Here is a 275762-nt window from a genome sequence, read left to right on the forward strand (position 1 = left end):
ACACTGATGCAGTTTTGTAGAATCTGAGATAGATAATAATCAGGACCTGAGACTACTTTTAAAGTTGCAGTTTGAATTTTAAGACTGGTCCTGGAACCTGTTCAGGAGAGACTCCGTGGAATAGAGGGTCAGTGGAGATCAGAGAAGAGCTAAGATTAAGAAAAATCTAGGAGAAGAGTATAGGAGAAATCCTCTGAGTTTACATAAATCCATAACTTGGTTTGCTATTTAAAAGAGAAAGTTTAAAGAATTAAGGATTGAGGTTAAACATCTAACTGCTCATAGTGTCCATTCCATTTCTTGCCAGCAAAATAATGTAAATATTTTGGGGATATAAATTTAAAAAAACAATCAAAGAGATGATAGGTTTTCTGCTGATAAAAGACAGAACGTGAAAATTTTAGGCCAACTTCAGTTTTAAGGGAATAAAGATAAATAATATAGGAATTTATTTATCCCTTTGTTACCTTTAGCACCAAATAAGCTCTGTTACTGGCCTAGCATGTTGTAGCCTTACCTTTTTTCTCTCTGGGCACTTCAAGGGAGTGAGGAAGGTTGTAGGGCTCTACTAGGTTTGGATAAGAAAGAAGCTTAGCCTTTGAGACATCTGCTAGAAAAAAGATTAAAAAAAAAAAAAGCTGTATCTTGAGCCCTTCAGAAATGTACAATTTCCATCAGACATTTTATTTATGCAAAAAATTGTTATGCTAGAGATAAAAAGAAAGTTTCTCATATAAGTCATTGTTGCTGTGATAGGGAAATAAAGTGATTAAGGAAATGCGTAGGGCAATCAAATTATATGATCCTGATTTTAATGATTTTGCCCTATTAATGAAAGAGGTTCTCACTAAGAGAGAGAGGAATAAGTTTATAGAGGAGACAAGATCAGACCCTCTGTTACAATCTTGGCCAGAGGACTTGAAGCTGGATACTGCAGATGACGGGGTTTATGATATGCTAATTAAAGCAAGAGATGCAATCCTAGATATTATGGGGAGATATACTAAAAGGCCCGATGCTTGGTCAAAGTTTGAGGCCATAAAACAAAAGGTTTCTGAAGTTCCTGCAGTTTTCCTGGAAAGGTTAACCAAGGCAGCTGAAACTCTATTAGGGATGGATGCACTTGAAGAAAGCACTATTACCCACATCAAATGGGTCTTCGTGAAGAATGCAGTCCCAAGGGTCAGACAGTTTTTTAAGTCAAATTACCCCAATTGGGAAGAACTAGATCTGGATGAATTAAGGAGAGAGGCTACTTATTTAACAAATGATCCAGATGAAAAAGCTGATGATAGAGATTCCATTGTTGAAGACTTGAAGAGAAAATTAAGGGAATCTGAAATGAAAACTAAAGAAAGTGAAATTAAGAAAGTAAAGGCTGTGGCTGCTTTGAGATCTGTGCAGCCAAGGTATAATAATAACAGTTATAAGCCTAGTGAGAGTAGATCAGGTCCTAGGTGCTGTTTCCTTTGTGATTGGGTTGGTCATCTATACTGAGACTATAGATTCAGAAATCAAGTCAGAAAACAACTAAATAGGAAAAATAGTTTTAATAGGCAATACAATGATTGAAGTAATAATTATAATTATAATAATAACAACAGATGGAACAATAATAATAATCAAAATAGATATGCAAATCAATGCCAGAATGCCTGTTGCCAGGGACAACAAGCTCCAGGCAATCATGGGTAAATTCTGGAGCTAGACCAAAATACAACCAAGTAATAAAGGGTGACCAGAGTAAGGGTATAAGAGCTTTATGAAGGTTTCCCCTAGGGACATATGAAAATGAATCAAGAAATGAGTGTGGTATGAATGAAAATGAGTTGAAGATAAATGAAATTGAGAGTAATGAAAATAAAATACATGATGATACAAATGAATTAATGGAATCAAAGGCGGATATAATTAGTGTAAATAATTGTACAGAGAAAGAACATTATAATATAAATTTAATAGAAAATACTAATGAATGTAGAATAAGAGAAATTAATGAAGAATATAAATTAAATAATAATAATGAAATTGTAAATGGGAACAATGATACTGAGATGGAGAATTTAAGGACCAATAAGAGTAATATAAAAGTTGATGATACAAAATCCTGGGAAAGTCATGTAATTCAAGCAGATGTAGACTTGGATCGACAGGAAATGACTGAGCTTTGTACTGATGTTACTGTGCTTGCACCAATTCTTGAAACCTTCCAACCTCCAAATAGCACTGAACCCTATGTTTCTGTAACTATAGGGGATGGGATGAGATATATGATTGTATGGTGGATACTGGAGCCAGTAAATCAGTTTTGCAAAGTCTTCCTAAAGATTGTAAAGTGATTGGTACTATGGAAGTGATTGGAGCTACTGGAAAACCAGAGAGAGTAGCAAAATCGTAACCTAAAATGATTACTCTAGGTCCACTATCTGTGAAACATGCATTTCTTTCTATGCCAGAATGTCCAATGAGTCTTCTTGGGAGGGATTTGCTTTGTAAATTACGAGCAATGAATCAATGTACTGATCTTGGGGATATATCATTACAATTCCCAGAAGAATCTCTGAAAGCTTTTCCATTGCTGTTCTTAGATTCAGCCAGTACAGAGAATGAGTTGGATTCCATCTATCCTATTCCTAAGGATATACCAGAAAACTTTTGGTCAAAGTCTTCCACAGATGTAGGCCTAATGAAATCAGCTACTCCAGTAACAGTGAGAACCAAGGAAGGACCAGTTCCTTGTGTTCCTCGATACCCTTTGAGTAAAGAAGCTATAGATGGGATAAGACCTATTCTTGAGTCCCTAATTCAACAAGGGACCATACAATATGCCCAAACTTCCAATAAAAAAGAAAAAGCTGGATCAAGATGGCAGAATTGTCTATAGATTCATACAGGATTTGAGAGCTATAAACAATCATGTAATAAAGACACATCCTATAGTACCCAGCCCAGCAGCTATAATCTCATCCATTCCAAGTCAAGCAAGATATTTCACTGTGGTGAATTTATGTTCAGTACTTTTCTCGATACCAATTCACAAGGATTCTCAAAAGATCTTTGCTTTCACATGGGAGAGTACCTAGATGACCTGGACTCATTTTCCACAGGGATTCTGCAATAGCCTGAGTCAATTCTCAATTCTCAATTCTCTCTCAATCTGCTAAAGTGTGTTTAAGAGATAGCAAGATTCTTTTGATTGAATTATATAAACGTGGACATAAAATCTCTAAGACAAAACTTCAGTGGGTTTTGCCTCATGTTGAATATCTTGGCTTTGCATTATAAGGGGTTCAGTCTTTCAGTATTGAGAGGTGGAAAGAGAGGAGAAGAGAGTGGAGATCTCCCTTCTCAAAGTGGGGTATAGGGGAGACAACTGATTGTTTAGGGTTGGCTCAGAGAGAAGAGAGGGGGTTTGAAGATTTTCCCCCTTCTGCCTTCCCTCCTTAGATAAAGCTGCTCTCCCCAATTTGCTTTTGTCTCTCTTGTCCCCCCTCCACTACTCGAGACCAAAGGGTCTCCCCTTGATCTGTTCCCTCACATTTGTTCACAGATTGGGAAACATAACTATTTTAATGTCCACTCAATCAGGATAATACAAAGGAATAACTGGCAGTAAAAAGTGGGAAAAGGGAAGTGGGGAAAGGGGGTCCCTATCTCTATCTAAACCCTTTCCCATTCCTCCTCAAGTCTGGGGAGAACTCAGGCCTTGGCAGCCTGAGTCCCCTGAGAGAAAGTCAGGTTGACTCACCCTTGGGCAACAGGAGCTAAGGTAAAATCTGCTCAGGTTTCTCTTCAGAAAGTCCTTTCAATTGGGAAGTACTGGGGGGGGGGGGAAGATTTCTATTCCCCAGCAGGAAAAGTGGGTAACCCTCAGGGGAAAGTCTTTTCCCACCTTCCATCTTTGGCTACTCAAGACTGAGAGCAACTCCTCTACCAGCCAGAGTCTTCTCCTCCTCAAGATTCCAATCCCTTGGGACTCCTCCTCCATCAAGGTGATCAGTTTCACATACTCTTTAGCCTGGTACTTTTTCTCTAGTTCTCTGTCACAGCTTTGTGTTGTCAGAGGGTCCCAGAAGTATCACTCAGAAAAGAATAGCTGATATCCAGAAACTAACTGCACCTAAGACCAAGAAGCAACTCAGAGCTGTTCTTGGAACAACTTGTTTCTGTAGAGAATGGATACCTGGGTATAGTGAAATTACTAAATGTTTAACAGATCTAACCAGGAAAACAGACCCAGAACCTCTGAAACTCAAACCTGAACATCTGCAAGTCTTAAGTAAGCTTAAGGAAGCAATTTTATCTGCACCAGCTCTTGGAATTCCAGACTATACTAAACGCTTTCAATTATTTGTAAATGAGATGAAAGGAATTGCATTTGGTATACTGACACAGACTTTAGGACAAAGTTATCATCTAATTGGATACTATAGTTGTCAGATAGATTCAATTGCTGCAGGTACAGTTCCTTGTTTAAAGGATGTAGCTGCTGCATCTGTGTTAGTTCAGAAGTCATCAGACTTAGTTTTGGGATGTCTTTTGATGGTATTTTGTTCACATCAAATAGAAGTACTAATGAGGAAATTTAGTACTTAAGCATATTCAGACCATCAAATATGTATGAAACTATACTTCTAGGTAGTGAAAACATCGAGTTGAAAAGGTGTAGTGTATTAAATCGAGCTACACTTCTTCCTGATTTGCCAAAGAATGGTGAACCATTACATGAATGTGTAGAAGTAGTATATCTAGTGGCTATGCCGAGGATGGATTTAAAAGATGCTCCTATCAAAAATTCAGATTTGGTTTTATTCAGAGATGGTTCTTCATATTTGTATAATGGAATTCAATGTAGAGATGCTGCAGTTGTCACAGAATTTGAAACACTATGGTATGGATCATTGCCTAGTAACCTTAGTGCTCAAGGCGCAGAGTTGGTCACATTAAAGCAAGCATGTCTTCTGGCTGATGGTAAAAGTGAAAATGTGTATACAGACTCCTATTATACTTTTTCAGTGTGTCATGCTACAGGAAAGATCTGGAAGCAATGAAGTTTTATTACTGAATCGGGAAAACCAATTGCTCATGCAGAAATAATAACTGACTTGTTGGATGCTATCCAGAAGCCTAAATAGCTAGTGGTAATCCATTGTAGAAGTCATACTAATAGAAGATATTCAGTTGCTAAAGAAAATAATAAATCTGATATAACTTTAAAATTCCCTGCCAGAAATGCTCTAGTGTATGTTATGAACTTATCAATTATAGAATCTGATGATCTAGAAAAAGCTCATATAGACGCAGAAATACAAAAATGGAAGAAGTTTGGAACAAGAAAAGAACATGGTATATGGTTAACAGATACTGGAAAGCTGCTGTTACCATAAGACTTGTATACCTATTTGTGTCAAGCCATTCACACAGAAGGTCATTTTGGTTCTCAAGTTGTAATTGACACCATAAAGAGACAATGGGTAGTTCCTGGAATAAGTACTGTAGCAAATAAGATCTGCTCAAGCTGTTCTGTTTGCAAAAAATTCAACCAAGGTGCATTCAGACAGAAAGGGTGAGGTGGTAGACCTTTAGCATATTGTCCATTTGAGAGTGTGCAGATTGATTACATCAGCATGCCAAAAGCTGGAAGATACAAGTTTTGCTTGGTAATTGTTGATAAATTAACCAAATGGCCTGAAGATTTTCCATCAAATACAAATATAGCTAGCTTTGTGGTGAAAGTGTTGATTAAAGAAATTATACATAGATTTAGAGTACCACTAACATTGACTGATAAGGGATCACATTTTACTCAAGACATCCTGAAAAGAGTCTATGAAAATCTAGGAATAACACTAAAATATAATGTTCCTTATCATCCACAAAGTTCAGGGCAAGCAGAGCGCATAAGTGAGGAAATAAAGACTATGGTGGGGAAGATCTGTGCTCAAACTCATCTCAAATGGCCAGAGATTCTTCCCATAGCTTTGTTTTACCTACATACAAGACTAAGAGAAGATTTGCATATATCATCCTATGAAATGCTCTTTGGACATGCTCCAGTACAAGCAAAAACTTGTAAGACAGTCTATACATCTATCTTAGGAGGAGACTGTCAACTTGCTTCTTACTTAAGTGCTTTACAACAAAGATTAAAAGAATTGCATGATATGGGAGTATTAATTCAAACTGATCCTTTGGATTATCCTCTTCATAATTAGGAACCAGGAGATATGGTATATGTAAAAAAAAATTTGCTAAAACATCAGCAACACAAGAAAGTTGGTTAGGTTCTTACACTATTGTGTTTGTTTCTCCATCTTCAGTAAAAGTTTTGAGTAGGCAAAAAGATAATAAGGAAAAAGACTTGTACAAGAATATTCATAGCTGCTCTCTTTGTGGTGGCAAAAAATTGGAAAATGAGGGGATGCCCCTCAATTGGGGAATGGCTGAGCAAATTGTGGTATATGTTGGTGATGGAATACTATTATGCTCAAAGGAATAATAAAGTGGAGGAATTCCATGGGGACTGGAACAACCTCCAGGAAGTGATGCAGAGCGAGAGGAGCAGAACCAGGAGAACATAGTACATGGAGACTGATACACTGTGGTATAATAGAATGTAATGGACTTCTCCATTAGTGGCAATGCATTGATCCTGAACAACCCAGAGGGTTACAGGAGGGAAAAAAAACATCCACATCCAGAGGAAAAATTGTGGGAGTAAAAACACTAAAGAAAAACTACTGCTTAATGACATGGCTTGAAGGGGATATGAATGGGGATATAGACTCTAAATACCAACAACATGGAAAGAGGTTCTGATCAAGAATACATGCGATACCCAGTGAAACTGCGTGTCAGCTATGGAAGGGGTGGGAGAAGGGGAGGGAGGAAAAGAAAATGATTTTTGTAACCAAGGAATAATGTTTGAAATTAAAAATAAAAATTCAAGCTTTGAAAAAAAAATAAAGAGTGGTGGTCTAGGATAAGGTAAAAAAAAGTTTTGGGTAGAGAATTATGGTATCATTGTTCTCATATAAAATTAGCACATTATATAAATAATGAAAATGTACAAATCATTGAAGAAGAAGAAAATGAAGAAGAGATTGCAGAAAGATAGAATCATCAGTGAAATTGAGTCTGCAGTCAAAAAGATCAGTAAGGAGAGGACCATTCCTGTGGAAGAGGATAGAAGAGGATAATGTAAATGAAGAGGAGAATTCAGAAATTAATGGACAGTGTTAAAAAACTGAAATTTTATAAATTTAAAGACTTTCGGAAATTTGTAATGAAGAGGATTACAGGATAAACGGACTAATGAATCGATGCTTTGGGGTAATGTATTATAGTACAAAATAACATAGCATTTCTTCATATACAAACACAAATATATTTACTACTATGGAATTGCAGAAGAGTATTCAAGAGGAGGTGAGAAGAATAAGAAAGATCTGAAGTAGGGTTAAGTATGTTGCATACAACAGTAACAAAACATAACAGTAACACTGACATGAAAATAGCAAAACAACATGACATAACAAAAGTAATAACATAATAAAACAAAACACAAAACATAAACATGGTTAGGTTATATTGAATCACTTCTTAAATGAGTGAAACAATGTATAGTTAGGGTACTAACAATGTTATGATTAGCTATAGATATGTTATTTACTAACAAAATGTAGTTACATGCTTAGATTTAGTTTAGGTATAGAAATCTAGTTAGAAGAATTTTGAAGATAGGGATTAGGTAGGATTAAATAAAATAAGATAAGAAAATTAAATACTGACATACTACATCACACATTACACAACACAAATAACATATGACATTACATATCAAACAAAATTATAAATAAATATGTAAATATACATAAATAGGGTGTATAATAGGATTTTAAGTTAATTGTATTATAGTGTATGAATATATGTAAAATATGTGTAAATATGAAGTTTACATAAGTGTATATATTTTCCTATGTATAGCATATATCTATATTGTATGTATGTACTATATGTATATATGTAAATTATGTACATAGCTCACTTAAATTTATTGCTACATGTATTTGCATAAGTGAGTTTAAAGTTTGGTTTGATTTTCAGGGTAAAACTTATGCAATGTTGTGTTTATTGTAATTTTCAAATTTTTTTCTCTAAGTTTAATGTTAATGGACTGCAATAGTAGTACAATTTTCTATTTTAGCTGATAAGAGTATTTTGAGTTTAATGTTTGCATGGAAATTATGTTCATCTTTTGTCTGATGTTACTTGCTGTTTTGCTTTTGCTTCTGTTTGACATTTGTACTTGTTCATTATTTAATTCCTTTTCCTTTTTCCTTGTTAAATTCCCTAGAATAGGTTAGTATTAGTTAGACTAAGACAGTTGAGTGTAGGTTGTTATTTGGGGTATATTTCTTAGTTTAGATAATTGGTAAGTATTTTAGATTATGCACAAATACAAAAATCGTGTTTCCAACACAATTTTTGTTTTGTGCAAAAGGGGGGAATGTGATGGGGAAAGGACATTTTGCAACAAACAGTGTAATGCATACATCAGAGTGATTGATAGGAGCATGTGACTGAGAGTCACATGGGAGTCTAAGGCTGAAGATCTGGGGAAAAGTTCTAAAGTCCCAAATGTCTGGGCACTTCTTTCCTAAAGAACCCTGGTTGGAGGTTTGAAAAACAGGTTTCTGCCTTTTGATAAAAACTAAAGAGAGGAATCTTTTGAACTGGCTGCTGACAAGCTTGAACAGAAGATTGAGGACACACTTCTCCACTGGACCTGTTTGGACAGTTGTTTCCTGAAGATCCTGGTCCATTTGATTGGACTCCACTTGTGAGATTTGGTTATTGGGGAAACTTATTGTTTAGCTTAGAATCAGATAGGTTTAGGTAGATTTATAGAAATTTGAGTGTAAGATAGCTTGTAATAATTCTCTTAATCCCTTTTCCTTCCTCCCCTTCCCAACCAATAAATCTGAATTTTTTATATGTTTCCCTCTTGTTTATTCCTCACCAAAATCCTAGTATAACAGTGCCCAATTACCAGTAAGGAAACTTTTTAAAATAGATGACGATAATCTTTTAAATGATACGGCCCTATAAAAATTTCCTAAATTACTGCAAAAGTACTTTTGAAATATTTGAAAATTTTGAATATTTGAAAAAATTGTAATAATTTTTTTTTGCTTCAAATTCTTATTATTTAATGAGAGGTTTTTAGGATCTCCAACCAAAGTTGTAATCTCAGTTTGTAACTGTTTGGATAAAGTCACTTTGAAATGGACTAAATTAATGTTATTAAACTAAAGTAAGTTTAATGTTTTATAAATTAGATTGCTAAAAGATAAGAAGAGTGTATTAAAAACTTGAAAAGGGTTGAATTAGCCTGTGAATTAGCCTCTTAAAGGGAAAGAAAGAAAAAACTATCTGTTCTATATGAGTTATTAAATGTTTTAAATAAAAGAAATAAAACCCACCAAAACTCAATAAACCATAAATTGAAAAAGAGAAGGAAAATGTCAAACTGTGCAGAAAGCTGTTGATCATTTGGCCTTGTGTCATTAGAATTTGTACTAAATTGTAGAATAAAATTCACTAGTATGTAGACTTAGTCTGTAGCCAGTCTTGGGGAATGAATGGAAAATAATGATTAGGGGAAACAAATAAGAAGAAGAAATGAGAGGTGTTGGATAAGATCAATAAGAAAGAAAGAGAGTTTAAGAAAGTAGGGATGAGAAAAGAATGAGGGCAGAGCTAAGTCTGTTTGCACTGACACTGTTGAGCGTAAGACTTGAAGGTAAAAAGTGTTTTGAAGTTGTGTAATAATTTGAGAAACAGTTTTTGATGCCACTAAAATAAAAAGAAATTTGAGGAATCTTTCAAAGAAATGCCCTTTAGGTACAGTAATAAGATTAAGGTTGGAAAATAAACACTGGGTTATTGAGTTCTATTCATTGAAATTTTGTTTTGAATCTAAAATTTAAGAGCATTATAATGTTTAGATCTTATAAGAATTTATTTGAAACAAACACTCTCTCACTTAAAAGTGAATTTCCTAACTGTCATGGAATGAAATTCATTTGCTGGTATGTTTCAGAAATTCAAATTGCATTTTCAGCCAAAGAAATCTAAACTATTAATAAGCACATGAAAAATGTTCAAAATCTCTTATAATCAGAGAAATGCAAATCAAAACAACTCTGAGGTACCTCACACCTAGCAGTTGGCTAACATGACAGCAAAGGAAAGTAATAAATGCTAGAGGGGATGTGGCAGAATTGGACACTAATACATTGCTGGTGGAGTTGTGCATTGATTCAACTATTTGGAACTATGCCCAATGGGCGATAAAAGACTGTCTGCCTTTTGATCCAGCCATAGCACTGCTGGGTTTGTACCCCAAAGAGATAATAAGGAAAAAAAACATGTACAAAAATATTCATAGCTGCGCTCTTTGTGGTGGCAAAAAATTGGAAAATGAGGGGATGCCCTTCAATTGGGGAATGGTTGAACACATTGTGATATCTGTTGGAGATGGAATACTATTGTGCTCAAAGGAATAATGAACTGGAGGAATTCCATGTGAACTGGAATGACCTCCAGGAATTGATGCAGAGTGAAAGGAGTAGAACCAGGAGAACATCGTATGCAGAGACATATACATTGTGGCACAATCGAATGTAATGGACTTCTCTACTAGCAGTAATGCAATGATCCAGAACTATTTGGAGGGACATATGAGAAAGAATGCTAAACACATCCAGAGAAAGAACTGTGGGAAAAGAAACACAGAAGAAAAAAACTGCTTGATCACATGGGTTGATGGGGCTATGACTGGGAAAGTAGACTCTAAACAATCACCCTAGTGCAAATGTTAATAATATGGAAATGGGTCTTGATCAATGACACATATTAAACCCAGTGGAATTGCATGTCAGCTATGGGAAGGGGGTGGAGGGAAGGGAGGGAAAGAACATGAGTCTTGTAACTATGGAAAAATATTTTAAATGATCTAATTAAATAAAATAAAAAAAATTCAAATTGCAGCTGAGAAATCTAAAAAAAAAAGTAAACATTTTAAGATGCCACAGAAGACAGACTTTGAAATTCCTCCAAGTAATCTTTAATAGCTAGAGAAAAGCCTGGCATCTTGCAAGCACAGAATATGTGAACTTTTATTATTTCTTTTAATTGATCTTAATTTCTCTATCTTGGATAGCTCTATACTGGATTTTATATGTCATTGGATGTGAGCAGTAAAATACCGAAGGAGCTAGGATGAGTGATTTTGTCTATCAAGAGAATATATTCCATTGAGTTATTACTATCCAACTAGGAATATGTTTCATGTTTTAGATGTATGATATTGGATAGACAAAATGTTCTCTTGTACTATAAAAAGAAACAAAACAAAACAAAACTGTCCAGATGAGTTACTTCTTTTTCTCTAAAACTGTTAGCTCATAAAGGTATACAAATGTGTTTGAAAACTACAAACTACCAGCTCGGTCTATAGCTAGACAGATTTCTAACCACTATAATCTAACCATTATCTTAGAGCTATTTTCTGGCTCCCTACTAACCTTCATCCTCCTATGCATAGCTTTGACCCTGGGATCAAAAGGTATGGACATTGAAGTCACTTTCCTTATATATGAAAGCCAGATAGGTAATATAATGGATGGAACGCTGGACTTAGGAACTATTGGATACAAATCTAGCCTCGGACATTTACTGGCTGTGTGTAGCCTACCAGCTATGTTAGCATCTTGAAAGTATGATTGGTGTATTGATATTGTATCTTATGTGTTCATATACCAGACTCATAGCCATGTTACTTCTCGATTGTTGTATTGCCAAATCTTCAGTCCAAAGGACAAAAAGAATTCCTGAGCAGAACATTATTTGCCACAAGGTCCTAGCTCACCCCTTGTTAGACCACATTCCTTTCCAAGTCACATGTTTGATTAACCTCCTCCTCTTTTGATTACGTGATTGTCAATTGAGCCAATGTTAAAGCCTATTCCATGTCACATGTTCATTAGTTACCTCCCACTCCACATTCCTAAACTCTCCAATAAAAGTTTGAGGGCACGTGTAGAGTCCTCTCTCAATTCCATCAGGGGAGCACGGCAACATGTAGCCCATATTTTTTTAACTCCTAGTCTCTGAGTCTTTATTCCTTTGTCTCTTTCTCTCCTCTATCCATTTTCCCTCAGTTTCCAATCTCCTTCTCAGGTGTCCACCCACAAGAATTTTAAGATGTAACTACAGGAGCTTATACTGTGTGATCCTAGAAAAGTTAAGTCTCTTAATTTCTGTTTGCTTCAGTTTCTCCATATGTAAAATGAGGTAATGATAACCCTACCTTCCGGGGTTCTTGTGAGGGTCAAATGAGATATTTGTAAAACATTTTGTAAACCTTAAATCATCTGCAAATGCAAGCTATTATTAGCTAATATTCATTCCAAATTATTTCCCAGAATTGTCCCAATTCACAGCTCCATCGTATGTGTGTCCTTTACACAACTACATTGACATCAACTATTCTTATGTCTGGTCATCTGTGCCAGTTATCTGGATATGAAGTGAAACTTCAGGGTTTGGGGGTTTTCTCTTATTATTAATGATGTAGAGCATTCTTTCAGTTACTTGGCCCATAAATCACTGGGGAAGCGGGGAAGGCTCTATCCAAATTCACTTTTGCAAGTAGGTTCTTCAGTGGGTTTTAGCTACATCTTGCACTTAGGGTTCTAGGAGGATATCACCAAGGGGTTGTGGGTGATTCTCCTAAAGTTACTGACTCCAGTTCCCATTCAGCTATGTTATTTGACCCAAATCCAGTTAATATCTCATCATTGTTATTAATTCCAAAAATTCTCTCCCCGTTATCATTATCAAAAACCAATAACCAATTAACATCCATGATCTTTTTCAAAGTAATATTTACTGAGAAGATTAGCAAAAAGAGAAGGACAAACACACCATTTGGACCCTCTTTCCCTCTAGCCCCTCAGTCCATGAGAACAGGCTTGAACTTAACACAGTTGCTACAGAATAGTCTTGCCACCAAGTTCACTTTCAAGTTCAGCATATCGCTGGTCTTGCCAAAGGCAGCTGCTGGGCGGAGACAAACAGACTGATCGTCATTTCTGCTGGTAAACTCTGGTGTTGACTCCAGATCCTGGACCTATCCTCTGATCTTTCAAAACTTAATAAATTCCTATCTGTTTCCCAAACTCCTCCTAGACATGGAAACAGATCCAACAAGGGCACAAGAGCAGCTGTTCTAGATGCGAGAAGGCCTAAGAACCTTCTCCCATCCAATGGGAACAAAACAGCAATTCAACCTCTTAAAATGTAGTCAGTGAGAGAAGGAGTTGTTTCTGTGGGAGTTTTTTTTTTTTAATTCAATTTTAAAATCTTTTTTCACGGTTACATGATTCTTGTTGTCTTCCTCTCCTTTTCCGTCCTATTTCTTGGAGGTGACAAGCAATTCCACTGAATTATTCATATATTATTACTCAAAATCTATTTCCATATTATTCATTTTTGTAATAATCTTTTAAAACCTGAATCATACACCCCCCAAAACAAGTGATAAATCATATGTTTTCTTCTGGATTTCTACTCTGTGGGAGTTTTTTGTACACACATTCATTTTCATTTTCGCAGCAGCTCTTGGAAGGTTTCCTTTACCATATAGTAATCTTGTACTCTTAAAAATTTTCCAATTTATGTAATCAAAGTTATCTATTTTACTTTTCATAACTAACTCATCCTCTACTCAGAGCTATGAAAGGTATAATATGACATATCTAATTTTTTAATTGATTATTTTTAAATATTCAGTATACGCTTCCATTTTGAATTTTTATGGGCTATTTTATAAGATGATATTGGGCTAAGTCTAATTTCTATCAGACTTCTTTACAGGAGTATTTATTAAATAGGGGATTTTCCCCTAACTAACTTGTGTTTTCCACTTGAACAAACACTGGGTTATTGAGTTCTGTTGTTTCTGAATCTCCCTTGTCTAGTCTGTTCAATGCATTGATCTATCGCTCCATTCTTTAACCAATACCAGGTGATTTTGATGACTTCTGCTTTACAATATAGTCTAATGTCTAGAAGTGCCATTCTCTCTTTATCCTCACTTTTCAATCTTTCTCTTGATATTTCATATACCTTTTTTCCAAATAGATTTTATTATTTTTATTATTATTTCAAGTTATTCAAATTAATATTATATTGCATTTTATATTCCTTTGGTAATTTGATTAGTATAGTATTACAAGTGTAAATTAATTTTGACAGTATTGCCATTTTAATTATATTGGTACAGACTAGACATGAACACTGAATATTCCTCTAGCTATTTAGGATACTCTTTATTTTTTTAAGGAGCATTTTGTTATTGAATCTGTGAGTCTTTTATGTACTTTGAGAGGTTCATCCCCAGATATTTAGCATGTTTTATAGTTATTTGGAATGAGATTTCCCTTTCTATCATTGCTTCCAAGTCAGCTGCCAAATTTTATGGTGTTTTAATTACAACAGGAGGAAGAAAATATTAGCCGGGGGTGGGGGAGGGAGAGAGAGAGGGGGGGAGGAGAGAGAGAGAGAGAGAGAGAGAGAGAGAGAGAGAGAGAGAGAGAGAGAGAGAGAGAGAGAGAGAGAAGGAAAAAAGGAGAGAAGGAAAGAGGGAGAGAAGCAAAGAAATTTAACTTAGAACCACTCTGGCTCAGGCTGAACCAACGCGGGCATTAAGGCCTTGGAGAGCCAAGGTAGGGAAAGGGATCAGTCCTTATCACTCTTGTGACCAATCTGAAGGAAAGCAGTCTGCGGGGCTCCTCCAACCTCAAGCTCCAGCGTCAAACTGAAGTCTAGCCCTCCTCACAGGAAGTCCTGAGAACTCCAGAGGCTGTTCTTTACCTCACTTCCTGTGTCTCACATGTGCCAATGGTGGCTCAAGCTTGACTTAGGACTGCCCAGAGGTCTGTCCTTTTTTGCACATGTCTGTTGAAGGCCATATTATCAAATAATTAAATCTTGAGTTTGCTGCAGCCCTTCCTAATCTTGTTACACTGAGTAGCATGGAGAATGTGGGTTTCCAAGACATGATTCTGTTATTCCAAGTATCTCTATTGTTATTGATCAGGAAATAGCTAAATCTGATCTTCTAAAGAATGTTCTGAATAGGGTGGAGTAGTTTTGAAATTCACATTGGACATCTTCTCTACCCTTTTTCTGTATTTCTCTACTTTCACTCTCCATCTCTTTGTAAATAAAAACTATTAAATGTCATTTTGACTTGATCTATAATATTTTAAATTGGCAACCACCATATTATTTTAGAATTCTCACATATTTAGTCAAACCCTTAATTTAATTTCTTACAAGTATAATGATTTTACATTTTGAAAGAACCATGACAACTCAATAGAAAGTGGCTTCTCTAACACTATTTTAAAATATAGAAAATTTTCACATAAGATTGTAATGGAAAGCATATTCTTCTAATTAAAAAGAGAATTCACCTTTCTTTCATGACTGATGCAATTGTCTCCCAAATTCTAAAATACAAGAAAAACTAGAAGCCTAAAAATATCATAGTGTTTTTTTTAACATAATGCTAATTTTCAAGTTATTGTTCATTATGCTAAGCACTTTATAATGATTTTATTCTCCCAACAACCCTCAGAGGTGACTTATTATGTATTATCTCATTTACATAAAAAGAAAATTGAGGTGAAATAAGTCATTCACTTAAAGAATAAATTCGTGAGGGTGGATTTTAACACAAACTTACTTAGTTCCTGCATTTCCCAGCATTATTGCCTTTATCATTTGTAATTGAGATTAAATTCTCTGATGTACCACAACTGCAATTAGGATTAAAATCTTTGACACACCACAATTATAATTTAATTACAGAACAAAATTTTGACAATATTAAATCTAGATTAATTACTTTAAAATTTTAATTACAAATTTCCACATAAGTCTTCCAAAGTTATACCATCCATATCCCTCCTTTATTCCCTGCTCTCTCCAGAGATGACAAGCAATTCAATCTGGGTTATATATATTATTACACAAATCATTTTCATATTATTCATTTTTGTAAGTGAATAATCTTATGGAACCGAAACCCCAAAACATATACCCAAAAAACAAGTGATGAATCATATGCTTCAATCTGCAGTCTTATTCCCACAGTTCTTTCTCTGGAAGTGTATCCACTTTTTCATTCTTTTTCATAATTTCCTCAGAATTGTCCTGGATCATTACATTCCTATGAATAGCAAGGTCCATTATATTTGATTGTTCCACAACATTGTAGTTATTGTGTATAATAATCTCCTAGTTCTGCTTATTTCACTCTGCATCATTTCATGTAGGTCTTTCCAGCACTTTCTGAAATCATCCTGTTCATCATTCATTGTAGCACAATAGTATTCCATAAGCATCATATGCCACAATTTATTCAGCCATTCCCCAATGGAGGGACATCCCTTTAGTTTCCAATTCTTTGCCACCACAAAAAGAGCAGCTATAAAAGTTTTTGTACAAACAGGTGCTTTACCATTTTACAAAATCTCTTAGGGTAGTGGTATTACTGAATCAAAGGGTAAGCATTCTTTTATAGTCCTTTGGACATAATTCCAAATTGCCCTCCAGAATGGTTTGATCAGTTCACAACTCCATCAGCTATATACATTAGTGTCCCAATTCTGCAACATTCCCTCTAACATTTATCATTTTCCTTTACTTTCATATTGTCCAATCTGATTGATGTGAGGTGGTATATCAGAGTAATTTTAATTTGCATTTCTCTAATCAAAGGGGATTTGGAACATTTTTTCATATGATTATTGATAACTTTGATTTCTTCATTTGAAAACAGTCTATTCATATTCTTTGGCCATTTATCAATTGGGGAATGACGTAGATTCTCATAAATTTGACTTAGTTTTTTATATATTTGAGAAATGAGACCTTTATCAGAGAAATTTGTTATAAAATGTCCCCCTATCCCATTTGTTCTTTCCCTTCTAATCTTGGTTGCATTGGTTTTGTTTGTATGAAAAAGTTTTAAATTTAATATAATCAAAATGTTTCATTTTACATCTTGTAATGTTCTCTGTCTCTTGTTTGGTCATAAATTCTTCCCTTCTGCATAAATCTGACAGGCAAACTATTCTATGTTCCCCTATATTTATTTATAATATCACTATGTTCAAATCATATACTCATTTTTACTTTATCTTGGCAAGGAGTGTAAGATAATGATCTAAACCTAATTTTTGCCATACTTTTTTCCAATTTTCCCAGAAGTTTTTGTTAAATAGTGAGTTCTTGTCCCCAAACCTGGGATCTTTGGGTTAACAAACACTAGATTGCTGAGATCATTTACTCCCAATCTATTCCTTTGATTGATCCACTCTTCTATTTCCTAGCCAGTACCAGATTGTTTTTGATGATCACTGCTTCATAATACAGTATAAGATCTGGTACTGCTAGGCTACCCTCCTTCACATTTTTTTTTCATTAGTCCCTTTACATTCTTGACATTTTAAAATCTAGATTTATAGTTCCTAATGATAATATTTACATCTCTATTTTCTCAAGAGCCCATTATTTGGGGGTTTAATTTATGCTTCAATTTTTCAAAATTAGCTAGTTTAAATATTATATTACAGAGTCTTCAACCTATAAAGTGAGAAGTGATGGTAAGACTAAAATTACTGAGATGCAATTAATGATGACTGTCACATTGGTTTTAATTAAAATAATGAAATGTACATTAAACAATAGTACCTTTTGCTGACATATAATCATATACATAAACAAATTCTTTGATGCTTAAAAATATTGTGAAATTTCTAACTTCAGGAATGCAAATCAGAGAAACAAAACCTCAGTCTCTAAGCCAAAAGAATTATATTTATTGAGAATGGGCGAGTCCCACAATAAAGCCAGACTTTGGTCATGCCAAAGTCCCAGAGCCTTATGAGAGACCTTCTTTTATACCTTAAAAGAATATCACAATTTATATACCAGTTTAAAAACAATCCAAGACAATAGTTATACCCAGTTGAAAAACAGAGGGACTTGGAAGCAGTGTTCATTGGTTGTGGTAGTCAGGAAGTACTTCTCATTGGTCACTTGATAGACAGGGGGAGAGTGGGGGATCCTAAACACTACTTTCTAAGCCTCATGATGTAATTGATGATGTATACATACATGACGGTGATGATGGTGATCAGGGTGAAAGGGACATTCTGAGCCTCCAACAGGAGAGAAAAATCTAGAGCAAATGAGGCTAGGCTACAAGTTCAAGATCATAATTGCTGAGGGTGCATGACACAGCAAGTTTAAGGCTAAAACTGAGGCCTCTGCTAACAATGATTAAAACAAGCCTCATAGCTCCTAATAAAACAATCAAGAAAGGATGTAGGGGATTTCTCACTAACAAAAATAAAAATTCATTAATTATAAAGTATCTGACTTCCTTAAAAGCATAATTTTGGCTTCAGAAATTAGAGTTAACATGAACTAGAGACTGTCTGATGGTGATAAATGGTATGATTTGACTTCCGTTTTAATTAATTTCAAAATATAAGATTATAAAAATTGGTTTTAAATGGTAAGCTTCCTAATTTCATATTATAAAATGTTTGTTTTAGCACCCAAGACAATGAGGTGAAGAACATCCTAAAAGAGTTTGTAAATTCTATTTTGGTCTCTCAAAAGCTCTTCATTTTATGCTAATACTTATGAGACATATCATGCATTAAAATTTAATCTTTTGAAATATGAGCACTCTCCATATCAGATGAGCCCACACAATTTACTCTTTTTTTTTAAACCCTTACCTTCCATCCTAGAATCAATACTGTGTATTGGATCCAGGGCAAAAGAGTGCTAAGAGCTAGACAATGGAGGTAAAGTGACTTACCCAGGGTCACACAGCTAGCAAGTGTCTAAGGCCAGATTTGAAACCAGGACCTATCACCTCCAGGTCTGGCTCTCTATCCACTGAGCCACCCAGCTGCCCCTTAATTTACTCTTATATTATCTTCTAATGCTCAGTTCTGTACTAATAATTTTTACCCTAACTTATTATGGTTTTAAAAAAACTTTTACCTTTTGCTTAGTATCAATTCTAAGACAGAAGAGTAACAAGGGCTTGGCAATCAAGATTAAATAACTTGCCCAGGTCCACATAACTAGGAAGTGAGGGCTGTGAATAACTTCAATCACTTGGGGGAAATGGAGTGAGTTCCAGCAGCTAAAATAAAGTCTAAACATTACACTTTTGGAAAGCACCACTGAACCTTTGACCAAGAAACTGTGGAAGAGGCATAAAGAGAGAGAGGATTTATAAGACAAGCCAAACATGCAAGAAACAAAGCTGGGGATCTGATCTGCAAATCAAGGTGAAGATTCCAAAAGGAATGTTCCCAGGAGAGTCAGTTGAAGCTGGCCAGAGGAGATGAACTGGGGAGATTTGGGCTCTTTGGGTTTCCTGACCAAACGAGACTGGCTTTACCTGACCTAGGCTGAGAGAGAGATCTTTGTGGCTTTTGACAGAGCCTGGATTTGAGTTACTCAAACAGAGATTATCTGATTAAAGAAAGAAGAAAAGAAGGAAGATACTAGTCCTCCAAACTCTCTGACTGTCCCTGAGTCACTACTGTGACAAGACTGACATTTCCCAAAACCTTCCTATCCTTCATTATAGATTAGGGACACCCTCATCCCTCTCACCTCAGTTCTCCATCCTGTTATTCCCAGTAAACCCTTACCTGAGATAGGAAAAGAAAGGAACTTTCCCTCATAAATTTGGGGGGAGGGGCAAAACCACAGGCTTCAGAAGAAACTGGGAGATGAAGGGAGGCGAAGGGAGGAAGAGGGTAGGAAAATATCTTGACTTATTAGCCATTAGTGATCAATAGGCAGCTCCAGAATAATCCCCTCTAGCAGGATCTCTCATTATCTTTCATCTGTCTCCATTATAACTAGGCAGCCTCAGGTTCCCCTAATAGCAGCTCTCTAGTCAAGCCAGAGTATGCATTTACTACCATCAGAAACAGTTTCCACACAGATTATCCATTTATTACAATTGGCACCTCAAAATTTGACTGAACCCCACAATCCTTTTACAAGCTGAGCAGTAAAGGAAGAAAGACAAAATGTTTAAATAAGTTGTTTTTGGAGTGGTGGTCACTGCAGCCATCACTTGCTTTTGGGTTTACCACATTTTGTATAGCAAACTTACCCATATGGTAGTGGATACTATTGATTATGTTGGCAACATAATAATGTCTGTTTTGCAGTTGCCATTCCAAAATGAACTGGTACTCTGGCAAGTCCTGGCACAAGTGTATGTGATCTTTATGACTGTCCTTTAAACTAACTCAAGTGAAGAAAATATTTAGATTTGTGGTTCCCCTTAAGGCAGAGAAGATTATGGCTATTGATAACAACCTGGAAGGCATCATGATTAAGTCTGTGTTTGAGCAATTGATTAAGGAAAAAGGGCTAGATCTGGTTATGGGCAAGGACAATGGGCAAACAGAGAATGTACCTCAGGAAAATGAAGGTGACAATGAGAATCAGTCTGCTAATGAACCTGAGAAACTCTGTCCACTAAAAGAAGTCACTAAGATATCATCAACTGCTGGTGTGTTATACTCCAAAGCCCATAGACAATTCATTCTCCAGGAAATTGAATCCATAAAGTGCCATTTCCCTAAATTTTTAGAAAATCCTTTTAAATCTCAAAAGGAGTTGAAACGGGCTTTCAGGATCTTTGATCCGGATTTCAAAGATGTAGAGTACCCATTGTCAGAACTGTTCAGCCCCCATGAACAGAGGCAATTCCTGGAGAAGACAAGATCTGACAGCAATTTAACTAGCTGGCCAACTGTAGAACAAAGGGTGGATATGGACTTTGCCAATCCCACTTGCATGTTCTACCTGAGAAAATGTAGGGAGGATATGCTTCAGGCCATAAAACTATGCTGTTCAAAACCTAATGCATGAGTTAGGTTTGACAAGATTGTGCAGAATAAAGGGGAACATCCTGCCACATACATAGTCTGTCAGAGATGGCAGATTCCATCTTAGGTCTAGAAGCTGATAGTGAAGAGTCAGCTATCCATGTCTGTAGGCAGTTTCTAAGGAGGTGCTCACCTAATTTGAAAACTTTTTTCAAACACTATTTCCCCAAATATGATTCAGTTACTTTGATTGAATTGAGAGAGGCTGCAAGTTACCTACATGAGAATGATTCAGAACAAAGTAAACAAGTTCAGGACTTAAAATAAAAATTGGAAAGGACAGAGAATAATTTGAAAGAAAAGGAGATTGAAGAAATCAAGAACCTGAACACAGTTAGGACTTTCACAACATCTACTTACAAGAAACCTAGTTACAAGGAAAGACCAATGCAGAAAGAGACTAGGGAATGTTTATTTTGTCACAGGAAAGTTCACTTGATTAGAAATTGTTTTTTAAAGAAGAAACATGAAATTAATGATAAGAACACACAAGATGCACAGACTAGGTACAAGAAGTCCACTTGTTCACACTGCAAATTAAAGTCCTCAAAGCAAGCTAGTGATTTGCAAGAAATGCAAAATGCAATTAACCCTGGAGCAAAACCCAAGTACTCTGATATGGTCAGAAAAGAGTTATGAAGCCAGGCCCATAGGATATATAGTGTGACAAAAGGAGATAGAAGAAATAGTGAGAATGAGGTTGCAGTTGAAAATTGTAGAAAAAAGTTGGGAAATAGTGAAAATTCAGTGCAAGAAAGTGAATCTGTGAATGATAGCCATTGCAATACAGCAGGAGAAAGACAGAGACAGATTAAAGAAATTGAGGCAGAAATTATGGAAATGACATCTCAAATAGTAAATGAGATAAGTGACTTTGATAAGAACTGTATTGTAACCAAAAATGAAAAATGTTTAAAAGTAATCAAATCTTTCTTAGAGAACTTTTTCCAGTGTAGAGTGGATAATGGGGTTGGATTATGCAAAAGAAAAAGAAAGAGTCACAAGAACTCAAGCAAAAGTTTGTGACAAATACAGAGACACATAATTTCAATTCCCTAAAGGTTATTGTTGCTAAAGAAGAAAATATAAAGGCTCTAAAACCATTCATAGATGACATCCCACCAAACTTAGTTAATTCTCCCAATAGCTTTATGGCACCGGTACCCTTAGAAAATACATCTAATTTGAATCCAGTAGCTGAACCTTTCCATCCAGCAATGAGAGATATGGATGAGAAAAAATTGACTGAAAATGGAGCTGACATAACTTTTGAACACAATAATCCTATTCAAAGTAGTGGAGGTGACATGACAATTAAATATGAAAAGCAGGATGGAATGGAATTCTTACCAACTGGAAAAACCACCATGGATTCAAAAGGCAGGCTTGATGCCAGCATTCTAAGGGGCAAAGGGGTATCTAGCCAAAGCAACTGCGGTGGTTTAGGTTCATGCTCCATTGTAGTTGAGAATACAACCTCTAATGTAGACTTCACTGGGAATGGATCAAATCAAAAAGAATTAACTGGGTTACATATGCAACTGGCAGAGGGTAGCAAAGACATGAGTAGTAATTCAGTGGCAATAAACTCTTTAGCCAGAACCATATGTATGGATTAAGGTGGGAAAGAAGAACCACAAGGCTCTCTTAGATACTGGTGCTTCAAAATCTGTCCAAAAGACATGTCCGGGGATACCGACATAGGGGGTATGGTTTCTATAGCTGGAGCGACGGGACAAATTCAACAGGTCCCTGAGCTCAAAAGTACTATGGTTAAATTGGGTCCTCTCACCATAGATCATACTTTCTTGTTGATTCCGTCATGCTCAGACAACTTTTTAGGATGTGATTTTTTTTTGTGTAAGATTCAGGCTATATTACAATGTGAAAAATCTGGGGAAATTTATTTGCATCTACCCAAGAATTCACTGAAGCACTATCCATTGTTAGAACAACTTGAGGAAGAACCTGAAAAGATTCAAGTTGTAACTTTTATGTATGACATACCCACAGGGGGTGTTTGCAAAACATCAAAATGATGTGGGTCAGATTAAATCGATTACTCCTGTTAGGATTGAGGTCAGGGAAGGAATACCACCTAAGATACCACAATACAAGTTGAGTAGAGAAGCAAGAGAAGAGATAACGCCCATCATAAATAGTTTCCCTGAGCAAGGTATGAGACCTACAGTATCTGAATACAATAGCCCAATATTAGCTATTAAAAAGAATAAGCGAAATGAAGATGGCACTCCTGCTTGGAGATTTGTGATGGATTTAAGGGCTGTGAATAATTTTATAAGGAAAAGACACACTGTAATACCATCTCCAAATGATATTATTACTCAGATACCTACAGAAGCTAGGTGGTACACAGTGTTAGACCTGAGCAACGCTTACTTTACTATATTGTTGCACCCTGATTCTCAAAATATTTTTGCTTTCCAATGGGGACAAACCCAGCTGTGCTATACTAGATTAGTGCAAGGATGTTGCGAGTCGGCTTCAATATTTTGTCAATTGTTGCAAAGCGATCTAGCCACCATAACTTTCAAATGTAGCAGATTGATACACTACGTGGATGATTTGCTGCTAGCATCTCCTGACCCTAAAACCTGTTTGGAAGATTCAAAGAAATTATTGATAGAACTTTATAAGAGAGGACATAAAGTTTTAAAAAGAAGATTCAATGGGTCCTTCCAACAGTGGAATATTTAGGATTTGTCCTAGAGGGGGATACCAGGAAAATCTTTTATAATAAAAGGATAGCAAACATACAGAAGCTAGGCATCCCTAGAACTAAGAAAGAACTTGGAACTTTTCTGGGGGTTGCTGGTTTCTCAAGGCAGTACATTGTGGGATATTCTCATATTTCCAAGTGCTTAACTGATTTGACAAAGAAAGACATCAAAGAACCATTACAGTTGAATAAGGAACATTTACATGCTTTGTCACAATTGAAAGGAGCTATTCTCTCAGCTCCAGCTTTGGGAATACCTGATTATAAGAAGGAATTCCACTTGTATGTCCATGAAGCAAAAGGAATCGCTTCTGGAATGTTAGCACAGTATTTTGGGTTAAATCTGAGGGCTATTGCATTTTACAGTTCTATCCTTGACACAGTTGCACAAGGAATGGTGCATTGCCTCAGGAGCGTAGTAGCTATGGCTCTAATGGTCAAGAAGTCCTATGATATAGTACTGGGATGTAAATTGCATGTGTATTCTGCACACCAAATTGAAAAACTATTACAGTTGCATAATATGCATTAATTAACCAATGCAAGAATATCCCAGTATGAAGTCATTTTGTTAGGCAATGATAACATCACAATTCATAGATGTGCACCATTGAACCCAGCAACTCTGATTCCTAATTTGCCAATGGGTGGAGAACTATTGCATGATTGTGACCAAATAGTAGAACTCATGCATAGGCCAAATGAACGCCTTAAAGATACACCTTTTATTGATCCAGAAATAGAGTTATACACAGATGGATTCTCCTATGTTCGTGATGGGAGAAAATTCACAGGGGCAGTGGTTGTTGACAATGACAAAACGCTTTGGCATGCATCATTGTCAAGTCATGTCAGCACCCAAGGAGCTGAGCTCAAGGCTCTGCTCATGGCCCTAGAATTAGCTAGAGGGAAGAGAGCAAATATTTTTCTGGATTCACAATATGCTTTCTCCACTGTACATTGGTCATCATACATATGGAAAAACAGAGGGCATAAATCTTCAGCTGGGAAACCAATTGCATATGGCAATCTGATAGATTGTATCATAAGTGCTGTAGTCTTTTCTGAAGAGGTGGCCATAATTCATTGTAAGGCACACACTCATGGAAAGGACAGAATATCCCTAGGGAATGTCAGAGAAGACATAACATCAAAGTATGCTGCTAGGTTCAGTCCCCACTGTGTGCTGAATTTCTCTCTGATAGAAAAGCATAATCTCACTGAAGCCTACGATGGAGAAGAAATACAGTCATGGAAAGAGCAGCTAGGTGCTAAACTAATCAAAGGCAACTGGATTGCTCAAGGGGATAAACCAATTCTCCCTAAAAAGTTATATCTATGCACCGTAATTCATGCAAAGGGATATTACAGAGTGCAAGGGATTCTGGATACTATACAGAGGTATTGGACAGCACCAAGAATTACAACAAATGTCATTAGAACTTGTCAGGCATGTGAAACATGCAGAAGATATAATCAAGGACATTTTAAGAGTGTTGCATTGGGAGGCTGACCACTCAGCTATATGCTTTTCCAGTGTATTCAAATTGATTATATCAACATGCCCAAAGACAAGGGATACAAATATGCATTGGTTATAGTGGAGAGACTGACTAGATGGGTTGAAGTATGTCCATCCAAGAAAAGTGACACTGCTATGGTAGTGAGATTTCTAATAAAGGAGATTATACCGACATGGCATTCCCAATACCATTGATTTGGAAAAGGGGTCTCACTTTACTTCCCAGGTTCTACAAGAAATCTATAAGAACTTGGGGATTAAGTGCACTTACCATTCAGTATATTGGCCCCAAAGTTCCAGGCAGGTCGAGTGCATGAACAAAGAATTAAAAACACAAATAGGTAAACTCTGTTCAGAAACACACTTAAAATGGACAGATGTTTTGCCTCTTGCTTTGTTCAACATTAGAACCAGGCCTAGAACTGACCTGTACTTATCACCTTTTGAAATGTTATATGGTCAGCCTCTTTGGCATGGTAGGACAGTAAAGCCACCTTACTTGTCCATGTTAAGAGGGGAATGTGTTCTTCATGAATACTTAAAATAGATACAACATAGGATTGAAGAACTAAGGAAACTGGGTTTGCTTGTGCAAAGAATACCATTAGATTTTTCATTGCAGAAGATAAAACCAGGTGATAAGGTCTATGTCAAGAACTTTAATAGAGAATCTCCTACATAACCAAGATGTATTGGACCTACTACGATTGTAATGAAAACCCCAATGTCTATAAAGGTTGATCAAAGAGATCCATGGTTCCATGCTTCATATGTAAAATTGCATCACGCCCATAATATTGAGTAGCCCTAGGAAAAGAATCAATAAGCAATAACAGTCCCTACTGAAAACACAGGAAAGATCATGGGAGTACTTGCCACGAGACTACTGAAAAGAGAGCATATATTGATATGATAAAAGGATAGCACCCCTGAAGCAAATAGTATAGTCCAGGAAGAAAGCCAGTAAAATGAAGCGAAATATACATTTAAAAGACTAGTAGCCATAAGAAAAAAAAGCCTCTATATGATATTATATACTAAGTCTCTGCTGGCCAACCATAGTTACAGACAGAAACAATGTTTTTATAAATGAATACATGATTTTTCTATATTCTATCTCCAAGAAATGATTACACATTCAATTTTAAACATTCAAAACATCTTCTAGTGAAAGATGAAACAACAAGAATTAGCAAACTTAAAATCACTATTCTTATGCATAATGCTCACACCCATCCACGAAAAACACATGTTCAGCTTACTTGCAGGCACGAAGATGTACATATGCAAATCTTATCCTCATGTATGAAGAAAACACATGTAATCTTACTTGCAGACATGAAGAATGATTGATAAATTCTGACATTCATGAAGATTTCAACTTAGTTCCATGCAAATGTACTTTTCACTCTTACTTGCACACTCACGTAAAAATCTCACATGCATACATGTTCGTGGTTTGTTCATATGTTCCCGGTTCCTGATTGATTATTTCAGTGGATCCTGATTTGAAGAACACATCTCCAATCAAGACTAGAAGAGAAGACCGGCATGCTGACCAGACAGAAGGACCAGAGAGGAAGAAAAGTATTTCTACGAGCAACATGAATGGACATGGAAGGACTTTGGAACTTTGAAATTTTGGAACTTTTGATCATGAGGATATGTAAGAGTGTGTCATACATGTTACATCACATATATACATGCACATCCTACATGGAATTACACTTTAGGAAGATATCTCATGGAATGGTAAATATACAACATGCATAGTTGCATGACAAAAAGACACTGACACAAATTTCTGTGGAAAATTCTAACAAAGATATCTCTTTTCTACATGAGTTTGCACAAAAATCTAGTATGATGTACGTATGTAAATTTGTATAGATCCTGTCTACACATGTACTTACTAATTGACTAACAAGTTAACTTTATTAGAGAAACTTATTAATATATTCTAATGACTAACATTAGTGACAATTTAGCGAATTTGTCAACGTAGAAAGTAGAGACATAGAAGTTCTGAAGTATAGAAATTAGATTGCATTATGATTGTAGGTTAGCATTTGAGAGTGCTAGGACATTTTCCTTAGTGACTGTATAGACATTATGAAATAGGACATTTGCATATTCTTAATGTTAGTGAAATTGTTTGAATGATTTGAAAAATTGTTACATGATTTGTTTTGTGAAACTATGTTCATGTGAATCCCTTACCTAAACCATTTTCCCATAACCCATTCTTAGCTTAGCATCTAGGTAGATAGCATAACTAAGATAAGTTAGGATTTTGTTATGGGAGGGTAAGAGAATATTTAAGATAGCACAGAGTGAAGTATAGATAGATAGAATTATAATAAAGGTAAGTATCATTTAAAAATGCAAGGTGCATTTTTTTTATAGAATAAAATGGGGGATTGTGGAAGAGGCATGAAGAGAGAGAGGACTTACAAGACAAGACAAGCATGCAAGAAACAAAGCTGGGGACCCGATCTGCAAATCAAGGTGAAGATTCCAAAAGGAATGTTCCCAGAAGAGTCAGTTGAAGCTGGCCAGGGGAGATGAACTGGGGAGATTTGGGCTCTTTGGGTTTCCTGACCAAAAGAGACTGGCTTTACCTGACCTCAGCTGAAAGAGAGACCTTTGTGGCTTTTGACAGAGTCTGGACTTGAGTTACTCAAGCAGAGATTATCTGACTAAAGAAAGAAGAAAAGAAGGAAGATACTTGTCCTCCAAACTCTCTGACTGTCCCTGAGTCACTGCTGTGACAAGACTGACATTTCCCAAAACCTTCCTATCCTTCATTATAGATTAGGGACACCCTCATCCCTCTCACCTCAGTTCTCCATCCTGTTATTCCCAGTAAACCCTTACGTGGAAAGGAATCTCATAGTCTACTCAGAGAGGAGGGGTGAATCCACAGGCTTCAGAAGAAACTGGGAGGTGAAGGGAGGTGAAGGGAGGAAGAAGGTAGGAAAAATATCTTGATTTATTAGCCATTGGTGATCAATAGGCAGCTCCAGAGTAATCCCCTCTTGCAGGATCTTTCATTTTCTCTCATCTATCTCCATTATAACTAGGCAGCCTCAGGTTCCCCTAGTAGCAACTCTAGTCACAAGCCAGAGTATGCCCAGATACAACAAACAGAAATAGTTCCACAGCTTATCACATTTTATTACAAAACCTTGTAGCCTCTCCTATGAAGCTCTAAGAGGAGATGTCTACTGTTTTCCTTGCATATCTCTACATCTGGTGCCACTAAAATCAAATCATTAAAATATTTAATTAGAGTAGAGCTAATAAAAATGATAGTAACTAGTCCCTATTGTAAAATTAGAGAAAATAAAGTTGAACTCTCTACAGATCTTTGAGGTAACCTTGTATATGTCTGCTGAGAACCATTCCAGGTAAAGCAAATATTTTCCTAGAATTAGGAGTCTGAAAAGAAGTAGATCTCAGATTCCAAGGTCCCTTCCCTTCTCTCACACCAGGACAAATCGTGACTCTTCTGAATATTTCTCTGGTGTTTTCCACAATGTCTAGTTCCCTTGAAGGGAGCTATGTATTGCATCAAGAGAATTATAAGCCTTGTTGGAGTCCCTCAATGAGTAAGGAATGCTTTAGATCCATTATATCACCCCAGCTTGGATTAACCCCTCCCCCCCAACAATCAGGGGTTTGATATCATAGATGAGCATATCCTTTACCCACATGTTGAGATTTGAGGGGGAGAATGGGACATGATTTCTTAATGTCACCAAGCCACCTCTACAATTCTTTGTAGTAACAACCCTCAAAGGAAACATCATCTTGGGGGAGGCACCATTTCCCACTAATGAGTCTAAATGAGAGGAGAATGAGAATAAAAGAAGAGGAGGAGGAGGAGGTAGCTCTGGTGCAAAGAGTGGGTGGAAGTGGAGGTTGGCCCCTTGTCCCTTCATGGTCGCCATGTTGCTGTGATTAAAATTATCCAGAAACTGTATATTAATTTATAATTATTCATACAAATTGGACTGAGACAGTTACATAATCACCTGGCTGCACCTAACTAATCTGAGTTTGCTGCACTTGTCTCCATTTGCTTGCCCAAAGTAGCCACACTGGGAAGAGTCTCCAATCCAGAGAGAGCTGCTTCCTCCAACCCCCTCTCTTAAAACTCCTAGTGGTGCCATTCCTTCTGAGTCACTTGGTTGGGCAGACTTGACCTCAGTCTGGATCAGAGCCCAGTCTTCCAGATCCCAGGGGACAAGAGGACAAGGGCTAAGTCTTTTCCAGGGTGCCAGGGGGTTACAAGGGCTCTGGTATCCTCCCATAGTACACATGGGCACCTAGTCAAAGAGTAGGGCTGATATTGACCAAAATGCGTTTTCAAAATGAATAAGAGGTATAATTTATATTAAATTCTAAGACCAATGATGTCACTCCTGGGTCTATCTGGTTGAAAAGATGACCTCAGTCCAGGTCACAGACTAATCTTCCAAATGCCAGGAGTCATGTGGTACTTGGGGCCAACCTCTCTTGGGGCCAGCTAATTAAATTAGCACATAGTAAGCTCTTTATAAATATTAGCTATTATTATTATTTTAGAGAAATGGATTAAAGACGGTGACCAAAATTTAGAACAAAAATGGCAAAACAGGTAGGTCTAGGACCTTGAGTCAGGAATACGTGACTTCAGATCTTGCCTCAGATATATACTAGCTGTGTGATCTTGGGCAATTCACTTAGCTTCTTGGTACTTCAGTTTTCTCATCTGTAACATGAAGATTATATTAGCACCTACCACCCAGGATTTTGTGAGGACCAATTGAGAGAACATCTCTAAATTGCTTTGTAAACCTTAAAGTACACATTGATTATCTGTTATTTTTATTATTAGATGGTGCTAGACCCCTCCAAAGGCAGGTTCCTTTTTGTTTGGACTGTTGTGTGAGTTTAATATAAATTGTACCCCCTTATTACATTTGAAAACCCATTTTGATTGATAAAAGGGAATGCACATGTACAATGGGAGGACTCCAGAGGTCTTGTGGCTTTCTGACTCCCAGGAGAGGCTGGCCCCAAGTACCACATGACTCCTGGCATTTGGAAGACTAGGCTGTGACCTGGACTGAGGTCATCTTTTCAACCAGATAGACTCAGGAGTGACATCATTGGTCTTAGAAGGGAATGGAAGAGGCTCTCCATCTTTTTAGGGCTATAGATACTTGCTAGCAGAGCAACTTTTGACTGACAGAGGAGGATCACGATAAATTGAGATTAATTAGGAGAGGTCAGGTGATCATGTGATTTTTTTCTCTTTCTAATTTTTAGTAAGAAAAAATTATAAATGAATATATAGCATCCAGAGAATTTTATTCATAACACTATGAAGTGATTGAGGCTAGAATTTACTTCTCTAATGAGAAAGGTTTAGGATAGTGATCCAAAGAGAGGGAGTCTCTGTTTATTTCAGGAGAGCAACTGAGGGAAGTAGTCAGCCAAGAAACTGCCCATTGACAACTTATAGTTTTGGTATGTTAATCTCCAAATTGTATTTTTACATATTATGATTATTTTTGGTACCAGATTCCTACAAATATTACCTCAGATAGATTGTTTGGGATTAGAGAGACTTGTTAGAGGGCATAGAAGAACTGTGTTAGTCTGGACATCTCTCTCTCTCTCTCTCTCTCTCTCTCTCTCTCTCTCTCTCTCTCTGTCTGTCTCTCTCTCTCTCTCTCTCTCTCTCTCTCTCTCTCTTAGAAATAGATAAGTGTTAAATTAAATAAGATTGTTCCTGTCAGATTTCTGCCTAAAATGTAGAGAAAATATAAATATTTTTTCTTTCAACCCAAAGAAATATATGACTGGAAAAGAAGGTGAACTGGTCATACTACAAGAACCAAGCCAATAACCAATGGACTAATCATTGCCTCCCAAGAAATGGCTAGAAGTCCTGAAGAAGTTCCTTAGCTAAGAAAGGAAAATATTCAGTGGTAGAAGTCAGTTAAAATTGTATCAGTCATTCATGGGCACAAGATTGAGAAGGGAGAAAAAGGAAGTTAGACTAGGGTGATGAACTAAGGAAGCAGGAACTAGGAAGCTTTCTCCGGAGATGTGGCATGAATGAAGGGCACCAGAAGATGTTTTAGGAAAATGAGGTGGGAGAGTTAATGGGAAGATATGAGATTATGTTCTGAAAGGTGAATTTAAAAGTTCTAGGGCATGGAGTTTGAACATGGTTCACTGAGGTAAATAATAATATTTATAGAGTGCTTGATCTTCTCAAATACTCTAGAGGGTTGGCACTCATATGAGCTTCATTGTACATATGAGGAAACTGAGGCAGGCAGTGAAAGGGAACTAGGCCAACGAACCCGGGGCAGATAAGGAGAGAAAGGAAGGTAAGAAATATAAGGTCATGCGTGGTGAGAAAGAATTCAAGGGGTCAGCCGAGTTAGTGTTCCTGCGGCGGGGGGATAGCCCAAACAAATTAAGGTTAATTTTGGGCTTTCCCATGTGCCGGCGGCCGAGTGAGGCGTCCCTCAGTCGATGCGCCGGCGTACTACAAGGAGTGGGACTCAAACCCACTGAACAACAAGCGGGACTCTAACCCACCAACAACAAGTGGGACTCTAACCCACTGTGGCCTCACAACAGGACTTGAACCTGGGGCCAGTACCTGCAGGATTTTGTGGGGTATGCGTTGGGGGGGGGGGAAGGGCGCCTCTTCCCGTATCCAACACCCCGTTTATCGTAGCATCGAGCTGAGACTCGAACTCAGGACACTACGAAAGGACTCGAACCTAGATTTGGTAGAAACCAAAACTAGCGGGTAGGGTTGGGAGAGGGGTAGCGGGGAGGGGTGAATGGGATGGCATTCGCTTCCTCAGTTTCCCAGCTGGGCCCCTGCTGGGGAGACAGAACCGCGGTACCGCCAAGTCCACACTCAGAAACAGGTCTGGAGTTCAACCGAGTCGCGGGCAAGCCCTCACCCCGGAACGGGATGGACCCGTGATGCTTAGGACAGGTGTGTTGTATAAACCCCAACCTGGAGCACAATGTGCCACCCTTTGCCTGTATGCGTTTCACGGGGTTTTCCTCCAGCCATAAAGTATGCCACGCTCTCTCATTCACTCACACACTCAAGCCCAGAACCCCGCAGTTTCAGTTTCAAAAAAAAGCCAATAGCGGTCCCGGAGGCTTACCTGCTCGGCGTAGGTCTCCTGCTCTCCGTCTGTGGTTCCTGGACTCCCTTGGGATGAGCCCCCATATGTTAGGGTCCGTTTAGGGGCCAAGGAACAGAACAGACGCTGCAATCCGCACAGAGAGATAGTTTATTGTAACATACTTCCACACGCGTAGGGAGGATCCCAAGGCAGGTCCTCCCCGAAGCAATTTTAAGGCAGGCTTATATACCCATGGAGCTTACCAAGGGTCAATATGGTTATCGAACAAGGTGGAGGGGTCAAGGTGGTTATCACACAGGGTGGGGAGGTCAAGGTGTTCATCACACAGGGTTTGTTGGTTTAGAGGGGGCGCTTATATACACCGGGTATGTTGGCCTAGGAAGGGTGCTTATCTGCCCCGGGTTCGTTGGCCTAGTTCCCTTTCAGCAGCAGTTAGGTGATGCTCAGGATCACACAGCTTGCAGTTTTTGAGGTTGGATTTGAACTCAAGTCTTCCTGATTCCAGGACTGGTGTTTTATCTGATGAACCTTCCAGCAATTGTAGATATGACTTATATGACAGAGGTGGAAAAAAGATGTAGACTATGATAGATGTGACTTTTGACAAACTGAGAAGTCTGTATTTTTGTGGGAATTGTGTGTGTGTGTGTGTGTGTGTGTGTGTGTGTGTGTGTGTGTGTGTGTGTGAATCTTAAAAATTCTCAGACCCTACTTCAGAACACTTGGTTAAGACCATTTCCCATTTTAAAGAATGAAGGGACTTGGATCAGGAATGTAAGACCTCGACTCCACCCCTACTTAAGCATACTTTAGGGGAAGATAAAATTGTAAACTCCTTGCTGAACAATGAAAAATACTTAACCCATACTTATAGTAAGGCAAAAGTTCCTAAGCTGTGCCTGTTTTTAGATCTAATACAAAAGGGTGCTAAGTACCTATAAAGGTCAGGCAACTTACAAGGAGCAAAGAGGTGAGAACTTAGAGATTTTAGTCTACTCAGGTGTGAATTACTCAAAAGTTTAGTCTACTCAGGTGTGAATTAAGAATGGTCTGTCCTTTGGAAAACGTCTACTGTGATTGGTAGATATGAGAACTTAGGGGAGGTGACATAGGAGAAAATTCTCTTTAAAAGGAAATGATAAGCTGAGAGCAAGGGACTCTCTCTCGGGACTCTCTCAGGACTCTGTCTCAGAGAACTCTCTCTGGAGATTGAGCTGGCCAAAGCTGAACTGGTGTCTCTCTGAACACTAGAATCTTGCTTGGGACAAATCCTGTGGTGAGTGGATAAAAGACTGACTGATCTCTCTCTTAGGGTTTTCAGCCTAGGCTGGCTCATGCTGGCCTAGGCTGGTCTAGCCCTTTTCTTATTATTTCTTTTTCTCTCTCTCTCTCTTTCATTAATTCCTCATTTGTATTAATTAAAATCTCCATAAAACCCAGCTGACTTGGGTATATTTAATATTTGGGAAATTTTCCCTGGCGACCACTTTATATTTTGATTTAAAACAAGACACTGTCTTGAAACCATATTTTCTGCGGTCACAAATTAAGCCAAACACTCTTTTTAACTGCCACAGTTTATGCTTCCACTATTTTAATTGTTACAGTGTGTGTGTGTGTGTGTGTGTGTGTGTGTGTGTGTGTGTGTGTGTGTGTGTGTGTGATATGCCTCCATTCTAAGGGCAGGGTGGAGATGGAGAGAAAGACTGTGATCCAGGTATTAAAGAGCTTGGGAAAGGAGAAAGAGTGATGTAAGGGGCTGATAGAATAGATAGTCACCACTAGCATCTGGTTGGGTTACTTTCTCTGGAGATCCTGAATTTTAAAAAGGAAAGGCAGCTTGGTGCTGGCAGCAAAAGGCCTTCCAAGAAGGGCCAGAGAGGAGCAGTTAAAGCACTGAACTTGGAGTCAAGAGGACAGAGTTCCGATCCTGCCTCAGACATCTACTAGCTGTGTAACCTGTGTAAGTGGGCAAGTCACTTAACCTCAGTTTATCTCAGTATTCTCAACTGTAAAATGAGATAGTAATAGCATTTGCCTCCTAGGATTGTTATCAGGATCTAATTAGATAATATAGGTAAAGTGCTTGCAAATCTTAAGGGTTATAGAAATGTTAGCCATCATTAGCATTGTTGTTTATAAGGATAATTATTGTTATTGTACTTCCTAGTTCAGCGGAGGCATTATGTGGGATAAGGTCCTTTGGGTACCCCCTAGGACCCTGGGAAGACAGGTTTCTGTGAGGGCAAGAACAGGACTCTTAGCAGTTGAAGGGGAGAAAGGTCATAGAAGTCTCCAGAACCTGGGGAGGAGGTGAGCTGATTAGGTTGTGTAATCAGGTTCTGAACCTTGATACATTCGTTGAACTGTTATGGCCAGCTAAAATTGGCTCTGAAGAACGCAAAGTTGCACCTCTGAAGTTAGAAAAGGCTACAATTCAAGACTTTATTTGTTGTTTTACAGATTATCTGGATTTAAGAAATTAGTGGGGAAATGTTGCCAATACAGGTGAAATCTGACTGTTATGGAAACATTTTTTTCCTCCCCAGAGAGCTTCTTGTTAAACATTTAACTTCATCTCCCTACTGGGTGGATGAATTTTCTGTGAATTTTCTGACATTTTCCCCCCTTTTCAGGATTCATTCTAAATGTTTGCTTCAGATAACCCTGAGACAAATTCTTAGCAGGAAGTTAAGAAGCCCTTAGCACTAGTTCTCCCAGAGTGCCCTTTGGTCCGAATATTTTGGATTTAAGCCCAGACCTGGGATCTGATAGGCATAAACAGAAGACTGTGCTGAGAGAAAGATGTGGAACACTTCCGTGCTGCCCAAGGCCCTCACTCTGGGGGTCCTGTGCTTCCTAATTTCAGTCAAAGGTGAGCAGCTCCACTGGGCTGATCCAGGAGAAGTTTGGGGAGATAGGGGGGCCTTTTGGTTTTCCCACTGGGAATAAGGGGGTACAGTGGGGTTTTTATTGTTACCTTCCCTGATTGTTTGGATGGGTGGGTAGGAGGTGAGTGATTATTGATAGCTTTATTTTAGGGGGAATAATGAGGTTTGCTCCTAAGAAATGGAAGCCCCTTGCATGTATTATGCACAAAAACTCATCTAGAAGCCACTGGTGGCAGGGGTGAAGGGGTGGGGGCAGGGAAAGCTGAGTCATTTTCAAGGAGGCACCTTTAAAAGAGTGAGGATTGATGGGTGGGGCAGAAATCTTTTGGCAAATTGTGGGAAAATGATCTTCATATTTGTGTAAGAAAATCCTTCCAATCTTCTATTATTACAGAGAAAACTAAATCCACTTGAAGCTTGTCAAAGTCATTCCCATGCAATTTGCATTGGGCTTTACTTTGATCTCCTTTAATTAAAGGGGAGTGATAGTCATTCAGATTAGCAGCTAGATGGTCCAGTGGTTGGAGCTCTGGGACTCCAGTCAAGAAGATTCATCTTCCTGAGTTCAACTCCGACCTCTATGTGACCTTGGACAAGTCACGTAACTCTGCCTCCATTTCCTCATCTGAAAAATCAACTGGAAGAGAAAATGGCAAATCACTCCAGGATCTCTGTCAACAAAACCCCACAGAGATTACAAAGCCTGTGGGGGCACTAGTGAATAAGCAGTCTTTCAGAGGTGCTCCTGACCTTTGGAGTTCTGATTGAGGCAGAATATGGTTGAATTCCCTGAGAGTTGGGTAGTCTTTGGTCTTCAAGAGCTGAGAGGAATCTTTTTTTTTTTTTAAGCCCTTACCTTCTGCCTTAAAATCAACACTAAGTCTCAGTTCAAAAGTAGAAGAGCAGTAAGAGCTAGGCAAACAAAGTTAAGTGACTTGCCCAGAGTCATACATCTATGAAGTGTCTGAGATCACATTTGATCCCAGGACCTTTCAACTCCAGACCTAGCATTTTATCCACTGTGTTACTTTGCTGCTCCTGAACTGGGAGCAGTCTTAAGAATCATCAAATTCAGTCCCCTTCTCCCCTTTAATCAAAGAGGGGAAATATGCCTAGGGAAGGGAAGGGAAGGAGAAGGAAAGGAAGGGAAGGGAAAGGAGCGGAAGGGAAGGGAGGAAAAGGAGAGGGGAGGGAAGGGAAGGGAAGAAAAGGAGAGGGGAGGGGAGGGAAGGGGATTAAAGGGAAAGGAAGGGAAGAGAAGGGGAAGAGAGGGGAGGGAAGGGAATTGTAACAAGTTTACAACTGCAGTAAATGGGAGAGTTGTGATTTGAACTCCTGTCCTCTGGCCCCATATCCAGCACTCTGTGCTTCTAGTTTTATCTGCTCCTATTCTCTTTTTGCATAGTCCAACCAAATGGAACTATCCTTTGTCCACCTTTCTTGTCCCTCCCTCTCTTGAGTTCCTTCTTTGGCTAATGCCTTTCCCATGCCTGAAAGCATTTCCCCTAATCTGGCTCTTGAAGACCCTTCATTAAAGATTTAAAGATGCAGCCTGGGCACTCCTTGCAGCCCTTTTCCTGATTCTCTTTGCTTCCTTTCATAGCTCTCTTCCAGGACCTCTCCTTTATATCTATCTTGCCTCTCCCTCATATCCCTAAATATTGGCACACTGGGCATTCTTCTCTCTGAGTATGCCAACTCACAGAGTAAGGCCCAGTCCATTTTATCTTCAGCTCAGAGCAGAAGGCATTGTCCATAGTAGGTGCTCATTACGTCCTTGTTTAATTGAATAATATTGATAAACTATATGGCCCTGATTTTTAACTCTAGGTTTTCTTAAGCTGGGCTTGCAGATGGGATTGCTGGGAGCAGTTGCTTTGATCTTGAGGCTCAGAATGCCCAAAGCTGGACAGCTCCCAGGGCAGAGCCAGAGCTGTCTAAAGGTTCAATGGAACTTCTCTGGAGTGAGTTCCCCATCATTGGAGGGCTTTAAGAGAGATTAAAGTAATATAGGAGGAGGCTTGCATTTTCATCTAATGAAAAAGTGGTGGCATGGAGAGAAAATGGATTGTTTGGACATCAATTCCCAACTCTCCATCTGTCCCTGAGGATTTTATTCCCGTTTGTCCACAGGGCACAAGGCAGATGACCTCATCAGGACCACCGAGTCTGGACAGGTTCAAGGGACTCAAATCAGCATCAAGAAGCTTGACAAAAGTGTTGATGTTTTCCTGGGAATCCCCTTTGCCAAACCACCCATTGGGGCCCTGAGGTTTTCCCCTCCCCAAGCCCCTGACTCCTGGAACAATGTGAGAGATGCGACTTCTTACCCACCCATGTGAGTAACTGCCTGAATTCTTCACTTCCTAGAGGAGCTCAGGGTACTAGCCTGTGTGACACACATTTTAAGAGTGTAGCATGTACCCAGTAGACATCTGATCAACATTTATTGAAGAAATGGCTGTTCCCTCTGTCCTCCCTCCCCCAATCCCATCAAGCTATGGGGCCTGAAATAATTGTTTAATGACAATAGTTCACTTTTATGTAGGACTTTAGAGAATAGCTGACTTGAGGACAACACTGTGAGGTAGTTATTTTGTTACTGGACATCTCTTGTAATGATTCTCTATTTTAGATAAGCTTTCAACTAAACTAAAAGACAAAATTAAAAAGACCCCTTACCTTAGCACATATTGCTCTAGATAGAACAACAAAGGCTAGCAGAGATTCGAGGCAGCCAAGCGGCTCCCTGGATAGAACATTGGGTCTAAAGTCAGAAGACTTGACTTAAAATATGGCCTCAGTGACTTCCTATATCAGTGTGACCCTGGGCAAGTCACTTCACTTCTGTTTTCTCAATCTACTACTGAAGGAAAAGGCAAACCAAACCATTTCAGAATCTTTGCCAAGAAAGCCCCAAGGACAGTATGTTCCATGGGGTCAGGAAGAGTCAGATGTGTTGAACAATAGCAACAGCATTGATTAAATGACTTAGCCAAGGTCACAAAGATAATAAATGACAAAACCACAACTCAAAGACTGAGAGGTTTAAAAAGCAGGAATAGACCCTAGAGATCATCTAATTTGACCCTTCCTTTTGTTTTTAAAGAGTTTGATATTTTTTGCTTTGTAGACTACCCTCATTCCCCATGACATACCCCAGACTATACTCCAAACCTCCAAAATAATGCTCCTTTGTTAAAAAAAAAACAAAAAACCAACAAAAACCAATCCAATTGACAAAGAACTGTGTCCAGTAATGTTACTTTTGTTAAAATGCTCTCAGTCATTGTCTATACTGTTCTGGTCCTACTTTCATTGATCTGCATCAATTTTTTGAATTCCTCCCATTCATCCTTTCTAACAGTGCAATCATATTCCATTCCATTCACACACTAATTTGTTCAGCTATTCACCAATTGATAAAAAACCCTTTCCTGTTTCTTTTTATTAAAAATACTTTGTTTCAAGCTTAATAATCACCAATAAACAAACATTTCAGAATAAAGAGAAAAAATATTTTAAAAGAAGCTGTGAAATGTTGTTGGCAAGCCATTTCACCTCTTCCTGCCTCAGTTTCTTCATTTGTAAAATAAGGATAATAATAGCACCTGCCTCTCAGGTTTATTGTGAGAGTCAAATGAGATCATGTTTGTAAAGTATTTTGTAAACCTCAAAGCACTATATAAATTCTAGTTTGTTTTCAAACCCTTACTTTCTGTCTTAGAACCAAAATTGTGTATTAGTTCCAAGGCAAGAGAGAGGTAAGGGCTAGGCAATAGGTGTTAAGTGACTTAAGTGCCTAAGGCCATATATGAACTCCTCCTGTTTCTGGGCCTTGCTCTCAGTCTACTGAACCACCTAGCTGCACTAGTTATTATTACTAACCCCAGACAATTGTATTTGAATCAGTCATCTCTTTTGTTTTCCAGGTGTTTGCAGGATGGCCTTATACAAGAAAAAATGGAAAAGGCCTTGAAAATAAAACTCCCCAGGGTTGCCATTTCTGAAGACTGTTTGTACCTCAATATCTATGTTCCTGGCGACACAAAGGAAGGGGACCGATTACCAGTAAGTCAGATCTCTGTAACTTCCAGAGCATGGGAATAGAATTCTAGGGCATTAGAGTTGCATGGAGTCACCTTATTTCACCAGTATGGTAGCAGTCATCAACTCTAAACCTGTCTGACAAGTCATCTACCCTGCTCTAAGCTCAGGGAGCTCACTACTTCTCAAGGCAACCCATCCACCCTTGAGCAGTAGTTCCCTTTGTGAAGTAGTATTTGCTTTCATCAGGCTGCAACCTGCCTCCTCAGGACTTCTGGGAGGTAGTTCTCTGATCTTTAATGGTATCCATTTATGCTAAAGGTCATTACTGGGAAAGGTACAGAGGAACGTGTTCATGAAGTGTGGTCTTTAAAGCATTTCTTGTTCCTGTCTAGACATAGCATTTTAGTGGTGTAAGGAGCTTCACTCCTTCTTCTGATGAAGAGAGAAACCTTTTCTTTGTAAGGGGTTTATGGTTGGATTGAATATATATTTTAGTTGGTCACCTGGGATTTAAATTCTAAATCCCAATGAAATACTCAAGTCAGAATGGAATTTTATGGTGGCTTATTTACAATAGAAGAAAGAAATTAAGAACGAGAGAGAAATAGAAAAGGAAAAAAGATTTGCTCCAGTCTGATCTGAGCCAGGTAGGAGTTCAGGGGCCTCAGCCAAGGGGTCCCTCTGGAAAAGACAAGGAAAAGGGGTTCCCAAGAGATGGGTCTTTCCAGAGACTGTTGCCTTCAGAAAAGCCAAGGAAAGGGGAGTCAGCCTTATCATTCACCAGGTGATCATATAAGGGAAGCAATCTGAGGTCTCACAATGCAGCTCCTTCATGGCCAAGTCCCTTTCACAAGAAGTGACACAAAATATAAAGGCAGTTCTTTACATCACTTCCTGTGTCTTACATGTACCAATGGTGGCTTAGACTTGGCTTTGGACAGCCCAGGGGGTCAGTCAGTTGTTTCTGATTTGTCACTTGCTAACACACGGGGTCACAGACCATCCTCCCCCACAATTAATCCTTAAGTGGGGTGTATACATTCCTGGGTGCTAGCATTCTAAAGACTAAGCAGGGTGGAGCAAAACTCAAATTCACATCTTTTACTTATAGACTCAGAGTTAACTGGTATTCTGAGATGCTAAGTAACTTAATTGTGGTCACGTATCTCATATCTGACCAAGGCAGGACTTGAACTCAGTTCCTCTCACTCCAAGGATAATTAATCCTCTATCATCTATACCAGACTTTCTTCTAACTCCAAGGCTGGTCCTCTATCATCAAGTCTATCAGGCTTCCTTTCTTAAAATAAATGGTAGTAAACTGAACTACTCTAATTCCGTGTTAAGAGCTTGTTATGGTAGCCCTTGAGTTGGTTCTTAGGAAGCTACTTGGGTGTCTCAGCAGGCTGAGTTGGGCCTCAGCTCTTATGGACTAGCTTGAATTACAGCATATGTGTTCTGACCAGCAGACACAACCCGAGTTCTAATCTCTGAGTGAGAGTGTGATTGTGAGCTAAAGAGCGAGAGACAGGACAAGAGTAGAGAGAAAGAGATGGAGAGATGGACGTGTAGAGAATAACTGAGTCATGGAAAGCCTGGGGAAAAACTGGTGTATGCATCACACAGCTCCATTTATTGTGCATCTTTGTGTGATATACATATGTTCCATGAACAAAGAAAATATATCAGTAAAAGGTTTACATGTCAGAAGTATACATCGCTAATTGCCAACATCATACATCAAGGAAAGGATAACATGTCAGAAATATATTTTCTATATGACAATTAAGAGTATACAAGCCTTATCAAAATATGCAGGCCAATTAAAGGTACACAGCTGCATAAAGGAGTAAATACATTCATCAATACTAATCTACAAAGTTTCTTTGGTGTGTTGTCCAAGACATGAGATAGTGATGGTGCCAGAGTAAAGAAGGTCATTCTGTCCTTGCGACATAATTCAAAGTTTGTGATAACTAGTCAGGAATTTCCTTGGAGTAGAATTTACAGCAGGATGTATAGGAAAAGCATTGTGTCCGAGATGAAGCCTTAAGGTTATGTTAACCTGGTCAATAATATTTTAGTCCATCAAGAAAGTTTTAAGCCAATTAAGAAGAGCCAATTAAGAGAAGGCAGCTGTACTCAAGACAAGTATTGCTACATCTTTAAGTTCATGGATTGGTCCATGCCTGGCCTAGGCAGATTTTCACAAAATGTATCTTTTTCTATCTGCTTCTTGCCTCAATGGGCCTGGGATGCCCTTATGGATCTATCAATGCCATCTCTCCCATGTAACCTTCTCTGAACCTCCAAAACCCAATATTCAACTCAGTGGGCTTTCTCCTTAGTGCTGGGGATACAAAAAGCAGTGTGTTTTCTCTCTTCTTTCTTCTGAACTACTGTAATGTTATTTTGGATTTCCTCTATTGTACTTATCAATGCTTTATGACATTTAATATTGACTATGTTGGTCTATATCAGTAGTTTTGGGATCCATATCCTATCCCTGCCCTTCATTTGACTGGAAATACCTTGAGGACAGGGACTTAGTCATATTCACAATCCCCATCACAAAGCCTAGCACATAGTAGGTGCTCAGTAAATGTATTGAATGAATCAATATATCACAAAGTCAGAGCAAGTTCCTACATATAAGATTATTAGAGTTGTTTCCTAGAAGGTAGTTGGAGTTTAGAATACCCTAGAACAGTGTTGATGAACCTTTTCTGAGTTAGAGTGCCCAGAGGACAAATTCAAGCTATGAGCCCCCACCTTTACCTCTCATTATGGGAGAGAGCTGAGAGAGAAAGTGCTTGTTTTGGGTGGCTGTACAAAGGGGTGGGGTATACAAAAATGTCCCTGGGCTCTGGGAAGAGGCCCCCCAAGTATGGGCTCTACAAGGGTGCCACATCTTCACAAACAAGGCTCTAGGGCTTATAGGGTGAGACAACTGAAGGAAATGTCACCTATGCTGGCCTTGCAAAGGGAAAATGAGGAATGGGTTTCCATGGCTTTGGGGAGACTAAGAGGCACCTGCAAGTAAGGATGGCTCAGTGGTGTAAACCTTAAAATTTCTTAGACTTATAAATGTTGGAAATTTCACCATTGGGAAATTTCATACTTGGAAAATTTCCTACTGATAGTCTATTGGAATGTGAACCCCATTGGCATGGGAGGGTCATTCTCCTCCCTACTTAAGATTTCTTTAGGACAGAAACCTTTTGCTGAACAATGGAAAGGGCTTTGACCTATGCTTAAGCATAGAATAGGAAGTTCTTTGAGTCATGATTGATTTTAGAATCGATACAATAGAGATACTTGGAATGACAGAACCAGGTCTTGGAACTTCCAATCTCCACCCTGCTCAGGGTAACAGGATTTAGGAAGGGCTGCAGCAAGGGATCAAGATTTAATTATTTGAGAATATGACCTTCAACAGACATGTGCAAAGGGGCAGACCTCTGGGTGGTCCTGGGTTAAGCTAGAGCCACCATTGGCACAGGAAAGACATGGACAGTGATTGGTAGATGTGAGAACTGAGGGGAGGGAACTTGGATGGTTTCCTTAAAGATAGAGGGGTCTGAGGCCTGGGAGGTTGGTTGGAGAGGTTTTGCTCTGAGAGGTTGTGCTCTGAGAAGCTTGCTCTGAAGGAAGCTGGAGGTGGAGGCCCCTGAGACTGTTTCTCCATTTTGGTCATGTGAGTGATAGGGACTGATCTCTTTTCTTTGCCTCAGCTATCTAAGGGCTAGGGCCTTTTGGCCCAGCCTAAACAGAGGGGGTATTTAAGCCCTATTCCCTTCTCTCTCTCTCTCTCTCTCTCTCTCTCTCTCTCTCTCTCTCTCTAATACTTTTCTTCCTCCTGTGTGTAATTAAACTCCATAAAAGATTGACGGCTGACTTGAGTTTTCATTAAAGAATTACATAGCTGAATTCCTTGGCGACCTTAAATTAATATATATCAGTCTTTTAAAGTGATTTCCTTGTCACAGTGGATAGTCAGCTGAGCCCAAAATCAGGAAAATCTGAGATCAAATCTGACCTTAGACATTTACTAGCTGTATGACCTGAGCAAGTCACTTCATCTTGTTTGCCTCAGTTTCCACATCTGTAAAATGAAGTGGAAAAGGAAATGGTAAACCACTCCAAAGCCTTTGCCAAGAAAGGTCCAAATGGAGTCACAAAGAGTCAAATCCAACTGAAATGACTGAATAGCTCTGGAATAGCTGGTTTTCTTGCTTGGTTCCTTGAGGCAGAGAGCTTTTCTTGAAATAAAAAAAAGAAGCTGAGCTTGTTTAGGCAAACTCAGTAGGATCAGGTTAAGACAAACTATACTAAGAATCTGATCTTACCCTTTTCTTCATTGTTTGTACTCTAACAGTTTATGTTTTGAATGGAGGGTGGGAGAGGAGATGGGTGGAGTAGCAACCAACCATATAGTAGGGTAGAGAGAGCAGTGGGTTTAGAATGAGAATTTCTGAGGTCAGATCTAGCTTCTGCCACTTACCACCAGTATAATCTTCTGCAAGACACACAACTTCTCTTGGCCTCAATTTCCTTATCTGTCAAATGGGGGTATTACAGGAAGCAGTCTCTAAAATATCTTTCAGCTCTAAAACCTAGGATCTAATGAACCCACCTGATACCAAATTCCCAAGTACATATTCATAGTGGCCAAAATGATCACATAAGGGGAGGTGGGCCAAGGTAAGCCCTTTTGTATGAAGGGCTCCTTTTCTCAGCTATTTATAATGAAATGTGCCCTCAAGAGCTGGTCAGTGCTCTGGCTCTCTCATTGCTCTGGATCAGAGCCATTTCATTTGCTCATATGGCAGCAATTTGTCTATTTCCCAATGTCTTAACATGTCCTCACAAAGTTCCAATCAATCACTTGCTACAGTTCATAGAAGGGAGAAGAGAGAAAGAATCCTCCCATGTGAGCAACAGGCCTTCTGGCATTCTGTGCCTTCTATTTATGCAATCACCCTGACAAAGGAGTCATGTATTAACACAACAGCGGATTATTTAAACAAGAACAAGATGTCTTTCTATTGTAATCTTAGTTACAGAGATTATAAAATCTGTTCCTTGCCCAGCATTTAACACATAGAATTATGGTCTAGCCTCTGGGGAAGGTGGATCAGTGTATAGAGTGCTTCCCACTGAGTGCTTCTTAGGTCAGGAAGACCTGAGTTCAAATCCAATCTCAGACTCTCACTAAGTGTATGATTCTGGGCAAGTCACTTAACTTCTGTTTGTCTAATTCACTAGAGAAGGCAATGGCAAACTACTCCAGTATCTTTGTCAAGAAAACCCCATTTGTGGTACCAAAGAGTTAGATAATAAAAGGACTTTTTTTATTTTGAAAAAATTCTTACTTTTTGTCTTCATATCGACAATGCCTCCTCCTCCTTCTTTTCCTCTTTCTCCTCTTTTCTTTCTCCTCCTTCTCCTCCTCCTCCTTCTCCTCCTCCTCCTTCTCCTCCTCCTCTTTCTCCTCCTCCTCCTTCTCCTCCTCATCCTTCTTTTCCTCTCCTCCTCCTTCTTTTTCTACTTTCTTCTTCCTCTCCTTCTCCTTCTTCTTCTCCTTCTCTTCCTCTTCCTTCTTCCGTCTTCTTGTTCTTCTTCATCCTCCTCCTCCTCTTTTGCTTTCCATCTTAGAATCAATACTATGTCTTGGTGCCAAGGCAGAAGAGGGGTAAGGGCTAGAGAATGGGGCTCAAGTAACTTGCCCAGGGTCACACAGCTAGGAAGTGTCTGAGGTCAGATTTACACCTAGCACTTTCCATCTCTAGACCTGATGCTCCCTTCACTGTTATTATCTAGGTTCCCCCAGCCTCATATTTTTTTTAAACATTATTTTATTTGGTCATTTCCAAACATTATTCACTGGAAACAAAGATCATTTTCTTTTCCTCTCTCCCCCTCCCACCACCCTTCCCTCTCCCATAGCCGACGCACGATTCCACTGGTTATCACATGTGTTCTTGACTCGAACCCATTTCCCTGTTGTTGGAATTTGCATTAGAGTGTTCATTTAGAGTCTCTCCTTAGTCCTATCACCTCCACCCCTGTAGTCAAGCAGTTGCTTTTCCTCGTTTTTTTTTACTCCCACAGTTTATCCTCTGCTTGTGAATAGTATTTTTTAGATCCCTGCAGATTGTTCAGGGACATTGCATTGACACCAATGGAGAAGTCCATTACCTTCAATTGTACCACAGTGTATCAGTCTCTGTGTATAATGTTTTCCTGGTTCTGCTCCTTTCGCTCTGCATCACTTCTTGGAGGTTGTTCCAGTCTCCATGGAATTCCTCTACTTTATTATTCCTTTTAGCACAATAGTATTCCATTACCAACATATACCACAATTTGTTCAGCCATTCCCCAATTGATGGGCATCCCCTTGTTTTCCAATTTTTGGCCACCACAAAGAGTGCAGCTATGAATATTCTTGTACAAGTCTTTTTACTTATTGTCTCTTTGGGGTACAAACCCAGCAGTGCTATGGCTGGATCAAAGGGCAGACAGTCTTTTATCGCCCTTTAGGCATAGTTCCAAATTGCCCTCCAGAATGGTTGGATCAGTTCACAACTCCACCAGCAATGCATTAATGTCCCTACTTTGCCACATCCCCTCCAGCATTCATAACTTTCCATAGCTGACATGTTAGCCAATCTGCTAGGTGTGAGATGATACCTCAGAGTAGTTTTGATTTGCATCTCTCTGATTATAAGAGATGTAGAACATGTTTTCATGTATTTATTAATAGTTTTTATTTCTTTGGCTGAGAACTGCCTGTTCATGTCCCTTGCCCATTTATCAATTGGAGAATGGCTTGATTTTCTGTACAATTGATTTAGCTCTTTGTAAATTTGAGTCATTAAACCTTTGCCAGAGGTTTTTATGAAGATTGTTTCCCAATTTGTTGCTTCCCTTCTGATTTTAGTTACATTGGTTTTGTTTGTACAAAAAATGTTTAATTTGATGTATTCCAGATTATTTATTTTGCATTTTGTAACTCTTTCTAAGTCTTGTTTGGTTTTGAAGTCTTTCCCTTCCCAAAGGTCTGACATGTATACTATTCTGTGTTCGCCTAATTTTCTTATAGTTTCCTTCTTTATGTTCAAGTCATTCACCCATTTTGAATTTATCTTGGTGTAGGGTATGAGGTGTTGATCTAAACCTAATCTTTCCCACACTGTCCTCCAATTTTTCCAGCAGTTTTTATGAAATAGTGGATTTTTGTCCCAAGAGCTGGGATCTTTGGGTTTGTCATATACCGTCTTGCTGAGGTCACTTACCCCGAGTCTATTCCACTGATCCTCCTTTCTGTCTCTTAGCCAGTATCAGATTGTTTTGGTGACCACTGCTTTATAATATAGTCTGAGATCTGGGACTGCAAGGCCCCCTTCCTTTGCATTTTTTTTTTCATTATTTCCCTAGATATCCTTGATCTTTTATTCTTCCAAATGAACTTTGTTATGGTTTTTTCTAAATCAGTAAGAAAAATTTTTGGAAGTTCCATGGGTATGGCACTAAATAGATAGATGAGTTTGGGTAGGATGGTCATTTTTATTATATTGGCTTGTCCTACCCATGAGCAGTTAATGTTTTTCCAATTGTTCAAGTCTAGTTTTAGTTGTGTGGAGAGTGTTTTGTAGTTGTGTTCACATAGTTCCTGTGTTTGTCTCAGGAGATACATTCCTAAGTATTTTATTTTGTCTCAGGTAATTTTGAATGGGATTTCTCTTTCTAGTTCTTGCTGCTGAGCTGTGTTGGAATTATATAGAAATGCTGATGACTTATGTGGGTTTATTTTGTATCCTGCAACTTTGCTAAAGTTGTTGATTATTTCGATTAGCTTTTTGGTTGAATCTCTAGGATTCTTTAAGTAGACCATCATGTCATCTGCAAAGAGTGATAATTTGGTCTCCTCCTTGCCTATTTTAATGCCTTCAATTTCTTTTTCTTCTCTAATTGCTACTGCTAGTGTTTCTAATACAATGTCAAATAATAGAGGTGATAATGGGCATCCTTGTTTCACTCCTGATCTTAATGGGAATGGATTTAGTTTATCCCCATTGCAGATGATATTAGTTGGTGGTTTTAGATATATACTGTTTATTATTTTTAGGAATGGCCCTTCTATTCCTATGCTTTCCAGTGTTTTTAATAGGAATGGGTGTTGAATTTTATCAAAGGCTTTTTCTGCATCTATTGAGATAATCATGTGGTTCTTGTTAGTTTGCTTGTTGGTGTGGTCAATTATGTGGATAGTTTTCCTAATATTGAACCAGCCCTGCATCCCTGGTATAAATCCTACTTGATCATGGTGGATGACCCTCTGATCACTTGCTGGAGTCTTTTTGCTAGTATCCTATTTAAGATTTTTGCATCTATATTCATTAGGGAGATTGGTCTATAGTTTTCTTTCTCTGTTTTTGGCCTGCCTGGCTTTGGAATTAGTACCATGTTTGTATCATAAAAGGAATTTGGTAGAACTCCCTCTTTGCTTATTATGTCAAATAGTTTGTATAGTATTGGAGTTAGCTGTTCTTTGAATGTTTGATAGAATTCACTGGTGAATCCATCATGCCCTGGGGATTTTTTCTTAGGAAGTTCTTTGATGGCCTGTTGGATTTCTTTTTCTGAAATGGGATTATTTAAGAAATCTATTTCTTCTTCTGTTAGTCTAGGCAATTTATATTTTTGTAAATATTCATCCATATCACCTAGGTTTGTATATTTATTGCCATATAGTTGAGCAAAGTAGTTTTTAATGATTGCCTTAATTTCCTCTTCATTGGAGGTGAGGTCCCCCTTTTCATCCTTGATGCTGTTAATTTGCCTTTCTTCTTTCCTTTTTAAAATTAGATTGACCAGTACTTTGTCTATTTTATCTGTTTTTTCAAAGTAACAACTTCTAGTCTTGTTTATTAGCTCAATAGTTCTATCACTTTCGATTTTATTAATTTCTCCCTTAATTTTTAGGATCTCTAGTTTGGTTTTCTTCTGGGGGGTTTTAATTTGTTCATTCTCAAGTTTTTGATTTGCATTTCCAATTCCTCAGCCTCATATTTTTAAGGAAACAGTTTGATTTTTTTCTCTTTTGGATTCTGATTTCCTAAGGGGAGGATTCCTCATGGGTATCCTGTCAATGATATAAGACTGACATGACACCCTGCCATGTCTATCCCCACCTCCACAATGTAAATACTAAGCTTTTTATTCAATTTTCAATTATACCCAACTTTGTGACTCCACTTGGGGTTTTCTATTTCCTTCTCCAGTTCATTTTCCAAATGAGGAATTTGAGACAAAAAGGGTTAAGTGACTTGCCTACAGTCACACAACTAGTAGCAGACTGAATTTGATCTCAGGTCTTCCTGACTCCAGACAAATACAATGACTATGCAAGTAAACACAGGTTTAAAGGCAGAAGATGGGTTAAAGGAGTCAGAATCTATTGAATCAGATGAAACTTCTTACAAAATGAGTAATGTATAAGAATAAGGGGAAGCCATAGCCTTCTGCGGGTAATCTTCGCTTGGAGAGAGCAGTTCCTGTTACATAGAAACGTTCCCTGGGCCATAGTAGAAACACCCACCAGATGATATTACATGGAGAACTCACTGCCTGTGGTGCATTCTCTATTGACTGGTTGGGTCTGTGTCCCTTAGAAGCCATCCAGGGAGTCACCTCCTTTCCTTGTTGGGAAGAAGGATCCTTTAGAAGAAGCTCTTGTGCTCTGTGTGTATCCATAGGCAGTGGAGGATCTCAGGGAGCTGATTTGTGCCAGTAAGATTACCAGGGGGACCTCAACTGTCTCTGAGGTAGGCCAAGGCATGAGGCATGCCAATCCACTGACAAAAGGAACCATGCATTCAAAATGCCACTGTGTGCTCAGAACAGTAACAGAAGGTCTTTCTGTTGTACGTTTAGATATAGAGATTATAAAATCTGTCTCTTGTCCAGTATGCAACACTAGCCACTGAGGTATTATCAGAGAGAGGAGCTCTGATGGATATGCTGGCTATTCTTGATATACAATATTTTGATAAGATGTAAATTCTCTCCCAGTTAGTGCTACTTTGTCATGGGGTACAAGGTAGCGGGATACAGTGCTTTACTATTGAGCAAGGGAGATTTCCTGACCATGGTTGGGGGTATCTGTTCCTGTAAAAAAAACTACAGCTGATTCTTATTTTAAAAAAACCTCTTTACCTTCTGTCTTAGAATCAATACTAAATATTGGTTCCAAGGCAGAAGAGTGATAAGGACCAGGCAATTGGAGTTAAGTGACTTGTTCAGGGTCACACGGCTAGAAACACCATGTCTGATTCTTGCAGGTGATGGTATGGATCCATGGCGGTGGTCTCGTTTTTGGCTCAGCCTCCATGTATGATGGCTCGATATTGTCTGCATCCCAGAATGTGATAGTGGTCACTATCCAGTACAGGCTGGGTGTTCTCGGATTCTTTAGGTGAGATTTGACCCCAGGAAAAGTGTAAGTATAAGCATTATTTTTTATTAGTTCTCAGATCTCCTAATGGTTGAGAGATGAGAAACAACCAAGTATTCCTTGGCCTCAGATTCTAGATAGACAGACAAACAGACAGATAGATAGAGGGATAGATAGACATACCAATAGACAGACAGTCAGACAAATAGATAGACAGGTAGACAGGAAGACAGACGTATAGACAATCAGACATTCAAACAGTGATAGAGATAGATAGATAGATAGATAGATAGATAGATAGATAGATAGATAGATAGATAGATAGATAGATAGATAGATGGAAAGACTAACAGGCAGATATACAGGCAGATTTAACATTTATTAAGCATAATTTTAAATGCTGGTGATACAAAACAAAAACCAGGATGGTCCAGCTGTATTAGCCCAGCCCTCTTCTAGCTGTATTGCATAGTAATAAAGCTCCTAATCATACTAGTGTTCCAAGTACCAGTTTTCTGTAATGTCTTACTCTAAAGCTACCTACCTCTTTCACGGTCTTCTGGGGTTCCAGCTCCATAGATAACAAACTAGCTTTCAGCTTTAACTTTTCCTTTCTGACTATTTCATTCTATGTGTTCTTTTTTAAAACCTTGATTAAAAAAGAATTTTTTAAAACTGATACTAAGGATCAGTCTAAGACAGAAGAGCAGTAAGGACCAGGCATTGCGGTTAAGAGACTTGTCCAGGATCACACAGCCAGGAGTCTTCCATCTACTTGTACTCACTGAGATCTGAACTTTTTTCTGATGCCACAACTTTGCAGTGCCCATTTCCAATACTATTTACACGTTGACTCATAGCTCTGTCTCAAGGATGCCAAAATATCCCTTGTGTCCCATGACTACTTCCAGACTCTCTCTTCACCACCATCACTCAAGTCACTTTCCTTTGGGGTCCATTCATTCCATATTCATCACCCAGTCATGATTCCAATAGTTGGTTTCCTTCAAGACTCAGTGATATAGGACGGAGCTCGCCTGCTCAGTGTATTGCCTTAGAACAGATACACAGATGGAAACTGAGGACATTTGAAACAGGGCTCAGGATTACATGTAAAATCAATATCAGATTGCTTACTGCCTCAGTGGGGGGCTGGAGGGATGGGAAGGAGAATTTAAGACTCAAAACTCTTTTAGAAATGTTGGAAACCATTTTTTAACATGTAATGGGAGGGGGGTCAAATGACATTTTAAAAGACTCAATGCTAACCCCACCTTCTAACAGAAATCTCAGCCTGTCTCCCTTAGTGCCAGAGCCTTCCCTCTATCCTGGCTAAATCTTACTTGAACACGACTCTTTGCTTGTTGTCTCTCCTTTTCAGCTGTAAACTTCTTGAGGGCAAGGGACCATTTTCATCCAGAACTTGGTATAGAGTCTGGCACAGAGGAGCTACTCAGTACATGTTTCTTGACTTGACATTATACTAGGGAAAGAGAAAATGTCAAGAAGAGCTTAAAAAGAGAGGGAAAGGGAGCCTGGGGCAAAGGAGCTGTTGGGGTGAGAGGTGGAACAGATCAGGGAATGAGGTGGAAGTGAAGGAAGCAACATGGCAGAGACTCTTCCTGGAAGGCACAGTGAGCTTCTGGAAAGAGGTATACATTGGGAGTCCCATAGGTGGGGGATTTCAGATTGGTTTCACCAGTTTACATCCATAAAATAACAGCTGGGCAGTTAGGTGGTGCAGTGGGTAGAGTGCTAAGTCCTTTCCCATGCTCAAATTTGGTGTCAGGCATTGGCTGTGTGATTCTGGGTAAGTTTGCCTCAGTTTCCTCATCTGTTAAATGATGTGGAGAAGGAAAGGGCCAACCACTCCAGTATCTTTGCCAAATGGGGTCATGAAGAGCCACACAACTGAAAAATGACTGAACAACAATATCAACAACTGGCATTTGTATAGCCCTTTAAGGTTGACAAAGGGCTTTACAAATATGATCTCATTTTGTCCTTTCAACAATTCTGAGAGATACATGCCATTATTATCCCCCTTTTGCAGATGAGGTAACTGAGGCAGAGGCTAAGTGATTAGCTGCTGGTCCCCCATTTAGATGGTGTCTGAAACTGTAGTAGAACTCTGGTCCTGATGAGTCTTGATGAGGTCCACCATTCTATCCTCTATGCTCCCTAGCAGGATGAGATGGTCTTTACATCTTCCCTGGTGCTCTTCTTCAGAATTTTTAATCCTTATCCATTGTTTGGCTCCCAGCACTAATGATGAGCATGCACCTGGCAACTGGGGTTACCTGGATCAGGTAGCTGCCCTACAGTGGGTCCAGAAGAACATTGCCCACTTTGGAGGAGATCCTGGCCGTGTGACCATCTTTGGAGAGTCTGCAGGAGGAACAAGTGTCTCCTCACATGTAGGTGGTAAAGAAATAAGCCCAGCCTGAAAAGGGTAGCCAAACCCAAGCTCTCATGGACCCCAGCAATTCTTCTCTAATGCCTACCTCCTTTCCCAGAGCTCCTGGGGACGGTGACATCCTTCTGTAAGGTTGGCCCCTGCCTTGCCATTCATATGGCCATCCCACTATGTTCCCTTGCCCTGGTCTCACTGATTCTCTTGGCCCTTCTTCCTCTTACTTCACTGGAGACAGAAGATGAGTGATCCCTTTTTACTTCACGTAAGAGAAAAATGAAGGCACAGGGCAACGATGGAAAAAGTCCAGGCCCAGTGGATCCCCGATTTCACCACTGAGGTGCACTTCTTCCCAACCCTGATCAGAGCAGCTCTGTGCCTTTGTGGGTAGGTTTTATGTGTAGCTGGGGCTGTAGAAGTCGGCAATCTCCAGGATCTGCTGGTAAGCCTCTCAGAACATAGCATGGCTGACCATCATTCATGGGCCGAAAGATCCACTAGAGTCTTTAGAATCAAAGATCTTCTGGCTTGGTAGCCCCCATTCCCCACCCCCCAGGAGTTTGTCTTTCACTGACATAGATTCCAGGCTGTAGTAAGGTGTGAGAGGAAGACCTCAATGGAAGAATAAAGTTATAATAAAGAATAGCTGGTGGGAAAGTGAGAAATTCTTAAGGTTTTGTAGGACAAAGTATTGGATTTGAAGTCATTTGAACCTATCAAAAATTCTGGTCTTTTTCTTAACCAATAAACAAAAGACATAATGTGACCTTACAAGTAGGCAGGATAAGGAACAGCTAGTTGACTCAGGGGATAGAAGTTATTCTTGGAGATGGGAGGCCCTCAGTTCAAATCTGGCCTCAGATACTTCCCAGCTGTGTGACCCTGGATAAGTCACTTAACCCCCATTGCCTAAGCATTACTGCTCTTCTGTCTTGGAACCAATACATAGTATTGATTCTAGATTGGAAGGTAGGGGTTTAAAAAACAGAAAGGAATTAAATTAAATTAGGAATTAAAAAAGGATTATATTAAAGGAGACAGGGTATACAGACAGCTTTGCTGAGTGACTGTACACAAGCATCTTATCATAATCTTATCATGCCTTGTTACTGAACCACTCAGAGAGACCTGGATTATTCCCAAAGGTATTTAGCCTTCATTTCTGTTGAACCCTCTGTGCCAAAGATAAGATAACCGTCTGTGCCAAAAGACCAGCAAGCTGGGGTCCCACAGAGGTCATTGTTTGTGACTGTCCAACGTGTGATTGATTAGCTTAGGGATGTGGCAGGATATGAGTCCCATCTTTCAGGTTCCCAGACTCCTCTGCCTCTCTAAGCCTCCTGGCTTCCATAACTGCTTCCTCCTCTCCTCTGCTGTGGTTTGGTTCCTCAGGTTCTGTCCCCCATGTCCAAAGGTTTGTTCCACAGAGCAATCATGGAGAGTGGTGTGGCCATCCTTCCTGGACTGATTGCTTCCAGTTCTGACACAGTCACAAATGTAAGTTTGTTGGTCTTTTCTTACCCTTCTTCAAGCTTATTGGCCTTCCAACCCCATGGACCAGTCCCACTGAACTTCCATCTCTCCTGGGCTATAAGAAGGTCCATTAGAATGCCATTGAAAGTTCAGGCAGAAAGGGACCTTAGAGATCATCTAGTCAAACCCCTTCATGTTTCAGAGGAGGAAACTGAGGCACAGAGAAGGAAGAAGTTTAATGGTATTAGCTGCCTTGGATTCCTCTCCTGGCACTGCTTCTTCCTATGCCTGTGGTTTTAGGTAAGTCATTTCCTTTCATGGAGTCTCAGTTTCTTCCTCTTTAAAATGAGAGGGTTAGACTAGAAGATGTCTAAAGCCCCTTCTAGTTCCAAATTCTATTTTCTGACACTTCCAGAACAGCAGGAAGAGTTCCTCAAGGGTGTCCAGGTGCAGGTTAGGTGAAGTGTTGTGTGAGGTTCCTTCTCTCTCTGGGGTTCTGTCATTCTGTGACTTACCCAAGGTCACCCAATGAGTTGGTGACTGACCTGAAACCAAAAATGAGGTCTCTGAAGCCGATCAGGGATCTTTCAACATATCTGACCACATTGGTTTATTTATGCTACATCTTATACCACATCATTTCATATATATTTAGATCTTCTCTCCCTGAATAAAAGGTAAACTCCTAGAGAACAGGGACTACATCTTATAGCTCTCTGTGACCTTCCCCTGCCCATCACCAACCTCACTGGCTGGTACTGAGCCTTCTACATACTAGGCTTGACCAAAGCTTGTGATTGTTGAACTCACTCCCTCGGGCAGTCAGACAGATTCCAGCTTGGCCTCTTCCTTGGCATTATTGTATCGCCTCTCATAGAACTGATTCTTTGCTACTTTATTACTGAATATGAAAGGTTTTCTTTATTAAAGTTTAGGCTCCAGATTCAGTCATGAGACCTGCTCACTCTTTGTGGGGCCTCTTTTCAGCTTGTTGCCAATCTGTCTGCTTGTGAGAGATCCAGTTCTGCCTCCATGGTTCAGTGTCTTCGAAGCAAAAGTGAGGAGGAAATGCTGGCCATGACCAAGGTATGTAAGCTGAAAGTGAAGGATTTACCATGTCAACAAGAGCTGCCGAATCAGCTTCATTAAATGAAAAATGTTTTCCCTATTACATTTAAAAACCAATTTGAATGTATATTTAATATATTTACATTTATTTATATTCATATTTTCCCCCCTCTTTCTTTCTTTAGCTTTTCAAGATAATCCCTGGAGTAGTTGATGGGAAATTCTTGCCCAGACATCCTGAAGAGTTGTTGGCTGCAGGAGAGTTCCACCATGTCCCTTGCATCATAGGTGTCAATAACCATGAATATGGTTGGATTATTCCTGCTGTAAGATTCTGGAATTTTCTACTTTGTACCAACTTCTTTCTGATCTCCACAGTTGAGCTTCTCTAAAGAGTCACAGACTTTCATAGTTGGACAGGATCTTGATGGCCATGGAGCCTTAACCCAGAGCTGAAGGCGAATCCCTTCTACAACACTGGACAAGTGGCCATCCAGCCTCTGCTGGAAGACCTCCAAGAAAGGAGAACCTACTGTCTCCTGAGGCAGCTCATTCCACTGTTAGTCAGCTCTCATTGTTCAACAGGGTATCATTACACCCAACCTACAGTGGCTTCTTTGTAAACTTCTACCTGTTGTTCCTAGTTCTGTCCTTTTGGCAAACATCACAAGTTAAGTGACTTTTCCATAAGCTCCACCAGATGGTTAAAGACAACTATCCTATCTCCCCCTACCCTAATTTTTTCCTTTGACCAGCTGGGCCAGTTCCTCCCACTCATTCTTGAGTTCTGTTTCCAGCTTCTCTATTTTCTGCCTCAAATATGGTGCCCACAACTGAATGAAATATTCCAGATATAGTCTCACCAAGTGCCAGGTCCAAAGTACTTATCCATACGGGCTGTGCCTCTCTTATAGTTCAAGATCACATCACTTTTTAGGTGTCTATATTACCCAGTTGACTCTTTATGAGTTTGTGGTTCAACAAAATCCCCAGATCTTTTTCGAACAAACTGCTCTCTACCCATGCCGCCCTCATCTTGAACTTGTAAAGTCAATTTAAACAATCCAAGTGTAAGCTTATATGTTCATCCCCATTCAATTTGATCCTAATGAGTGAGGTCCCTCCAGTATTCTAGCCAGGTAAGTACTTTTTGGGGATCCTGATTCCATGATCCAATATGTTAGCTATCGCTCCTAACTTTGTGCCATCTGCAAATCTGTCTTTTCTAAAACCAGAAAAGCTCCCCTGAATGGGCTTCTCTGGGAGAATCAGACATTATTATTTATCTTATAAATGATTATTTTTTCTATGGATGACTGATTTCCTGCATAAATCATCTCAGAAGTATAGGAAAAGAAGAAGCCTAGGCCAGGTCTAGTTCTCCTTTGGTGAAAATACTGTCTACAAGTCTTTTTATCTTAACCAGCTGATATGGATGTAGCATTTAATTGTTTACCAAAAAATGGTCTTCCTGGTACCACCTGTGAGTCAGGGACCACTAGGATGTTATCCCTATTTTGTAAAAAACTGAGGTTTCCAGAAAGGAATTAACTTAGTCCATACAGCTGACACTAGAACTTGGGCCTCCAGATGTGAGGCTGGGACTTTTTCCTCTGGACTTTGGTTCATCAGATCTGAAGGCCATTTGGTCTATATTTATTTTAGCTGTGATATAGATATTAACCATTTGTCAGCTGCCTCTTTAAACCTATGCCTGTGAAGTTGGTCTATTTACACTATTAGATAAATAAAATTCTACCCATGTTGTCTCTAGCATAAAATATAATTTAAGCAGCTGCCATTATCTAAGGTCACTGGTCATGCAGAAAGCATGGCCACTATTTACTATGCATCAGGCATTACCTACCATATGCTGGCAATTTTGCAAAATATCTTGAGTATCATTCAGTGTGTCCTGGGTATTTTTCAGTAAGTACTAAACAAAATGGCTCTAGTTCCTTCTTAAAGGGTGAAATGACACCATTAGAGTAGATTTGTTTGAAAAATGCATACAGTTCTGAAGAATGTTCACAATGTGCGCTTTTCCTCTACACAGGAGTTGGGCATTTCTGAACTTAAAGAAAAGATGGATAAAGGAGATATCCAATCAACAGTGCAAGGTCCACTTTTGGTAAGATATCAGTTTATCAAGGTTTTTTCTAAGTGCGTACTATATAGCAGGCACTGGGCTAGGCACAGGGACAGTGAAATAATCCCTGCCCTCAAAGAACTTACATTCATAGGAGAGAGACAACTTGTACATACAGAGAAACATAGAAAACATACACAAAGCCCTGTCTTGGGGAGAACCAAGAAAGGAGTTACATAAAATTTCCTGTTAGCACTGAGTCTTGACCATGCAAAGGCATGGACATGAGAGATGGGATGTGTGAAGAGTGAGGAACAAGAAGTCTGGCATATCTGGACTGTAGAGTATGAGGAGGGTAAGAATGAATAGTAAGCCAAATGGGATCAGGTTGTTAAAAGCTTTATATACCAAATGGAAGAGTTTATATTTAATTCTAGTGGTATCAGAGATCAACTGGAATTTACCGATTAGGGGAGAAAGTAAAATGGTCAGATCTGTGCTTGGAAAATCATTTTGCTAGATGACAACAAGCTAAGCTGGAATGGGGAGAAATCTGAGTCATAGAGACCAATTAAGAGGCTATTGGAATAGTCTAGGAGAGAGCCAATGAAGAGAGCCTTTCCCTTTGCTTTCATAGTCACAGAGTTGGAAAGGACATTGATACCATCTAGTTCTATCCCTTCCTCAATCCCCACCCCCCAATTCAGTCTACACCATCCCCAACATGTAATTGTCTAGTATTTTTTTTTTAACCATTAGCTCCCATGAGTTTCAATTTCAAGACAGAAGTCTGTCAAGGCTGTGCAATTGGGGTTAAGTGACTTGCCCAGGGTCACATAACTTGGAAGAATCTGTGGCCAGATTTCACCCCAGGTCTTCTGGTCTCCAAGCCTAATAATGCTCTATCCATTGTGCCAACTAAATGCCCCTGTCTAGTATCTCTTGAGGTAGTAGATAAACCTGATAGTAAGAAGTAATCCTTGTAATTAACCAGGTTAGATCCCTAAACAAATTACTTCCAGGTAATTAATTTTGCTGTTCTTCTGTCTCCTCCTGCATCTCCTTTAGGGTATTCCTCCTGAGCTTGGCCATTTGATGATTGAGGAGTATTTAGGAGATATTGAAGATCCTAGAGAACTTAGAGTTCAGTACCAAGAAATGATGGGGGATTTGATGTTTGCTATTCCTGCCCTCAAAGTGGCTAAATATCAACACAGTGAGTATGGCTTTGCAGTATCTGAGTGAGAATGTTTTGTCTCTGGAGAGATTTGTATGTCATTTATACCTGTAATGATGAAGAGAAAACTTATCTTTTTGATCTAACAAAACTTTTATTAAAAGCCCGAAACTGACTACCCTGCTCAACCTGGAATCAAGTGAAATTCAAAGGTTCCTCCTAGGCCAGTGATTAGTCCTTATATAAACCAATTCCATGCCAGGAAGTAGGGGGAGTGGTCCCTCTCTAGCGTGGGATTGGTCCGTTCATGGAGCAATCTCACACCAGGAAGTAGGGGGAAGGGAACTTGAGGTATGCTGGGTAATGTAGTTCCAGCATGGAGTCTTTTCAAAACCCACACACCTTCATGCAGAAGAAGGCCATTTGCTCCTCGCTTTGATATCATAGTTTCCAGTCTAGTTAAACACCGTGGATCACCTGTCTTCTTACTTCTTCCCATGCCCCACCTCTGCCTAACCACAGTCAGAATGATCTCAGTGACCATTTACTACTACTACTATCATTACTACTACTACTACTGCTACTACTATTACCTCTACTACTACTATCACTACAACCACCACCACCACCACCACCACCACCACCACCACCACTACTACTACTACTACTACTACTATTACTGCTCTTGAACCTGCAACTGCAACTGCTACTGCTGTGGCTACAAAGGGCATGTTAATTGCCTATTCACACTTCCCCTTCCCAAGGAGTAGACAGGCTACAGATTATTATCTCCACTTTACAGGTGAGAAATTAGCCTCAAAGAGTAAAAGGACTCCCCCAAGGTCCCCTAGCTGATCAGAGGCACAGCCAGGATCCCACCCACGTCCTCTCATTCCAAACCCTGGCACCTGTTCTGCCTAGAGCTTCACTCTCAGACAGTACTTGTTAAGGGCCTGCTCTTTGGAAGCTTCCTTGTTAATGACCAGCTACCAGGTCTTCTACCCAAAGGAGGGAATCAGGCCAGAGGCTAAGGCATGTGCCCTGGCCTTGTGTTCAGTGTGTCAGTGACAGCAGACCTTTCTCATGTTGCTCTAGGTTCCAGCTCTCCAGTCTACTTCTATGAATTTCAGCATCGACCAAGCCTGTTTAAAGACAGCAAGCCAGATTTTGTGAAAGCAGACCATGGCGATGAGCTGCTTTTTACCTTTGGATGGTCTCGTAAGTCATGGAGAGAAGTGGGAGGGAGCAGCTGGAGCTTGGGGGAGGGAGGGAGGGAGAGGGGGTAGAATGTCTGAGGCTGTGGGTGCTCATCCCTGGCATTACCTGCCCTGTTCGCTCTGACATCCAATTGAATTGTAATGATTTACCTTTCCACATAGCACCTTCACATGCATCATCTCATTTAATAATGATGACGATAATAAAAATATGAACATTTATATACTGCTTTAAGGTTTACAAAGAGCTTTGTATATGCCCTCTCATTCAATACCCACCCAACAGCTTTGTGAAAGTAGTTGTTACTGCTATCCCTATTTTACATAGAAAGTAACTGAGGCTGAGCAAGGTGAGTCTGGTCATAGAACTCATGAAGTATGTGAATTAAGTTCTGAACTCAAGTCTTCCTGACTTCATATTCAGCACTGAATCTACTGTATCATCAAGTTCCCTCTTTTCTTCCTTCCTTCCTTCCTTCCTTCCTTCCTTCCTTCCTTCCTTCCTTCCTTCCTTCCTTCCTTCCTCCAACTCTTCCTTCCTTCCTTCCTTCCTTCCTTCCTTCCTTCCTTCCTTCCTTCCTTCCTTCCTTCCTTCCTTCCTTCCTTCCTTCCTTCCTTCCTTCCTTCCTTCCTTCCTTCCTTCCTTCCTTCCTTCCTTCCTTCTTTCCTTCCTTCCTTCCTTCCTCCAACTCTTCCTTCCTTTCTTCCTTCCTCCCTTTCCTCCCTTCCTTCCCCTCTTCCTTCCTTCCTCCGACTCTTCCTTTCTTCCTTCCTTTCCTTTCCTCCCTTCCTCTTTCCTTTCCTCCCATCCTTTTCTTTCCTCCCTCCTTCTCTTCATCCTTTCCTCCCTCCCTTTCTTCCTTCTTCCCTCTCCCTTTCCTTCCTTCCTTGTTCTTTCTGTTCCTCCTTCCTTTCCTTCCCTTCTTTCCTACCTCTCTCCTTCCCTCCTTCATTTTTCTCTCCCCCTCCTTCCATTCTTTCCTTCTTTCCTTCCTTCCTTCCTTCCTTCCTTTCTTCCTTCCTCCCTTCCTTCTTTCCTTTCTTCCTTCCTCCCTTTCCTCCCTTCCTTCCCCTCTTCCTTCCTTCCTCCGACTCTTCCTTTCTTCCTTCCTTTCCTTTCCTCCCTTCCTCTTTCCTTTCCTCCCATCCTTTTCTTTCCTCCCTCCTTCTCTTCATCATTTCCTCCCTCCCTTTCTTTCTTCTTCCCTCTCCCTTTCCTTCCTTCCTTGTTCTTTCTGTTCCTCCTTCCTTTCCTTCCCTTCTTTCCTACCTCTCTCCTTCCCTCCTTCATTTTTCTCTCCCCCTCCTTCCATTCTTTCCTTCTTTCCTTCCTTCCTTCCTTCCTTCCTTTCTTTCTTCCTCCCTTCCTTCCTCCTTCCTTTCTTCCTTCCTTCCTTCATCCTTCCTTCCTTCCTTCCTTCCTTCCTTCCTTCCTTCCTTCCTTCCTTCCTTCCTTCCTTCCTTCCTTCCTTCCTTCCTCCCTTCTCTCCCTCCCTCCCTCCCTCCTTCCTTCCTTCCTTCCTTCCTTCCTTCCTTCCTTCCTTCCTTCCTTCCTTCCTTCCTTCCTTCCTTCCTTCCTTCCTTCCTTCCTTCCTCCTTTCCTTCTTTCCACCCTCCCTTTCTTTTTTTCTTTCCTTTTGTCCCTTCCTTCCTTCCTTCCTTCCTTCCTTCCTTCCTTCCTTCCTTCCTTCCTTCCTTCCTTCCTTCCTTCCTTCCTTCCTTCTTTCCTTCCTTCCTCCCTCCTTCTCTCCCTTCCTCCCCTCCTCTCTCTGTGTCTGAGATCAAACCATATAAACAAAATTTATAGCTACCAGAGTTTATATCAGCTATACCAATGTAACTTTGAATAATAATTATTATAACAATCATGCCAGCATTATAATTACATATAACATAATTATATATTTTCATAAAATAATATATAATTATTAAATATGTTATATTTCATTCATTATAATAAAGTATGTAAGAATAAAAGTGATATAATAATGATAGCTATCATTTGTGAAGTACTTTAGAAGGTTTGCCAAATGCTCTACAAATATTATCTTTTTTCCCCAAGTTCACCATCAAACTTGGGGCAAAGGTGCTATTATTATTATCCCCATTTTATAAACAAAGAAACAGAGGCAGACAGAGGTTAAGTCAATTAACCAGGGTGACACAGATAATCAGTGTCTGAGGCTGGGTTTGAACTCAGATCTTCCTTTTTATGCTCCAGCCACATCACTTCACTTTTCAGAGAGATATTTGGTAATAGAGTCATGCAGAGTAGGCCAACAAAAGTTCTGGGAGATATTCTGGCAGGGGAGTAATATGAAAGAAAATGATTTTAGGAAGATGAATTTGGTGACCAAGCAAAATCAACTAGAGTAACATGAAGGGTTAGGGATGGGCACTGGAGTAAAAGAGACCTTGAGAGCAGCATTTTGACCCTACCCACAATTCTTCTCTTTCTGTTCTTAGTTTTAGGTGATACCACCGAAGAGGAAAAAGTCCTGAGCCATAAGATGATGAGCTACTGGGCCAACTTTGCCCGCCATGGGTGAGTATCATAGCTCTTGGTTTCCAGACAATTTCCCTATAAGGTTGAGCTTGTTCCTGATGGCATCAAGATTTCCCACTGATAAAGAAGTTTCCTGATTTCAATTTGTTCAGGAGGAAATAAAATCTGGTGAACAAGCATACCCAATACCCTCAAATTCATGGTCCAAAGGAGGCCCAAAAAGGAGCTCTGGCCAACTCAGCCTATACATGGGCATCGTGAAAGAAACACAAGATAGATCACCAGAGTTTTTGGCCCGAACCATCCCCTTTGAGTCTTAGGGACCTCTTTTTCCCCTTGGGAAATGTCTCTCTATGGATTCAAGTTCCTGTGAGGTGAATTGTTTACGGGTGTTGGAGTGTATCACACCAGCATTACTGGATAGCTTAGTGAGCTCTGTTAGTGGACAGACTTTTTCAGGTTCCCAGTCAGGCGTGTTCTCATTGTCACCTTCATTACCCTTAGGTACCCTATCTGCTTGTCCATTGTCCTTGCCCACAACCTGATCTAGCCCTTTCTCCTTAGTCAATTCCTCAAACACAGCCTTTATCATGCTTTTCAGGTTGTCATCAATAGCCATTATCTTTTCTGCAAACCTTAAGGGGAATCACAAATCTAAAGATCTTCTTCACTTGGGTTAGAGTTTGAAGGGCAGCCATAAAGAGCACATACACTTGTGCCAGGACCTGCCAGAGTACCAGTTCAGTTTGGAATGGCAACTGCAAAATAGACATTGTAATGTTGCTTATATAATCAATGCATTCCACGATCATATGGGTCATTCTGCTGTACAGTATGTTATAGACCCAGAAACAAGCAATGATAGCTGCAATCACAATTCCACAAACTTGCTTAAACATTGTTTTTCTATTCTACTCTGCCTTTCAAAGGATTGTGGGATTCAGTCAATCTTCGAGGTGCCAATTGTATTAGAAAGGTAATCTAGGAGATATTTCTTGTTGTCATAAATGGGATACTCTGGCTTGACTAGAGAGATACTAGGGGAAACCTGAGGGTGCCTAGTTGTAATGGAGATAGAGATACTTCTGAGAGATAGAGAGATACTACTAAAGGGGATACTCTGGGTTTCCTATTGATCACTACTTATGGTTAATAATAGATCAAGATATTTCCTACCCTCCACCCTTCACCTCCCAATTTTCCACCCATGCCTTCCTGCCTCCCTTCCCCTCCCCCCGTTAGTCAGCCACCCTTCTAAGTAATTCAAAGGTGAACTGTGAGGTATAGAGAAGATACTCTTATTCTCTTTCTTAAGTAAGGAGGTTTATTGGGGAAAACAAGGAGGGAAGATGAGGTGAGAGGGATGAGGTTTTCCCTAATCTATAAGGAAGGTTAGGAGGATTTTGAGAAATGTCTGTCCTGTCACAGCTGACACAAGTCTGTCAAGGAGATGGGAGGACAACTGTTTAATCTTCTTTCTTCTTCCTTCAAACTCAAATCTCAAATATACAATCAGTTCTTCACACTCTAAGCCACCAACAAAAGTTAATTTTTTCTCAGCCCAGCTCCAGAAGCCCCCTCCCAAGGGTCCTTCGGCCTAGGACAGAAGCTAACAGGGTCCAGTTCAGAGCTTCTTCCCCCTTCAGCCTGGCTTCATTCTCCAACTGACTTTCCTGGGAACATTCCACTTGGAATGTTCTTTCTTGATTGACAGCTGAGGTCCTTTACTCTCTGTCTTGCATGCATGAAATTCTCTCTTCCTTCCTGACTCTTCCATAGGGTACAATTGGTAGTGACAGGAGTCTTAGATTTGGAGTCCAGTGTTACTATGTAATCATCTTTCAGTTGTCTGACTCTTTGCGACTCCATTTGGGATCTTTTTGGCAGAGATATTGGAGCAGTTTACCATTTCCTTCTCCATCTCATTTGATAGATGAGGAAATGGAGGCAAAAAGGGTAAAGTGACTTGTCCAGGGTCACATACAGATAGTAAAATTTGAGGGCACATTTGAACTCGTGAAGATGAGTCTTACCAATTCCCTAGCCTGACACTCTATCTACTGTACCCCCTAGCTGCCTTTTGGAGTCTATTGATCTGAGTTCAAAACCTGACTGGGCTACTTATTACCTAGGGAGTCCTTTCATTCTTTGGAATTTCCACCAAGTGCATTAAAAAGGCACAACAATGAAATATGAAGACCAAGCTGCTTTGGAATGGGTGAACTAGTGAGTCTCTTCATAGGTGCTACCACTGTCAGCTGACCCCTACCTCAGAGACCCTTCCTCAGCTGGCAGTAGACTGAGCCAATGGTGGCTTGCTAGACTGGCACCTTTCATTTCTAAACATTTGGTTGTCTCTCGCAGGAACCCAAATGGTGCAGACTTATTGCAATGGCCAGCCTATGGCCAGAACGAAGAGTATATGCAGCTGAATTTGCAGTTGTCTGTGGGAAAGAGCCTGAAGGGGAATAAGTTAGAGTTCTGGACCAAGACCGTACCCCAGAAGATGAAGGAATCACTGCTCCAAAAGGGCCGGATGGAGTTGTGATTCCTGAGCCTAACCATTCTTGCAATCGTTGCATTTGGATAACACAGAAGCATTTCCTTTGAGGAGTTCCATAGGCCTAATGAATGCATTTGGGCCAAGTATTTTCATTCCTGCTATTGGAGAAGAATTTAACCAATATAAAGAAAGAAAAGGCATTTTTATGGTGCCTACTATGCACCAGGCACGGTGCTAAGTAAGCACTTTTACAAAGATTATCTCATTTGAAAGGGCCCTTCCAGTCCTGGGACACTGAGACTGTGAGGAGACCAACCAGTCCACTGAATCACTAAAGACAAAATCCCTCCTTCAATCAGACAATTATAAAGAAATGATTTCATTCTTTGTCTTTGTATCCTCAGGGCACAGAATGAATCTGCCAGTTAGTAGATGAAAAATTACTGCTTCTTGATTGAGTGGTTACGAGATGGAAGGGACATTAGAAATCATTGAACAAGAGTGAACACCGAGGCCCAGAGAAGGGAAAGGTCTTGGCCAAGGTGGTGCAGACACTAAGTAGCCAGATCCCCTACCTCCAAATCTAAGGCTCTTTTCAGTACCTTGAGCTGCTTCTAGGGACAACTTAGAAGAGGACCCATCTGTTTGCACTTTATTGATTAGTAAACAGTTTCTATACAACTTTTTTGTAAGGAGATAACATGATGCATTGTGGGTCCTGAAAATAAAACTTCAAGATAATCAAATCAATTAAATGTTTTCCCCTTTCTGTCTTAGTATCAAGTTCTAAGACACAAGAGCAACAAAGGCTAGGTAGTTGGGGTTAATTTACCTTAAGTGACTTGTCCAGGGTCATACAGCTAGGAAGTATCTGAGGCCAGATTTGAAGCCAATTCAAGTGATTACTTAAAAAGGAGTAGCATGGAAAGCTATATTTGAGCCCAAATTCAAGATGATTCTTCTACAGTTTCTTTTATCAAAAAAAAAAAAGTTTCTGTACTGTAATTGTCTAGGCCAACAAGATATTTCACAACAATAATACATTTTACTAACTGGATAGGGCAGGGTTGTGTTGGTAAATATTTAAAAGCCAGCTCTCTGAAAACACATCTTAAAGTTTTCTTATTCACATTTTCCCTATTGCTTTCTTAAGTCTAGAAATCAACAAAATAATGAGCTGTAAAAATTTAAATTATAATCTCTAATAAAAATATTATATTTTATGAGGTTTATTAAATGATCATTAGAAATCAAAGAATAAAGAGGGCGTAAAATAAAAACCACGTGCCCATGGCCGGTTTGCCATTTTAAAAATCCCCACTCACCACCATCACTGCTGATTCTACATAAGAGAGGAGCAGCCTCAAAGCCCACTCCCTTTATCCTCTGTCTATAGGAAGTATATAATGACAGAAAGTCAGTGGGCTCTCAAGATATGTAGTTCTTTTTTAGGGTAACAGATTTTCAATTATACAGAGCCAAACCTAAGTTTGTAATGGTTATCAATTTCTGAAGTATAAATGCTCACACTGAAAATTTAACAACCAGCTCTGGTATAAATTGGTTATAGCACATCTATGGATACAGAGATATCTGAAGGAAAATATTCACTTTACTAAGAAAAATCCAGGTCTGGGCAGTTAAAACCTTTTAGTCACTATGAAGATTCTGCTTAAGAAAATAAGACACAGTTCATTTATGGTTCAGACAAATAAAGCAGGATACAAGTGATAGATTATAGGGTGTAGGGCAGTAATGGTGAACCTTTTAGAGACAGAGTGCCAGGTCCTTTCCCCATCTCACTCCCCTCCCCCTTTCACCTCCCCCCCTTGGTGCCTTGCCCCCCCTCTCCTGAGAGAGCATGTAATGCATGACCCCCCAGTCAAGTACCAGGTGTCCCCTGCCACCCCTACCCCCCCCCCTTACCCCAGACAGGGGAGGGAGGAGCGTTCCCATTGCTGGGCAGAGGTGGAAGTGAGGAATGCCCTCAGCAAGTGTGAAGAGGGGGAAGGGATTGGCCCATGCTCTCTGCTCCCTTTCAGCTCTGATGCCTGTGAGCTGCCCACCTTTCTCCTGTGCTATAACCAATTTATACCAGAGCTGGTTGTTAAATTTTCAGTGTGAGGATTTATACCTCAGAAATTGATAAGTGTTCTGAATAGCCTGCTGTGCAGAGGAGTGGGGGATATGAAAAAATGTCATCAGGCATGGTGGAGAGGGGGAAGGGAGCAGCTCTGCCCAAGTCCCCCTGCCTTTCTAGTAATAAACTCTGGGTGATGGGGTGGCATGTGCCCACAGAGAGCACTCTGTGTGTCATCTTTGGCCCCTATACCATAGGTTCTCCATCAATTGGTGTAGAATTTAGGCCACCATATCTTGACCTTTGTAATAGTCTGTTAGTTAGTTTCCCTTGCTTCAGTTTTTTTCCACTCCAGTCCTTCCTCTGCTATAGGGTGACAATGTCACCCTTAACTGTAATAAATTCTAGTGGTACCCTCTTACTTCTAGGATCAAATATAAAACCCTTTGGCTTCAGAATTTGGCACCTCCAAAAATAAGTAACATAAAACAAATAATTTGGGCTCTCCCTGCCTTTTCTTACATTGTACTTTCTTTCATGAACTCTTCCATCCAGTGATATCAATCTCTTGGAAGGGTCCCTTTTTTCTTTCCTTCCAGATGTAGTTCTAGCTGCATTTCTAGTCACCATCACTAGTTCTCTAATTGGTAGCCAATTCCAGGGCAAGAAAGTTCCTTCATGTTCTTTGGTGACTTGGCACTAAAACCTTAACAGATGGACCTTAGAAATCATCTGTTCCAGCCCCTTCATTTTAAGAATGAGGAAGATAGGAATTGAAAGGTCCTTTCTTTTCCTTTGCCTTCCCAATGTGGCCCCAAATTTACCCTAGCGGGAAGGCTGTTAGATAGTAGCATGGTGGGTAAGTTTTAGGGCATTCAGATCTAGCCCCTGGCAGAACCACTGAAACAGAGGGTGCCTCAGTCCCCTAGAAAGATTCTGGTACATCTAGACGTTAGGAGTTAACAATCATGAAGCAGCTAGGAGGCTCCCTGGATAGAGAGCCATGGCTGGATATGGGAGGTCCTGGGTACAAATCTGACCTCAGATACAGTGATACCTCAGTTTTCTTTGATAATTTCTCTGAAAACAATCAGCAAAATCCAAGATAATTTTTCCATATGAATCAATGTAAATCCAATTAATTCATTCTAGACACTCCAAAACCACCAAAAATAACTACAACCAAAAACACATTTTATAGAGAATAAATATAGTGTTTAACACTGTCAACTTGAAATCTGGGAGACCCCAAAGTTTGTGTCAGTTTGGAATCTAGCAACCTGTTATTGTCAAAAGCTAAAGCTTGTATTGTTAAACTAAAGCTTGTATAACTATAAATGATCCAATGTTATCATTGAGTATTGATAGCCAAATGGTGATGCCCAGCTGCTATAATAAACTAAAGCTGTCGAGGGTTTAACTATTTGCAGGTGGTGGATGGAAGGCCAGAAGCAGTTTAATACAACCCTTATTTATTTCCTTCTATGGGAAGAGGTAGGGAGAGGAAATTGGAGATAGGAAAACCAGAAGTTAGGAATAGGACAGGATATCTCTTAATCTTTTTCTAAAATCTCTAAATAAAACCCCCCAAATCTACTTGCTTTATTTGTAGGGGCTTCATTTCTACAAAGCAGACATCCTTAAACTATTCTTACTAGCTTAAATAATAATTCTCTATCTAACTAAACTATTCTATTTAATAAAATCTTCTTTAACCTCCTTAAAGTATCAGTTCTTTTCAACTCCAACCGCTACAAGCCAACCATCAGAATCTCTTGGCAAATTGAGAGACTCAGACACAGACCCTCAGTCCTGTGATAAGGAAATCACTTTAAAAGACTGATATATATTAATTTAGGTTGCCAAGGAATTCAGCTATGTAATTCCTAAATGAAAACTCAAGTCAGCAGTCAACCTTTTATGGAGTTTTTAATTACAAACAGGAGGAAGAAAGGTATTAGAGAGAGAGAGAGAGAGACAGAGAGAGAGAGAGAGAGAGAGAGAGAGAGAGAAAGGGGAGAGAAGGGAATAGGGCTTGTCAACATGGAAATCTAGAGATCCCCAGTTTATTTAATTGGAGTATAGAAACCCCAGGTTTTGACTTTGTCACAGAGTTTCCCCCTGAGGGAAGGTCCCTCTTCACCAGACAGTGAACTTCCTGGTAGTTTGGGTGGGAACAGCTAATCCCATCCAATATTAAACATCCCTTTTGTCCCAATGGTTTCTTCCCCCTAGGCTAAAGTCCATGACCAAGGTGACCCAGCCCTAGGCTGAGTCTTTCCCTTTTGTGTCCATTGTAGGGCCCCAGCCCCTCACTATTATTCCTGTCCGGAACTCTTCATTTTCCTTTCTTACCATTGTAAAGTCAATCAACTGTCCCTCTAATCCTAAAGCCCCCAGGTCATCTAGAGTGGTATATAGGTTCCCTAAGTTCTTTTGTTCCTCAGAGTCCATCCTGAGTCGGTGGCACTCCCAGGGGCTGGTGACCAGAGCGTCTTGACTCCGGTGCAGTCTTGGAAATCAGCTCTGTTGTCGTAGTAGCAGCGCTAACCCCTTTTCCCTTGATTAAAGAGTGATTTTGACTATTTAATAGTTCTGTGTTTTTTCTAGTTGACATTAATGGAGGCCCCAGCGAGATCCGAAGTCCCCGCGGCCTGAGCCCTCCAGCTAACGAGGACCCCAGACTTGAGGTACCACACACAACCCGTTTGGGGTTGGGTCAGGAGTCCGGTTAGCAAGGGCCAGGTAAGCGGCTCTCTCGGAGGTAGGACTCGCATCTCTGGTTTGGGAATAACTCGCTCTTTAATTAAGGGATCCTTAGTCAATTTGTCCATAGTCATTGGACATGGGTAACAGCTTGTCTGTTGTCCCAAAATTTGGTGGGGCGGTCAGTAGCCCAAAGAAATACGGCCAAAAGTTATATGGTTTCAAAGTATGGACCTGATGCAAGCAAGTACTTAGAGAAATGGCAAGCGATGACAAAGGCCAATCTGAAGGTAAGCTGGCCAAGGTGGGGTTTCACTTAATGAGGAAAGGATGTTGTTTCTGCAGTCTGTGTTAAGCAAAGCAGGTCGAGAGATTGAAGAAGTCTTCAACCAAAGGCTCGAGGGACGCACTCGAAGAAAAACCAGGTCAGAACGGTCCATAGACCAGGAGAAGGGTAAGAACCAGAGAGAGGTGAGGGCCAGGAGAGCTGGTCAGAGGCGTGAATGGTTGGCTGAAAGTTTTGAATGGGAAACTCAAGTTTGGGGTGTGAGAGCCTTGAGTGTTCAATTGAGGGTCTGAGTAACTGCTTTAAGTTGATTAAAAGAGAGAAAGTTTCTTCATGAATTGAGATACAATGGTTTGAGGTTTAAATGGTTTATTCTTTAAATAGTTTTGCAAAAAAAAAAAGCTCATAGAAGCTTAAGAATTTAAGTTCTGGATTTCTTCTCAAATTTTTTTCTGTGGGCTTTTGCTTGTATTGTATGTCTAATGGATTCCTTAGGCGGAGACTTCGCTAATAATCAAATGTTTGTGATTTAAATGTTAGCAAATAATGTCTGTAAGTTGTGTTAACAATGAATTCCTCCCAAAAGTTGAAGAGATGAGACCAGAACTGGTGATCTGGATATGGGAATATCCAACAGGAGGCAAAAGGAGGTCCATAAATTCTTAACTTTAAGGTCTAATTTTTCTTCCCAAAGTTTTGGTCTTGTTAATGGGTGAAATATTGTGTATCAAGCACAGTTAATATTAGTAACAAGGTGCATTTTATTCTAGGTACTAATTGGTTATTTGAGTGCTATAACTTTACATTTTTCCAAGCTGTTAATTGTTTTCAAATAGCAAAGTGTGAGTTCTGGAGTAAAGAAAGTTCATTTTAGGATGGTCAACTGCAGACCTGACTGGTCATTGAATTGGTGTAAATGACAAGAAATAATGGGGAAAAGGGTATTGCTTTAAATGGTAAGGAAGCCCAGAACATTTTAAACTTGACCAACAAATTTCCTCTTTAGAAGCGGCTTTAGCCTTAGGCCAAAGTGGCTTGAGGCAAGGATAAGAGAAAGGGAAACTTGGAGCCAAAAGTAAATTAGAGCAAAAAAAAAAAGGAAAGAAAGAAAAGAAAGGAATTGTAGAAGTATTCAGAGTTAAAGGTAATTTCTAAGCTTTCTTAGTAATCCTAAATTTTGTGTTTGGAAAAACATATTACTGGTTTTAGATTCTGAAAAAGTAAAAGGATCATAAACTATAAACTAATTTTTGAATTCTTAAGGTAAATTTCCAGAGTGCAACCATTACAATAGATTTTTGTTTTAAAAGACCAGTGATTACTGATAACTAATTTTTACTTTTTTTTAGTGGAGAGAACTAATGGTTTTGTGATCATTATTTCTGATGATCATTGGCACATGACCGCTAATAAAGGAATTTCTCACCTGGGAAATTCTAAAATTTTTTAGGAATGTCCTGTATTTTACCACCCCAATTCTGAAGTGTGGGTGAAGTGATTAAAACCTATTAGTTTAATTTCAAGACATTTCTTAAGAGCCAAAAGCCTGGACAAGATTTTCCTGTAGCCTATAATCTGAAGGATTCTTGAAGAAGACATCCCTACGAGAAACCTGAAGGAGCCCCAAGATATTGGATCTGGATAAGTATTGGGTCTCATCATTTTCATTGACTAGAAATGTTTCTGTAGCAGACATAAAACTATTTTTAAATTATTATTTCCCCTGAAGATTCTATTTACCCTGAGCAAAGTCCCTTTAAATAGAGAACCTGGAAAGGACAGAGCTATTCCCCAAACTTAATTGAAGTAGGAAAAGTTTTAAAAAGGGAACATTTTTACCTGACTGACGGTTTGAAAGTGACAGCTGAGAATTTGCAGCAAAGATTCCAGAGTGCTAATTTGTCTCAAAGTAGTATCAGAAGAGATTAGGAAGAAATGATGGAGCCTAGAAATGATTGTTAGTAATAGAAGATAAATATTTTAAATTTGGACCATGGTTATGGTTAAGTAGCTAAAAGGAATGAAATCAATTCCAAAATGCCTAGCATTTCAACCTCCCTAAAGGGGGGTGTGTGAGTTGAGTGTATAAGGTTTTAAATTTAGGGAAGATTAGAAGCATTTTAATAGTGAGAATTTTTCTGCTTTTATATTTCTACAGTTTGTAGGATTTTTATATTTTGGTAAAGTAAGGCAATCTTTCTAATTAAGCATGTAAATTACATGATTTTATGATTTGTGTGGAAAAGACATTATTAAAATTAATAAAATGGAATTACAGATTTGAGGTTAGCAGTGTGGATAATCCTTATAGTGAATAAGCATATAGGGAGTAGATCAAGTCCTGTTAAAGAATGTGTTTATAGATCTCTCTTAAGTTTTCTCTTGCAGCAGCAAGGAAGCTGGCTGATACCAAAGGAGGAGCCTACCAGAGGACAGAAGTCTGCGAGAGAAGAGGCTGAAGACATCATCAGGACCCACCAGATGTGAAAGACTTAAGACTTTGGGAATTGGGGTAGTGTTTTGATTGTTAGTCAGTTTTTGGCCAAAGGCAGACTGCCTGCCTTTCTGGCTCAATTGTCAATGCGCCGGTGGCATTGGGGAATGCCCCCAAATGCCAATCACCAATATCTGTGTCCCTAGACTTTCCCACCAGTAGGGGATGGAGTCCAATCCCATATAGCATTACTCATTTGTCCATGTTTGGTCAGCGACGTTTGGTCTTGACCAAAAGGGGGGTGTGTCAACATGGAAATCTAGAGATCCCCAGTTTATTTAATTGGAGTATAGAAACCCCAGGTTTTGACTTTGTCACAGAGTTTCCCCCTGAGGGAAGGTCCCTCTTCACCAGACAGTGAACTTCCTGGTAGTTTGGGTGGGAACAGCTAATCCCATCCAATATTAAACATCCCTTTTGTCCCAATGGTTTCTTCCCCCTAGGCTAAAGTCCATGACCAAGGTGACCCAGCCCTAGGCTGAGTCTTTCCCCTTTGTGTCCATTGTAGGGCCCCAGCCCCTCACTATTATTCCTGTCCGGAACTCTTCATTTTCCTTTCTTACCATTGTAAAGTCAATCAACTGTCCCTCTAATCCTAAAGCCCCCAGGTCATCTAGAGTGGTATATAGGTTCCCTAAGTTCTTTTGTTCCTCAGAGTCCATCCTGAGTCGGTGGCACTCCCAGGGGCTGGTGACCAGAGCGTCTTGACTCCGGTGCAGTCTTGGAAATCAGCTCTGTTGTCGTAGTAGCAGCGCTAACCCCTTTTCCCTTGATTAAAGAGTGATTTTGACTATTTAATAGTTCTGTGTTTTTTCTAGTTGACAGGCTTAAATATCCCCTCTGTTTATGCTGGGCCAAAAGGCCCAAGCCCTTAGATAGCTGAGGCAAAGAAAGAGATCAGTCCCTATCACTCACGTGACCAAAATGGAGAAACAGTCTCAGGGACCTCCACCTCCAGCTTCCTTCAGAGCAAGCCTTCTCAGAGCACCACCTCTCAGAGCAAAACCTCTCCAACCAACCTCCCAGTCCTCAGACCCCGTTATCTTTAAGGAAACCATCTCAGTTCCCTCCCCTCAGTTCTCACATCTACCAATCACTGTCCATGTCTTCCCTGTGCCAATGGTGGCTCTAGCTTAACCCAGGACCGCCCAGAGGTCTGCCCCTTTGCACATGTCTGTTGAAGGTCATATTCTCAAATAATTAAAATTTGATCTATGCTGCAGCCCTTCCTAAATCCTGTTAGGACTGAGTAGGGTGGAGATTGTAAGTTCCAAGACCTGGTTCTGTCATTCCAAGGATCTCTATTGTATCAATTCTAAAATCAATCATGACTCAAAGAACTTCCTGTTCTATGCTTAAGCATAGGTCAAAGCCCTTTCCATTGTTCAGCAAAAGGTTTCTGTCCTAAAGTAATCTTAAGTAGGGAGGAGAAGGACCCTCCCATGCCAAGGGGGTTCACATTCCAATAGACTATCAGTAGGAAATTTTTCAAGTATGAAATTTCCCAATGGTGAAATTTCCAACATTTATAAGTCTAAGAAATTTTAAGGTTTACAGTCCTAGTTAAAGAATGTGGGCAGAGGCCCTCAGACAGCTCTTTCCCCTTTCAGGATTAAAGCTTTCACTCAAACAAACTCTTCCTCATCTTCTTAGGTGTTAATCAAACTTCTCCAAGGTAACTCTCTCAAATAACTAACAGATCTTCTCAGAGAAATGATCCAGCAACTTGTTCCCAAGGAAGTCAGAGAGACAAGGTCCAGACCACATGGAATCCTCTCATTTAACCTAGGTCTCTTAAAATGCCTGCGGCAAGATATGTCTCCTCTGTCTTCTTAAAGGAGACAATATGGTATTAATAAAACTTCTGCTATTAATGACACAGAATGAACCTAATAAAACTCCTTATAACAAACCCCAAATTTTCCCATTTCCTTCAGAATTTGCCTGGAGGAAGGTCTCAAACTGAATGATAAACCTTAAGGTACTTGATTGGACCAGCTTAGGAGGGGTTAGCTGTCCTAAACATATGCTAATTACCCTTTTAGAATTACAGGCATTATCCTCTTATTGTTTGTTGTAATTAGACCACTCCCTGACACCCCAGCCTCTGGCAATAGTCTCTTTCCCTTGCCTGCTTGTATCCTGTCAGTGTAGTTTGGACATGCTCCATTTCCTTGTTAGTCATGGTAATGTCAATCAATCATATTTCCCTGTACCTAGGTTCCCCCAAAGGTATATAAATTCCCGAAATTCGTTTATTCCCCAGAGCCATCATCTAACTTGGTGATACTACCAGGGATATGTCCCCAGAGACCCAGGGTGTAGACCTTGTAAAAGTTTTTGGTGTTGGCCTCTATGCAGTGGCCAAATATTTGGATATATCCCTTTTCTGATTAAAGACTTGGTTTTTCTGACTACTTTAGTAGTTCTGTGTTATTTCCAAGTTAACAATACTAAAAACAATAATAAATGGATACAAAATGAATATAAAAGACTGATGTAAAGGTAAATGAACATTTAACATGGCATTTACCTTTCTGAAGACTCTTCTTGGTGTATGGAAGACAGTGAGGAGGGGAGAGAGGTTATTGTTTGGAAGGGGAATTCCCCTCCATAAGGACCTTAGGTATCAAGGCACTATCTGGAAAGACTTTGGAAAGAAGCTGACATGAGTTGTTACCTTGATTATGTCCTTCTTCTCAATTGAGATACTATGGAGATACTCCAAATCTATGATCCTTCTGTTAGAACTGGTTTTGGGTTGAGGGAAGTCCATCGAAGCCTGGCAGAGTTCCTGTTACATCAGGGCCAGTTCTCAGGGCCAAGTTAACCAGGAACTAAAATCCTGGGAAACTAGGATAGATCCTGCTGTCTGTTGAGAGCTCACAGCCCTGGGGAAGATTCTGGGGGCCATATTGTTTGTTCATTGGAAGCCTTACCTTGGATTCTACCCTTCAGCAAGATTGATAGGGAGGGGCTTGGTAGCACCATAAGATCTCAGAATTTGGGAGGATCTCAGAAACCATTCAGACCAATCCATCATGGGATAAGAATCCCCTCTCAAATATCCTGGCAAGGGGTCGTCCAACCTTTTTTTGAAGATTTGCAGCAACCGGTAACTGACTACTTTTCCTGGCTAGCCCATTTTATTTCTAGACAACATTAATTGTTAGAAGTGGTTTGTGTAGGGCTGGGGCTGGACAGTTGAGTAGCTCAGTGGTTGAGAGCCAGGCCTAGAGATAGGAGGTCCTAGGTTCAAATTTGACCTCAGACACTTCTTAGCTGTGTGCCCCTGGGCAAGTCACTTAACCCCCATTGCCTAGCCCTTACCACTCTTCTGCCTTGGAACCAATACAGAGAATTGATTCTAAGATAGAAGGTAAACTTTTTTGTTGTTGTTTTAAAGGTTTTTTTCTTACATTGGAGTGAAATTGGCCTTCCCACCTATCTGAAACAGCTCCCAGTCCAGGAGAGCATTACTGGGTTTGCCGAGCTCACAGTTTCAGGATTGCTTTGTTTGATACTGTTCCTGGGTGTACTTACACTGCTAGGATACCTTGCAGTTTGTTCATTCCTCCCCAAGAAAAAACAACTGAAAGATAGACTTGATTAATCTCAAGATTCAGAAGGAAAATCCACCTCTCTACTCCCCTTTACCTTCTAAGTCTACCTAGTCTCTGCCTCACCCTGTCTACTCTTCATCTTGCCTTGGCCACCTTCTCTCTTGCCTTGTTCAGCTTTTCTGTGTCCATGGTTCAAACCCACCCTTTTCTCACCCTTGTTCAACTTCTCCCACTGCCACCCCTGCCTCCTCCCCTTTTCCTACTGGCCCAGTCCACACCCCACCCCTTCTTATCCCCAATCTTATTCTCCCCAATTACCTTCTTCCCACCCTAGGCCCTGCTAAATCTTCCTTCACCCTGCCTCTTCCTCTCCTGCCCCAGCCCCTCCTCCCTTGGCTGACCCACCTCCCCAACTGTCCCTACCACTGCCCCTTCCCCCACCCACTCCACTACAACCCAAACAAGAGTAATCACAGACAATTCAAATGAATTTTTATTTCCCCTAAGGAATGTTCCTATTTATAATAAATGAGGGAACTTAGTAAACATTTGACATCATACACCTTTCTCTTCACAAGACATTGAGAGATTAAAAAAAAAAACACCTTCCTTTGAAGATGAGCCCATTGTGGTTGTTAATCAGGCCCAGGGAGAAGGAGCAATTCATTGGTCAAATGAAGATGCTAAATGAGATCCAAATTCAGAGGAAGATTTTTTACAACTATATCAGACTAGGATCAAATTACTAAAAGCCATGAGAGCTTGCTCTGACATACCTGATACCTGGACTAAATTTTAAAATCTAAAGCAGAAAGATGATGAAAAACCCTACAAATTTGTTAGGAAGAGATTTTTTTATGCAAATTTAGAGCCATGATAACATGCTCTCAAGATAGTTCTATAGTGCTAGAATTGCCTGAGGAACCTTAAATTTGTTTCCTATACTTCTTTCAGACATTCAGGAGATGGAGGAGCCCCCCACCTTTGAAATCCCAACTGATATACCTGAGTCTCTTTGGGTCACATCTTCTTCTGATGCAGACCCACTCAAATTACCTGTTCCTGTTCAGATTAAGACAAAAAGTTGTCTGACACCTTCCATTTTTCAGTATTCCCTATCAAAAGAGGCAATTGAGAGAATTTCCCCAGTGACAGACTCATTAATTAAACAAGGAATAATAATTCCAAGCTAATCTGAATATAATTCACCTATTCCCTTGTAAAAAAGTCAACACTAGGCCCAGATGGAAAACTGGTTTATCAGTTCATATAGGATCTAAGGGCTGTAAATAATCATGTCATTAAAAAGGCACCCTGTGATTCCCAACCCAGTCACAATTATCTCCTCCATTACCAGCAAGCCATATATTTTACTGCAGTGGATTTGTGCTCAGTATTCTTCTCAATCCTTGTCCACGAAAAGTTCAGATGTATATTTGCCTTCACCTGGAAAGTCTCTCAATGGTAATGTTTCTGGTTACCACAAGGATTAGTCGATAGTTCAAAACTGTTCTCACACATTTTAAAACAGGATTTAGCAAATATCATTTTTCAGAGGAGTTGTTTGATACAATTTGTAGATGATCTGCTCTTGGCCTCACCAAATGCCACTGTGTGCCAGGAAGATAGTAAGCATCTTCTCTCAAAGGTACATAGGAGAGGCCACAATGTCTCAAAGGCAGAGGTTCAGTGGTGTCTCTTCAAAGTGGAATCTTTAGGATTTGTTTTAACTGCTCATGTCCACTCCATTTCTCCTGAGCACATTGAAGATATTCCGAAATTGACTGTACCCTCCACCAAGAAACAGTTGAGGGCAGTTTTAGGAGCAACACAGTTTCGTAGGCAGTGAATCTCTTGCTGTGGTGAAATCACTAATCTTGTCATAGCTCTGACAAAAAAATTCAGTCCCATAGCTGTTTAGATTATATGCTGTGACTTTCAAAACTATACCACCCTATTCAGACCATTCTTTAGAAGATCGGATTTAGCTATTTCCTGATCAATAACAATAGAGATACTTGGAATAACAGGATCAGGTCTTGGAAACTACATTCTCCAGCCTACTCAGTGTAACAAGACTAGAAAGGGCTGCAGCAAACTCAAGATTTAATTATCTGAGAATATGGCCTTCAACAGACGTGCAAAAAAAGACAGACCTCTGGGCAGTCCTAGGTCAAGCTTGAGTCAGCATTGGCACATGTGAGATGCAGGAAGTGAGGTAGAGAACAGCCTCTGGAGTTCTCAGGACTTCCTGTGAGGAGGGCTAGACTTCAGTTTGAGGCTGGAGCTTGAGGTTGGAGGAGCCCCGCAGACTGCTTTCCTTCAGACTGGTCCCATGAGTGATAAGGACTGATCCCTTTCCCAGCCTTGGCTCTCCAAGGCCTTAATGCTCGCTTTGGCTCAGCCTGAGTCAGAGTGGTTCTGAGCTAAACTTCTTTCCTTCTCTCCCTTTTTCCTTCTCTCTCTCTCTCTCTCTCTCTCTCTCTCTCTCTCTCTCTCTCTCTCTCTCTCTCTCTCTCTCTCTCTCTCTCTCTCTCTCTCTCTCCTCTAATACTTTATTCCTCCTGTTGTAATTAAAACACCATAAAAATTTGGCAGCTGACTTGAGTGTTTCATTTAGGAATTATGTAAGTGAATTCCTCGGCGACCTTAAATTAATATATATCAGTCTTTTAAAGTGATTTCAATATCACAATGCAGAACACCTATTAGCTCTTTCTTAATTAAAACAGGCTATACTGTCTGCTCCTGCTCTAGACATTCCAGATTACAAAAAGCCATTTACCTTGTATCACAGAGAGGTGTAGCTTCAGGTGTTTTAACTCAAACTTTAGGGTCTGTTAAGCATCCAGTTGCTTATTATTTAGCCCAGCTAGACCCAGTAGCTTCAGGAGCCCCACTTTGTCTTAGACATATAGCTGTTAGTAACTGAATCTATTGACTTAGTATTGGTGTGCCCACTTACCAGAATGTGCCCACATGAAGTTGAGACATGGTTGTTAAGGCATAGAACACAGGTATTTTCAGATAAAAGACTTACTAGGTATGAGGTAACTTTGTTGGGTAATTAAAATATTACCTTGAATCACTGTACAGGCCCTAATCCTGCCACCTTGCTTCCAGATTTACTAGTTTCAGGAGAACCATTGCACAATTATGAATCTTTAGTGTCCATGGCTGAAAAGCCTCAAGATAATCTCCTGGACACTCCTTTAGATAACCCAGATTTAGTTTTATTCACTGATGGTTCTTCTTTTATGAGGGATGGCATATGCTACACTGGAGCTGCTGTAGTCACAGAACTGGCCACTGTGTGGTCAGCTTCACTGCCCTCAAATATAAGTGTTCAAGGTGCAGAATTCATAGTTCTAAAACATGCCTGTATAATTGCTAAGGGTAAGAAAACAACAATTTACACAGATTCTAGATATGCCTTTTGAATATCTCATTCAATGGGTATGCTATGCTGTCAGATGAGGGTTTTAACCTTTGCTAGAAAGTGCATTGCAAATGTAGAGATCATTAATGAAGTACTTTCTGCTCTCCAGATACCTGAAGCTCTAGCTGTACTTTGTTGCTCTGCCCATACAGGTAATTGACCCTGTCTCTAGAGGGAACCACCAGGTGGATACTACAGCAAAGCTTTTTCATATAGAAGGACCTGAATTAATTTTAACTTTGCCAACTATGTTGTAATGACCCAACAAGTAATGACTCAAATTTATCTCTTTCTTATTATGAACAGAAGTTTAAAACAAAACAGATCAATGGGGTATAGCATCTGTTAGATTTAAAATAGTTTTGAGCGTTAAATAGTTGTAGATAAGAGAGTGGGAGCCATAAAATTTGATAATTAAAATGTTTGGGAGCAAGGGAAATATATAACAATTATGACCGCTGAAATATGTTTTCTACTGTGTCTTGGTTTTATATAAATATAAGATGGTTGCCAGGGAATATATTCCTAATTTATGAATATGCCCAAGCCAACTGGGTTTTATAGAGAAATTTAATTTATAATACACTGATTAATCAATAGAAAAAGAGAGAAAGTAAGAAAGGAATAAGAATGAAGGGTCTCAAGCCAATAAGGCCTACCTCAGTCCTAAGAGATAAATCAGTCAGTTGGTTTTATCACTCACCCAAGATCTCTCTAGGTAAGGCTTCTCATGCCAACCTCAGGCTCCACCTTCAAGAGAGCCTCCTTTCAAGAAATGTTCCAGAGAATTCTCCTCCTGACTCCTCCTGAGTTCTCCTTCCACAGCCTCCTTCAAGACCTCTCCAGGAGCTCTCCCTCCAGGACCTCTCTCCTCTCAGACCTCCTCCAGAGCAAAAAACCCTCTTCTCTCAGTCCTCAGACCCCGCTATCTTTCAGCCAACAATCTAAGTTCCCTCCCCTCAGTTCTCACATCTACCAATCACTGTCCATGTCTTTCCTGTGCCAATGGTGGCTCTAGCTTAACCCAGGACCGCCCAGAGGTCTGTGGCATTTGCACATGTCTGTTGAAGGTCATATTCTCAAATAATTAAATCTTGATCTTTGCTGCAGCCCTTCCTAAATCCTGTTACTCTGAGCAGGGTGGAGATTGTAATTTCCAAGACCTGGTTCTGTCATTCCAAGTATCTCTATTGTATCAATTCTAAAATCAATCATGACTCAAAGAAATTCCTGTTCTATGCTTAAGCATAGGTCAAAGCCCTTTCCATTGTTTAGCAAAAGGTTTCTGTCCTAAAGTAGTCTTAAGTAGGGAGGAGAAGGATCCTCCCATGCCAAGGAGTTTCATATTCCAATAGAGTTCTTACTATCAGTAGGAGATTTTTTCAAGTATGAAATTTCCCAATGGGGAAATTTCCAACATTCATAAGTCTAAGAAATTTTAAGGTTTACACATCTGAAGGAAAACCCCTACTCCCTAGAAGTTTTTATCACCAAATATGCTTATTTGTTCACAAGAACAGTCACTCTAGCACTCAGGGTATTGTAGACTCTGTTAAAAAAAATATGGATAATCCCTGCTATAACTACCATAGCCTCTAAAGTGTGTGTAGCCTGTCCCACTTGCCAGGTATACAATCAACCTGCTTTCCATGGCAAAGCTTTTGGTGGACGTCCTCTGGCTTACACACATTTTAAGCATTTACAAATTGACTTTATTACTATGCCTAAGGCTGGACATTATAAAGTTTGTCTGGTCATAGTGGATCAGCTGACCAGATGGCTGGAAGAATTTTCCAACACCCTGGTCACAGCAACTTTTTTTTGATAAGGTGCTTTTGAGGGAGATTGTTTCTCCCTTTGACCTGCCAGCATGAATTGATTCATATAGAGGAACTCATTTTACTGATTCTGTTTTGTCTCAAATTTATTCTTGTTTGGGGATCACTTCACAATCCCATGTACCCTATCACCCCCAGAGTGCAGGCCTAGTTGAAAGAATGAATAGAGATTTTAAGAATATGATTGGAAAATTGTACACCGAGGTGCACTTAAAATGGTCTGAGGTTCGCCCCTTAGCTCTCTTTTATCTTCAAAGCAGGCCCAGAGTAGATCTACACATCTCACCATTTGAGATGCTTTTTGGACATCCCCCCATATAGGCTAAGCCTTTTCCTTCTGCATACACATAATTACAGGGGTGGGTGGGAGGCACTTCTATTGCTTCTTATATACAGAAATTACAGATCAAACTGCAAGAACTCCATGAATCCGGAGCTGCAGTACAAACAGGACCCCTAGACTTCTTGCTCCATGACCTACACCCAGGAGACAAGGTATACATAAAAATCTTTTATCTCACTGGAGGAGCTCAGCCTGCCTGAGAAGGTCAGTTTGAAGTATTATTAACAACTCCAACAACTATCAAAATTGGAGAAAAGGACTCTTGGATTCATTGCTCATATGTAAAATGGATACCTTCTATTGACACTGATTGACTGTATCCTGTCACATGCAATTGTCTTTATTTGTACCCTCCTCATATGACTGGACTGGAGATAATACCATTATTAAAGTCCAAAGATAAGTTCAACAAACTCTTTTCTGTGACAAACCCATAGATCTTTATGGATGCTGGGATTGTTACCAGATCCATCTGTCTTGTCATGAGCAACAATTTTAGTCCACAGTAATGAGATGTTACCACAGCTTGCAACACAAGGAGGTCACATGTTGCTTAGATGGCCTTTTTCTCCTTTTGCCTTTATTAACTGTCACATAGATGAGGATGGATGGACTCCACCAAATTGGTTACAACCTATATAAGTGACCTTTGAAGAATTTAACGAGCTAAAAATCTCAATTGATTTCAATGGTCTTCAGAATTAATTTTCAGATATCTAGGAGTGCCACTACCTCTAACTGATCATTCGCCTATCTTTGACTTGTGTATAGCAAGAGGTAAGGGTCCATTGAGTATCAGTAAGTACATGGGTGACAAAGTGAAGTGCAACAGCACTATTTCATTCCCCATCTCCCCATTTATCTGTGCTAGAGTACAGTTTAAAAATGCAAGGAATGGGGTATGTAAATACATGCCTTTTATGGCTGTTTCAAACTCATCCCAGAGGAAGAAGGATTTCCCATGGCACTTGATGACCCCCTGGATGGTTTTATATTTGTAACTCTTCAGCTTACTTTCAGCTTACTTTACCCTTCTACCTGGATGGTATGGTACTTGTGGTTTGTTGAGGAGATAGACCCCTACCTTTTTTACCTGATTGGATTTTATGGATAGTGATAGTTTTGAGATAATCAATATTGTGATTCTGAGGTGATTAGTATAATCCCATCATAGTCTGAATTGCAATTATTAAAATTCATGATTTTTATAAGGACTTTTAATCTATAGTTTTCTAAAGAATAAAACTGATGACAGGGGGATTTTCAGAATCAGCCCCTCCTTTCTTAGTGTAAACACTTTTCCTAGTCATAAGATGCTGACCTCTAAGTTTCATGTCCAGATATTGAATCAACACCTCCACCCTTCCCTTTTTGGAATTAACCACAAGTAATATCCTTCTCCCCCAGATCAGATGGTTCTTAGGTAATGGTCATTATTATCACTCTAAATAATGGAATTGCCTTGTGATCTATCCTTTAAACAAATATGGGGTTTCCTAAACGAACTAACTAATCAGATTTGATGTTGGGTAAGTGTTTCCAAAGAAGGTCTAAATGATACTCTGTCATGTGATAAATTTGTGTACTTGTAAGTGTAAACCTTAAAATTTCTTAGACTTATAAATGTTGGAAATTTCACCATTGGGAAATTTCATACTTGAAAAATTTCTTACTGATAGTCTATTGGAATGTGAACCCCATTGGCATGGGAGGTTCCTCCTCCTCCCTTCTTAAGATTACTTTAGGACAGAAACCTTTTGCTGAACAATGGAAAGGGCTTTGACCTATGCTTAAGCATAGAACAGGAATTTCTTTGAGTCATGATTGATTTTAGAATTGATACAATAGAGATACTTGGAATGACAGAACCAGGTCTTGGAACTTACAATCTCCACCCTACTCAGTCCTAACAGGATTTAGGAAGGGCTGCAGCATAGATCAAAATTTAATTATTCCAATCTCTACCCTACTCAGGGTAACAGGATTTAGGAAGGGCTGTAGCAAAGGATCAAGATTTAATTATTTGAGAATATGACCTTCAACAGACATGTGCAAAGGGGCAGACCTCTGGGTGGTCCTGGGTTAAGCTAGAGCCACCATTGGCACAGGGAAGACATGGACAGTGATTGGTAGATGTGAGAACTGAGGGGAGGGAACTTGGATGGTTTGCTTAAAGAGAGAGGGGTCTGAGGACTGAGGGGTGGTTGGTTGGAGAGTTTTGGCTCTGAGTGGTTGGAGAGGTGCTCTGAGAAGCTTGCTCTGAAGGAAGCTGGAGGTGGAGGCCCCTGAGAATATTTCTCCATTTTGGTCACGTGAGTAATAGGGACTGATCTCCTTTCTTTGCCCCAGCTATCTAAGGGCTTGAGCCTTTTGGCCCAGCCTAAACAGAAGGGGTATTTAAGCCCTATTCCCTTCTCTCCCCTTTCTCTCTCCCTCTCTCTATCTCTAATACCTTTCTTCATCCTGTTTGTAATTAAACTCTATAAAAGGTTGACTGCTGACTTGAGTTTTCATTTAGGAATTACATAGCTGAATTCCTTAGCGACCTTAAATTAATATATATCAGTCTTTTAAAGTGATTTCCTTGTCACATTGTGGTGACCATGATACTTTTTTTTTTTAATATATTTTATTTGATCATTTCCAAGCATTATTCGTTAAAGACATAGATCATTTTCTTTTCCTCCCCCCCACCCCCCATAGCCGACGCGTAAGTCCACTGGGCATTAGATGTTTTCTTGATTTGAACCCATTGCTTTGTTGATAGTATTTGCATTAGAGTGTTCATTTAAAGTCTATCCTCTGTCATGTCCCCTCAACCTCTGTATTCAGGCAGTTGCTTTTTCTCGGTGTTTCCACTCCCATAGTTTATCCTTTGCTTATGAATGGTGTTTTTTTTTTTCTCCTGGATCCCTGCAAGTTGTTCAGGGACATTACACCGCCCCTAATGGAGAAGTCCATTACGTTCGATTATACCACAGTGTATTAGTCTCTGTGTACAATGTTCTCCTGGTTCTGCTCCTCTCGCTCTGCATCACTTCCTGGAGGTTGTTCCAGTCTCCATGGAACTTCTCCACTTTATTATTCCTTTGAGCACAATAGTATTCCATCACCAACATATACCACAGTTTGTTCAGCCATTCCCCAATTGATGGGCATCCCCTCGTTTTCCAGTTTTGGGCCACCACACAGAGCGCAGCTATGAATATTTTTGTACAAGTCTTTGTGTCCATTATCTCTTTGGGATACAGACCCAGCAGTGCTATGGCTGGGTCAAAGGGTAGATATTCTTTTGTCGCCCTTTGGGCATAGTTCCAAATTGCCCTCCAGAATGGTTGGATCAGTTCACAACTCCACCAGCAATGAATTAATGTCCCTACTTTGCCACATCCCCTCCAGCATTCATTACTTTCCTCTGCTGTTATGTTAGCCAATCTGCTAGGTGTGAGGTGATACCTCAGAGTTGTTTTGATTTGCATCTCTCTGATTATAAGAGATGTGGAACACTTCTTCATGTGCTTGTTAATAGTTTTGATTTCTTTATCTGAGAACTGCCTATCCATTTCCCTTGCCCATTTATCAATTGGAGAATGGCTTGATTTTTTGTACAATTGATTTAGCTCATTATAAATATGAGTAATTAAACCTTTGTCAGAGGTTTCTATGAAGATTTTTTCCCAATTTGTTGTTTCCCTTCTGATTTTAGTTATATTGGTTTTGTTTGTACAAAAGCTTTTTAGTTTGATGTAGTCAAAATTATTTATTTTACATTTTGTGATTCTTTCTATATCTTGCTTGGTTTTAAAGCCTTTCCCCTCCCAAAGGTCTGACATGTATACTATTCTGTGTTTACCCAATTTACTTATGGTTTCCTTCTTTATGTTTAAGTCACTCACCCATTTTGAATTTATCTTGGTGTAGGGTGTGAGGTGTTGATCTATTCCTAGTCTCTCCCACACTGTCTTCCAATTTTCCCAGCAGTTTTTATCGAATAGTGGATTTTTGTCCCAAAAGCTGGGATCTTTGGGTTTATCGTATACTGTCTTGCTGAGGTCGTTTTCCCCCAGTCTATTCCACTGATCTTCCTTTCTGTTTCTTAGCCAGTACCAAATTGTTTTGATGACTGCTGCTTTGTAATATAGTTTGAGGTCTGGGACTGCAAGGCCCCCATCATATGTGTTTTTTTTCATTATTTCCCTGGATATCCTTGATCTTTTGTTCTTCCAAATGAACTTTGTTATGGTTTTTTCTAAATCAGTGAAGAAGTATTTTGGTAGTTCAATGGGTATGGCACTAAATAGATAAATAAGTTTGGGTAGGATGGTCATTTTTATTATATTGGCTCGTCCTATCCATGAGCAGTTAATGTTTTTCCAATTGTTCAAGTCTAGTTTTAGTTGTGTGGCGAGTGTTTTGTAGTTGTGTTCATATAGTTCCTGTGTTTGTCTTGGGAGATAGATTCCTAGGTATTTTATTTTGTCTAAGGTGATTTTGAATGGGATTTCTCTTTCTAGTTCTTGCTGCTGAGCTGTGTTGGAGATATATAGAAAAGCTGATGATTTATGTGGGTTTATTTTGTATCCTGCAACTTTGCTAAAGTTGTTGATTATTTCAATTAGCTTTTTGGTTGAATCTCTAGGATTCTTTAAGTAGACCATCATGTCATCCGCAAAGAGTGATAACTTGGTCTCCTCCTTGCCTATTCTGATGCCTTCAATTTCTTTATCTTCTCTAATTGCTACTGCTAGTGTTTCTAGTACAATGTCAAATAGTAGAGGTGATAATGGGCATCCTTGTTTCACTCCTGATCTTATTGGGAATGCATCTAGTTTATCCCCATTGCAGATGATATTAGCTGTTGGTTTTAGATATATACTGTTTATTATTTTTAGGAATGACCCTTCTATTCCTATGCTTTCTAGTGTTTTTAATAGGAATGGGTGTTGTATTTTATCAAAGGCTTTTTCTGCATCTATTGAGATAATCATGTGGTTCTTGCTAGTTTGCTTGTTGATGTGGTCAATTATGTGGATGGTTTTCCTAATGTTGAACCAGCCCTGCATCCCTGGTATGAATCCTACTTGATCATGGTGAATGATCCTTCTGATCACTTGCTGGAGTCTTTTTGCTAGTATCCTATTTAAAATTTTTGCATCTATATTCATTAGGGAGATTGGTCTATAGTTTTCTTTCTCTGTTTTTGACCTGCCTGGTTTTGGAATCAGTACCATGTTTGTGTCGTAAAAGGAGTTTGGTAGAACTCTCTCTTTGCTTATTATGTCAAATAGTTTGTATAGTATTGGGGTTAATTGTTCTCTGAATGTTTGATAGAATTCACAGGTGAATCCATCAGGCCCTGGGGATTTTTTCTTAGGAAGTTCTTTGATGGCTTGATGGATTTCAATTTCTGATATGGGATTATTTAAGAATTCTATTTCCTCTTCTGTTAGTCTAGGCAGTTTGTATTTTTGTATATATTCATCCATTTCTCCTAAATTGGTGTATTTATTGCCATATAATTGGGCAAAGTAATTTCTAATGATTGCCTTAATTTCCTCCTCATTGGAGGTGCTGTCCCCCTTTTCATCTTTAATGCTGTGAATTTGCTTTTCTTCCTTCCTTTTTTTAATTAGATTGACCAGTACTTTGTCTATTTTGTTTGTTTTTTCAAAGTACCAGCTTCTTGTCTTATTTATTAAATCAATAGTTCTATCACTTTCGATTTTATTAATTTCTCCCTTAATTTTTAGGATTTCTAATTTGGTTTTCTGCTGGGGGTTTTTAATTTGATCGCTTTCGAGTTTTTTCAATTGCATTTCCAATTGATTGATCTCTGCTCTCCCTTGTTTGTTAATATGAGCTTTCAGGGATATGAATTTGCCTCTGATTACCGCTTTGGCTGCATCCCAAAAGGTTTGAAAGGATGTTTCGCCATTGTCATTTTCCTTGATGAAATTATTAATTGTTTCTATGATTTCTTCTTTAGCTAAACGGTTTTGGAGTATCATATTGTTTAATTTCCAATTGGTTTTAGATTTGGTTTTCCATGTACCATTACTAATCATTATTTTTATTGCCTTGTGATCTGAGAAGGCTGCATTCATTATTTCTGCTTTTTTGCATTTGTGTGCTATGTTTCTGTGACCTAATGTATGGTCAATTTTTGTGAATGTGCCATGTGGTGCTGAGAAGAAGGTGTATTCCTTTTTATCCCTATTTATTTTTCTCCATATGTCTATTAATTCTAATTTTTCTAAGATTTCATTCACTTCTTTTACCTCTTTCTTATTTATTTTTTGATTTGATTTATCTAAATTTGATAATGGTTGGTTTAAGTCTCCCACTAGTATGGTTTTATTGTCTATTTCTTCCTTCAATTCTCCTAGTTTCTCCATTAGAAATTTGGGTGCTATATTATTTGGTGCATACATGTTGATTAATGATATTTCCTCATTGTCTAGAGTCCCTTTTAACAAAATGTAATTACCTTCCCTATCCCTTTTGATCAGGTCTATTTTTGCATTGGCTTTATCAGATATCATGATTACCACTCCTGCCTTCTTTCTATCAGTTGAGGCCCAGAAGGTCTTACTCCATCCTTTAATTCTGACCTTGTGGGTGTCAACCCGCCTCATGTGTGTTTCTTGAAGACAACATATGGTAGGGTTTTGGATTCTAATCCATTCTGCTATTCGTCTACGTTTTATGGGTGAGTTCATCCCATTCACGTTCAAAGTTATGATTGTCATTTGTGGACTCCCTGGCATTTTGATTGCCTTCCCTAATTCTAACCTTTTCTTCTTCGGCTCTACCTTTTAGTCCAGTGATTTACTTTGAATCAGTCCCCCTTGTCCCCTCCCTTGATGTTTCCCTTTTTAGTCCCTCCCTTTTTATTCCCTCCCCCTCCCCCCTCTCTTTCCCTCCCTTTTTGTTCTCCCTCTCCCCCTCCCCCCCTTGGTTTTCCCTTCTCCTTACCCTTGTTGGGTAAGATAGAATTCAAGATCCCAATGGATCTGGATGTTTTTCCCTCTCAGAGTTGATTTCCCTGAGATTGAGGTTTAAGTAACCCCCCCCCCCTCTCTTCCTCTCCTTCTTATAGGAGTTTTCTTCCCCTCCCCTTCCCCTGTGAATCTTTGTGTGAGAACCATTATTCTATTTGGTCTTTCTTTACCCCCTATTTATACATTACATTTTCCCCACATATTAGTATACATAGGTTGATATAAATGTAGTCCTTATAGAAGAGAGTTTGAGTAAAAGAAGATAACATTTTTCCCCTTTCCTTAATATTTACCTTTTCAGGTATTCCTTGCTCTTTGATTTTCGGTATCAAACTTTCCACAGAGCTCTGGTCTTTTCTTTGCAAAAAGTTGGAAGTCTTCTATTTTGTTGAATGCCCATACTCTCCCTTGGAAGTATATAGTCAGTTTTGCTGGGTAGCTGATTCTTGGTTGGAGACCCAGCTCTCTTGCCTTTCTGAAGATCATGTTCCATGCCTTACGATCATTCAGCGTAGAACTTGCAAGGTCTTGTGTGATCCTGATTGGCATTCCTTTATATCTAAATTGTCTTTTTCTGGCTTCCTGTAGGATTTTTTCTTTTGTTTGATAGCTTTGGAATTTGGCAATTACATTCCTGGGAGTTGTCTTTTGGGGGTTTAGTGTAGAAGGTGTTCTGTGAGCTCTGTCAGTGGATGTATTGCCCCCTTGTTCTAGAATCTCTGGGCAATTTTCTTTGATTATATCTTGTATCACCATGTCCAGTTTGGTGTTTATTTCTGGCTTTTCTGGGAGTCCAATTATTCTTAAATTTTCTCTTCTCCCCCTGTTTTCCAGATCTATCACCTTGTCGGTGAGATATTTTATGTTCTCTTCTAATTTCTTGGTGTTTTGGCTTTGCTTTATTAGTTCTTGCTTTAAAGCCTGGTTTTCTTTTACAGTTTGGTCAAACTGGTTTTGTAGATGCGTGAATTTCTTTTGCATCATTTCCCACTTTTCCTCCCAGAGGGCTTCCATCTTTTTGGTCCTTTCTGATTCAAATTCTTCATGGGTTTGTGGAGAGTTTCTATTTCCTTTGGAAGATTTTGGAGAATTTTCTTGTATATCTTCTTCTATCTGCTCTGTATTTTGTATTTTGGCTCCATAGAATGTGTCCAGAGTCGCCCCTTTCTTCTTATTTTTCTTGGTATTTTGGGGCTTCTGTGCTTCTGTGGAATTTGTCATCTCTGAACGTGGAGGATTGGCTTTTCTTGTCTTTGTCTGGTGATCAGTGGCTTTAGTCCTGGGCAGATGTTGGTTCTATGAGCGTTCCCTGGGTTAAACTGAATATGCCTCACTGGAACTGGAATGGAAGGGTCGGACCACGAGGCCACACTCTCCCCCTGGCTCGATTTCCGGAAGTTGCCTTCAGAATCCCTGGCCGTGAGGCTGTTTCGTTGGCCTGCGGGGGGATGGGCTGCCGCTTCCCCAAGCTCCGAGAGCACAGACTTTCACTGAGACTTGGATAGCAGGATCCAGCCCGTGAGGCTGTCTTGCCCGCCCTGAGGGTTGCTGTTGTTTTGACCAGCTCTTTGCAGCGGAGGCCCCAGGCAGTAACTTTCACCCGGACCGAGCGGCTCTTTGCAGCGGAGGCCCCAGGCAGTAACTTTCACCCGGACCTACCAGCTCTCTGCAGCGGAAGCCCCAGGCAGTAACTTTCACCCGGACTGGGACTTGGGTAGAAGACCCTGAGGGTTGTTGTTCCTCAGACCCTGCTCTCTGAGCCCGGCGCGGCTGCCGCTTCCGGGAGCCTTGGACTCTGCGCTCCTACCCCTGAGGTCCGAGGGATCTCGGGTTCTGGCTTTTAAGGGGAGCCGTACCTTTTGAACCGGGTCCAGGTCCAGGAGGAGGGTTCCCAGGGTCTGTGCTGTTGATCGTTTTGAATTTCGGCGCCTTAGGAGCTTCTAGTTTGAGATCGGTCGGGAAGGGTTTTCCGGAGATCTGAACTTCAGCTTTCTCTAAGCCGCCATCTTAACCGGAAGTCGACCATGATACTTTTAAAGAAATTATTCCTCGTTTTGGCCTGCCAGCACGTATTGACTCCGATAGAGGGAGTCATTTTACCGATTCTGTCTTAAACCAAATATATTCTTGCTTGGGGATAACTCCAAAATTCCATGTTCCATATCATCCCCAGAGCTCAGGCCAAGTGGAGAGGATGAATAAAGAACTTAAGACTATGATTGGCAAATTATACACTGAGACCCATTTAAAATGGCCTGAAATTCTCCCTCTGGCCCTATTTTATCTTAGAAGCAGGCCTAGAGGAGACTTACATAGTTCACCATTTGAGATGCTTTTTGGACATCCGCCTATACAGGCTAAGCCTTTCTCCCTGGCTTATACATCGCTATTAGGGGGAGATATTACTATTGCTTCCTATATACAGGAGTTACAGCACAAACTACGTGAACTTCATGAATCCGGAGCTGCAGTACAAGCCGGACCATTAGACTTTTCTCTGCATGACCTGAACCCAGGAGATAAAGTTTATATCAAGAATTTCAAGCGAACTGGAGCAACTCAACCTTCATGGGAAGGACCATTCCAAATATTATTAACTACTCCAACATCTATAAAGATTGGAGAAAGAGACTCTTGGATTCACTGCTCACATGTGAAGAAAGCATCTTCTGCTGAGACTGATTGACTCTATCCTATCATATGAATTGTGACTCTATCTTATCATATGAATTGGAGATAATAATCCATAGACAAATGGATGCTTTTTTTTTCAAGAATATATTGAATTACTGATTTTTTCCCTTATTTTTCTTATTTCTTTTCTTTTATTTTTTGATCAGAATATTTGATTTTTTTTCTCATTTTTTTGTACTGAAGGTACACATAATTAATATTAATATTATTTTTCCCTGCAGTAATACAAGTTAATATATATACTCTTGCTATAATATCAATATATGCCTAAAAGCTTTAAACTATGGGAACCTGCCATTTATTGATAAAATATTATAGGACTGTGATTAATGGTTGTGTCTGATTCCAGGAAAAGGGATAAAAACAAGGAACACAGACTAAACCTGAATAGTGCCAATAGAGCACACAAGAAATATTAAAGTGAGACTCGAGGTTGCGACGCTTAACTTATGTTTAAGTTGTAGGACTTCCTTGTATCTACACTCTTTACGAAGTACTCAAACAAGTACAAAGCTTGATTATCATGCTGGCTCCCTATATCCCTGAAGGAAAAAAAAAATCAGACAAGGGAATGACATTTCCCCATCAAAATAGAATTCTAATTCTTTTCTTCTTATATTATGGCAACTTCCTGTAGTCTTGGCTACAAATGGCTAAGTGAAATATTACTGCATTCTGTCCTACATACTTGTGGGATAAAAATTACTTTAAACTGGACCTATACAAGGCATATTTTGAATTTTTCTTATGTTTTTTTATTATTTTTCTATTCTTTTGATAATTGACACATACACCCCCATAACTGAACATTACATTCTGAGCTAAACTTGATATTTTTTTTAATACTTACTTCAGAGGGGATTGTATTTTAATTTAAAATCTAAGAATTTTTTTTATTTTTGAATTTTTTTTGTTTGAGATTGTATTTTTATAAAAATCCAAGAATTTTGTTTAAGATTTTACTGTTATAAAAAATTCAAAGATTTTGATTTTGTTCGAGAAAAGATCTTTAAGAAAGAAGCTTGAAACTTTTATATCCAGAGAATGAACTGTTGCAGAAAGATGCCGAAAACCTATACTTCATCAAGAAGATCAAGAATGAACTTTGGATATGATTTGATTGGACTGAACTTTTGATTGAACATTTATTGTAATTGTACACATTTATGCCAAAAGGGACTGCCCCTAATTTGGCTTTCTGTCAATGCGCCTAGCAAAACATTGGTTTTGCTTTCTTTTCTTTTCTATTTCCTCTCTCACTATTCTAATTTCTCTTAGAAAATTGAATATTGTGTATATCTTTAGTTAGAAGTGAATTTAGAACTACAAAATGATTATGTTAAATGATCAATGGGGAGACTAGTCTCCCAATGATCATCAGGGGGGATTGTAAACCTTAAAATTTCTTAGACTTATAAATGTTGGAAATTTCACCATTGGGAAATTTCATACTTGAAAAATTTCTTACTGATAGTCTATTGGAATGTGAACCCCATTGGCATGGGAGGTTCCTCCTCCTCCCTTCTTAAGATTACTTTAGGACAGAAACCTTTTGCTGAACAATGGAAAGGGCTTTGACCTATGCTTAAGCATAGAACAGGAATTTCTTTGAGTCATGATTGATTTTAGAATTGATACAATAGAGATACTTGGAATGACAGAACCAGGTCTTGGAACTTACAATCTCCACCCTACTCAGTCCTAACAGGATTTAGGAAGGGCTGCAGCATAGATCAAAATTTAATTATTCCAATCTCTACCCTACTCAGGGTAACAGGATTTAGGAAGGGCTGTAGCAAAGGATCAAGATTTAATTATTTGAGAATATGACCTTCAACAGACATGTGCAAAGGGGCAGACCTCTGGGTGGTCCTGGGTTAAGCTAGAGCCACCATTGGCACAGGGAAGACATGGACAGTGATTGGTAGATGTGAGAACTGAGGGGAGGGAACTTGGATGGTTTGCTTAAAGAGAGAGGAGTCTGAGGACTGAGGGGTGGTTGGTTGGAGAGTTTTGGCTCTGAGTGGTTGGAGAGGTGCTCTGAGAAGCTTGCTCTGAAGGAAGCTAGAGGTGGAGGCCCCTGAGACTATTTCTCCATTTTGGTCACGTGAGTAATAGGGACTGATCTCCTTTCTTTGCCCCAGCTATCTAAGGGCTTGAGCCTTTTGGCCCAGCCTAAACAGAAGGGGTATTTAAGCCCTATTCCCTTCTCTCCCCTTTCTCTCTCCCTCTCTCTATCTCTAATACCTTTCTTCATCCTGTTTGTAATTAAACTCTATAAAAGGTTGACTGCTGACTTGAGTTTTCATTTAGGAATTACATAGCTGAATTCCTTAGCGACCTTAAATTAATATATATCAGCCTTTTAAAGTGATTTCCTTGTCACATAAGGTAATATTCAGGAATTTATTGTAAGGGTAGTTAAACTATATACTTTCCCATTTTACTGGATCCCTGATGGCTATCATGATGTGTGATGTGCAGGGTCCAGTTTTGTTGGGGGACTTGACCCACTTCCAATAAAATCTAATTAACTACCTTGACTTGGAACATTTTACTTTATTTATCTAAATTGCTTATCTTAAAGAGAAAAATTTCAAAACAGGTTTAGATATTGGCTGGATGGCCATGGCCAGAAATCTAGGTTCTTGGTGGCATTCTAGACCCAAAAAGTCAAGACCAAATTCAATAGTTTCTTCATCAGCTGTTCAGAGGTTTTTCTGGGTACTCCTGCAAAATTTTGGAATGATGGCAGTAATAGACTCAGTTAGAAATATCTCAGCTGAAAGAATGGCTCAAGACACAGCTCAAGTCATCTCCCAAACTACTAAGGCCATCTCCTACTTACAGGAAAAGATTGACTCCTTAGCAAAAATAGTTTTATAAAATTAGCTGGCCCTTGACATGCTCACAGCCACATTTGGAGGTGCATGAGTCTTTATTAATAAATCTTGTTCTTATGTAAATAGATCTCACTTTTGCGTGAGAAACCTTTGGGTTGTGCCTTTGTTTGGCTGACACATTGTCATGGAATGCAAACTATGAATTTTGGATTAATTACATCTGATTTCAGAAGAAGGGATCACAAAAAGAGCCACTGCAAAGTGCCAAGAAGCACAAGGTCAAGGAGACTATCAATCCCTGTGGTATTGATAAGAATTTGCTGCAAGAAAGAGGTCTTGGTTTGAGGTTCAAGGAAGCAGCTGTTTGACAACTTCAGACACAGGACATCCCTGTACCAGATTTCCTACAAATACCTTAGTTTAGCTTTTATTTTGGCTCCCCTATCCCTGAGATTGAAGGAAAAATCAGACCAGGGAATCATATTTCCCTTTCACCTCAAAATCTAGTCCCTTCTCTTTTATACCATGGCAACTTTCTGTCATCCTGGCTGTGGATGGGTCAGTGCAATATTGTTGCATTTGTTCTGCAGGTTTGTAGGACATAAATCACTTTAATTGGGCCTTGCTAGTGATTCAAGGACCTGTTATGGATTTATTCTTTTTTGACTCATCAGTTTATACACATAAGACTTTGATTCAAGGAGACCCTCTAGGTTTGTGCTTTGGTGGGATACTCTCTTCTGCATGAGCTCTGGTGATATTCTTGGTGGTCTTAGGCTCATGTGTGCTGAAGGCTCTCAAAAAAGGCAGTTTTTCAGTGTCCTCTGGCTCTCTGGGTTTCAGCTTCCTAATTAGGACTTTGGATTCTGTTGAGACTTGCTTTTGGATCTGCATTTGCTGTCTAGGAGGTAGGATATTTGTAGCTAGGCAATGTTTTTTCATCCTCTTTCCTATATGTCATAGCTCTACCCAGGTGTAAATAAAAGCTGCTTACAGTCATTTTGACTGAAGTTAATTATTTTATAAACAGTGACCACAATTCAATTATATTAATTCATATATTTAGTCAAACCAATTCTAGATCTTACATGTGGACATGACTTGTATGACAGAGGTGGAAAAAAGATGCAGATGCGATAAACTGAGAAGTTTGCATTTTTGTGTGGAAAAGGATTATGTAATATGTCTTTGAGTCTAAGGGCAGGGTGGAGATGGAGAGAAAGACTGCAAACCAGGTATTAAAGAGCTTGGGAAAGGAGAAAGAGTGATGTAAGGGGCTGATAGAATAGATAGTCACCACTAGCATCTGGTTGGGTTACTTTCTCTGGAGATCCTGAATTTTAAAAAGGAAAGGCAGCTTGGTGCTGGCAGCAAAAGGCCTTCCAAGAAGGGCCAGAGAGGAGCAGTTAAAGCACTGAACTTGGAGTCAAGAGGATAGAGTTCTGATCCTGCCTCAGACATCTACTAGCTGTGTAACCTGTGTAAGTGGGCAAATCACTTAACCTCAGTTTATCTCAGTATTCTCAACTGTAAAATGGGATAGTAATAGCATTTGCCTCCTAGGATTGTTATCAGGATCTAATTAGATAATATGGGTAAAGTGCTTGCAAATCTTAAGGGTTATAGAAATGTTAGCCATCATTAGCATTGTTATTTATAAGGATAATTATTGTTATTGTACTTCCTAGTTCAGCAGAGGCATTATGTGGGATAAGGTCCTTTGGGTACCCCCTAGGACCCTGGGAAGACAGGTTTCTGTGAGGGCAAGAACAGGACTCTTAGCAGTTGAAGGGGAGAAAGGTCATAGAAGTCTCCAGAACCTGGGGAGGAGGAGGGCTGATTAGGTTATGTAATCAGGTTCTGAACCTTGATACATTCGTTGAACTGTTTTGGCCAGCTAAAATTGGCTCTGAAGAACGCAAAGTTGCACCTCTGAAATCAGAAAAGGCTACAATTCAAGACTTTATTTATTGTTTTACTGATTATCTGGATTTAAGAAATTAGTGGGGAAATGTTGCCAATACAGGTGAAATCTGACTGTTATGGAAACATTTTTTTCCTCCCCAGAGAGCTTCTTGTTAAACATTTAACTTCATCTCCCTACTAGGTGGATGAATTTTCTGTGAATTTTCTGACATTTTTTCCCCTTTTCAGGATTCATTCTAAATTTTTGGCTTCAGATAACCCTGAGACAAATTCTTAGCAGGAAGTTAAGAAGCCCTTAGCACTAGTTCTCCCAGAGTGCCCTTTGGTCCGAATATTTTGGATTTAAGCCCAGACCTGGGATTTGATAGGCATAAACAGAAGACTGTGCAGAGAGAAAGATGTGGAAGACTTCCCTGCTGCCCAAGGCCCTCACTCTGGGGGTCCTGTGCTTCCTAATTTCAGTCAAAGGTGAGCAGCTCCACTGGGCTGATGCAGGAAAGTGGGGGACTTTTTTGGGGGGGGAGATAGGGGGGCCTTTTGGTTTTCCCATTGGGAATAAGGGGGTGCAGTGAGGTTTTTATTGTTACCTTCCCTGATTGTTTGGATGGGTGGGTGGGAGGTGAGTGATTATTGATAGCTTTATTTTAGGGGGAATAATGAGGTTTGCTCCTAAGAAATGGAAGCCCCTTGCATGTATTATGCACAAAAATCTCATCTAGAAGCCACTGGTGGCAGGGGTGAAGGGGTGGGGTAAGGGAAAGCTGAGTCATTTTCAAGGAGGCACCTTTAAAAGAGTGAGGATTGATGGGTGGGGCAGAAATCTTTTGGCAAATTGTGGGAAAATGATCTTCATATTTGTGTAAGAAAATCCTTCCAATCTTCTATTATTACAGAGAAAACTAAATCCACTTGAAGCTTGTCAAAGTCATTCCCATGCAATTTGCATTGGGCTTAAATGAGTTAAATGACTTGCCCAGGGTCACATATCTAGGAAATGTCTGTGGTCAGATTTGAACCTAAGATGTCTCAACTACAGACCTAGCATTTTATCCACTATTATTTTGCTGCCTCTGAAGTGGTAGCAATCTTAAGAATCATCAAATTCAGTCACCTCCTCCCATTTAATCAAAGAGGGAAAATATGCCTAGGGAAGGGAAGGGAAAGGAAGAAAAGTGAAGGAAAGGGAAGGGGAAGGAGAAGGGAAAGGGGAAAGGTAAAGGGAAGGGGAAGGGGAAGGGGAGGGAATTGTAACAAGTTTACAAATGCAGTAATTGGGAGAGTTGTGATTTGAACTCCTGTCCTCTGGCCCCATATACTACACTCTGTGCTTCTAGCCTTATCTGCTTCTATTCTCTTTTTGCATAGTCCAACCAAATGGAACTATCCTTTGTCCACCTTTCTTGTCCCTCCCTCTCTTGAGTTCCTTCTTTGGCTAGTGCCTTTCCCATGCCTGAAAGCATTTCCCCTAATCTGGCTCTTGAAGACCCTTCATTAAAGATTTAAAGATGCAGCCTGGGCACTCCTTGCAGCCCTTTTCCTGATTCTCTTTGCCTCCTTTCATAGCTCTCTTCCAGGACCTCTCCTTTATATCTATCTTGCCTCTCCCTCATATCCCTAAATATTGGCACACTGGGCATTCTTCTCTCTGAGTATGCCAACTCACAGAATAAGGCCCAGTCCATTTTATCTTCAGCTCAGAGCAGAAGGCATTGTCCATAGTAGGTGCTCATTACGTCCTTGTTTAATTGAATAATATTGATAAACTATATGGCCCTGATTTTTAACTCTAGGTTTTCTTAAGCTGGGCTTGCAGATGGGATTGCTGGGAGCAGTTGCTTTGATCTTGAGGCTCAGAATGCCCAAAGCTAGACAGCTCCCAGGGCAGAGCCAGAGCTGTCTAAAGGTTCAATGGACCTTCTCTGAAGTGAGTTCCCCATCATTGGAGGGCTTTAAGAGAGATTAAAGTAATATAGAAGGAGGCTTGCATTTTCATCTAATGAAAAAGTGGTGGCATGGAGAGAAAATGGATTGTTTGGACATCAATTCCCAACTCTCCATCTGTCCCTGAGGATTTTATTCCCTTTTGTCTACAGGGCACAAGGCAGATGACCTCATCAGGACCACCGAGTCTGGACAGGTTCAAGGGACTCAAATCAGCATCAAGAAGCTTGACAAAAGTGTTGATGTTTTCCTGGGAATCCCCTTTGCCAAACCACCCATTGGGGCCCTGAGGTTTTCCCCTCCCCAAGCCCCTGACTCCTGGAACAATGTGAGAGATGCGACTTCTTACCCACCCATGTGAGTAACTGCCTGAATTCTTCACTTCCTAGAGGAGCTCAGGGTACTAGCCTGTGTGACACACATTTTAAGAGTGTAGCATGTACCCAGTAGACATCTGAAAAACATTTATTGAAGAAATGGCTGTTCCCTCTGTCCTCCCTCCCCCAATCCCACCAAGCTATGGGGCCTGAAATAATTGTTTAATGACAATAGTTCACTTTTATGTAGGACTTTAGAGAATAGCTGACTTGAGGACAACACTGTGAGGTAGTTATTTTGTTACTGGACATCTCTTGTAATGATTCTCTATTTTAGATAAGCTTTCAACTAAACTAAAAGACAAAATTAAAAAGACCCCTTACCTTAGCACATATTGCTCTAGATAGAACAACAAAGGCTAGCAGAGATTCGAGGCAGCCAAGTGGCTCCCTGGATAGAACATTGGGTCTAAAGTCAGAAGACTTGACTTAAAATATGGCCTCAGTGACTTCCTATATCAGTGTGACCCTGGGCAAGTCACTTCACTTCTGTTTTCTCAATCTACTACTGAAGGAAAGGGCAAACCAAACCATTTCAGAATCTTTGCCAAGAAAGCCCCAAGGACAGTATGTTCCATGGGGTCAGGAAGAGTCAGATGTGTTGAACAATAGCAACAGCATTGATTAAATGACTTAGCCAAGGTCACAAAGATAATAAATGAATGACAAAACCACCACTCAAAGACTGAGAGGTTCAAAAAGCAGGAATAGACCCTAGAGATCATCTAATTTGACCCCTCCTTTTGTTTTTGCTCCAAAAAATATTTCCAGAGTTGCCCCCTTCTTCTTGTTTTTCTTAGAGTTTCGAGGCTTTTGTGCTTCTGTGCTGTTTGCCATCTCTATCTGAGTGAGGAGGAATAGCTTTTCTTATCTCTATCTGGTGTTCAGAGGCTTTAGCCCTAGGCAAATTGTCCTTTCTAGGCAGTTGTTGTTCTGTCTTCCCAGGGAAGCCAGGAATTGCTGGTGTTTCCGTGTTACTGCCCTCCTCAGTTCCCTCCCGATGCTTCTCCGTTGCCTTACTTCCACGTTCTGAGCCTGGCTTGGCACTTGGTGTTTCAATGCCTTTGCTGGCCAGAAGACCCTGCACTCTGAGGGGGGAGGGGCTCCTGATAGGATTAGCTTCCCCTTGGTTGAACTGAGTATGCCCTGAGGCAGGGACCTTCCATGAGACTCAGATGGAAGGATTCAGCCAGGGGGCTACAGGCTCCCCCTGTCTCTCTTTGTTTCCCTGCTGTCTGTGTTGGGTGCCCCCGCGACTGAGTCAGGTTGTTTTCAGGAAGCGGCCTTCAGAATAGCCGGCCCTGAGGCTCTGAGGTTCCCTCTGCTGCCTCGGACTCAACGCTCTGGGTTAGGGGGGATGGGTCCTGGGACCTTCCTTCTGCTTACCCCTTAGGTCCGAGTGATCTCGGGTTCTGGCTTTTGGGGGGGCCGTACCTTTTGATCCAGGTCCAGGAGGAGGGTTCCCGGGGTCTATGCTATTGTTCGTTTTGAATTTTGGTGCCCTAGGAGCATATAGTTTGAGATTGGTAAGGGAGGGTTTCTGGAGATCTGAACTTTAGCTTTCTCTAAGCCACCATCTTGACCAGAAGTTGCCACTCCCTCCTTTTGTTTTTAAAGAGTTTGATATCTTTTGCTTTATAGACTACCCTTATTCTCCACAACATACCCCAGACTATACCCCAGCACTCCAAAATAATGCTCTTTTGTAAAAAAAAAAAAATCCAACTGACAAAGAACTGTGTCCAGTAATGTTACTTTTGTTAAAATGCTCTCAGTCATTATCTATACTGTTCTGGTCCTACTTTCATTGATCTGCATCAATTTTTCTGAATATCTCCCATTCATCCTTTCTTTCAGTGCAATCATATTCCATTCCATTCACACACTAATTCATTCAGGTATTCAGTAGTAGTAGTAGTAGTAGTCTCTCGGTGTCCGAGAATGACAATTGTCTTTGTGCGTTTTCATCTACGGTGTAACCTCATATGGCTTTGAAGTCCAAAGACTGAGGCCCAGATGTGCACAAGGATACTTGTGCGTGAAAGAGATTTAAGTGGAAAAGTCGGTGCACAGAGACAGTCCCAGTCTCTAGGCGTTGGAAGCCTGGGTCCAGTGGCACGAAAAATCATTACACCTGGAGACTTCCTCAGCTGCATTGGATGGCCATGTTGTCTTTTGTGCTCCAACACGCCCTAAGCACTCCACAGTGCCTTGCTGCGTCGCCATCTCAGCCGTTGAACCTTCTTATTGGTTTCTTCTGCATGTTCCGCTGAAACAGTCTTCACATGATGGGTGAGCAAAGCCCTGGTTCACCAGGGGTCGACGACCCAATGGCTACCCTCACAAGGTTTAGCTGACCTGTCAAAGCCATTGCCCAGGGTGTGGCCGCTGCCGCATGCTGGCAGCTACTGGGAGCCACAAGTGAGAGCTGGCTGTCAGGTGGGGGTCAGAGGCTGGAGAGCTGCCCTAAGAGGGCACAACAAGCCCTCCATACCAGAGATACTACCCCTGTTACTACTAAATAACAATAGAGATAAGGGTCCATTTAAATAGCTGAAGTGAAGTGCAATTGTATCCCCACCTCCTCATTTGTAAAAATGTAAACAGATGGAACATATCACACAGGAACTGGGAAGTTGTTCCTAGGGTGTGGTATCCCTGGATGGCTCCCACGAAGGAGCATCTCATTTGTAACTCTTCAGCTTACTCAACCCTTCCACCAGAATGACCCAGATTCTTGGTGACGTTTTTAGACCCAACATGAACAGTAAAGAATTTTGTGTCTTTTCTAAACTCCCCTACCATATTTTGTAATGATGGCAGCAATAGTTTATATAAGTATATAAATAAATATATATAAGCTAATGTTGAAGGATTTCCTACACCTAAAAAACTTGTGACAAGTATCCATTAGCTTCTAAGGCGTTTTTTGTTTGTTTGTTTTTTAATGTCATACAGCAGATATGTGAATCCAAATGATAGTGTGTTTCTTTGCTATTGGAATTAATTAGGTTATTGTGAGTTTTGGGAACTTTGGTACTTCTTGAATGTGCATTACCTGTTTTACTACTGTTCTTTATAAAAATTATTACTTTGTGAAAATCATTTGCACTGACACAGAGGATCATGGCCAAGTTTGAAAAGGAAATGGATCTCATTTCTGGTGAGAAACCTTTGTATATTCTATCTTTTCTTAGATGACATAGTGTGCCAATGATTGTAAGCTATATATTTTTTATTTCTAAAACTTTCTTATTATTGTTTTTACTTGCACGTGCAATACAGTATTTCAGTTTTATTTCACCAATTGGTAAAAACCCCTTTCCTGTTTCTTTTTATTAAAAAATACTTTGTTTCAAGCTCAACAATCACCAATAAACACAAACATTTCAAAATACAAAGAATGAAGAGAAAAAAAGATTTTAAAAGAAGCTGTAAAATGTTGTTGGCAAGCCATTTCACCTCTTCCTGCCTCAGTTTCTTTATTTGTAAAATAGGGATATTAATAGTACTTGTCTCTCAGGGTTATTATGAGAGTCCAATGGGATCGTGTTTTTAAAATACTTTGTAAATACATGTAACATAGGGTTGCATATTATAGTTATATGGTTGTAAATATTATATCATACCTTATACATAGTATATAAATAAAAAATGTACAGAATAGATAGGGAAATTAAAATAACTTAGAGTAATAGTTAGCAAATAGTTTAATAGTTACTAGATACTTAGTTTAGATTAACACATCGGGTAACCATAGAATTTGAAACTAGAGTAGCAGAATATTTATCTTTTTTGGGGGGGGGAAGAATAATGCATTTTATTTTTTTCCCATTTGCATTAATTTATTTAGTCAATTTAGAACATTATTTCTTGGTTACAATAATCACATTATTTCCCTCCCTCCCCTCCACCCACTCTTCCTGCAACCAACTCACAATTTCATTATTACTTGTGTTCTTGGTCAGAACCTATTTCCATGTTGTTATTTACACTAGGTTGTTCATTTAGAGTCTACAACCCCAACCATATTCCTTTGACCCATGTATTCAAGCAGTTGTTTTTCTTCAGTGTTTTTACTCCCACTGTGTTTCCTCTGAATGTGGATAGTGGTTTTCCTCATAGGTTTCTCCAAGTTGTTCAGGGTCATTGCATTGCCACTAATTGAGAAGTCCATTACATTCAGTTGTACCACAGTGTATCAGTCTCTGTGTATAGTGTTTTCCTGGTTCTGCTCCTCTCACTCTGCATCACTTCCTGGAAGTTGTTCCAGTCCCCATGGAATTCCTCCACTTTATTATTCTTTTGAGCACAATAGTATTCCATCACCAACATATACCATAATTTGTTCAGCCATTCCCCAATTGAAGGGCATCCCCTCATTTTCCATTTTTTTTTTTGCTACTACAAAGAGTGCAGCTATGAATATTTTTGTACATGTCTTTTTCCTTATCTCTTTGGGGTACAAACCCAGCAGTGGTATGGCTGGATCAAAGGGCAGACAGTCTTTTAGTGCCCTTTGGGCATAGTTCCAATTTGCCCTCCAGAATGGTTACATGAATTCACAACTCCACCAACAATGAATTAAAGTCCCAACTTTGCCACATCCCCTCCAGCATTCATTACTTTCCTTTGCTATCATGTTAGCCAATCTACTAGGTATGAGGTGATGCCTCAGAGTTGTTTTGATTTGCATCTCTCTAATTATAAGAGATCTAGAACACTTTTTCATGTGCTTATTGATACTTTTGACTTCTTTAACCGAAAATTGCCTATTCATGTTCCTTGCCCATTTTTCCATTGGAGAGTGGCTTGATTTTTGTACAACTGGTTTAGCTCTTTATAAATTTGAGTAATTAGACCTTTGTCAGAGGTTTTTGTAATGAAGATTATTTCCCAATTTGTTGCTTCCCTTCTAATTTTGGATGCATTAGTTTTGTTTTTACGCAAACTTTTTAACTTGATGTTATCAAAATTATTGATTTTACATTTTGTGATTTTTTTCTAGCTCTGGCTTGGTTTTAAAGTCTTTCCTTTCACAAAGATCTGACAAGTATACTATTCTGTGTTCATCTAATTTGCTTATAGTTTCCTTCTTTATATTCAGGTCATTCACCCATTCTGAGTTTATCTTGGTGTAGGGTGTGAGATGTTGATACAAACCTAATCTCTCCCATATTGTCTTCTAATCTTCCCAAAAGTTTTTATCAAATAATGGGTTTTGGTTCCAAAAACTGGGATCTTTGGGTTTATCATAGATTGTCTTGCTGAGGTCATTTACCCCAAGTCTATTCCACTGATCCTCCTTTCTGTCTCTTAGCTATTACCAAATTGTTTTGATGACTGCTGCTTTATAGTATAGTTTGAGATCTGGTACTGCAAGTCCTCCTTCCTTTGCATTTTTTTCTTGATTTCTCTGGATATCCTTGATCTTTTGTTCTTCCAAATGAACTTTGTTATGTTTTTTTCTAATTCAGTAAAAAATTTTTTTGGGGAGTTCAATGGTTATGGCACTAAATAAGTAAATTAATTTGGGTAGGATTGTCATTTTTATTATGTTAGATCATCCCACCGAGCAATCAATGTTTTTCCAATTGCTTAGATCTAGTTTTAATTGTGTGGAGAGTGTTTTGTAGTTGTATTCATATAGTTCCTGTGTTTGTCTCGGCAGATAGATTCCTAAGTATTTTATATTGTGTAGGGTGATTTTAATTGGAATTTCTCTTTCTAATTCTTGCTGCTGAAATGGGTTGGAGATATATAAAAATGCTGATGACTTATGCAGGTTTATTTTGTATCCTGCAACTTTGCTAAAATTGTTGACTGTTTCAACTAGCTTTTTGTTTGATTCTCTAGGATTCTTTAAGTAAATCATCTTATCATCCGCAAAAAGTGATATCTTGGTCTCTTCATTGCTAATTTTAATACCTTCAATTTCTTTTTCTTCTCTAATTGCTACTGCTAGTATTTCTAGTACAATGTTAAATAATAGAGGTGATAATGGGCATCCTTGTTTCACTCCTGATCTTATTGGGAAGGCTTCTAATTTATCCCCATTGCAGATGATGTTTGCTGATGGTTTTAGATATATACTGTTTATTATTTTTAGGAACGACCCTTCTATTCCTATACTTTCTAGTGTTTTTAATAGGAACGGGTGTTGTATTTTATCAAAGACTTTTTCTGCATCTATTGAGATAATCATGTGATTTTTGTCAGTTTGCTTGTTAATATGGTCAATTATGTGGATGGTTTTCCTAATATTGAACCATCCTTGCATTCCTGGTATGAATCCTACCTGGTCATAGTGAATAACCCTTGTGATGACTTGCTGGAGTCTTTTTGCTAGTATCCTATTTAAGATTTTTGCATCTATATTCATTAAGGAGATTGGTGTATAGTTAGAATAATTATCTTTAAGAAAATTATATATAACAGCATTAGCTGGAAATTGTGTTAATGGAAATGTTATACTTGAATTGATTTTCCATAGTGATGAAATAAGATAGGAAATTATTGTATTAGTATAATAATTGCAAAGATAGAAATTAGCAATAGTAGTGGTAATTGATTTTTAGTCATATTATTGTATTGCAACAATTTTTCTTATTGTTCTGTATTCATTTTTGTAAACCCCAATTCTGATCCCAAACCTTCCCCCCAAAATGTCTTAGCTTAGGATAGGTAGTTAAAAATCTATAACATAGTGTATGATAAGGATTTTTATTATATTGGGGGTGGGTTAATTTAGCAAATAGCATAGGATAATTAAGGATAAGTATAATAGTTCACATCATTGAGCTTGTTAGCTCATTGTGTGAAAGGGGACAATACTGTGGGGAAAATTGCACAGAAAGGGCTTGGAACATTGGAGAGAAGATTGATTGACAACAAAGGCAGTTGGATGGGGGCAGGGGAGAGACTTGGGAGAGTGACAGTTGCTCTTGTGAGGACTCTTTCCTGGATCTTGGGACTGGAGGGAACTCTTTCTGCCTTTCTGAATAGAAAACACCTCTATTACCAGGATTTTCCCAACTGTTTTATCTGCCTGGATTCCTATGGATCATGCCATCAAACAAAAGGATTTAAGTGGAGCTGCTTGAACTGTAAAGCTGGTCTTTAGGGGCATTAGCCCAAAGAGACAGGCTAAACCAGCTCTGAAGGTCAGAATCTCTTTTCCTCTTGCTCTCTACTGGTGAAGACTATGAATTTAAGAAAACTAGCATAGATATAGTGTAGAATAGGGATAAAAGAAACCCTGCACACTCCAGTGAGGCCTTGGCTCACCTCAAAAGCTAAAACTCGAAAACCAACCTGTGCTAAAGGATAGGCAATCCCTATTCCCTCTATCCTGATATTTTCCCTTTTGTACTTGTTATTAAATCATCTTTAGTTAAATAAAAACAGATTATCTTCATAAGGATGAGGGGGGGCCCTGAAGGGAGAAAGGGTTTTTTAGAGGAGAAAGTTCTATGTAACCTCAAGTTACATAAAATCTTGAGGTGCCCTTCCTGCCTCTCCCCCCTTTCACCCTGATTTAATATCTGTAAATAGTTTTTTTTCTTACTTAGACAATGGGGATTAAATGACTTAAATGCCTAAGGCCATATATGAACGCAGCTCCTTCTGTTTCTGGACCTTGCTCTCAGTTTGCTGAGCCACCTAGCTGCACTAGTTATTATTACTAACCCCAGACAATTGTATTTGAATCAGTCATCTCTTTTGTTTTCCAGGTGTTTGCAGGATGGCCGTATGCAAGAAAATATGGGAAAGGCCTTGAAAATAAAACTCCCCAAGGTTGCCATTTCTGAAGACTGTTTGTACCTCAATATCTATGTTCCTGGCAACACAAAGGAAGGGGACCGATTACCAGTAAGTCAGATCTCTGTAACTTCCAGAGCATGGGAATAGAATTCTAGGGCATTAGAGTTGCATGGAGTCACCTCATTTCACCAGTATGGTAGCAGTCATCAGCTCTAAACCTGTCTGACAAGTCATCTACCCTTCTCTAAGCTCAGGGAGCTCACTACTTCTCAAGGCAACCCATTCACCCTTGAGCAGTAGTTCCCTTTGTGAAGTAGTGTTTGCTTTCATCAGGCTGCAACCTGCCTCCTCAGGACTTCTGGGAGGTAGTTCTCTGATCTTTAATGGTATCCATTTATGCTAAAGGTCATTACTGGGAAAGGTACAGAGGAACGTGTTCATGAAGTGTGGTCTTTAAAGCATTTCTTGTTCCTGTCTAGACATAGCATTTTAGTGGTGTAAGGAGCTTCACTCCTTCTTCTGATGAAGAGAGAAACCTTTTCTTTGTAAGGGGTTTATGGTTGGATTGAATATATATTTTAGTTGGTCACCTGGGATTTAAATTCTAAATCCCAATGAAATACTCAAGTCAGAATGGAATTTTATGGTGGCTTATTTACAATAGAAGAAAGAAATTAAGAACGAGAGAGAAATAGAAAAGGAAAAAAGATTTGCTCCAGTCTGATCTGAGCCAGGTAGGAGTTCAGGGGCCTCAGCCAAGGGGTCCCTCTGGAAAAGACAAGGAAAAGGGGTTCCCAAGAGATGAGTCTTTCCAGAGACTGTTGCCTTCAGAAAAGCCAAGGAAAGGGGTGTCAGCTTTATCATTCACCAGGTGATCATATAAGGGAAGCAATCTAGGGTCTCACGATGCAGCTCCTTCATGGCCAAGTCCCTTTCACAAGAAGTGACACAAAATATAAAGGCAGTTCTTTACATCACTTCCTGTGTCTTACATGTACCAATGGTGGCTTAGACTTGGCTTTGGACAGCCCAGGGGGTCAGTCAGTTGTTTCTGATTTGTCACTTGCTAACACACGGGGTCACAGACCATCCATTGTAAAGTATGTAGCTGTGCTAGGAATAGAATAAATAATAGTATTTATGTTGGAAACTATGTAGTGTCTCAAACCCTGTATGAATCTATAGAGGTACTTGCCATTGGGCCCCAATTTTGTTTTTTTAATAGGTAGGATAGATGTATTGTATTCATATTTACAGGGAATTATGATGCCCTAATCAATTAATGAGTTTATTATGGGGTAATGCCCTCGATTGCCTCCTTTGAGAAAAGGTACTGAGGAATGGAAGGAAGTGGGCTAGATTTAATTTTAATCTGCACAGGAACAGCTGATTTAAGTAAGCCTTCATTGGAAGAATATGTGGCCCAAAGAGGCTCTGGTATTTTTGCAGGTATTGCAAAGATGGGACCTGGCTCTCTGAGAGGAGTACAGGGAGAAAATTTAAAGATACCTCAGGTACTTCCAATGATAAGGAAACATCTCAGGAGCAAGTTATTGTGGCTCTGAGCTTGCATATAAGGTCTCTCCCCAGCAAGTTTAAAGGGGAGTCAGGCATCAAGAGGAAAGAATGTTGTACTTCTAGGGGTCCTACAGACACTATTTTTGGGGAATGCTTTTTAATTCTTTGGGGTATCCCCAACACTCCCTTACATTCTCTGAGCCAATGGAATTGCAATATAAATCAGATGGACTCTTTAATACAGACCTGGAAGCTCTAGTGTCCAAAAGACAATCATAAAAAGGTAACATGGGGCTCATCAGAATGGGGGAGGTAGTGAATAGGGACAATGAGGAGTAAGGCATCAGGGTCCAGAAAATCAAAGGTTGTATCCTCTCATTCCAGTGCTCCAGCCCCCCCCAGACACCTTCATAATATTTGGGAAGTTCCTTGGGCTTCCCCCTGAGGGGCATTAGCACCTCAAGTATTTTTTGGATAAGCTCCACTTAAGATATACTGTTGTGGAGTCAGTTGGTTTCAGTTATCATTTTCCCAATTTATATTTCTAGAATCTTCATTCCTAAAGTTGTGATTTCTATGGTCATTATTATAGTAATTTCTATAGTTATTATTTCTGTAATTGTTATTAAACTGTATATTATTTCTGATTGCCTTGGATAAATTTCTACATTCCATCATTTTCTGACCCTTCTTCTCGCAGAATTGGCAGGTAATGGATCAATAGTTAGATTCTTGGAGGGGGAAATTTCCATTGGTTGAGTATCATGCCCTTTTTCTTGTTTATCAATCTTATCCCTTAAGTATTTCAATTCTTTCCTAATTGTCTCCATGAAATTATTAGTCTCTTCTTCTTTTTCTTTGTTTCCTTTTGAAATATGCAGCAGCTTTTCTCAATTCATCAAGATCCATTTCAGGCCACTGTGGGCAATGAATTCTAAAATAATCCCTGATCACTTTGCAAGAGTTATTGACAAAGTGTCTTCTAATTTGTCTTATGTAATTTTCTTTAGAAAGGTCAAAATCTAGGTATTTACCAACAAACTCAATGAGTTTATCCATGAATCTGGAGGGTGTCTCATCATCATTTTTGCCCAAGTTTTTCAAATTCTGTCCATTTATCTGTGCTTTCAAAGCACTATCTCATAGAAATTAGAATGGCCTTCCTACAAAGATATAGTTGTAAATAATCTTCAGAGTTGTTATAGTCCCATTTGGAATCTTGCAATAGCCAACGTGATGCATTGTGGCCCTTGATGTTATTAACATGAGAAATTATTTTATTTTTCTCACATTCTGTTAAGAAAGCCTGGAGTAGATTTTCAATATCTTTGTAAGATGGATTATACTGAAAAAATATGTTTGCCATTTTTTTTTGTTACCACAAAGGGATCTTGTTCATATGTGAGAACATTTTGTGTGAATTCGTTTATGCCTTGGGGAATAAATGGTATATGGTGCCTTAGGATCACCACATCCCCATTGTGTCCTATTTCAGGTACTTCTCTTAGGGGAAAAAGGCCTCTAGTTGAATTGGGTAAGTGTCAGTCAATTTGGCTAGAAACAGTTTTGTTAGAAGGATGAGATTTCCTTGGGGATGGAATTGGTTTTGGGGTGGGAGAAAGAACAGGAGAAACTTGGATTTCAGGAGAAGGATCTTGGGACGTAAGGTCAGTTAAGAGTTGCAGGCCACAAGAGAAGCAGTTCTGTAACCAAGCTATAGGAGAGAGGCCTTCCATCTCTATTTTTGGGGGGAGGATTTTCCTCATTTAGAGGTTCAAGAATAGGCTTGTAAAAAATCAGACATGTTTTGTATGGGGTCAGTATTTGTGATTTGACCATGTAAGAAGTATTTAAAATTATCCAATTGGTTTTGTGTGTCTGCCTGCATTTCAGCTTTAAATTTTCACATGGTAGCATTTCTTGTCACAATATTTAGGAATAGAAAAATAAAATTACCTAAGAACATAAGGAATGAGAGACATTCTGAAATCTTTAAGTTTCCTAATTGTTCAAAAGCCAGAAAACTTTCATATAATGTAGCATTCATTTTTATTTATCTATTATATATATGTATATTTTATATGTTAAATTATTTATAATTCTGGTTTAGTCAGTAGATGGTGCTACTGACCAGGGGTTAAAGTCAGGGTGTGAAAATAAAAGGCAGGGGTGTAGTCCCTTTTAAATGTATTTAATCCAATTAACTCTTCTAGGTGAAAGGGCAGACAGAAAACAAAGTCTTTTGCCTGAGACTTTTTTTTTAAAGTTTGGGAGGGTCCACAAGCCAATCTTTCCTTCCCCTTCAGGATAAAATAGCCAGAACCATGTGTTTCCCTCTGAGCAAAGCCCACTTAAATTAAAAAAAACAACAACAACAACTTACTACCTTTACTCTGGTGGTCTAGCTATTTTTGTTTGGATTGGAGCAGGACTCCTTTCTCCAGGTTTTCTCACAGCTAGTTAAGAGCAATCCAGGCAGTTAATATTGTCAGTGAGGGTTGGCTAATTCAGTTGTTTGTTCCTGTGAAGATTGGATTTGGCTCTCCCCTGATTGTAACAATGAAGGTACTCAGCTCTTCCTTGATTGTGAAGATTAAGTTGTACCCCCCCCCCATATATTTTTGGATTTTAATCCCCAAAGTGTAAAGCACAGTACTTAAAGTTGAGTATGGAGATCTACCCATTTTGAATTTTAACCAAAAAAAAAGTGTGAACACCAATTTCATACATTGAGTGGGAGGTCTGTGACCCACATGTGAAAGAGTGGGCAGTCCTGAAGTGGAGTGTGATTGTTAGATGTAAAAATTTAGGGGAAATGACACAAGAGAAAAAGGTCTTTAAAAGTGGAAACAGACACACAGAGAGACTTGAAGGGAGTCACTTGGAGTGAGGATAGAGACACACTTGGAGTGAAGAGGGACACTTGAAGTTTGAAAGAGACACACTTGGAGTTGAGCCTGCTGGAGTTGAGGCTGATAAAATAATCTGCTGACTGAACTGACAACATGGTGAATGTAAAGGCTGACTTCCTTCCTTGCCCTTTCTGGAGGTGTGAACCTCCTGGAAAGGTCCATCATCTTGAGACTCCTTTTTCCTGGCTGGGGCCTTAGAATTTCTACCTGACTCAGAGGAAGCCAGAGCTTGCTTGCTCTCTCCCCTCCCCCCTCTTTTCTCTTCCTTAATATCTTCCCTCTATTGTAGAAATAAACTATCATAAATTTCATTTTACTTCAGTGATTCATTTTTGGGATTTACAAATTAAATCCCTGGGGACCAATTAAATATTTAGTCCAACCATAAAAATTTAACATTCCCTAAGGCAAGGGAGATTTGGAAATAGCTTCCCCAGCTAAGACCTCAGGGCCTTGCCACTTAAGGTTAAAAATGGCTGTGTTCAATTCAATTTAAAGAGAAAAGAAAAAAAAGTTTTATACTCATCTGATCTAGCAACTGTTTTTAAATTATAGGCTTAAGAGGAGTTAGTAAAGAGAAAAAGAGGAAAGAATTTTTCAGGGAAATTGAGGATATTTGTCACAAACTTTGTGGATTAGCCAGACTGTTAGGGGTAAAACTTATGGTTGGACTGAATATATTTTTAGTTGGTCACCAGGGATTTTAAATTCTAAATCCCAATGAAACACTCAAGTCAGAATGGAATTTTATAGTGGTTTATAAGGAAGAAAGAAAGAGAGGAAAAGGAGAGAGATACCAGGTAGGATTTCACAGGTCCTAGCTGGGGGGGCAGGGGGGTCAAAGGATTAAATCTTGCATAGCTTAGAGTCACAAGGCCTCCTTAGAGGCTGGTGCCTCCAGAAAAGCCAAGGAAAGGGGAGTAAGCTTTGCACTCACCACGTGACAGTCTAAGGGAAACAGTCTGCCGTCTCACACTCAAGTTCCTCCATAGTCAAGTTCCACTGCCAAATCTCTCTCACAGGAAGTAATGCGAAATATAAAGGCAGTTCTTTACATCACTTCCTGTGCTTCACATGTGCCAATGGTGGCTTAAACTTGGCTTTTGGACAGCCCAGTTGGTCAGTCAGTTTTTTCTGATTTGTCACTTGCTAGCACACATAGATCTTCCTCCCCCACACTTAATCCTTAAGTGGGGGTGTATACATTCCTGGTTGCTAAAACTCTAAACACTAAGCAGGGTGGAGTAAATCTAAAATTCACAATGTACTGTTCTGATGGAATCAAGCTCACTACTGGACAGGGTTATAATCATAGTTCCTTAATTTACCTGGCACCACCCAGGGGGGCAGTGCTTATGGGATAAGTTTCCTGTCTCATTGGTTTCAACTTCCTTTCTCTCAGGGTGTGTCTGTAATTGCACATCTTAATGGTAAAAGATCTCTAGGACACTTCATTAATTACATCAAATTGAAGTGACATAATGGAGAGAGGAATTCCCTTCTCACAATCTCTCCCCGCCTCCCCCGGGTTTCTATTGGGAAATGAACATGTTGAAATCTCCCCAATTGAGGGTTTGGGGAGATTAACATGCCTAATCTTCCCAGTGAATCATTTCAAATAACCAGTTTATACCTCTAAAGATTCTCTTACTAGAGTTGTATAGAATATTGCACTTTACCTAGAAGGAATTACAATAATTTGGGGATAAGTAAGAAATAAAAGAGAAAGAAAACAGAAATAATGATTGATAGACTCATTGACAAAAACTCAATTGAGGGCATTCCCCTTTGGCATTAGAGTTTACATTCAGAAGAAATGATATGTTCAACCCCCTTCATTTCAGTTCATTACATCCCAAAGTTCACTATGGATCTTTTGATGTAGTGTGTGGTTTTCACAGGCTTCTTTATGGCACCTTCTCAAAAAGATCCACTTTCTCAATTCAGGGTGTTGGTGAGTTTCTTTTCCTGAAATTTCTTCAAAAGATTTTAACCCTCAGATGTTAGGATAAGTATAAAATCCCTCCCCCCCCCAAGGGTAATGACCAACACCAGAATCACTCTGGGATAAATGGTTGAGTTATGGGGTATATGAATCAATTTTCAAAAAAAGAAAACCAAAAACACACCAAAATATCCAAATAGAAGAGAAAAAATTAAATTCTGGATAAAAATATGTATCAGAATCTTATGTGTATAAAACAATGAGTAAAAAGAATAAACCTTATAAAAGAATAAGACTGCCTTTTTTGAGAGCCTTCAGCACACATGAGCCTAAGACCACCAAGAATATCACCAGAGCTCATGCAGAAGAGAGTATCCCACCAAAGCACAAACCAAGAGGGTCTCCTTGAATCAAAGTCTTATGTGTATAAACTGATGAGTCAAAAAAGAATAAATCCATAACAGGTCCTTGAATCACTAGCAAGGCCCAATTAAAGTGATTTATGTCCTACAAGCCTGCAGAACAAATGCAACAATATTGCACTTACCCATCTACAGCCAGGATGACAGAAAGTTGCCATGGTATAAAAGAGAAGGGACTAGATTTTGAGGTGAAAGGGAAATATGATTCCCTGGCCTGGTTTTTCTTTCAATCTCAGGGATAGGGGAGACAAAATGAAAGCCAAACTAAGGTACTTGTAGGAAATCTGGTACAGGGATGTCCTGTGTCTGAAGTTGTCAAACAGCTGCTTCCTTGAACCTCAAACCAAGACCTCTTTCTTGCAGCAAATTCTTATCAATACCACAGGGATTTTTTGTCTCCTTGACCTTATGTTTCTTGGCACTTTGCAGTGGCTCTTTTGTGATCCCTTCGGAAATTAGGTATAATTATTAGTAAAAGTCCCATAATACTTAACAATCAATGGCAGGTTTACATGGTCTAAAGCTTTTGGGTATGCATTGGTATTAGGGCTATTGTAAACTTATCTGTCAAAATCAAAAACACTAATACTGATTCCATGAATTTCAAGTGCAAAAAATAAGAAGATGGGGGGAAATAAAATATCCTATTGCAAATATAAAGAAAAAGAATTAGAAAAATAAAAAAAATTCAGGAATTCAATGTGTCAGCCAGAACAGTGTCCAACTTGTCTGTGAACTTTTATGATGGTATTATCTCTAGTCCAGTCATAGGAGGAGGGTATAAATAAAGACAGTTGCATGTGATAGGATACATTCAATCAGTGTTGATAAAAGGTACCTGTTTTACATATGAACAATGAATCTAAAAGTCCTTTCCTCCAATTTTGGTAGTTGTTGGAATGGATAATAGGAAATTACATACACTTTGTATTTAAAATTGGGTTACAAAGACTTCTTCACTATGGGGAGAGGAACAAACTGAAACAGTTAACATAAATAAGGTAATGAGGTCTGAAAAGGCTTACAATTCACCTCCAGCCTCTTTGAGGTTCCTTCCTCTCCTGAGTACCATCATTCATCCAAATTCCTTTGCCTATTTATTTTTTAAATTAAAAATTTTAATTATTAAATTGCCTGCAGTTCTACTTCCTATCTATAGATGGTGCTACCCTTAGTGTGAACTGGCTAGGGGTTAGGGTTTCACAGCTAGAGGGTGAGGTGTCCTAAAGACAAGGAAGAAAAAAAATCATGTGAGTGTAGACATAACCTGGTAGTCTTAACCTGAGTCCAAAAGTTGGTAATGAATGTTTGGGAGGGCAAAAAAAGAAAAAGCAAAGGCTTTTACTTAAGGCAAAATAAAACACACTTCCTTGTAGGTAAAACCACCACTCATCATTAGGGTAAAACTAACCTGTCTCAGGAAGATCTTAGGTTTCAGTAAGAGTTCTCTCCCTTCCCCTCCCCCCCAGGGGTAAAAAGTCAGCAGCCCAGTGCTTCCAAGTGGACTTACAGGGTAGGGGGCTGGGGCACTAGCTCTGAGGGGCACCTAGACTCTGAGGCTTTACTGGGCAAAGGCTTTTCAGTTAGCTGCTTCACTGAGCTGGCCTTGGAGGGCAAAGACAGAAAAAAATTTTGGTCTGGGGATTCAAAAAGCTTGGGTGGAGAGCACAGGCTGTGGCCAAGGTCCCCTGCTGGGATGTGAGTAGGTCCTGAAATGCTTTGTAGGATCCAGGGAGCAGCTTTAGAGATCTTGCTGCTGCTGCTCTCCCCAGTGCCCCATTTTCAACTTAAGCTAATGCTGGAGGCAGGCAGGACTCAGAAAGAGTCTTTAAAAAAAGGGACTCTCAGGAGCAAGGTACTCTCCTTTAAAGGGCTAGAAACTGCAGAGATTTGGGTTACATCTGGTTTTGGGGTCAGGAAATCAGAGATTAATTCCTAAATTCTGGCTCTTTTTTGGGGGGAAAAAAGGCTAAAAACTAAGCTTGTTAACTGTGAATATTAAAAACTACTCAGACTGTACCTTAGAAGATTTGGTTAAGCTATTCCCTTATTGTAACAATGGAGTACTTGGCCTTACAAGAATCAAGAATGTATTGGGAACTTTTAAAATTACTCCACCCTACTCAGACAGTGCCTTAGGGGAAGATAAAGTTGTAAACTCCTGATTGAACAATGAAAGTCCCTAACTTATACCTTATAGTAAAGCTAGAACCTTAAGATAGGTCTATTTTTAGATCTAATACAGTTGTTAAGTACCTGTAAAGGTTAAATTAATCATAAAAAGGTCAAGTAACTTACAAAAAGCAAGCTTAACAAAGAGGTGTGAAGTACTCAGAAGATATAATCTAACCAGATAAGGTGTGAACTAAAGAAGATGAGAACTAAGAATGGGCAGTCCTAGAAAAAAAAAGTGTCTACTGTGATTAGTAGACATGAAAATTTAGGAGAGTTGACATAGAAAATTTCTTTAAAAAGAATGGGTAAAAGGTTGAGGTAATTCAGTTTGTAGAATAATTTCAGTTCAGAGTGGAAGAACCCAGCTTGGAGACGGTCTTGTGGTGAGTGATAAAGACTGACTCCCTCTCCCTTAGGCTCAGGGAGGCCACTTTGGCCAAGGCCTTTAACTACTTCTTGGCAAAGCCTGAGCCAGAGCAGTTTAAATTAATTCTCTCTCTCTCTCTCTCTCTCTCTCTCTCTCTCTCTCTCTCTCTCTGTCTCTCTCTCTGTCTGTCTTTCTCTCTCTCCTTCCCTTAATTCCTTCTCTCTTTATTAATTAAAATCTCCATAAATCCCCAGCTGACTTGGGTATTTTTCATATTTGGGAATGGTGACCACTTATTTTATATTTTAAGTCAAAACACTAAAAATTATCCTTACAGTTTTGGTTTTTACATAACCTCCCCCAATACTTAACCCCTTTTTACCAGTTCTGAGTTCTGGGCTATGAAGTAGTCTCTTTGATGAGGCCTGATTACTGGGTCTTATCAGGGTCTTGACATTTTTTAGCCAATCTAATTTAGTTACTAACAAACTTACTTAAAAATAGTTTAGAGAGAGTAAAAAGTGAAGAAACTGAAGAAAATGAGAGTACTTGTCAAACCTTGTGGTTGCCAAATTGTAATAATTAAAATTAAATTATGAGGCCATTAGTAGCTTTACTAGCTTTATTACATCAAAGTAGTGATAGTAATGAGAGGAAAATGTAGGAAAGAAGTACAGAGTTGCCTTGCCTACCACCCTATGTGCTGATCTGATCCTGGGATCAAATTCACCACCAGGGTTCCAATCTCCAGTCAGAAGAGCATGAGAGTGTCTGTCCAGAGCCCTGGTCTCACCTTTATAAACAGTTTTCTCCACCTACTAGCTCTCTCCACATCATATCTCAGGAACCAATCACAGCTCCTTAATTTGCCAGCCCTGCCCTGGGGGACGGGAGGGCAGTGCTTATGGCATCAGTTTCCCATCTCCTTGGTTTAAAATTCATTTCTCTCAGGGTGTGTCTGTACTTGCACATCTTAATGGTAAAAGATCTACAAAGCACTTGATTGATTACATCAAATCAAAGTGACATAATGGAGAGAGGAATTCCCTTCTCACATATGTAAACACAGGCTTAAGGGCAGGAGATGGGTTAAAGAAGGAGTCAGAAACTATTGAATCAGCTGAAACTTCTCCTTACAAAGTGAGTAATATATAAGAACCAAGAGAAGACATAAGCCTCCTGCCTGTAATCGTGGTTTGGAGGGAGTAGTTGCTGTTACATAGAAACGTTCCCTTGGCCATAGTTGAAACACCCACCAGATGATGTTACATAAAGAATTCACTGCCTGTGGTGCATTCTCTATTGTCTGGTTGGGTCTGTGTCCCTTAGAAGCCATCCAGGGAGTCACCTCCTTTCCTTGTTGGGAACAAGGATTCTTTATTTTTTTTCCTTAATTTTTAGATGATTAAGAATATTTTCCCATGGTTACAAGACTCTTGTTCTTTCCCTCCCCTCCCTCCACCCCCTTCCCATATCTGACTCACAATTCCACTGGGTTTAACATGTGTCACAAGATCCATTTCCATATTATTAATTTTGCACTAGGGTGATCTTTTAGAGTCTACTTTCCCAGTCATAGTCCCACTAACCCATGTGATCAAACAGTTGTTTTTCTTCTGTGTTTCTTTTCCCACAGTTCTTCCTCTGGATGTGGATAATGTTCTTTCTCATAAGTCCCTCTGAATAGTTCTGGATCGTTGCATTGCTGCTAGTAGAGAAGTCCATTACATTCGATTGTACCACAGTGTATCAGTCTCTGTGTACAGTTTTCTCCTGGTTCTGCTTTTTTCACTCTGCATCAATTCTTGGAGGTCTTCCCAGTTCACATGGAATTCCTTCAGTTCATTATTCCTTTGAGCACAATAGTATTCCATCACCATCATATACCACAGTTTGGAAGAAGGATCCTTTAGAAGAAGCTCTTGTGCTCTGTGTGTATCCATAGGCAGTGGAGGATCTCAGGGAGCTGATTTGTGCCAGTAAGATTACCAGGGGGACCTCAACTGTCTCTGAGGCAGGCCAAGGCATGAGGCATGCCAATCCACTGACAAAAGGAACCATGCATTCAAAATGCCACTGTGTGCTCAGAACAGTAACAGAAGGTCTTTCTATTGTACGTTTAGATATGGAGATTATAAAATCTGTCTCTTGTCCAGTATGCAACACTAGCCACTGAGGTATTATCGGAGAGAGGAGCTCTGATGGATATGCTGGCTATTCTTGATATACAATATTTCGATAAGATGTAAATGCTCTCCCAGTTAGTGCTACTTTGTCGTGGGGTACAAGGTAGCAGGATACAGTGCTTTACTATTGAGAAAGGGAGATTTCCTGATCATGGTTGGGGGTATCTGTTCCTGTAAGAAAAACTACAGCTGATTCTTATTTAAAAAAAACCTCTTTACCTTCTGTCTTAGAATCAATACTAAATATTGGTTCCAAGGCAGAAGAGTGATAAGGACCAGGAAATTGGAGTTAAGTGACTTGTTCAGGGTCACAGGGCTAGAAAGACCATGTCTGATTCTTGCAGGTGATGGTATGGATCCATGGCGGTGCTCTCATTTGTGGCTCAGCTTCTGCTTATGATGGCTCGATATTGTCTGCATCCCAGAACATGGTGGTGGTCACTATCCAGTACAGGCTGGGTGTTCTCGGATTCTTTAGGTGAGATTTGACCCCAGAAAAGTGTAAGTATAAGCATTATTTTTAAAATTGGCTCTCAGATCTCCTAATGGTTGAGAGATGAGAAACACAACTAAGTATTCCAAGTCCAATCTTGATATATTCTGAATTAGATCCCTATCTCTTCCCTTCCCTTGTCTTCTCTACAAGCATGTCATCAAATAGTAGAAAAGGCACTGGCTTTGTAACAAAAGAACCTGATCTAAATTATCGCCCTGCTTCTTATGACCAATAAATTAACTTCTCCTCCATTGGCCTCAGATTCTAGATAAAAAGATAGACAGACAGAAGGACATGCTAACACAGACAGGGAGGCAGATGGATAGATAGGCAGACAGGAAGACAGACAGCAGACAATTAGACAATCAGACAGAATGATAGAGATAGATAGACAACATTTATTAAGAATTATTTTAAATGCTGGCAATACAAAACAAAAACCAGGATGGTCCAGCTGTATTAGCCCAGCCCTCTTCTAGCTGTATTGCATAGTAATAAAGCTCCTAATCATACTAGTGTTCCAAGTACCAGTTTTCTGTAATGTCTTACTCTAAAGCTACCTACCTCTTTCACGGTGTCTTCTGGGGTTCCAGCTCCATAGATAACAAACTAGCTTTCAGCTTTAACCTTTCCTTTCTGACTATTTCATTCTATGTGTTCTTTTTTTTAAAACCTTGATTAAAAAAGAATTTTTTAAAACTGATACTAAGTATCAGTCTAAGACAGAAGAGCGGTAAGGACCAGGCATTGGGGTTAAGAGACTTGTCCAGGATCACACAGCCAGGAGTCTTCCATCTACTTGTACTCACTGAGATCTGAACTTTTTTCTGATGCCACAACTTTGCAGTGCCCATTTCCAATACTATTTACACTTTGACTCATAGCTCTGTCTCAAGGATGCCAAAATATCCCCTGTGTCCCATGACTACTTCCAGACTCTCTCTTCACCACCATCACTCAAGTCACTTTCCTTTGGGGTTCATTCATTCCATATTCATCACCCAGTCATGATTCCAATAGTTGGTTTCCTTCAAGACTCAGTGATATAGGAGGGAGCTCGCCTGCTCAGTGTATTGCCTTAGAACAGATACACAGATGGAAACTGAGAACATTTGAAACAGGGCTCAGGATTACATGTAAAATCAATATCAGATTGCTTACTGCCTCAGTGAGGGACTGGAGGGATGGGAAGGAGAATTTAAGACTCAAAACTCTTTTAGAAATGTTGAAAACCATTTTTTAACATGTAATGGGGGGGGGTCAAATGAAATTTTAAAAGACTCAGTGCTAACCCCACCTTCTAACAGAAATCTCAGCCTGTCTCCCTTAGTGCCAGAGCCTTCCCTCTATCCTGGCTAAATCTTACTTGAACACGACTCTTTGCTTGTTGTCCCTCCTTTTCATCTGTAAACTTCTTGAGGGCAAGGGACCATTTTCATCCAGAACTTGGTATAGAGTCTGGCACAGAGGAGCTACTCAGTACATGTTTCTTGACTTGACATTATACTAGGGAAAGAGAAAATGTCAAGAAGAGCTTAAAAAGAGAGGGAAAGGGAGCCTGGGGCAAAGGAGCTGTTGGGGTGAGAGGTGGAACAGATCAGGGAATGACGTGGAAGTGAAGGAAGCAACATGGCAGAGACTCTTCCTGGAAGGCACAGTGAGCTTCTGGAAAGAGGTATACATTGGGAGTCCCACAAGTGGGGGATTCCAGATTGGTTTCACCAGTTTACATCCATAAAATAACAGCTGGGCAGTTAGGTGGTGCAGTGGGTAGAGTGCTGAGTCTGGAGAAAGGGAGACTCCTTTCCCAAGCTCAAATCTGGTCTCAGGCACTGGCTATGTGACTCTGGGTAAGTTTGCCTCAGGTTCCTCATCTGTTAAATGATGTGGAGAAGGAAAGGGCCAACCACTCCAGTATCTTTGCCAAATGGGGTCATGAAGAGCCACACAACTGAAAAATGACTGAACAACAATAACAACAACTGGCATTTGTATAGCCCTTTAAGGTTGACAAAGGGCTTTACAAATATGATTTCATTTTGTCCTTTCAACAATTCTGAGAGATACATGCCATTATTATCCCCCTTTTGCAGATGAGGTAACTGAGGCAGAGGCTAAGTGATTAGCTGCTGGTCCCCCATTAGATGGTGTCTGAAACTGTAGTGGAACTCTGGTCCTGATGAGTCTTGATGAGGTCCACCATTCTATCCTCTATGCTCCCTAGCAGGATGAGATGGTCTTTACATCTTCCCTGGTGCTCTTCTTCAGAATTTTTAATCCTTATTCATTGTTTGGCTCCCAGCACTAATGATGAGCATGCACCTGGCAACTGGGGTTACCTGGATCAGGTAGCTGCCCTACAGTGGGTCCAGAAGAACATTGCCCACTTTGGAGGAGATCCTGGCCGTGTGACCATCTTTGGAGAGTCTGCAGGAGGAATCAGCGTCTCCTCACATGTAGGTGGTAAAGAAATAAGCCCAGCCTGAAAAGGGTAGCCAAACCCAAGCTCTAGTCTCATGGACCCCAGCAATTCTTCTCTTATGCCTACCTCCTTTCCCAGAGCTCCTGGGGATGGTGACATCCTTCTGTAAGGTTGGCCCCTGCCTTGCCATTCATATGGCCATCCCACTATGTTCCCTTGCCCTGGTCTCACTGATTCTCTTGGCCCTTCTTCCTCTTACTTCACTGGAGACAGAAGATGAGTGATCCCTTTTTACTTCACGTAAGAGAAAAATGAAGGCACAGGGCAACGATGGAAAAAGTCCAGGCCCAGTGGATCCCCGATTTCACCACTGAGGTGCACTTCTTCCCAACCCTGATCAGAGCAGCTCTGTGCCTTTGTGGATAGGTTTTATGTGTAGCTGGGGCTGTAGAAGTCGGCAATCTCCAGGATCTGCTGGTAAGCCTCTCAGAACATAGCATGGCTGACCATCATTCATGGGCCGAAAGATCCACTAGAGTCTTTAGAATCAAAGATCTTCTGGCTTGGTAGCCCCCATTCCCCACCCCCCAGGAGTTTGTCTTTCACTGACATAGATTCCAGGCTGTAGTAAGGTGTGAGAGGAAGACCTCAATGGAAGAATAAAGTTACAAAAAAGAATAGCTGGTGGGAAAGTGAGAAATTCTTAAGGTTTTGTAGGACAAAGTATTGGATTTGAAGTCATTTGATCCTATCAAAAATTCTGGTCTTTTTCTTAACCAATAAACAAAAGACATAATGTGACCTTACAAGTAGGCAGGATAAGGAACAGCTAGTTGACTCAGGGGATAGAAGTTATTCTTGAAGATGGAAGGCCCTCAGTTCAAATCTGGCCTCAGATACTTCCCAGCTGTGTGACCCTGGATAAGTCACTTAACCCCCATTGCCTAAGCATTACTGCTCTTCTGTCTTGGAACCAATACATAGTATTGATTCTAGATTGGAAGGTAGGGGTTTAAAAAACAGAAAGGAATTAAATTAAATTAGGAATTAAAAAAGGATTATATTAAAGGAGACAGGGTATACAGACAGCTTTGCTGAGTGACTGTACACAAGCATCTTATCATAATCTTATCATGCCTTGTTACTGAACCACTCAGAGAGACCTGGATCATTCCCAAAGGTATTTAGCCTTCATTTCTGTTGAACCCTCTGTGCCAAAGATAAGATAACCGTCTGTGCCAAAAGACCAGCAAGCTGGGGTCCCACAGAGGTCATTGTTTGTGACTGTCCAACGTGTGATTGATTAGCTTAGGGATGTGGCAGGATATGAGTCCCATCTTTCAGGTTCCCAGACTCCCCTGCCTCTCTAAGCCAGGAATATCTGGACTTCCATAACGGCTTCCTCCTCTCCTCTGCTGTGGTTTGGTTCCTCAGGTTCTGTCCCCCATGTCCAAAGGTTTGTTCCACAGAGCAATCATGGAGAGTGGTGTGGCCATCCTTCCTGGACTGATTGCTTCCAGTTCTGACACAGTCACAAATGTAAGTTCCTTGGTCTTTTCTTACCCTTCTTCAAGCTTATTGGCCTTCCAACCCCATGGACCAGTCCCACTGAACTTCCATCTCTCCTGGGCTATAAGAAGGTCCATTAGAATGCCATTGAATGTTCAGGCAGAAAGGGACCTTAGAGATCATCTAGTCCAACCCCTTCATGTTTCAGAGGAGGAAACTGAGGCACAGAGAAGGAAGAAGTTTAATGGTATTAGCTGCCTTGGATTCCTCTCCTGGCACTGCTTCTTCCTATGCCTATGGTTTTAGGTAAGTCATTTCCTTTCATGGGGTCTCAGTTTCTTCCTCTTTAAAATGAGAGGGTTAGACTAGAAGATGTCTAAAGCCCCTTCTAGTTCCAAATTCTATTTTCTGACACTTCCAGAACAGCAGGAAGAGTTCCTCAAGGGTGTCCAGGTGCAGGTTAGGTGAAGTGTTGTGTGAGGTTCCTTCTCTCTCTGGGGTTCTGTCATTCTGTGACTTACCCAAGGTCACCCAATGAGTTGGTGACTGACCTAAGATCAGAAATGAGGTCTCTAAAGCCGATCAGGGATCTTTCAACATATCTGACCACATTAGTTTATTTATGCTACATCTTATACCACATCATTTCATATATATTTAGATCTTCTCTCCCTGAATAAAAGGTAAACTCCTAGAGAACAGGGACTACATCTTATAGCTCTCTGTGACCTTCCCCTGCCCATCACCAACCTCACTGGCTGGTACTGAGCCTTCTACATACTAGGCTTGACCAAAGCTTGTGATTGTTGAACTCACTCCCTCGGGCAGTCAGACAGATTCCAGCTTGGCCTCTTCCTTGGCATTATTGTATCGCCTCTCATAGAACTGATTCTTTGCTACTTTATTACTGAATATGAAAGGTTTTCTTTATTAAAGTTTAGGCTCCAGATTCAGTCATGAGACCTGCTCACTCTTTGTGGGGCCTCTTTTCAGCTTGTTGCCAATCTGTCTGCTTGTGAGAGATCCAGTTCTGCCTCCATGGTTCAGTGTCTTCGAAGCAAAAGTGAGGAGGAAATGCTGGCCATGACCAAGGTATGTAAGCTGAAAGTGAAGGATTTACCATGTCAACAAGAGCTGCCGAATCAGCTTCATTAAATGAAAAATGTTTTCCCTATTACTTTTAAAAACCAATTTGAATGTATATTTAATATATTTACATTTATTTATATTCATATTTTCCCCCTCTTTCTTTCTTTAGCTTTTCAAGATAATCCCTGGAGTAGTTGATGGGAAATTCTTGCCCAGACATCCTGAAGAGTTGTTGGCTGCAGGAGAGTTCCACCATGTCCCTTGCATCATAGGTGTCAATAACCATGAATATGGTTGGAGTATTCCTGCTGTAAGATTCTGGAATTTTCTACTTTGTACCAACTTCTTTCTGATCTCCACAGTTGAGCTTCTCTAAAGAGTCACAGACTTTCATAGTTGGACAGGATCTTGATGGCCATGGAGCCTTAACCCAGAGCTGAAGGCGAATCCCTTCTACAACACTGGACAAGTGGCCATCCAGCCTCTGCTGGAAGACCTCCAAGAAAGGAGAACCTACTGTCTCCTGAGGCAGCTCATTCCACTGTTAGTCAGCTCTCATTGTTCAACAGGGTATCATTACACCCAACCTACAGTGGCTTCTTTGTAAACGTCTACCTGTTGTTCCTAGTTCTGCCCTTTTGGCAAATATCACAAGTTAAGTGACTTTTCCATAAGCTCCACCAGATGGTTAAAGACAACTATCCTATCTCCCCCTACCCTAATTTTTACCTTTGACCAGCTGGGCCAGTTCCTCCCACTCATTCTTGAGTTCTGTTTCCAGCTTCTCTATTTTCTGCCTCAAATATGGTGCCCACAACTGAATGAAATATTCCAGATATAGTCTCACCAAGTGCCAGGTCCAAAGTACTTATCCATACGGGCTGTGCCTCTCTTATAGTTCAAGATCACATCACTTTTTAGGTGTCTATATTACCCAGTTGACTCTTTATGAGTTTGTGGTTCAACAAAATCCCCAGATCTTTTTCGAACAAACTGCTCTCTACCCATGCCGCCCTCATCTTGAACTTGTAAAGTCAATTTAAACAATCCAAGTGTAAGCTTATATGTTCATCCCCATTCAATTTGATCCTAATGAGTGAGGTCCCTCCAGTATTCTAGCCAGGTAAGTACTTTTTGGGGATCCTGATTCCATGATCCAATATGTTAGCTATCGCTCCTAACTTTGTGCCATCTGCAAATCTGCCTTTTCTATAACCAGAAAAGCTTCCCTGAATGGGCTTCTCTGGGAGAATCAGACATTATTATTTATCTTATAAATGATTATTTTTTCTATGGATGACTGATTTCCTGCATAAATCATCTCAGAAGTATAGGAAAAGAAGAAGCCTAGGCCAGGTCTAGTTCTCCTTTGGTGAAAATACTGTCTACAAGTCTTTTTATCTTAACCAGCTGATATGGATGTAGCATTTAATTGTTTACCAAAAAATGGTCTTCCTGGTACCACCTGTGAGTCAGGGACCACTAGGATGTTATCCCTATTTTGTAAAAAACTGAGGTTTCCAGAAAGGAATTAACTTAGTCCATACAGCTGACACTAGAACTTGGGCCTCCAGATGTGAGGCTGGGACTTTTTCCTCTGGACTTTGGTTCATCAGATCTGAAGGCCATTTGGTCTATATTTATTTTAACTGTGATATAGATATTAACCATTTGTCAGCTGCCTCTTTAAACCTATGCCTGTGAAGTTGGTCTATTTACACTATTAGATAAATCAGATTCTACCCATGTTGTCTCTAGCATAAAATATAATTTAAGCAGCTGCCATTATCTAAGGTCACTGGTCATGCAGAAAGCATGGCCACTATTTACTATGCATCAGGCATTACCCACCATATGCTGGCAATTTTGCAAAATATCTTGAGTATCGTTCAGTGTGTCCTGGGTATTTTTCAGTAAGTACTAAACAAAATGGCTCTAGTTCCTTCTTAAAGGGTGAAATGACTCCATTAGATTAGATTTGTTTGAAAAATGCATACAGTTCTGAAGAATGTTCACAATGTGCGCTTTTCCTCTACACAGGAGTTGGGCATTTCTGAACTTAAAGAAAAGATGGATAAAGGAGATATCCAATCAACAGTGCAAGGTCCACTTTTGGTAAGATATCAGTTTATCAAGGTTTTTTCTAAGTGCGTACTATATAGCAGGCACTGGGCTAGGCACAGGGACAGTGAAATAATCCCTGCCCTCAAAGAACTTACATTCATAGGAGAGAGACAACTTGTACATACAGAGAAACATAGAAAACATACACAAAGCCCTGTCTTGGGGAGAACCAAGAAAGGAGTTACATAAAATTTCCTGTTAGCACTGAGTCTTGACCATGCAAAGGCATGGACATGAGAGATGGGATGTGTGAAGAGTGAGGAACAAGAAGTCTGGCATATCTGGACTGTAGAGTATGAGGAGGGTAAGAATGAATAGTAAGCCAAATGGGATCAGGTTGTTAAAAGCTTTATGTACTAAATGGAAGAGTTTATATTTAATTCTAGTGGTATCAGAGATCAACTGGAATTTACTGATTAGGGGAGAAAGTAAAATGGTCAGATCTGTGCTTGGAAAATCATTTTGCTAGATGACAACAAGCTAAGCTGGAATGGGGAGAAATCTGAGTCATAGAGACCAATTAAGAGGCTATTGAAATAGTCTAGGAGAGAGCCAATGAAGAGAGCCTTTCCCTTTGCTTTCATAGCCACAGAATTGAAAGGGACTGTAAGAGAGAAAGAGGGTTAATTTTTAAAGGATTTGATTTGATTATTTAAGTGTTTGGTTGCCAAGATTAATTCCAGATATTTTATTTTCAATTTATTTACAAAATGTAGAAAGAGTGAAACAAGAAATCAGAGACAGGGTAAGGTAAGATATCTAACCTGAGGACTATGTAATTTATTCCCAGCCTCTCTGGGCAGTGAGAATTAGTTTCAGCCGGCCTCAGCCAAGGTGAGGAACCAGACAGTTTCTCAAGAAGATAGGTCTTTTCTGAGGCTGGTCTCTCCAGGGAAAAGCCAGCAGTTAAGAGTCAGCTTTTTCACTCACCATGTGTCAGTCCATTCAGCAGATCCTTCTGCCCCTCTTCACCAACCTCAGTTCGAAAGCATAAAGAATTGAATCTAGCAGAAGTGGAAGTCCAAGTTGAACTCAGTTCCAAGAATCCCCCACTCTGGGTAGCAATCTCTCTTTTAAAGGCATTTTCTCTTGTGTCATTTAATTTCACATCTACCAATCACAGCTGACACTCTGTTCTAAGACTGCCCAGATTCTGATTTGTTACCTACTATTGCACAGGTGGGTCACAGACCTTCCACTTCATAATTAAGTAAGATATTAGCAATTTTGGTGATTAAATTTAAATGGACAGATCTTCATACTTAACTTTTAAGTACCCTGTTTGCACTTTTTGTGATTGAATCTAAAAATAGGCAGGTCTCCATACTTAACTTTTAAGTACGATATTCACACTTATGGGGATTAAAATCTATAATAGACATGAGTTACAATTTAAATCTTCACAATCAGGGAAGAGCCAAGTACCTTCATTGTTACAATTAGGTGAGAACCAAATCCAATCTTCACAGGACCTTGATACCATCTAGTTCTATCCCTTACTCAAGCCCCCTCACACTCTGTTTATACCATCCCCACCAAGTAGTTGTCTAGTATTTTTTTTTAACCATTAGCTCCCATGAGTATCAATTTCAAGACAGAAGATTGGCAAGGGCTGTGGAACTAGGGTTAAGTGACTTGCCAAGGTCATATAGCTAAGAAATATCTGTGGCCAGATTTCAACCCAGGTCCTCTGGACTCTATCCTGGTGCTCTATCCATTGTGCCAACTAAATGCCCCTGTCTAGTATCTCTTGAGGTAGTAGATAAACTTGATGGTAAGAAGAAATCCTTATAATTAACCAGTGTAGATCCCCAAACAAATTACTGCCAGGTATTTAATTTTGCTGTTCCTCTGTTTCCTCCTGCATCTTCTATAGGGTATTCCTCCTGAGCTTGGCCATTTGATGATTGAGGAGTATTTAGGAGATATTGAGGATCCTAGAGAACTTAGAGTTCAGTACCAGGAAATGATGGGGGACTGGATGTTTGTTATTCCTGCCCTCAAAGTGGCTAAATATCAACACAGTGAGTATGGTTGTGACACTTTACAGCATCTGAGTAAGAATGTTTTGTCTGTGGAGAGATTTGTATGTCACTGCACTTCATGAAGGCTATCTGCTCAACCTGGAATCAAATGAAATTTAAAGGTCCCTCCTAGGCAAGGGATTGGTCCTCATATAAACCAATCCCATGCCAGGAAGTAGCAGTGGTCCCTCCCTAGCATGAGATTGGTCCATTCAAAGACTAATCCCACACATAGAAGTAGGGGGAAGGGGAACCATGAGCATACTGGATAATGTAGTTCCAGCATGCAGTCTTTTCAAAACCCACACACCCTCATGTAGAAGGAGGCTATTTGCTCTTCGCTTTGATATCATAGTTTCCAGTCTAGCTAAACACCCTGGATCACCTGTCTTCTTCCTCCTTCCCACGCCCCACGTCTGCCTAACCACAGTCAGAGTGATCTCATTGACCATTTACTACTACTACTACTACTACTACTACTACTACTACTACTACTACTACTACTACTACTATTAAGGAGTTTGTCAAAGTGAGGAGAGCAGTTTAATAGAAACTTTGTTTAATTTAAGAAAGAAGTACAGATAGAAGGATAGAAAAGAGAAAAGAGAGATTATTAATCTTATATCCTAAAATTCCTAATACTACCTAAAATTTCCTAAACCTACCTCTGCCTTCTTTTGCCTGGCATGCCAGGCCTACTCTAACTTAGTCTATCTATAAATTATTCACTAACTACCCAACTCCTTAAAATAAGACAGCTACCACTCACTCAATCCTTTAATCAGCTCTCTATAGCAGATCATCTGTCAGTAGGTAACTACCAGCATTTCCTTGCCTCAGAGTCAGAACTCCTGCTCTCTAGAGATCCCAGAGGCAAAAAAGATCCCCAACTGTCAGTAGCTATTCCTTATCCCCTCACTGACCAACTGTCTCCCCCTAACTCCCTATCAGAGAGGCCGGCTTCTTCCTCTCCACAATCCTGGTCTCCCTGGTGAAGGAATCTTCAGCTATGGCTGACTGACTCCTGTCAGTTCTGATCTACTTAGAAATCTTGCTCTCTAGCCTCTTAAGGAGACAGAGGGAGAGATTAAGAAAATCCCTTTAACACTACTACTACTACTACTACTACCACCACCACCACCACCATCACTACCACCCACTACCACCACTACTATTTATTACTACTACTACTACTACCACCACCACTGCCAGTTCTACTACTACCACTATGACTACTACTATCACTGTTACTGCAACTGCTACTACTATTACTTTGGTCACTGTTGCTACTTATACTTTTCCTCCTCTTCCTCATTTCTATAATCAGAGGTTCTTAACCGTTATGTAGTCCAATCAAAATTATAGAAGCCTTCCCAGAATAATATTTTAAGTGTATAAAATATATAAGGTAGAAAACTCAATTATATTGAAATCTAGTTATTAAAGAGCTGAAACAAGAAACAAGCTTAAAGAACCATTGCTAGAATGCTTTATTTTTACATGTTGTTATTGGTTTTAATTTACTTAATAACCACCAATAGCAAAAAATATTTAAATAATAGTAGTAGTCTCTTGGTAACCGAGGATGACGATTGTCTTTGTGCGTTTTTGTGCACAAAGACACTTGTGCCTGAAGATTTAAGTGGAAAAGTCGGTGTACAGAGACAAATGCATAAAAATTATGTGCGATGCCACAAAATCCAAATTGTTTACAATTTGTTTAAAATCTGTAAATTAGGGGCAGCTGGTGGGTGGCTCAGTGGATTGAGACCCAGGCCTAGAGACTGAAGGTCCTGGGTTCAAATTTGACCTCAGACAATTCCCAGCTGTATGACCCTGGGGAAGTCACTTAACCACTATTGCTTAGCCTTACCACTCTTCTGCATAAAAATATTGATTCTAAGATGGAAGATAAGGGTTTTTAAAAAATGTAAATTACATATGTGTGGTAATATACACATCCTCTGTTTTTGAGTTCCTTTGAATTTGTTTTACTTTGATACTTTTTCTCTTGATTTTGTGGCTATTATTTTTATAATGTAATCATAGTATGTTATTCTTATTCTCTTTTCATTTTATATACTTCCCTTCTTTTCTTTATATTTCCACAATTTGTCATTTCTAATAACATAATACTATCCATTACATTCAAATATCACAATTTATTTTGCCATTTCTCTCAAGCATTGCATTTGTGTTATATCTAGTTTGTTTGTCATTTCAAAGAAAGCTTCCATAAATATTTTCATACATGCATAGCTTTTTATCTTCTCCCTAATGGATTAGGACTTAATCCTACTAATAAAACCTCTTGGTCAATAAGCATGAATAGCTTAACAGTTCTTAATATATATTTCCATCTTATTTAAAAAAAAATTCACAGCTGCTGTAGCAATGTAATATTAGGCCTGTTTCTCCATGTTCCCGTCAGCATTTAATTTGATCATCCTAGCCCTTCTGGTTCTCAATTAACATGCATTTCCAGAACTATATTTAGTTAGATTGACCTTTAGGCAGCTCACAGAGTCTATTGCCAGGGCCATAGTTTTTCCAAAACCTAATATTTCCAGCTTGGTTGTACTCGGTGTTCCAGTACCACAATCGCTCAGGAATGCAGAATTACTTCCATAGTTTGATGGATGTTAAAGTTATATTTTTGCAGAATATTTATGCTCCAAATCATTGTTGTCCCACCAGAAACTCTGTTTGAATTCTGTGTATGCTCTGGCTTAGATCTACTATTAGCCTTCTGTAGGTATAGGGTGCTTTATTTTTATAAAGCACTTTATACCCATTATCTCCCTGGATCCTCATAACAACTTGATCCCAGCGGAGAAAGCATCAGATCTGGAGTCAGGAAGATTTGAGTTCAAATTCAGCCTCAGAAACCTACTAGCAGAGAGATCAATCTTACTTCAGTTATAGATGAGGATAATGACAGCACTCTGTCACATGGTTGTTGTGAGAATCCAATGAAATAATATTTGTAAAGCGCTTAGTGCTATATAAATAATTATTCACAGGTCAGCTAGGAGGTGCAATGAATGAAGTGCAGGGCTTGGAGTCAGGAAAGCCTGAGTTCAGATCTAACTTCAGACACTGACTAGCTGGTGACCCTGACCCTGGGCAAGTCACTTAACCCTGTTTGCCTCAGTTTCCTCATCTGTAAAATGAACTAGAGAAGGAAATGGCAAATCACTCCAATATCCAAGAAAATCCAAGTAGCCAAGACAACCCCAGATGGGGTCACAGAGAATGTGGCATGACTCAGACACTTATTAGCTTTGTGTCTCTGAGTAAGTCACCTAACCCTGTTTGCCTCATATATAAAATGAGTTGAAGAAGGAAATGGCAAATCACTCTAATATCTTTGCTAACAGAAACTTAAATGGGAAGAGTCAGGTATGACTGAAAATGACTAAACAACTTTCTCTCTCTCTCTGTCTCTCTCTGTCTCTCTCTCTGTCTGTCTCTGTCTGTCTGTCTCTGTCTCTGTCTCTCTTTGTATCTCTCTGTGTCTCTGTGTCTCTCCCCTCTCTCTCTCTCTCTGTCTCTCAGTCTCTCTCATATTTATAAATATGAACTGTTATTTCTGAAAAATGACTGAACAACAAAAGCTTATTTCATCACTTTCCCCTTCCTACAAAGGACATGTTAATTGCCTATTCACACTTCCCCTTCCCAAGGAGTAGACAGGCCACAGATTATTATCTCCACTTTACAGGTGAAAAATTAGCCTCAAAGAGTAAAAGGACTCCCCCAAGGTCCCCTAGCTGATCAGAGGCACAGCCAGGATCCCACCCACGTCCTCTCATTCCAAACCCTGGCACCTGTTCTGCCTAGAGCTTCACTCTCAGACAGTACTTGTTAAGGGCCTGCTCTTTGGAAGCTTCCTTGTTAATGACCAGCTACCAGGTCTTCTACCCAAAGGAGGGAATCAGGCCAGAGGCTAAGGCATGTTCCCTGGCCTTGTGTTCAGTGTGTCAGTGACAGCAGACCTTTCTCATGTTGCTCTAGGTTCCAGCTCTCCAGTCTACTTCTATGAATTTCAGCATCGACCAAGCCTGTTTAAAGACAGCAAGCCAGATTTTGTGAAAGCAGACCATGGCGATGAGCTGCTTTTTACCTTTGGATGGTCTCGTAAGTCATGGAGAGAAGTGGGAGGGAGCAGCTGGGGCTTGGGGGAGGGAGGGAGGGAGAGGGGGTAGAATGTCTGAGGCTGTGGGTGCTCATCCCTGGCATTACCTGCCCTGTTCGCTCTGACATCCAATTGAATTGTAATGATTTACCTTTCCACAAAGCATCTTCACATGCATCATCTCATTTAATAATGATGACGATAATAAAAATATGAACATTTATATACTGCTTTAAGGTTTACAAAGAGCTTTGTATATGCCCTCTCATTCAATAGTCACCCAACAGCTTTGTGAAAGTAGTTGTTACTGCTATCCCCATTTTACACAGAAAGTAACTGAGGCTGAGAAAGGTGAGTCTGGTCATAGAACTCATAAAGTACGTGAATTAAGTTCTGAACTCAAGTCTTCCTGACTTCATATTCAGCACTGAATCTACTGTATCATCAAGTTCCCTCTTTTCTTCCTTCCTCCCTTCCTCCTGTGACAAGGAAATCACTTTAAAAGACTGATATATATTAATTTAAGGTCGCCAAGAAATTCAGCTATGTAATTCCTAAATGAAAACTCAAGTCAGCAGTCAACCCTTTATGGACTTTAATTACAAACAGGAGGAAGAAAGGTATGAGAGAGAGAGAGAGAGAGAGAGAGAGAGAGAGAGAGAGAGAGAGAGAGAGAGAGAAAGGGGAGAAAAGGGAATAGGGCTTAATACCCCCTCTGTTTAGGCTGGGCCAAAAGGCCCAAGCCCTTAGATAGCTGAGGCAAAGAAAAGAGATCAGTCCCTATCATTCACGTGACCAAAATGGAGAAACAGTCTCAGGGGCCTCCACCTCCAGCTTCCTTCAGAGCAAGCTTCTCAGAGCACAACCTCTCAGAGCAAAACCTCTCCAACCAACCACCCCTAGTCCTCAGACCCCTCTATCTTTAAGGAAACCATCCAAGTTCCCTCTCCTCAGTTCTCACATCTACCAATCACTGTCCATGTCTTCCCTGTGCCAATGGTGGCTCTAGCTTAACCCAGGACCGCCCAGAGGTCTGTGGCTTTGCACATGTCTGTTGAAGGTCATATTCTCAAATAATTAAATCTTGATCCTTTGCTGCAGCCCTTCCTAAATCCTGTTACCCTGAGTAGGGTGGAGATTGGAAGTTCCAAGACCTAGTTCTGTCATTCCAAGTATCTCTATTGTATCAATTCTAAAATCAATCATTACTCAAAGAAATTCCTGTTCTATGCTTAAGCATAGGTCAAAGCCCTTTCCATTGTTCAGCAAAAGGTTTCTGTCCTAAAGTAATCTTAAGTAGGGAGGAGAAGGACCTCCCATGCCAAGGGTTTCACATTCCAATAGACTATCAGTAGGAAAATTTTCAAGTATGAAATTTCCCAATGGTGAAATTTCCAACATTTATAAGTCTAAGAAATTTTAAGGTTTACACTCCTCTTTGTCCTTTCCTTCCTTCCTTCTTTCCTTTCTTCCTTCCTCCCTTTCCTCCCTTCCTTCCCCTCTTCCTTCCTTCCTCCGACTCTTCCTTTCTTCCTTTCTTTCCTTTCCTCCCTTCCTCTTTCCTTTCCTCCCGTCCCTTTCCTTCCTCCCTCCTTCTCTTCCTCTTTTCTTCCCTCCTTTCTTCCTTCTTCCCTCTCTCCCTTCCTTCCTCCTTCTTTCTGTCCCTCCTAACTTTCCTTCCCTTCTTTCCTACCTCTCTCCTTCCCTCTCTCCCTTTTTCTCTCCCTCTCCTTCCCTTCGTTCCTTCATTCCTTCATTCGTAGTTCCTTCCTTCGTTCCTTTGTTCCTTCCTCCCTCCCTCCCTCCTTTCCTTCCTCTCACCCTCCCTTTCTTTCTTCCTTTCCTTTCCTCCTTTTCTTCCTTTCTTTCTTCCTCCCTCCCTCTCTCCCTTCCTTTTTTCTTTCCTCCCTCCCTCCCCTCCTCTCTGTGTCTGAGATCAGACCATATACACAAAATTTATAGTTACCAGAGCTTATATCAGCTATGCCAATGTAACTTAGAATAATAATTATTATAACAATCATGTCAGCATTATAATTACATATAACATAATTATATATTTTCATAAAAGCACATAATTCTTGTTATATAATTATTAAATATATAATGCATATTATATATAATTATTAAATATGCTATATATCTTTCTTTATAATAAAGTATGTAAGAATAAAAATGATATAATAATGATAGCTATCATTTGTGAAGAACTTTAGAAGGTTTGCCAAATGCTCTACAAATATTATCTTTTTTCCCCAAGTTCACCATCAATTTTGAAGGAAAAGTGTTATTATTAACCCCATTTTATAAACAAAGAAACAGAGGCAGACAGAGGTTAAGTCAATTAACCAGGTTGACAGATAATCAGTGTCTGAGGCTGAGTTTGAACTCAGATCTTCCTATTTATGCTCCCGCCACACCACTTCACTTTTCAGAGAGATATTTGGAAATAGAGTCACGCAGAGTAGGCCAACAGAAGTTCTGGGAGATATTCTAGCAGGGGAGTAATATGAAAGAAAATGATTTTAGGAAGATGAATTTGGTAACCAAGCCAAAATCAACTAGAGTAACGTGAAGGGTTAGGGATGGGCACTGGAGTAAAAGAGACCTTGAGAGCTGCATTTTGACCTTACCCACAATGCTTCTCTTTCTGTTCTTAGTTTTAGGTGATACCACCGAAGAGGAAAAAGTCCTGAGCCATAAGATGATGAGCTACTGGGCCAACTTTGCCCGCCATGGGTGAGTATCATAGCTCTTGGTTTCCAGACAATTTCCCTATAAGGTTGAGCTTGTTCCTGATGGCATCAAGATTTCCCACTGATAAAGAAGTTTCCTGATTTTAATTTGTTTAGGAGGAAATAAAAGTCTGGTGAACAAGCATACCCAATACCCTCAAGTTCATGGCCCAAAAGGAGGCATTGCTCTGGCCAACTCAGCCTATACATGGGCATCTTGAAAGAAACACAAGATAGATCACCAGAGTTCTTGGCCCAAACCATCCCCTTTGAGTCTCAGGGACCTCTTTTTCCCCTTGGGGTACAGTTGGTAGAAACAAGAGTTTTGGATTTGGAGTCCAGTGTTACTATGTAATCATTTTTCAGTTGTCTGACTCTTTGCAACTCCATTTGGGATCTTTTTGGCAGAGATACTGGAGTGATTTACCATTTCCTTCTCCATCTCATTTGATAGATGAGGAAACGGAGGCAAAAAGGGTAAAGTGACTTGCCCAGGGTCACATACAGATAGTAAAATTTGAGGGCACATTTGAACTCATGAAGATGAGTCTTACCAATTCCTAGCCTGACACTCTATCTACTGTACCCCCTAGCTGCCTTTTGGAGTCTATTAATCTGAGTTCAAAACCTGACTGAGCTACTTATTAACTAGGGAGTCCTTTCATTCTTTGGCACTTTCACCAAGTGCATTAAAAAGGCACAACAATGAAATATGAAGACCAAGCTGCTTTGGGATGGGTGAACTAGTGAGTCTCTTCATGGGTGCTACCACTGTCAGCTGACCCCTACCTTAGAGACCCTTCCTCAGCTAGCAGTAGACTGAGCCAATGGTGGCTTGCTAGACTGGCACCTTTCATTTCTAAACATTTGGTTGTCTCTCGCAGGAACCCAAATGGTGCAGACTTATTGCAATGGCCAGCCTATGGCCAGAACGAAGAGTATATGCAGCTGAATTTGCAGTTGTCTGTGGGAAAGAGCCTGAAGGGGAATAAGTTAGAGTTCTGGACCAAGACCGTACCCCAGAAGATGAAGGAATCACTGCTCCAAAAGGGCCGGATGGAGTTGTGATTCCTGAGCCTAACCATTCTTGCAATCGTTGCATTTGGATAACACAGAAGCATTTCCTTTGAGGAGTTCCATAGGCCTAATGAATGCATTTGGGCCAAGTATTTTCATTCCTGCTATTGGAGAAGAATTTAACCAATATAAAGAAAGAAAAGGCATTTTTATGGTGCCTACTATGCACCAGGCACGGTGCTAAGTAAGCACTTTTACAAAGATTATCTCATTTGAAAGGGCCCTTCCAGTCCTGGGACAGTGAGACTGTGAGGAGACCAACCAGTCCACTGAATCACTAAAGACAAAATCCCTCCTTCAATCAGACAATTATAAAGAAATTATTTCATTCTTTGTCTTTGTATCCTCAGGGCACAGAATGAATCTGCCAGTTAGTAGATGAAAAATTACTGCTTCTTGATTGAGTGGTTACGAGATGGCAGAGACATTAGAAATCATTGAACAAGAGTGAACACCGAGGCCCAGAGAAGGGAAAGGTCTTGGCCAAGGTGGTGCAGACACTAAGTAGCCAGATCCCCTACCTCCAAATCTAAGGCTCTTTTCAGTACCTTGAGCTGCTTCTAGGGACAACTTAGAAGAGGACCCATCTGTTTGCGCTTTATTGATTAGTAAACAGTTTCTATACAACTTTTTTGTAAGGAGATAACATGATGCATTGTGGGTCCTGAAAATAAAACTTCAAGATAATCAAATCAATTAAATTTTTTCCCCTTTCTGTCTTAGTATCAAGTTCTAAGACACAAGAGCAACAAAGGCTAGGTAGTTGGGGTTAACTTGTCTTAAGTGACTTGTCCAGGGTCATACAGCTAGGAAGTATCTGAGGCCAGATTTCAACCCAATTCAAGTGATTACTTAAAAAGGAGTAGCATGGAAAGCTATATTTGAGCCCAAACTCAAGATGATTCTTCTACATCTATATTTTTATCCAAAAAAAAGTTTCTGTACTGTAATAGTCTAGGCCAACAAGATATTTCACAACAATAATACATTTTACTAACCGGATAGGGCAAGGGTATGTTGGTAAATGTTTAAAAGCCAGCTCTCTGAAAACACATCTTAAAGTTTTCTTATTCACATTTTCCCTATTGCTTATTTAAGTCTAGAAATCAACAAAACAATGAGCCAAACCCAAATTTGTAATAGTTGCCAATTTCTGAGGTATAAATGCTCACACCAAAAATTTAACAGCCAGCTCTAGTACAGATTGTTTCTAGCACATCTGTGGACACAGAGACATCTGAAGGAAAATATTCACTTTATTAAGAAAAATTCAGGTCTGGGAAATTAAAACTTTTTAGTCACTATGAAGATTCTGCTTAAGAAAATAAGACAGTTCATCTATGGTTCAGACAACTAAATCTGGAGTGTGTAGGGTGTAGGGCAGTGATGGTGAACCTTTTAGAGACAGAGTGCTAGGTCTTGCTGCCATCCTACCCCCTCCCCAGACAGCATGTCATATCCCTCGCCTGTCAAGTGCTAGGTTCCCCTTGCCCCTCTCTTACCCCACACAGGATAGGGAGGAAGCATTCCCATTGGGCTGCTGGGCAGAGGGGTGAGTGCAGTGAGGAATGCCCCCAGCAAGTGTAGAGAAGGGGAAGGGAGTGGCCCAAGCTCTCTGCTCCCCTTCAGCTCTGCTGCCTGTGAGATCCCCACCTTCCCCCTCTGTGTGCTACCATTGACCTGCTAGGCAGAAGGGTGGGGGATAAGAAAAAATGTCATTGGGCATGGTGGATGGGGGGGGGGGCGGAGCAGGTCTGCTTGAATCCACCTGCCTTTCTAGTAATAAACTCTGAGGGATGGGGCAGCATGTACCCACCTTTGGCAGCCATGCTATAGGTTCCTCATCACTGGTGTAGAGTGTAGGCTACCATATCTGAACCTTTGCAATAACCTTCTGGTTAGTTTCCCTTGCCTCAGTTTCTTCCCACTCCAGTCCTTCCTCTGCTATAGGTTGACCACATCTCCCTTCTCTGTAATAAACTCTAGTGGTCCCCTCTTACTTGTAGGATCAAATATAAATCCCTTGGCTTCAGAATTTGGGGCCTCCAAAAATAACCAGAAAAAAGAATTTGAGCCCTCCCTGCCTTTTCTTACATTGTATCTTCTTTTATGTACTCTTCCATTCAGTGATATTGGTCTCTTGGAAGGGTCTCTTTTTTCTTTCCATACAGGTGTAGTTCCAGTATGTGTGAGGCTGGATATGGTGGAGCTGTTCTATTTCCAGACATTTAGACCCAGCCCCTGGAAGAGAATTCCCACTTTAAACAGAGAGAATCTGTTCATCCATTTAGGCCTCCCCAGAGAACCCCATCATCATCTAGAGATACCTTGTCAGGGAAAGGGAGTAGAGGAGAGGCATGAGATTTCCTATAACAGGAGCCACATGGTCTCAATGAGATTACCACCTGGTCCTAGAGCTGGCAGCATTCAAGTGTAGGTGTCTAGTGGCAAGATTTCCTTGAATGGAGCCTCCTGAAGTATTGCTTTGATTTAAAAAAAATACCCTTACCTTTTGTCTTATAATTGATATTAAATATAGGTTCCAAGGCAAAAGAAGAGTAAAGGTTAGGCAGTTGCAGTGACTTGCCTAAGATCACATAGCCAGGAACTATCTGAGGCCAAATTTGAACTCAGGACCTACCTTCTCCAGGCCTGATTCTCTATCCACTGAACCACCTAGCTGCCTTCTTGGATTGCTTGGGTTTAGCCTCAGATTCTTTGACCCTACTTCATAATACTGCCTTCTGATTCATTCTTTTTTCTTTCCTATTTGCTCTACATGGAGATGAATAAATTATACCCCATTTAGCCTTTTCTTTGCTTTTCCAGACTCATTTTTTTGTATATTATTTCTCCACTTCCTTATTGTTCCATTATCTTTATATTTCAAGTTGTTTTCTAGAACTCCTTTTCAACTGATCCAAATCCTTAATTTTTTAGATGAGAAAATTGACTTTACCCAATGGGGACAGAGGCAGACCTGGAATCCAGGTGTCCTAACTCCTACCCCATGATATTTGGAGCCAGATTCTTGGAGAGATGTTTTCTAGAAAACACAAAGTTCTGAACCAATGTCTAGTTCCTGGATACAGCTTTATGGGGAAGAGGACCTCTATTTGAGTTCCTGTAAGAGTCCTCTTCAGGAGAAGAAGAGATAACTGTGTGGTCTGACTATCACCTAGTTTGAGAGCCAGGGACAGAACTATAATGGGGAGGACAATGTAGATCTTTTCCTCTACTCCTGTAGGACTTCTAATTATTTGGAATTGCTATTCTCAATTAATCAACCAATAAATGCCTACTATGTGCCATGTAAGTATTAGACTAAGAACTGAGGATACAAAGCAAGGGAAAAAACAGTTCCTATCCTCAAGAAGCTTATAATCTAATAGATTGATAAGGGAGAATTCACCTACTACCAACAACTTTTTAGGAAAGCCCCAAACCTTAGGGTAATGTTGAGTCTTGAGGGTTGTAGAGTTTTGTAGAGGAATAAGAGGGGCTCAGCAGAGGGAGAGATTACTCTCATGTAATGTAATATTTATTGGGGAAAATGGGTGGTATTGAAAAACAGGGGATATGGAAGGTTTTATAGCAGGGAATGGAGGAGTTGAATGGAGAGCAGAAATATGGCTGCCAGTGAGGTAAAAGGAGAGAGATGCCCCTTGCCGAGAGGCTATTTTTGAAAAATGGGGTTCCCAAGAAAATGGGCCACTTATGATAGCCTGAGAGGACCTCTTCTCTATGGATTGATGTGGAAGATACCCAAGAGCAGGTAAGCACAGACCCTTCTAAGGGACAAGCCTCCCACCAGACCTAGTAACCCATCAGGGGTCCAATAAGGACTGTTTCTAGTTGAATGGCTGTCCTGAGGTTCAGCTCCCTCTATGTCCCCTGAAATGTTAGTCCTTTTATCTGACTTCAATATCCAATAAAGATAAATTTTAATAACAAGTTGGATTGGGAGGGTATCACAGAAGAGGGAAGAGGGATTCCCTATATGAGGTTTGAGTTTCTCTCAGCTTTTGAGCTGAGACCAGGCCTCACAGGCTGGTGGAGGGTTTCTTTTATTCCTGTCTATGCTAATCTGTGCTAGCTTTCTTAATTTCAAAAATCTTAGCAGTAGATAGCAAGAGGAGAAAAGTTCTGACTTTCAGGTCTGGTTGGGCCTGTCTCTTTGGGCTGACGCCCCTCAAAACTGGCCTTACAGTTCAAACTGTTTCCCTTAAGTCCTTTTGTCGATGGCACGATCACAAGAATCCAGAGAGAACACACAGTTGGGAAAATCAGGAATAGAGCCACTTCTATCCAGAGACAGGGAACAAGGCTCTTCTCTTTCCAGGACCAGGAAGGAAGTGCTTTTTACAAGACCAACTGCCACTCCCAGTTTCCCCTTCCCCCACCAACTGTCAGTCTTGTTAATGTCTTATCTCTCTAATATTCCCACTGTTGGGTTGTTCCAACTCAGTGGCAGAAAGTCCAGAACTTGACAAAGTTTTCCTTTCCATAGTAATCAGCCTCTAGCAATGGTCATATAAGGGAAAAATGCTTAGCTTCAATGTTCCTCCCAGGCTGGTTTAGAAGTCAGAGGACACAAGTTCAAATCTAGGTTCTAATAATAGCATTTATAGGGAACTTTAAAGTGTTCTAAGCACTTCCTCTTTCTCCCTCTCTTTGCACACACCTATATATATGTATATATGCCCATCCATATATATGTATGTTTTGATTCTAACAACAGTCCTGTAAACAAGATGCTTTTTAAAATCCCTTTTTAATTAATGAGGAAAAGGAGGCTGAGAGAAATTAAATGATGAGTCAAAGGTCACTTGGACTAATATTGTGACGGAGGCAGATTTCAGGTCTTCTTGACTCCAAATCTAACACTTGATATATTGGGCCACCTCTCTATCCACTGTCATTTACTAACCATGTGACCTTGGACAAGTTGTTTTGCAACTCTGAACCCTCATAGTCTGATCTGAAAATGAGTGAATTGGCCTAGATGACTTCAATGGTTCATTTCAGATTTAAATGCTTGACTTTTGTTCATAACTTGTTGATATATTTAGAGTTAACTTCTAGTCACCTTCACTAGTTCTCTAATTGGCAGCCAATTCCAGGGCAAGAAAGTCCATCTATATTCTCTGGTGACTTGGCACTAAGACCTTAATAGATGGACCTTAGAAATCATCTGTTCCAGCCCCTTCATCTTAAGAATGAGGAAGATAGGAATTGAAAGGTCCTTTCTTTTCCTTTGTCTTCCTAATGTGGCCCCAATTTTACCTTAGCTGGAAATCAGTTAGATAATAGCAAGGTGGTTAAGTTTTAGGGCATTCAGATCTAGCCCCTGGCAGAACCACTGAAACAGAGGGTGCCTCAGTCCCCTAGAAAGATTCTGGTACATCTAGACATTAGGAGTTAACAACCACGAAGCAGCTAGGAGGCTCACTGGATAGAGAGCCATGATTGGAGATGGAAGGTCCTGAGTACAAATCTGACCTCAGATACAGTGATATCTCAATTTTCTTTGATAATTTCTCTGAAAACAATCAGCAAAATCCAAGGTAATTATTTCCATATGAATCAATGTAAATCCAATTAATTCATTCGAGACACTCCAAAATACACACCAAAATCACATCTTATAGAGAGTACATAGTGTTTAATACTAAAAACAATAAGAAATTAATATACAAGAGTAATGTAAAGATAAATGAACATTTAATGTGGCATTTACCTTTCTGAAGACTCTTCTTGGCATATGGAAGATGGTGAGGAGGGGAGAGAGAAGTTATTGTTTGGAAGGGGAATCCTCCTCCATAAGGACCTGAAGTATCAAGGCACCATCTGGAAAGACTGGAAAGAAACTGCCATGTAGAGGAGTTATTACGTTGATTATGTCCCTCTTCTCAGCTAAGATACTATGAGAGAAATTTTACTTGACTGAGATGAGATATCTTACTCCCAATGAGAGAGGTCATTCATTTTGCATAGTCAGGTATATAATGTCCTCAGTATGCTTTGTCTGATTTTTGTTAACTATCTGTATGGATAAATAAATTTATTTGCTTTTCAATACATTATTGGTTACACTGAGCAGGAGAATCCATAGGTCATCCTTTGTTTTTGCAACATCAGCCAACAATGTCAAGTGGGCAGGCCCACAAATCTGAGGCAACCCACAAAAAGGGAAACAAAATTTTCAAGGAAAAAATTCGAGAAAAATGAAACTGACAATAACCAATGTCAATGAAAACCAAGGTATTACTGTACTTCCTAGCAATGCGACTCTGGGCAAGTCACTTAACCCCCAGTGCCTAACCCTTACTAATATTCTGCCTTGGAAGCAATACTTAGTATCAACTCTAATATAGAAGGTAAGGTTTGTTGTTATTTTTATAAAAGGAGCTAATAACTCCAGAGAGCACAAAAAAGTTTGTTGTTCCTTCATTTGTTAAATGAATTTAGGCAGGGGACCAGATGATTTCCAAAGGCAGTTCCAACTCCAAATCTATGATCCTTCTGTTTGAGTTGGTTGGGGGTTGGAGAGCAGTGGACTGGGTAAATTTAAGGGCAGTCTGACTAAACCTGGCAGAGCTCCTATTACCTCAGGGACAGTTCTCAGGGCCAAATTAACCAGGAACTAAAATTCTGGGGAATTAGGATAGATCCTACTGTCTGTTGAGAGCTCACAGCCCTGGGGAAGATTATAGGAGCCATATTGTTTGTTCATTGGGAAATTCAACTTGGATTCTACCCTACAGCATGATCGATAGGGAGGGGCTTGGCAGCACCATAAGATCTCAGAATTGGGGAGGATCTCAGAGACCATTCAGATCAATCCATCATGGGATAAGAATCCCCTCTCAAATATCCTGGCAAAGGATCATCCAACCTTTTCTTGAAGATTTGCAGCAACAGGTAACTGACTACTTTCCCTCGCTAGCCCATTTTATTTCTATTTTTTGGCTTGATATATCTAGATCTGATTAAGGAAGGTTCAGGTCTCCCACTAGTATAGTTTTACTATCTATTTCCTCCTTGAACTCCACTTGTTTCTCCTTTAGCAATTTGGATGCTATACTATTTGGTGAATACATATTGATTAATGTTATTTCCTCATTGTCTATACTACCTTTTATCAGGATTTAATTACCTTCCCTATCTCTTTTAATCAGATCCATTTTTACTTTGGTTTTGTCAGATATACTCCTGCCTTCTTTTTCTCAGTGAAGCCCAAAAGATTTTGCTCAAGCCTTTAACTTTACCCAATATGTGACTACCTGCCTCATGTGTGTTCCTTATAGACAAGGTAGGGTTTTTGTTTCTAATCCACTCTGCTATTTGCTTCTGTTTAGTGGGTGATTTCATCCTATTCACATTCAGAGTTTTGATTACCCACCTGTGAATTCCCTAGCATTTTGATATCCTCTCCTAGTTCTGCCCTTTCTTCTTTTGCTCTTTCCTTTTAAACCAGTGGTTAGCTTTTATTCAGTCCCCCTCATTCCCATCCTTATTTTACTTCCCTTTCTGCCCTCTCCCTTTTTGTTCCCTTCTTATTTTTTAAAGGTCTATTAAATTCCCTACCCCCTGCCCCTCCTTCCCCCCCCCCTTGGTTTTTCCCTTCTCACTTTCCCTGTAGGGTAAGAGGGTAAGATAGAATTTAATACCCCAATGGATCTAGCTGCTCATCCCTCTCAGAATTTATTCCACTGAGAGTAAGGTTTAAGTATTACCTATTAACACTCTCTTCCTCTCCTTCTTATAATTGTATTCTTCCCTTTCCTTTCCCATGCACCTCTTTGTGTGGTATAGATTTTTCTATTTATCTTATTCCTTCAAGTTTCTCTTGGTGCCATCTTCTATTCCCCACCCTTTTTATTTTGTGCATATCCTCATATACCACTTACAATTTATTTATCATTTCATTTGATTTCTGAGCTTCTTTCTCCAATTGGGAGTTCCTGTCTTTTAAATTGTTATTTTCTTTTTTTGAACTATTTCCCACTTTTCTTGCCAAAATTCTTCCATCTTTCTCATAAGTTCCGATTTAAATTCTTCAAGAGCTTGTGGCCAATTTCCATTTTTTTTTGGGGGGGGAGAGATTTGGATGCATTTACTTGTTTATTGTCTTCTGCTGTTTCCTCTGTAGTCTGGATTTTTTCTCCATAAAAATTATCACTATGTTAGTCTTTCCTTCCCTTTCTAGTCAGAAGTCTGAGTGAGGAGGGCAGGCTCTCTGTGTATGGAACTAAGGAGAAAGGTTTTTACCTGAGGCCACCTCTTGAGTCTCCCCAGCTTCTATTGTGTGCCACCCCTCTCTGCTCTATCTCAGTGCCCAAGGTCCATACTTTTCAACCTGCTGGGTGTTCTTGTTCATATGTGGGAAAATGGGGTCTCAAGTCTAGCTGCTTTCAGAGGCAAATCCCTGGTGGTCTTAGTAAGCTGCCAAAGAGCTAGAGTTGCCCCTCCCTCACCTTGCTTTTGGCACACTGTCTCTGACTCTGGCTGCATAGGTGGGGTGGGGGAGGGTTGATCGGCTCACATTTTGTTGGGAGCTATTTCACCCCCTCATAGTGTGGAAATGCCCAAATCCCATGTACCTTCAATGCTGCTCCCTACCTGTGGAGTCCCTTCATTCATCTGAATTTGGGTTTTTTTGGCCTTTTGAGATAGTCTATATAGGTCAGTGGTGAGGACAGGAAGAGTCCTGCTTCTACACAGCAACCATCTTAATCCAGAAGTCCATTTTATTTCTAGACAACACTAATTGTTAGAAGGGGTTTTGTGTGGGATGGGTGGGTGGGACAGCTTGGTAGGTCAGTGGATTGAGAGCCAGTACTAGAGATGAGAGGTCTTGGGTTCAAATCTGACCTCAGACACTTCCCAGCTGTGTGACCCTAGGCAAGTCACTTAACCCCCATTGCCTAGCCCTTACCACTCTTCTGCCTTAGAACCAATATAGAATATTGATTCTAAGACAGAAGGTAAAGGTTTATTGTTGTTGTTGTTGTTTTAAAGTTTTTTTCTTTCTTTCTTACATTGGAGTGAAATTGGCCATGGTAGTTTTTGTCCATTGGTCCTACTCTTGCCTTATAGGGACAAGCAAAACTGTGTATCCTCTCTTTCATATGACAATCTGCTAAATACTTGAAGACATGCATCAAATGTTCTTTGCTTCTCCAGGTTAACCCTGGCCCTTTCCATCTTAACTTATCTTTCTGTCTTTTAATAACACTTATCTCTCCTCTATTAGGATATAAGCAAATAATTACTTAGTCTCTTCCATTTACTCAAATGGTTTTACTTTCCTTGATTTAATTACAGGTTGAAAGGTGTTACCTCTTGCCACTTGGAATATCATATTCCAAGATTTTTCTCTTTTATTTAGTTGTGGTTAACCTTATTTATGGCTGACTATGTTTACATTTGATGGCCTTTTTTGCTTTTCAAAGTATTGTTTTCTTTCACTTGAAAGCTATGGATTTTGACTTTGACTTTCTTGGTCATTTCCATTTGGGGTTTCCTTCAGGATAAATCTGGTGAATTATTTCTATTTTCACTTGCCCTTTGGTTATAATTGCTCTGGGCAGTTATCAATTGTGAGTGATTGATCATGGTTTTCTGGTTGTCCAGAGACTTTTTTTAACCCTTATCTTCTATCTTAGAATGGATGCTAAGTATTGATTCCAAGGCAGAAGAGCAGTAAGCCTTGGTAGGCAATGGGGGTTAAGTGACTTGCCCAGATTCACCCAGCTAGGAAGTGTATGCGATCACATTTAAACCCAGGACTTCCTGTCTCTAGGCCTGGCTCACTATCCACTGAGCCAGAGCCATTTAGCTACCCTCTAGTGATTCTTTTTTTAAAGCAACTATTTATTTTATATAATGTAATATAATATGTAACAACATATGATTTGTTTTAAATATGTAGTGAATCATAATATGCTTATCCAAGAGAAACAAATTCTTACATTAACCATGTCAAAAAATCTCCATCTCATTCTTTTTTTTCTTCTCTCTCCCTCCCATCCATCTCCCTTCCCCAAGAAGGCAGGTAATATTACACAGCTTGTACATCTATTATCATATAATATGTATTTCCCTGTTCATCATGTTGTGAAACAAGACACTGCTTATACTAGGGAAAAAAATCATGGAGGAAATAAAGAACGGTATGTTTCAATCTGCATTTAGACTCTGTTCCTTCTCTGGTGGTCGATATCCTTTTTTCATTGTAAGTCCCTTAAAGTTGTCCTGGATCCTTTGCCTCATTGAAAGTAAAGGAGGACAGCTGGGTGGCTCAGTGGATTGAGAGCCAGACTGAGAGACAGGAGATCCTGGATTCAAATATGGCCTCAGAGACTTCCTAGCTGTGTGACCCTGAGCAAGTCAGTTAATTCCAAATTGCTTAGCCTTTACTGCTCTTCTGCTTTGGAACCAATACCTTGTTTTGATTCTAAGACAGAAGGTATGAGTTAAAAAAAATGAAGTAAAGTCATTCACAGTTGATCATCATACATTATTGCTGTTACTGTATACAATGTTCTCCTCATTTCTCCCCATTGCAGATAATGTTTGCTGATTGTTTTAAATATATATTCATTATTAATCTCAGGACAAATCCATTTATACCTATATTTTCAAGTATTTTTAATGGGAGTGAGTCAAAATATTTTGTCAAAAGCTTTTTATGATCATATGATTTTTGTTATTTCTTTGTTGATGTAATCAATCATGTTAATAGTTTTACTTATATTAAATAATCCCTGCATACCTGGTACAAATGCTATTTGGTCATAATGTATAATCTTTGTGACATATTTTTGTAGTCACTTGGCTAACATTTTGTTTAGAATTTTTTCAACTATATTCATTAATGAAATTGACTTATAATTTTTCTCAGTCTTCTTAGTTTAGGTATAAGCACCATATTTGTTTCATAAAAGGATTTTGGTAGGTCTCCACTGCCAATTATTCTAAATAATTTATTTAATATTGGAATTATACAATCTAATGATTCTTAAATAACTTTTCCTAGACCTATTTTCCATGCCAGTTGTTTTTTGATAGTAGTTACCTCATCTTTTCTTCCTTTTTAAAAAAGCTTTTGATTTTGTTCTAGTATTTTCAGAAGTAATTAAGTTCCTTTAGTTCCATTTTCATTTTCATGGCGTGCTACTTGAATAAGATTTTCTACCATCTATTCCAAGCAATTGTTTTCTTTCCCAATCCTTCAAAGCTCTTATTTCACTTATAATTTCATATTCTCATCTCTCAATACTTTCCTTCCAGACATTCTTGAAGTCCCTTATAGCCAAACGATTCTCCTATTACCCCAAGCCTCTGTTTATACTTTTTGTGAAATCACTTTCTTCTTCTGGGCTTACCTCTTTGAAATCTTTTGATTTATTATATGTCTTCATTGTGTTTAGTGTCTTCTTACATTTATTCATATCTTCATCCTCTTACATTAATTCATATCTTCATCCTCAATTCTCAGTTGGGGACTTTATGCCAGGGCCAGACTCTGCCCCTTCCCATACTCTTACATGAAGTAGTCAGTCCCTGTTTAGACTGTTACTTGATTTTCTGGGCTCCATTCATTAGCTTTCATCTCTCCTGTGTTTGAAGAAGTAATTTCTTAGAGTCCCCTAGACCAGTGATGGCCAAACTTTTAGAGATAGAGTACTTGGCCCTGCCCTTATCCTTTCCCCTAGATAGAGTGCTATGCCTGCCCTACCCCTGCAGACTGCATGCCCTGCCCCTCTTTTCCACTGAGTGCCAGGCATACCCTTTACCCCACACAGGGGAGGGAGAAAGTGCTCCTATTGGGCTGCTGGGTGGGTGAAGTGAGGAATGTCCTCAATGAGTAAAGAAGGGAAGGGGACTGGCTCACATGCTCTGCTCCCCTCCAGTTCTGCTGCCTGTGAGTTGCCAACCTCAACCCCTGTGCGCTCCCATTGGGCTGCTGGGCAGAGGGGCAGGCGATGTGAAAAATCATCCACAATGTTATAAGGCATAGTGGAGATGGGGAGGAGAGCAGTTTCATCTGAGTCTCTGCCTTTCTAGTAACAAACTCTGGCAGTGGGGCAGTGTGGGGAGGGCGACCGTGTGTCCACAGAGAATGCTCTATATGCCATCTTTGGCACCTGTGCCATAAGTTTGCCATCACTGCCTGTGTAGCTAACTGACCAGCAGCCACTACATATAAGGGAATATCTACCAGATTATGATCTTTGAGGAGGAGAACAGAAGCTGGAGAGAGGTTTTGAGATTAAAGACATTAGCATTAAACTGAGGCAGACACATACAGATCAGATTGCAGGGAAGAGTGGGCGCAAGCTCCTGTTATCTTTCTTTGTAGGGCATACTGTGAAGAAAGATAAAAATTAGCCAAGAATGTGTGGATAGTAGAATTCTTAGATAGGATCAGGAATCAGGTGAGAGAATAGAAGCAGATGAAGACCACTGGCAGAATTGGGAGCCAAATGCAGACTGCACTGGCTGGTGGTCAGGAGAGAAGGAAGAAAAGAGTAAAGAGCGAAGACAATGGGGGGCTCTGTAGCAGGAGCTTTCCATGTGGCCAGCAGGCAGGTAAGAAAGAGAAAAGAGAAAAAGGAAAAAGAGAAGCAGGGTTGCGCCCGGTTCTGTCTTTATTGAGATAATGAGGTATGAGGTACGTAATGCCTATGCAACAGCACATAGTGGATTTACATTGGTTCAAGTATAAATTACGACAAGTTCTAGGCATGGAGTATTCTAATCAGGTGAAGACAAAGAAGCCTGGATTCGCCCCAGAATGTTAGAAATGCTGAGATCAAAGGTCAAGATCTTTACTGCCATGCTCAGGTCTGACCATGTGTTTCCTAATACAATTCCATAGATCAAACATCTACCCTATACATACACATGTGTGGACTGTTACAGCCTGAGACTGTCCTGTGTTGAGTATAGTTATTTTTAGATCTTTACCTTTCCAATCCCAGCTTCCCTGGTTAGAAACTATGACCTGTAGACTTCCTGGAGCACCATTAGTTACAGTACTGTGGGCTCCTGGCCTCCCAGAGAATACAATTCAGAACTTCCAGCTTCTTGGAGATTCCCATCAAGCTCTGCAAGCTTTCAGTTCTTAAAAGCACAATCAATCCGAGCTCTAAAGGCTTCAGGTGCTTCTGGAGAGTACCTCCTCAGAGTCCTGGAAGATTTATAGCCTGTTTAAATTTGTGCTAGCTTCCCTGTTGGGACCCTTGTCCCAATGCCCATAGGCTTCTTTAAAAACAAGAACAAAACAACAACAACAACAACAATACTCTTACCTTCTATTACAGGCTCAATACTGTGTATTGGTTTCAAGTCAGAAGAGTGGTAAGGGTTAGGCAATGGGGTTCAATGACTTGCCCAGAGTCACACAGCTAGGAAGTATCTGAGGCCAGATTTGAACCCAGGAATTCCTATCTCTAGACTTGGCTCTCAATCACTGAGCTACCCAGCTACTCTCAACAGCACCAGCAGGCTGGATGAAAAAGTTTTTGTTATTTCCAGATTTCTTGATCATTCTTAGATCTGCCACCTTTTCTGATCTCCATTAGAACACAAGTAGAAAAGCCTTGCTCCTTTCATATTGCCATCGAAACCTAAAGTTCTGTAGGTCATTTTTAAAGGAATTTGGTTGGAAACAAATTGTTCTCATTTACCCATTCCACAGGGGAAAATCTTGGCATGCTTGAGGTAGATATTCCTCTAGCTCACTGATTAGTTTGAGGCCAACCTGTTACCCTTCACCTGGTTTAGTCATTTATTGAGATGGTTTTGCTGGGGTGTGGCAATTGTGCATGCCACAGCTTCTTGGAGCCACAGGTGAGAGTTGGGCGAAAGGAATACCCCAAAGTTGGGTGAACATTCCTGAAAAGGGCTCAGCAAGCCCTCATGCTAGAGGTGTTAGTCCTCTTTGAATGCCTTATACATATTTGTGTGGGCAAAGAAGAAGGAGTCGGTAGATACAGAGAGATTGAAGACAAGTGAGAGTAGGGATGATAGAGGGAACAAAATCTACTGGAGAGGTCAAGAGGAAGATGAGACAAAGGTCCATGTAGAGGAGTTTGCCTTAGCATGGAAGGGATACCTCGTCCTCTGAAAGGTGTAGGGGAGAGCATGGGTAACTGACCAGGCCCTGGGAGCTGAAAAGTCCAGGAAGAGGTTTGATTGCATTGAATGGCAGACCTTTGGACACTGTGTTACAGGGAGGGAGCAAGGAGAGGCTCTGCCCATCACCAATGAGAAAGGGAGAATAGGTCTGTGAATGTTCAAATGAGCTCCTGGTTTATCTCTGAGAAACTGAGGTGAAGGAGATCAACGTCCACATGAGAGGATGGATCGGAAGAAATATTCATGGATGTTCTGCATGCTTATCATGTACTATGATGTAAATAATCATGACTCTTTATTATCTTAACCGGAAAATAACTGTATCCCCCCACCTGCCCCCACCACCTTCATTGTAAGCAGAGAAATATATTATGTGAGAATTTGGGGAATTATTAGTGGGTTTCCTTAAATGCTTATTAACTAAGTTTAATCTTACTAATGGTCTGCCTTCAGGATACTCAATGTAACAGAGCCAAATTTTAAGGATTCCTGGTAGAAATATATTAATAGAAAGGTTAAGGAGAAAGACTTTTCTATTTATGTTGTCTCCTTCAAATGAGAAAACTTTTTAGCATGGAATTATAAGAAGGAAGGAAGGGACGAAGGAGGGAGGGAGGGAGGGAAGGAAGGAAGGAAGGAAGGAAGGAAGGAAGGAAGGAAGGAAGGAAGGAAGGAAGGAAGGAAGGAAGGAAGGAAGGAAGGAAGGAAGGAAGGAAGGAAGGAAGGAAGGAAGGAAGGAAGGAAGGAAGGAAGAAAAGAATGGAGGGAAGAAAAGAATGGAGGGAAGGAAAGAAGGAATGAACAAGGGAGGGAGAGAAAGAGGAAGGAAGGAAGAAAGGAAGGAAGAAAAAGGAAGGGGAGGATAAGAAAGAGGTAGTAAAGAAGGGAGGTAGGGAGGTAGGGAGGGAGGAAGGAAGGAGGAAGGATGGCAGCTAGGTAGTAATATTTTGGACAGGAAGTCAACCTCTATTGTGATTAAGTTAAAACACAATTGATTGCCACAGCTTTTCTTGGAATATTACTGTTGATTTTTTTTTTTTGTCTTACTATTCTCAGAACTAGAACTGGGCAGTAAAGGATGAGTGGGGAGGGGGAGGGAGAAGCTACGGCATAAAGAAGCAATATTTTGACCTTCATCCAGGATTAAATAAAGCTAAGGACGTTTGTCCTAGCATGCCTATGAAAGGTCAGTCTATGACTTTCAGACCCAGAACTGGCAGAACTGCTGAATACTACTACTGTAGTGTCCCTCTTCCATTCCTCTGTCTACTGGAAATGCTTGCTAACATTACGGGGTCATTATCACTGTTCATCCCTGAATCCACATGGATGAGTATTCAGGGGTGACAAAAGTTTTTCTTGTAGAAATCCTAGTTGAGTTGGCAAAGTACAGCTTCCTAAGATAAGGTTATATGCATAGTTAAATAGAACATGGTGTAACTAGCAACCATTGTTGAGGTATATTTAGAAGTATGCTTGAAAATGTTTTAACCACTAATCTCAAAAAAACAAGCTCTGATATATGTCCTCACAATACACTTAAAAAAAACCCCAAACTCTTATCTTCCAACTTGGTATCAATATTAAGTATTGGTTCTAAGGCAGAAGAGTGGTAAGGGCTAGGCAATGGGAGTCAAATGACTTGCCCAGGGTCACCCAGCTGGGAAGTATCTGAGGACAGATTTGAACCCAGGAATTCCTATCTCTGGGTCTGGCTCTCAAACCACTGAGCCACCTTGCTGCCTAAATCTCACAATACACTTTAAGTTATATCAGCATTATTAACATTTTCCCCCCATATTTTCCCTCTACTGCCTTCATCCAACAACCTTTCTCTTTCTATTTGTTGTTGTGTGATTCAGTCATGTCTGACTCTTCTTAACTCCATTTTGAGGTCTTCTTGGCACAGATACTGGAACAATTAGCCATTTTTTTCCAGCTCATTTTATAGATGAGGAAACTGAGACAAACAGGGAGAAATGACTGTAGGCTATTTTGATAATTGACCAACCAAGCAAGAAAGCTTTGGATTGATGTGGCATCCATCATTTAAAAAAATAGCAATCATAGGGACATGGAGAACATTATTCCTCTGTGCCTGTGAGATCTTCATCAGTAAGATCTTGCCTAGCTTCTCATCAGCCTTCATTTACCATGGGCCACTATTATTGGATTCAATGTAGATAACTCCTTGTGAATGAAAAGAGAGGCAAAGGGAACCATTTGACTATAACTGAGAGTGAGTTCTAGTTTTTTTTAATTTCATGTTTTCTTTTTTTTAAAGCAGGTATTTATTGACCATAGAAATTTAGGGTTTTTTTTTTTTAAACATTATTTTATTTGGTCATTTCCAAATATTATTCATTGGAGACAAAGATCATTTTCTTTTCCTCCCCCCCACCACCTCTCCCATAGCCGCCTCTCGATTCCACTGGGTATCACATGTGTTCTTGATTCAAACCCACTTCCATGTTGTTGGTATTTGCACTAGAGTGTTCATTTAGAGTCTCTCCTCAGTCATTTCCCCTTCACCCCTGTAGTCAAGCAGTTGCTTATCTTCGGTGTTTTTACTCCCACAGTTTGTCCTCTGCTTGTGGATAGTGTTTTTTCTCCTAGATCCCTGAAGATTGTTCAGGGACATTGGATTGTCTTTAATGGAGAAGTCCATTACGTTTGATGTCAGTGTGTCAGTCTCTGTGTACAATGTTCTCCTGGTTCTGCTCCTCTCACTCTGCATCAATTCCTGGAGGTTCTTCCAGTTCACATGGAATTCCTTTAGTTCATCATTCCTTTGAGCATAATAGTATTCCATCATCAACATATACCACAATTTGTTCAGCCATTCCCCAATTGAAGGGCATCCCCTCATTTTCCAATTTTTCGCCACTACAAATAGCACAGCTATGAATGTTCTTGTACAAGTCTTTTTCCTTATTATCTCTTTAGGTACAAACCCAGCAGTGCTATGGCTGGATCAAAGGGCAGACAGTCTTTTATCGCCCTTTGGGCATAGTTCCAAATTGCCCTCCAGAATGGCTGGATCAATTCACAACTCCACCAGCAATGCATTAATGTCTCAACTTTGCCATATCCCCTCCAGCATTCATAACTTTCCATAGCTGTCATGTTAGCCAATCTGCTAAGTGTGAGGTGATACCTCAGAGTTGTTTTGATTTGCATCTCTCTGATTATAAGAGATGTAGAGCACTTTTTCATGTGCTTATTAATAGTTTTGATTTCTTTATCTGAAAACTGCCTATTCATGTCCCTTGCCCATTTATCAATTGGAGAATGGCTTGATTTTTTGTACAATTGATTTAGCTCTTTGTAAATTTGAGTCATTAAACCTTTGTCAGAGGTTTTTATGAAGATTGTTTCCCAATTTGTTGCTTCCCTTCTAATTTTAGTTACATTGGTTTTGTTTGTACAAAACCTTTTTAATTTGATGTAGTCAAAATTATTTATTTTACATTTTGTGACTCTTTCCAAGTCTTGCTTGGTTTTAAAATCTTTCCCTCCCCCTAGTTCCCACCCTTATTTTACTTCCCTTTCTACCCCCTCCCTTGTTTCCCTCCCCTTATTTTCCCTGTAGCCTTTCTAAAATTAACCCCCTTCCCCCTCCCTCCCTTGTACTGCTTCCCTCCCCACCAGACTTTTTGTTACCCTTCTACTCCCCTATAGGGTGCAAATCTATTCTCTGCCCCCAATGGATTGGATTGTTTTTCCCTCTTTGAGTCAATTTCAAAGCACATAAAAGTTGAGTATTTCCTGTCTCTGACCTCTTTACCCTTCCAGTGTATTGATGTTCTCCCGCCTCCCACCATGAGCTTCTTTATGACATATAAATTTACCCTTGTTTGTTTCTTTTCCCATTTATTTTAATATTAACCTATTTTTAAGCTCAGTTATATATATGTATATATATATGCATACACATACATATATATTTATGCATGCATATATCTATATACCTATTTATGTCTTGTCCTTTCATCCTATACAGTTTGTCACTTTTCCCTCTAAGTGTACTTCTTTTTGCTGCCCAGGTAATAACAACAGTTTTTAAGAGTTACCAATGACCTCTTTTCTTATAGGGATACATATCATTTCTACTTATTGAGTCTCTTAAAATTTTTTTTTGTTTTATTTTGTTTTTCTTTTTTCCCTCTTTTTTAATTACCTTTTGATGATTCTCTTGAGTTCTGTGCTTGGACATCAAATTTTCTGTTCAGGTATGGTCTTTTCTTTATGAATTCTTTAAATTCTTCTATTTTGTTGAATGACCATACTTTCCCCTGTAAGAATATTGTCAGTTTTGCTGGGTAGTTGATTCTTGGTTGTAGACCTACTTTCCTTGCTTTCCAGAATATCATATTCCATGCCTTTCAGGTTTTCAGTGTGGATGCAGCCAGATCCTGTGTTATCCTCACTGTGGTTCCATGGTATCTGAATGACTTCTTTTTGGCAGCTTGTAATATCTTTTCTTTGGTCTGATAGTTCTTGAATTTGGTTATAACATTCCTGGGTATTGTCAGTTGGGGATTAAGTACAGGAGGTGATCTGTGGATTCTTTCAATCTCCACTTTTCCCTCTTGTTCTAGGATATCAGGGCAGTTTTCTTTAATAATTTCCTGTAGTATAATGTCCAGGCTTTTTCTTTTGTCATGGTCTTCTGGCAGACCAATGATTCTTAAATTGTCTCTCCTTGAACAATTTTCTGACTCCTCTGTTTTGGAAATGAGATGCTTCATATTTTCCTCAATTTTTTCATTCTTTTGGTTTTGTTTTATAGTGTCCTGCTACCTTGTGAGGTCACTTAATTCTAGTTGTTGTATTCTGGTTTTAAAGACTGGATTTCATCCTTGGCTTTTTGGTCGTCCTTTTCCTTTTGGTCTGATTTTCTTTGGAGGTCATCTTTCATCCTCTTTACCTCATCTTTCATCTCCTTTTTCTCATCTTTCATCTTCTTCACCTCCTCTTTCATCTTCTTTGCCTCATCTTTCATCTCCTTTGCCTCATTTTCCAGCTGGTTGATTTTGGCTTTCAAGACACTATTTTCTTGTTTTAGTTCAAGTGCCTCTGTTTCCAGATGACTTATATTAGTTTTAAATTTCTTTTCCCAATTGTCTTCAGCCTCTCTTAATTGTGTTTTGAATTGCATTTTGAGTTCTTCCAAATCCTGTATCCAATTCGCTGGGATTTCTGATTTTTCCTTTGCTGCTCCCTCCCCCTCTGTTTCGTCTGCTCTTTGCTTATTACCTGTGCAGAAGCTGTCTATTGTAATTTCTTTCTTCTTTTTCTGTTGTTTGCTCAAGTTTACCCCTTCTTTACTCCCCGTATTTGTCTGTGCTCTTGCTCCTCTCATTTTTTTTTTGTTTTGGGGCTGTCAGTCTCTCCTCTTGGAGCTTTGTCAGATCTCTTGGTACAGTCTCTAGGGGAGGAATGTTAGCTTTCCTGTCCTATGGAGGCTTTTGATCGGATTAAGTTCAACTGGGTTGGGCTGTATGTGCTCTGAGGCCAAAGACTTCTGGAGGGCTGGGTCGCCCAGGCTCTCTCCAGTTCTCTCCAGCTGCTTCTCCACAGTCCCCAGGGTTCCCCGGTGCCTTTGCTGGCCCCGAGGTTCCTGTCCTTGCTGGAGGCCCTACACTCTAGGGGGGGAAGGAGTCCTGGCCTCCCTGAGCTCTGAGGAGTCCTGATGGGATTAGGTTCAACTGGATTGGTCTGGATGTGCCCCAAGGCAAAAACTTCCTGGTGAGACTGGAGCCAGATGGAAGGACCCAGCCATGGGCCTGGTGTCTCCCTGGCTTCCTCCCCGCTGTCCACGCTGGACACTTCAAGCCTTGTGCCCCACTGCTCACAATGTAGACCCTGCAAACAAGCACCTTTGCCCGCCCAGAGGTTCCCACTGCTGCTGGGGGCTCAGTGCTCTGGGTTGGGGGGGAGGGGTCCTGGGACCTTCCTTCTGCCTTCCCCTTAGATCCATGTGTTCTCAGATTCTGGCTTTTGGGGGTCGAACCTTTTGATTTGAGTCCAGAAGGAAGGTTCCCCAACTCTGTCCTGTTGTTAAGTTTGAATTTCAGTCCCCTAGGAGCATTCAGTTTGTAATTGGTAAGGAAGGGTTTTCAGAGGTCTGAACTTTTGCTGCTTCTAAGCCACCATCTTTACTGGAAGTCAGAAATTTAGTTTTTGATAAATCAAAAGATCCAAGCTTTGGGGACAAGAACTCACTATTTGACCAAAACTTATGGGAAAATTAGATAATGGTGTGGCAGAGACTTGGAATAGACTAATATCTCCCATAATATTACAAGACAAGGACAAAATTAGTACATGATCTAAACATAAAGGGTGATAAACAAAATAGGGAAGCATGGAATATTTTACTTGTCAGATTTACAGATAAAGGAAGAACTTAGGACCAAACAAGAGTTAGAGAGCATTATAAAATATAAAACAAATAATTTTGATTGTATTAAATTTTAAAGGCTTTGTACAAACAAAACAAATAAGGAAAGCAGAAAGCTAGGAAAAAATTTTTACAAGTATCTTCAATAAAAATCTAACTTCTCAAATATGTAGAGAACAAAGTCAAATTCATAAAAAATAAAGGCCATCCTTCAACTGATAAATTGTCAGAAGATATGAACAGGCAGTTTTCAGATGAAGAAATAGACATCTATCATCATATAAAAAATGCTCTATATAACTCTTGATTGGAGAAATGCAGATTAAAACAACTCTATGGCATCATCTCACACCTATTAGATTGGCTAATATGACAGAAAAGGAAGATGATAAATGTTGGAGGCATACGGAAAAATTGGGATACTAATATATTTTTGGTAGAATTGTGATCTAATCCAACCATCAGGGAGAGAAATTTGGAACTATGATCAAAGGACTCTAAAACTGTGCATACCCTTTGATCCATTAATACCATCACTAGGTCTGTATCCCAAAGAGATCCCCAAAAAGGGGGAAAGGACCTATTTATACAAAAATATTTATTGTTATTCTTTTTGTGATAGCAAAGAATTGGAAAGTGAGGAGTTGTCCATCAACTGGGGAGTTGCTGAACAAACTATGGTATATGATTGTGATGGAATACTATTGTGCCATAAAAGATGACAAGTAGGATGATTTTGGAAAAATCTGGAAAGACTTACATGAACTTATGCAAAGTGAATTGAGCAGAACCAAAAGAACACTGTATATAGTAATAGCAATTTTTTATGAACTGTAAATGACCTAGTTATTCTCAGCAATATATCTACCCTCCAAAAAAGAATTGATAGAGTATGAATGCAGACTGAAACATACTATAATTCACTTTGTTACTTTGTTTCATCCTCCTTCTCCTTCTTCTTCCTTCTTCTTTCATTTGATATCTCATACACAAAATGAATAATATGAAAAGATGTTTTGCATGATTGAACATGTGAAATCTGTATAAGATTGTTTCTCATCTCAGCGAGGGGTGAAGGATGGGAAGGAGGGAGAGTATTTGGTATGTAAAACTTTAAAAATGAATGTTAAAAATTATTTTACATGTGATTGGGGAAAACAAAATATTACTAAGAAATAAATAAGAACAGGTATTTAGATCTTTTTTTTTAAACATCTCATCTTCCTCAAGAGATATCTTAAATAACAAAATCTTTTAAAACAAAAAAGGGGGGGGGGTCAGTATAACTGGTGAATGTATTGAAAAAGTCCAAAAAATACACAATGTAAAATACATGTAATTTTACTTTCTTTGCTATTTTTTACAACTTCAATAAAAAATGTTTACCTGAAAAGTATAAAATAAATCTCAAAACAGCTTAGCTATTTGAATGCCAAAGAATAATATGAATATTTTCTACTAGTCAATAGCAATCTAGTGGTGCCAGGTTTCTCACATGAAAAGTTCTATAATACTTGGACAGAATTCAGTAATACAGTCTATATCAGGACATCAGTACTTATATACAGAATAAATATTGGTCAAGAAATCAGTCAACAAAGTTTGCAAAATTATACCAATGGAACTGATTTGCACAGTACCAAATAAGGGATAAAACAAATATAGAAACCATCTAGTTTAAGTCCTTTCCATAGGAGCACATTCTCAGTTCCAAGTCCAAAACTCCCCTTTGGACTTAAGACTCAGACTTTTTGACTTTTCAGGGCTTCCTTGCTTGGCTATTGGCAGTATCCTAGCTGGAATCTTGGCTCTGATGTCCCTGTGGTTCCAGCTTCAGGGAAGGTGAGAAAAATCCTAAGCACCTGAAACAGGGCAGAACAAAAGATAACAAGACAAGACACCTGCAATCATACCATGAAGGTCCTGAAAGGTGGGGCTGGGGAAGGTATCCTCTTCCCTTCCACCTTCTGGTTTACTCCAAGGCTCCCATGCTACAGCTGAACAGTGTGGTATTTACTCTCTGGGCACAGTAGTAAGAAAAGAGAAAGTATTTACTATTTTGTTGACTCAACTGTCAGTCTTCTTTTTAGTCAGTTTAGTGGAAAGTTTGTTAATTTTATTAGACTTTTCAAAGAACTAGCTTTTAGTTATATTTATAAGTTCTATGGGCCTTTTTTGTTTCTTGTTTATCTATTTCTCTTCAGTTTTTAAAGAATCTACTCCTTTGTGATTACCTTAGGTTTGTTTTTTTGTTGTCTTTTTAATATTTTTAAAAATTATTCAGTTCAACAGTCCTTTCTTTTTCTATTTTGTTAATAATGCATATTTGAATATGAATATGAATTATGTGTGAATGAAATATGAATGAAATACATAATGATGTATATTTGAATAATGATGTATTTTCACCTGAGGACTGCTTTCACTGCATTCCAGAAATTTTGGCATATTGTTTCATTATTATTATTATTTTTCATATAATTATTGTTTCTAGCATTTGTTTTTTGCCTCATTCAATTATCTAGTATTTCATTAAGTCTCTACTTGGGTCTGTGTCTTATTTGTGCTCCCTAAACTGATTACTATTTAGCTTATAATATAGTCTACAACGAATGTGTTTACTATTTTTGCCTCTTACATTTGTTTGCAATACCTTTGTGTCTTCATACACAGGCAATTTTTATAAAAGTTCCATGTGATACTTAGAAATATATGTATACCCTATATTCCTACTTAAGAGGCATCCAGATGGCTCCATGGATCGAGTGCTGGGTCTGTAGACATTGTGACTTTGGACAAGTCACTTAAGTTCTATTTGCCTAGCCCTTGCTCTTCTGTTCTGGGATTGTTACTAAAAGAGAAAGTCAGGGTTTTAAAAAACGAAGCTGCTATTAGTCTTATAGCTCTAGTTACTCTAGTAATTCCATGGACTATATGGTCCACAGAGTCATGAAGAATCAACACAACTAAATGACTGAGCAACAACAACCATCTCATTTAAAAGATGCTGTTAGTCTTTTAGCTCTCATTTCTCTGACAATTTGGTAGATTCTACATTTCCCCTTTTTTATCTTTCTGTTGAACTTATCTAAAACAGAAAGAGGGATATTGGAATCTCTGGTCACTATTATATTACTTCCTATGTCTTCTTGTAGTTCAGTTAAATTTTTCTTTATAAGTTTAGAACCATTTGGAGCATATCAGTTTACTATGAATTTGTTGTCTATAGTAACTTTCAGTATAATATAATTTGTTTATCTCTTTTTATGTCATGAATGTTTGATTTTGCTTTATCTGAGAGCATGACTGCAATATGTGCTTTTTTTGATTCACCTGAGGCATAGTGAAAAAAAAAATTTCCAGCCCTTCATTTTTATTCTGTTTATGCCTCTGTTTTTTCAATGCACTTCTTATAAGCAATAGTTCGTGGAATTTTCTTTTCTTATCCAACCTGCTACTTTTCTTTTATTGTATTATTTAATCAATTCATATTGAAAAACATTTCAATATGAATTGATTAAAACTAACAAGTTTCATGAGTGTTAGGTTTATATTTTCCTCTATTTGTTTCTAATATTGGATTGCTTGTTGTCCCCCCTCCCCCAATTGATTTCTTTCCTTCATTCTACTTTAGGGCAATTCTATTCCTACTGGTTTCCTTCTCCTCATCCTCTGCCCTCCCCTTTCTTTTATTACCCCTTGCCCTACTTTTTTATAGTTTTGTTTAATTTACCAGCTCCTTTTATCTTTTCCCTCTTAACTAGTTATTTAATTCTTCCCCTCCTTTTTTGCTCTCATTTTCTCCCTTTCAACTTGCTTCATTTATTCATTTTTAAATTTTCATTTTTTGTCCCTTTTTTCAAAAAATAATTTCTTTCCCTCATTCTCTTCATAACTTTGTCCTTATTTAGTTCTTTAATCTCTGTTTCCTCATAGAATTAAAGTCAACCCCAAATACCTGCCTCTCTCTTGATTTCTTTTAGTCTCCTTCCCCATTAGCCAATTCACATTTTATTCTGGGGGGACAGAACTGGCTCATGTTCTCTCAGGCTTAATGGAGTGCCACACACTTGTGTTCTGCTCCAGGTCTCTGTTCCACAGTACTCTGACTGAACTCAGTTGAGACCCAGAATGCCGCCAAGCTACTGTCATAGCCTGAGAAAGCTTCTGTCTTTTTGTTCTTCACCATTGAGAGAAGAGGGAAGTAGCATTGTGATTTAAGTTCATGAGGAAGGTGCTGAGCAGTGAGGGAGAGAGTACTGAGTGATTGTGATAGGGATTAACAATTAACCTTCTCTGCTGTTAGTTCACTGAATTGTTAGTTACCCATTTGGTTCTTGGTGTCCTAGATCATGAAGAATGCTGAAATGGCCTTTATCTCTTACACATAATTCTTATTTTGGAGAGGTTTGAGAGGTCAGAGAAGATCAGAGAAAATGTCTATTCTTTTATTGTTGGTCATATGTCCCAAAGTTTCATCCTGAATTCTTAATTCTTACATCTTTTGATGAGTCCCAATAAAGTTGTAAACTATACTCTTGTAGTTCAAAACGATTGATTCCTTGCCAGATTTGGAACCCAAAGCTCCTAAGGGCAGACTTACTAGGCTATTATATAACACTAGGTGTGTTGTATTGAGTCTGAGTCTGTGCTCTCTTTCTTTCCTTCCTCTTTGGACTGAGTTTAGCCTCTGGATGAATGATTAGACCCTCAGTGACTCCATACTTCTCCAATGGCTCACTCTTCCAAGGGAAATCTAAACAAGACTTTAGGTGTTAGGGTTTTGCTTGGGACAGTTATAGATTCATTATTTTAGGTCTTAACCTTCCACTCTAGAATCTATCTATCTATCTATCTATCTATCTATCTATCTATCTATCTATCTATCTATGTATCTGTCTATCTATCTGTCTGTCTGTCTGTCTCTGTCTCTGTCTCCACCTCTGTCTCTCTCTCTCACTATCCTGGCAGATGGTTTTCCCAGAGAGATGAAACCTCTAAGGGCCATCTTTCATGAATTCTTGTGTAAAGACATGCCCAGAAATTATGGGAACAAAACAATTTGCAAGAAGAACATCAGGTTTACAAAAGAATACCAGTGGTGTTGGATAGCAAATTAGGATATAGATGGGTATTATTGGGTTTTCCTAAATCTGTCTAAACAGATAAGAGAGGGGGAAGAGAAATAGAAAGATTTTTCTCTGCCCCTGTGTTTTCCAGTTTAGTGAAGGGAATTCATTATCCAGCAAGCCATTTGGGTTTCTGAAGTCCTATCTACTATAAAGGTTAAAATAGGGGTTTTGATAAAATAAGAGAGCAGCTTTTAATAATTTAAGTTTTAATAAGAATATTGTAGAGTTGTAAATTAATATTATTCCCTTAAGCCAGAGAGAAGAAAACTTCTAGCAGCTTTTACAATTAACTATATATAAAGAGAAAGAGAGAAATCTAAAAAAGAGAAAAGAGAGATTACTAATCTTATAGCCTATCAATATACCTAAAATTTCTAATAGGTAATACTACCTAAAATTTCTAAAAATCCTACTCTCACTGTCTTCAAGGACAGGTTCTTTGGCCTGGGCAGACCGGGCCTAATCTAACCTACTCTACTTAAAATTGATTTACTAACTACCTATCTACACTAATACATAAATAGTTACCACCCATGACATCCTTAAATAAAGTTAAATCCTTCAGCTGCCAGTCACTCCTTGCCTCAGAGACAGACACCTGCTCCCTCAAGAGCAGGAGGCATAAAGACCTCTCTCTAAAGGCTTAAACCAAAAGTCCCCTCAGTAAGCTCAGGCCCACTTTTATATGCCAGCAACTAAATGCCAACCCACACTACCAGTCACCAACCCCCAATGACCAACTCACACCCAGCTGCCAACTTCCTGTCAGCTACTGATCCACCAATTGTCAGCAACTCTCTCTCCTAAATCTCAGCAACTGACTCCCTGCAATTGACGCTGGCTCAGCAGGGACATCCCCAATTCCTACTCCCTGTCACTGTGAGCTGGTTAATCCTATATACATCTCTATGGTAAGAGGACCTCCAGGTTCCCCATTAAATTAAAGAAATTAAAAAATTTTCTTTTTTAAACTACCTAGCCAAAAGAGTTAAGAAAAGGGTAGAAGCCCTTAATCAGTAGCCAAGCTAGTCCCCAAGTCTAAATGGTTTTATGTCAAGGAAGATGAAATTACAAATTTCTCTATTAGCTGGGAGAAAATGGGGAGGGATGGGGTTTCTTTACAATGGCAACTGGAAGACTCTCAAATCATTCAGTATCCATAATGATTTGGTGTAAAATTACTAAAGAACCAGAGAGACCCTCCACTCTCTTGTCACATGATAAGTCAGAATATTGGGCTCTTTTAAGTAAGAAATTAAAGCTAAATGTTTCTAAAGGATTAGTCCAACTCGATCATTTTTCAAATGAGAAAGATCAAGTCAGAGTTGTTCAGAGATCTTCTCAAGGTTATATAGGCAGCAAATAAAAGAGCCCAGGCCCTTTATTCTAAATCTAGCATTCTCTCTTTTCAGTTATGCTGTTCATACTAAAGACACTGGGAGAGATGTTCAACCTGAATTTCCTTCCCTTCTCCCACCCTCATGAGAACTTAGCTGTTTGGGGATAACCTCTCCAAGGTGTTAAGACTAATTAAAATGTCCAGCTTACTGAAAACTAACAAGTAGAATGAGAATGGCAATTTAATTCAACCTGCTTTAAGGACAGAGACTTGGGGTTAACTTATAGAATACTTGTAGGATGGTTCCTCTATTAGCTCACATTCATATAATTACAAGGGTTTTCATAAGGGAAGCTCTTGGCAAACTTTGAAACCTTTGACAATAATAGCACATCAAAAATCACAAGAGAAATAACGACAAAGGAAAGAGTCCTAGCAATACCAAATTCCAGGTCATGCTGCTCCTTAGAGACCAATAATTATCCAAACTATTTGGCACATTAAAAAAAAAGCTGATGAGTGGAACAAATTAGGTACACAGAATTCAGAAGGAAATGAACATATGAGCAACCAAGGATGAGAGAGGGAGGGAGGGAGGGAGGGAGGGAGGGAGAGAAGGGAACAGAGGGGGGTGAAGAAAGCAGAGGGATGGAGGAAAGGAGCAGGGGAAGGAGGGAAAGAGAGAGAGGGAGGGAGGAAAGGAGTAGAGGGGGTGAAGAAGGTAGAGAGAGATGGAGGGAGAGAGTTAGGAGGAGGAAAGGAGAAGGGGAAGGAGGGAAAGAGAGAGAGAGGAAGAGAGTAGAGGGGGTGAAGAAGGTAGAGATGGAGGGAGGGAGTTAGATGGTGGAAAAGAGTGGAGAAAGGAGGGAGAGAGAGAGAGGAAGGGAGTTAGAGAAAGGAAGGGAGGAAAGGAGGAATGTAGAAAGAAGGAGAGAGAAAGGAGAGAGGGAGGGAGGGAGGGAGAGAAGGGAACAGAGAGGGTGAAGAAAGCAGAGAGAGATGAAGGGAGGGAGTTATATGGAGGAAAGGAGCAGGAGAAGGAGGGAAAGAGAGAGGGAGGGAGGAAAGGAGTAGAGGGGGCGAAGAAGGTAGAGAGAGATGGAGGGAGTTAGATGGTGGAAAAGAGTGAAGAAAGGAGGGAGAAAGAGAGAAAGGGAGTTAGAGAAAGGGAGGGAGGAAAGGAGGAAGGTGGAGAGAGTAGGAGAAAGAAAGAGAAAGGAGAGAGGGAGGGAGGGAGATAAGGAGGGATCAGTGGAGAGAAACAAAGAGAGACAGAGACATAGAGGCAGAGGCAGAGAGACAGAGCCAGAAACAGATATTCAGAGAGAAGCAAAGACAGACAAAATGAGTCAGAGAAAACAGATAGACTGTTGGGAATTATTGGGATCCTTCCATCTGGGAGCCCTGAAGTATTATGAATTTCAAGTCCGTATCTTCCCAGAATAGAGATAAAAGAGGAAATTCAGCTTTCTCCCGGGGAAGTTGAGCCTGGCAGTAGTGCCTGTCTTGTGGGCAGGTTTGGTGAGCTGCTTCAGAAGGCTCCGTCGCTTTCCACGTGTTCTCCCTTGCATATTCGAGGAGGAGAAGGTATAACTGTATAGTCACCCAAAGTCACTCAACTCTGTATTCGGTGGGAAATGAATATTGAAGGGTACTGACTTTGATATGAAACCTTTCTTGAACCCGGGACTTGGAAGCTTCCAAATCACTTATTCCCAAGCCTCAAAGCATCTCCCTGGGCTGCCTTTTGTTACAGGAGGGTGGAGACCTCCTCTTGATTTATCCGCAAACATGAATTTTCTTGGGTAAGTAAAGGTCAGCAAGCGCTAGCAGCCATTTTGGAAAAGACCTGCCTCTTTCTGGGATGGAAGCGGGAGTTGTGGTCTTAAGCTTAGTCTACCTTCTCTGTTGTTATTCACCAATTCAAGAAGTCTTGGGATGGGGGTGGGGGGGAAAGAGTCAGTGATGAGGTCCTGAGGGGTATATATTGGATCCCTCCACGTTCCCCATGACTTTTTGCCCCCAGCTCTGCTTTGCTTAGCTCTCTCTCTGGTCTCTTGGGTGCCATTTGGATGGTGGACTGGCCAGTTTAGGTCATCTTGAGCAAATAACTCAGAATGAAGCAATACTGCCTCCTGGGAATTTTAATTGTTACAATTCTCTTGGACCCATTGGTATCAATGCTACCATATGACCCAAGGAGATAAAAGAAAAAGGGGGAAATCCCACAGGCACAAAACTAATCCTAGCAACACACACACACACACACACACACACAAAACAACCCATAAACCCCTCACCTTCCATTTTAGAATCAATACTGGGTATTGTTTCCAAGGCAGAAGAGCAGTAAGGGCTAAGCAATTAGGGTTAAATGACTTGCCCAGGGTCACACAACTAGGAAGTGTCTGAGGTCATGTTTGGACCTGGGACCTCCCATCTCTGGGCCTGGCTCTCAATCTACTGAACTACCCAGCTGCCCTCACCCCCATCCTGCAACACTTTTTGTTATAACAAAGAATGGGAAACTAAGGGGGTGGCCACCAAATAGGGAAATTGTTTAAGATTAAGGTATATAATAATAATGGAATATCATTGTACCACAAAAAATAATGAAAAGGAAGTTTTTAGAGACAGTTGGGGAAAATTTTATAGACTAACCCAAAGTGAAATGAGCAGAACAAGAAGAGCAATTTGTGTACTAATCACAACATTGTAAAGTCAAACCATTTTGATAGACTTAAGAACTCTGATCAATGCAATGCCCAATTAAATGAATAAAACATGCTACTCCACTGTTTCTATTTGTTTTCCTTGACTAAGTTAATTTGTAACAAGGGAGGAGTTTTGGAGGAGAGGAGAATCAGGCAATAAACTGTGGCTTTATGATCACTTCTGTGATTATTAAAAAGCAAAGCAAAGAAAAGCTAGTTATTGAGGCATCTTTTTTTTATTTTTTTAAACCCTTACCTTCTGTCTTGAAGACAATACTGTGTATTGGCCCCAAGGCAAAAGAGTGATAAGGGCTAAACAATGGGGGTTAAGTGACTTGCCCAGGGTCACACAGTTAGAAAATGTCTGAGGTCAGGTTTGAACCCAGGACCTCCTGTCTGTAGGGCTGGCTCTCAATCCATTGAGCTATCCAGCTGCCCCTGAGGCATCTTTTTTATTTCTTTATTGAAAAAAAAAATTTTTTTAAACCCTTACCTTCCATCTTGGAGTCAATCCTGTGTATTGGCTCCAAGGCAGAAGAGTGGAGACATCTTTTTTAAAAGAATGTACAGAAGAACTCTGAAGAGAATAGAAGGAAGCTCAAAGGGAGATAAGAACACAGGATAGCCTGGAAGAAATACTGGATTTGTTATATACCTTTTAAAAACATTTACCTTCTGTCTTATTATCAATTCTCAGACAGAAGACTATCAAGGGTTGACCAAGTGGAATTAAATAACTTGCTCAGGGTCACATAATTAAGAGGTTCTGAGGTTAGATTTGAACACAGGTCTTCCTGACTCCAGGCCTGGAGCTCTATCTACTGTACTACTCAATGCCCCTTTGTTATATACTTAAAAAAAAACAAAAAACCCAAACCTTACTTTCTGTCATAGAAGCAATAGTAAGTAAGTATCAGTTCTAAGACAGAAGCATGGTAAGGGCTAGGTGATGGAGGTTAAGTGACTTGCTCAGGGTCACATAGCTAGGAAGTAGCTGGGATCACATTTGAACCCGGGACCTCCTATCTCCAGGTCTGGCTTTCTATCCATTGAACTACCCAGCTGTCTCCCACCTCTTGTGATATACTTTTTAAATAAAACATATATAACAAAGATCCACAGTTATAAGGAAATATTGTTTCCTTATTTGTCAAGTTCATAATAGTGAAAAAATATTATTTTTAAAGCAAAAGAGAAGTAGCCTTGGTAATCAAGAGTCAAGATACAGAAAGAGCAGCCCCTGGGATCCTAGCTATAATAATACAAATTGCTACGTCCAAGAGGAAGAAGACTCATGAGGACTCCATAAGGAGAGAAAGGATGTTGGGCCCTGGCAGTACAGTACCGAAAGTGCCCCAGGCAAATATGTTTCCTTTGTGTGCTTCACTGCTATGGCACTCTGAGTCTTAGTCCATTATTTGTGTTAGGCACCCACATGGTGGAGTGAAGAGAGCATTGGATTTAGGATCAAGAAGCATGTTTAAATTCTGCCTCATATACTCAGGAGAGATGTAACCCTGAGCAAATCACTTAACCTCTTTGAGACTCAGTTTCCTCATCTGGAAATAATAACAGTATATATATATATATATATATATATATATATACTTCATAGAGTTTTTGTGAAGATCAAACAATGTCCTGTTAAGTACCTTGCAAACCTTAAAACACAATATCATTATAGTTATAATAGTAATATGAGCATACACCCACATTTATGGGAAAATATTTTGTAACCTACTGTTTTTACTAACTACATTTTAGTAATTACCATTTAGGGGAGCCATTTCTATCTACTGGCTGACTTTTAATGGGAAGCACATACATGTGGGCTCATGATCAATGGTTTTAGTAATACATACTCAAAAGGTTCTTTAGAACTTAGGAGTAGCAACTACCCTACTCAAGAGTGAGAGTGGTAGTTGAAGAAATAAACCAGAGGGAAAGGAAAGAAAGAAAGAAGGAAAAGGGGGAGAAGAAGGAAGGGAATGAGGAAGGAAGGCAGAATTCAAGGAAGAAAGAGAGAAAGAAAGAAAGTGAGAGAGAGAGAAATAAAGAGGAGGGAGGGAGAGTAGAGGGAAAGTTGGAAGGACAGAAAGAAGGAAAGAAGGAAGGAAGGAAGAACTCAAGGAAGAAAGAAAAAGAAAGAAAAAGAGGGAAAAGAATAGGGAGGGAGGGAATAGGGAAAGTTGCATAGGAGGAAGGAAGGAAGGAAATTAGAAGTAGCAGATTATCCTGGAATGGACCCAGGAAAAAAAAGCCTTTTAAAAAATTTGCTTGTTTATTAATTTATTTAATTTTTACCTTGTTAAATACTTTTACCTTTGTTAAGTGTTTACAGTTTCTATAAAAAATTTTTTTACCCCTTACTGTAAATATTTATGTCTTTGTTGATATCTATTGCTTATAATTCAAAAAAAGGTTTGAATAATTCATGATCTTCTAATCAATGGTAATGAGAACAAATATAAAGTAATGAATTTTGGGATAAAAAATTGTTGAAAGAACAAAAGACAAACATTGACAACCTAAAAGTATATTTTATACTGGTTTGGGTTTCCAGCCTGACTACTAGCTTGCTCTCTGTAGGTTCTGGGTTAGGTCATTTCCCCTCTCTGGGCCTCAGTTTTTTCATAATGCATCCCGGACTGTAGTTCACTCTTCCAAACCCCATTCTCACTGGCAGGTCAGATCCCCATTTATCAAAGGAAGCTATTGCTTCCTTTGGGATTCTAGAGGTAATTCTGAGAAGTTGGATGTGGTTTCTAATATTGCTGTTCATGAATGCTCATGAAGAGTGTTTCCCCCTTATTGATTGTTGGTTAATATTTCCTCACTATCTGTTAACCAGTTCACATCAGGTAGTTTTCTTTTCTTTTTTTTTTAACCCTTAACTTTCATTTTAGAATCAATATTGTGAATTAGTTACAAGACAGAAGAACAGTAAGGGCTTGTGACTTATCCAGGGTCACACAGCTAGGAAGTTTCTGAGGCCAAATTTGAACCCAAGACATCGCATCTTTAGACTTGGATCTCAATTCAATTAGCTCCTACAAAGGGATATTTCTGAAGAAGGTAGAGAAAGGACCAACATAGAAAAATATCACAAACTTTCTTCTATCACATTGGTTCCTGGAAAGAGTGGCTTTAAACATGTTGTTTACAAACCATTTCCCTAACCAAGATCACCTCTGGATATGGAGTAGTCAAAGAGCAAGTTGCTCCCTTGCCCTCTAGACAGGAGGAGTAGGTCCAGCAGTTTACTCCTGAAGGACTGACTCATTCAACTCAGTATCTGTTGCTGCCAGCTCCGCCTGGCGGTTTCTGACCTCCCAAAGTTTATGAGGAAATAACCCATCTCTGATACTCATTCAGTTAGGATCAAGAAAAGATCAAAGAGGTGCCACGCATTTACTAACACATGAAGGGGGCCCCTACTAAGTACAGGAAACAGGTTTGCCAAGCAGGTTCAACTTGAGCTGGCGGCAGATAGAGAGTTCTGTGCATACCCTAGAAATTGGGCTCTTACTGGCTAGTTCCCTCATTACAACAGGATTTAGACCTAGAAGCAATCTCTTTTTTAAAAAAATCTTTTGAACCTTTGCCTTCTGTCTTAGAATCAATATTGGGTATTGGTTCCAAGGCAGAAGAGCAATAAAGACTGGGCAATGGGAGTTAAGTGACTTACCCAGGGTCACACAGCTAGGAAGTATCTGAGGCCACATTTGAACCCAATATCTATGGTTTCTGGGCCTGACTCTCAATCCACTGAACCACCTAGCTTCTCCTTAGAAGCAATCTTAAAGAGTGTCTACTCTAACTCTTTTTTTTTTCCTTTTTTACAAATGAGGAAACTAAGACTCAAGAGGTAGAATAAATATCCAAATTCTTTTCGAACCTAAAAGCACCATCTACGTACCAATTATTCCTATTATTCCTATCATTATATGGTATTTTGTTTTTGAAGTATTAAATGGTGGAATGAATGTTTGGACCCAATTTTGACTCAAAATCCCGTGCTCAATTTTACTCCTTTAAATCTTGTGCTTGCATCACAAAAGGACTGAGTAATCTCATAATTGAGGAACTACTGTTTGACTAGGGCGCAATTGTGGCAGAGTCCCAATGGAATTTGTACTCCAGGAAGAAAACTCCCAGAAAAAGAGTATTTCAGTGAATCTAGATGAGAACCTTCTCTGCATGTTAAGGCAGCCCTAGCACAAAGGAGTCAGGACACTCTGGTAACAATGATTTTTCACTTCTGTGTCTATTTTCCTCTTTCTCACCAAGGCATCTCTTCATACTTCTGATTTGTCTATTTGCATTATTATAGTTATTGTGTGTATTGTTTTCCTGGCACTGTTTACTTCACTTCTTATCCATTCACTAAACTTTTCCATAATTTTATATATTTAATTTATTCATTGGGTCAATAGCCATCCTCATTATTTTTACTGCCACGATTTCATCAGTCCTCAACAGATTTCTGGTCCCTGTCTCTCGCTAGTATGGTTGGACAGTTTATGTGTTTCTTGGGATTAGCTGTGACCCTGTTGCCTATCATTATTGTTCTGAGGTTAAAGCCTATTCCCAGATATCATAAAATTGAAATTCCTGGTCACTTGGGAGCCCAACACTGTACTTTCCAGTGAGTATAAATTCTTGATCCTTGGTGTAGGAGTTGAGAGGCTTTCAGTGTGACCTACAGTGAACTGTGCAGAGGTAAGTGTCCTAACTTTAATTTATCCTGAACATTTCCAAGATTTATATTTTACTTTATTCCCTAGTTTTCACTAATCCAGATAGATTGAGACCTGACTTCTTTTTCATTCTGGTATTTTTCCCATTTCCCATCAGGAAAGAGAGAATCAAAAGACCTGAATCTGAATTTTGGTTCCACCACTTCCTAGCTGTATGCCATGGGAAAAGGGCAGCCAAGGGGTACAGGGGATAAGACACTAGGCCTGGTGTCAGGAAGACACATCTCCTGAGTTCAAATCTGACTCCAGTCCCAGCATTCTCTATCCACCGTCTCAACTAACAAACATATAATTCTAATATTATGTACAGTGTCCTACAACTTTGATCCCTGTCCTCTGTGAAGAATCAAGGGATGTACTTGGTCATCTCTCTTTTCTGTGGCCGGGTTTACAGGATTCAGTTCTTATTGATTTGCTGTAGTTGTTATTGACATTTCCATTTGCATCTTTGGAGTCACTGTATGTGTTGTTTTCCTGGCTCTGCTTCCTTCATTTTTCATCAGTTCATGAAAGTCTTTTCCGTTTATCTTATTCATTGATTCACTAGCAATAGCCATGATTTTCATGCCACAATCTGGTCAGTCTCTAATCGATAGACATCTATTTTGTTTCTAATTCTTGGCGCCACAAAGGTGGCTTCTCTGAAGCCTGTCAGTTCTGTTGCTCTTACTTAGAAATCCTTCAGCTCTCTTTCCTGCCTCTTAAAGAGATGGAGGGAGAGATTAAGAAAATTCCTTTAACAATACTATGAATGATTTAGTGTCTAAATGGCATTTAATCTTGTCTTTGACCTCCTTGGAGTATTTACCTAACTGTGAAATCTCTTAGTCAAATCTCTTAGGCATTTTAGTCATTTTATTTAGTCACTTTATTTGCAAAATTTCAAAGCGCCTTCCAGAATTTGGCTGTACCAACTTATAGCCACAGCAACAGTGAGCTAATGTTCCCACCTTTCAAAAACCTGTCTTGCCTTCACTGTTCCCATCTTTTGTTATCTTTGCCAAGTTTCTGTGTGAAGGTGAAACTTCAGAGTTTATTTGCATTGCTTTTCTTGTTAGTGATTTCAAAAATTCTTTCCCCTGGTTGTTAAGAGTTTGCCGCTTTGGGGAATATTGTTGGGTTTTTTAATATCTTTTGACCACTAATCTATTGCAGAATGGTTTTTAGTCTTACCTATTTTTAGTCATCTATATATCTTGGATTTTAGCATCTTATCTGAAATATTTGAGATATGTGTATATATATATATATATATATATATATTTTCCCCTAGTTAGCACTGCTTATCCAACTGGCATTACTATTGTTCATATAAAAGTTTTTCAATATTATGTAATCATATTTATCTACTTGATCTTTTTAATCACTTCTTTTTTGCTTAATAATTCATCCTCTATCCCTTGTTGTGAAAGGTGTATGATATACTCCTCTTTTAATTTCTTTATGGTTGTTGTTCAGTTGTTTTCAGTTGTGTCTGACTCTTTGTGTCCTCATTTAGGTTCTCTTGGCAAAGATACTGGAGTGGTTTGTCATTTCCCTCTCTAGTTCATTTGACAGATGAGGAAACTGAGGCAAACAGGATTAAGTGATTTGCCCATAGTCACAGAGCTAGTAAGTATATGAGGCAGGATTTGAACTCACAAAAATGAGTCTTAACTTTAGACTTGGCACTCTATCCACTGTGCCACCTAGCTGCCTCAATTTCTTAATAAGATGATCCTTAATAGTCAGTTCACATATCCATTTTGAATTTATTGTAGAATATGGTGTAAGACGTAGATATAAAACTAATTTTTGCCAAAAGTAACTTTCTAGTTTCCAAGTAGTTTTTGTCAAATAGAGGGTTCTTTGTCAAGTAGGTAATTTTTGTTTTTAAGTCCTCAACCAAAAATGATGGAATTATTATATAGGTTTGTTAGTCCTTGGCTGCCCAGAGGATCAGTCTGGTCTCTGGTGACCTTTGAAAAGCAGACCTGGCCACTCTAGATTTAGATGTGACAGGAGGAATCCTGGCAGTTGAGAAGAGAGCCAGCTATGCTTGACAAGGCCATGACTTTAGAGGGAAAACCTCTTTGCCTTTCTTCTAAAATCCAATTGGGGGAAGGAGATAATTTCTCTCTCCACCCCTCTGCTAAAGGCAGTGGAAATGGAGCAGCCTTCCTAGTCAGAGTTATTATGTCCAGCATCGGGTAGGCCTAGAGAGTTCAGCTGCAGAGGGGAATTGAAGGACAAAGAGGGGAAAACCCAAAAAACTGATATAATTTTACTACTTATATATATTATCTGCCTTATGACACTTCTCTGCAAAATGTCACCACTTTCCTTACAACACAACCCAGTAGAGCAAAACACATAGCAGATATTCTGTACCAAGACGAGTAGCATGAAGACACCGTATGAAGAAAATAGCAATTTGGGTCAGAGAGAAGGAAAAGGATGTGTGCCCAAGGAAACACAGGTAGTAAGTGTTAGAAAGCTAGGCTACAGAGCTGTGTGATCCTGGGTAAGTCACTTAACCCCCAATTGCCTAGCCCTTACCACTCTTCTGCCTTGGAACCAATACACAGTATTTTTTCTAACATAAAGCTTCCTCAGAGGGGAGAGAAGCTTTAAGGTAGGAAGATAGAGACAGGATAGAAGTTTTAGATACCATGAGGGGGATGACGGAGTCAAATTAGAGATATGAGGTGGCAGGAGTGAGTCTTTATTAATTTTCCATGAGCCACAGCTAAGCTCTGATCAAAGGACCCTTCCGAAGGCTTTTACCAGTCCAGAGATCTACATTTAATACCACACAGGTCAGAGAGGTGATGGAGAAAAAAGATGGAGCTTGGCCAGAGGCCAAGCTCCTGCCAGGACAGCCATCAGCTAGCCTGAAAGAGAGAGAGAGAGAGCTAGAGGCAGAGCTTGCTGGGTTACATATACCCTTTGATATGCAAATATACACAGTACATAGGGATGATCCTCATTGGTTAATGACAAGGCATAGGTGTGGTTTCTCTTAACCAGGCGAGCACAAAGAAACTTGTTTTCCCGCCTAACCTGGGGGAAGCTGGGGTCAAGGGTCAGAGGCTTTCCCAGCCACGTGCAATACTGAGCATGCTCAAGACTGAGCATGCTCTCTTTTTAGGCAATCTGCACATACCAACTGTTCCCCTTGCCCATAGCTAGGGGTGGACTGCTACATCACACAAAAGGTAAGGGAAAGAAAGAAAGGAAGGAAGGAAGGAAGGAAGGAAGGAAGGAAGGAAGGAAGGAAGGAAGGAAGGAAGGAAGGAAGGAAGGAAGGAAGGAAGGAAGGAAGGAAGGAAGGAAATGCTGTAGGAGAAACATACCCAAGTTTGTAGAAGGGTCTAGCCCCAAGAATGGGAGACTCAAACTCCATCCAAACCAGAAGTAAGAAAATATTTTTTTGAAGAGGTTTTTAATGAAGCATAATATTCTAGACTAATAGCATGGCTTTAGGGGATGACAGAGTAGCCTGGCAGTTGGTGAGGCAGCCCCGCTGTGTGGATCAGGGTTTGCATATTTATTGAGGATCCTAAACTGCTAGAGCCCTTGACACACCTGTCTCACAGTTTCCTCCTATTGTCCCCTCTGCCATCCTTTGTCAGCATGTGATAGGTCTTGCTACCCTTCTGGAATGCCTTCATCCAAGGTAGAACATAAGGAAGGCAAATATAGAATAATGCAAAAGATTAATAATATAGCCTAACAATTCAAAACTAAGGTAAATACTGACAGAACAGCTGTGGTACAAAGCATCCTGGTATTTCAGAACTAAAGTACAGAACATTATAATTCCAGCAATAATACAGAATGGCTATCTGATTAATAAAACAGATTTTGCAGTTTAAGCATAATTAATGCTTCCTGGTGAGAAATGCAAGATGTCAGAAGATGAGGAACTTGCTTTCATCACTGCCCATTACTGCCCACTGCCAGCCTCCATCATTCCCTCCTCCTAAAAACCCAGAAGATGCTTAAAATGGTATAATAGCCTAATAGTAGGGAATAGCCTGGAGGCTAATAGAGTAGCCTAATGGGCGTAGAGTAGCAACCTGAGGTGTGAATCAGGGTTTACATATTCATCAGGGTCTGGGAGATTCCAAAGAAATCCCTACCTTTTCTTGTTTTAGCCCCCAAACTCTGGAAAATGGGCATGGCCAAATTCAGGGGGAGGTATGTTTTGGGAACCCATCACCAGAAAGGAAATAAAGAGCATGCACATCCGTCTGGAATGCCAGAATCCCCAGCAAGTATGTCCCATGCTCCCCACACTGTCCACCTGTCATCCTTTGTTAGTAAACAATAGGTCTCACTACCCTCCTGGAATGGGAGCATGGGGTGGGAGGGAGATACAGCATGGTCCTAACAGTTCAGAACTAAAGTAAATAAAGAACAATATGAGTAATGAATAAAACAGATTGGGCACAAAGCCCATGCCCAGGAGAGAACATTGCAGATCCAGTACAAATGATTGATGATGGAGTAACTGATGAACAGGAGAGAACTGATGATTCTACAACTCATGCTTGACTAATGCTGAAACTACAGCTTCTGCTATTGATGTTTAACTAGAGCTAACTGGTGAGAATTACAGGATTTCAGAGTATGAGGGTCCTGCTTCTATTATTGCCCCTCACTGCCTACTGTCAGCCCCATTAGAAGGACAAGAGGAAAGAAGGGAGGGAGGTAGGGAGGGAGGGAGGGAGAAAGGGAGGAAGGAAGGAAGGAAAGAAGGAAGGAAGGAAGGAAGGAAGGAAGGAAGGAAGGAAGGAAGGAAGGAAGGAAGGAAGGAAGGAAGGAAGGAAGGAAGGAAGGAAGGAAGGAAGGAAGGAAGGAAGGAAGAAGGGAGGGAGGGAAGGAGGGAGGGAGGGAGGGAGGGAGGAAGGAAGGAAGGAAGGAAGGAAGGAAGGAAGGAAGGAAGGAAGGAAGGAAGGAAGGAAGGAAGGAAGGAAGGAAGGAAGGAAGGAAGGAAGGAAGGAAGGAAGGGAGAAAAGAAAGCTAAGATTCAGATTCAGATCTTCTGACTCCAATTCCAACACTTGGCCTGGGAAGGTTTGATTTCTTAGGGATAAAAAAGGGTCATTCCAAAACAGTCTTTATTTGTATCTGTATGTGTAGGCTTCATTTTATTTCTTACCAAAGAGAAAAAAGAAATGGGAGAAAAACAGCAACAAGAAGAACAATACAGTTGACTCTCCCTTGGAGAAATGTGACTTAGATAAGTGGTCTTGGCATATATCAGTCACTACAAGATCGTCATGGGTGATCAGTGAAGCTAGGCTGCCAAAGGCAGTAATGTGATTTTAGGCTGAGTTATTAGGGACATTTTGACCCTGGACACAAGAGGTAATTTCTTACTGTCCTCTTGCCTGAGGCAGACTCGGTCTGTACTGTTATTACATGCAGATCTGGGGGCCATAGTTTACAAAGAACATTGTATTCTGACAAATATACAAAATTGGTTCCTTGGCTTGGAAAAGTGGCAGAGATGGGGAGAAGGCTCAAATTAGTCAAAAGAAGGGAAAGGAAGTAGAATATCTCATTTGATTTGCACAATAGCCCAGAGAAGGAGGCCCTGTTATTACCCTCATTTTACAGAGGAGGAAACTGAGCAACTTGTCCAGGATCCTGTTAGCTAGTAAGTGTCTGAGGCTGGATTTGAACTTAAATTTTTTGGATTTCGGGTGCAGCAGTTTATCCACGCTACCACCCAGCTGCCTCTAAAAAGACTCAAAGCTAACCAAAAGAATTAGGGATGTTTAGTCTGGACAAGAGATGAATTTGGGGAAGCTTAATTCCAGTCTTCAGGTATTTGAAGGGCTGTCATGTGTAATCAATAGTGTAATCTGAATGCCTTGTTTTGCTTGGCCTAAAAGGCAGAACCACAAACAATGGGTGGAAGTTCAGTTGTTCACGTCCAACTCCTTAGGATCCCATTTGGGGTTTTCTTGGCAAAGTTACCGATATGCTTTACAATTTCCTTCAACAGCTCATTTGTCAGGTAAGGAAATTGAGGCAAACAGGGTGAAGTGACTTGCTCAGGGTCACACAGCTAGTAAATGCATGAAGGTGGATTTGGACTCAGGAAGATAGGTCTTCCTGATTTCAGACCCAGTGAGAGCACTGTGCCACATAGCTGCCCCCAGGTGGAAGTTAGAGGGAGATAAATATTAATTTCTCATAGGAAAGACTTTGGAAACCAGAATAATACAATGGAAAGAGTGCTAGGTTTAGAGTTAGAAGTTTTGGGTTCAAATCTTTCCTCTAAAGTTCACTACCTGTAATACTTTAGGTTTTTCACTTAATCTAAGATTATATTTCTTCATCTTTAAAATGAGCAGTTTGGACTAGATGACCTCTGAATTCCTTTTCAGCTTTATGTATATGTATAACCACAACTCATTCTAATTGCTCTCTAATAGAATTGAGGAGCTACTTCTGGAGATAGTGAGTCCCCTGGTTCTGAAAGTATTTCAGTAGATATCACTTCTTTGGGAAGCAATAGCAGGGGTTCTTGCCCAGATATAAACTGCATCAGATGATTAGATGATTTCCCACTCGACCCTACGATTCTGTGGTTCTTTTGTTCCCTCGGATCCTATGTGAGTAGGTGGCAAGGGACTAGGCCGTGCAATTAGATTGGGTGCTGGGTGTGGGTGTGCCTCCTCCCTAAATCTCCTAAAAGAGTCTGCAGTAAAATAAAGATGAGAACTACAGAAACGTCAGTCCACAGTGGCAAGTGGAAAAAACAAGAGCTGGGCTTGCACCCTGAGTAATTTTGAGAAAGGTAGCTAATGTAATAACAAAAGAGATTTGTCCTTTTGTTTAGAGGAAAGGCAGTCAAGTGGGAAAGCCTACTCAAAAGATAGCTCATCACCTCACCCTGATGCTTTTTGTCCTCAGTGGTCAGAGCAATGTGAGCAGGAAGCAGTCAGCCTCCACAAAGTTCTGAACTTGGAGACCACATACACTTGCCTATTTCTTAAGGGCACAGAATCTAAGCTGTGGGTGATCTCCTGGCTTCCTTTTTCCAAGGTCAGTTTTTATGGCCATTTCAAGATTATTATCACCTTTCTGAGGAGGACTCTAATTCACTGAAAAATATGTGAAGATAATTCGATTTCAGAGGTTCTCAGTTTCCATATCTGTAAAATGGGCACAGCAATGTGGAAAACGTACTAAATTTGGAGTTCAAATTCTGACACTGTTCCCTATCACCTGAGTGACCTTGGTCAACTTACTTCTTCTCTCTGGTTTCAATTTCCTCCTCTGTAAAAAGAGGGAGTAAGACTAGATGAGGTTCTTTCCAGTTCTAAATCTATAATCCTGTGAGTTCTACCTCCCAGGGCTTCTCTGATAAGGGTGCTTTGTAAACCTTAAAGCACTATGGAAATGTGAGCTACGATTATTTAAGAGGGCAGGATCAGAGTGAGACTTTATCAGAGGGCAGAGAGACTCAGTAGTGAAATGGAGAGGATGGAAGTGAGCTGTCTGTTGCTCTGGTGACTGACAAAGAGACACAGGGTACCCTTGGAGGTCTTATCTGGTAAGTGGCTGCTGAGACAATTCACTTCTTCTCATCCTATCCCCACCAATATTCTAATAGGACAAGTGGAATCAGTGTAACCTGTACCCAGAATTCATCTCAACAGAGACCTTTCAAAAGATAGAGGCTGCCTGATATAGTGAGAAAACTGGACTTGAGATCAAGAGACTTAGCTCTTCCACTTACCTATTAAGTACCTATTAAGGGGGCTCAAGAAAGACTTAGTAAATAAATAAGAAAGGGCCTTTAAGAGTGGCTTGACTCTGGGAAAGCTTCTTCCTTACAGTACATCTCTGTTTCCCCATCTATAAAATAAAAGATTGGTTCTGAAAGATCTCTAAGGTATCTTCCACCTTAAACTATATATATATATATATATATATATATATATATATATATATTACCTTCTATCTTAGAATTGATATTGGTAAGGGTTAGATGGAGTTAAGTGACTTTCCCAGGTTCACACAGCTAGGAAGTATCTGTGGTCAAATTTGAAACAGGTCTGGTCCCATCTCCAGGCCTAGCTTTCTATCTACTGAACCTAGCTAGCTGCCCCAACAATCTACATTCTAATATTTCTTTTCTAAGACCTCTTCCAATTCTAATATTCTATATTCTAACATCCTGTCCTAAAGTCTTTTACATTTCCTATATTTTATGTTCTGATATTTTGTTCTAAGATCTTTTCCAAGTTCAGACATTCTGTGACTCTGCTAGTAAATATTCCAACAGTTAATAAACATTTAGGAGGGGCATAGTATATGCCAGATACCATTCTAAGCATTGGGGATACAAAGGTGAAAGATAGTTACTACTCTCTAGGGTGGTAATGGTGAATTTTTTAGAGACTGAGTGAAAAAACGGTACCTTCATGTCTCATATGAGCTGCTTCCTTACCCCAGGGAAGAGGGGCGGGTGATGTGAAAAATGTCCTCAGGCATAGTGGAGAGAGGGAAGGGAACAGCTCCCTCTGGCAAATGTGCCATAGGTTAGCTAACATGGCTCTAGAAGTCCATAATCTAATGGGGGAAACAATAAGTAAACAACTGTGTCCAAAGAACTTATAGACAGAATATGTTGGAGACACTCAGTAAAGAGAAGGCTTGAACCAGACATAGAACCTGTCAGCCTTTGGAGAATTTATATTTTGGAATGTATAAATAGAATCCTAATTCATGAATTAGCTAATGGCCTTTTCCTGCTATAAACATTAATCCACCAGAGATAAAATCACAAAGAAGACAAATGTACAGGTAACCTTCAGTTATCGGTGAATACATCAGCTTTTTTGAAGGCTATCCAAATCTCTGTCAAGCTTCCAGGGACTAATGAATAATCTCTCCAGGAGGAGAAGGCTGACGATCCTGAATTTGTGGGGGAATCAGGATTAGAGAATTTGAAATTTTCTTGTGTACAAAGCTTGGGGACAGAGAGAGACAAGCAGTGGGGGAGAGAAATGGCCACCATAGGCAGAGATGAGCGTGGAAGACAGGAGTAACTCTTTGATTTGGGCTGAAGATTCAAGCAGCTGATCTCTTTCCTCTATCTTCCCAGAAGGAAATTGTTCTCAAGTTTTTTGCTTACTTTATGCGGATCTCTTACTATACAATAGAAGGAATTTTTAGCTAAAATGCATTCATTTAAAAAAATGTGATCTGTATCATTTTGCTGAGTATGCCTGTAAATTCCATCTAAGAGGGCTAAGGTGTAGGCAGAAGGGGACCTCAGGATGGTTTTTTTTTTTCATGTTTCATATAATTTATAAGCCAGGACTCCTATATCCTGGCTTGGTGGTCAAGAAGACCACCTGGGGGAATATTTGAATGAACAAATTCTCATATATATATATATATATATATATATATATATATATATATATATATATATATATATATATATATCATAGTTAAACTCCCAAGGACAGATTCATATAGAACCCAAGACTTTCTTTAACTAGACACTTGCTGGGTTGAAACATTGTGCCAAGCACTGGGGAAGCAAAGGCAAACAGTCTCTTGCCCTCAAGGAGCTCACCTTTCTAATGGAGTGGGCAGGGGGGGTTGGTGGGACATGCAAACAATTATTTATGTATGTACTTGTTCAGCTATTCCCCAATTGATAGGTACTGCCTCAGTTTCTAATTCTTGGCCACCATGGAAACAGCTGCTATAAATATTTGTATACATATGGGTTCTTTTCTTCTTTCTTTGATGTCTTTGGGGTATAGACCTAGTCACAGTATCACTAGGTCAAGGACATATATGGATTAATAGATTTGTTGTTCATTGTTCCAAATTGGTTTTCAGAGTGATTCAACCAGTTCACAGCAAACCAACTGTTTGTCCACTAATGTACTCGTTTTCCCATAGCCCCCTCACTATTTGCATTTTCCCTTTTTTTTTTTTGGCAATTTTGCCAACCCACTGGGCATGAGACAATAAAAAATCTCGAGAATTCACACAATTTCTGTGGTGGGTTTGTGGCTTTTGGAAATGTTGTAGCAAAACTGAACAAAGAAATGTTTAAAATATGTTTCAAGTTTACAAATCTAAATATTCTTCTCTCTCAGGAGATACAATCTTTCTACAAGTCTGAGATCCCAAGATTTGTCGCCATCACCTAGAATCAGAAACATCTTAAACCAATCGGGAATTCCCAACAAGACCCAGAGAAAATCATGTCAGGAGGGAAGAAGTCTCTGCTTTGGTCTCTGACCTGCACTGCCTGGCTCCTGATGCTCCCAGGTGAGGGTGAGTTTCTTCAGGCCCAGGGCCTATCCTGGGAAAGTGGGCTGAAATCTGTTCCTGATGAATTCTCCCTGAGCTGCAAAGAATGGGTGGGTAGGTAAGATTCCCTCTTCCTGGCGGAAGAAGGTCTCTAAGATTGTAAGAGGAAATTTCCCTGTAGCCTTAAGCTTTTGGTGAGAGTGATCTGAGTTTGGGAGGGAGAGAGGGAGAATAGGCATGGAGGGGAAGGACCTATGATAAACTCTGAGAGTTGACTAGAGCTAGATGAAACCCAAGGATGTAGCCTCAGTGGACAGAAATGTAATCCATGACTCCTGGTTTCTCTCTGCTTTTAACCTCTTACCTATTTAGTGAGAAGGTCACAGCACTCCTCTCTCTCTCTCTCTCTCTCTCTCTCTCTCTCTCTCTCTCTCTCTCTCTCTCTCTCTCTCTCTCTCTCTCTTTATTTCTTTCTCCCTGGCTGGGGGTAACCCTACTATTCTATATTCTAAAATTTCTTCTTTTTCTAACATTTTATTTTTTGTGTTCCAAGAACCTTTCTAGCTTGATCATTCCATTTTCCTAGGCATCCACCAGCTTTAACAATCTATTTTCTATAGTCTAGTTATTCTCAACAATACAGTGATCTAAAATGATCCCAGAGATTTGGCATTAAAAATACTGTCTGCCTCCAGAGAACCAGCTGATGGAGTCTAAATGCAGACCAAAACATAGTATATTTCACTTCCTTTCTTCTTTTTTCCCCTTTCTTATTACATTCTTTTTCACAAAATGACTAATATGGAAAAATATTTTACATGATTACACATGTAAAATCAATATCAGATAGCTTTCCCTATCAGAGAGTAGGAAAGGGAGGGAAAGGGAGAGGGAGGGAGAGAAATTGGAACTTAAACATTTTTTAAATGTTAAAAATGGTTTTTATAAGTAATTGGAGAAAAAATAAATTATTAGGTAAAAATGATAACTATATATACATATCATATATATGTATATATATATATATATATATATATATATATATATATATATATATATATATTAAACCCTTAGCTTCCATCTTGGAATCAATACTGTGCATTAGTTCCAAGGCAGAAGAGTGGCAAGGGCTAGGCAATGGGGGTTAAGTGACTTGCCCAGGATCACATAGCTGGGAGTTGTCTAAGGCCAGATTTGAACCTAGGACCTCCCATCTCTAGGCCTGGCTCTCAATCCACTGGGCTACCCAGCTACCCCCAATAACAATATATTTTAAGGGCCCTTCTACCTCCAACAAATGTCCTCCTTCTAGCTCTGACAACACATATTCTTTTTAATTTCTCCCCCAATTACATGTAAAAATAGTTTCCAACATTATCCAAAGAATATTAAATCTCAAATTCTCTCCATCTTTCCCTCCCCTTCAACTACCACCATCAACCACATTCTTCTCCCTACTAGGAATCTCAGTTGAGTCCAAGTCGAGGGAATGGCGGCCTGAATGGCCTTGGAGATCTGCCAGGAAAGGCTTCAACAAACATGAGGATATTCTGATCCATTAACTGGCCATCCCCTATTTATTATTAAGGTTATATGAGAGAGGGAGATAGATAGTTTTCAGACCTCTAAAGTTAGAAAAGAAAAAGCATCAGAGAAGGGTTTCCTCATCAATAGTGTCAGTGATGACACCTTTGTTTGTCTGCAAAGCTCTCCTTGACTGGGCAGCATCTCCTTCCTGCTACAACACCTCTACTGGGATGCTAGTGGACTGTGGCGACTGATCCCACATAGCTCTTACAGGCTGAAAAGATCTTGTCTAGTTCAACCCCTTCATTTTCCACATAAAAACACTGAGAAATCCTAGACTCTAAAAGTTAAACTTAGCAGAGCCTGTCTTGATAATGCTATTCACCTGGATAATTAATCAAAGAATTTTCTGAATTCCAATGTATTTTCAACCCTTTCCGGTTATTATTCCAACTCAGTCTTTGGATCGGAATCAGGCTGAGCCCTAAAATGTCATAAAAGTATTTTTTTTTATATTTATAGGGGGAAAGGGGAAAGCTAGGTGGCACAGCAGATAGAGTGCTAGATCTGGAGACAGTAAAACCTGAATTCAAGTCCAACCTCACATTACTAGCCGTGTGACCCTGGGAAGGTCACTTAACCCTATTTGCCTGTTTCTACATCTGCCAAATAAGCTGAAGAAGGAAATGGCAAACTACTCCAGTATCTTTGCCAAGAAAATCCCAAATGGGCTACAGAGAATAGGAAATGATTGAAAAATGATTAAATAACCCATTGGAATTGCATGTCAGCTACAGGAGGGGGCCAGGGGAAGAGGAGGGAAAGAACATGAACCTTGTAACCATGGGAAAATATTAATTAATTAAATAAAATCAATTAAATAAATAAAAAATGCCAAATTTAAAAAAAAGAAAAATTATTAAATAACAACAAAGATTAGAGGGAAAGAATTCTAAGAGAGAGAGAGAGAGAGAGAGAGAGAGAGAGAAAACCACATCATGGAGGGAGGAGCCACTTCTTAGTTTTTATGGAAACTGAATTTTGAGCCAGAGAAAATCTGAAAGAATCTTTTGTCTTACAGGGCAAGAGGCTGCACAGCCTGAAGTGATGACCCAGCTTGGTCTGGTCCGTGGGAAACACGTGGCTGTCAAGGGAACTGACCGTCTTGTGGATGTTTTCCTGGGAATCCCATTTGCCAAGCCTCCTCTGGGAGCTGGGAGATTCTCTCCTCCACAGCCTGCGGAGCCTTGGAAGGGTGTAAAAGATGCCACTGCATTCCCCCCAATGTGAGGGCTAACCCAATAAAGAAGACAGGATAGCTGAATTGGGAGGAAGGGTGGTGAGGCAGTAGCCAGGTTGGCAATAGCTCTGAGGAGGAGACCTGCTTCTTTTCTTTTCTGGAAGGGCCTAAAGTCAGCCCACAAAAGCAGAAAAAGTTGATGCTTGTCTATAATCTTCATAATACTGCTTATGACATAGGGAGAGGCTCCAATTTGGGGTGATGCTAGTAATAATTTTATGACCTCTGTCAGATACCTTTAACAAGGAAAGGGCTCTGAATGCCATAAAATATTATAGGAATACAGGCCACTCTTATATTGGATATTTAACAAGGACTAACTTTCATAAGTGATGTAAACACCAGGCAGTTAGGGAGTATGGTTGGTGAAAAAAACAAAATGAGTTCAACAGAAATGAGTCTCACAAAGGAGCAGAGCTCTGTGGTGACTATTCTCAAAAGAGTAATGCTCCACCTATTGAGAAGGACCTGGAACAAGTCATTTTCCATTCTTGGTCCTTGATTTCCTTGTCTTTAAGATGAGGATAATCATTCTTATATGACCTGTTTTCCAGAATTGGGGAATCTTGGTTAGAAATTTGATTCTGTTAGTTATTCCTGATGTGACCTTGGGTAAGTGACTTTACCTTCCTGTACTTGTTTCCTTTTTTATAAAAAAAAATAAAATAAAAGAGGGGGAGGCAAATGGCCTCCAAAGTCCCTTCTAGCTCTCAATCCAATGATCCTATTATATATCTATCTATCTCTATAAAAATACCTTACCTTATAATTGTAATATTATATATAATACATAGTTGTGTTACTAATTATATAGAATATTATAATTATGTCATATTATATATAAAATATATAATATAATACAGATGGTATTGTGTTATAAAATATAACATAATAATGTATTACTATAATAATTTTATTTACTATATATTATATAGAATAATTGTTACCTGCAGTATAATTATAATATTATATGGTTATATTACTATATATTATAAATATGCAATATTATATAATTATACATCATATGTAATTACAATAATTATATGTTTCCATATATATTTAAAATACTCTACTTTCTGTCTTATAATTTACACTGAGTATTGGTTCCAAGACAGAAGAGGAGGAAGGGCTAGGTAATTAGGTTAAGTGACTTGCCCAGAGTCACATAGCTAGGATATATCTGAGGCCATATTTGAACCCAGGACCTTCCATCTCCAGGCCTGGTTCTCTATCCACTGCACTACCTAGATGCCCTGATCCTTTTCTTTTTAAGTGCCTCTTTCTAGACTCTTGTTCCTACTAGGTTTAAAGGATCTCTAAAAAATCTATTGGTGTCTTAATATGAATCATTGTGACTTTTCTTTCACTCATGAAGGTGTTTACAGGAATTAGAAAGGACAGACCTCATGAAAAATACTTTAGATGGGAAGCAGCAACTCTTCCCAATATCTGAAGACTGTCTCTATCTCAATATCTACACTCCAACCTCCAGACAGAAGAAGGATAAGTTACCTGTAAGTAATGCTGCTTTTGCTTTGAAATCCCTGGTGGTGGAGTGGATCTGGAATCAGGATAGACTTGAGTTAAATCTAGCCTCAGATACTTAATAGCTATGTGGCCCTGAGCAAGTCACTTAACTTCTATCTGCCTCAGTTTCCTTATCTGTAAAATGAGAATAATTATAGCATCTACTTCACAGTGATATGATGATCAAATGAAATAATGTCTATGAAGCTCTTGGCATAGTGCCTGGCATTAAGTCAATGTTTAATAAAAGTTTGTTCTCTTCCATTCCCTTCCCAATTTCACTGTTGTTGTCAAGGGCAGCAGCATCTTCCCATTTACTCTGGCTCATAACCTTGATGCCATCCTTGATTCCTTACTTGTACTCACTCTCCATTTGAAATCTGTTGTCAAATCTGCCTCTGTAACATCTTTATTATATCACTCTCCACCCCCTACTCCTCTGACACTGCCCTGGCAAGGCTCTTATTTCCGTATTCCCAGACTATGAATATCATCTTCCCTTTGGTTTCCTGTCCTCAAAATTCTCCTCATTCCAATTCATTCTTCTAAAACAGAAGTCTGAACCTAGCTACTTAATAAACTCCAGTGGCTCTCTACTGTCACCAGGATCAAATATAAAATCCTCTGTTTGTCTGATAAAGTCCTTTATACCCTGGCCCTTCCCTTCCTTCCAGTCTCCTTATATTCACTTTACTCTTCTCCACAGATTCTACTACTAAGGGACTTTTTCATCACTCAATTACAAAACACAGTCTCTCTCTCTCTCTCTCTCTCTCTCTCTCTCTCTCTCTCTCTCTCTCTCTCTCTCTCTCTCTCTCTCTCTCTCTCTCTCTCTCTCTCTCTTATTTCATTCTTATCTGCCATCTTAGAATCAATACTGTATATTGGTTCCAAGGCAGAAGAGCAGTAAGTGCTGTGACTGAGAAAATGTGGGTTTCAAGACTGTGAATTGCCAAAACTGTATAGATAATTTTTAGTGTCTTGATTTAAATCAAAAATAAGTGGTCGCCATGGGAAAAATTCCTAAATATGAAATACCCAAGTCAGCTGGGTTTTATGGAGATTTTAATTAATACAAATGAAGGAATTAAGGGAAGAGAGAGAGACAGAGTAAGAGGAAATAGTAGGAAAGGGCCTAGGCCTTGGCCTAGGCCTGAGCTTTAAGAGAGTCTTTTATCACTCACCACAAGATTTTGTCCCAAGCAAGTTCCAAACCTCCGAACTCCATCTCCATCTATGAACTCCAACTACTCTGAAACTCTCACTCTAAGTTCAGAGAGACAGAGCCTCCAAACTAACTTCAAACTCCCAACTAATTTCAGATAGAGACCAGCTCCTTTTAAAGAGAAATTTCTCTTATGTCACCTCCCCTAAATTTTCACATCCACCAATCACAGTAGATGTTTTCCCCAGTACTGACCATTCTTAGTTCACATCTTCTTTTGGGTAGACTAAAACTTCACACCTCTTTTGTTAAGCTTGCCTTTTGTAAGTTGCTTGACCTTTTAGTGATTAATTTAACCTTTATAGGTACTTAGCACCCTTTTGTATTAGATCTAAAAATAGACCTAGCTTAAGGTTCTAGCTTTACTATAAGTATGAATTCGGAGTTTTCATTGTTCAGTAAGGAGTTACAACTTTATCTTCCCCTAAGGCACTGTCTAAGTATGGGTGGAGTAATGTTAAAATTCCCAATACATTCCTGATCAAGTACCTTCATTTGTTTCAATAAGGGAATAGCCTTAACCAAATGTTCTAAGGTAGAGTCTGAGCAGTTTTAAGATTCACAGTGCTAGGCAATGGATGTTAAGTGACTTGCCCAGAGTCACACAGCTAAGAAGTATCTGAAGCCACATCTGAAGCAGAACCTCCTCTCTCCAGGTCTAACTCTCTATCCACTGAGCCACCTAGCTGCCCCAGCATATCATTTCATATCTCCATACCTTTTCATAGGCTGTCCCACATACTTTGCTTGCTTTTTGTTTTGATTGAAGACTTCTGTCTTCCTTGATGCTTATAAGACACAGTTCAAATTCCACTTTCTGCAAGAGGCCTTTCCCAGCTCCTCCTTCCCACCCCCAAACACACACCTTTGCTCTTTTATACTTTATATGTACAATTTGTTTTTTTACATGTTGTCTTCCCCCATTAGAATGTGATTTCCTAGAAGGCAGGTGCTGTAGATTTGCCTTTCTTTATATCCTTTAGTACTTAGCACAATGCCTGACAGTAAGTACTTAGGTACCTGTTGGCTGACTAACTGAAATTAGATTCCCTCTCCCTGTCCTCAGAGCTGAGGGGTCAGAAAAGCCTTTCCCTTAATCCTGTGCTCAGGGCTGCTGGGTGTAGAGAGTCTACAATTTCCCAGTAGCAAAGTCAATGTGCATCCCCAAAGGCAAGGCTGCTGTTAGAGTCCAAGCCCCTTTGAACAACTCATTCTTTTTTTTTATCTTGAGAAAATTTTATTTAATTAGTTAATTTAGAATATTTTCCATAGTTAAAAGATTCATGTTCTTTCCCTCCTCCTCCACTCCCTCCCCTAGCTGACACGCGTTTCCACTGGGTTTTAAATGTGTCATTGGGCAAGACCTATTTCCATATTATTGATATTTGCACTAGGGTGATCATTTAGAGTCTACATCCCCAATCATATCCCCATTGATCCATGTGATCAAGCAGTTGTTTTTTCTTCTGTGTTTCTACTCCCACAGTTCTTTCTCTGGATGTGGATAGTGTTCTTTCTCATAAGTCCATCAGAATTGTCCTGGATCATTGCATTGCTTATAGTAGAGAAGTCCATTACATTCATTTGTACCACAATGGTTCAGTCTCTGTGTACAATGTTCTTGGTACTTCTCCTTTTGCTCTGCATCACTTCCTGGAGGTCGTTCCAGTTCACATGAAATTCCTCCAGTTCATTATTCCTTTGAGCACAATAATATTCCATCACCAACAGATACCGTATTTTGTTTAGCAATTCCCCCAATTGAAGAGCATCCCCTCATTTTCCAGTTTTTTGCCACCACAAAGAGTGCAGCTATGAATATTCTTGTACATGTCTTTTTCCTTATTATCTCTTTGGGGTACAAACCCAGCAGTGCTATGGCTAGATCAAAGGTCAGATAGTCTTTTAGCACCCTTTGGGCATAGTTCCAAATTTGCCTTCCAGAATGGTTGAATCAATTCACAACTCCCCAGCAATGCATTAATGTCCTAACTTTGCCACATCCCCTCCATCATTCATTACTTTCCTTTGCTGTCATGTTAGCCAATATGCTAGGTATGAGGTGATACCTCAGAGTTTGAACAACTCATTCTTAAGTAGGACTTTTCCCATGCTGGAACATTTCCTCATTTGGAGATTCTTGGTCCCTGGTAAAAAGTTCTTCCTCATCTTCCCCTACAGTGGTTTTTCTTACTATGTTCCTACAATGATTTTTGGGGATAGGGCAAGGAGGTTCCATGAATACGAATATGACCCTGCCCCTAAGGTCTACTACACAAATCAAAGCAAAGCCAACAAGGGAAGTGCCATACTTGTTCCAGAGGTCTCTCAGCCCAGACAATAGGAAAAGAGTCTTCCTTAGAAAGAATGCACCTTCCAGTTGCTTAGGATTTTTCCCAGAGATTGTTTATAAGACATTGCTACTTTCATTGTTTCTCTTAGGTTATGTTCTGGATCCATGGTGGGTCACTAGCAATTGGATCAGCTTCCTCACAGGATGGATCACCTTTATCAGCCTATGAAGATATTGTTGTGGTACTGGTGCAATACAGATTAGGAATCCAGGGATTCTTGAGGTGAGACAGTGACTAGGATAGTTTTATAACCTTCCCCCAATCTGGGCCTCAATATGGCCAAACACAATGAATCTAACCTCTTCCACATGGCAGGCTTTCTAACACTTGTAAATGACTCTCATGTCTCCCTAAATTTTCTTTTTCACCATACTGAATACCCCTATTTCTTTTTCTTTTAAAATTTTTAATTTTAATAACAAATTTCCACATAAGTTTTCCAAAATTATATGATTCATATTGTCTTCCTCCCTTCTTCCCTTCCCCCTCCCAGAGCTGACAAGCAATTCAGTCTGGGTTCTACATATATTCTCATGCAAAACATATTTCTATATTGTTCATTTTTTAAAGTGAATAATCTTATAGAACCAAAACCCCAAAATTTATGCCCAAATAAACAAGTGATAAATCATGTTTTCATCTGCATTCCTACTCCCACAGTTCTTTCTCTGGATATGGATAGCATTCTTTTTCTTAAGTCCCTCAGAATTGCCCTGGATCATCTTACTACTGTTTGTAGCAAAATTTATCTCATTTGATTCTTCCACAATACTATAGTTACTGTGGATAATGTTCTCCTAGTTTTGCTTATTTCACTCTGCATCAGTTCACATGAGTCTTTCCAGCTCTTTCTGAAATCATTCTGTTCATGATTCCTTATAGCACAATAATATTCCATCACCATTATATGCCACAATTTCCTGTCATTTCCCAGTTGAGGGATATCCCTTTAGTTTCCAATCCTTTGCTACTATGAAAAGTGCAGCTATAAATATTTTTGTATAAACAGGTCCTTTCCCAATATTTTTTTCATCTCTTTGGGATATAGACCCAGTAGTGGTATTACTGGATCAAAAAGAATGCATTCTTTTAAAGCCCTTTGGACATAATTTCAAATTGCCCTCCAGAATGGTTGGATCAGTTCACTACTCCACCAGCAGTGCATTAGTGTCCCTACTTTGCCACATCCCCTCCAGCATTCATTACTTTCCTTTGCTGTCATGTTAGCCAATCTGCTAGGTGTGACGTGACTTAATTCTTCATATATTTGAGAAATGAGACCTTTACCAAAAACCCTTATTTCTTTTAGCCAATTCATATGTGATAATCTCTAGTCTTCTCACCACCTAGGCATCCTCTTTTGGAATATTCTAATGTGTCAATGTCCTTTCTAAAACATGACACCCAGAACTGAGTAAAATATACCAAATGTATTTTGAACACAGGCAGATTAACTAACTTCTGGACAAGAGGCCTTTTTTAACCTCAACCTAAGATCATGCTAGATTTTCTTGTCACTTCACACCATAAAAAAAACCCCAAACCCTTACCTTCTGTCTTAGAATTAATACTAAGTACTGGTTCCAAGGTAGAAGAACAGTAAAAGCTAGGAAATGGGGGTTAAGTGACTTACCCAGGATCATTTGGCTAAGTAGTATCTGAAGCCACATTTGAACTCAAGACCTCCTATGTATATAGATATCTCTCAATTAACTGAACCACCTAGCTGTAGTCACTTCACATTGTTGACTCATATTGTAATCATTAAATCAAGTTAACAAGCATTTATGAAGTAGCAACTATGTGTCAGACATTGTGTTAAGTATTGAGGATACAAAGGGAAAAAAGGGCAGTTCCAGCTCCCTAGGAGTTTACAGTCTGCAAAAAAACATGTATGGGGGGCATCTAGGTGGCTCAGTGGACTGAGAGACAAGCCTAGAGATGGAACGTCCTGGGTTCAAATGTGGCCTCAGAAACTTTCTAGCTGGGTGACCTTGGGCAAGCTTCTTCACCCCCGCTGCCTAGCCCTTTCCACTCTTCTGTTTTGGAGCCCATACACAGCATTGATTCTAAAACAGAAGGTAAAATTGTTTGTTTTTTAACTATGTATAAAGAAGAATTGGAAGGGATGTATGGGGTGTGGGATTAGTTTCAAAAGGAAGGCACTAAGATGAAGGAGCATTGTGAGAGGCTTCTTGCAGAAGGTGGGGCTTTAGCTGAGACTTGAAGGAAGCCAAGAGGCAGAGATGAGGAGGGAGAGGATTCCAACTATGAGGAACAGTTGGTGAAAATGTATAGAATTGGGAAATGAAATGTTTTGGGTTTTTTTGTTTGTTTGTTTTGTTTTGGTGAGAAATGATGCATTAATTCCCCCCTCCCCATCTTTTTCACATGAACTGTTTTCTAACCATGCCTCCTCAATGCTATAATTGTACAATTGACTATTTAAACCCAAATGTAGAATTTCACATTTATCTTTATTTAGCATCATCATATTAGATTCACATCACCATTCCAGTTTTCCTACATCTTTTTAGGTTTCGATTTAATCCCCCAATGTGCTAGCTATGCTTTAAAGATTCCTAATATTTGCAATTTGATATGCACACCTGGTTTTTTCATCTAAAGCATTAATAAATAGAAGTCTTTCTAGCATGTAGAACCTGACCCCAGGCTACCTGCTGTCTCTCTGGTTTTCAGCACTGGGGATGAGCTTGCACCTGGCAACTGGGGATTCTTGGACCTGGTGGCTGCTTTACAATGGGTCCAGGGCAACATTGCTCACTTTGGAGGAGATCCCGGCTCTGTGACCATCTCTGGACAATCAGCGGGAGGAGCTGCTGTCTCTCTCCTTGTGAGTTTGCAGATGATTCCCCATTCAGGGCAAACATAGGGTGGTGTAGTAGAAAGAGCAATGGAGTGGGAATCAAGCAACCTGGAAGTTGGAATAGAGGAATTCTAAGCTTCCTTCCTACCTAACATTATTTGATATTAATTCCCATGGCCAGCCTAATCTGTAGTCTTTCCTTGAATGTGGAATCACTTATACTAGAACTCTTCCTGAGGAGTATCTATCTCTTAGATATTCTGTTTTTGATTTATTTTTTTTCTTTCTTTTTTCTTTTTCATTTCTTGAAGGTTTTGTCTCCACTGACCAAAGGCCTATTCCATAGAGCCATATCACAGAGTGGGGTTTCCATTTTACCAGGCATGTTGACAAATAATCCTTTTCCCGTTTTTCAAGTAAGTTTTAATCTTCTTATTCTTCAGTGACTTAAGTTTTAGAGACTTCCATCCATTTTAAGAACATTTCCTTAGGTTCAAAGTTAGATCCAATTCCATTGGTTTGGGAGACACCATCTTGAACTATTAGCTTTTTTTCCAATCATGTGACAAGTAGCAAATGTTTGTACTTGAAGAGTCACAAGTTCCAAGCCTGACTCTTAACCAATAGACTATGGTGGTCCATTGTCCAACAGAAGATTGGGTCAGGACACCTGACTCTAAGTACTAGATATTGTCAGTAACTAGTCAGGTGACCTTGGGAATGTCACTTCTAATTTTGGGGTACCAGATTTCTATAAAATAAGGATTGGACTAAGTGACCTCTAAGCTCTAAAAGTTTTCAAATCTACAATCCTTAAAAAGCTTGGCCCAATAGTTAATATTCCTTAGAAAAATTTGGGGCCAAATTTTCAAACAATTATTTGATTGTATGATAATCTTTAAAAAGCTTAAACCAATGTTTAGTGATTTGGGGAAAACTTGATCTAGACTTTAAGGGTGGGAGGGGTAGAAAGTGGAAGATTGGGTTGGAGAATTTTTCTTGTCTCCTACATTCTTTTCATTGGGAAACAGAAATTCCCTCAGTCTTTTCCTTTGAAACTTATAAATATCTATTCTTTTGAAACTCCTAGACTATTGCTCAAGTCTTTGGCTGTGAAGGTTCCAGCTCTGCCATTTTGATCCAGTGCTTACGGAATAAAGATAACATGATATTCACTAGGAATTTGTCATCTGTGAGTTTGCTTTTTTCTGGAAACAGATGGATCTAGTATAACTGATAGATTGTACTATGTTGAATTATACAAAATCTTTTCAATTTAATGTACTGAAAATTATACATTTTGCATTTCACAATGTTCTCCATCTCTTAACTCACAAATTGTTCTCCCAACCTTTAAACTGAATATATTTTCTATTATTCAAATTTACTTACAATAACTTCTTTTATGTCTAGTTCATGTATCCATTTTGATTTGGTCTAAGTGAATGGTGTAAAATATTGGTCTATACCTAGTTTCTACCAAACTACTTTCCTTGTCCCAACAATTTTTACCAAATAGTGATTTCTTATCCCAAAACCTGTATCTATACTTTTGTCAAATACAAGGTTACTATAATTATTGGTTCTGCCCATCCATGAACAATTAACATTTCTATAATTATTTAGATCTGACTTCATTTGTGTAAAACAGTATTTTATAATTATGTTCAAGTAGTTCCTAGGTTTGTTTTGGCAGGTACACTCCCAGGTATGTTATTATTTCTATGATTATTTTAAATGCACTATCTCTATCTCTTCTTACAGGGTTTTGTTAGTAATATATAAAAATGCCAATGACTTATGTAAGTTTATTTTATATCCTGGTATTTTGCTAAAATTATTGATAATTTCAGCTAACTTTTTAGTTGAATAACTAGTATTTCCCATATATTCCATCATGTCACATACAAAAAGAGAAAGTTTTATTACTTCTTTCCTATTCTGATACCTTTCATTTCTTTTTTTGTTATTTTATTGTTATTGCTAGCATTTCTAATACTATATCAAATAATATTAGGGATAATGGGCATCCTTCTTTCACTCCTGATCTTTTTGGGAAGTTTTCTAGCTTCTTCCTATTACAAATAATAGTTACTAATGGTTTTAGGTAGTTGCTTTGTATAATTTTGAGAAAAAACCCATTTATATCCATGTTTTCCAGTGTTTTTAATAAGAATGAGTGTTGTATTTTTCTGAAGGTTTTCTGGACCTATCGATATAATTATATAATTTTTTGGCTTTTGTTATTAATTTAATTATGTTGATAGTTTTCCTGATATTAAGCCATCCCTGCTTTTCTGGTATAAATCCCATTTAGTAACAATTTATAATCTTAAATGATATATTTTTGTAATCTTCTAGCTAGTATTTTATTTACAATTTTTGCACCCATATTCATGAATGAAATTGTTCTATAATTTTCTTTCTCTGATTTTGCTCTTTCTAGTTTAGATATCAGCACCATGTTTGTTTTATACTCCTTTTTACATATTATTTCAAATAATTTATTTAATATTATAATTAGTTGATCTCAAAATGTTTGGTAGTATTTACTTATAAGTCTATCTGGTACTGATATTTTTTTAAGGAATTTCATTTGTGGCCTGTTCAATTTCTTTTTCTGATATAGTTTTATTTAGTTATTCTATTTCCTCCTGTAGTAGGATATTTGCTAATTAAGGGTTAATTAAGAGTATATTAGAAAATAGTTACATAGCATAACTTATGGATAAATGCATAGGTAAGGTGTAAGTTAAGGCTTCTTTAAATGGAATCTCAGAGATGAATTGTGGGTAAGAGAATTATTTTTCTCAAAATGCCTTGAGTTACAGTTTTCCAAATGTCTTTGTATTTTTGGGTTGATCCTATGCAGATAGGAGATCCTGATAGAGGGGAAGAATGGGAAATTTCTCAACTGCTACCTACATAAAATTTCATCTAGCAGACCAAAATCAGTGAAGGAGATCACTGGGTGAATTATCATTTCAAACCCACTTGGTTTGCTGTGAGTATGGAGGAAGATCTTGGAGATTCTGAGCTGTTTTTTTCCAACTATACATACAGCTAAGAAGAAAAACTCAACTTACTCTTTTTTTTGTGTGTATAAGATAAGAATTTAAATGGCTGGGGGGCGGGGTATATAAAATAGGAAGAGGGTATAGCCCCAACTTTGTTGGGGACTGAAGAAACTCTTGTGAGTCAGATTTATTTGGGTGGTTAGATAATATTTATTAGCTTAGGATAAGTATATTATATGAACTCTTATATACTTATTTCCTTTTTCTATCCCTTTTCTTTAGTACTTTTTTATCATAATAGATACATTTTTTTATACTCCTGGCTAAGCCAGAATTCTTGAGACTGCTCTGAGAACCATCTTGTCTCAACAGTCATAACTTAATAGCCTATCCATATAGGATAAATTATTGGTAAAAACACACTATACCAATAATCTAGTAAGGGTTAATAAACCCTTACAAAAGTTTAGTGACCCAATCTTGGAAAGAACCTACAGAACTAAGAACAAAATAATATTAATATTTTCAAAGATCAAGTCAGATACAGGCAGACAGTTTACTAACCCTTACAACACTCCTCTGATAGTCCAGGAAGTTTGTTTGTTTGTTTGTTTGTTTTGCAAGATTTCTTCCATTTCACTTACTTTGTTTAATTTGTTGGCTTATAATTGAGCAAAAATAACTCTTAAAAATTGCCTTAATTTCATCTTCATTGGTGGCATATTCATCCTTTTCATCTTTAATGCTAGTGGTTTGATTTTTCTTCTATTTTTAAAATCATGTTAACCAAATGGCTTATCTATTTTGTTGATTTTTTTTCATAAAGCCGACTCATAGACTTATTTATTAATGAAATGATTTTTTATATATGGTTTTAGTGTTCCCACAGTTAGTTTTTAGAATTTCTAATTTGGTGTTTATCTGGGGATTTAAAATTTATTCTTTTTCCAATTTTTAAAATTGAATTCCCAATGCATTGATCTTTCTCTATTTTACTGATATCAGCATTCAGAGATATAAATTTTCCTCTCCTGCATTTGCTATATCCCATAGGTTTTGGTATGTTGTCTCAATATCATTCACTTTAATAGAATTATTTATTGTTTCTATGATTTGTTCTTTAATCTACTCATTATTTAAGATTAAGTTATTTAACCTTCAATCAATCTTTACTTTGTTTTCCATGGTCCCTTATTACATGAAATTTTTATTGCATTGTGGTATAAAAAGGATGCATTTAATATTTCTACTTTACTACAACTAAGTATAATATTTTGTGGCCTAATATGTGGTCAATTTTTGTAAAGATACTATGTGCCACCAAAAAGAAGGCATACTCTTTTCTGTTTCCATTCAATTCTCTCCAGATATCTATCATATTTAACTCATCTAAGATACTAATAATCTACTTAACTTTTTTCTTATTAAATTTTTGGTTAGATTTATCTAGTTCTGAGAGGGGAAAATAAAATCCCCCCACTATTGTTTTTTTGTCTCTTTCCATCTGTAACTCATTTAGTTTTTCCTTTCTAAATTTGAATGCTATAACATTTGGTGCTTATAGGTTTAATATTTACATTTCATTATCTCTGGTACCTTTTAACATAATATACTTTCCCTGTTTATCTCTTTTGATCATATCTATTTTAGCTTTAACTTTTTCAGAGGTGATAATTGCTATCTCTGCTTTCTTTGTCTCAGCTGAGGAGTAGTATATTCTGCTCTATCCCTTTATTTTTACTCTATGTGTATCTTTCATTTTTAAGTGTGTTTCTTGTAAAGAATATATTGTTGGATTTTGGGTTTTGATTCATTCTGCTGTTTTCATTTTATTGGTGAATTCATCTCATTCACATGCAAAATCATAATTGCTAGTTGTGCATTTCTCTCCATTCTCTTTTTCTTTACTGTTTGTCCTTCTCTTCCTTTTTTTTTTGCCATATCTCACCTCAGATGTCCAGTTTCTCCTGTCTACTACCTCTTTAATTGGTACTCCCTTCTTAGAACTCTTCTCTTATACACTCTCTTGGCCATTATAGTTCTAAATTACCCCACCCTTCTAAATATCCCTCCTTTGACTCTCCCTCTTATATTTAAGTTTTTATTCTATCCACCTTTTCAAAAATATTTTATTTCTCTCCTACATTCTGTCCTTCTATCTCTTGACATGAATTCAATTCTAAAATCCCTCTCTTATCTTGTCCTAAGAATCCCTTCCTTATCCCCTCATTTGTTGATATGTATTTATGTACTCCCATTGTGAATCTTAAAAACTACTCAGACTGTACTTTAGAAGATTTGATTTAGCTATTTCCTTATTATAACAATGGAGATACTTGGTCTAACAGAATTAGGAATGTCTTGGGAACTTTACATTACTCCACCCATACTTAGACATACTTTAGGGGAAGATAAAGTTGTAAACTCCTGATTGAACAATGAAGGTACTTAACTCATACCTTATAGTGAAGCTAGAAGTTTAAGCTAAGTCTATTTTTAAATCTAATGCAAAAGGGTGTTAAGTACCCATAAAGGTTAAATTAATCACAAAAAGGTCAAGTAACTCACAAAAGGTAAGCTTAACAAAGAAGTGTGAAGTACCTCAAAAGATATAATCTAACCAGAGAAGATGAGAACTAAAGAGTGGTGAGAACTAAGAATGGGCAGTCCTGGAGAAAAACGTCTACTGTGATTGGTAGATGTGAAAATTTAGGGGCTGTGACACAAGAGAAAAGGTCTTTAAAAGGAGGTCTAGATGAGCAGCAAAAGGAGTTCAGAGGAGGAACTGAGCCTGGAGGATCTCTCTCAGACAGTTTGCTGAGACGGTGGTGAGTGATAAGACTGACTCCCTTTCCCTTGGGCTCAGGGAGGTCACTTTGGCCAAGGCCTTTAACTACTGCCTGGCTCAGGCTGAGCCAGAGCAGTTTAAATTAACTCTTTCCTCTCTCTCTCTTCTTCTTAATTCCTTCTCTCTATATTAATTAAAGTCACCATAATTTCCAGATGATTTGGGTATTTTATTATTTTGGGATTTTCCCTGGTGACCCATTAATTTAGATTTTCAAGTCTCAAAGCTAAAATTATCCTTACACTTTCTAGGTATCCCTCCCTTTTCTTATCCCCTTACTTTCTTTTCTCTTAATATACTCTTACTTTTCTTTGTCCCTTCATTTCTTAAAGGGACTCTTAGCTACTCCTTTATCCTTTCCCCTTTCCCTCTGATTTCTCTGTTCAGTAAGAAGACTTTCCCCCTTCTAGCTGTATATGTTCTTTCCTCTTTAACCCAGATCTGATAAAATAAGGGTTCTAGTACCATCAGCTTTCCACCTCCTCTTCCCCTTCTTTATGACAGTTCTTCCATTCATTTCTCTTTTAAATGAGATAATTGTTCCATTTTATCTCCTCTGCTCTATTTCATTATTATGATTAGTTCATTTCATTGTATTAAACTCAACTTCAATTCAACTCAACCCCCAAACCTTAAATCTTCTATTTATATGCTCTTTCAAGCTACCCAGGTAATTATGTCATTTTTAGGGGGTATAGATGACATTTTTCCATATAAGAAATAAACAATTTCAACTTTTCAGTCACTTATAATTGGTCTTTAAATTTACCTTCTTATATTTCATATAGATCAAATTTTCTACTGAGTCCTGGGTCCACCCTGATCCCTCCCAAGAATAGTTGAAATGCCTTTAGTTTGTTAAATGTTTCATTTCCCCCCCTATGTAATTATGCTTAACTTTGCTTGGTATATTATTCTTGTTATTCTTGGTAATCCCATTTCCTTTGCACTTTGAAATATTGTGTTCCATTCTCTCCATTCTTTTAATATTGAAGCTTTTAAGTCTTGTGTTATTCCAACTGTAGTTCCATAGTATATAAATTGGTTTTTTTCTTGTTACTTATAGTATTTTTCTCCTTAACTTGGGAACTACAGATCTTAGAAATGCTGTTCTTATGCATTTTAATTTTGGGGTCTCTTTGTGGTAAATTCTTTCTCCTTTGGTTCTAGAATTTCTAGATAATAGTATGATATAGTCTGATAATTCTTATATTGTTTTTCCTTGTTCTATTTTCTAGATCAGTTGTTTTTAATTATGTCTCATATTCTCTTCTATTATTTCATTGTCTTGATTTTACTTAGTCATTGCCTTAGGAAGTCATTAGCTTCCACTAGTCCAGTTCTAGTGTTTAATTAATTATTTTCTTCCATGAGATTCTGGGTGTCTTTTTCCATTTGAACAATCTTTCCTTCATAATTTCCTTGCATTGTTCTTTTTTTCCCTAATTATTCCTCAACCTCACTCATTTGGTTTTTGAGGTCATTTTAAATTTCTTCCACTTGAGCTTGTGATCATTTATCATTTTTCTTTGTTGTTTCAGAAATAGGTATTTTTACTTCTCTGTCCTCTGTTCGAAATCAGGTCTTCTCTGTCTCCATAATAGCTGTTAATAGTTGGGTTGTCTCCTTTGATTATTCATTTAAAATTTTTTTCTACAACCAAGCCCATAGGCTTCATTATAAGCTGTATGCTAGAGTCTCAGAGTTTCTTGGCTGTGGGAGATGATGCCTCAGTTTCAGAGGGTTTGTGTGTGTGTGTGTGTGTGTGTGTGTGTGTGTGTGTGTGTGTGTGTGTTTTAAATTTCCTGGGTCCTATTTAGTTCTTCCAGTTTGTTTAATCCAGGGTCAGGGGTAATCCCTGGTCTGCCCCTCCCCAGTCATCTGTTTCTCCAAAGGACAGGAATTTAGGTCCTTGAACAATGACTGGCCCTTTTCCAAATAGCACCCTTCAACTCCCTGAGAAAGAAGAACTAAATCTGTACTCCAGACAGAAATAAACCTGAAATCAAGGTACTATTTCCAGTCATTGAAGAGAATCTCTGACAAGGAAGGAATTTCAGAACTCAGGTCATAGAATGGCAAAGATGGAAGGCATCCTAGAGACAAAAATATGACATTTATCAGAGACCTTGAACATAACATGTTTGGACACAAATCATAGCATTATAAAGCTGGAAGAGACTTTTGAACATAAAAAATAAGGGCTGGAAGGGACCTAGTCAAATCCAATCTCATTTTGTAGGTGAGGAAACTGTGGCCAAAAGAAGGAAAATGACTTTTCCAAGTACTGACAATAAGTTAGGTAGAAGTGAGATGAAAACCCTAATTTCCTAACTCCTGGCCTTATATAGGTGAATCCAAAATGAAAGAATAATCCACAAAAAGTATTTCCTTCTTCTCTCATAGCTGCCATTAATCCCGATGACAGTGGATGGTGTTTTTTTACTAAAGCTCCCAGAAAAGATGTTCTCAGAGAATGAATTTCCAAGAGTCCCCTATTTACTTGGGGTCAACAATCATGAATTTGGGTGGTCAATACCTTTGGTAAGATCATTTCAATGATTTGGCAGGGAGTGGGGATGGAGGGTAGACCCATGATTTCATTGGTATGAGGAGTCTGAGGTGGTGAAACTTCTACCAGTGCATACTGGCATCTACTTTAAGGCTGAAAAGTCTTGGACAGTTACTGAGACCAGAGTTTTGAACTCTCTATTCTCAGCATTTTGGGGGGGAGGGTTCCTTCTTTGATAGAAATAGCAAAAACATCAACTACCATTAACATAGTATTTTCAAATTTGCATAGCAATTTATGGATTTTGTTGAAGTATCAGGAAAGGAATGTGAGGTTGTTCTGTGCCAATGATGTTTCCCTGGGTTCCAAGATCCTGGGATTCTATGATTTAGAGTGGGAAGGGACTTGGGATATTTCTAGTGTAACATTAGACCAACTCTAATTTTATAGAGAGCGAAATTGAATTCAGAAAAGTCACAACCTGTCCAAGTCCTCACAGCTAGTAAATAAAAGAGCCTATACTTGAATCAGATCTTCTGCTTCCTAAAACAAAGCCTTTTCATCTATCTAATGCTAATAATTTGCCCCCCGCCCCAAACCAGTCAATTAGCCAGAATCTGGGTCTCCCAAAAAGGAGATTGGAGTCTCATTCTCAAAATTCACAAGATTCTTGTTTGTTGGTTCAAGTTGAGCTGGAGCCAGCTTAAGAGAGCCAGCCTCAAGAAAGAGTCCATTTTTCAGGGTGAGCATTTCAGTAAAATGGCACAGATTTGATATAATATCTTTTTGATAGTTTAGACTTTAAAAAGTGATGGTGAAAATGTTAATAATGCAGATTAGACTTTAAAAAGTGATTGATTAAATGATCAAAAAGTATGTCTTGCTTTTGAAGACCTGGTTATTAAATATTTACCACCATACCGCTGCTTCTTACTTACACTGTTGGCCTAGAATCATAGAATCCAGGCTTGATAGCAGTGGAATCTTTAAAATCATCTAATCTACTCTAAACCTCCCTCTATTCCATATCCCCCCATTTGACATGGGAACAAAGTGGGAGAAGGGAAATGAACGGCCAGTAGCTCTATAGTGTTGGTGGCAGAGTACTGCGATTTACTACGATATCTCATGGGATAGAGCGTCATGGACAGGGGTCTCATCAGAGATGAGGTGGAAGTGGACGAAGAGTTAAAAAGACAACACTTGTCACCAGCATGCTTCCTACAATCTAGATTTACTCTACCATGCTTCTCCTCCAATAGGCTTCAGGCTACTGCTGCCTGTTGCCAGAAACAGTCCCTATTTTGTCTGTTTTTTACTGTGGGAACCAAGCTTAGCTAGTTAAAGGAATCAAACCGTCAACAAACATAATTTTGACTAGAGCCTGACCTCTGGAGCCAGGGAAGAGATTACTCTCTGCCTTCACATTTTTTTACTCAAGGCTACTCTTTCTCACAGCTGTGCCCTTTTCATGACCCTTTTACAGGAGAAGAGGGGGAAGTTTTGGGGGGGATTTAACCCCTTGGTTAACCCTAACCCCACAGTTCTCCACAGCAGGGCTCATTCTCAGATCCAGGCATCTTTACTCTTGAGTTCAGTTCATGCTTTTTGCCCTGTATCGATCTACATCACGAAGTGGGTCTCATTTCCTATATTTGGGAATAACTTTAACTCCAAATAGCTGGGTTCTCCTCCAAACTCTGTAACTTGATGATTGAAGGGCTTTAGACACATAGTAGGTACTTAATAAATGATTGTTGATGATGATGACGATAACCATTATTATTCACAGTAATTCTGATTTTCCACTTTAAAAAATTGAATTATTAGTCTCTTCCCCAGTATTTTATGATCTTGGATTTTACAATGCATTTAATTCCTGTTCTGGGTTATCTAATTTATTTCATCTAAATATTTTTCTTTCTTTTTTCTTAAATATAGTACAAAATAGTTTGATAATTACTGCTCTCTAGTATGATTTGAAATCTGATAGTGAAAGTTCCCCTTCCTCCTTTAAAAAGTTTTTCTCTTAATATTCTTTCCCTTTTGTTTTTTTCAGATGAATAGATATACATTTTATAATTTTCCTCCATTCTATGAGACAGTCCAGTGGTGTTTTGAAATATTTTGCATTAAATCTATAGAATAATTTGGGTGGCATTGCTAAGAAAAGTAAAGTCAATAAGCATTTATATACTTACATTTATACATTTATTATGTTCTACATCAGTGATGGCAAACCTATGGCATGGGTGCCAAAGATGGCATGCAGAGCCCTCTCGGTGGGCACATAGCCATGCCTTCCCCCCACCCTCCCGAGTTTGTCACTAGAAAGGCAAAGTGACTCAGGCAGAGCTCTTCCTTTCCCCCTTTCCACCATGCCTGGCAGCATTTTTTCACATCACCTGCCCCTCCACCTAACAGCCCAATGGGAATGCTTCTTCCCTCCCCTATGTGTGATAAGGGGAGGGAGGGTCATGCCCAGCACTTGGTGGGGGGAGCAGGCCACAGCATTGGGTCTCTGGGGGAGTGTGAGCATGGCACTTGGTCTGGGGGTGGAGCCTGACACTCCATCTCTAAAAGGTTCGCCATCACTGTGCTAGGCTCTCTCCTAAGAGGTAGATATATAAATAGAAGCAAAAAGAGAAAGGTCTCTACCCTTAAAGAGCTTATATTATAATGGAGTAAGACAAAATATAACAGGAATCTGAGAAAATGGGGGAAAATATTCATGCTGGAACAAGGTGAAAAAGACATCCAGGTTCACCTCTATACCACAGTGAGGAATTAAATTTGGTTTTGAGTGCAGTATAGGGATAGAACTACCATGTTAAAGGGGGAAATTTTTTTTCATACTTATATTTTTGTTAATGCCTTCTCTAGAGGGTGGTAATAGAAGTCTATTCTGAACCTGAATAGACTTCTGGGATTTAGAATTTGAGAATTTGTTTTGTTTTCTTCAATTAAAAAAACGTCTCCTATTTCCTTCTTCATTTTTCTCCATATAGCAATTAAGTCCAGATTTTCTGAATTCTTCTCATAGCTCAGTTAACTTTTATAAGTTTAGTTATTATGCCAGGCTATCAAGACATTTAATATTGATATCCTTTCATTGTCAGTGGTACCTTTAAGCATGATTTAAATAGTAACAGTAAACATTTATGTAGTGCTATTAGATTTGAAAAGAGCTTGACATATTAACTCATTTGATTTGATCCTTGCAATCATATTTTATTGCTTATCTTTCTATTCCATTTACTCATGAGTTAACCTTTTAAAATACTTTCTAGATTTACATTGATCCAGACACTATGGTATTCAGAGACAAAAGCATGGGATATTAAATTAGACATCTGGGTTTGAATTTTCCCTTTGGCACCTATCAATTATATGACTCTGAGAAAAGTCCCTTTATCTCCCCTGAGTTTTATTTTCTCCTTGAATAAAAGGAGTTACTCACTCTTTAATTCTAAGGGATATGAGGATCCCTGGCAACATGGCGGTCATACAATGACTATCCATGAATTCAAAAAACACATGACATCAAACAACTACTCAAATGCTACTCTTTTTGAACTTTTATATAATTTATTGAGATCTTTTGTTTTATATCACAATAACTTCTAAATATGCTTCCTCTCGGAAATACTTTTAAATTAGATTGAATTTTATTCATCACATTTTCATTTAAGACCTACCTGAGGATCAAATGAGATAATAATTATGAACTTCTTAGCACAAGACCTAGCATATAGTATGCCTTTCTATAAAGGCTAAATATCATTATTACAATCATTCACATCTGAAAAAGCTATACATATATTGTTCGAGGACAATTTTTCAGGCTATATGAGGTACCGTTTCTTTGAATCATAGATCTGTAGCTATAAGGGACCTTTACCTTACAAATGAGGAAACTGAGACCAAAAGATTTATTTATTATGCTGAATCATTTAATGACTAATGCCATGGATAGTGCAGATTTGCATCTTGGAGATAAAATTTTAATGTATGAATTAATAAATTTTTTTCAATAATTCTACATTTAGGCATTTATGGCCTAGAGGTTGGTAACTATTAGACTTGATGTCCTCAAAGTTCCCTCCTGGTTCTAAAGTCTATGATAGTTCAAAGGAGAGATTGTTCTTCAGATTGTTCTTTAATCCCATGGGAAAATCTAATATCAGCGAAGTTATGTGCCCAGATTGTTGCCCCAAAGCGAGGAAGTCGTATCAATACATTGAGAATGCTGGATATGTTCTTGGGGATGAGGGTCGGTGTCAGGTGTGGGTCCCAGCTGATCGGTCTTTGTCGGGGCCTCTTAGATGAAAGGCTGAAAAACTATAATCTTTTGACCAGAGATTTACTTTTCTCTGCCAGGCATGGTTTTCTAAGGATCTGGAAAATGGAATGAAAAAAGAAATTGCACTCAACATGTTGAAGAACAGAAGCCTTATCATGGTCAGAACACATTTGGGTCTTTCCTTCTGACTCCTTCTCCTGATTCCTTTTGTAGTTCTATATCCCCCATGGACAGGTTTATTTATATCCACTGGGTAGCACCAGTATTTGGGGACCTAAAAATGGAAGCAGCCATAAAGCCAGAGGGTCACTGAGTGGGAAAGAATTTTTTTTTTCAGGAAGGTGATCAGTATTCAGAGAACAACCCCTGGGTGAGATCTGGGTGTTTTGGAAAGAGTACTGAACCAGGGGGCAGCTAGGTTGCTCAGTGGATAGAGACAGGAGGTCCTGGGTTCAAAAATGGCCTCACAATTCCTAGATGTATGACCTGGGGAAGTCACTTAATTCTAATTGCATAGCCCTAATTGCTCTTCTGCCTTGGAACTGATACTTAGTATGGATTCTAAGACAGAAGATAAGGATTTAAAAAAAAAAAGAATACTGGACCAGAAGACCTTCGTTCAAATGTTCTCTCTACCACTAACTACCTAGATGATCTTGGTCAACTTACTTAAACCTATCACACCTTCTGTTTCTTCATCTATAAAATGAGAATAATTATATTTCCATCCTCCTGAGCCCTCTTGAAGAGAAAGGACTTTCGAATAAAGAATACTAGAGCAGAAAGAAATTGTAGCATATTTAGAATGTTGAAACGTGGCAAATCAGATTTGGAATGAGGTGTTAGAACATAGAATGTCGGAAATGAAAGAAATTTTAGAACATTAGAACGTTGAAACAGCTAATATTGGAGGCAATGTGGAGAATAAGCCTTAGAATGAAGACAGCCTGGATCCCAATCCTGCCTAACACAAACTGACCCTAGGCAAGTCACTTAACTTTTCAGTGTCCCTAGACAATTTCCTCAAACTCAGAAGAGTTACTAGCTTGCATCAGGAGAAGGAAGTTCCCCACTGGAAGGTACCCATACCAATGAAATCACAGCTCCAGCTAAAAGCAGAACCAAACAAAATAGAGGAGCTAGAAGGATCCTTAGGCAATAAATAACAGTGACATTAGACCTTAAGAGATCACCAGGTATAACCCCTGCCTTGAGATCTAAATGAACCAGAGGCTCAGTGAGTAATTTGCCCAAGATTCCATAATAAAACTGAGTTCTAGAGAGGCAAGGAATTTGCCCAGTCACATAGTTAGTATCTCAGATGTAGAATGTGAGCTAAGGAATTCTGATTTCAACTCTAATATTCTACTTACTACACCAATTTGGTGCTACAACCCAAACATAATAATTCTTCTTGTTCAGTCATCTCTGATTCTTTGTGACCCCATTTGTGGTGTTCTTGGCAAAGATAGTGGAGTGGTTTGCCATTTCCCTCTCCTCTTCTTTCTCCAAGTGATTTTACAGATGAGGGAACTGAAGCAAATAGGGTTAAGTGACTTGCCCAGGATCACACAGCTAGTAAGTGTCTGAGGCCAGATTTGAACTCAGAAAGATGAGTCTTCTTGACTCCATCCACTGTGCTACCTAGTAGCCTAGCATTTATATAGTGCTTTAAGATCTGCACAGTGCTTTAGAAGTTTTATTTCATTTTATACAACACTAGGAGGTATCTGTTATTATTATTCTCATTTTTATAGATAAGGAAACGAAGCAGATGAGATTAAGTATCTTGCCTAGGGTCACACAACTAGTAATATCTGAGGTTGTGTTTGAATTGAAATCTTCTTGACTCCAAGTCCAGTGGTCTATCCACTGTATGCTCCAATGGCCTCAAACAGCTAGATTATGTGTGATGATTCCAAGCCCGATGATCTTACCATTATACCAAATTTAAGTTAAAGGAGATGTAGGCTCTGCTGATGATTACTATGGACTCTCCTAAGTTCTCACCTCAGTTTATCCCAGGGCATCCCCCCTGAACTGATCCATCTGGCCGCAGATGTGTATATTGGTAACCAGACAGACCCATTAGCCATTCAGAATGCAGCTCTGGACATATTTGGAGACATGTTTATTCTTCAAAGTCTGAAATTTTCGGAGGATCTCAGAGGTGAGCTATACCTGAATTGTTCTCGCTTGAAGCCCAAGGCACCAAACTGCCCCAAATTCAAGGGACCCAAGAATTAAAACACAATCAGATCAGGGTAGGAGGAGTCCAAGGCCATCCTTTTATCATTTACACAGGCTTCCTCTCTAAAGATCAGTGATAATGGGAGCAGCTAGATGACTCAGTGGATTGAGAGCCAGGCTTAGAAATTGGAGATCCTGGGCTCAGATCTGGCCTCAGATACTTCCTAGCTGTGTGACCTTGGACAAGTCAATTAACCCCCATTGTACCACTCTCCTGCCTTGGAACAAATAAGCAATATTGATTATAAGATGAAATGTAAGGGTTAAAAAGAAAGAAAGTCAGGATCTAAGGAGTATTTGATCTTATTTCTCTCAAAGGTATCACCACTATTCTAGTCTACCCAATTTAAAATCTTAGGGTCATCCTTAACTTCCCTCTCTCTCACCCCATGTTTACGCTTAGTTGCCAAATATTTCTGTTTCTGCCTCAGTAACATCTCTTTCATTCAAAACCTCTCACAGAGCTTTCACCCTCATTCAGCCTCTCATCACCTGGACTATTTCTACAGCCTCCTACTTTTGCATCTTGTCTCAAGCTTCTCCCCATTTCAGTCCATTTTCTATACTCCTGCCAACGTATTTTTCTTTAAGCATAGATCTGACCATGTCTATCCTCTATATTATCAAGCCTAGTGGCTCCTCATTGCCTCTAGGGCCAAATAAAAGTTCCTTTGTTAAACTCTTGAGGGGAAGATGGTGCAGCAGGGCATGAAACTACCGCACTCTCCAAACTCCCCTACAAACCATAAAAAATAAAGCCGCAGAATCAGTGCTAAAAGTGTCAGAAATAGATAAGAGATGGGAATGAAGCTGAGTAGCCAAGGACAGCTTGGTTAAAATCTCACCTGATTAAGATATGAAAATAAGAGGCAAGCCCTGTGCTTGACTGAGCAGCCTAACCTAATCTGCTTGACATGGGAGCCTACACCAATGGAGTCAACAGTCAGAGTCCTAGGAGCAGTTCTTTGGTCATCAGCCTTAGTTCTGGCAATCCCCATCTACCCACAACTCTGGGGTGGTGACTGACATGGGAAGGACTTTGTGGCCCAGGCACACTGACCAGACACTGATCAGTCACAAGCTGCAACTTCAGGAAGGAGGAGAGAGTATACATAATTGAGAGTAGTTGCTGAGAGGTGAGGTTCCTACTGGCTGTGGTCACCCCTAGAAAAGTGGAGTCCCTGTTCCAGAGGATAGGCAAACTGATGCAGACAACTGGAACTGCAAAGAGTGGAACTGTCTGCTTGCTATGGCAGAACTGCTGGGTGGCCCTTGCAGAATTAAGTAGGGACCAAGAAAAGACAAGTACAAAAACTCTGAAACCTGAGGCATCATCCCCCAAACCCTGAGAACAGAACCCAACTCTAGCATAAAGCTAAGAATTAAGCCTATTGACTGCTAAATATTTTTTAAATGAGTAAACAAAAGAGAAAGAACCCAACTATAGATAGCTTCAATGGGGATAGAGAAGACCAGGGTTCAAATTCAGAGGACAGTGAAGTTAAAAAAAACCTACCTCTAAAACAGTAAAGAAAAACATCAAATAGCCCCAAACTCAAAAAGAGTTTCTGGAAGAGCTTATAGAAAAGACTTCAAAATCAAATGAGAAATCAGAGAGAAGAATGCTTAGAAGATTATAACCCAGCTTCCCACTTCTCTTGAAAGGGATTTTGGAGGGAGTGAGGACTGGGGAATGAAGATGGGTGGGAGGAAATACATGGTAATTACTAACTTGTGAACTGACAAAGTGAACTGGTTATGTACATACAAATGTTAACATACTATATAAATATTGTTTGAAGGATAAAAAAATCAGATGAGAGAGGTTGAGGAAAAATTAGAAAAAACAAAAGCAACGCAAAAAATTCATGAAACAAAGGTCACATAATTGGAAAAAGAGACTTAAAAACTCATGAAAGAAAACAACTCATTAAAAATTAGAATTTCACAAAGAAGAACTAATGGATTCCCAAGGCAACAAGAAATAAGAAAGCAAAATCAAAAGAATGTAAAAAATAGAAGAGAATATGAAAAAACTTATTACAAAAACAATTGACCTGAAAAACAAAAAGTAAAAATTAATTGGAAGCTAAATAACATAATCCTAAAGAATGAGTGGATAAAAGAAAAAAATCACAGAAACAACAGTTTAATTCAAGAGAATGGCAATAATGAGACAATATATCAAAACCTATGGGATATATATAGCAAAAGCAATAATTAGAAGAAAATTTACATGTTTATATCAATAAAACAGAGAAAAAACATATCTATGATTTGGGAATGCAATTTTTAAAACTAGAAAAAGTACAAATTTAAAATGCCCATTATCACTAATATTATTTAACATAGTATTAGAAATGCAAGCAATAGCAATAGGAGAAGAAAAAATGAAGGAATCAGAATGGACAAAGAGGTAATAAAAGCATCTCTGTTTGCAGATGGCATGAAGGTATGCATGGAAAACCCTTAAGATTTTACTAAAAAGTTAGTCAAAACTATCAATAGTTTTAGCAAAGTACCAGGATATACAATAAAGCCACAGAAATAATAAAAAATACTCATATATCACTAACAAAGTCTTTCAAGAAGAGACAGAGACACCCCATTTAAAATAACCAGAGACAGAATAAGATATCTGCCAAAACAAACCCAGGTACTACATGAACATAAAATACTCTTTACAGAAATAAAGTCAAATTTAAGTAATTAGAGAAATATTAATATTGTTTTGGGTTAGGCAGAGTCAACACATGTAAAATGGCAATTCTACTTAAACTAATCTACTTATTCAATGCCATCCCAATTAAATTACCAAAAGATTACTATTGAGCTAGAAAAAATAATAACAAAATTCATTGGGGAGAACAAAAGCTCAAGATTATGCAAAGAATTAATGGGGAAAATTTAAAGAAAGGCAGTCTAGCAGTACCAGATTTTGAACTACATTATAAAACAGTAATTATCAAAAATATTTAGTACTGTCTAAGAAATAGAAAGGTAGGTCAGTGGAATAGGACAGACCTACAACAAATAGTAGTAAAAGATTATAGTAACCTTGTACTTGACAAAAGTATAGATTCAAGTTTTGGGGATAAGAACTTATTATTTGGTAAAATTGCTAGAATAATTGGAAAGTAATTTGGCAGAAACTAGGTATAGACTAGATATAGACTAGATATAGGTATCTTACACCATTCACTTAGATCAGATCAAAATTGATACATGTCTAGACATAAATGGAAATATAATAAATAAATGAGAGCAAGGAATATATTACCTATCAGATTTATGGAAAGGAGAGAATTTATGAAAAAATGAGAAATAGAGAGCATTGTTATATATAAATGGATATTTTTTATTATATTAATTTAATATTCTCTTGTGCAAATAAAACTAGTGTAGCCAAAATTAGAAAGAAAGCAGAAAACAGGGAGGAAAATTTTATAGATACTTTCTCAGATAGAGGTCTCAGATCTAAAATATAGGAAGAATTTTGTCAAATTTATAAGAATAAGAGCCATTCTCCAATTGATCAATGGGCAAAAGATATAAACAGACAATTTTTGGATGAAGAAATCAAAGCCATATAAAGGTATATATATATATATATATTTTTTTTTAAGTTCCAAATCTCTACTGATTAGAGAAATTCAAGACGAAACTACTCAGATATCATCTCACACCTATCAGATTGGATAAAATGATAAAAGGACAAAAGTTGGACAAGTTATGGAAAAATAAGGACACTGATACATTGTTGAGGGTCAGCTAGTGGCTAAGTAGATCAAGAGCCAGGCCTAGAGACAGGAGGTCCTAGGATCAAATCTGGCCTCAGACACTTCCTAGCTGTGTCACCCTGAGCAAGTCACTTAACCCCCATTGTCTAGCCCTTACCACTCTTCTGTCTTGGAACCAATACAGAGTATAGATTCTAAGATGTAACGGTAAGGGTTGGGGAGTGACTAGAAAAATTGTGGTATATAATTGTGATGGAATACTACTGTACTATTAGAAATAAGCAGGGGTGCAGCTGGGTAGCTCAGTAGATAGAGAGCGAGGCCTGGATAAAGGAGATCCTGGGTTCAAATCTGGTCTCAGATACTTCCTGGCTGTGTGACCCTGTGCAAGTCACTTAAGCCCCCATTGGAACCAATACTATTTATTGAAACCAATAAATAGTATTGATTCTAAGGAGAAAGGTAAGTGTTTAACAAACAAACAAACAAAGAAAAGAAGAAATGATGAGCAGGTTAATTTTTTTTAAACCTAGAAAGATCTACATGAAATTATGAAGAATGAAATGAGTAGAACCAAAAGAGCATATACAACTCCAGAATTAATATTAGAAGACTAATTTATGAATGCTCACCACCAGAGAATGAAATAAAAAAATAGAAACATGAAAGATACAATGTGTAGATACATGTTTTTATTAGGTTATACCTTTTATGGTGTGAGAAGAGGAGAAGGGAAGAGATACCTGAAAATAAATTCTATTAAATAAAATAATAACAATAATAAACAAATGGGCTTCTCCTGCCAATATAGCTTCTTAGATTCTTAACTCCAGGCTTCTCCTTATATTAAACCATTCCTGCGTATGTGGTATAAAGCCTATTTAGTCATAATATATATAATCTTTTGGATAGATTGTTGTAGTTTCCTAACACCCTGGATCTTTTCCATCAGATTCTGGTGTTCCAGTCTACTTTTATGAGTTCCAGCATCGGCCAAGTGCTTTTGATAAAATCAAACCTGCTTATGTAAGAGCTGACCATTCAGCTGAACTCCCATTCATTTGGGGGGGCCCTTTTATGACAGATGAAGGCTCCATGCTGGGTAAGGAAAATATATTCATCAATCAATCTTTACTGGATATTTATTCTGTGTCTAGAACTGTGAGAAATACAAAGATGTAGTTTTTGTTTTGAAGATCTTATTATCTTTAGTGGGTAATTAAGATGTGTGTGTGTGTGTGTGTGTGTGTGTGTGTGTGTGTGTGTATTGGAGAATTCACAATCTCATGGCAGATTAAACTGACAATTTAATGTTGGGTTTTGTAATTAAAGCATCTGTATAGTAAATGGATACCCAGGAGAAAAAGTAGAAGACTTCAATTATGATAAAATCCATTTGGCAGTTGGTCAACACACATGTAAAATTAGTCATAATATTCCAGTAGTATTGGAGTCCAACTTCATTGCAATCACTCTTGGGGTCTTAGAGTTCGCCACAGAAAGGCAATAATACTGAAAGGAAAAAGGTTGTCGGTTATGGTGATACAAGTCTCTAACCCCTGCTTTCAAGAAGGGTGAGGCTGATGGCTTGGGAATTCTTACCAGTAGTAGGTTGAACCAACAGGTGTTTACATTAAGTGTAGCACCAGTATGATGATCTCTACTAGGTAGGGGGCTACCAGACACTAAAGAGGGGCCAACCAGACCAAGTTGTAAGGAAGTAGATCAAAGATCCCGTGTGACTCAATGGGATTGGGCTCATGAGTGGCCACTGTACTTCCAGTCTGAACAAGACAGGAAGAACTAGACTCAAAAACAAACCAAAAAAGTCAGATTATCTCATACAAAGGAAAGCTATTAACAGCTTCTTGGGGAATCAAGAATGGGTTTGGGGAAAGGATACATCTGGATCACAGTCTCCCAAGAGATAAGGACATACTTTCATCTCCAGAGGCAGCAAGGTACCTCTGCAGGAAAGTCCAAACCTAGGTAAGATGATCTTGAGTACTCAGCAAGACACTGAGATTACACCATGCTCCCATTGCTCCTCCCTAGTTCAGTGTGTGTACTCCTTCACATATAGAAAGGTTGCTTAGAAATGTGGAAGAGTCAGATGTTTTATAGGGAGGGTTGCGGTCTCGTGATTGGTTTCTACCTATATTACTGATTGAGGCAGATTGGCATCAATTAATAAGGCAGCTAGAAATTTCTACTGAGGAAGATTCTAGATATGGGTTGGAGTAGGGGTGGATGGTGGCACCTTGTAGAAGGAGGAGCCAATCGTTAGAGAGTTATCTTTCAAAAGAATGGTGAGGATGTGTAACTTATATTCCTACAGACCCTCTAATATAGAAGGTTCTTGGGACTACTTTGCTTAAGTTTCAAATGACTAGTTCTTTTAAAAAGGAATGATCCTCCCTTGTCTTTCACTTCTTTTGACCCTCCAAGTTGTATCATGTAAGTCTGGGACTTCCTCTGAGTACTGAGGAAGGGGTGATCCTCCACTCTGGCATCATGGCAACTTCTTTCATGTCACTGTAAGAAATGGGACTCAGCTAGATAAGCTTGAACCTGGGACTCTTCTGTCCATTTCTTTGCTTGCTCTTTGCTTGCCCTGAGACGGAAGTTCCAGGTTTGGAGGTCACCTTGTGAGTCAATAATATTTAGAGATCACAGGTCTTCAGTTAGTGTAAGAGGTTTATCATCTAATTATTGTGAACTGCTGCTGAGCCCAAGGGTCTAGTACACTGTATTCTCTACATTTACTGCTTTGGGTCCCATGTGTTCTGGACCCATGAATATAGTGACTAGGTAGTGTAAGGGATGAATTTAATGGTTGGACAATAATTTTATGAATTTATGTTGCCACCAACATTTATTATATCTCGAGTCAGAAATTTATTTACAAAGATATACAACTAGAAAAGAAACAATAAAGAAGAGAAATGTGAGAGGGTTAAAGAGGTTATCTATCCTATCTTAATCCAGGCAGAGATTAATTAGCTCTCAACCAGGAAGGCTGGTAGTGAGTAACCACACAGCTTCCTCCAAGATGGAAGCTAGTCTCTCCAGAAACTAAGAAAAGAGTCAGTAGTCCAGGAGTCAGAGTCCAAGTTGAAGCTGAACTCCAAAAGCCCACAATCCAAGCTGCTGTCTCCAGCTAAGCTCCCCAGATGATTCTCTCCATTCAGGAGACTATCTCCACAAGACTGACTCAAGTTGAAGTATTCATGGCTTTTATGGTGCTAGCACTGCCCAGGGGCCAGTGTTTGTGGGAGCCAGTTCTCTTATCAAAGGCCACTGAAGGTTCAACTCTGATCTTAGGATTCACAAGTTTCTAGAGTTGTCACCCATTGTAGTAAGTGACTTGCCAACTCCTTCATCTAGTCACTTTTATTGGTTCAATCCAAAAGTGGATGACGAGAGTTAATCCTGTCTTCACAATCATCGATGTACTAAGTAGGGGTACTTAAGTTATTGGTTAACCAAGTATTAACTCAAAATAGACACAGGGAATAAAGAATTCCCTTTTACAAGTGTAAACTAAGAAAAGAGAACAAAGAATTCCCTTTCACAATAGTAGTACTGGGAAATCCTGGCCACCTAGAAGAAGAGTCAGACTCTTTTTCTCATATTGTAACTCATTCCAGCACTCTCCAAAGATTTACTTAAAGCTTTGGTCTGACTCATACCTAGGGTCTCCCCAAAAGGCAGAGTGGAATGGTACTCAATAAATAATATAAATCATGTAAGGGGGAGGTATATATTTCTTTCATTTAAAAGAAAGGCTTAATACAAAGGACTTTTACAAATAGATGTTAGCAGAGACACTTTAAATAGGTTACAATGTCTTAGAGTATTTTCATACTCTCCTGGGAAGTTTATACTTAAAACATCAAATCATGAGGTAATTTCTAGGACCACGGAATAGACCATGTTAACTTTTGCCTCTGCTCTGCCCTGATCAAGCAACCCCATCCAGATTCATGTCTCCTGACAAGTTGGGCCAAGCCTTGTGGTCATTCCTCTTGTCAGTGGTCATCTTTGATGTACAAGTTCTATAGAAGATGTAGAAAACACTTCCTTCCTCTGCATGACGTGGCTAGGAAGTGTCTGAGTCCAGATTTGAACCTAGAACCTCCCATCTCTAGACCTGGCTCTCAATCCACTGAGCCACTCAGCTGCTCCCCAGATCTCTCAATCATATAAGATGGCCTTACAGCCTGGAAATGTTCATAGGCTTGGTAATGTGCCATCAGAAAACAGAAGCCTCTAGAGATCCAAGTGCAAGATCACTCTAATAAGCTCCACTTCTTTCTGTCATGTGGGAACAATAACAATCCTTCCAGTGTGGAGAAGAACCACCCTCTTGGGAAGTCTTGGATCAAAGGAAGAGACCCAGAGGAAAACTCAACACTTTTTTAAAAGGTCTGCTGAGTCATTGGCTCTTCCCACTCAGTGGCCAATAGGAGAATTGCCTCATCATTCTAAAAGACAAATGCTGAGCTAGTGCACATACATGGTTAACCAGAAGCCTTCAGGGCAGCTCTCCCTATTCTCTGTTAGATGATTTATAATTTTGAAGCAATTTCCTACCCAACCCATCTGGGTGTCAGAGTTCTCCTGGGAAACTTATTAGAAGCCTCCTCTAGGAATGATGACAGGGCACAGCAAATCCTTTGGTCAGGTTTGGGTGTTTCTGAGATGTGCAGTGACCTGAATGAATGTGAAGCTCAGATAGGTTTTGGTTGCATCACTCTTCATGATGCCAGCAGGGCTTGACTGCATGAGGAATGATTATTTTTCCAGCTTTTCCAGACTCCACTGAGGAAGAGAAGCAGCTAAGCAGAGCAATGATGAGATACTGGGCCAATTTTATTCGCACAGGGTAAGTAAGATGCGAGCCATCACCCTACCCAAAGGAGGAGTATTTTGATTCTAGAATGGTCTCTGGGGAATTGAATATTTAGATCCATGATCTTGGGGCCACAGAATCATCGTCTCAGAGACTCACCTTCTCCCCTTGTCCCTGCTCCAAACTACAAGGGCAATGTCACTGTTACTTCAGAACTAGCCTTTGTTCTAGGTAGTGAAGAAGAGGACTCCACCTTGAAAGTCCACCAGAGTTTGAACTTTCAATCTCAGCTATGGAGAAATTTAAATCCTAACCTTTGTTGTTCTGACCTCCCAAAGAGGATTCTTGTGGTTCCTGATTTTTTCCCTTTGTGGCCACCACTTGAACTCATCCCATGCTCCTTTAGTATCCTCAAATGTCAGGGTCCTAAGATCTCTATCTCCAAGGACCTACAACCCACAGTATACCTCAGAAAACCAATAAGGTATTGACAAGCATTGGCGAAGTATTGGCACACATGCCAAGTCAGCACTGGGGAAGCTGCTCTGTTCCTCCTCTTCCCAGCACCCAAGGACATTTTTTGCATGCCAGTCCCTCTGTCCAGCCACCCAAAGTGAGCATTTCCTCCCTCCACCCAGGGATAATGCGGGGGCTCACAGGCAGCTTGAAGTTGCAGTTTGGACCCGTGAATTTGAAAACCATTGTCAATGACATTACAACTTTATTACCTTTACTACCTTATCCTTTGGTTTATGCTGTGCCGTAAGACCTATGGCACGTTTCGTAACTAGCTCATCATCCCATAAAAAACATGAGACTTTCCCCAGGGACACATACAGCACAGGGGAACCCATATGCAGGCATGCAAGGAAATCTATATGGGTAACCAGACCCTGCCCCCGAATTATACTACTTCATTATAAAGAGATTTCCTCTGGCTCTCTTGCTCTCCCCTTTTGACGTTCAAAGCAAATATAAAAAGATCAACCCAAGAACCTTTCTTAGTTCTCTTGGTAGGATTGCTACAAGCACCCTCAGAGGAAGAGAGAGACTGGTGCACATGCCATGCATGGTGATGGCATCAGCTATCTCATTGTTCCAATTATTAGATTTTCCTGCTCTAGCTAACACTGGGTCAATAGTCTGCTTTCAAAAGGGCTCACTAGTCCACCGTGAGTTGCCTGCATTCCCTCAACTGTAAAATGAGGATCATACCAGTGCCTACTCCCAGGATTGTTATAAAAATCAAATGAGATATTATTTGTGAAGTAGTTAGCACAGTGCATGTACATGGCAAATGCTATATGAATATTAGATATTATTTTTATTACATCATTATCATTATGTTATTAATGATAAAAATATGATTGTTATAATATAAAAACAAATTCAAGTTCAGTCTTTGGGTTAAGAACCTCTGTCAAAATCAGAGGTCATCTTATCTAACCACTTTGTTTTTACAAATGAGGAAACTGTGTCTCAGAGAGGCAAAAGACTTACCCAAGGTCACACATGTAGAAACACCTACACCATTAAGCCTTCCCATCAAGCCTTTGCTGTAGTCCCTTTTCCTGGGTTGAGGCTTTCAGAGCTAGGTTACCATGACATTCAATCTGGATATAGTACAGTACATTGGAATGGCCCAATCCATTTCTCCAGAGAGATATTGACTCTTGAAATGTGGTTGGGGGCAGGGGTCCTTTCTTACCAAAGAGTCAAGTATCTCTCATTACAGAATTTAGAACACACAGCACATGTTGTCACTACATACATGTTATCCCATGCATTCGTCTCTAAATAATGTGAGGTGTCATTATTTTATACAAGGTTTAGATTTAAATTAAGAATTTATTAAATATTGGAGAGAAGAAAATAAGAAAGAAGGCATTTCTTGCCATCAAGGAGTTTACATTCCAATGGGGTATGGCAACACCTAAAGAGGAGATAGAAAGAGGTAGGGCTGGATGATAGTGACCCTCGCAATCTAGTCTCTAGTCTAGATTCTAGAAGGGTTGTTCTTTTTTATTTGTTTATTTTATTTTATAAAACCTTATCTTCTATCTTAGTATCAGTTCTAAGGAAGAAGAGTGGTAAAGGCTAGGTAATTAGGGGTAAGTGACTAGCCCAGGGTCACACAGTTAGGAAGTGTCTGAGGTTTGAACCTGGTCTTCCTGAGTCCAAGTCTAGTGCTTTATCCATTATGTGACTTAGCTGTTGCCTTGCATTTTGAAGGTGCTTTATAAGGATGAACCCCACCCCAGGTTAGTTTAGTATCCTCAAAAGTCGGGGTCTTGTGATCTCTGACTGCAAGATTCTCTAACTCACATATATACACCAGAATGCTAAGTTTCAATTCCAAGGCAGAAGAGTAGTAAGTGCTTGGCAATTGGGGTTAAGTGACTTTCCTAGGGTCACACAGATAGAAAGTATCTGAGACCAAATTTGAACCCAGGACTTCCTATCTCCAAGCCTGGCTCTTTATCTACTGAGTCATCTAGCTACCACAAGAGTCATTCTTATTGAAGCAAAGCAGCTGGTGTGGAATTGGAAGGGACCACAGACCAGTGAGTCTTAAGAGAAATATAATGTGTCTGTGGCAAGTTTTGAAGGACATGATACATTTTTCCCCTTCTCCAGTCCACTAACTCTTTGTGCCCTAATTTCCAGGGACCCCAATGGAGAAGGGTTGCCCAACTGGCCTCTTTTTGACCAATCAGAGTCATACCTAGAGTTCAACTTGACCTTAAAGATCAGAAGAAAACTCAAAGAAGACAAGATGGGATTTTGGAGAAAATTCATTCATGAAAAAGTCAAGCCATATGTTGAAGGAAAGAAAGCACACGTGGAATTGTGACTTCCCTGACACGAACTGCCTGAACACATCAAGCCCAGAGCATTTAAAGAGATCATTTTAAGATCTTAGTCAACTTTTTGTATTTGTATATAGACAGAAAAACCAAGACCACCAAATAAAAGTTCACAACCAAAATTATAATAGCAATAGCGATGACAATATTAGTGAATCCCTGAGTGTTCTGTCTTAAGTACCTTAAAGGAAGGGACCTGTCATACTTGCACTTTACAACAGCCTTCTAGTGCCATCATAGAGCACTGCATACAGTGAGAACTTAATCAGTGTTTGGTGAATATTTCTCTAGTGCTTCATGGTTCCCCATGAGTAAATAGAGGCTTAGAAAGCGATTTGCCTAAAGAGAACTAGTTCATCTGGCTCTGAATCAAAATATAATTTTTCCCCCTTTACTAGGCTAGATGGAATCTTTGGAGTGTTTGAAGGTGTTGATCCCATCTGGAGATTCCCAGAGTTTTCTCAGTTGTTTCATATTTTCTGTATTTCTTTCCAATTCCATCCAAATCCCAGCACTAAATCTCCTCAGCTGGTTCTCCCCTAGCCGTGGCTTGGTCCTGTCTCTGAGAAACTAGCCCTGTAGGTCAAATAAAATGACAAAGTCCTCAAAGGTTATAGAATGAATGAACCTTCGAGCCTTGAATTTCAGAAGCGGAAAGGATCTTTGGCTGCCGAATGCCTGAGGAGTCTGGGATTAAATGTTAAGCCTTTCCTGGACAGGGCTTGTATTTCACTTATGTTTACATCCTCAGTGCTTAGGTCAGTGACTTGTCTGTAGTAAGGGCATGATTTAATGAACCATGATCAAATCAATACATGTCCTAAGCACCTGGGCTGCTGTCTGGGCTGGGAATCCTGGGAAAGGGAGTTTAGACGAACAGGGTGCAATATGTTATCTGGCCACTAGGTGGTGGGCTGAGATCAAATGATCATTGCTTGCTTTCCTGGATCTCTTCATACATGCTCAAGGAAACCTCCCCAGTCTATGAATATTCAAGCATTTCTCAGTCAAATCCTGCTCTTCTTGATCCCATTTGGGGGTTTTCTTGGCAAAGATACTGAAGTAGCTTGCTGTTTCCTTCTCCAACTCATTTAAAAGATAAGGAAACTAAAGCCAACCGAGTTAAGAGACTTGCCCAGGGTCACACAACTAGTAAGGGTCTGAAGCGAGATTTGAGCTCTAGGGTGAGTCTTCCTGACTTCACACCCAGCCTTCTATCCATTGCACCACTTAGCTGCCAATAGCCTATGGATGATAATGGCAATATTTTTGGTTTTCAGCTCAAGAGAAGCATTTTAATCTCCTGATTTAGGGATGAAATGAAATAGTAATTTATGGAAATCAGCCTTCACCCTTTCCTTATTCTGCCCTCTTAGATCTCTTCCCTCAGTACCTACTGATTTGGACACTTAGCATATAATCCCTGTAACCTTACTGTGTGAGAGAGCCTGGTGTGCCTGACATTTAAGGGGCTCCACTCTAACAGAAGGGGGTCAGGAGTCCCAGAGAGAAGGCTTTGGAGTGACCCCTACTTAGAAGCTTGGGTTACTGTGGGTCCGAATAGAGCACACTCTCTGATCTTTGCTTCCCTCTCCTGCTTATTGTATTGGACTTCATTAAAACCTGATGGGTGCTGGCATGATAGCAGGATGGCATCTGGCCCTGAAACTGAGCATTGAATGAATCTATTGTGTTCATTCCAGACTAATTCCACCTTCTCTCACCTACGACACTCCCTAAAAGTACACACAGCCCAAGCTAACATGCTAAAAATTATTTGTGGTTTTTTTTAACCTTTACCTTTTGTCTTAATATCAGTTCTAAAACAGAAGAGTGGCAAGGGCAAGGCAATAGGAGTTAAATGACTTGTCCAGCTAGGAAGTGCCTGAAGTCACACTTGAACCCAGGTCCTCCCAACATCAGGCCTGGACCCCTCTCCACTGTCTACTTGACTGTCCCTAAAACTGGTTTTTATGCTTTAAGACAAGGAGGTGAATGAGAACATCTAGTTACCCTAAATTCATTGCTAAACCATCCATGAAGTCTTTTGTCTCTTAGCTCCAGGCATTTTCACTGGCTATCTACTATGCCTGGAATTCTCTCACTCCTCCTCTCCATTTTCTGGCTTTCTTGAGGTTCTTTTTAAAAATCCTGCCTTCTACAAGAAACCCTTTTTAATCCACTTGACTATTTGCCAGAATTTTTCCTTTGATGGTGATTTCCAATTTATCCTATATGTAGCTTGTTTGCACATGCAGTAGGACTACCAGAGATCTCTTCTAAGATCTCTCATGGATGGCTGAAACCAAGGATATGAGTGAACACCTGCTGGCAACTTTGTGTAACTAAATCAGAGGATTTCTGATTCAGCAGATGTGGGGGCACAACTTTGTTGTCTCCCCCTTCTGATGGTAAAGGACCTTGAGCGAGGGACTATTTTCATCTTTCTTTGTGTAGAAATGTTTATTAACTTGCATGTGGTTTTGGTAAAAGACTGGGGATGGGTAGAAGCCAAGGAACACTCCTTGAGGACCTGAGATCATCAGCATGATAAAAGTATGAAAGCCAAGGTGAGCAGGAAGAGCTTACTGCTTGAGATACTGGAAAGGGGTGATTGGATTTTTATCTTCTTCTAAGAGCGGTAATGGAGGGGAAGGAGAGAAATTGTACTTTTAAGACGGTTATCTGGTTCATTGGACGTGGTCCATAATTTCAGTAACATTTCTGAGGTCATTGGTCCTCACTTTTCCTCTGGGGAAGAAACAAGTTCTTGAACATACACATTCTTCTTCCTCCAGATGGAACTCTGCCTTCCCCTGATCCTTCTCCCAGAATTCTCCATTCACCAAACCCAGGCATTACCATGCATGTATCTTTCCTAGTTTTCCCCAAATATCTGTTGCTGTGCATCCTGGGATTTCTCTGCATAGAAAAAAGCTCCAATTCCTGTGTAGTAGGGAGAATCACTGTACATTACTGTGTCTAAAATCTAGGTCAAGGGGCAACTGGTTGGCTCAGTGGATTGAGAGTCAGGTCCAAAGATGGGAGATCCTAGGCTCAAATCTGGCCTCAGACACTTCCTATCTGTGTGACCCTGGGCAAGTCACTTAACCCCCATTGCCTAGCCCTGACCACTCATCTGCCTTGGAACCAATACACAGTGTTGATTCTAAGATGGAAGGTAAATGTTTGAAAAAAATAAAATAAAATAAAATAAAATCTAGGTCAGAGATACCATCCAGTCTACTGCTTTTTTTTTTGGGGGGGGGCATTTTCTTTTATCTTAGGAATCCCCAGGAATGTGCCTCTTTTAGGAGAATTTGGTTAATAGATGAAGGGGATAAGGATTCTCTTCCTGTGTATGTGTTCTCCATGACATGGGAATGGGGGAGGGATGTATAGTTTGATGGACCCCTGGAATAGAATAGTAAACTGAGAGAAACTATTACTGCTTGAAATGGTGAATAAACTGATAGGAACCTGTTTCTTTAGCAATGACTGTTGTTCTCTGGCTGGCTGTGACTAGAAAGAACTGCTGAGGGAACCTGAGGCTGCTTGTTTGTAATGGAGGTAGAACAGAGAAATGCTGAGGGATGCCACCACACAGGAATGTTGGTACACAGGGAACTACTTATAAGGGAATGCCCCGGGGTTTACTCTGGGGTTCTGCCTATTGATCCCTACTAATTGCTGATGGATCAATCTACTTCCTAACCTCCTTCCTCCCTCATTCCCTCCCTTAACCAACCTCTCCCTTTTGCCTCCCTCACCTCCAAAATCTTCTTGAAGCCTTTGCTTCTTCCCTCCCTCCTGAGAAAACTATAAAGATACTCCAGTTGCTTTCTCAGTCAATGGGGTTTATTGGGATAACAGGATGGGAAACTGAGGTAAGAGGGATGAGGATTTTCCCTAAACAACAGAGATAATTTTAGAAAGGTTTGAGGAAATATTCTAGTCACAAGCTGTGACTCTGAGACAGTTAGGGAGATGGAGGACAACAGCAGTTTGAAATCTTCTTTCTTCTTCTTCATAAATCAGCCAGATCTCTCAGCTTAACCCAAGAAAGAAACAAAGTTCAAAGTCTCTCCTTTTCTCCTGGCCAGCTCAACTCTCTTATAGACCACCAACTCAAAAGCTTCTCTCCTGGTCAGCTTCCACTGCTCAGAGCCAGAGAGCCAGAGACCAAGTCCCAAAAGCCAAGTTTCTCTTCTCAGTGTCAACTTCAACTGCTCAGAGCCAGAGAAACCCCAGAAAACAAATCAGCCTCACAAAAGCCTTTCAGCCAGCCTCAAACCTCTAGGGAGCGAGAGTGTGACTTCCAGTCAGACATAGAGACCAAAAGCCAAGTTTCTCTTCTCAGTGTGGCCAGCAAAAGCCCCCAACTGCCCCTCCTGGGAACATTCCTTTAGAATCTTCTCTTGACTGACATCTAGAGCTATATCTCCAGCCCTGCATCTTGGTCCACAAGTCCTGCAAAACCTCTCTTTCTTCATGTGTCTATCACACCCCATCCTAATTAGCTATTTCCCAATTAGAGAAGTTTTGGGATGTTCAAGGGAAGAGCTGAATAATGAGCTCCTAAAACTCTACTTATTGAGCTACCTGACCAAGCCTCTGGGTCTCTGGTCATTCCTAGACGGCCACTGACTTATGTGTCACCTATTGGTTATGATACTGACATCTATCATATCAATAAACTGATATTCTTACCCCCAAGTCAGTCTCTGGAGATAATTTGAATTGTAATAGTTAGTGAGAATGAAAAGTTTTCAATTGGTGACTGACCTGGAAGTGATGTTGCATACAAAAGTCTTGGACAGATGAACTCGTTCCCTCTCTCTTCTCCAGCAGATGTTGAGAAAGGAGAATAAGACATACTGCTAGCCTCCAGATGGGCCTCCACAGAATTGTAGTAGCAGCAGCAGCAGCAAAAAACACTGCTATGGTCACTTTTATCTTCCCAACCAAGCCACAGCATGTACATGGATGGGTGGTGCTCTAGTTTCTGTGTCTGGTCTGTTTATTCTTTTCTGATCTTTGGTAACTGAGTATCAGACATAAAGAGAATCAAGTTGTGATATTGTGGGCTTCAGAACATCAGAAGAACCACAAGAGTCCAGAAATCACAGACCATAGCAGAGTCTGCTGGTAGCATAGCAACGAAGCCCAGAGAGGAATTAGGGCAGAGAAGCAACCAGCTTGACCCAGACCAGCAGTGAATTGACCTGTAAGCTGAGGCACCATGTTCTACAAGCAAAGAAGCACTCATTCATTGGCTAAGTCGCTTATAAAAGTGAACCTAATGGGGGGAGGGGGATTTGGTAGGCATTACTTTAAGTTTGAGCCCACTGTCTCCATGGACTGAGTAGGTATGTAGAAGGGATAGTGTAAATCCTGGTGGGGGTTGGTTGGGGGGTGATGCTTGTTCTTTTGTCCTTGCTATTTCTTCTCAGTATTTCTTTGTAGAAGCTAATTGATGTTTACTGGTTTATTGATACCAGGGAGACTCTTGCTTTTCTTTGTATCCCCAGCATTTAGCATGGTACCTGGACCATAGTAGTGCTTAATAACTATTTAATGAGGGGGGAGCTGGGTAGTTCAGTGGATTGAGAGCCAGGCCTAGAGATGGGAGGTTCTAGGTTCAAATCTAGCCTCAGATACTTCCTACCTATGTAACCCTGGGAAGTCACTTCACCTCCATTGCCTAGCCCTCACTGCTCTTCTGCCTTGGAACCAATACATAGTATTGATTCTAAGATGGAAGGTAAGGGTTTAAAAAAATAACTGTTTAATTGCTGAATAATTAGAGGACAGAAAGATTAAGTACTGACTCAAATTCATCCCAGCCAGTTTGTGTGTCTGAGCCAGCATTTGAACCCATTCCAACTAACTCTAAATCCAGGGATTTCTCCAATTCAAGAATGTTGTCCCTGAATACTGTTCCTCCTACCTAGGTACTTCTTTATTTGCTATTTCTGGAGCCCATGGTGCCAAGCTGGAGCCATAAAGAACATCAGAGCTGAAGAGCCAACAGGAAGGACTCAGATGTGACTCGGGTTTTCACCAATTGAAAGTTCTTGGCCTTGAGTGGGATGAAATAAAATGCCCACCCACCCAAATTGTAATTACAATCCTGGAGTCAGAGAGTAGATAGTAGAAGAAGCAGTCTTTGTTCTTTCTCTTGAGAAAGGAGGCCATTGCCCTAATGGCCATGCCCAATGCATGAGTGCAGATATGAGCATTTTATAGATTCCTGATGCAAAACCCCCACCCCTCTCTATCTGATACCCCATGTCGGGAGCCAAACTTACAATCTAGGTGGGAAAGTCTACCCAATTAGAAAACAAGAAGTTACATAGCATGAGCTTCATCACGAGCTTCCACCAGGGAGGGGAAAGGTTAGGGAGTGACTCCTCTGGCTCCTAAAGGTTTTGATAAAGGATGGAAAGGTTTGCAAGAGTAATGAAAATAATACAGGTGGTAATTGATTTATGAATTATGAATTAATGAAAAATCAATTAATTGAATCAAAAAAGGATATAGTTGGTGTAAATAATTGTACAGAGAAAGAACATTATAATATAAATTTAATAGACAATCCCAATGAATGTATGTATATACTATATATATATGTAAATTATGTACATAGCTCACTGTTACATGTATTTGGATAAGTGAGTTTATTGTTTGATTTAATTTTCATTGTAAAAACTTATGCAATGTTGTGTTTATTGTGATTTTCAAATTTTTTTCTCTAAGTTTAATGTTAATGTACTATAATACTAGTACATTATTCTGTTTTAGCTGATAAGAGTATGTTAAGTTTGATATTTGCAAGGAAGTTATATTCATCTTTTGTTTGATGTTATTTACTGTTTTGATTTGGCTTCTGTTTGACTTTTGTACTTGTTCATTATTTACTTTGTTTTCCTTTTCCTTTTCTCCTTGTTACAATTCCTTAGACTAGGTTAGAGTAAGTTAGAGTAAGATAGTTGAGTGTAGGTTGTTTGTTATTTGGGTAGATTTCTTAGTTTAGGTAACTGGTAAGTATTTTAGATTTGTGCAATAGGGGGGGAATGTGATAAAGGATGGAAAGGTTTGCAATTTCTAAAACTGTGCAAGAACTGAATAGTGCAAACCTAGGAATGATTGACAGTGGCATGTGGCCAAGGGTCACATGGGAGCCTGAGCTGGAGGATCTGGGAAGACTCCATCTTGCCCCAACAGACTCTTCTTCTGGTCTCCTGAGGAAGTCAAGAGGAAGGTCTGAAGAGGATTTTCCCTGTGTTGAACTGAGCTGCTGGCACCATTCAGTCTCACTTGGACATCAGGACTTGCTTGGACTTCTAACACCAGATCCTGGCTCTAACTGCTTTTTGGACCCCTGCTGAGTAAGATTTGGGAACTTGGTTAAGTTTTAGTTTAGTAACCTAGTTAGCATAGTTAGTTAGTTTTTTAAATAAGAATAAGCATAAGTAAATCCCTAAGCCCTTATTCCTTTCCCTTCCAAAACTATAAAGTAGATTTTTATATTTTTTTTCCTCTTGTGTTTGCCTTATCCAAAATCCTATCCTAACAAGGTCTAAGGAGATAAGGAGGTAGTATAGCCCAATGGGGTTCTTCTTTGAGATAAGAGGCCTCCCAGCTCACTGGGCAATAATGAAATGTCCTTGATGTATTATTCTGTAACTCTAAGCAGGCTTTCATTCCCTAATGGGGTCTACGATGAATGTCCACCCTGAGAAGACCAAATTAATTCTTCTCACGCCACACAGTCTTCAGTGTGATGAGTGTAGCCTCTTTTTCCACCCTGTCTGGGAAGTACCAGGCCTACCATGGGGAAAGCCAATTCAGTCTCAATGAACTCCATATCAGAATCAATTCCTGAAGGTGAGAGAGAGGTTTTAGAAAAGCCACATGGACTTCCAGTCATTGTGGGCACCTAGATGTCTCAGCAGATAGGCAGGTAGGCTCAGGACTTGGAATCAGGACGCCAAGATTAACTCTTGCTTCAGATATCTATTAATTGTAGGACCCTGGATAAATGACAGTCACGCTGTGCCTCAATTTCCTCCTCTCTAAATGGCAGTAATAATAACTTCTACCTCACAGAGTTGTGGCAAAGATCAAATGACTTAAAATATGCAAAGCATTTTGCATACCTAAAGCACTACATATGTATTATGATGATGATGATGATGAAAGTTTTTCCACACTAGGAAGAAACCATCCAGTTTGTGCCTGAAAGGAATTTTTTTATCTCATTTAAAAATTTTTTTTATTTCTATTTCTTTACATCATTATAACTTTCCCTGACATCTCTCCCATTGCCCTCTAGGGAGCCATCCCAAATAGCAAATGGAATTTTCTAGAGACAAAAAAAAAAGTGTGTGTGTGTGTGGGGGGGAAATCAGCCTAATTTATTAATACATTGAAAAAGTCTAAAAACTTGTATAATGGGTAACAAATTTGAGTCCTCTCCTATCCCTTCATTTGAGTCATGCTCAAGCATTACAATTTTATTATTCTTTTTTTAAGCCCTTACCTTCCATCTTAGAATGAACACTATGTGTTGGTTCCAGGGCAGAAGAGTGGTAAGACTAGGCAATGGGGGTTAAGTGACTTGCCCAGGGTCACACAGCTAGGAAGGGTCTGAGTCTGGATTTGAACCCAGTTCTAGCTCTCTGTCCCATGAGCCACCCAGCTGTCCTTATTACCTTTACTTTTAATCTCTTTTGCATGTTGTTCTTTCAATTTACACTGTAGTAGCTTTTTTCTATATTATCTTCTTGGCTCTGCTCCTCTCTGTATTAGTTCATGCAAATCTTGCTAGGCTTCTCTATACTTATCACATTCATCATCTGTTACAATGGGAATTTACTTTGTTTCCAATGATTTATTATTATAAGTGTAACTATAAATATTTTGGTGTATGTGGGAACTTTCTTCTTATCAATAGATTCCTTGGAGTATAAATCCATTACTACCAAAGATTTTTAAACCAATTTATAATGGAGTCAAGAGAGGAGATAAATATTGGGAGTAGTAATGGTGGCAGCCTCCCTTGTCCTGACTCAGAACTTAAACGGCCTGCGCAGAAATGGCAGAATTTGGTGGCAAGATTCTCCTCAGCAGTCAAGGAAAAAGGAGAGGAGGGGATGGAATGGGCAGCAATCCAGATCAAAAAGTAGCTAGACCTTTTGACAACTGAAGAGACATGGAAAGGTGTTGGTTTGGTTTGGTTTTGGTGGAAAGGTTTTTTTTTTCCTTCTTCTTTTTCTTTCTCTATCTGAAAGGACAGATGCTTAGATCCTAAGTACTCTGGTCCTTTTAAATTATTCATTTGCTGTTCTTAATAATATCTTATAAAGTCTGACCTCAGACATATCCTAGCTGTATGACCCTGGGTAAGTCCCTTAACTCCCATTGCCTAGCCCTTCCCACTCTTCTGCTTTGGAACCAATACACGGTATTGATTCTAAGACGGGAGGTAAGAGTTATTTATTTTTATATATAATAATACTTTATAACCAGCTTTCTCAAAATAAAGATAAGATCATCTTAATTAATTTGATCATCTATTACATCTTAATTACTTTGCTTACACTTTAATCACTGTAATTACTTATGCCTTTAATCGTGTAGAGAGAGTTCAAATGGGGAGCTGACTTGAATATGAAGAATTTCAATATGTTGGAGATAGATATCTATGGCCAAATGCCCAGTTAATACTCATGACTGGGGATAGGATGAGCACTGTGGGTATGAATATCTTCTGGTGATGATTCTTATTAATAACCTGAATTAATAAGCTCCTTCAAATATCAGGGAAAGGGTGGCAGCTGGGTAGCTCAGTGGATGGAGAGCCAGGCCTAGAGATGGGAGCTTCTAGGTTCAAATCTGACCTCAGACACTTCCCAACTGTGTGACCCTGGGCAAGTCACTTGACCCCCTTTGTCTAACCCTTATTGCTCTTCTGCCTTGGAATCAAGACACAGTACTGAATCTAAGACAGAAGGTAAGGGTTTAAAAATATATTAGAGAAAGAAATCTATGTGGATCCAAAAGTCATTGTTCCTACACTAAAACCATCAGTTCATTGCTTGCTGTTGACAGATAACTTTGGATGGAAGGGCCCTAGTCAGCCTCCATAAAGAAGAGAAGGGAATGGACAGGACAATGACCAAATGGAATGTTTGGTCTTGAGCTCTCCCAGTGGGAGGGCAGAGGCATGGTCTGGGAGAAGTAGCTACTCCCTTGTTGGGAGAGGGAGCCAAGTTGCAGTCAATCAACCTGGCAGAATTTATTTTTCATATACTATGTCAATTCCTATATTTTAGGGAGAATCACTGTGTGTGTTCCTGTGTCTGGGATCTGGGTCGTAGATACCAGTCCAATTTTTGCATCTTCTTTGTATTTGGGAATCCCAAAGAATATCTTCCCTTTATTAAAAATAAAATTTGGTTAATAATGAAGGCGAGAAGGGTTCTTTTCCTGTGGATGTGACCAGTCCACTTGTGGGGATGGGGAAGGATGGATAAGTTGATGGAACACCTCTGAATTAGCTCTCACCAATTAAAGATGTCTTGGGGTGTTCAAAGGAGGGGCTGAATAATGAGATCCTCTTAACCCAGCTCTGTTCTACCCTGGTCCTTAGAGGGCTATGGAGACCTATATCACTTTATTGGTTATGATGTTGGCCTAACCAATAAACCCGATATAATCAATAAACTTATATGCTTACCCTAAAATCAGTCTCTCAAGATAATCTTAATTGTAACAAACCTTTGTCCTCCACGGCAACCAATTATTGTGATTTTACATTTTATTACTCTACAGTTATTGATGCCCCAGAGTGTCTAACCAACTGATGTCCTACTTCCTGCTCAGTGTCTTTTTGCATTCGATCCCTGATACTTTGACACAGTGTACATGGCATTTTGGGTTAGTGTTTCTAGAAGGCTGAGAAGGTAGAAACAGGTCATATATCCTTCTTTGGAAGGTCAGCGGTTATTATATGGGATTTAGGGTAGCTAATTGGTACAATGGATAGACTGTGGGGCCTGAAGTCAGGGAAGCCATCTCTTCAGACCTCAGATACTTTCTGGCTGTGTGACCCTAGGCAAGTCACTTAACCCTGTTTGCCTCCATTTCCTCATCTATCAATTGAACTGGAGAAGGCAACGGCAAATCACTCCAATGTCTTTGCCAAGAAAACCCCAAATAGCATCACAATTTTTTTTATTTTTCTCAATTAATTTTATTATTGATTCTTTGAGAAAATTTGACATTGTAATGGAGAATAGGGTGGTAGCAGGAGCTGTCCAGCTCCTGAAAGCTAATAGAAACAGGAGAGTGAGGTTGGTCAACATAATCTGAAATAAAATTGTTCAGTGTGCCCACTAAATACACACGTGAAGCAAATAAATAGAACTCTTTGTGAAGCTTAACCGCTGGTTGGTGTTGTAGATATAGTAGGACATAACTGAAAAATGCTTGAATAATAACAAAATGGAATGTAGAGCTAGAGGAGCCTTTAGAAACCATCTATTGCTAAGGCTCCTAGAAGGGAAATGTCTAGTTCAAGGCAGTAAGTTAAGAAGTAGTACCAGAATTCAAACTTAAATCCTCTCACTTCAATGTACTTAGCACTATAGTCTTCATTTTCTCAGCCTCATTTCTCTTGGATTTTCCCAATCTTAATGTCCAGATATATGTAGGGAATAGACATCTATAAAGCACCTACTATGTGCTAGTCACTATATTAAGCACTTTATATTGTCTCATCTATTCCTTAGAGTAACCCCTTTTCTCCCCATTTTAAAGTGGAAGAATTGAGGCAGATGGAGGCTAAGTAACTTGCTCAGAGTCATACAGCTACCAAGTGTCTAAAGCTGGACTTAAAATCACATTTTCCTGATTTGAGGCCCAGTAATATATTCACTGCTCCCTGTGAAGATCAGTTATTTTCATGCCTATAAGAAGGCTTCTCAATAGGGGAATTAATATGGGATTATGGAAAGAACCAGAAGACGTGAGTTCTAGTTCCACTTCTGACACTTAGAATTTGGGTGATCTTTGGCAAATCACTTCCTCTGGGTGGCTCAGTGGACTGAGAGTCAGGCCCAGAGATAGGAGGTCCTGGGTTCAAGTCACCTCAGACACTTCCTAGCTGTGTGACCCTGGGCAAGTCACTTAACCCCCATTGCCTAGCCCTTACCACTCTTCTGCCTTGGAACCAATACCCAGTATAGGTTCTAAGACAGAAGGTAAGGGTTATTAAAAAAAAAAAAAACAACAACCTATTTCCTCACTTTCCTCCTCTGGAATGTGAAGAGATTGAACTAGAAATGAGCTCTCCTCAGCTGTAGAGCCCCTGATTCCAGATCAAGGATTTATAGTATTTTCAAGTATCCCTTTTATCAACAAAAATTTTTCCAAATCATCCATGAGATAGAGATCGAATTATTAGTCTTTGTTGAATCAGAAAACCCAGGACAGCCTGAAAGTTTCTATGAATTCAGCAAAAAACTGAAGTCAGTTTGTGTGTAATCAGTGACAAAGTAAATGCGAGCCCTCACAAAATCTGAGAGTAGATAACCCACAGAAATTCAGAGAGCAAATATCCCAGGAGGGACCTAAAGTACGTGCAGAAGAAAAAAAGTACTTTGCTATTTAGGCACAAATGAAATGCCAATCACATAATGCCAGGGCCACAACGCCCATTATTCACAATGCGTAAGTTGAAGCTAAAATGACCCTAGCTTCCCGGTGTGGACATGAATATAGCATCCATTGCCAGATCAAATTCAAGGGCAACTTCGTGGTTGGGAATCTAATTTGTCCACTAGAGAGCAGTAGAATCTCACAAATCAAGCTGCCATGCTTGAGAACTAATAGGAAAATAGGCTTTGGGTCGGAGAGGTAACATTTGCAGATAGAATGTGTGATCCTGGGCATGTCACTTAACTGTTTGCCTCAGTTTTCTCATCTGTAAAATGAGCCGGAGAAGGAAGTGGCAAACCAGTCCAGTATCTTTGCCAAGCAAACTTCAAAGAGTTGGACACAACTAATTAAACAACAATAAAATCTATAGATAATAGAACCTCCTTGAGGGTAACAGAGATATAAGCTAGAATCATCTCTATCATCTCCCTAAAAATATCTTTATCATTATTATCATCTAGGTGGGTCAGTTCTGGATTTGTAACCAGGAAGACCTCAGTTCAAATCTAGCCTTAGACACTTGCTAGCTACACAACCTGGAGCAAATCACTTTACCATTGACTGCCTCAGCTATCTCATCTATAAATTGGGGTAACAATATGATTTACCTCTCAGGATTGTTGCACAGCCCAGCATAGAGTAATTGCTATATAAATCTTACATTAACTTCCTGTCTCATTCATTTTCATCTGATCCAAACCTCTTCTCTCCAAACTTCTCAAATTCCAGACTTACAGCAAATAATCCAGTCTTTTACTCCACAGAAAAGAGTAGAGCCTTCTGCTGTGAGCTTTCTCAAGCTTCCTCCTCCATTCCCCAAGTCTTTTCAGCATCACCACCCATTCTCTTCCCTTTTCCTGTAGTCATGGAAAAGTAGATACCCCCATTTCTCCTTATTTACTCCCTCTACCTGCACTCTCGGTAGCATAGTTTCCTATTTTAACTCCAGCAATTATCTCCCTTATTGTCTGTGATAATCATCAGATATCATTGAAGAAAGCTGCCTGAATAAGGAGAACCCTCAACCTCTTCCCTTTGGGGAAAGTGGGTGCAATTGCTTTTCCCTGACCATGCTGATCTCCACTCACTAGGGGCTGGCTCAACAATTTACTGTTCCTGAAGTTTCAAGCTCCCTGATTCTCCCTCCCCACCTTGACCTCAGTGCAAGTAGAGAAAAACTCAGTGGCCCAAGGAGAAAAGCCACTCTCTATTTGGAAATAAGATTAGGTCACAAGAGTTTCAGTCTAGGGTAGTGATGGTGAACCTTTTAGAGACTGAGTGCCCAAATTGCACCCTCACACTGCATGTGAGCTGCCCCCTTACCCCAGACAGGGGAGGGAGGAAGTGCTCTCATTGGGCTGCAGGGCTGAGGAGTGGGTGATGTGAAAAAATGTCCTCAGGTGTGGTGGAGAGCAGGAAGGGAGCAGTCCCTCCAGCATGTGTGCCACAGGCTCACCAGCTAGAGCAATGGTTCTCAAACTTTGGTCTCAGGATCCCTTTGATCTTCTAAAAATGAATGGGGACCCCAAAGAAATTTTGCTTATATGGGTAATAGCTAATACTATTTACCATATTAAAAATTTAAATGGATAAAATGTTAAATATCCTATTTATTCATTTAAAATAATATCAGTAATACATTTCCTATTAAATAACATAAAATAACATAAATATTGTTATTTATATTACATATTAAATGCACCATTACATATTAAAATAACATTTTAAATAAACTATGTTTTCCAAAGCAAAAAATTTTAGCAAGACATGGCATTGGTTTATATATTTTTGCAAATCTCTTTAGTGTTTGCTTTAATAGAAGTCAACTGGATTTTCCTGTCTGCTTTTGCTTCAGTTCATTGCAATCTGTTGTTTTAGTTGAAGTATATGAAGAAAATCTGGCCTTACAAATATATGTAGATTACCTTGGAAAAAGGAGGTGTATTTAATAGGCAAATAATATCTTAGGATTAGCCAGGTGATGCCTGGATTCAGGAAGTCTCATCTCCTTGAGTTCAAATTTAGCCTCAGACATTTAATAACTGCGTGTACCTGGGCAAGTCACTTAATCCTATTGGCCTATTTCCTCATCTATCAAATGAATAGAATTAAGAAATGGCAAACCACCCCAATATCTTTGCCACAGTGGACTCATGAAGAATTAGACACGACTGGACAACAACAAATATTTTAGTGTTATTATTATTATCCACCCCTTCCCAAAGGGTCTTAGGGTATGTGAGAATCACCCTTTGAGAACTTCTCTGGTCTAGGGCAATGGTCCCAGGTCTATATGGTTTCCTTTCTCTGCCACTCTAGTATAATGGGGCCACCCACAGACTTTATGTCCACTATGGCCTGTCTGCTGTCAGGCTGTGTGAAAGAGGCTGGAGAATCTGCTTCCATAATATAAGGACTCTGCTTTCTGATTTGGAGGATCAATAGACCCTCTGTGACTATTTCCAATTTGCTACCCACAAGGTAAAGCTCTGAATGATTGATTGTCTGTCAAGCCAGAACCAGGATGCATTCAAATGGGACTTCGTTTCTAGTTCCTGCCTAGCTTTATTTGAATGTGGAGTCAAGGAATACTATAAGCCTTTGAGTGGAGACAGACAGACAGACAGACAGACACAAAGAGACACAGAGACACAGAGACAGACAGACAGACAGACAGACAGACAGAGAGAAAGAGAGAGAGAGAGAAAGAGAGAGAGAGAGAGAGAGAGAGAGAGAGAGAGAGAGAGAGAGAGAGAGAGAGAGAGAGAGAGAGAGAGATATCTCAGTCTTTTCTCTCCATCCAGATTACAACTTGTCCCTGTGAGGACATGACCCCGATGTTGCTTCTGTCTGTTGTGTCTCTTCTATTCTGTTTTTAGGTGAAAGAGTACTGGAGATAGCTATCACCTCATGTGCTTTTCAAGGTCAAGAAAGTGAGCCACCCTATGTCCAGGAGTTGGAATTTATGTTAGCATATGCAGGAAGTCATGTGGTTGAGTGTCCTATTGCACCATCATCAACTGAAGGCAGCCAAGAGGGAGCTGCAGCATTTCATTCATCAACAATGCCAAATTCAGAAGAGAATTGTTGGGGGAGGAGGTTGTATAGAAACTGCTTTCAGTTTGAGCCCACTCTCCCAGGGACTGTGATGGCATAAGGGTTAGTATACCCCAAGGTTCTGGTGGGAAAATCCTTTGTTAACTCCTTTTCTTGCTATATCTTTGCTATCATTATTCCTTTTTTTTTTTAACCCTTACCTTCCATCTTAGAATTAATACTGTGTTCCATGGCAGAAGAGTGGTAAGGGCTAGGTAATGGGAGTTAAGCAACTTGCCCAGGGTCACACAGCTAAGAAGTGTCTGAGGCCAGATTTGAACCCAGGTCCCCACCCCCCATCTCTAGGCCTGGCCCCAAATCCATTGAACCACCCAGCCACCCCTGCTGGATTTTCTTAATACATAGTAAGGCAGGGAGAAAGTTCCAATCTCCACAAGGATTAGAGACAGTCTTTGGGGAAATGGAATCCATGTGCCATTTCTGACATTGTTCTCTCCTAAGAGATTTTTTCAAATTTCAAATTTTCAAATTTCAAATTCAAATTCAAAATGTAATGGAAAATTTCATCTTCTAGTTCCAAACCCATGATAGTTTGGTATGTTCTTGAGCTCAAAAGAGATATAATTTCTAGGGATTTTAACAATGCAGGCCATCTCACAAGGCAGCCAGTCCAAGTCTTGCTGGGATGATGGTTAGCCTAGATATCTTTATTCACTCCTAATGTACTAGCTCCTTCCTATCATCTGTCAAGAACATGTTTGGTCTTCTTAATCCTAGAAAACCTTCTTTGGATTCTTCTAGCCAGGGGTGTGCTGAAACCAACTCCCAAGGGCCAATGATTAAATTCTCTCTTAAATTCTTTGCACCTCAGAAAACAGTAATTATTACAAATCAGGGCTGGATTTATTGTTTTCTTGGTTGTCTAGCCTTAAGAATATGATGGAGAAAAGCTAAAAACTCATGGCTATGGAGAGTGAGTTGGTTAGCATTTCCCAGTGTACCGCTGCTTCTAGCCCACTGATCTATCACCACATCTTTCTTCTCCATTTCATGCCAAATTTCATGAAAAAGTTGTCTACATCAAATCCTGTCCATTCTGTCTCCACCATTCTTGCCAACACACTCTCCCTTCGTCCTCTTCTTTTCATGCAAATCACCCTAATACAACCATCTTTAACTGCCTTGACTATTGCAATGGCCTCTGAGCCCATCTTCCCACCTCTGATTCCTCTATTTTATATGGTTTCTTCAAAGATCATCCAGAAGGATCTTTGTTAAGCATCAATCTGGGACTGTCACTCCTCTACTCTAAAATCCCATTAAATCCTTTACTTAGTATTCAAGAGTCTTCACAATCTGGCCCCAGCTTATTTATCCAGTCTTCTCTCCCATCACCTCTTCTCTGCATACCCTGTACTTCAGAGAAATCAGACTACTCTTTGTCCCTCAGAACATACCCTCCACTCTCCCACTTTTTCACATGCTATTCCTAATGCTTAGAATGTCCTCCCTCTTTTTCTTCATTGAATTCCTTCCCCTCAAAACTCATGCCACCTCCTCCAAGAAGTCTTCCCTGATTTCACCACCTTCATTTGTAACTACTTCTCTCTGTAGAACTCAGAAATTTATTTTACACACTCATCTGTGCTTATCTCTTAGCATTTTGTATCACAATTATTTGTGTTTCAGATTGATCACCCCACTAGACTCTGAGCTCCACGAGAGTAAAGACAGTCTCATTCAATTCAATTCACTTCTCCATTTATTAAGGGTCAATCCTATGAAAAGCATTGTTCTGGGCACTGGAGACAAAAAGACAATTCCTCCTTATTCTCAAAGAGCTTACATTCGATTCCAAGGATACATCAACACAAATATAAGAGATGGGATAGCTATAGGTACCTTAGTGGATCAAGAGTCAGGCCTGGACATGGGAAGTCCTGGGTTCAAATATGGCATTAAACACTTCCTAGCTGTCTGACCCTGGGCAAATCACTTAAGCCCAATTGCTCTTCTCTTTTGGAACCAACACTTAGTATCAGTTCCAAGACAGAAATAAGAGTTGTTGTTGTTTTTTTTAAACCCTTACCTTCCATCTTGGAATCAATACTGTGTATTGGCTCCAAGGCAGAAGAGTGGTAAGGGCTAGGCAATGGGGGTCAAGTGACTTGCCCAGGGTCACACAGCTGGGAAGTGTCTGAGGCCAGATTTGAACCTAGGACCTCCCGTCTCTAGGACTGGCTCTCAATCCACTGAGCTAGCCAGCTGTCCCCTGTTGTTGTTTTTTTAATGTAGGAGGTATTGTCCTTACATAGACCTAATAGTCTCTTTAAACTCTACCCTTCAAAAAACTGCATGTCAGTTTTCCTGGATGGCACACTCTGATTTCTACTTTTTGGCTTACTTTAGGTCCCAACTAAAACCTCAGCTTCTAGAGGAAGCCTTTCCCAATCCCTCAATTCTAATTTTAAAGCCTTCTCTTTGTCCATTATTCCCTAATTATCCTGTATATAACTTTTTTGAACAGTTGTTTACATATTGTGTTCTCCATTAGACAGCAAGCTCCTCAAGGGCAGGCCTTTAACCTTACTCTGTATCCCCAATGTCTAGCACAGGGACTGACACATAGTTGGTGCTTAAAAAATGTTTATTAAATTGACTCACTGTTCTAGCACATGTAGCTTTTTATTTATTTATTTTTTGGATCAAATTTTTAAAATTAAATTAAATTAAATTAATTTAGAATGCATGTAGTTTTTAAATTTAAAATGTTGAAAGATATTTTATCTTCCCAGTTGTGTGTAATAGCAATTTTTCCACATATGTTTTCTTACACTATGAAATTCAAATTATTGTATGCAATTTTTAAAAGGACAAGAATATCAAGGGTGAGATTGGGAGACACAAGATTACAGCCAAGAAGAAATGAGAAGTATGCCATATCATAAAGAAGAGAAACTCCGAGCTTCCCAGCCTGTTATGTTGTGCCAATCAGCCTGCATTCCTCAGACTACATTAGCAACATGCCAATAATTCAGTGCTCCCAAGATGTGTGACGGGTTTTCACAACACATTTTTATGAGTAAACTCACGCTTTCCTCTCCTCCTGTGTCAGAGACTGAATGACTCATAGGAACCAAAATTAAAAGCTGGATGGAAACTGGGGGATCATCAACTATTACCCCTTTCTGATACAGATGCTTGCTCAAGGTCATATAGAAAATAAATGGATTAGAGAGGATTTGAACTTAAGTCCAAATAAAACATATTTTCCATTGAACAACATTGTCTTTTAAATTGTAAATTAGGAAATATCATCAGAATTCCCAGTAGATATGTAATGAGAACATTTTAAATAAATGTCTCTTGCTCATATTTTGTCTGGTTTGGTCTGATACAAATCACTGGATGGGGGCTTGGAGCTATGACTGTGAATAAATGCTGACCCCAAATTACCTTTTAGATTAGAAAATTAACAAAAGGTCTCAAAGTTATGGAGATACTCAAGAAGGTCAATGCTACATTTGTGGGAGTTTAGCTGGGATCTATTTTTAGGAGGGGGGGGATTTTTGAGTGAGTCTATTTTGAGCACTAAGCCCATCTAGAGTTACCAGCTTGCTGCAGGGATCCATTGGAAAGGATTTTTTTCTTTTTACTTTCTAGTCTATAATTTGACAGTAAACATTTCCAATGAAATTCTTATAGGTCAAATCATTTGACTGAAATAACTGCTATTCTCTTGCATGTCGAAGAGTCATTGAGGTCTTATTGCTTATGATATTGTGAAATTATTATTGTCCATTGTCCATTTGTAATCCACTGCTAAATAGTCACCATGATTATTCAATTATTAGCAAATGTGCTCAGTGATGGAACTTGTCACATTGAGAACTGTCAGTTTGGAGAGCATTTATTAACCAAGGTGATGATAGTAAATCATAGGCACAGAGGAGGAACAGCTGGGTGGTTTAATGGACTAAGAGACAAGTCTATAGATGGGAGGTTCTGGGTACAAATCTGGACTCAGACACTTCCTGTGTGACCCTGGGCAAGTCACTTAATGCCCACTGCCTAGCCCTTACCATTCATCTGCCTTGAACCCAATGTACAATATTGATTTTAGGATGGAAGGCAAAACCCCAGAGATTCAGAATCAGAAGGGGTCCCAGAGGTCAGATAGTCTACCCTTTCATTTTACAGATAAGCAAATAGAGGCCCCCCAAAAGGTTAGTGACAAAGGTAGTAAGTGACAAAGGTAGGATTTTAGTCTAAGTGCTATGACTCCAAAGCTCTCAGATTTTCCACCATACCCCAGTGACCCCCGAAATTGCACAGACCCCAGACACTTTGTGGGAATGGGCTGAATGACATAGGAATGAGGGAGATGCTGGAGTATGGAAACTCTTTTAAATAGCAGTACACACCAGTATCCCAAGAGATAACTGTTAATAGAGCTGTCGTAAGAGACTTGCTGGGAAGTTGGGGTAATCTTGCCCACAAAAGATAATTAAGTGGTATGCTTATTGCTCGGTGACAACACCACTCCCAGAAGATCTGTAGCAATACAGTCCTCACCGATGAGTGACCTAGTGTCCACACCTACACCGGCAGCCAGAGGCCTTGTAGCAAATGATCTTTGCAAGACTGTTTACACATCACTCGTCTCATGTACACAAGCCTCCAGATAAACTGGTCCATTCATAAGTCCCTGCAGAGAACATTCTATTTTCTTCCTTTGTGCTATTGGATGTCTTCTCCTATGCCAAAAATTTGCTCATTCCAGCTTCTTCTGTCTCTCAGAACCTCTCATTCCCTTCAAAGATCTGCTTAAGTGCCACTTCCTATGAGGGTTCTGTCCTGATTCCCATCATTACTATTGTGCTTATCTCACACTCCAAGGGCAGCCAGATTGTACAGTGGATAGAGCACTGGACTTGGAATCAAGATTCATCTGCATGAATTCAAATGTGGTGTCAGATATTTACTAGCTGTGTGACCCTGGGCAAGTCATTTAACTCTGCCTCAGTTTCCTCAACTATAAAATCAGTCAGAGAAGGCAATGGCAAACCACAACAGTATCTTTGCCAAGAAAACTTCAAAATGGGATCATATAGTCTGGCATGACTGAAATGACTGAATATTTAACTCATACTCAGAAAAATCACTTTGCATTTATTTTATATATTTCTTCTATATACTTATCTGTGCTTTCTCCCCCATTAAAATATAAATTCCTGGGGACACAAAGGTGGTTCAATAGATTGAGAGCCAGGACTAGAAACAAGATATCCTGGGTTCAAAACTGACCTCAGACACTTCCTAGCTGTGTGACCCTGGGCAAGTCACTTAACCTCCAATGCCTAGCCCTTACCACTCTTTTGCCTTGGAAACAATATACAATACTGATTCTAAGACAGAAAATAAATAAATTCTTTGAGAGCAAGGACTGTTTCATTTTAAGGCAAGTAAGTAAGTGATAAGGGAATAGAATCCCAAGTCCAGGTCCTGATTCAAATATTTACTTAGGTGTTTTGTCCTGCAGTGTCTAGATCTCATTCCTGGAGTGGTCACACTCCTCATCTCTGCCTCCTGGCTTTGATATTTTCCCTGAAATCCCAGCTAAAATCTTTTTTTCAAGAAGCCTTTCTCAGTCCCCTTTAACATTAGTGCCTTTCCTCTGTTAATGATTTCCAGGTTATCCTATATATAGCCTGTTTGTACCTAATTGTTTGCATGTCATCTCCCCCACTGAAGTGTGAACTGTTTGAGAGAAGGACTTGTCTTTTACCTTTCTTTTTTAAAATACAATTTTATTTCATTTCAAGTTGTAACTTCTCTTCCTCTTGCCTTCTTCTACCCAATTTATTGAGAAGGCAATAAAAATAAAATTGTTTACAAATGTGTATCATCAAACAAAGGAAATTCCTATATTAGAAATAACCAAGAGGGAAATATAGAGAAAAAGAGAGGGAGAGAGAGAAAGACAGAAAGAAAGACAGAAAGAAAGACAGAAAGAAAGAAAGAAAGAAAGAAAGAAAGAAAGAAAGAAAGAAAGAAAGAAAGAAAGAAAGAAAGAAAGAAAGAAAGAAAGAAAGAAAGAAAGACAGAAAGAAAGACAGAAAGAAAGACAGAAAGAAAGACAGAAAGAAAGAAAGAAAGAAAGAAAGAAAGAAAGAAAGAAAGAAAGAAAGAAAGAAAGAGAGAGAGAAAGAGAGAGAGAAAGAGAGAGAGAAAGAGAGAGAGAAAGAGAGAGAGAAAGAAAGAAAGAAAGAAAGAAAGAAAGAAAGAAAGAAAGAAAGAAAGAAAGAAAGAAAGAAAGAAAGAAAGAAAGAAAGAAAGAAAGAAAGAAAGAAAGAAAGAAAGAAAGAAAGAAAGAAAGAAAGAAAGAAAGAAAGAAAGAAAGAAAGAAAGAAAGAAAGAAAGAAAGAAAGAAAGAAAGAAAGAAAGAAAGAAAGAAAGAAAGAAAGAAAGAAAGAAAGAAAGAAAGAAAGAAAGAAAGTCCTGGTTCTGGAAGGAACTTCTAAGGCCAACTAATCCAACTTCCCCTTCTTTACAAATGAGAAAATTGAGACCCAGAGGAGTTAAATGACTTGACCCAGGTCATAAGAATAATAAACATCCTTCTCAGCCAAAGATATTTCCTACTTTTCCTGAGTAAAACATGTCATGAGCTCTCTATTTTACCTTACTCCACACTTAAAACCATATTGCTGTCAGGCCTAGAGACAGGAGGTCCTAGGTACAAATCTGACCTCAGACACTTCCTAGCTGTGTGACCCTGGACAAGTCACTTGACCCCCATTGCCTAGCCCTTACCACTCTTCTGCCTTGGAGCCAGTACACAGTATTGACTCCAAGATGGAAGGTAAGTGTTTAAAAAAAGAAAAAAGAAAAAAAAAAGAAATTGCAGTTGGTCATTGTGTTGATCTGAATTCAAAGTTGTTTGTCTCTATAATACTTCTGTTATTGTATAAATTAGTGTCCTGATTATGCTCACTTCACTTTGCATCAATTCATGCAAGTCTTCCCAAGTTTTTCTGAAACTACCCCTTCTTCATTTCTTACAGCACAAAATTATTACATCACCTTCATATATCATAACTCATTTAGTCATTCCCCAATAGATGGTGAATAATCTCTCAATTTCTAATTGTTTGCCACTACAAAAAGGGTTGCCATACGTTTTCGTTGTCTTCTTTCTTTGATTTCTTTGAAGATATAGATCTAAGTAGGGTGTACAGATTGATTGTTGAGTGTTGTTTTAAATTATTTTCCAAAATGTCTAGACCAGCTCATAGCTCCACCAATAGCGCATTAATGTGCCTGTTTTCCCACAGTTCCTCTAGTATTTGTCTTTTTTGACAACTTTGCCAATTTGATAGTTGTGAGGTATATCCTCAGTGCTTAGAATGATGCCTGACACATAACAGGCACTTAATGAATGTTTATTGGCTTATTGATTGACCTGAAAAAGTTACTGGATCTTGGAACAAGGTTTAGATTCTACAACGCCCATCAGAAAAATAGAAATGAAATCTTGATAGGGGGTGCTTCAGGCCACAAAGAACTTAATCCTGTGCCATCAAAGTTTCCTAGGTTCTTTCTACTTCCACTCATAAGACCCAGGTAGCATTGTGAGAATCAAATATGTTTAGCATAGTGCTTGGCATATAGTAGGTACTATATAAATGTTACATTATTATTATTAATAATATTAATGTAACATTTATTATTATAATATAAAGACTATACACAGAGAATGTCTTGCTATGCTATGCTAGAGAAACAGTTATATTCCTGTCATTTTTGGAGGAGGAGGACATGGGGGGGCACCTGAAACAAGTACCACTCTAACCTCTACAGAATCTAGTATTTTGTGGACTAAGGATTACTCATATTTGGGTTATATCATAATGAACTTGGAGATCCCTTTAGATGTCATGGAAGTTCCCTTCAGAAGTCAATGAGATAGTTACAAAGGACTTGGTGTGTCTAGAATGGAAAATATCTCTGGAATGTCAGTATAGATTGGGACCAGCTTCAAACAATTACAGATATTGGCAGGACACCATAGGCAGCTAGCTGGATCTCGATATCTTGATACCTTGATAATTCATGCCTCTTGTAGAAATTTACAAGAAAATAAAGGCCAATGGTAACTGAGAGAAACAATAAAGCATTTAAACCTCCACAGAACAAGAAAAATTGGGCTTTGATGGCCATCAAATGTCTAAGGGATGGAAATATAGTCTGAGGGAGAAATTTGGAGTGAAATTTGGTGTTTTCTTACATGAATAGGAGGTAGAATGTGTCCAAGTAGCAATATACACAATTTACCTCAATGATTCCCAGCTTTTATTGAGCTCTTTGAAAATTATTCTTTCTTAATGACTTTGAAGAATTCAGAGAAACAGGAGATCTTATTTGAACTTATACATGGGAATATAATCAAAATCTAGTAATTCATTCATAATGACTATAACAATGTAAGTGGGAAAGTGACTTTTTAAAAGTTGTAAATCTTGAAATTTCTCAGACTTGTGAATGTTAAAAATTTCTACATTGAGGAATCCTCCATTGGAACAAATTACCTACTGGAAACATTCCCCATTTTGATGTGAGAACTTGCCAGGATCAGAAATGGGAGGACCTCTACTCCACCTGTACTTAAGACTGCTTTAGGGGAGAAAACTCCTTGCTAAACAATGAAAGTACTTGGACCCACGCTTATGATGAGGCAGGGAGTTCTTTGAGCCATGCCTGTTTTTAGAATTGATACAATGGGATGCTAGGTACCTATAAAGGTAGGGCAGGTTTTCTCTTGATGGGATTAGTCGACTCAGCTGTGTTTTCTCTGGTTCAGACTTACTGAGGGGATTAGTTGACTTAGCTGGTATTCAGATGGGCTGTCTTTTAGAAAACATCTACGGTGATTGGTAGATGGAAGAACTTAGGGGAGGTGACATAGGGAAAAAAAACCCTATATAAGAAAAGGAATCTCTTGAGCAAGGGATCCTTGGAGGGCTTGGAGATCCTTGGATCCTTGGAGATAGATCCTTTTGGAGGAGGCCCTTTGAAGAGCTCTTGAGAAGAAGTCCCTTGGGAGGCTGACGCTGGCTGGAACTCCCTCTGGGGAGACTCTGTTCCCCAGACATCCTTGTTTAAGACAAACCTTGTGGTGAGTGATAAAAGACTGACTGACTGATCTCTCTCTCTTAAGACTCAGGTCTAGGCCATGTTGGCTTAAGGCCCTTCATACTTATTTCCTTTTTCTCTCTTTCCTTTAATTACTCATTGTATTATTAATTAAAACCTCTATAAAACCCAGTTGACTTGGGTATATTGAATAATTGGGAATATTTCCCTGGTGACCACCTTATATATTTGATTTAGAAGCCAAGACACTGTAGTGAAACATATTTTCAGCGGTCACAATTTACTCACCCTCTCTTATATCTATCATAATTTAAGTCTTCCACTATTTTACTCACTACAGTTTATGACATCAACCATTATAATTATTACAGTTTAAGCCATATACTATTTTAAATGCTACAACAAACAATTCCCAAAAGAACTGCAAAGAATTCAGTCACATAAAAAATGCTTCAGACACTACTAATAAGAGAAATGCAAATCAAAATATCCCTGAAGTTTTACTTTACACCCTGCAAATTGGAAAAAATAACAAAAAATGACAACAGACCATGTTAGAGGGGTTATGAAAAGATAGGTACACTGATACATTGTTGGTGCAGCTGCAATAAACTATGGCAATTTTGGAAAATAATTTGGAGTCATGAAAAGAAAATGACTAAAATATCCATACCCTTTGAACCAGAAATTCTGTTACTGGGCTCTTATACCTAAAGAAAACTATCAAAAGGGGTGGAAATCCTGATGTACTCCAAAATATTTATAGTCCCACTTTTTGTGGTAGATAAGAATTACAAAGAAATCAGACTTTGAATGAGAAAACTAAGGAGGATTAAAGGAGACCAAGCTCAAAAGATTCAACTGTTTGAAAGGTAGCCAATAGTTTTGGGCAGTTGGACTTGTTCAGTTCTGTAAGATAGCAAAGGAAGAGGAGAGAAATATGCCCTTGGTTTGTTCAGTAGTATCCTTCCAGTCTGAGTCTATACTCTAAATGCTATATTAGTCTTAATGCTATGGTCTGTTGCTGGTACTTAGAGGGACTCTGTAGAAGAGACAATCAAAGCTGAAGTCAGGGTCCTACAGTGGAAAATGAATTGACTTGTAGTCAAAGCACCTGGGTTTAAATCCCAGCTCTGTCACTTAATAGTGGTGTCACCTTGCCCAAATCATTTAATCTCTATGAGCCTCAGCTTCCTCATTTGTCAAAAGAGGAGTTTGGACCAGATAAGGAAGGAAATAAGTATTTGTGTGTACTATGTACTTATAGATATATGTTGTAAATGCCAAAACTGTAAGGATAATTTTAGTGTTTTGACTTAAATTCTAAAATAAGTGCTCACCATGGGAAATCCCCAAATATGAAAATACCCAAGTCAGCTGGGATTTATGGAAATTTTAATTAATAAGGAAAGAAGGAATTAAGGGAAGGAGACAGAGAGAGAGAGAGAGAGAGAGAGAGAGAGAGAGAGAGAGAGAGAGAGAATTAATTCAAACTGCTCTGGCTCAGGATGAGCCAAGCATTAGTGAAAGGGCCTAGGCCAAAATGGCCTAGGCCTGAGTCTAAGGGAGAGTGAATCAGTCTTTATCACTCACCACAAGATCCTCTCCAAGCTGGGTTCTTCCACTCCGAACTGAAATTACTCTCCAAACTGAATTCAATTGTCCCTGAACTGTTCCTTCACTTCCTTTTAAAGAGATTTTTTTTCTTATGTCACCTCCCTTAAATTTTCACATTGACTAATCACAGTAGACGCTTTTTCCCAGGACTGCCCATTCTTAGTTTTCCCCTTCTTTGGTTTTCCCCTTCTCTGATTAGATTAAATCTTCTGAGTACTTCACATTTCTTTGTTAAGTTTGCTATTTGTAAGTTACTTGATCTTTTTAGGTTTGCTATTTGTAAGTTACTTGATCTTTTTAGGTACTAATTTAACTTTTACAGGTACTTAACACCTTTTTGTATTAGATCTAAAAATAGACCTATCTTAAGGTTCTAGCTTTACTATAAGGTATGATTTGGGGACTTTCACTGTTCAATCAGAAGTTTACAACTTTATCTTACCCTGAGGCACTGTCTGAATAGGGTGGAGTAATTTTAAAAGTTCCCAATACATTCTTAATTCTTGTTAGACCAAGTATCTCCATTGTTACAATAAGGAAATAGCTAGACCAAATCTTCTAAAATACAGTCTGAGTAGTTTTAAAATTCACAATGTATAACTATGCGTTATATACTATATTATATATTAGTATATATATGTATGCGTATGTATAGTGCACATATATTATATAAAAATATTAATATACATTGTACTGGACACTATGCTAAACACTTTAAAAACTTATCTCATTTGACCCTCCTAACTATGGGAAGTAGGTGCTATTATTACTTCCATTTTACAGGTGAGATAACTGAGACAGACAAAGGTTAGGTGACTTGCAAAGGATCATACAGTTAGAAAGTGTCTGAGGCCAGACTTGAATTCATGTCTCTCTGATTTGAACTCCTGATTCCTGATTCCAGGCCAACATCTATCTATTACACCTCCTAGCTGTTCCACTTAGCACTAGGAATACAAATGCAAAAGGGAAGAGAGTGTATGCCTTAAAGGAACTTACAATCTAACAGGCACAAGCATTACATATAGGGATATGCCAGTTTATGCATGAAATTCAGGAACTAAAGTGAAATGTCACTGAAGCCTGGGTCCCTAGTTGTAGTGTGACTGAGACAACCACAAATCAGGGTTTCAGTGTGGGGAAAGTGGGAGGAGAGGGAAGAGCAAGAGTTGAAAGCATGAAAGGGTTAAATCTTTTAGGCCATGATTTTTGGACCAGATAGAATTGATGACTGTTATAGAAAAGTCTGAGGAGCAAAGATGACAAAAGACAGAAATTGTGATGGAAGGACTGTGAGTAGACCAAAAAAAAAAACCCCAAAAAAAACAAAATTAAAAAAAAAGCAATGATGGAACCAAGAATTTGTCCTCCCATTTTGAAAAACAAGTTATGATTATGATTTTTAAAATTAATTGTTCATATCATTTGACCCAAAGATTCCACTATAGGGCAAAACCATAAGAATGTCAATGGAGGGGACAGAGCCATGATGGCAGGGAAGATACAGAGTTCTGTCTGATTTTTACCAAATCGCCTTCCCAAAAGCAATGATAGAATGCTTCACCATGAATTCTGGAGCAGCAAAATCCACAAAAGGACTAGATGAAATAATTTTTCAGTCCAAAACAACTTAGGGTAGCCAGTATAAGGAATCTTGTACACCTGGGTGGAGGTGAAGCACAGGGTACCATAGCAAGGCCCCATAGAGGCAACAAGCCTTGTGTAAACCTTAAAATTCCTTAGACTTATAAATGTTGGAAATTTCACCATTGGGAAATTTCATACTTGAAAAATTTCCTATTGATAGTGGGTCTTGGCTATTGGAATGTGAACCCCATTGGCATGAGAGTTTCCTCCTCCTCCCTTCTTAAGATTACTTTAGGACAGAAACCTTTTGCTGAACAATGGAAAGGGCTTTGACCTATGCTTAAGCATAGAACAGGAATTTCTTTGAGTCATGATTGATTTTAGAATTGATACAATGGAGATACTTGGAATCAATCTCCACCCTACTCAGTCCTAACAGGATTGAGGAAGGGCTGCAGCATAGATCAAAATTTAATTATTCCAATCTCTACCCTACTCAGGTTAACAGGATTTAGGAAGGGCTGTAGCAAAGGATCAAAGATTTAATTATTTGAAAATATGACCTTTAACAGACATGTGCAAAGCCAGAGACCTCTGGGCGGTCCTGGGTTAAGCTAGAGCCTCCATTGGCACAGGGAAATTGATGGACAGTGATTGGTAGATGTGAGAACTGAGGGGAGGGAACTTGGATGGTTTCCTTAAAGAGAGAGGGGTCTGAAGACTCAGGAGGGTGGTTGAGGAGTTTGTCTGAGTGGTTGGAGTGTGCTCTGAGAAGCTTGCTCTGAAGGAAGCTGAAGGTGGGGGCCTCTGAGACTGTTTCTCCATTTTGGTCACGTGAGTAATAGGGACTGATCTCTTTTCTTTGCCCCAGCTATCTAAGGGCTTGGGCCTTTTGGCCCAGCCTAAACAGAAGGGGTATTTAAGCCCTATTCCCTTCTCTCCCTTTTCTCTCTCTCTATCTCTAATTCCTTTCTTCCTCCTATTGTAATTAAACTCCATAAAAGATTGACTGCTGACTTGAGTTTTCATTTAGGAATTACATAGCTGAATTCCTTGGCGACCTTAAATTAATATATATCAGTCTTTTAAAGTGATTTCCTTGTCACACTTGGTCACAACTGAAGCAGCAATCAAGGCTCTGGGATCTCAGCCACAGATGGTAAGGGAGGTTTAAGAAAGGCTCATAAGGAGATTACAAGGGTCCCTTTTCTGGTTTTAGGGGCAAGACTCTTGTTTCATTGCTCATACACAAACTAAGTTGCAGTCCTGGGGCACTATCACAAAGTGAGGAGGAATACCAGCATATACCAACATTGTAGCCACAGGGGAGCAGGGAACTCTGGTTACAGTTACAAGGCAGAGAAATGTACTTGGGGCTACTCACAAACCAGAGCACAGGCCCAGGGATGGGGTGGGGTGGGGTAGGTAGTATTAAATGGACTTCTACTTACATCATACCACCTTGGAAGAACTGAAAGCAGATAGATCCTGTATAATTGAAAATCTGTTACCCTAAAAAAGAACTACATTTCCCAGGAGCCCACTGACTTCCTGTCATTTTGTATTTCCTATAGACAGAGGATATTAGCGAATGGGTGGTCCTCTTGGGGATTTTTCTCGGGCTTTCAGCCAGCATGGTGGAGGTGGTAAGCTAAGCGTGGGAATTTTAAATGGGCTAATCAGCCATGGGCAAGTTGGCTTTATTTTATATCCTCTTTATTCCTTGATTTCTAATTATCATTAATAAATCCCTTAAAATATAACATTTTTACATTTGAGATTTATTTTAATTTTTACATTGATGGCAACCACTTGGATAAAAGAATTCTCAATTTTTTTTAAAGATAGCCTAGATAAATTTTAAGCCACGTTTCTCCTGCCGATCCTTTTCACCCACCCTATCTTTGGAGTTATTGCCTTTTTCTTTCCCTACTTTTTGCCCAATCACCCTCCCAATGGGCTGGCTGTTTTCAGTTTGAGGACTCTAAGCAGAGAAGAGATAAGCCTCTTCTCTCATCCATCTGCTTGAGTCAGAGTTCCTTGTTCCTCCCTGCTGCCTTTGGTTGTTGTTGCCTATCCTGCTTGCTCCTAATCCTGCTATTGTTCCTGCTCTGACTTTGGCCCCAGCCCCAACTGTGTTCCTGCTGGTAGCTGCTGCTGTATCTTCAGAATTCACAAACTTGGAGCCATTCTCAGGGCAATGGTAAAAAGAACAGGGTGTATTTTCCTTAAGCAACAATTAGCCTCCTATATCCCTCACCATATGGCTGAGAAAACAAACTGTTCCCTAGCATTTTACCTCAGAGGGGAAGGGAAGAAGGAAGTTACTCTTCCAAACAGGAAGTAAATTACAAGCATAGCATACTCTTTGAAAGAGCAGTGCCTTTCCTATTTCAAACAGCTTCTACCTGTCATGAGTGCACTGATATTTTCATTTATCTTGCCTGAGACTCAGGGGAGAAATTCATTTCCCTACAACCCTTTGCCACTTGGGCCTGCCCAGTCTCTAAGATTTATCCAGTTTGAGATTCCTCAAATCCATGTTCTCCCTTGCTATGGGAAATCACACAGTTCTGACAAAAGGAATCTGGATGGATAGAGAAAGGAACTTTAAAGAGACTGGAGGTGGAAATTTTAAGCCCTTTCAGACTATATTGTTTATGAAAATCTCTGTATTTTATTGCATTTTGCTGATTGCCTGCTTTAAGATTTAATTTTGTTGTTTTAAGTTCATATATTAATGTATTTAATACTATTCAATTACACTGAATCAGTTTAATCTATTGTGTTTTAACTACTGATATATTCTGTTACCTTTCCCCTATAACTTTGCTGAACAAATATTATTGAATAAGTCCATATAAAAACTGCTTTTTCTTCCATTTTAGCTTTGTAAATTGTTACACAGATGATGGATGGATTTTGTCAACCTGGTTAACAACTTTTGGTAAATTTAATGAGCTAAATATCTCAAACTGATTTTAAGGGTGTCTTTAGACATGATTTAAAATTTTTTTCAACAACTCTGACTGATCATTTTGCCTGCCTCTGAGTTATTTGTAATAAGAGGTAAGGTACATTTTAGTATCTGAAGTGAAGGACAATTATAATCCCTACCTCCAACATTTGTAAAAATGTGATTAGATGGGACATAACAGTCTCACACCAAAAGAGCTGGGAAGTTGATCCCAGGGCATGGTATCCTTGGAGGGCTCCCAAGAGGAAGCATCTCTCCTTTGTAACTCTTCAGCTCACTCTATCCTCCCACCAAAATGATCTAGATTCTTGGTGACATTTTTATATCCAACATAAACAATACAGAGGTTGATTTTTTTTCTAGACTCCTCTGCCACATTTTTGTAATGATGGCAGTAATAGATTAAAAAAAGAATCCCAGCCCAGGTTGAAACATTGCTACACCTGAAAAACTTGTGACAAGTACACATTAGCTTCTAAGATTTTTTTTAATGTCATACAGCAAACTCATGTGAATCCTAAGGATAGAGGGTTTGTTTGCTATTGTAATTAAATGGGCTATTATAACTTTGGGGATGTTGATACTTTTTGAATGCGCATTACATGCTATATGTAATGATTAAAATAGTTGGTTGTCATAAACTGTAGTGATTAAAAGTAGTGGAAGATATAAATTGTTATAGATAAAAGAGTGGATGAGTAAATTGTGACCGCAGAAAATATGTTTTCACTACAGTGTCTTGTTTCAAATCAAACATAAGGTGGTCACCAGGGAAATATTCCCAATTATGAATATACCCAAGTCAACTGGGTTTTATAGATAATTTAATTAATAATACAATGAGGAATTAAAGAAAGAGAGAAAGAGAGAAAAAAGAAAATAATGAGGAAAGGATAGGCCGGCTCAGGGCAGCCCTGGCCAACCCAGGCCTAAGTCCTAAAAGAAAGATCAGTCAGTCCTTTTTTACTCACCACAAGATCTGTCCAAGCAAAGATTCTAGTGACACCAGGCCAGCTTCATTTCAGCTGACTCCACTAGCTCAATCCTGAATCTGAATGTCTCTGAATGAATCTGAGCTCCTATTTAAAGGGAATTTTCTTCTATGTCTCCTCCCCTAAGTTCTCACATCTACCAATCACAGTAGATGTTTTTCAAAGGATAGACCATTCTTAGTTCACACCTAAGTAGACTAATCTTTTGAGTAATTCACACCTGAGTAGACTATAATCTCTGAGTAAGTTTTCACCTCTTTGCTCCTTGTAAATTCACAAGTTGCCTGACCTTTATAGGTACTTAGCACCCCTTTTGTATTATATCCAAAAATAGTCATAACTTAAGAACTTTTTGTCTTACTATAAGTATGGGTTTCAGTACTTTTCATTGTTCAGCAAAGAGTTTATAACTTTATCTTCCCCTAAGGCATGCTTAAGTATGGTGAAGTAGAGTGCTCACATTCCTGATCTAAGTTCCTTCATTGTTTAAAGTGGGGAATGGTCTTAACCCAACCTTATGAAGTAGGGTCTGGGAATTTTTAAGGTTCACAATCCAACATTATGAAGTAGGGTCTGAGAATTTTTAAGGTTCACATATACTACTGTTCTTTATAAATACTGTTACTTTGTGAAAATCATTTGCTTGCACTCACAGTGGATCATGGCCAAGTTTGAAAAGGAAATGGATTTCATTTTTTGGGTGAGAAACCTTTGTACTCACCTTTCCTTAGCTGACATGGTGTTTCAATGATTGTTAGTTATATATTTTTTCATTTTTAAAACTTTTTTATTATTGTTTTTGCTTGCATATGCAATATACTATTTCAGTTTTATTTTCTCTCTCCTTTTTGTATTTGAAACACATGTCAATAGTATTGAAGATTTTTCTTTAACTTTTTTGATTTTGCAGTAATATAAGTTTAAAATACATTTGCCCTGATGTCAATGCATACCCAAAAAAGCTTTACATTATAAAAATGATGCCTCTGATTGTTTAAAAAAATATGGGATTTTGCTTAATGATTCTGTATGATTCCAGGAGAAGGGAATACAAAGAGAGTCATTACACAGTGCCAAAGAAGCACAAAGCTACTTCCTTAGTGCCAATAGGGCACAAGGTCAAAGAGACCAAACCAATTCTATGTGGATTGATGACATTCTGCACAAAGAGTGCAAGGACTTAATTATATGTGAGACTTGAGGTTGCAACTGTTTAACATGTTAAATACAGGTCTTCCTTGTACCACACACTCTATATAAACTACATGACATCGATTATTCTGGCTCCATCCTGGCTCCCATTTGCTCCTATAATCTAGTCCCTTTTCTCTCTTATAGTATGGCAACTTCCTGTAGTCTTGGCTGCAAATGGGTAAGTGAAATATTACTGAATTTTGCCCTATAAGTTTGTGAGATAAGAAATTACTTTAATTGGGCCCTGATTCAAGGACCTCTTATAAACTTATTTTTCTTTTACTTTGAATTTTTACACATAAGACTTCGATAGTCTATATTTCATCCAGAAGTTATCTTTTATTTTATTTGGATTTTTAAAATGTTTTTTTTATTTATCTTGCCAATTGATTCATATACCTCATAGCTCAGCCATGCATTCTTAAGTGATCTCTGTGTTTTTCAATACCCTCTTCAGGAGGGAATGTATTATTATTATTATTATTATTATTATTATTATTATTAAATGCAAAGTTTAAATTCTTTTGAGAGTAATTTTAGGTAAAGAAACATGTAACCTCTCCAAATACAGAAGGTGAACTGTTTGGAGAATGCACCATGAAGATGCCTCTACAGACCACACACTGCACCAAAAGATCCAGAGTGAACTTTGGAATATGATGATTTGAACCGTGTGGGGTTGAATGCATTTGTTTTTTGTGTATACTTTTATGCTGAAGGGGACTTCCCCCAGATGACTTTTTTGTCAATGTGACTAGCAATCATTGGTTTTGTTCTCTTTTATTTTTATCCCCAAATTATTGTAATTTCAAAGTTGGTTATGTTTACAAGATCCATTGGAGAGACTAGTCTTCCACGGATATCAGGGGGAGATTGTATGATTGAAAATCTGTTACTCTAAAAAAAAACACTACATTTCCTGGGAGCCCACTGGCTTCCTTTAATTATGTATTTCCTGTAGAGAGAGGATATTAGTGGGTGAGCAGTCCTCTTGAGGCTTTTTCTCAGGCTTGCAGCCAGCATGGTAGAGGTGGTAAGCTAAGTGTGGGGATTTTAAATGGGTTAATCAGCTATGGGCAAGTTGTCTTTATTTTATATCCTCTTTATTCCTAGATTTCTAATTATCATTAATACATCCCGTAAAATATAACATTTTTATATTTGAGATTTATTTTAATTTTTATAATCTTTAGTGTTAGCTTTGAGCACTATTACATAAAGAATCTGAAGTTTGGAACAGTGCTCCCTTCACCACAGTTACAGAGCCCAACTTTAACAGGTTTTTAAACTAAAGGAAAAGGAAAAGGCAGGAAAATGAGCAAACAACAACAAAAAAAAGAAACTCAACAAGGCAGGTTATTTTGGTGACAGGTTAGACTCAAATCCAGAAGACAACAAAGTCATACATACTGTTGCATCTAAAGTCTCCAAGAAAAATATTAATTGCTCTCAAGTACAAAAAGAATTAATATAGGAGCTCAAAAAGGATTTTAAAAATCAAATAAGAGAAACAGAAGAAAAAATGGGAAAAGAAATGAGACTAATTCAGGAAAATTATGAAAAAAGAGTCAACAGCTTGGTAAAAGAGGCACACAAAAATATTGAAGATATTAATATCTTAAAAAAACAGCATATGCCAATTTGTAAAAGAGTCACAAAAAAACAAAGATGAGAGCTCCTTAAAAAACAAAATTGGCCAAATAGAAAAAATATATACAGAAGTGCATTGAAGAGAAAAACTTCTTGAAAGACAGAATTGGCCCTTTGAAAAAGAGCACAAAAATTCACTGAGGGGGAAAAAAACCTCTTAACAAAGGAGAATTGGCAAGATAGAAAAGAAAGTAGAAAACCTTATTTAAGAAAATCATGCCTTAGAGGCAGACTCAAAATGGCATCCTAGAAGGAGCAGAAGTTCAGACATCTGAATAACCTTCCTTACCAATCACAAACTGAATGCTCCTAGGGGACTGAAAATCAAACCTAACAACAAAACAGAGCCAAGGAACCCTCCTTCTGGACTCAATTCAAAAGGTATGCTCCCCCAAAAGCCATCAATACACTGGAAGGGTAAAGAGGTTGGAGATAGGAAATACTCAACCTTTACGTGCTTTGAAACTGACCCAAAGAGGGAAGAACAATCCAATCAATTGGGGCAGAGAATAGATGTGTGCCCTATAGGGGAGTAGAAGGGTAATAAATGGACTGGTGGGGAGGGAAGCAGTACAAGGGAGGGAGAGGGTGGGGGGATAATTTTAGAAAGACTACAGGGAAAATAAGGAGGGAAATAAGAAGGGAGGGGATAGAAAGGGAAGTAAAATATGGGAGGGAACTAGGGGGACTGATTAAAAACAAACGGTGTAGAAGGAAACAGTGAAAGAGGAAAAGGCAGGAACAGAAGTAGAAATCAAAATGCTGGGAAATGCACAGCTAGTAATCATAACTCTGAATGTGAATGGAATGAACTCACCCATAAAACGCAAGCGAATAGCAGAGTGGATTAGAATCCAAAACCCTACCATATGCTGTCTACAAGAAACACACATGAGGAAGGTAGATATGCATAGGGTGAAAGTAAGAGGATGGAGCCAAATCTATTGGGTATCAACTGATAAAAAGAAGGCAGGAGTCGCAATCATGATATCTGACAAAGCCAAAGTAAAAATAAATCTAATTAAAGGAGATAGGGAAGGTAATTACATCCTAATAAAAGGCAGTATAGACAATGAGGAAATATCTATACTCAACATGTATGCACCAAATGGCATAACATCCAAATTTCTAAAGGAGAAACTAGAGGAGCTCAAGGATGAAATAGATAGAAAAACTATACTAGTGGGAGACCTGAAACTTCCTCTATCTGAACTAGATAAATCAAAATAAAAAATAAATGAGAAATAGGTAAGAGAAGTGAATGAAATCTTAGAAAAATTAGAGTTAGTAGACGTGCAGAAAAATAAACAGGGACAAAAAGGAATATACTTTCTTTTCAGCAGCACATGGTACATTCACAAAAATCGACCATGTATTAGGGCATAAAAAACATTGCAAACAAGTGCAAAAGATCTCAATGCAATGAAAATAATAATTAGTAAGAGTACATGGAGAGGTAAATCAAAAATTAATTGGAAATTGAACAATATGATTCACCAAAACCAGTTAGTTAAAGAACAAATCGTAGAAACAATGAATAACTTCATTGAAGAAAATGACAATGATGAGACATCCTTTCAAAACCTATGGGATGCAGCCAAAGCAGTACTCAGGGGCAAATTGATATCTTTGAGTTCATGTATTAACAAATTAAGAAGGGCAGAGGTCAATGAATTGGGAATGCAAATTAAAAAACTATAAAGCAAACAAATTAAAAATCCTCAGATGAAGACTGAATTAGAGACCTAAAAAAATAAAAGGAGAAATTAATAAAATTGAAAGTCAAAGAACTATTGATTTAATAAATAAGATTAGAAGCTGGTACTTTGAAAAAATAAATAAAATAGACAAAGTACTAGTCAGTCTAATTAAGAAATTAAAAAATGGAAAGAAAAAACCAAATTGACAATATGAAAAGGGAGACCTCACCTCAAATGAAGAGGAAATTAAGACAATCATTAAAAAGTACTATGCCCAACTATATGGCATCAAAAATGGCAATCTAGGTGATATGGATGAATACTTACAAAAATATAAATTGCCTAGACTAACAGAGGAAGAAATAAATTACCTAAACAACCCCATATCAGAAAAAGAAATTGAACAAGCCAGCAAAGAACTACAAAAGAAAAAATCCCCAGGTCCAGATGAATTCTATCAAACATTCAAAGAACAACTAATCCTAATATTATACAAACTCTTTGACAGAATAAGCAAAGAAGGAGTTCTACCAAATTCACTTTACAACACAAACATGGTACTGATCCTAAAGCCAGGCAGATCAAAAACAGAGAAAGAAAACTATAGACCAATCTCCCTAATTAATATAGAGGCAAAAATCTTAAATAGGATACTAGGAAAAAGACACCAGCAAGTCATCACAAGGGTTATTCACTATGACCAGGTAGGATTCATACCAGGAATGCAAGGATGGTTCAATATTAGGAAAACCATCCACATAATTGACCATATTATGTGAGATTTAAAATGGTTGAGGTCTTAAACTGTAGTGATTAAAATAGTGGAAGATATAAACTGTGATAGATATAAGAGAGGGTGAGTAAATTTGACTGCAGAAATGTGTTTCACTACAGTGTCTTGGGTTTTAAAATCAAATATAAGGTGGTCACCAGGGAAATATTCCCAATTATTCAAATACCCAAGTCAATTGAGTTTTATAGAGAATTTAATTAACAATACAACGAGTAATCAAAGAAAGAGAGAGAGAGTAAGAAAGGAATAAGTATGCAGGGCCTCAAGCCAATATGGCCTAGACCTGAGTCTTAAAAGAGAAATCAGTCAGTTTTTTAACACTCACCACAAGGTCTGACTAAACAAGAATACTAGTGACACCAGGCCAGCGTCCTTCCTCAAAGAGTCTTCCAGCCAGAGATTGTTTCAAAGGGCCTGTCTCAAGAGCCTCCAGAGCTCCTACCCCAGAGGGACAGAGCCCCTCAGAGGAGCTCCTCAAGGAGCTCTCCTTCAGAATGAGAGTCAGAAATCGAGAATCCTCTGCTCTTCTCTGAGCTCTTATTTTTAAGGGCAAAATCTCCTCTGTCACCTCCCCTAAGTCCTTACATCTACCAATCACTGTAGATGTTTCTAAAGGACTGCCTATTTTGAATTCACAGCTGCGTAGTTTTAATTTCTTTAGTAAGTCAGGAAAAAATGCTGCTGTGTCGACAAATTTCATTAAGAAAAAACCTCTGAATAAGTTATCACTCTTTTAGGTTTAAGTAGTTTACAAGTTGCCCCACCTTTATAGGTACTTAGTATCCCATTGTATCAATTCTAAAACAGTCATGACTCAAAGAACTTCCTGTCCCTTCCATAAGCATGGACCAAAATACTTTCATTGTTTAGCAAACAGTTTTCTGTCCTAAAGCAGTCTTAAGTAGGGTGGAGTAGGGATATTCCCAAGGCAAGAAGCCCCCACCCTCAGGTAGAGTTCTCACCATCTGCTAGGGAATTTTTTTAAGTAGAAGATTGCCCAATGGGGGAAACCCCTAACATTCATAAGTCTGAGAAATTTTGAGGTTTACAATTAACAAGCAAACCGACAAAAATCACATGATTATCTCAATAGATGCAGAAAAGCCTTTGATAAAATACAACACCCATTCCTATTGAAAACACTAGAAAGTATAGGAATAGAAGGGCCCTTTCCTAAAAATAATAAACAGCATATATCTAAAACCATCAGCAAACATTATCTGCAATGGGGATAAATTAGAGGCCTTCCCAATAAGATCAGGAGTGAAACAAGGATGCCCATTATCACCTCTGTTATTTAACATTGTACTAGAAACACTAGCAGTAGCAATTAGAGAAGAAAAAGAAATTGAAGGTATTTAAATTGAGAGTGAGGAGACCAAGCTATCACTCTTTGTGGATGATATGATGTTTTACTTAAAGAATCCTAGAGAATCAACCAAAAAGCTAGTTGAAACAATCAACAATTTTAGAAAAGTTGCAGGATACAAAATAAACCCGCATAAATCATCAACATTTCTATATATCTTCAACCCATTTCAGCAGCAAGAATTAGAAAGAGAAATTCCATTTAAAATCACCCTAGACAAATAAAATACTTAGGAATCTATCTGCCGAGACAATCACAGGAACTATATGAACACAACTACAAAACCCTCTCCACACAATTAAAACTAGATCTAAACAATTGGAAAAACATTGATTGATTGTGGTTGGGATGAGCTAACATAATAAAAATTACAATCCTACCCAAATTAATTTACTTATTTAGTGCCATACCCATTGAACTACCAAAAAACTTTTTATTGAATTATTAAAAAAAAACATAACAAAGTTCATTTGGAAGAACAAAAGATCAAGGATATCCAGGGAAATCATGAAAAAAAAAATGCAAAGGAAGGAGGACTTGCAGTCCCAGATCTCAAACTATACTATGAAGCAGTGGTTATCAAAACAATTTGGTACTGTCAAAGAGACAGAAAAGAGGATCAATGGAATAGACTTGAGGTAAATTACCTCAGCAAGAAAGTCTATGATAAGCCCAAAGATCCAAGTTTTTGGGACCAAAACCCACTATTTGATAAAAACTGCTGGGAAAATTGGAAGACAGTATTGGAAAGATTAGGTTTGGATCAACATCTCACACCCTACACCAAGATATACTCAGAATGGGTGAATGACTTGAATATAAAGAAGGAAACTATAAGCAAATTAGGTGAACACAGAATAGTATACTTGTCAGATCTTTGGGAAAGGAAAGATTTTAAAACCAAGCAAGAGCTAGAAAAAAACACAAAATGTAAAATCAATAATTTTGATTACATCAAATTAAAAAGTTATTGTACAAACAAAACTAAAGCATCCAAAATTAGAAGGGAAGCAACAAATTGGGAAACAATCTTCATTACCAAAACCTCTGACAAAGGTCTAATTACTCAAATTTATAAAGAGCTAAACCAGTTGTACAAAAAAATCAAGCCACTCTCCAATGGAAAAATGGGCAAGGGACAAAAATAGGCAATTTTCAGTTAAAGAAGTCAAAACTATCAATAAGCACATGAAAAAGTGTTCTAAATCTCTTATAATCAGAAAAATGCAAATCAAAACAACTCTGAGATATCACCTCACACTTAGCAGATTGGCTAACATGATAGCAAAGGAAAGTAATGAGTACTGGAGAGGATGTGGCAAAGTTGGGACATTAATTCATTGCTGGTGGAGTTGTGAACTGATCTAACCATTCTGGAGGGCAATTTGGAACTATGCCCAAAGGGCAATAAAAGACTGTCTGCCCTTTTATCCAGCCATAGCACTGCTGGGTTTGTAACCCAAAGAGATAATAAGGAAAAGGACATGTACAAGAATATTCATAGCTGCACTCTTTGTGGTGGCCAAAAATTGGAAAATGAGGGGATGCCCTTCAATTGGGGAATGGCTGAACAAATTGTGGTATCTGTTGGTGATGGAATACTATTGTGCTAAAAGGAATAATAAAGTGGAGGAATTCCATGGGGACTGAAACAACCTCCAGGAATTGATGCAGAGTAAGAGGAGCAGAACCAGGAAAACATTGTACGGAGAGACTGATACACTGTGGTACAATCAAACATAATGGACTTTTCCATTAATGGCAATGCAATGACCCTGAACAACTTGGAGGAACCTAAGATAAAACGCACTATCTACATTCAGAGGAAACACTGTGGGAGTAGAAACACTGAAGAAAAACAACTGCTTGAATACATGGATTGGAGGGATACAGTTGGGGATGTAGACTCTAAATGAATATCCTAGTGCAAACATCAACAACATGGAAATAGGTTCTGATTAAGGACACAAGTAATACCCAATGAAATTGAGCATTGGCTGTGGGAAGAGTGGGTGGAGGAGAGGGAGGGAAATAATGTGATTATTGTAACCAAGGAATAATGTTCTAAATTGACTAAATAAACCTATTCAAATGGGGAAAAAAAGAAAATCATACCTTAAACATTATAATTGGGCAAATGGAGGCTAATGACCCCATGAAATATTAATAAAAAAATTAAATGAAGTTTAAAAAAAGAAAAAAATACAAGAAAATTTGAAATATGAGACAAACAATTGTCATGGAAAATAAATCCAGGAGAGATAATTTAAGAATTTTGGACTACCTGAAAGTCATGGTTTAAAAAAGAACTTAAAAGTCATGTTTCAAGAAATCATCCAGAAAACTGCTCTGATAGTCTAGAACCAGAGGACAAAAATAGAAATGGAAATAATCCACCAACCACTGCTTGAAAAATGATCCCAAAAGAATAACTCTCAGGAATATTATAGTCAAATTCCAAGACTCTCAGGTCAAGGAGTAAATAGTGCAAGCAAACAAAAAGAAAGGATTCAAATATTGTGGAGCTACAGTCAAGATAACACAAGACACAATAGCTTCTACATTAAAGGAGAGAAGGGCCTGGAATATGATATTCTAGAGAATAAAGGAGCTAGACTTCAATCAAGGAGTTGGGATGGGGAAGGAGGGAGAGAATTTGAGACCTGATATTCTTTGAAAAATGTTGGATACTGTTTTTGCATGTAATTAGGAAAAAAATAAAATAAAAATAAAGATTGTCAATGACTATGGAAGTTCCTATATATTCTAAAAATTGTCATAGTAGTACCTTTTGTAATATAAAGAGCTGAAGAACTAGAAACAAAATGGACATCCATCAATGGGGAATGGCTGAATGAACAGAAGTATGTAAATGCAATGGAATATTATTGTACTATGGGGGAAAATGACTATGAGGAATTCAGTGAAATACAGGAATGTTTCAACATGGAATGAAGAAATTAGAGCCAGGAGAATCATATATGCAATGACTATCATAATTTTAATGTAAATAATACTCAAAGACATTCAGGTTAATTACTATGACCTCTTTATCCCAGTAAACAGATTACAAAATCTACATCTTTCTCTTGGTAAAGTGGTGTGGGACTATAGGTGTGAAATATTGCATATGCCATCAGATGTGGTCATTTTGTTGGTCAATTTTGTTTAACTGTTTTTTTTTTCATTCAAAGGAAGAGAATGTAGTGAAAAATGGCTCTGACATTTTTTTTAGAAGGAAAAGCATCAACAAAACTTTTTTAAACGGGGGAGGGGAGAGTCTGGAGATTTAAAGAGGTGGTAACTCCTCAAGACAGTGAAGCAATGGGAAGCAGAGTATCCCAGGTCTTTTCATCTAACAGCAAGGATGATAAAAGAGCACCAGGTCAAATAGTGATGAAGGAAATATATATATATATATATGTATACAGTGACTACAACAATATAAACAGAAAGAACATTAACAAAATAATCAATAGTGGGTGCCATAAAGTTATAATGACCAAGCTCAATCCCAGAGATGAGAGATGAGAAGGCATCTCCCCATTATTTGAAGAAACAGGGAACTAAGGGTGTGGAACACTGTATATAACTTCAGGTTTTTTCAATATGTTATTTTCTATAACGTCTTTTTTTAAATTTCTAATTATAAGGTATTACTTTCTGTGTTTGGGTAGTAAGAGGAATATAGTGGGAAATGTAGGCAATGGAAAATGACAGAAAAATAAAATTTTCTTTTTAAAAAATGAATTCTCCAAGAGAAGGCTGAATGGCCACTTTTAAATTCTGTTGTAGAAGAGATTCCTGTTCCTGTAGAAGTCAGACTAGATGGACCTCTGAACTCCTTTCTGAATGAGATTCTGTGCTCCCCATCCCCCTGGGAAGCAACATGTACCATCTGCTGGATGCTGGAGGGAAATGAAGGCAAAACTGTAAAAGTCAATTGATGTCAGAGGCTGACTTGGCATTTAGTGGCCATTTCACAGAGAATGTATGTTTCCCTTATTGTAATGTTGAAAGTGGAGAGAGTTCTAAATGTTTTTGAGAACTCAGGAAGACGAGGGTTTTGGAAAAGGGGAAGGACAAGGAAGAGAGGGAGGGGGGAAAGAGAGAAAAAGACAGAGAGACAAAGAGAGAAGGAGGAAGAGGGAGAGGGAGAAAGAGAGAGAGTTTCACTCATTTCTGGGTAGCAAGTAGTATACAGTGTTTTTAGTCTGATCAAGAGAGAGAGGCAGTTCTCATTCCTCCACCCTGCCTTTGCTTCCCAGGTTAAGCATGGCCTCAATTAGATGAGCTTACACCCAGGAACTTGGATGCCTTTTCTGATTTGTGTTGTCCGGGCTTGGAGGTAACCTCATATATGGTATATAGGAAGGTCCTAGGTCCAATGGGAAGAGTGATTGATTGGTTGTTACAATGAAGAGAATAGTTGTTTGTAGCAAATGCAAAAGGGTTTGATTACAACAAATTCAGGAGCAATTACCTATGGGAGCAGCCAAACCTAATATTCTTAGGATGTTCAGATAAAAATGTGTCTGTGGAGTTGAGTTGAAATTGTGTAATTAGAATCTGCTCCCCAGGACTCCAATTCCCAGTATCCCACTTTTTGTTCTCAAGTTAAGTCCTTACATTTTGGAGATAAAGTTTGTGGGTGACCATACCCCCCTTTACCCCTCTGATCAGAGCAGCTGAAGCGGGCTTTTTGGGCAAGCAGAAGAACTTACTCACATGGGTTTGTTTTTTGTTATATAATTAGATTTGAACTCCTATTTTTTTTGTTTATTTTCTTCTTTCTTCAAGTCATTATTAATAAACCTTATAAAATGTAATACTTGAAGTTATTGGATATTAATTTAAATATTACAGAATATAAATGTGTCACAAAAAATCCCACAAACTGCTTTAAATTCTGATTAATTCTGGGTATCAACCTCACGGTAGGTTGCAATAAAATTTACTAGATCATCTTTAAATTGTTTTGTTGATGCAGGCCATCTTATTTTTATATTTCCTTTTGGATATAGAAATAAATAACCAGTCCTACATTTGTTTTATATTTTGAATTGAGTATCTTTTTAACTTTCCCTTTTTGAAAAACCCCTAGACTTATAAGCTATAACTAAATCATCCCAAGGGCACCAGGGTGGAAGGGACCCAATGAACCAAAAAGTGAGGGAAAAAAGAACCTAATTCAACTAATTAGAAGAAAGCTTATCTGTGTCTGATGCAATTTAAACACAACTGATGCCTAGGTTCAAAATCAGAGACATCCTCAACTCCTTTGGTAGCATAACAATAGTTCCTCAATGTTAGACTGGTAATGGAGGAGAGCTAAAGGAAGGAAGGCTATGGAGGGCAGCAATAGTGAGGTATTAGTGTCAATTGCTCTTAGCAGTAGGGAAGCAAGAGCTTAAGGAAAAAAGCAACACCAACAAATGGATTGTGGAAGGGGGCACCAATATGGGTAATCAAACCCTGAGTACCCCTAGCTGTAATATTACCCAGAGAAATGTAAATCATCAAGACTCAACAGATGTCTAAGGTAAGGGCTACCAACCACTCTGGGGTATCATTGCTTTTATGGGATAAGCTGAGAGTCTTGTCTGTTTCTGTCAACCTGCAAATAAAACTGTTAATGTTTTAAGCCTTGTGAACCAGTGTACTTTCAAGGGAAACTAGTTACCATCCCAGTGCTACAGTCAGACACTGAAGTTTACAGGTCAGCTGAATAGATAAGCTTGTTAGCTTTGTGATGCAAGTGATATACTTGTATTCTATACTCCTTTGCAAAATAACTAAGCCATGTGGTGTATATAGATATACCAGTTTTATAACACTGACTTATATTTCTATTGTGGAAGAGGCATGTATGCAAAGGACAGAAGCTGGAGATGGGTCAGCTGTCAGTCAAATGAAGATTCCATTTTGGAATGTGACTGGAAAACAGTTGGAGGCAAGAGCCAACTGCTTGACTGGAGTTTGGAAGTCTTTGGCTTCTGGCTGATGTGAAAGAAGCTTGGTTTTATCTCTGGGACTTGGGATAATCAGGTTGGAGGTAGCCTGGCTGATTTGAACAGAAGAAGAAGGGCAATAGTCCTTATATCTCTCTCAGACTGGCTCTATTTCATGCTAGTGACTGAATTGCCATTTCTCTCAATATCCTCCAACCTAGCACTAACTGTAAAGAATAGGGATATCCCACCCCTCTTACCTTATCCTCCACCCTTGTCCTATCTTCCCAAAATAAACCCCTTGTTTGACAAAGAAGATTAAGAACTATTTCATTGAACCCTCACAACTCACACTGAGTGACTTGAGGGAGACTGAATAAGGGGGGAGGGGAGGCTGAAAGGCTTCTGAAGAGGGAAGTACAAAAGGGAGGAGGTTAGGCAAAAGGAAGATAACTACCTGACCCATAAGTTATCTAGGATCAATCAAAAATATACCTCCAAATATCATCTATTACAGATTGGCACCCCTAAAACACTGAACTTTACAATCCCTATGAAACAGCAGAAAAAAAATGTTTAAACAAGTACTCTGTGGGAGAGTTGTGCTGTCAGGCATTATTGGATTTGGGGTCTATAACATTCTCTATAGCAAAATAAACAACAAGATTTTTGATTTTCTGGATTATCTTGGCAACACCACCATGTTCATACTCCAGTTGCCATTTCAAACTGAAACTATACTATGGCAGATTTTGACTCAAGTTTACATCATTTCTATGGCAGTTTGACAGACTCTGACTTATTTGAAGAATATCTATAGATTTGTAATCCCCCAAAAGGCAGCACAGATAATGGTGGTGGACACTAACTTGGAAAATGTTATTAAAAACATGTTTGAGGAATTTATCAAGGCTAAAGGGCTAGATCAGATTAAGGACAAGAACAATGGCCTGGCAGATAGTGCACCCAAAGAGAAAGAGAGAAAGGCAAAGAAATCAAAGATTAATGCAAAGGGAAATGACAGTGACAAAGACACTAAGTCTGATAGTGAACCTGAAACAATTTTTCCACTAAAGGAGGTCGCTAAATTATCAAGTATAGCTGGTTTATTACAATCTAAGGTGCATAGACAGTTTATAACCCAGGAGCTTGATTCACTGAAGAAATGGGTTCCAAAATTTATTGATCAACCCTTTAAGATGCAGAAAGAACTGAAACGTGTTTTCAGAATCTTTGATCCCAATTTCCAAGATGTAGAATTTCTCTTGTCTGAACTGTTCAGTCCCCATGAGCATTGCCAATTCATTGAGAAGACCAGGTCAGAAGACAACCTGACTAGTTGGCTCACAGAGGAGCAAAGGGAAGACCTAGATTTTGCAAATCCCACAAGCATGGCCTACTTAAGGAAATGTAGGGAAGATTTGCTCCAGGCTATGAAGCCTAATGCATGGGCAAGGTTTGATAAACTCATGCAAAATAAAGGGGAACATCCAGCTTCATTTATAGATTGTCTCTCTGAAATGGCTGAATCAATTATGGGTTTGGAGGCAAATAGTGAAGAATCTACTAGTCACATGAGAAGACAATTTTTGAAGGGATGCACTCCTCACTTAAAGAATTTTTTTAAACATTACTTCCTAAAGTATGATACTGTGAGTCTAATTGAATTACATGAAACAGCAAGTTACCTTCATGAAAGTTATTCAGAACAATATAAACAAATGCAAGATTTAAAAGAAAAATTAGAAGTGACAGAGAAAAATCTAAGAGACAAGGAGATTGAGGAAATCAAGAAACTAAACACTATTGGAACTCACACAAAACCTACTTATAAACCAAAAACAGTACAGAGAGAAACTAGACAGGGCTTTTTTCTGCCAAAAGAAAGGACACTTGGTAAAAGACTGTTTTTTGAAAAAGAAATATGAAGTAAACAACAAAACCACACAAACTAGATACAGAAAGAAAACTTGCTGGTCTCATTGTAAGCTAAAATTCATGCAACAGGCAACTGATTTACAGGGATGCAACAGGCTATTAGATCAGGAGCCAAACCTAAATATTCTGACACGGTTAGGAGAGAATTATGAAGCCAGGCCTATAATGTATGTAGTTTGGTACATGGAGATAGAAGTGATAGTAAAAAAGAGGTTCCTGTTAAAATTAGGAGAAAAAAAGATAAGAAATAGTGAAAAATTTAGTACAAGAAAGTGAATCTGTGAAAGATATCAAATTTAATAAATCAAGAGACAGGCAGAGACAAGTAATACAGATAGATGCAGAAGTTAAAGACATCATATCTCAAATAGCAACAGAGATAAGAGACTTAAAGAAAGACTAGATAGTATGAACTTTAAATTACTCCACCCTACTTAGATAAAGTGGTAATCTCCTGATTGAACAATGAAGGTACTTAGTTCTTACTTTATAGTGAAGCTAGAACTTTAAGCTACATCTATTTTTAGATCTTAATACAAAAAGGTGTTAAGTAACTATGAAGGTTAAATTAATCACAAAAAGGTCAAGTAACTAACAAAAGGTGAACCTAACAAAGAAGTGTTAAGTAACTCTAAAGATATAATCTAATCAAAAAAAGATGAGAACTAAAGAATGGGCATTTAGAGGAGGGGGCACAAGGGTGAAAGGTCTATATATTTGGCTCACTTCCTCTCTCCAGGATTCTTTGGTGGTGGAGAGTTGGCTGGTGGCAGCATGCTGAGTCTTTTGGCATCTTAGCATGACTACAAGCTATTTTCTGGTTCATTTCTGGTGAGTTTCTGGATGAAGTTTTCCACCTTTACTTTCTAACTTTATCCTCTTAAAAGCCTCTTATCTTCTTCAGAGACCTAGAGGCAGAAATTTTAAACTCCCCCTGGCACAGGCCAGGCAGGAGAAATCCTATATCCTCTTCCCTCTTTCTCCTTAAATTCCTTCCCTCTATATTAATTAAATTACCATAAATTTCCAAATTGACTTGGGTATTTTATTTGGGATTTCCCCTGGTAAACAATTAAATTTAGATTTTAAGTTACAATCCTAAAATTATCTTTACAATAGTAACCACACAGGAAAAAAGTGCAAATCAAATCAAAACATTTTTGGAGAACTTTTTTCAATATAGAGTGGGCACTGGGATTGAATTGTGCAAAAGGAAAAGGCAGAGAAAGTCACATAAACTCAAGCAGGAGTTAGTAAAAGATACAGAGAAACAAAATTTCAATTCCCTACAAGTTACTGTTACTAAAGAAGTAAAAACTTTGAATTCATTCACGGAATTGCATGACATCCCACCAAACTCAGTTAACTCATACAATAGCTTAGAAAAAACATCTACTCCAAATCCTGAAGCTGAAACTTTCCATCCAGCAATGACTGATTTAGATAATACAAAATTTACTGAAAATGAAGCTGACATTACATTTGAAAACAATAATCCTATTCAAAGTAATTAAGGTGACATGACAGTTGAATTTGAAAACAGGAATGGAATGGAAGTCTTAGTAACTGAAAGATCAACCAAGGATTCAAATGGCAGACTTGAAGCCAACATTCTAAGTGGCAGAGGGGAATCTGGTCAAATAAACAGCTATAATTTAAATTTCCATGTTCCAACGTAGTAGATGATATAGTACAATCAACCTCATATGAAGACTTCATAGGAAATAATTTAAATAAAAAAAGAGTTAACTGATCCAAACATACAGCTGGCAGAGGGTAGCAAAGACATGCACAGTGACTCAGTAGCAATACACACCTGAGCTACACAGCCAGAAACACATGTATGTAGTACTGTGGGAAAGAATGAAAGCACACATCCTACTGATGCAAGGGAAAATGCAGATGTACTAAACTCATTCCCAGAAGAAAATAACAACATAGAGAGAAAGATGTATATCTCTACACAGTCAAAAGAGAAGGAAGATGAACAAAACCTTCTAGCTGATGATAGAGTAGAATTTATAAATATTAATAACAGCATTGAATATCTGCAAGAAGAAACTAACCCTATACCATCAAGTTTACCAACTCAAAACAAAAATCTAAAGCTTGGCAATGGGAAACAACCAGAAACTGATTTGGGAAATATAAAAGTTGATGACATAGGCTAGTTCAACACACAAAGCCAGAGTTAGCAACATCTGACACAAATTTACATGGCACTGAACAAAATCCAATGATTAACATAAGGATTGCAGGATTCAGTGAGTCAGAAGGAATACCAGAGGGTGTAATAATAATGGAACAAGATGATTTAGAACAAATGCCTTAACAATTTTATAAGCTTTATGAGGAGGTAGATGAAGAAGGGGATGTGTGGGACACAGTTGAGAAAACTGAATACCTGAAACCAGTACAATCAAAATCTTACCAAGATTATGATAATGAGATATTCTTTGGGCACAGAACAAGTTATATACCATTAGAGGAACTTTATGAAAGGTTAGGGGTTTATAATGAAGATGACTTTATAGAGAAGTTGAATTACATGGCTTGTACAGATACAGATTTTGAATGGGAAGGAGGATATCAAGGAATATATTAGAGAACTGGAGGAGGAGAGATAGATATACAATTTCACATCTATTCTCTAACTTCAAAAAACATGACAAATAGCATTCATGCAGTAAGAGTGAAACCAAGATCAGTTGGAGTTCCATAGGATAACATACAACACACAAGACCTTATGAGAATGAAGATTAGTCTTAGGTAGTAAAGAAAATATCCCAGCAAAAGAACAACTAAGTAATTCAACAACAACAAGAACACTCCTAAGTTTGTAGCAGAAAACTCCAGCTTCATAACTATGACAGACACAAACACCTATAATGCTATGGAAGAATAGATTCACATTGGATGAATTTGTTATTGAAGACCTTGACATCAAGTTATTTTTGAGAACTGAAACAGGTTATCCATATCTCTCAACCTTCACCCTAAACAATCTACCAGGGGAAGGAAGAGAGGGAGGGTATACCATGAAGATATTACCTCATAGTTTCAGATACCTCACAAGACACAACAATGTGATCATGTCATCAATGAAGATACATGCAAATGACACCCGATTAAAAAAAAATCCTAGTCATGAGCAGCAACATGAGTAGCTCCAGGAAAATAATCAACATTCAATAACAGTCCCTATGGAAAACAAAGGAAAGCATACAAAACTACTTATCAACATATAGTACAGACAAGAGAGCATTGTACATATTAAAATGATAGCCTGTGAATGGAAACTATGAAAGGAAAGCACTGCAAAAGCCAGCAAAATAGAGTAAAAGAAATATGCATTTAATAGATTAGCAGCCATATGTAAAGCACCAAAACTGCAATGATAATTTTTAGTGTTTTGACTTAAAATCTAAATAAGTGGCCACCATGGGAAATTCCTAAATATGAAAATACCCAAGTCAGCTGGGGATTTATGGAGATTTTAATTAATAAAGAGGGAAGGAATTAAGGGAAGGAAAGAGAGAGAGAAAGAGAAAGGGAGAATTAATCTAAACTGCTCTGGCTCAAGCTGAGCCAAGCAGTAGTTAAAGGCCTTGGCCAAAGTGGCCTCCCTGAGCCTAAATGAAAGGGAATCAGTCTTATCACTCACCACAAGACCATCTCCAAGCTGGGTTCCAGTCCTCCACTGAAGCTCCTGAACTGAGTTCAGAATCTAACTCAATTCAACTGCGAACTCAATTTCCTCCTGACTTTTTACCCCTTCCTTTTAAAGAAATTTTCTCTTATGTCACCTCCCCTAAATTTTCACATCTACCAATCACAGTAGATGCTTTTTTCCAGGACTGCCCATTCTTAGTTCTCATCTTCTTTGGTTCTCACCTTCTCTGGTTAGATTATATCTTCTGAGTACTTCACACCTCTTTGTTAAGTTTGCCTTTTGTAAGTTACTTGACCTTTTTGGGTGCTAATTTAACTTTTACAGGTACTTAACACCTTTTTTATTAGATCTAAAAATAGACCTATCTTAAGGTTCTAGCTTTACTATAAGGTATGAGTTAGGGACTTTCATTGTTCAATCAGGAGTTTACAACTTTATCTCCCCCTAAGGCACTGTCTGAGTAGGGTGGAATAATTTTAAAAGTTTCCAATACATTCCTGATTCTTGTTAGACCAAGTATCTCCATTGTTACAATAAGGAAATAGCTAAAATCAAATCTTCTAAGGTACAGTCTGAGTAGTTTTTAAGATTCACAATCCCCCCCTGATGATCATTGGGAGACTAATCTCCCCTTTGTTCATTCAACATAATCATCTTGTAGTCCTAAAGCAGATGTATACAATATTCAAGTTCTAAGAAGAAATTACAGTAGTTAGGGAGGAATAGAAAAGAGAGAAGGCAAAACCAATGTTTTGCTAGGTGCATTGACAGAAAGCCAAATTAGGGACAGTCCCCTTGGCATAAAAGTGTACATTTTCAAATAAATGTTCAACCAAACTTCAGTTCAATCAACCATATCCAAAGTTCGTTCTGGATCTTCTTGATGTAGTGTAGGTTTTCTGGCATCTTTCTGTAATAGTTCATTCTCTGGATTTAGGAGTTAGCAAGCTTCTTCCTTGAAGATCTTTCTTGAAAAAAAAAATCTTGGATTTTATATTAAAATACAATCCCCCCCACCCAGAAGTGGGTGTTAAAAACATCCAGTTCAGCTCAGGATGCGTTATTGAGTTATGGGGGTGTATGAGTTAATTATCAAAAGAAGAGAAAAACAACCAAAAACATAAGGAAAGGAAAATTCAAAATAGGCCCTTATTTGGGTTAATAAATTTCTAACAGGCCCTTGTATAGGTCCAATTTAAAGTAGTTTCTAATCCCACAAGTCTGTAGGACAGAATGCAGTAATATTTCACTTACCTATTTTCAGCCAAGACTATAGGAAGTTGCCATACTATAAGAAGAAAAAGAACTAGAATTTTTATTTTGATAGGGAAGCGTCATTCCCTGGTCTGATTTTTGTCATTCTCGGGGATATAGGGAGCCAGCATGAGAGTCAAATTTTGGTACTTGTCTGAGTACTTTACAAAGAGTGTAGATACAAGGAAGTCCTATGACTTAACATATGCCAAGCGTTGCAACCTCGAGTCTCACACTAGTTTTTCATGTGTGTTCTTTTTTTTGCACTATTCAGGTTAAGTCTGTGCTCCTTGTTTTATCCCATTTCCTGGAATCAGACACAAACATTAATCACAGTCCCATAACATTTTATCAATAAATGGCAGGTTCCCATAGTTTAAAGCTTTTTGGGTATGCATTGATATTATAGCAAGTATATATATATATATATATATATATATATATATATATATATATATCTTATATTACTGCAGAAAACTAATATTAATTGTATGTACCTTTAGTACAAGAAATGAGAAAAAAAAGGAAAAAAATCAAATATTCTAATCAAAAGAAAAGAAAAGCAATAATAAAAGTAAGGGGGGGAAAAGAAAAAAAATCAGGAATTCAATGCGTTCTCGAAAAACAGCATCTACTTGCCAATGGATTATTATCTCCAATGCATGTGATAGGATACAGTCAATCAATCTCAACAGAAGATGCTCTCTTCACATGTGAGCAATGAATCCAAGAGTCCTTCTCTCCAACCTTTATAGAAATTGGAGTAGTTAACACTATTTGAAATGGTCCTTCCCAGGAAGGCTGAGTTGCTCCAGTATGTTTGAAATTCTTAATATACACATTGTCTCCTGATTTCAGGTCATGATGAGAAAAGTCTAGTGGTGCAACTTGTACTGCAGCTCCAGATTCATGAAGTTCATGCAGTTTGTGCTGTAATTCCTGTGTATAGGAAGCAATAGTAATATCTCCCCCTAATAGTGATGTATATGCAGGGGGGAAAGGTTTAGTCTGTATAGTGAATGTCCAAAAAGCATCTCAAAAGGTGAGATGGGTAGGTCTCCTCTAGGCCTGCTTCTGAGATAAAATAGGGCCAGAGGGAGAATTTCAGGCCATTTTAAATGTCTCAGTGCATAATTTTCCAATCATAGTTTTAAGTTCTTTGTTCATCCTCTCGACTTGGCCTAAGCTCTGGAGATGACATGGAACATGGAATTTTGGAGTTATTCCCAAGCAAGAATATATCAGATTTAGGACAAAATCAGTAAAATGACTTCCTCTCTCTGAATCAATACGTGCTGGCAGGCCAAAGCGAGGAATAATTTCTTTTAAAAGTACCTTAGCAATAAAAGCCTCTGTGGCTCGGGTCGCAGGAAATGCTTCTGGCCATCTGGTTAGTTGATCTACTATGACTAGACAAAATTCATAATGTCCAGCCTTTGGCATTGTTATGAAATCTATCTGTAGATACTCAAAAGGTGTGTAAGCCAGAGGACGTCCACCAAAGGCTTTGCCATGAAAGGCATGTTGGTTATATGCTTGGCAGTTAGAGCAGGCTGAACACATTTAGAGGTTATAGTAGTTATAATAGAGGCTATCCATACTCTCTTAACAGAGTCCACGATGCCCTGAGTACCAAAATGACCATTTTTATGAATAGATTGGCAAATTTTGGTGATAGAAACTTCTAGGGAGCAGGGTTTTCCTTCAGATGACAGAATAGCTAAACTAAGTTTAGGATTTGTTATTGGGAGGGTAAAGGACTATTTGATGGCGTACAGGGATAAGAGTTAGATAGTTAGAAATATCAAAAAGGTTAGTATCATTAAAAAATGTAGGGTGCATTTTTTAAGATTAAAAAAGGAGGTATTGTGGAAGAGGCATGTATGCAAAAGACAGAAGCTGGAGATGGGTCAGCTGTCAGTAAAATGAAGATTCCATTTTGGAATATGACTGGAAAATAGTTGGAGGCAAGAGCCAACTGTTTGACTGGATTTTGGAAGTCTTTGGCTTCTGGCTGATGTGAAAGAAGCTTGGTTTTATCTCTGGGACTTGGGATAATCAAGTTGGAGGTGACCTGGCTGACTTGAACAGAAGAAGAAGGACAATAATTCTTATATATCTCTCTGACTGGCTCTATTTCATGCTAGTGACTGAATTCTCAATATCCTCCAACCTAAGACTCACTGTAGACAACAGGGAAACCTCCAACCCTCTTACCTTATCCTCCACCCTTGTACTGTCTTCCCAAATAAACCCCTTGTTTGACAACGAAGATTAAGAACTATTTCATTGAAACCTCACAGCTCACACTGAGTGACTTGAAGGAGACTGAATAAGGGGGGAGGGGAGGCTGAAAGTCTTCTGAAGAAGGAGGTACACAAGGGAGGAGGTTAGGCAAAAGGAAGATAACTACCTGACCCATAAGTTATCTAGGATCAATTAAAAAAACTCCAAAATAGCATCTTTTACAATATTAAGATTTAAAAAGTACTTTTCTCACAACCACCCTGTGAGGCAATAGAAAAGGATTTTATCCTTGTTTTACAGATAAGGAAACTGACCCAAAGAAAGACCAAGTGTGATACAGAATGTCAGAACCTGGAGGACCTTAAAAACCATCTAATCTACACTATTCATTTTGCAGATGAATCTTGAGTTTCCTCAAAGGGTTTTCTGCTGCTTCTCCTCTGGTAGTAGACCAGCTGAAGAGTTACTCGATATATTCAATGTCCCTTTTCAATTTGCAAGTTGGCCAATGACTCAGCTTTAATCTGCAATAATTACTACCTTTCACCTGATCCCAAACATTTCCCCATAAGCACACTTCCACCGCACCTGGCCAGAATTGGAACCACCCCAAAGACCTTCAATCAATCAATCAACCAATCAACCAATCAAAAAACATTTATTAAGCACCTAGTATGTGTCAAGTCCTCCCCACACCTATCATGGTGGAGGGGCTTGCATAGTTCAATGAAACTATTAGGTATGCCACACAGGATTATGCAAGACTGAGAGGTCACAGTGGGGAGTTGGGACAAAAGATGACCCACTGGAAAATCAAGTAGAAAATCAATTCAGTATCTTTGCCAAGAAAACCCCATGAACAGGGCCTATTATGCTATGGTCCAAAAAGTCGGACACAACTGAACAGCTGAACAACAATGTGTCAAGTCCAGATACAGAGAGTGAAGCAATCCCTACTCTCAAATTATCAACAAGCATTGATTAAGTGCCTATTATTTGCCAAACATTATGCTAAGTACTAGGGCAGCTGGGTGGCACTGGATTAAGCACTAACCAGGGAGTCAGGAAGACTCATCTTCCTGAATTCAAATCTGGCCTCAGTCATTTACAGCTGTGTGATCCTGGGCAAGTCACTTCCCTCTGTTTGCCTCTGTTTCCTCATCTGTCAAATGACCTGGAGAAGGAAATGACAAGCCACTCCAGTATCTTTGCCAAGAAAACCCCAAATGGGGTCACAAAGAGTCAGGCACAAATGAAACAAATGAGTGATAAAAATTCTAAGCACTGGGGGATATAAAGAAGCCAAAAGATAGTACTTGCCCTCAAGGAGCTCACATTCTATGGGGGAGACAACATGTATATATATAGAAATATACATGAATGAATGAATGAAAACACTTATTGAACACTTACTATATGCAAAATACTATATATACAGAATATTGGGGTGCAAGGGATGTTCAGGGAATATTAGTGAGTCCTTTTCAGAGCTGCTCATCCACCTTTGGTGTCTATCTGTCACCCAACTCTCACCTGAGACTCTGAGAAGCTGTGGAATTCACAGCTATCTTTATCAGGAAGTAGCTAGATTGTTTCATCATCCTCTGGAATTGTGGTTGGTTATTGTATTGAGTCATTGTATAAGTTCCTAAGTCTTTCAAAGTTGTTTGTCTTTACAATATTTTTGTTATTGTATAAATTGCTCTCCTGATCCTACTCATTCACTTTGTATCAGCACATGCAAGTCTTTCAAGTTTTCTTTGAAATCATCCCCTTCATCACTTCTTATAATATAGTAGTATTCCATAACCTTTATGTATCTTAACTTGTTTAGTCAGTCATCCCCCAACTTGAAAGGCACACCCCTCAGTTTCTGATTCTTTGCAACCACAAAAGAGTTACTATAAATATTTTTGTACGTATCCTCTTTCTTTGACCTTTCCAGGGTATACTTTTTTAGATTATAGACCTAGTAGCAATATCACTGGGTTGAAGGATATATAAATAGTTTTTTTTATCATTTTCCTAATTGCTTTTTAGAATGGTTGAACCCATCAAAAATACGTTAAAATATCTATTTTCCCACAATCCTGCCACTATTTGTCATTTCCCTTTCTTGTCAACTCTGTCGATCTGATGGTAGGTGAAGTGGAACCTCAAAGTTGTTTTATTTTACAGTTCTCTAAGTATTAGTTATTTGGAGCATTTTTCACCCAGCTATTGATAACTTCCTCTGAAAACTACCTGTTCATATCCTATGGCCATTTAGGAACTGAGAATGCTTTTTATTCTTACAAATTTGAATCAGTTCCTTATATATCTTAGAAATGAGACCTTTGTCCAAAAAAAAAAATTGCTACAAAGATTTTTCCCAAGTTGCTGCTGCTACTGTCTTCTTCTTCTTCTTCTTCTTCTTCTTCTTCTTCTTCTTCTTCTTCTTCTTCTTCTTCTTCTTCTTCTTCTTCTTCTTCTTCTTCTTCTTCTTCTTCTTCTTCTTCTTCTTCTTCTTCTTCTTCTTCTTCTTCTTCTTCTTCTTCTTCTTCCTTCTTCTTCTTCTTCTTCTTCTTCTTCCTTTTTCTTCTTCTTCTTCTTCTTCTTCTTCTTCTTCTTCTTCTTCTTCTTCTTCTTCTTCTTCTTCTTCTTCTTCTTCTTCTTCTTCCTTCTTCTTCTTCCTTCTCCTTCCTTCTTCTTCCTTCTTCTTCTTCTTCCTTCTTCTTCCTTCTTCTTCTTCTTCCCTTCTGTCTTAGAATCAATACTGTGTATTGGTTCCAAGTCAGAAGACCAGTAAGGACTAGGCAATGGGAGTTAAGTGACTTGGCCAGAGTCACACAACTAGGAAGCGACTGGAGTAAAATTTAAACCTAGGACCTCCCATCTCTAGGCCTTGATCTCAATCCACTGAGCCACCCAGCTACCCCCTCTTGCTTTTCTTCTAATTTTAGCTGAATTGGTTTTATTTATACAAACACTTTTTCATTGTCATAAACTCTTCCCCTATCCACAGATTTAATGGGGAATTTCTTCCTGGATCCTCTAATTTGTTTATCACAATCAACCTTTAAAACTCAATCTTGTACCCATTTCAAGTTTATTTTAGTATATGATGTGAGATGTTGTTCCATACCTAATTTCTGCTGGATTGCTTTCCAGTTTCCCCATCAGTTTTCATTGAATAGTGAGAGCTGGAATCTTTGAGTTTATAAAACACTAGACTAGTATTCTTTTGCTGTTCACAGATCAATTTCTCTATTTCCTGTTCAGTTTCAAATTATTTTGACGATTACTGCTTTGTGGTATAGTTTAAGATCTGGCTCTGCTATGTCCCCTTTCTCCCCATTTTTCTTTTTAATCAATTCCCTTGATATTCTTGACCCTTTGTTCCTCCAGATGCGTTTTGGTCATTCTTTGGTAGTTTCATTGGTATGGTACTGAAACTGTTGCAGGAGCAGCAGCAACACCCCATGGGGTAAAACTATCTTGGTAGGTGAAATAAACCAGACTGAAGATAACTGGCAGGCCTCAGGCCCATTGGTGAGTTAGGAGGATGTGCACCCCAATCATGTGAAGATTTCCCCCAAAGGAATTGGGCTGTTGAGAATGACTTGTTCCAACAGTCACAAAAGCAGCTGAAGAAGGCAGAGCTTGGTCAGCCATGGAAGATGTCAAGGTCGTCTACTACACTGCCAGTCATCCCAACTTTTGTCTTGCCTCTGGACTTGGATGACTCTGGAAGAGAGAGTGAGGCTTATGACTCGTACAGCTCTGCTTCATGGAAATTCAAGCCACAGATCAAGGCAATACCTGGTGACATCATGGATCCTCTTTGGGAAAACGAAGGTCAAACAACAACCATCTACTTCTCCCTGGAACCTAGGAACTGGGCCATGTGGAGAGGTGGGAGTTGGGGAGCAGAACTTCTAGTTTCCCAATCAGATTTGGTAATAACTCACTCCTGCATTCAGTACCTAGATGTTGAGTTCCAGCTGTGTGCACAAGTCAACTGATTTGAATAGACAGGAAGGAAGCCTGGAGGTTACACACTTAAACCTGTGGGAGCTGTTTTCTCTAACCAGGCATGATAGGATATAGACAGGTGAGAAGACAATGAAGCAAGGCAGAGAATCACTCTTGGTCAATGTTTGAAGCTGAAGTCAAGGACATAAGGTTTGGCCAGCTTTGGGGGGGCTTAACAGCCAAGATTTGGGGTGTGGACCTAATGGACTAGAATAATTTTCTTCAAGCTCATACAAAATCACAATATCTTAGAGTTGGAAGCCTCTGGTCACCACTCCTCTCATTTGAGAGTCTCAGAAAGTGAAAAATGACTTACCAATGGCCATACAGCTAGCTAATAGCTGATCAAAGACTAGAATTAGGGTCTACTTAACTCTCAGAGTCCAGGATTCTTTTCACACCACTCTCTCTTTGGGGGTGTCTTTAATTCTCATGCCCACCATGATCTTTTTCCATTTGTAGAGTTTCTGTGGTCTCAGATTCAACCATGCTATGGCTTACCTGGTGATAGGGCTCTCCACTTAGTCTGGTGGATTCCTAGTCATCTGTCTGTCTGTATGACCAGTCACTACCCATACCTACTCCATGCCTCTGAACATGGGCAGGACCTCCCAAAAATCATGCTCCTTAGCTATCATTTTCAGAAATTCAGTGAGGTCATCTCACGCCATGATGAACCTTCAGAGGAGGACCCAGGTGGAAGAATGTTGTGGTCTCCTCTAGACAGACTCCACTGGTACCATAGACTCCTGGGATGTGCCACTCCAAGGTACCTTAGAGATCATCCAATCTCACCTCTCTATTTTATAGTTCAGTGAATCGGAGCCTGGAAAAGTTAAGTCACAGAGCTGAGGTGGGATTCAAACTCAAGTTCTCTCATTAAATATAGTTAGTATGTACATACATACATAAATGTATATGTGATGTGTGTGTATATATAGATTCCTCTTCATCCCTGGAGCCCATGCTTCCTCATATACCTATTTGTTTTTCATGTTTAAATGTTTGCCTTGGTTTCTGTTTTTAACCCAGCTTAGCCCCAGCCTAGTTGATTGGCTTGGACACTAGAAGGCATGCTTTTTAGAGGGTCTCCAATTCTTTAAACCTTTGTTTTCTGTCTCAGTAATGACT

The 275762-nt window shown here is 39.1% G+C and overlaps 3 protein-coding genes and 2 long non-coding RNA genes across 13 annotated transcripts; 4 read left to right on the plus strand and 1 right to left on the minus strand.

Annotated features, from left to right (window-relative positions):
* Positions 1-35239: 35239 nt before the first annotated feature.
* CES2.3 (carboxylesterase 2-like protein 3) lies at positions 35240-65109 on the plus strand. Of its 2 annotated transcripts, XM_056801845.1 has the most exons (13): positions 35240-35392; positions 37542-37746; positions 39341-39479; positions 49805-49938; positions 52181-52334; positions 53723-53827; positions 54791-54889; positions 55057-55197; positions 56928-57002; positions 58029-58176; positions 59233-59355; positions 61821-61899; positions 64225-65109. In XM_056801845.1, exons 1-13 carry the CDS (start codon positions 35323-35325, stop codon positions 64406-64408), a joined length of 1656 nt encoding a protein of 551 aa, XP_056657823.1. In that variant the 5' UTR covers positions 35240-35322; the 3' UTR covers positions 64409-65109. The 2 variants fall into 2 exon arrangements, with proteins under 2 accessions (XP_056657823.1, XP_056657879.1); XM_056801901.1 differs by lacking the exons at positions 49805-49938; positions 52181-52334.
* A 30794-nt stretch (positions 65110-95903) lies between these two features.
* On the plus strand, positions 95904-137613 carry CES2.2 (carboxylesterase 2-like protein 2). Of its 2 annotated transcripts, XM_003339752.4 has the most exons (13): positions 95904-96044; positions 97670-97874; positions 105628-105766; positions 117528-117661; positions 119982-120135; positions 121536-121640; positions 122604-122702; positions 122869-123009; positions 124740-124814; positions 126700-126847; positions 130865-130987; positions 133646-133724; positions 134605-137613. In XM_003339752.4, the coding sequence occupies exons 1-13, from the start codon at positions 95975-95977 to the stop codon at positions 134786-134788; spliced, it is 1656 nt and encodes a 551-aa protein (XP_003339800.2). In that variant the 5' UTR covers positions 95904-95974; the 3' UTR covers positions 134789-137613. The 2 variants fall into 2 exon arrangements, with proteins under 2 accessions (XP_003339800.2, XP_007477172.1); XM_007477110.3 differs by lacking the exons at positions 117528-117661; positions 119982-120135.
* A 138-nt stretch (positions 137614-137751) lies between these two features.
* LOC100019607 (carboxylesterase 3) lies at positions 137752-216863 on the plus strand. Of its 7 annotated transcripts, none has more exons than XM_056802097.1 (14): positions 137752-141721; positions 179427-179607; positions 182192-182396; positions 183786-183924; positions 187605-187738; positions 190217-190370; positions 190655-190759; positions 191434-191535; positions 198615-198752; positions 203101-203181; positions 205049-205193; positions 209966-210115; positions 213823-213901; positions 216536-216863. In XM_056802097.1, the coding sequence occupies exons 2-14, from the start codon at positions 179535-179537 to the stop codon at positions 216720-216722; spliced, it is 1692 nt and encodes a 563-aa protein (XP_056658075.1). In that variant the 5' UTR covers positions 137752-141721; positions 179427-179534; the 3' UTR covers positions 216723-216863. The 7 variants fall into 7 exon arrangements, with proteins under 7 accessions (XP_056658075.1, XP_007477174.2, XP_007477177.2 ...); XM_007477112.2 differs by lacking the exon at positions 137752-141721 and adding an exon at positions 149704-157284; XM_007477115.2 differs by lacking the exon at positions 137752-141721 and adding an exon at positions 149704-157196.
* On the minus strand, positions 171693-173546 carry LOC130455035 (uncharacterized). The gene is made up of 3 exons (XR_008912822.1): positions 173424-173546; positions 172867-172946; positions 171693-172172 (listed from the first exon to the last, which is right to left on the minus strand). It is a non-coding gene; the product is annotated as an uncharacterized LOC130455035 (long non-coding RNA).
* A 6690-nt stretch (positions 216864-223553) lies between the features above and the next one.
* Positions 223554-235886, plus strand: LOC103092237 (uncharacterized). Its single transcript, XR_459462.2, has 3 exons — positions 223554-224126; positions 232341-232394; positions 235391-235886. It is a non-coding gene; the product is annotated as an uncharacterized LOC103092237 (long non-coding RNA).
* The last annotated feature ends 39876 nt before the right edge of the window (positions 235887-275762 follow it).

This window comes from Monodelphis domestica, chromosome 1, assembly GCF_027887165.1.
Source record: "Monodelphis domestica isolate mMonDom1 chromosome 1, mMonDom1.pri, whole genome shotgun sequence".
Lineage (NCBI taxonomy): Eukaryota > Metazoa > Chordata > Mammalia > Didelphimorphia > Didelphidae > Monodelphis > Monodelphis domestica.

Coding starts and splice junctions, on each gene's coding strand:
- CES2.3 (XM_056801845.1), top strand. CDS start 35,323: ATGTGGAACACTTCCGTGCTGCCCAAGGCCCTCACTCTGGGGGTCCTG. Junction 49,939..52,180: donor GGTGTTCTCGGATTCTTTAG/GTGAGATTTGAC, acceptor TTTGGCTCCCAG/CACTAATGATGAGCATGCAC. Junction 57,003..58,028: donor CAGTGCAAGGTCCACTTTTG/GTAAGATATCAG, acceptor CATCTCCTTTAG/GGTATTCCTCCTGAGCTTGG.
- CES2.2 (XM_003339752.4), top strand. CDS start 95,975: ATGTGGAAGACTTCCCTGCTGCCCAAGGCCCTCACTCTGGGGGTCCTG. Junction 96,045..97,669: donor CTTCCTAATTTCAGTCAAAG/GTGAGCAGCTCC, acceptor TTTTGTCTACAG/GGCACAAGGCAGATGACCTC. Junction 105,767..117,527: donor AGGAAGGGGACCGATTACCA/GTAAGTCAGATC, acceptor TGATTCTTGCAG/GTGATGGTATGGATCCATGG.
- LOC100019607 (XM_056802097.1), top strand. CDS start 179,535: ATGTCAGGAGGGAAGAAGTCTCTGCTTTGGTCTCTGACCTGCACTGCC. Junction 187,739..190,216: donor GGAATCCAGGGATTCTTGAG/GTGAGACAGTGA, acceptor TCTGGTTTTCAG/CACTGGGGATGAGCTTGCAC. Junction 203,182..205,048: donor AGAACAGAAGCCTTATCATG/GTCAGAACACAT, acceptor AGTTTATCCCAG/GGCATCCCCCCTGAACTGAT.